Source organism: Danio rerio, chromosome 7, assembly GCF_052040795.2.
Source record: "Danio rerio strain M-AB ecotype USA chromosome 7, GRCz13ab, whole genome shotgun sequence".
NCBI classification, from domain to species: domain Eukaryota; kingdom Metazoa; phylum Chordata; class Actinopteri; order Cypriniformes; family Danionidae; genus Danio; species Danio rerio.
Genome location: NC_141027.1, coordinates 68,964,109 through 69,172,120, shown reverse-complemented (window position 1 = coordinate 69,172,120; position 208,012 = coordinate 68,964,109). Strand labels below are relative to the sequence as shown.

The 208,012-nt window shown below is 35.5% G+C and overlaps 2 protein-coding genes and 4 long non-coding RNA genes across 6 annotated transcripts in view; 2 read left to right on the top strand and 4 right to left on the bottom strand.

Annotated features, from left to right (window-relative positions):
* Positions 1–13,375: 13,375 nt before the first annotated feature.
* trip4 (thyroid hormone receptor interactor 4) lies at positions 13,376–162,438 on the bottom strand. Its single transcript, NM_001077575.2, is given in 13 exon segments — positions 13,376–13,620; positions 94,679–94,781; positions 146,883–146,974; positions 147,077–147,201; positions 151,667–151,851; positions 151,947–152,073; positions 154,931–155,146; positions 156,334–156,439; positions 156,524–156,602; positions 158,102–158,320; positions 158,403–158,530; positions 160,949–161,124; positions 162,294–162,438. Coding segments are annotated over 13 exon segments (1,695 nt in total). The 5' UTR covers positions 162,374–162,438; the 3' UTR covers positions 13,376–13,561.
* Positions 14,962–22,293, top strand: LOC147843255 (uncharacterized). The gene is made up of 3 exons (XR_015496430.1): positions 14,962–16,250; positions 16,997–17,924; positions 19,217–22,293. It is a non-coding gene; the product is annotated as an uncharacterized LOC147843255 (long non-coding RNA).
* On the top strand, positions 39,975–42,690 carry LOC147836193 (uncharacterized). The gene is made up of 3 exons (XR_015496448.1): positions 39,975–40,229; positions 40,545–40,704; positions 40,929–42,690. It is a non-coding gene; the product is annotated as an uncharacterized LOC147836193 (long non-coding RNA).
* An 8,512-nt stretch (positions 162,439–170,950) lies between the features above and the next one.
* Positions 170,951–208,012, bottom strand: part of LOC147843254 (uncharacterized) — a 164,704-nt gene continuing 127,642 nt past the window's right edge. The window contains exon 3 of the long non-coding RNA XR_015496441.1: positions 170,951–171,206. This is a non-coding gene — a long non-coding RNA (uncharacterized LOC147843254). The remainder of the gene's footprint in view (positions 171,207–208,012) is intronic.
* The window catches only part of cdh30 (cadherin 30), a 40,746-nt gene continuing 12,218 nt past the window's right edge, over positions 179,485–208,012 (bottom strand). Inside the window, exons 3-14 of the mRNA XM_087262112.1 lie at positions 185,859–186,106; positions 185,603–185,743; positions 185,354–185,509; positions 185,003–185,147; positions 184,715–184,890; positions 184,508–184,636; positions 184,226–184,411; positions 183,884–184,128; positions 183,466–183,608; positions 183,160–183,378; positions 182,837–183,061; positions 179,485–182,698 (exon numbers count right to left, since the gene is read on the bottom strand). Coding sequence (XP_087118238.1) covers positions 182,643–182,698; positions 182,837–183,061; positions 183,160–183,378; positions 183,466–183,608; positions 183,884–184,128; positions 184,226–184,411; positions 184,508–184,636; positions 184,715–184,890; positions 185,003–185,147; positions 185,354–185,509; positions 185,603–185,743; positions 185,859–186,106 — 2,069 coding nt within the window. The 3' untranslated portion in view covers positions 179,485–182,642. The remainder of the gene's footprint in view (positions 182,699–182,836; positions 183,062–183,159; positions 183,379–183,465; positions 183,609–183,883; positions 184,129–184,225; positions 184,412–184,507; positions 184,637–184,714; positions 184,891–185,002; positions 185,148–185,353; positions 185,510–185,602; positions 185,744–185,858; positions 186,107–208,012) is intronic.
* LOC101886703 (uncharacterized) lies at positions 192,238–203,105 on the bottom strand. Its single transcript, XR_015496426.1, has 5 exons — positions 203,056–203,105; positions 202,175–202,316; positions 199,294–199,360; positions 198,284–198,434; positions 192,238–192,938 (listed from the first exon to the last, which is right to left on the bottom strand). It is a non-coding gene; the product is annotated as an uncharacterized LOC101886703 (long non-coding RNA).

Sequence of the window (208,012 nt, the reverse complement as noted above, 5' to 3'; positions counted from 1 at the left end):
TGGACTTCTAGTTGATTATTTGATATCAAAAGTGGCTTATATGAAAAGCAACATCCTCAAGATTGTGCTTATTTTACCAAAATAAAATATGATCATGCCTTGATTTTAATTATTTATTAGGAGAGTAAGGTCTAACTTTGCTGCGACAAAAGTCTTGTCACTTAACAGAAATATTATACAGTATAGAATATAAAGTCATGGTGCAGTGGAAAAAGAATGAATACTGTGGATGACTCCCATGAGCTTGGAGGACTGCATCCATACATCTCTGCAATGAATCTTATTAATAAAGTCATCTGGAATGGCAAAGAAAGCGTTCTTGCAGGACTCCCAGAGTTCATCAAGATTCTTTGGATTTATCTTTAATGCCTCCTCCTTCTTCTTACCCCAGACATGCTCAATAATGTTCATTTGTCTGGTGACCGGGCTGGCCATTCCTGGAGCACTTTGACTTTTTTTGCTTTTAGGAAGTTTGATGTGGAGGCTGAAGTATGAGAAGAAGCGCTGTCCTGCTGAAGAATTCGCCCTCTCCTGTGGTTTGTAATGTAATGGGGAGCACAATTGTCTTGATACCTCAGGTTGTTGATGTTGCTATCCACTCTGCAGATCTCTCACATGCCCCCATACTGAATGTAACCCCAAACCATGATTTTTCCTTCACCAAACTTGACTGATTTTTCAGTCAAATTTTGGGTCCATGCAGGTTCTGATAGGTCTTCTGCAGTATTTGTGATGATTGGGATGCAGTTCAACAGATGATTCATCTGAAAAATCTAGCTTCTGACACTTTTTCAAATGATTAACTAGAAGTCAAGCTATTACTTGTTGCTCTTACAACTGGGATCGACAACAAGACTTGTCAGAGATAAACTGGCCTTAGTGTATGTGTTTGAATGTGAGTGTGTATGAGTGTTTCCCAGTAGTTTGCAGCTGGAAAGGCATCCAGTGCAAAAAACATATGCTGGATAAGTTGACAGTTCATTCTGCTGTGGCAACCCCTGATGAATAAAGGGACTAAGCTGAAGGAAATGAATGAATATATAATATTAGCAATCAGCAAAAATGCAGAATTTGGTTTGAGCAGTCGGATATTGCATTTTAAGTTTGGGTTTTTACCCAGCTATGTTTGCGGTTAGTTTGAGCTAACGCTGAGTTTTTACCCTCAAGAGGGTGGGTTGGTTTTATTCTGGAATAGAGATAAAAAAATCTAATCTGGACCAGTCTAAAGCTTAAATCAGTTAAAATCAAGTGTATCACAAACACAATCTCAATAAATGTAACTGTAGTTAATTATCATAGATTATTTGTTAGGTATTTTGAGCTGAGACTTTACATACACACCCTAGGGACATCAGAGACTAAATTTACATCTTGTAGAAGGGGCATAATAGGTTCCCTTGAATCCCATCCCATTGCACACATTTTTGTCATCACATGATTTGTCAAAACAAAACGACATTGCTTTTTTAATGCGCATACTGAACTTCATTCATTAAATATCATGTCTGGTTAGTCTTAAAGTCAAGAGTTAAAATCACGTGCATCACAAACATAAGTCTTATTAAATATGACTTTATTATAGGTTTATGTATATTATATGATTACATGATTGTCAGTGTAATTATGGGGATTCTGTTATTGTAAAGAATTACATAAATCAGTGTTGTCATTTTCTATAAATAAATGATGAACTGACTTTAATTGTCTTTTAATTTGACCTAATATATAATTATAAATAATGTCCTCTCCTATTCTATGATTACATTTTAATGAAAAAGAATGGCTTTTAGGATAACTAAGACATTTATTAAGTATATAATTAAGTTCCATTTTACAGGATGAAAACAGTGGTTCATATGGCCTGTGCACTGTTAGAGCCCATGCAGAGATTTATTTTAACAGTGCGTGTGTGTGTGTGTGTGTGTGTGTGTGTGTGCATGCATTTAGAAACTCTGATCAATCACACCATTGCAGCTAAATTACTCTTATTTTTTTCCACTTTTGCTTGCTATGACTCTCTGATTGGGGGAATATTCTGTAAAATTCATTCATTTATTTTCATTCGGCTTAGTTTCCACCAACTATTCCAGCATGTTTTACACAGCAGATGACCTTCCAGCCGCAACCCATTACTAGGAATCACCCATACACAAACTTTAGATTATTCAATTCAATGCCAATACTACATGTCTTTGGACTGTGGGGGCAACTGAAGCACTCGAAGGAAACATGGGAAATCCATGCAAACTCCACACAGAAATGCCAACTGACCCATTCAGAACTTGAACCAGCGACCTTCTTGCTGTGAGGCGACAGCGCTAACCACTGAGCCCCCCTAATTATATAAATAAATAATATTTCAGGGGTCTAATAATTCTGACCTAAACTGTATATATAAATGAATATATACGTACAGATTAAGTCAGAATTATTAGCCCCCTGTTTATTTTTTCCCTCAATTTCTGTTTAATGAAGAGAAGATTTTTAAACATATTTCTTAACATAATAGTTTTAAAAACTCTTTTCTAATAACTGATTTCTTTTATCTTTGCCATGATGACAGTAAAAAACCTTGATATTTTTCAAGACACTTCTATACAGCTTAAAGTGACATTTAAAGGCTTAACTAGGTTAATTAGGTAAACTAGGCAGGATAGGGCAATAAGGCAAGTTATTGTATAATGATGGTTTGTTCTTTACTCTATCAAAAAATATAGCTTAAAGGGGCTAAAAGGGCATGTGTATATATATATGTATGTATGTATGTGTATATATATATATATATATATATATATATATATATATATATATATATATATATATATATATATATATATATATATATATATATATATATATATATATATATATATATATATATATATATATATATATATATATATATATATATATGTGTGTGTGTGTGTGTGTATATATATATATATGCAATCCATCGAAGCCAATATTATTACTAATCGTTCACATGTCCAAGACGGTGACAAGAGGTTAAAAAATCGAGTCCACATTCACTTTTAATATTGAAAATTCGCCATTTTGTGTTTTTTTCACCAAACCAGTGACATCATTTATGAACTTGCCAATTAAAGAGTTAAAATCCTTTAATTTTTTAGTTTTGATCAGGACTGAGGTTGATTAAAAGATTTATGCAAAATAAATAAATAAATAAATAAATAGCAAAAGTCTATCTGATGCATTGTTACAGCAGTTTAATTTAGTGTTTTCATCTCAAACAAAAGGGTAGTAAATTTGAACAGAGCACAAGGGTTAAGAGTGTGTCAGCATACTGACTGACAGCATCGTTTTTGACATGATTGAGAAGTATGGTAAACCAACAGCTCATTTTTTACACGGCACAGCAGACCGACAGCTCCGACGTCTCAGCTCATGTGGTAATACAGCAAATCAAGACAAACACGCCGTGCCTTTTCAACCCTCGGAGATTTCTCAATAATGTAAAAAGGCTGTTTGTTGATGTTCTGCTAGGCCATTAGTCTTTCACTACTCGACTGAACACTGGAAAGCTCCTCTGAACAATGCTCGTTTCCAGCTGGCTGATAACAGACCAGTGGCTCCGGGGTTTCATCATGAACTCTGCCGCGGGGAGAGATTTTTCTGCACACTATTTCGGGGTGCCTGGGTGGCAGCGTCGTGTCTGTAGCCACAGGTATGCTCATTTGCACTTTCCTTTATTCGGGGTTAACAGAGTGAGGCCTGTCAAACAGCGGTAAGAGAAGGAAATGCCTGTGAGGAAAGTGCTGACTGAGAACAGGAAGACCTGCTGCTGACATTCCTTCTACAACCTAAGCCTCTTTTAAAAGCCCGCTCATTCAAATGCAAAAAACAGTAGCTTTTCATAAGATAATTAGCTCCTTCGCACTTGAATCACGCTTTTAATAGCTCATACTGTTTGTTTAAACAAACGCAGGATATATCTGTTTGAATACTCCAGAATAATATTGTTTTATATAGAAACATTTTGTTTACAGTTATAAACGATTTATTGGATTTACAATTTTTTTAAGGTATTGTAAACAATTTATATAGGTTGAATTTAATCAAACGAATTAAATGTTGTAATGTTCAACTTATGTGTTCGTTTACTTTCAGTTTGCAATCAGTTACCTTAAAAAAAACGCAGTAAATCCAACACTGTGAAACTGCTGGGCTCCACACAATTCCTTCATGTTGTCCAAACACAAATCAGTTAAGTTAACCTAATTGTTTTTGGAAATTTAAGTGGATTGAACATAAGACAATTAAGTTTGCCCTCGAATTGTGTTGATTTGAGTAGTTTCAACAGTAATTTCGAGTCATAGGCGTCGCTAGGCCTATTTTAGGGGGGCTGTAGCCCCCCCAAAACTTTTGCTATTAGCTCATGAACTGTAGAATAAATTATCAATTTGTCCCCGTTAATTATGATATGAAGACGGCGGCAGAATTCGGCTCCTCACTAACTTTTCATTTGTCATTTGATCAGCAAACCACAGCTGTGCAGAGCAAGAGAACAAGGTGTGTGTTTATCGATAAATAGGGAATATGCTGAGCTAGTGTTTTTCCCATACTAATAAACTTTCGGTGACCTGTTATTGTGAACTTTTTTCCACTTTATATGGTTCCTTTTACAGCATCGATGTTGTAATGTCATTAAATACATTCAGTTAAATAAACTTTGGCATTTATTTAGTTGCTCAACCGTAAAACGAGACAAAAAGCTGTTTACTCGCACGCGCCCGTCAGAATCAGCAGGCTAGCGCAGAAGCTCCATTGAATATACTGGGGTAAAATAAATGCTCATATATTAAAGACATGGCGGGGGGAAAGGTAATTTAATGCAGTGCTTCTTGTACAATCTGACACCGACTTTTTTTCAGATATCACTCAGCTAGTGGAGATCGCTGATTTTTAAAGAAAACAACCCTTAAACGCACAGATTTTTGCATTGGCATACAGTTCGTCGGAAGCGCTTAACCCAGATTACTGGCAAATTAAGAGTCCTATTAGCATGCTTTGGCATATACCCTATTATTATAAAACATGCTTATTTGCAGTTCTTTAATATATATACACTTGTACCACTTGTACCCCAATGTCATATAGGAACAATCGTGTTTCCAATTCAGTTTCCTCAGTACTCACCTCATAATCACAGCTGTTTCCTCCAGCGAAAATGTAACTCTTAACAAACATTATACTATTTTCATTTCAAAATTACCTACCATAATAGAATACATTACAGTGCATGTGGCATTATCTATACCACTGTCATGCACAGAAAGGATTAAACCACTTAGCGAATATACTCGTTTTAACTGTCAGAGTCACTGACAGAGATAGAAACATCATGTGTCGTCTTGTATTAAAAATATTTCCTCTTTTAAATATTATGATTCAGACCGTGAAATATGTGAATTAGCCTGTAGGTTTAAAAAATATATATTTATATTGTTTAATGGAAACAAAAAATGTACTTCAACATATAAAGTGTTTTTTTACTACAGTAAACAGATTTGTTGAGCCTATTTGGCTCAATCAGAACTTAAATGACTATGCATGTCTATACAATACAGTGGAATACTGCTAATGTAGCATACAACCCATATTACTCAAAAAATTTCGAGTAATGTAAAGTATGAAATTATTACTTATAATTATATTAGGCTCATATAAGGCTTATATTAGCCCCCCTAAAATGTAAATCTTAAAATCGCCCCTGGTTTGAGTAAATCAATAATTTTTTTTAGTGTACATACCGGTCGTGCATCCAAGCCCACCCAGGATCAGCTTTGTGAAACTTGGAGTTTTGGAAGCCCTTCAGTTTTCAGTTCTCAGAAAATCTCTTTTGTACTTTGACACAAAAGGAGCCCCAGCACCCCATAGGTGGCTGAGATGACCGAGTTTGATTAGCTGCTGATTCTCTGGCTTGAGGCAAAGGAAGGTATTTTTTTCAAAAGGCTTCATCTAAAACTCAAACACTATTTGTGTTTTCGACAATTAATCAAATGTTACAATGTGATGGAAAAATAAAACAGACATGCTTAAAGGGGTGGTCCACTATGATATCATATTTTAAACTTTAGTTGATGATGTGTAATGTAGTTGTGTGAACATAAACTAAAATCTCTGAATGTAATACGCTCAAAGTTCAATGCAAAGGGAAATATTAGCTTTTACAGAGTTAGCTTAGCAAAGCGATACAGCGAAGGAAGTTTGGGGACTACAAAAAGTATGCGCATTAACCATGCACATACACCCTATGTAGCAAAGGGGCGTGGCCAGATGCGATGTAATGTTAAAGTAGAGAAAGCTAAAGGGCCGTCCAAACGCTGCTATTTCCAAAGAGCTTCTTCTATTTCTGTATTTGGGCTTCTAAAGGACATGACACAAAGAAAGAAGTGCTACAATTTCATTTCAATTATGTTACAAAGAATTATAATATATATATATATATATATATATATATATATATATATATATATATATATATATATATATATATATATATATATATATATATATATATATATATATATAGCTAGCATTTGAGAAAGGAGAGCTTCCAGAATCTCTCCCAGTTTAGTGCTGGATTCGACTCCTGCAACCATAATAGAAAAAGCTGTGGATTGTGAGCCACAACCAAGGCTGGATTAAGAACACATTTGGCCCTGGGGCTATAGCAAATCCTAGGGCCCCTTTTTTTAATCTCATAAAGTGTGTGTGTGTGTGTGTGTGTGTGTGTGTGTGTGTGTGTGTGTGTGTGTGTATTAATTGTTGTTGTTGTTATTATTATTGTGATTATTATTAATAATTTACTAACTAATATGATCAAATTTTTAATAATTAGATTTATATTTGATTATTATATATTTTTTCTATTTTATTAAAACAGGCCTGCAAGTATACAAAATTAAATAATGACATAATATAAACTTTGAAGTTTAAACAGGCTGCAAAAATTAAAAGGGTTCTTTGGATCTTTAGCTGACCATAAATCCCTAATGATACACTCTCAGACATAAAGGTATGCGGGCTGTCACTGGGGTGGTGCCTTTTCAAAAGGTACACATTTGTACTTGAAGGGTCCATATTGGTACCTCAAAAGTATTAATAAGTAGTACCTACAAATTTTAAGAGGAACACTTTTGTACTTTTTAGGTACTAATATGTATCCTTGAAGTAATAATATGGACCTTTTAGGTACAACTTTTTACCTTTTTAAAAGGTACCACCCAAGTAACAGCTCTTTTACCTTTATTTCTGAGAGTGTAAGATGTCTTTAATATCCATGCTTCTAATTTCCAAAATAGCTTATTGTGGTCTTCTTTTAGAGTTACAGAAGGCTAGCATCTTTATTTTATTTTTTTGCATCAGATATATTGAATTTATTATTATGAAAATCAGAGCCAATATTTCATTGCTCCGTGTTATCACTGTCGTTTTCATAAAAGTGGAAAAGTAAACATTCATAAAAAGTTTGCTTTCTAACTGGTTCAGTTAGACACTTACTGTAAAGCATAAGCAAGTGTATTTACTTGAGATAGATACTCCGCAACGATGGATATTTTGAGAAGTGCTCGTCTAGGCTATTTGATTTGTTCGTACACTACCTCGGTTATATTGTGTGATGAAAGGATTGTGCTGGCATGCGCCGGTTTAAGTCCAGCTGTAACCGCTGCATGGCCGAGAAGGCGCTTCAGTTACGAGTCCATTCATTATGATTCCGCCTATCCCACAAGTGTACAAGTGTATCAATGATGAAGACTGTTTGAATGAAATTTTTTGTTGAAGGATCCCCTTCTTCCATTGGCCCTGTTGCTTCAGCCCCACCTAGCCCTTACGATAATCCGGCCCTGGCCACAACTTGTGAGTATTTTTATTTGTTAAAACTGATCTATTACATCCACATTGTCTAACGTTAACGGTGTGTTGCAGCAAGGTCATAAACAAGGATATAAACAACGGGAAATGCTGTTTGGCACCGCTAACAATTTAGCTATAAATTTATATTTATCCATTAAACCCCTGTAAACACCCACAATCTTCACCAGCGCTGCAGTGTCTATGCGGACGCTTTCCCTGCATTCAGCATCTCAAATAACACACTTGCAAAAGATATGAGAACAATTCATATTACTTACACATGCTTATGACCAGAATATATGTGGAAGACACTTGTCAGATTTTATTTAGAGAGCAGGCGTGAGGTTCAGCTGTGTCCTCTTCATTTTCTGTCTAATCATGCTTACTCTGACTGACAGTATTTAATCAGCAGAGGCAAAGCGTGTGCTAGTAGAGGTGTGATGCTTTCTGGTGATGTAGAGATGATCAGCGAAACACAGCATATTATATTAGATGACCAATCAGAGCCTCTTGAGGGCAAGTCTTTCGGAGGAAGTAGGAAATATGACGTTTTCATGTTAGCTGAGTAGCTGTATATAATCAAAATAGGATATATGAATAAAATAATGGGATTCTCTACAAATGAAGCATGAGCACACGTTGCTTTGCATCTTATAAACACAACCAAGCCTTAAAACTACACTCTTAACCACCCCTTTAAATCGGACGGATCTCACATTCAAATTAGAACATTTCAGCACAAAAACAAGAGTAAATGCTGCATTAACCCACTGGTGCTGTTTATGTAGCAGTCAAAATGACGATTATTGATTTCAATGAAATTAAAGTACGTTAACACTTTAGAATAATGGTCTGTTAGTTCATTTATTTACAAGCATTACATTTACATGTAGCCGTTTAGCAGAAGCTTTTGTCCAAAGCGACTTACAATTGAGGAGATATTCAGCGATTTAACAAGAAGAGGCAATACACACAATATGTGCTATTCAAAGTAACTTGTTTGTGCACAGCGAATTTAGTGCTAGAGTAGATTTAATTTATTTATTTATTTATTTTTGAGAAAGAGAGGGAGAGAGAAAGTGCTTCTATATGGCAATCTGGTATTACTCACCGGGTTTCAGGTGTTCTCAGAAGAAATGGTTTTTAATTGTTGTTTGAAAGACACCAGCGTATCTGCAGTCCGAGTAGGAATGGGAAGATTATTCCACCAGCAAGGAACATTAAATGAAAAGGTTCTGGAAAGTAATTTATAACCTCTCTGCGATGGCATTAACTATGTATACAATCAAAAAAAAAATGTTTTTTTACCTTTAATGGATAGGACAGTACAGAGTACTGATAGGAAACCATGGTGAGCAGAGAGCAGGTAAGGATTGGCATAGGATCACGAGGTGGGAATCAAACTCAGGTCACCGTGAGCACCAGAGTGCATGTGTCGACGCAGTAACCACAACAACTACTATGTATATTCTATGTATATTCAGCATTTATTAATCATAGTTTAAAATGAACTAATGCATAATTAAAATCTTAAGTTGTGCTTGTTAACATTAGTTATTGCACTGAGTTATCTCTATTTAAGTTAATACACAATAACTAACATTACTGAATATGAATAAACACTGTAATAAATGTATTACTAATTGTTTATGTTAGTAAATACATTAACCAGTATTTTAAAACCTTACCAAATGTACTATACATCCATTTATGAATCTGTAAACACTTCTTGGGCACTTTTCAACTGATTGAAATATGATAGACTTTGGATGAAGCAGACAAAATTTATTGTTAGGAAAATTCACAAAAATATCATTTCAAATTTGATTTATATATTTTCCAAAACATAATAATACAATAAAAAGCAAAGCCACAGAGCCACACATTTACAAAGTTTCAAATCTAGGGTTGATATCTCAACAATAAACAACAAAAAAGTATGACTTTGTACAAAATCTTCAGTAAGAGGCACGGTACTAAATATTTCCACCAAATTAAATTACATTCCATTTGATTCCATTACAATAAACCCATATTTAGTTTTTTTTTTTTTTTTGGACCCTTAAACCTTTTCAAATTATGTCAATATTTGAGTCTCATACCAGGTTCAGATTAAGAAATGAAATTGTGGCTGTTTGTAAGAATACCAGGATTATTAAAGTTTACTAAAACTAAAAAGATTTTTTAAAGCAAATTAAATCAAAACATTTCATTTAGATTAACTTGATTTACTAAAACTTCTAAACTTGAAGGGATAGTTCACCAAAAAAAAAATTTTCATGAAAAAATAATTATATATATATATATATATATATATATATATATATATATATATATATATATATATATATATATATATATATATATATATATATGTGTGTGTGTGTGTGTGTGTGTGTGTGTGTGTGTGTGTGTGTGTGTGTGTGTGTGTGTGTGTGTGTGTGTGTGTGTGTGTGTCTGTCTGTCTGTCTGTCTGTGCGTGTGTGTGTGTGTGTGTGTGTGTGTGTGTGTGTGTGTGTGTGTGTGTGCGCGCGCACCTAATAATCCTTTTATTATGCCTCATGGTATGTATTATTACCTGCTTTTTTTTTGCTTACAGTTATTTTTGTTAAATACTTTCTTCCCACAATAATATTGCTTTAATATGAGATTAATTCCCCATTTATGTGTAGTTAATGAGACCTTTAGCCAGGACAGATTACTGTGCATAGTTTTAGATACATGAAAATAATTATTTTTTAAACTTACATTTTTTTTTAAAGAAAAGTTTTTAAAATTTGTGTCTAAGAAATAATTAATTATTTTTGGTGTGGTCAGAGATCAATTTGGAAAATACTTAATTTTGAGCTCTGAAAAGTTATGTGAAACAAAAACTAATTGCAATGCGACACAACCCATTTGCTTATGCACATTGAGCGAGCTCATACACAACACACAAAAAGTGCAATGAATAAGGGGCATGTGGACATAACACAACATCTAAATCAAGTCATTTTAGCATGTCAAAGGCAAATTTCTGCATAGAAAATTCTTTTTTTCCAAACAACAAAAGCGTGGCTAGTGAAAATGCAGACTGGCTAGTATTGTTTAGTATTGTTGGAAATCTACTAGTCACAGTGGCTGGTGATCCAAGAAGTTAATGTCAAGCCATGACTATATGATTAAACACAAAATAACCTGAGCAAACGAATTATGTTTTAAAATGGTGGAATGTAGTCAACGTTTTTGAGAAATAGGCTCATTTTACAAGGTTAAACAGTTGAGTTTTAGCATTTTAGCCAATCTATTCAGCACTTTTAGCTTAGGTTATCATAAATCATTGAATTGGATTAGACCATTAGCTTTAGATTTAAAAAAATAAAATACAAAATAACTATATAAACATTGAAAACTGTAATATTTTTAAATACTTTTTCAAACATATGAATTATATAAATTGGTGCGATAAGAAAACTATTAAACATCCGACATTTTGTGAGATTTATCCAAAAACGATTTCCACATGACATATAGACAACAAAAACAAACCAATCTATTGAACAGACTGCTGAAGATGAAACCTAACCCTAAACTACATACAATGACCGACGTGCTGTTATGCACAAGAAGAGGAAATATACGCTCACTGCACGGCAGGCTACTTTAATGCAGTTCCCATCATGCAATCCACCATTAATAGAGCCAGTCATTTGCTCTTTCTGGTGCAGAGATGCTTGTGTCACAAAGAGGCCACTCAATCACTTGGAGAGCAGCAAGCCCAAAACCTGAGAGGCTCTGGCTTTGACAGCCATTGTGGCCCAAATAACAAGAGCAGCTCCAATATGAGCTCTCCAGCACAATTGCCTCTTTAGTAAGCAGAAAATTCCATGCTCAGCCAACCGGTTCAGGTTCAGGCGCTCAGCTTTATGAGCTGGAAATCCAATTGAGATTAAAAGCGAGCTGGTTAATTATATGCCGGTATTAAACGCAAAATAACCTGAATTATAACAAAGAATTATGTTTTAAAATGGTGCAATGATTTCCATGTTTTTGAAAAAAATAAATTAATAAAAATTGGCTAATTTGACAAGGTTATACAGTTAAGTTTCAGCATTTTTTCCCAATATATTCAAATATCACTTTTAGCTTAGCTTAGCATAAATCATTGAATCAGATTAGACCATTATCATCTCGCTCAAATAATAATAAAAAAAGTGTTTTGATCATTTTTCTAGTTAAAGCTTGACTCTTCTGTAGTTATATTGTGTACTTAGACCGATGGAAATTTTATGATATGCAATGATAATACATAGCACCTGAAAATAGTCCCCTCAATCTATTCAGACAATCCCCAGGTCAGGCAGGAGCACTTTTAGTTTAGCTTAGCATAAATAATTGAATCAGATTAGACCATTAGCATCTCGCTCAAAAAAATAAAAATAAATGAAAGTGTTTTGATCATTTTCCTAATTAAAGCTTGACTCTTCTGTACTTATGTTGTGTAGTAAGATCGAGAGGAAAGTTGTTATGATATGCAATCATATTACGTAGCACTTGAAAATAGTCCCCTCAATCTTTTTAGACAATCTCAGAGTCTGGCATGAGCACTTTTAGCTTAGCTTAGCATAAATAATTGAATCAGATTAGACCATTAGCGTCTCACCCAAATAATAAAACAAAACTGTGCTTTGATAATTTTCCTATTTAAAGATTGACTCTTCTGTAGTTACATCGTGTACTAAGACCAATGGAGAATGAAAAGTTGTTATGATATGCAATGATGTTACACAGCACCTTAAAATAGTCCGCTCAATCTATTTAGACAATCTCCAGGTCTGGCAGAAACACTTTTAGCTTAGCATAAATCATTGAATCAGATTAGACCATTAGCATATCGCTCAATTGTTTTTTCAAAACAGAGGTTTAATCATTTACCAGTTTAAAGCTTGACTCTTCTTTAGTTACATTATGTACTAAGACTGATGGAAAATGAAATGTTGCCATATTACAGAGCTACCCAGCTAGATGACTAAGTAACAGTGATGCGTGATATCGAATCGATATCGATATTGAACTTTTATTTTCCATCTGTCTTGGAACTACAGAACAGTAAAGCTTTATATAGGAAAAATCATTAAAACATTTACGGTTTTTTTGAACAATGGTCTAATCTGATTCAATGATTTATGCTAAGCTAAGCTAAAAGTGCTTCCGTCAGACTCAGAGATCGACTAAATGGATTCAGAAATGGTAAAACTCAACTTTTTTTTTACTCAGCCTATTTCCAAAAAAGAACTTTTAGCTTAGCTTAGCATAAATCATTGAATCAGATTAGACCATTAGCATCTTACTTAAAGATGAGTCAAGCCCTATATAGGGAAAACCATCAAAACTCTTCAAATCTTTTTTTTTTAGCAATATGCTAATGGTCTAATCTGATTTAATGATTTATGCAAAGCTAAGCTAAAAGAGCATATTTTCGAAATAAGGGGTAAAATGAAAAGAACAGATACGCAAGTCCCCTTAAACATTTTATTTCAGAAAGAATCCAACAAGTATTAATTTGGTTATTCATAAGATTCATTCATCACCATTTGTAGCTCTGTGTTACAATTCCCAGTGTAGCCTGACACACACAGCCAACGTGAGGCTTCCACAGGGATCCTCTGTTCCTTGTCTCTTGACCGCCGTGGCTTTGTTCAGGTCACGCTGGCTGCATTAAACACTTCTTGGCACTTTGGTGGCTCTGGCTCTCCAGTTTCCCTGTGTGAGAGAGCGGGGAGGGGCGAGGTTAATGGTGATTCAAGTCCCAGTGACCTTTTCAAAGCTCCCTGTCAAACAACGAAAAGCCGCCCTGCTGAGATGAGGGCTGGAATCAGGAAGAGGGAATTTATGAATCTGTTTACGCACACATTCACACTTCCAACACCGTTTTCACACTCTCTCTCTCCTCATACATAGAGGCCGCAGGGCTGTAAATGTCACACTAGCACACGATTACTCAGGGACAGGTTTAAATCTAGATTAAGTATTCACAGAATTGTTCATCTGTTACACACGTGAGGAGAAGGGAATTCTCAGAATAGTGATTCACTAGAATTTTGCCATTATAATTCAGAAAACAGTTCTAAGAGCTCAAATTTTCTTCTGAGAATGCATAGCACTCCTTTAATGTTATATGTTTGTTGAGATGTTGAGACAGTGTGACAAATTCACAACCTAAACAAAGTAGTGTAATTAATACAACAACACTGTACAACCTTTTTATTGTATTTTTGCGGTAACTTACTGGCACCACTGTTGTCAGGAAGTTACCGCAACTGTTCCCAAACAGTAACTTACTTTGTTCAGTAAAATAGCCTTATCACAACTTCATTTTACAGTAAAATAGCCTTTCTTCAATTTTATTTTACAGTAAAATAGCCTTATCACAATTTAATTTTACAGTAAAATAGCCTTATCACAATTTCATTTTACGGTAAAATAGCTTTTCTGCAATTTCATTTTACAGTAAAATAGCCTTATCACAATTTAATTTTACAGTAAAATAGCCTTATCACAATTTCATTTTACGGTAAAATAGCTTTTCTGCAATTTCATTTTACAGTAAAATAGCCTTTCCGCAATTTCATTTTACAGTAAAATAGCCTTTTCACAATTTCATTTTACGGTAAAATAGCTTTTCTGCAATTTCATTTTACAGTAAAATAGCCTTTTCACAATTTCATTTTACAGTAAAATAGCCTTTCTGCAATTTTATTTTACAGTAAAATAGCATTGTCGTAATTTCATTTTACATTAAAATAGCCCTACCGCAATACAATTTTACAGTAAAATAGCCTTTCCGCAATTTAATTTTAAAGTAAAACAGCCTTTTCGTAATTTAATTTTACAGTAAAATAGCTTTACGGCATTACAATTTTACAGTAAAACAGCCTTACCGCAATTTCATTTTACAGTAAAATAGCCTTACTGCAATACAATTTTACACTACAATAGCCTTACCGCAATACAATTTTACTCTACAATAGCCTTACCACAATACAATTTTATAGCAAAATAGCCTTTTAATTTTAATATTTTTTAAAATTACAATTTAATTTTACGGTAAAACAGCCTTTTCGCAACTTAATGTTAAAATAAAGAATGTATGTGGTATTTTACTTTGATTTTTGCAGTAAACAACTGTCTAACAGTGTACAATACAAATAACTTAACACTAAATGGGTAACATTTACATGTCCCAATCATTCACTTTTAATAAAACCATGTTTTTACAACCCCTTCATGTCAAATACTGTTGCGATAAAACCACATGTGAACCTCATGTGACCCCCATGTGTAAGGACATGCCCCCAAACACCAGTAAGTAGTTTTTTTGTGTTTAAAAGAAATCCAGTAGACATCTAAACATAGATACCTTTGCCAAAACAAGGCCACATTTGGACTATTGTTGTCTATTAGCTTGTCACTGTTGGACAAAATGTATAATTCTTTCAGCCAAAAGTCCATTTTTAAATGTCTACTAGATGTATTTTAAACACAAAGATTATTTGATGGGACACGTCAACCTAAAATATTTTTTTTTTTGAAGAAATCAGATGTTGAATGTGCTCAAAATACATAATCAACAGATGTAAATGGGAATGTGTCTCAGTCACCTATATGTAATCTAAATGGACAAACTCATTTATGTCCAATATTTATGTCAACGTGCTCGGCTTGATGAGCATTCAATTGGTTATAGAAAATCTACATTTGTTAAATGTAAGCATTCGGGAAATGATGTATTGTAGATGTAATCTTCTCTGTGTGCTTTATGGATTGCCTTAAAGTGAAAACATCCTTTTTCTGCTGTTTTTAAAATTAATCAAACAACAAAAGATAATGAAATGTTTACTGAACAGCTGCTGTAACTTCAATAATGGTTAACCTTTATTTATTTTATTCAGTGAAGTTTATTTACAATACACTGTTATATTTGATTATATGATTCAGTTTCTGTACCTGAAAAGTACATATTAATGATTTGTTGTTTTTGTTGAAATGACAATGATTATAATTTAAAATAAAAGTACAAATTATGAAAGAAATTGTGTGCACACTCATGTAGTCTAAATGTGTATTAAATTACATAACCAAGAAAGCTTCAGTTACCAGCCTTAATATTGTTATGAGTTTCATATCTGGAAAACATTTTTTTATCAAGTATTGATTATCACATAAATAAAAATCAAATAAAAAAAGCCAAACTGACTGCAAACATGCGTAAAACTTTTCTTTTGCACAACTCGTGTTTGGATTTTTGTAGATTTTTTATTATTCCTACTAATTTCATCAGGCTCTACACCGCTTTTGCGACAACACTCAGTGTAAATACACCACAATTGTAGGTCGCTTTTTTGCAAAAGCATCTGTTAAATTACTAAATGTGATAGATACATGACAATAATTATTTTTTAAATTTACATTTTTTTTAAAGAAAAGTTTTTAAAATTTGTGTTTAAGAAATAATTAATTATTTTTGGTGTGGTCAGAGATCAATTTGGAAAATACTTAATTTTGAGCTCTGAAAAGTCATGTGAAACAAAAACTAATTGCAATGCGACAAAACCCATTTGCTTATGCACATTGAGCGAGCTCATACACAACACACACAAAAAGTGCAATGAATAAGGGGCATGTGGACATAACACAACATCTAAATCAAGTCATTTTAGCATGTCAAAGGCAAATTTCTGCATAGAAAATTCTTTTTTTCTAAACAACAAAAGCGTGGCTAGTGAAAATGCAGACTGGCTAGTATTGTTTAGTATTGTTGGAAATCTACTAGTCACAGTGGCTGGTGATCCAAGAAGTTAATGTCAAGCCATGACTATATGATTAAACGCAAAATAACCTGAGCAAATGAATTTCAAAATGAGTTTCATATCTGGAAAACATTTTTTTATCAAGTATTGATTATCACATAAATAAAAATCAAATAAAAAAAGCCAAACTGACTGCAAACATGCGTAAAACTTTTCTTTTGCACAACTCGTGTTTGGATTTTTGTAGATTTTTTATTATTCCTACTAATTTCATCAGGCTCTACACCGCTTTTGCGACAACACTCAGTGTAAATACACCACAATTGTAGGTCCCTTTTTTGCAAAAGCATCTGTTAAATTACTAAATGTGATGTAAATGAATACATAACCCCAAACGACCTGTAAGGGAAACACTATGGTCTCTGCCTTTGGACCAGACACCTTAAAAACACTTCATATTTAAGGAAAACATGAATTTCTGAAGGCCCCGGTTTACTCATTGATCCATTCATTTTCCTTCATATCAGTCCATTATTTATCTGGGGTCGCCACAGCAAAATGAACCGCCAACTATTCTGGCATATGTTTTACACAGCGGATACCCTTCCAGCCACAACCCATTATTGGGAAATACCCATAAACTCATTAAAACACACGCAGGCATGCACACACACAAACTCTTACACTAAAGCCAATTTAGTTTATTCAATTGCCTTATAGTGCAGGTCTTTGGACTGTCATCTTAAAAAAAACTGAAATGACGCCATTTGTAACAAAATCTGGCCAAAAATAAATTCTTTTTGAATAAATTTGGCATTTCAAAATATTTAGGGTGGATTGAAAACCTTTGAGCAACCATTGGTCCTTTGCGTTTATGCAATTGGTAGGTGTGCTATGTGCCTTGTTTGACGTGCATTTACTTTCACCACTGATTTGTTTTACATTACACGGAGGTCAAACAGAAGAAGAAGAACAACATCAACATGAACAAACTGGAGAGTCAAGTAGCACAGCTTTTATTTACGGAGCTTTTCTGGAAATTTTCTCTCAGAGCCGCCATTGTTGTGTTTAGTAGACTGGTACACACAAGCAACGTGATGCATTTCCACCTCCTAAAGGAGTTCAGGGGTATCTAAATGTTTGAAAACAGTATACAGTCACTCAGCCTTTATAGAATTTCTTTTTACTCTCAAATGAAGAACTAAAAAGTTTGTTCCATTTTGCCTTTAGTGTGCTTCACACAGGTTTTTTTTACCAGTAGGTAGGGCTGGGCGATTTAGCAAAAAAATTAAATCTAGGTTTTTTATAAAGTTTGCCGATTCACGATTTCGATTTCAATTTTTTTTTTTTTTATTGTGTTACTAGTCTTCTCAACACATTACAACAACATGACTGAAGTAACACTCTCTTTAAAAGTAACTTGAAAAATCATCTGGTTAAGGAACATATTTTTAATGGCCATGTCATACAAAAATCGGTCAAGGTGTAAATAAATGTAAAACAAATTCACAAATTAAATAGCGTTGCTGAAGATTTGAATAAGAAATATTTGTGTAAATATTGCAGTTGCAGGAATACAAAGGTATTTTTGCAAGTTTTGCTGAGCCTAGGAAAGATTGGCTGTCAGCTCCGCTTTGACTTTGTCTTCTGATTAAATGACAGGTTGTAATGCTGCTGCCTTTTTCTTAAAAAGATACAGTGGAAGAAAAGGACTGAACATGGAAACTGTAAAGCCTATTTTAACCCAATGTGTGAAGTTGTGGACGTATAGCAGGAGCAAATACAAGCACCAGATGTGTGTCTAATATAAAAATAATATATTGAATCTATTTTGCTTTTTTCCCCTTTTAAATACCGATCATTTGATGCGCTTTGCTCCACTCTCTGTATTATGCTGCCTGATCTGTCTGGTTTTCAACTAGGTCCGCTAAAGGACGTCATGGGGGCGGGTACTTTCATTTTCACTGCTACAGTCCCTCACTTCTACTCAAGTTCAAACCAAAAGATCGGTGCGGTTTTTCACATGGCAGGTTCTTCCGTCCTTCATACATGTTGTGATCGAGTTTATCGACTTGATGAAGGAATATCTTGACAATCCACACAGACGTGCAACAAGTAAAATCCTACATGACTTCACGCTTTAACAGGCAGTCAAGCAGGTCACACACCAGAAGCGCTGCGACACGGCGCGGACATGACAGTTTAAACTATCACACACCAAACGCGCACATTCACATGATATTTAACATGAAACTAATCAGATGGCGCTCTGTGGGCCGGCTGAAATGAGAACTGCTTTGTGAATCGTGGCTGGGCGGCGCCGGTGTGTGTATAGAAACCTGTTTAGAATTCTATAATCCATGGCGTGGTGCTGTGCGTCGCGTCGCCGAGAGGTGCTTCTGGTGTGCTTCCTGCTTCATACAGAGAGTGAACCCAAGCGCATTGGTGCCATTATAATGTATTAAATATATATTTGATTTGATTCAAAATTAAATCGTCTTAAAACGTAAATTCGAATTAATCGAAAAAAATCGGAAAAAATCGCCAAGCCCTACCTGTAGGACACACGCTTTCCTCCCCATACGCACCAGACACTTTCTACCAAACTTTTAGTTAACAAGAACTCAGTAGTGATACTATTGAAAATATGTCATCTACATATTTCTGCTCTCTGATAATTGAAAGAGCTTAATTTATCCACATTGTGGTTTTGGATTGAAGCATCTGCTAAACAAATAAGCGTTGATGTTACGTGGCTTGTAAGTGAACAGTAAAGCAAGCAAGGGAAAGTTCTACTTGAAACATGGATCTAGGTGGTCTTTGTGGCTAATTTGAAAGAATTGGCTCAAGTTTACACACACAATTTTTTGATTGAATTTACCAATTTTATAAGTGGTTGTAAACAATGTGTCTGGGCTAAATTTAAACAAACAAATTAGGTTGAACATTGCTAAACTTAATTAGTTTGTTTTAATTCAGCCCATATAAATTGTTTGCAAGCACTTAACTTAAAAAAAAAAAAAAAAAGTGAATCCAATAATTATTATTTACAGTGTAAAACTACCTCTGGATGTGGTTGAAAGTAAAAGCTCGAAGCATTTTATACCCTATTTACACCTGTATTTGGTGGTATTTAACCAGGTGTATAGTAAATGGCCTTGTGAAATGTAGCCAAAATGATTCACAAACAACACAAAAACCGAGAGATAAAGAGACCCCGGAGCAGGCTAATTATTCACCAGACTGCAGATGCTAACTAAACATTCTTCATGTTGACTTATTTACCCGTGTTGGAATATACAGGAGTAATGTCCCATTTTGGCCAAGAAGAGGAAAATATATGCTTATATATGATCAACGCACTGCAATGCAAAGTATCTCCATATTTCTCCCATCCAAATGGAGTTTAATGCATTCTGTTAATCTTGTAAGGGTATACATGTGTAATAAAGATGTTTTATTGATGTTGCAGCAGTTTTCTGGCATCTTCTCTCAGAGGTGGTATGAATCATGCCCTCAATAAGGAAGTGGAAAAAGGGCTGTGGGTTTGTTTTCAATTATGCGTTTCAATTCCACAACCTGATGTTCTTTTAAAGCCTCCCTATTATGCTGCATAAGAGGTTCCTAATTTTGTTTTAGAGGTCTCCCAAGAGTCTGCATTCATCCAAGGTATACTATAATCATATAATAATTTTTTTACAGAAACACCTCACAAAAAAAAAAAAAAAATTACAGTGGCAGATAAAGTATCTGAAATGGTTGGTTCAAGGCTCTGGTTTCTCTTAAATCTACATTTTCTAGAACCTACTATGCGCCGATTGGTCAGATAGCCCAGTCAGTCATTCATAAGCATGTGTTGGAACAAAATGCTCATTATCATTTTTGTTCATTCCAGTGCTAAACAACAAAAAATATTAATGGTAAAGTCACAATATGCATGATTTTTTATTTAAAGGTATATGTTATATATTTTGTGTTACATATTTTGCTGACGTATGTACTTGCACTAAAAAAAAATGACTGTAATTTTAACAGTGAAAAAAACTGTAAAAATGCAACAGTAAAAATCCGTAACCTGGTTAACAGACGTTTCTGTAATATATATATGTGTAGTGTTAGTACTTTAAAACACTGGTGTGTGGAAACTATAAATTAATGAATATGATAGTTTACCATATATTGTAAAAACCTATCTTCAGTTTATACCGTATTTTTAATGGTAAAGTTCTGGCACCCACAGCTGTCATTTTATTACTGTAAATTTTATGGAATTCTTTAAGTGTACTCTAAAAAAATTACTAATTCCAACAGTTATTTATTTTTTTAAATGCTACAGTATAAATTCCTAACCTGGTTTACAGTATGCTCCCTTAATATATATGATTTGTAGTTATTAATTTAAAACACTTGTGTGTAATACTATAAAGTAATGAAATATGGTAGTTTAACGTAAAAATTTTAGACTTTTTTTTACAGTTTCTACTGAATTTTAATGGTAAAGTTCTGGCAAGCACAGCTGCCATTTTCTAGCATAAATTTATAGAGAAAATTTGAACAGTGTAAATGACTAATTTAAAATGGTAAAGAAAAGTATAACCCAGTTAACAGTTTCTATAATATATTATGATGTGTAATCTTTGATATATATGATCTGCCATCTTTTACTGTAAATCTTATGGATTTTTAACAGTGTATATACACTGAAAAAATGATTATTTTAACAGTAAATAAATAGTAATAATGCTACAGTGAAAATAAAATGTAGAGACTCATTTACAGTTTCTACTGTATTTTTAATGGTAAAGTTCTGGCTACCACCGCTTTCCTTTTTTACTGTATATTTTATTTTTAAAAAATAACAGTATAAAAAATGACTCTAATTTCAAATGGTAAAAAAAAAGTAAAATGCTACAGTAGAAATCCATAAGCCGGCTGTCATTACATTTTGTAATATATATGATGTGTAGTGTTAGTAATTTAAAACACTGGTGTGTAATACTATAAAGTAATGAAATATGGTAGTTTACCGTAAAATTTTTAGACTTATTTACAGTTTCTACTGAATTTTAATGGTAAAATTCTGGCAAGCACAGCTGCCATTTTCTAGCGTACATTTATAGAGAAAATTCTAACAGTGTAAATGACTAATTGCAAATGGTAAAATAGTGTAACCCAGTTAACAGTTTCTATAACATATTATAATGTGTAATCTTTGATATATATGATCTGCCGTCTTTTACTGTAAATTTTATGAATTTTTCAACTGTACATACAATGAAAATAATATTTATTTTAACAGTAAATAAATAGTAATAATGTTACAGTAAAAATAAAATGTAGAGACTCATTTACAGTTTCTGCTGTAATTTTAATGGTAAAGTTCTGGCTACCACTGTTTCCTTTTTTTACTGTATATCTTTTTTAAAAAATGAACAGTGTAAAAAATGACTGTAATTTCAAATGGTAAAAAAATGCCACAGTAGAAATCTATAAGCTGGCTAACAGTACATTTTGTAAAGTATATGATGTGTAGTGTTAGTAATTTAAAACACTGGTGTGTAATGCTATAAATTAATGAAATATGGTAGTTTACCGTAAAATGTAGAAAATTATTTACAGTTTCTACCGTATTTTTAATGGAACTTTAGACAAGTTCTAACAAGCATATATATATGGTTTGCCATCTTTTACTGTAAATTTTATGGATTTTTAAACAGTGTACATACAATAAAAAATGATTCATTTTAACGATAAAATTATTTTTGTTAAAAATGCTACAGTAAAAACCTGTATCCTGGTTAACAGTTCATTTCCGTAACATACATTCTGTGTAGTGTTAGTATTTTAAAACACTGGTGTCCATTACTATAAATAAACAAAATACAGTAGCTTACCATAAAACTGAGAAAATTGCATACGGTTTCTACTAAATTTTTAGTGGTAAAGTTCTGGCAAACACAACTTCTGTTTTTTCACGGTAAATGTTAATACATATTATGTTATTCCAAGTGTTTCAAAGAATGTTCAAATCTAGTAAAAATAAGCTGTTTTAACTAGTGACTCGGTTCTACAGAACAATGAAGATGGCAACTCCCATGATTCCATACTCAGCCATGACATCATCCAACCATGCGTTTGTTTGTTGTGAATATGTGCCCTCTAGTGGCAAGAATTACATACCCTGCCTTTAATGTATCTATTTAAGACAGAGGCTGCATGATTCTTAGGAAGTACATACAAAATGAAGTGATTTTGCAGCTCAATCGTGATAGGTAAAACTTTTAGTAAAATATTAGTAAAAATATTAGGTATTCAACATTTAATTTATTCTTGTTTGCAGATAGCACTATGTTGCATGAGTTATTCTTCGAGAACTTAAGACTCAAAAAATCTCTAATTCAGGCTGATATAATCTATATTATCTGTATGCTAGACTCAGTTCTGTCAGGCTCTACAGGGGTGAGACTATGATTTCTAATGCAATACTTTGCCTGTATGAGGCTCTCAGCAGTCTTCAGTTCTGAAACCGTAGCCACTCAATCGATAGCAAAGGAGATGACGCTGATCTGGCTGGCATCAGTATCTCTATTCTGTGGGAAAGCAAAGACTTTCAATTCCACCCCTGATCTTAGCTGCCGCTTTTTTTTCAGATCCGTTGGCAGCATTCAGCGCAAGATGTACAAGCGGCAGCATCTGTCAACCCCCTGACTGCAAAATGTGGCTCACTTCAAACAGCTCGTACTGATGAAAGCTGTTACCTGACTGAACTTTGAGTCAAAGAACAAGACATTTAGCAAAGCCAGCTTATCAGTTGCTTCCTTTTTTTTGTTTGTCTCTCATCCTATTAAACATTGCCTCTAGGAGAGAAAAACCCTGTAAACAATCTATCTGAATGCTATTTTCAAAGCACGCCGACACAAAACAACAACAAGAGAATTTCACACTGCCAAGACATGAATGAACAGATCCATAAGGTCAACAACAAAGTGAAAGATAATTTGTTTTTTTGTTCTTTGATAAAACATGTTTTTAACTCAAACTGAGCAATAAAAGCAAATAATTAAAACATAATTCAAAAAAATTAGAGCTGGGCAAAGATTAATTGTGGTTAATTGCATTAAAAAGGTTTGTATTTTCGTAAAATACAGCCAGGAGGAAATAAATATTGAACATGCCATGTTTTTTCCTAGGAATAATATTTCTAAAGAAGCTGTGAACATGGAATTGAACCAGATTTTGGTAAAAACCTAAGCAATACACACATAAAAAAGACAAACAAATATGAAAAATGTGTAATAACAATTGAATGATACAAAAGGAAAGTACTGAACTACTGAAACGTATTTAATACTTTATATAAAAGGCTTTTTTGTTGATGGCAGCTAAAAAACGCCTCTCATATGGGGAAGGAAGTCACATGCATTGCTCAGATATGAGTTTTTCACAGACTTCATCAGAGTGTAAAAATCTTGATGGTTCTGAGGGTCTCCTCTATCAAATCTGATCTTTAATTTGTATTCTCTATTGGACTCAAGTCAGGTGATTGGCTGGGCCATTCTACAGCTTGGTTTTCTTTCCCTAATAACATTTGAGAGTTTGCTTGGCTGTGTTTTGGATCATTGTTCTGCTAAAATGTCCACCCTGGATTAATCTTCATCATTCTGCTAATGTAGATGTTGGACTGAAGCAGCTAATATTCATTCAAAATGACAAAGGGCAGAGAGTTGCTGAAGAGCTACTGAGAGATTTCAGCTGCTGTCTGGGTGTTCACTGCCTTTCTACACCTCCTTTTCGTCATTTCATTTCATTACACATAACTTAATGTGTAAACTAGTTAGATTTGTTTTCTTTGCATATATGGATTTCTTTAGTTGTTACCAACATCCAGTTAAAATTTCAACTCAATGGCACCTTTAGAAATATGTTTTTAGAGAAAAACGGTGACATGTTCAATACTTATTTCCCCCGCTGTACGTGTGCATGGTGTATATTTATTATGTTTTGTATAAATACACACACGCAAGCATACATTTAACAAAATGCTTGTTTATATTTAGATAAGCAAGCACAAATATATGTGTATATTGATAAAAATTATACATTATTTACAAATCTATGTAAATATTGTATTTTTGTATGTGTATTTACACTCGATTTTTGTGCTTTGTTCAAGCTACTTATTTAAAATACGCAGAACCAACACAATTCTTGAATGATGTCACATTCACCGCTTAAGTATAAACCAGGCTTTAGAGTTCTCGTAAACCGTTGATCAAACTCTCATCTTCATTCCAAAACATTTTTATTTAAGCTATACTCAGCTAAAAATAAATAAATCCGTCATCGCCAAGGAAAGTAAATAAAAGGATTATGCAAGTGCACAGACTGTGGTGTTATTCCTGTACGAGATTTAGTCTTTCTTATTCCTGTAGTACGATAAGCAGATAATTTTATATTTTCCAAATGATGTTTAACAGAGCAAGGAAATTTTCACAGTACGTCTGATACATTTTTTTTTCTTCTGGAGAATGTCTTTTTTGTTTTATTTCGGATAGAGTAAAAACAGTTTTTATTATTTTAAAAACTATTTTAGGGACAAAATTATTAGCCTCTGTAAGCAAATTTTTTTTTCTAAAGTCTAAAGTCTACAGAACAAAACCATCATAATACAATAGCTTGCCTAATTACCCTAACCTGCCTAGTTAACCTAATTAACCTAGTTAAGCCTTTAAATATCACTTTAAGCTATGTCTGTGTCTTGAAAAATATGTAGTCAAATATTATTTACTGTCATCATGGCAAAGATAAAATAAAGAGTTATTAAAACTATTATGTTATAAATTAAAATGATAATTTTTCAGGTGAGATTCGAACACGAACGGCAGAGTTGAATCACAATGTGCTAACCACTAGTCCACAATGGCGCTATTACAATGGGAATAAAAATTAAGTATTGACCTGTAACCTGTGAGTGATGGCTTAATCTTTTTCTCTCCTTTTTAGATAGCTGATCAAGTTATGTCAGATTTATTAATGTAGTGAATCATCTGTTTTTCATTGAGCAGGTGTATTATTCATTAATATTAATTATTCAAATTCTTATATTCACTAAGGTGCCGATGTTTGGGGTCGAATCATGATAGTTACATCATCATTAACGTTAGTTAACCTGCAGGCTGCATTTTGCTCATGGGGCTGCGAGAAAATAAATAAAAAGAGCAGCGAGCGGCAAAATAATAAATAAAAAGAGTGAAGCTATAGTCAAATAAATAAATAGATGAAAAAAAGTGTGACTGCTGAGATTGCAAGCAGCTAGGGACACCAGCCCTCACGGCCAAAAAACAGATCGGCCCACCGGGAATTCTCCCGGTCCTCCCGATTAGCCAATACGGGCCTGTGTGTGTGTGTGTATATATATATATATATATATATATATATATATATATATATATATATATATATATATATATATATATATATATATATATGTAAAAATACACACACATACACACATATTATTATGTAACTAAACATTTTTATTTTGTATGCAATTAATTGAAAACAATCTTTGTCCAACACTATTCAAAAGCGATCTAAACATTGCATACCGACACTACTACAAAGAAATGTCAACAGCACAAACACAATCTAACAGCAGATGCACTTATAGCTAATGGCTGCGTTGTGCTGCTGAGTCTCAGTATTCTGCATTGGCTGGTAAGGCAACTTCTAAGAGCCCAGACATCGATCTGGCAAGATAATTTGCCATTGATTGCTCTGGTTGGGGGATGCTGTGAAGCAGTTTATTACCCATACTGCAGCAAGGGAGGCAGCACAATAATAGGTGCAGTGTGTCCAGAGCATAACTGGAACTCCATCATCTACTGCACATGGCTTTTCTCCAACCGCATACACTCAGATCAAACACTGAATTACAGAACTTATGCAATCTTACCATCCCAAAAAACAACATATAGAAAAGGGAAAATATCTAATAACAATAAAAAAATCTGTCTCATTTGAATAAATTGTTACTGCTTGCTGGACATTTAAATGATTGGTTCCATTTAGCAGGAAATTCCACTGGAAGTTTAAACAGTAGAGGTAAACATTAATGCCTTCATCTTATTCATGTTGCTCGAACCACAGGTCATTTAATTCACTGTTTAATGTGTTAACATTTGGGGTTCAAAATAACAAGTACTATTCAAGTGGTCAGCATGTATGATATGCCTTCATTCCTTCATGTTGTCACAAGATAATGTGATTAAGTTAACTTAATCATTTTTAAACATTAAAGTTGATTGAACATAAAACAGTCAAGTTGTTCCAAAAAACCTTAATAAATATGTTGTTTTGACTCATTTTGTATAAGAAGTTTCAACAAACAGCAATAGTAATTTTTTTGAGTGTGTTTACTATATTCGAAAGGTCTTTGTGTTTTTGTATGTATTGTTTTGTATTCGTAATTTTAATGTAATATTCATCAATAAAATGTTCTTTAATAAATTTACCTTAAAGTAATTTTATGTTTTATCAATTTAGTAGCTAATTCCAACTAATTTACACGAGTTCAGTTGTATGAAAACGTACAATTTTTTAAAGGAGTTGTGGCACAAAACCACACCCAAAACCCCAATTGTCATTGGGGGATGAGCAAATCGCACTAAAATGCAAAGGTGGGTAGTAAAGAGTTACATTTACATGAGTAAAATTGTTGGATAACATGTATTTTTTGAGTACATTTAAATATGTGTACTTTTACTCGAGTAAATTATTAGAGAAATATCAGTACTCTTAATTCGATACATTTAGAGGCGTTCCTCCGTTACTGTCCAGTGATAATAAATATCATCCATATGACTTGTTTGCAAATATACCACATAGGAGAGGTTGTGAGGTTGCTATAGAGACACGTCACCTGCTTTCGGTTAGAGCTCGCGCGCTGAAGTTGGAATAAAGGCTGAAGTTTAGAGAGACGTGCAAGTTTATACTGCTGTCCCATCATGTCGCCATCTGCGGTTCCAAGAAGGATGGTCACGCTGTCTGTGCAGTGAGTTTATCGGACCAGATCACCCGGCCTCAACTTCAGTCTATATTTTTACTCCAAGATGTCAATAAGAATAGTTTCATAATGCGGTGCACACATCGAACTGACATGCAACATATACATGAATGACAGCTCCACCTGAAAAAACACGTTGTGGTACGTATATATATATATATATATATATATATATATATATATATATATATATATATATATATATATATATATATATATATATATATATATATATAGGCATGGGCCTTTTCATATATGTGTAATGAAAAGTAACTAGTAACTATTTACTTGAGTAATTTTTTCATCAGATACTTTTTTACTTTTACTTGAGTAACTTTTAACATTGTTACTTGTACTTTTACTCGAGTATAGATTTTGGATACTCTACCCACCTCTGCTAAAATATACAAATGAGTTTGCACAAATTCATATAAATTATCCACTAAATCAAAAATGGCAAATTGGCATAAGATAGCGTTGACCATGTTCTTTGATGAAATTAACACTGTTGTATGGTGGTTCTAAATGGTCAAGACAACTTTACAAATGCTGGCTACTGATGAAAGAAATTGGAAAAAAATACATCTAAACTGATCTGATTTTTTTTTTATGGTAAATGAAAGTTTTGGAGGCCATGTGTACATATGATTGACACAATGTGAGGTCGATCTGATGGCAATTTGGTACTCTGTGTTCAAACATTATTTTTAACTAAAAATAATTTCCACAGTTTTCCAGACCACACAAAGTATCAGTTGGCTGAGTGTATTCAATTAATGGCTTATTTCTAGTAGACTTGGATTGTATTGCTAAAGATCACCAAAGTGATTCTTTTCAATTGCTTTTGTTGTTCTATCATATTGGTTCCTGAAAAGGCTCTTTGTCTTGTAGCCATGGGCAGTGATGGATGGAAGTAGGGACATCAACACATGCACTCAGTGGGGGTAATAAACACAGACAGCTGGAGCTTTGTGATCAAACTTATCCAACTTAAAGGATTAGTTCACCCCAAAAAATGAATTTTCTGTTATTAATTACTAACCCTCATGCTGTACTAATCCACTGAAACATTAGTTCATCTACGAAACACAACAGAAGACATTTTAGGTGAAATCTGAGAGCTCTCTTATCCTCCATAGACAGCAAGGTTTCTGTATTCAGAAACACATCCTCAAAACAGACCTATAAAAAATGTCTCATATTACAAAGCTTTGAGAATACGTTAGTACACAAATACACAAAAATAACTTTTTTTTCAAGGTTAGCAATGTTAACATTTTAATAGCAATGTTTCAATCCACCTGTTTTTATGCTCATTTTGGATTTGCATATGAAAAAACAGTTGATGGAAACGACAAGATGCGCATATGTTATAAATATGTGGATTAAACATATGCACATAACTGAGTAAGATAAACTTTTTACTCAATGAGAAAATATGCACATAATCTATGATGAAAACACTGTAATTAAAAAAAAATTCATGTGATTTTGTTTTAAGAGATCATGTGAATGTGTGTGAAGGGAAAAACCAGCAAGTTAAACACACAGTAAAACATCTGGTGTTGTTTTTTGTCATTTTAAAATGCCTAAACCCTTTCAGTATAAGTGTTATTATCTTTTTAATGACCTCCAGAACTGTCAAGAGCATCTGTGCTCCGCGTCTAACACCTTCAAACACCACCACGCATTCACTGCATGAGGACATTTGTATTTTGAGGCACAAGTCATTTATTAAATAAAGAAAAAAAATCCACGCAGCTTGCCTTACCGTTTTCACTTTTGATATTTAGTGGCAGTTAATTAAGTGATGATTTAGTTCCCATTGGATGGAAACGCTGCTTTATTCACACGTCTTTTATGCGATATTCATGTTTTGTGCATAAATTAAATTCACATCTTCGAATGGAAACAGCTACTGTCACTATAGAGTGGAGGAACTGTGACGTGACCTTGGCCAATTGGCCAACTGGTTCCCTCAATAAAATCCCCATAGGATTTTCCCATAGGCTTTTTGAAGATTGCAAGTAATAAGTTCTGTGTTGTACACATTTTTTCCTGCCGTATAATCCTCACACAAAAATATAACTTTTATCACTTTTGGATCTTGCAAATGCAAGAACTGAAAAACTAACATTAAGCTATAAATGAAATACAGTGCTTTCGCGGCGCATGCTTGTTATGTCAGCACCACCCTGTTAACGACAACTTTATATGGTCCATGGCAATGTTTGGTAACACTTTACAATAAGGTTCATTAGTTAATGCATTTACTAACATGAACTAATCATGAACAACACATGTACAGCATTTATTAATCATAATTGAACATTTACTTATGCATTATTAACAACCAAGTCCATGCTTGTTAACATTAGTTAATGCACCATGAGTTAACATGAACTAACAATAAAAAACTGTATTTTCATTAACTAACGTTAACTAACACGAACAAATACAGTAGTAGATGTATTGTTCATTGTTTGCTCATGTTAGTTAATGCATTAATTAACATTAACTAATGAACCTTATTGTAAAGTGTGACCCAATGTTTTATATAAGTGCCTACATAATATTATCATAAGACATATTTAAATAAGTGTATCGCGTGCGTGCATAGACAGTTAACCTTGATGAGGCACGTTTGACAGGTCTAACAAATGCCAAAAAGTCCCATCATGGATGGAGAACAACATTCAGTATTATTTTTTTATTACAAAGTACAACAAAAAGCAGCCTATACAGTCACATATGCAGTACATTTTAAGGAGGAGTGTAAATATTGCGGTTATGATAGAGTTAAATGTGTTCAGATGAAGAAAAAAAACAGCGAAAATTAATTTGATCACGTTAAAACGACGTTATTCAATATATTTTTTATTTTTACGAATTTATTTACACATTTTTTTCATTACTGAGAGCAGGAAAGAGACATGATGCACTGGTAAGCAGCATCTCCCTAAAATAGTTTTTAATAAAATAAATGATCAACAAATTAATCTGTCATGACAGTCTCTACAAGTGAAGGTATAATCTACCCACAACATGAATTTCCAATTAGAAAAATATTACAAACTATAAAATGCTACTTATGAAAACACTTAAATAATAGACAAATCCAAATGTCCAACACAAGCCGGCTGCATTCTGGACCAGTTCAGCTCGATGACGTATTATGTCTCAGACACTTGATAGCTAAACCGTCTTTTTAAAGAAGCCTAATCAATTAAAAATAAATCAAGAATGGAATGTAGCTGATGTGTCATAGATTAAAACATGAAAGAATTTTGAGTTTGTGGTAGCCACAAACCTTATTTAAACAATTTAACTGAAATCCCTTTAAAAAACCCATTGACTTGAAACTGAAACTGCTAAAATGCTAACTCACTTCTGTATTTTTGCATACAAATTGACGTCATAGTTCCTTCACTCTATAGGGCACACATTCATGTGTCAAGTTTGGCTCCACCTCTTGCATATTACCTCACATTCACTTGTGCGCCCTATACTGACACTGAGGAGGAAAAAAAAGTTAAACAAAGGCATTATTTTTGTATTATGTGTGCACAAAAATACTCTCTGAGCATTAGAATATATACTGATCGAACCACTGACGTCATATGGTCTGTTTTGAGGATGTTTTTGGCATTTTTCTGTGCTTTGAACATCTTGCTGTCTATGCAGGAAGAGTGAGCTCTCAGATTCCTCCTAACATATCTTAATTTGTATTCTGAAGACGAATGAGTCTCGGGGGCTTGAAACAAATTAAACATTGGTAGTTCACCCAAAAATGAAAATGAAGTTGAACACGATATAAATGACTAAAAATAATGCTGTAATAAAGACAGACAGGCTTGTTTTGATACTCCTTTTTGTAATATTGTGTCATGTCAAAGCCTAATGAAAGCCGAAATCTGACAAATTCTCTAGGCCTCAATCACAACTAACACACAGCAGAGCGAAAGGAGAATCGCATCACCATCTGGGGAAATCCGGCTCGTTTTTCCAATCTAACTCTAAGTACCTTAATGATTAGAGCATGTCATGAATGCTCACAGACAGCTCCCTCAGTGCAGTAAATTCAATGTGCACAAGCCTCCTGGATGGATGAGACTCTCAGCTGCTTTAAACATATAGAATTTACTCCAACTGTTGCTTCCATTGCTACAAGATTGGATTAGAGTGAAATGCATGAGAGCTGATCTGCATTCAGTCTGTGCAGTTTTTTCATGAAGTGTGTTAGAGTACTAAGAGCGCTATATCTTTTACTGACAAAAGACCTGCATTACGCAAATTACCAACCAAATGAATATCTAAAAGCAAAAAGATGAGTTTGTGAAGGCAGTCAGAATGGTGTGGAAATCTGAAATCAGAACTTTCTACTGAATGGTTGATATATTAACCCTTTCACGCACTAGTTTTAAATACTCCAGCTGACCCTTCTGCGTGAGTTTTTTTTGTGACCGTTACCAAAGACTATAGAATACACAAGACATGTACAAGATGTTAGAGCTGAATCTTTTCCCAAACCCAATGGAACCCGACAGGTTCGGGTGGGTTCGCCATTCATTTCTATCATTTTAGATGGGGTTCATATGATGCATTTCGATTAGCATGAGAAAGTAATCAAATCATTTGTTACAACAATAAAATTCATCCCTGCAAGGGTGAAACAATTAATGAAGGAGATATCAAAAAAAAAATTGATTTTTGACTGCGGCCAGGCCAGAAAATAACGGTAATTCTAGCCGCCAAGGTAATTCGGTGGTCGCTCATACACTGCGTATTACGGTAGATCGCTAACCAGCAATGTACAGCAAGCTGACAAGGAAGATGAGGAGGTCACTCGCTACATTGAAACCGCTGTCATGGAAAATGAAATGGATGTTCTTGGCTAGTAGAAGATAAACAATCTTACCCAAAACGTGCTAAATTAGCCAGAACAGTATCCATCCAGACCAATAGCAGCTGCAATGAAAGAGTGTTCAGTGCTGCTCAGTAAGCACAGAACTGCGCTTAAGCCATCTACAGTGGATTCAATAATGTTCCTCCACAAAAATTAGCCTAATCTTGGTGATTAAAGGATTTTTAAATTATAACTAAATATTAATTAAACCATAAAATCATAATGTAGACAGAGTATATAGGCTAATATTGGCATTATTCTTTTATTGTTCAGCTTCACGGTCACCTTAATGCCAGATTGTGAAGAGAAGTGGCGAAAGAAATCCAGCAGAGCCTTTAAGTTAATTTCGTTAATGCCAATTATATAATAAATAAATAGTCAATTTATAATTTATTTTAACTTAATTTGTTAAGAAAGACGTATTTAGTCGGTGTGTTGGCCAATTTAAAGATGTATGTAGGCCTATTTAGAGTGCTGAGATGTTACAAAGGACTTATTTTATTTCTTTGTTCCAACTTGTTAGGCTTATAGCCTACGTTTGTCATGAATAAATGACACACATAAACGCATAAAAAACACATATAAATGACTCTTTCTTGAAAAAAGGCAAAAGAGCTGTGTGCATGTGCACATTTCAATAATGTTGGGCTATAAATGGGGTCGGGCTTTTAAAAAGCTCTCCATAAAAATGTACTTGTCGGGCTCGGGCCGAATTTTGTCAAGCTTGGACCCTATTGGACCTAACTTTTATGACCCGATTACAGCTCAGTATTACACAGTAATCTGTGTGAAACGAACGCGAGGTACAGTCCGTCCTTTTAAACACACATCACATGACGGCAGCAACTACTTGAACGCCTACAAACATGTAAACAAAGAGTCACTGTCATTTCTGGAGGAGATTCACCAAGACCAAGTTGGGGATTATTTTCGAAGACCAGCGCAAACAGTTTTAGAGAATTTGATGTTTCCTCATTCAGACAGAATGGCCGAGCATACTGCTCAAGAGGTGTTTCAATGAAAGCTGCCGAGTGAAATGACTTGCCTTAAAGGGACTTCGCCGATACTTAGAATCTATTGCGTTCTAAAATTCCCATAGTGACAGGTCAAGTTTATCATGTGTGCCACCAGCCCCAATGATCTATGTATACCTCGTATACTTTTTCTTTTTTCCCTTTTCTGTAAAAATTTTGAAATTATGTGTTCCTATTGCCCAGTGCCACCCAAGATTGGGGAAAAATGAAACATGCTATACTTTCTGCGATGTCGCAAACATGGTATCGGATGTCATGAACCATGCCACATTACATGAGAACATGTATCACGATGCCCATTTGTAGTTTACTCCCCACGACAAATGGGGAAACCATGTCGAAATAGTGTGATCTGACCAGGGCTTTAAAATCCATTGCGATCTAAAGTTTTCATAGCGACGCGTCAAGTTTATTATGACCCAGCAGCAAAAATGATCTATGGATTTGTTGTATTATGTTTCTATTTGCCCTTTTCTGTAAACATTGACTAATGCTCTGATTATATTGTGAAGATTGTGAAATTTCTGATACTCCAATTATAAATTATGTGATAGAACCTATATTTTGTCTTTTAATAAGCTTTATAATGATTGTATTATTTGTTAATGATGGGTAAGGAACACCACCATTGTTGCTAGAAGGGATACAGCTGCGCTTGGAAGTTAATGATAATTATTTATTAAATTACACATTAACTTTATTTAATTAGCTACATGGGATACCATGGAGTATACTCACATCAATATAGAATAATCTAATGAAATTATACTTTATATTTAATTATATTTTAATTATATTTTTATATATGTTTTATATTTTTATATTTAATTATATTTTCTAAAAATTCTATCATATTTTATTTTTAATTATATTATATTTTCTGTGAGGGTTGGGTTTAGGGTTGAGGTAGGTGTAGACGCTAAAAAAGTACGATGAATGCGTAATTTAATAAATGATATAAATAATTCTAGTTAACTTTCGATCACAGCTGTATCCCTTCGAGCAACAACTGCAGGAAAGATCCAAGCTGCTAAATTTACGTCATGTTTATTTATAATTTTCTGCCGAAATACATAAAGGTAAGCAATTGTTAATCTGGAATAGAGAAAATATTATAGTAACTCAGTGTGTATCTTTCGTGAAAAAAGCACGTCAATTAAAAAATAATTATTATTGCCATCTTCATAGACGTCCATGTGTATTTTAATCTAAAATGGTATGTTTTGCTTGTAGTTACGTGTATTTAAATGTCTGAAACCTAAAATAAATGTTATTTGTTTGAAAGGATGCATAAATTGTAGTTTATTGCAAGCACTGCAAACCTCTTGCTGTGCCTCAGTGGGTGCAGTCAGATTTAAATTTTAGCAGTTGATGGCGTGTGCTCTGAACGTTCGAATCACACCAGTGTGATTGTACACTTCAGGGACCGAACAATGCTAATCACACCAGTGTGATCGTAAACGTCAAAGGGTTAAAATAACTAAAGCAAAGACGTGCAAGTGTCAGGAACATGCTGAATGTTGTAGATTATCATTTTGACTTCTGCTGAGCTTCCTGTTGTGACAGATTGGTATGAGGGTTAGAGTTGAAAGCTGATTATATTTCATAAAAATCAAATGCATTTTCCCATTTTAGGTACAGGTATGAAGAAATCAGTGCTTGGACCACTGGATCCAGTGTTTACAGCACTTTCCCTAATATGGTGTGACATTCATCAATTCCACCTGCCACACAGAATTTGGAGTTTGCTGAAGCGGCCAGCTGAGGATGAGAATTTAAGACAAATCTGGAGAAAGACAAGGAAAAGAAATGAAAGGGATGAAAAGAAAGACACGGCTCATGACTATGAGCTGCCAGGGAGCTTCAGTCCAGGAGAAAAATCTTCCAGCCACCAGGATCGCCCATACTAATGGGCCAAACAGAGAAAACAGATTAATCCTGCAGCCATTAATAATTCCTGCAACTGTTCCCTCCGAGGCAATTAATCACCTCCCCTCTCTGTCAGCGCAAGAGCCTGGGGCTAAGCACAGATCCAGGGCTACTGCTGGAGCCACGACTAAACTCATTCTCAATCACCACCATACTCACTCAGCTCCCCAGAGCAATGTAGGCATCATGAACAAAACCTACCCAGATAATGTTAAAAACAAAACATCACTGTCCGTCTGTATGTATGGATATACAGACATAAGATTATGTATCAGGCCCTTCGTTGTTATATATATTAACTTCAGCTTTGTCCCTTTATTAATCAGGGGTTGCCTCAGTGGAATGAAATGCCAAATTATCACTTATTCAGCATATATTTTACACAGCGGATGCCCTTCCAGCTGCAACCCATCACTTGGAAACACCCATACACTCACACTCATGCACTATGGCCAATTTAGTTTACTCAATTCATGTATAGTACATGTCTTTGGACTTGTGGGGGAAACCGGAGCATTCAGTCTCTGCTTCCGATCGTCTTTTGTCCAGTCTGGCGCCTCATACATGATGCGTCTTCTTTGGCGGTGGTTGGTTGGCACTCACCAATACCACAATGTGTTGCCAAGGTAAACAGGAATATGTAGGCTAGACTGCAGCCAAAATTAATTAATTTACCAAGTAATGGACAATAGAAAATTTATTTATTGCCCCACACTGAATATTACAATGGTTCCATTGTTAGACACTTGTAAATATGGCATTATAACAATATCAATTTATTAAATATGTATATTTATGAAACCCATGTGATACTACAATATCATGTTAAAAATAAATAGTACATCATACCATGTAAACCACCACAATAAATTATGGCCCTTTGTTGTGCTCTTTGTACATTGTATTTATTTAGGGGCAAAACATCTGGGTTTTATGTTTATTTTTCTTTCCTTTGTGTGTGTGTTTGCATGGCACTCCGATGTATTAAAAAATTTTTTTTTACAATACATATGACTGTACAATAGTACTATTGTTAAACATTTGTAAACTTGGCATTACAACAATACCAACTGATCCAAATAATTAATATATTCATATTTAGGAAGCCAGTGCAATACTACACTCAGAAATAAAGGTGCGCGAGCTGTCACTGGGGTGGTACCTTGTCAAAAGGTAAAAATTTGTACCTAAAAGGTCCATATTTATACCTCAGGGGTACATATTACAAAGACCAAACGTGTTCCTCTTAAAATGTTAGGTACTAATATATACATTTGGAACCCAATATAAACGTTTTAAGTACAAACATGTACCTTCTCAAAAGGTACCACCCCAGTGACAGCTCACATACCTTTATTTCTGAGAGTGTACAACATTACGTAAAAAAATATTGTACTGAGTAAATCATGTGTAAACTAATCACAATAACCTAATTTTCTGTGTCATGAGTCAGGTGTTGGCATTACAGAACATATATGCAAGTTAAGTATGCATGCTCTAAGATTATGTCTTAGGGTGCTTTCACACCTAGACTTTTGTTTCGGAACCCGTTTAGTTTGCACAGTTAGCACGGTTTGTTTGTCATATGTGAAACCAGCAATCACGCTCGGATCTGCGCCAAAACAATCAGTCCGAGATCACCTGAATGAGGTGGTCTCGGCTTGATTGAAACAAACTCAGGAGTGGATCACTTGTAGTGAGAAAGCGATGCAATCTGAGCCCAGCTATATAACAGTGTATCATGGATATGTAATAAGCAGATATACATCTTTATGAAGAGAGAATTATGAATAGGGCAGGAGGTCATTCCTACCAGTAAATCTGTTTCATGTAAAAGCCTATAATGCATAGGCCAACTGGTATGTATGAGAAAGTCTTACCTCATTTATACTTGGTGACGATGTGTATAGGTGAAAAGCGCAGCTTTTCGCTAATGATGCCTTTATTTATCATAATAATAAATTAAAATAAGGACGCATGACAGCTAAGCGGGACTCGGCAAAATAAACCCTGAAACTCTGACTAATATGAGGAGAGTTTACTTGCATGTGACTTGTTTTAGTTCTTTTGGTTCGTTTAGAAACTTTGCCATGTGAAAGCGAACTGCACCAAGAACAAAGTGCAACATTGTTTTGTAACAAATGAATCGATTCATAGGTGTGAAAGCACCCTTAGGCCCTTTGTTGTTCTCCTTGTACATTGTATTCTTTTATGGGCAAAGCATGTCTGAGTTTTTATGTTTATTTTTTTGCTCCTTTTTGTGTTTGTGTGTGTGTGTGTGTGTTTGCATGGCACTCCAAGGTATTGATGAATAATTTTCACAATATTTATGATATTACAATTGTACTGTTATTGTTTAAGCCAGGTGTAAGCCAGGTGTTGGCATCACAGAAAATACACTTACTGGCCACATTATTAGGTACAACCTATTAGTACCAGTTTGGATCCCCTTTTGCCTCCAGAACTGTCTTAATCTGGTAAAGAATCAACAAGGTACTAGAAATATTCCTCAGAGATTTTGGTCCATATTGACATGATAGCATCACGCAGTTGCTGCAAATTTGTCAGCTGCACATCCATGATGTGAATCTCTCGTTCCACCACATCCCAAAGTTGTTCTATTTTATTGAGCTCTGGTGACTGTGGAGGCCATTTGTGGACAGTGAACGCACTGTCATATTCAAGAAACCAGCCTGAGATGATTCGAGCTTTATGACATGGTGCGTTTTCCTGCTGGAAGTAGCCATCAGAGAAGATGGGTACACTGTGGTCATAAAGCAATGGACATGGTCAGCAACAATGCTCAGATAGGCTGTGGCGTTGACATGACAAAGAAAATATCCACCACCACCACCTCTAGCTTGATCCATTGATACAAGGCAGGATGGATCCATGCTTTTATGTTGTTGACGGTAAATTCTGACCCTACCATCCAAATGTGGCAGCAGAAATCGAGACTCATTAGACTAGGCAAAGTACTTCCAATCTTCTATTATCCAATTTTGGTGAGCGTGTGTGAATTGTAGTTTTCTGTTTTTAGCTGATAGGAGTGGCATGCATTGCTTTGCTGCCATGTGATTGGCTGATAAGAAACTTGCGCTAAATAGCAGTTGGACAGGTGTACCTAATAAAGTGGCCAGTGAGTATATGCAAATTAAGTATTGAGTGATCTAAGCTTCTGTTTTAGGATATTCATAGTTTTATTAATGCTCCCTTTATATCCCTTTTATGATACCACGTCTCCACATGATCTCATTGTCAGACCATTGTCAAAGTATTATAATTAGGCACAAGCAATGTTTTAGGCTTACAATGTAGCTGTAGTTTGTTGACAAACAAAGACCTACCATGTTATTAGCATGGCTTTCTCATGTCCAAAATGACCATTCATGCAGAAGAAAAACCACTAAACCAAAACAGATTGCATTTTAAAGCAATATCTACTGTTATACTGTTATCTTTTTTATATGAATACAGCCAGTTGGTCTGTAAAATCTTTAAAAAAAAATACAGTCAGTGAGTCAAATCTAAATCCAGGTGAGAAAATATACACAAATATATTGTTGACAGTGACTCACTAAAGCTTTTTGAAGAGAGATCAGCCAGATCCTCCCAGCAAACTGTGTAGCACAATTAGTCACAGAGCTCTTTACATGAGATATGATGGCTCCATTATCATTCATTAATGAGAAACACTTGAGTACATGACCGCTCCCCCACACTCAAACACTGCCGCGCTCTCTGTTCCACTTCTCTCCTGTGAGGGGGAGGCAGGGCAAGAAAAAAAAAAATCTTCATTAGCAGAGGAGAGGCAAAAGAAAGCGGATGAGAGAAAGGAGGAGAAAAACAGAAGGGGGGAATAAATTGAGGCTGATCTGGTGCTCTGTTTTTGAGGCGCTGAGATTTGCATATATGTGCAGCAGTGCAGAGGGAGAAATGTGTCAGCGCTGACAGCTTCCTGAGAATCTTTAAGCTTGATGTGGGCGCCTCTTTTTCTCTCCCAGAGACCGCAGGAGCCCTGCTAACAGTCGCTCGGGGGTCAGGACCAGTGCCTTTGTGCTCAGCCCTCCTATGGCAACCCAGCAAAGCATGTTTAACGGTCAGCTCAAGTGCAAAGCTGCTCTCTGGGGGGAGGGAGAGTTGAACCTTCCCTGCTGCAAGGGCAAATGGAGATGTGTGTGTATGTGTGTGTGTGGGGGCTAGACTAAAAGAGAACAAATGAGGATGGTAGGACAGACAAAATCATACACTGAACATGCTTGCCAACAGACCCTAGTCTGGCTAGATTAATATTTAATTTGACGTGTGGCTATGAGGGATAGACAGACAATGAGCTGATCCATACTTTGCCAAGATTTTTGTTCTTTTTTTTTCCAAAGACAAATTGACAATAAGATCCGGGATGACATGCGGAGACTCTACACTGTGCTATGCCTAACATCTCTAGTGTCATTTTCTTGAAATCAAGTAAGGCGTCCACCAAGACTGGGATGACAGTGTCCTGTCAGTGTATCAATAAGAAATGAAGCACAGGGTTGCCATGTTGAAGACAAGCCTAGACAAGTATTCATTTCCAGGCTAGTCCTGTTTGGTTTGAAAATGTATGGTGGTGGATGAGCAGAAGCATGGTGTTCATCTGCAAAACTTTTAGGTCGGTCAGCAATAAAGCGTTACTTCTCGTTCTATTTTAAAGATTCGTTGAATCTTTCCTTAAGGAACCACACATCACATTAGCAAAACAGACTCATAAAAATGAACCCCTGTATACATTTCTGGAGAGCATATGTAGCCAGAGCTACGTATGGCTGCATTTGATTTTTAAAATGAACGCTACGGGGCGGTATGACGCCACAGACAGTTTGTGTTTCTTTTTGTGCTACCAGTTGACTGCTTACATCCGTGGATGGCTTTTCCGCTGTTACCAGTATGCCCAGTAGCCTCAGTTGGCGGACTTGAGATGCAGAGAGGAGTTGACCGCAACGATGAGGTTTGAGTCAAAGAACGGCAAAGAACGATTCCAGAAAGCAGGTAAAATAAAGAAGAAGAAAAATGTTCATTTTCTTGTCGGCTTAGTCCAGTGACGGGCAAACTCGGTCCTGGAGGGTCGGTGTCCTACACAGTTTAGCTCCAACTCTAATCAAACACACCTGCTTATAGGTTTCTAGTGATCTTGAAGACACTGATTAGCATGTTCAGGTGTGTTTGATTAGTGTTGCAGCTAAACTATGCAGTACACTGACCCTCCAGGACCGAGTTTGCCCCCCCCTGGCTTAGTCCCTTTTTTATTCCGGGGAGGTCACAGCGGCATGAACCGCCAACTTATCCAGGACATTTTTACGCAGCGGATGTCCTTCCAGCAAAATCTCGGGGAAACATTCATACACGCACACTCATACACTACGGACAATTTAGCATACCCAATTCACCTGTGTTGCATGTCTTAGGTGTGTGGGGAAACCGGAGGACCCGGAGGAAACCCACGCGAACGCAGGAAGAACATGCAAACTCCACACAGCAACGCCAACTGACCCAGCGACCTTCTTGCTGTGAGGCAAAAGCACTAACTACTGCGCCACTGCGTCGCCAGAAGAAGAAAAATAAACAAGTTAATAACAAGGTGAGAATTTGGTAAGATCTGTAAACGTGGTAAAAATCAGGTGGCGACGAGGGTTTTTTTTTTCTGGATTGCTTTTGAAAACACTATGGGTTGGGTTTAGGGAAGGGGGAGGGTGGTGGTAGTAAGTCAATCAGTCGACAGTTGCCTCTGGTGGATTTCTTTAAGAACAGCAGGTGTGAATGGCTCGCAAAAGAAATTTGTGATCTGAAAAAAGCATCCACATCAGGTGGATGTGTGAAAGATGCAAAAAAAATCACACTTCCTGGGACGTATTTTGTGAAATATAGTATACAGGGGTACGTATCAATAAGGAGCCTGGGTTGCCCATTAAATAACCTTTGTTTTCAAGAGAGTAGATAGCATGAAAATGGGTTAACTAAAGATATCTAGATGGATAAACTAGGTAAGAAGCTAGGTGAGGGCAGCCAATATTACACACTTAGCCAGAGTTAAATAATTAGCGGCAACAAAAACTGACTGTATTGTCACTTAGGAAGCCTGTGTCTGCGGCTGGTCTCATCTGGGCTAAAGCAGCACTTAAGTACACAAAAAGAGCGGCAGCTGACTCAAACTAGAATGTGCATTCTGCGCCTGCATGAGAGGATGAAGCTTTCTTTAACTGCCAGAGGCAGAAGTTTGTATTTTTATGCTAATAAAGGTAACCAGAACTAGTACTAGACACAAAAAAATTGTAAACAAATAAGTAATTGCCTTTTTTTTACAGTACTTTGTTGATCACTAAAGAAAAGCTTGTTTGTGGAAACATCTGATAGTCTTATAATCCATATTATGCCTTGACTGATAAAACGATATCAGTTTTTTTTTACCAAACACCATTGCCAATAACGATAAAAAAACGTTCAGTATGAAGAGTTTATACTAAAACTTGTCAGCTGAGGGTACAGCTTAGAAGGAATGCCAATAAGCTTAGGGAGTAACGTGCACATTGTCTGCAAGTGGGGCACGTGATGCACTCACATTTTTCAGGTGCACCTAGATGAATGCCAAGAGCACGCTGCAATTTATGTAACTAGAACCAATCTGCTTCACACTTCACACTAGAATATACACATTTCAGTAATAACTGTAGACTAATTACCCCAGACAAACACAGAGCGCCCAAACACTGCAGTGCTTTTTCTCCATAAATAAAAGTTGTACCAGAACCGCAGCAATGGTTTGTTCGTTTGTCATCCTCTGAAAAAACGGTTGATGGCCGCCTAGTTATAACGGACGCCACGAGCACAAAGCCCATTGAAACTGGTGAAGGAATCCATGCGCCGCACCATTTTCACATGCTTTTAGACGCGATATGTGAATGGACTCTGGTTGGATTGCGTCATCGCCACCTCAGATCAGAATAACAACACAAGCAAAGATGAGTGCCGAATAGCAGCAGTGAGAAGATTGTAAATAAAAAAAAAGGTTGTACGGATTTCTCCAGAGTGGCTTTTTGGTTTATTTTCTAGTGCATTCCAGCCACTAGCTCCCCATCTGAAAGTTATTATTATTTTTTTTAGCATAGGGGTAATGTAGTCATTCAACTTCACTATTTGAAAAGAGTTTGAGGTTTACTGTATCATTATTATTGACACCTTACAGATACTGATCTACCTAAAAGTTTGCTTTGATTGTTCAGTATTTACACTTTACCATTGCACACACTCTGTAACATTTTGTTTATCAAGTTTAGGAGTCTCTTTAACACTTTAAGAGATTGGATATTTTTTGTAAAATATGTTTGGTTTGTTTTTGACTATTAAAACTCTTTGCCTTAGTAAAGTTGGTAAATTAAAATAAAGTGGTTAAATAAATTAAAAAATCCTAATAATCTTAAATGGATTGTGAAAGAATATTCAACAATTATCGATATCGAATGATATGAAACATGATATTGTGATTTTTTTTCTTTTCTTTTTTTTTTTGCTGTCTCGCCCAGCTCTAATTCATATTATTTGCAAAAATTTGAAAAAATGTGATAAAATAACAGCTGGCTTTGTATTTCTTCATATTTTTAAGAATTTGGTCAAAATCAGAGGCAAAACAACAAACAAACGAGTATTAATATATTTACAACAAACTATGTGAAATGCTAGGCTGATGAAGCGATGCAATGAATATATATGGCAATTTATTTGACAGACAGATCTAGGTCAAATTTGTATGTCCATCTTGAGTTGCATTGTTTACTTGGGCTAGTCTCTTCTAGTTTTGGCCTTGTGCTCTGATTTGCTATTGGATCCATAGCTGAAAAGCCAATCAGAATGCTCTTTCTCGCCATTGAAATCAATTATACAAGCTGAATCAAGGGAACTCCAGCCAATGATGCAAAGAATACACCAAAGAAACTAGCTGGATAGATGCTCACCAATGAGCCAACTGCCTCAACGGCTAACCATTGGCTTAGGAGGTCCACGCTGTATGGCCTTTCAAAATAGGTCGTACATTGTTGGGGGTTGGGGTGATTTTCAGGCCCCACCATGAAGACTGTCCTGACATCAGCACACTAGTGTTACATTCTGGTGATCAGCTATGCTAGTCTTTTAAGCATGGAAAGAATCCAAAGCTTTCCTCAACGTCACAGTGAGAGCAGTCAAGCTCAGCATTCGTCAGCAAACACACTCCTGCACCAGTCTCATGAGATAAAGCCCAGATTGCACGCACACACAAACACACACACACGCACAACCTCTCTAAATTAATCATTGTGCATGCAAAATCCATCACAGTTTGTTCTCTGTTACAATCAGAGATGTCAGAGTGAATGGCTCTCTAGGAGAAATCATCCCCTCTAAATATCAGGGGTCCTCTTCTTGTTGGCGTAAGTGAGACACAAATCAAAAACCAGCAGGAGAGGTTTTCCGAGCACTTCTCCAACTGTTCATCTTCCAGCATTAATTCAAACCAAGAATGAAAAACAACTGTAAAATTAACAGATTAATGGCACAAATTTTGCACAAGAAAGTAATGCACATTATCTGACAAAAGCCTTGTCGCCTATCCAAATTTTAGGAGCAAAAAATAATAACTTGACTTTTAGAATCAAAAGTGGCTTATATGAAAGGCAACAGCCTCTAGATTAGGCTTATTTTAGAAAAATAAAGTATGATCATGCCTTGATTTTTAATGATTTAATTAGGACAGTAGAGTCTGACTTTGCTTAGACAAAAGTCTTGTCACTTAACAGAAATACTATACATTATAGAATATAAAGTCAGGGTGCAGTGAAATAAGAATGAATATTGTGTATGACTCCCATGAGCTTGAAGGACTGCATCCACACATCTCTGTAATGACTCAAAAAACTTATTAATAAAGTCATCTGGAATGGCAAAAAAAGCGTTCTTGCAGGACTCCTAGAGATTATCAAGATTATTTAGATTCATCTTCACTGTCTCCTCCTTCATCGTACCCCAGACATGCTCAATAATGTTCATACCTGGTGACTGGGCTGGCCAATCCTGGCGCACAAGCTGTTAATGTTGCCATCCACTCTCCAGATCTCCTGTACGCCCCCATTCTGAATATAACCCCAAACCATGATTTTTTCTTCATCAAACTTGAATGATTTCTGTGAGAATCTTGGGTCCATGCGGGTTCCAATAGGTCTTGTGCAGTATTTGTGATGATTGGGATGCGGGTTGACATACTTCATAGTTTTTTCAAATGATTAACAATAAGTCAAGTTATTATTTGTTGCTTTTACAGCTAGGATCAACAACAAGATGTTTTATGTACTTAAATTACTAATTTAGGTTTTTCAAATGGTTTCTATAACACATTTGCTATAGTATTCTGAGATAGTTCTGAGTTCATTTTGATATACTATTATAAATAGCTTTTTAGATATTTATAATAAGATTGCTCAGGTTTTCTTGGTATGAAATAATAATTCAACCTTCTGTAAATGTTATCCAAGAACAATTTTTTCCCCCAAGTTGTTAAAAGGATCGAAAGCGTCAAAAGGATAGAATGAAGAAGTAAACTTGGTGAAAAAACATATTTAACAGTGAGCTTTTGATAAGGGTGACACAGTGGCTCAGTGGTTAGCACTGTCACCCCACAAAAAGAAGGTCACTGGTTCGAGCCTTGGCAGGGCCAGTTGGCGTTTCAGTGTGTAGTGCATGTTCTTCCCGTGTTCACATGGGTTTCCTTCGTGTGCTTCGGTTTCCCCCACAGTCCAAAGACATGCAGTAAGTAAATTTAATAAAGTAAATTGGCCGTAGTGTTTGTGTGTGTATGTGTGTGTTTAAGTGTGTATGGGTGTTTCCCAGTACTGGGTTGCAGCTGGAAGAGCATTAGCTGCGTAAAACATATGCTGGAATAGTTTGCGGTTTATTGCGCTGTGGTGATGGCTAAAATAGAGATTAAAGTTTATTGACACTGAGTCTGAAATTTTCATCCGTAATTTTCGTACGTTAAAAAAATAATTCAACTTCATGTTGTGTGAATTGTATTGACACATTGCGTCCAAAACTTTCGTCTGTCATAAAAAAAACTCGAACCAGGTTTGTACCATTTTTTTTCCATCTGAAAAAGCACTTTGAGAGCTGTTTTGTCAGTTCAGAGCCACCGTGCAAGCGAAAAGCTAAATACTGAATGCAGTCATTTAAGCTACAGATAACTTTATGATAAACACAATACATAAATTAAAGACAGAATGTGGCAGACAGTTAAGAACCTGCTGCTTCATGTGTGCTCAGACATATGGCTTGTAGACTTTATAATAGAAAGCATGATCTATGTTCGGTTCATTGCTTCGACACGTCAACGCGGCCACCATCTATAATGGCCCATTTCCACTGAGAAGTACAGTATGGTACGGTACAGGCCACTTTTATCAGGCTTACGTTTCCACTGCCAAAGGGTACTAAGACGACCCTCAGACGACTTCATTTTTCCTCGAGGAAATGTCACAGTAAAGCCATGCGGGTCGTTCACATACCATATAAGAAGCACTTCTCACAAAACAGCTTTATACACATAAATACTTCTGTAAAAAATGTTCATTATTAACCTTTCTATTAACATGATTTGATTATAACTGCAGATCAATGACAGTGCGAAATAGCCTACTATAACGCCTGCAATTATATAAAATAAATAAATAAATTCAACATATATGAACACACACAGACCCTTACAGTCTCCAATATTTTATCAATTACAGAAAAAAACAACACACAGAGTACATTTAGTCCTTAATTGGGTTCAAAAACAAGATAAAATATAGCCCACAGTCAGTGCAAAGCTCTCATCTGTGTCTTTAATCTTCAGCAGCACATGTAACCTCTGTTAGAGAGTAATTTCGTCATTCAGAGTTCATAAAAGTCCAAAAGGTGAAGATAATAGTTAAACAAGACAGTTTGTTCATGTTCTATGCTGCAGAAAGCATCATTTGCTGCTGTTTTTTTCCGGCTTCTCTTGCATTTGTCTGTTTCTGAGAGGATTGAATATCAGAGGCGCTTCAATAATCACGCCCACCTTATTAATATGAGCTCAAGACATTCGTTATTTCAAATATAGTCGCGCGGCAAGCTCTCTGAAGAAAGTGTAACCGCTTGCACTTTTAGACGGGCTCTTAAAACAACAACAGAACATTGCAGATTTTGTTCTTGGCTTTGTGGCTGTACATCAAAACGACGACAAGGTTTGTTTGAGCAGGGGTCGACCATGACTTGTTGTTATATGCATATATTATTACGGTGTAATGTCTCGGCTGGGATTTTTTCATACTAGGTACCCTTTGCAAAGGGTGACCAAAAAGTGGTATGGTTTACTTTTAAGTACCCTTTGACAGTGGAAACGGCCATAAAATAATACCGAACCGTACCGTACCACGTAAAAAGGGCCATTATTATGTCTACAGGTACCAGTCTCTGTTTAGAATTTGTTTACATACGTGAATGTGTGAAGTATCACAAGCAATGTATCAAAGATCCACTGATTTCCTAAAATAAACTTTGCATTTGGTGATAATCCAGCGCAGCTTTTCGATAATGAGCTAAACTCACCTTCTAATATTGGATGAACACAACATGAAGCCTATTCCTCTTTCTTTTTCTACTTTGGAGAAGAGAGGAGAACAAAGCTGAAACTGAAACTGGCTCCGAAATGTTTTGTTTTTTCGTAATGGATTTACTAATACGCATTGGACTCAGTGTGCAAGGTTTGTTTACGTGAAAAAAAAAAAAAAAATGTCTGACTTCAGTGTGCAAAGGCCAAAAAGAAAAATGATTGAATGAATGAATGATCTCTTAATTTTTTCCCAGAGCTGTACTATTTGAATAATCACTCATGTCTGTCACACAAACACAACTAGTTAGTCACCAAAATTTAATACTTCGATTTAGGCATTTGAACAAACCCATAATTCCCCACATGAGTGTTAGCAATAGTGCTGCTTGCCTTTGAAAACACCACTAATTAAGTTAACAGCAAGCACTTGAACAATCAATTACCTGCAGTGTAATGGCAAGAAATCACATTGTAGTGCCTGTTAAAGACTATTGCTCCTTTGATAAGACCTTGAGAAAGGTAACATAAGCAGTATTTATAGCTCTTCCTTGTGGGCTGAGCGCAGAGCATGGGGTAGGACAGGAAGCAGTTAATGGTGTGCTTGTGCTGGCTGTTTGGCATGCTGGAGGGAGAGTGACATTGATCCACCAGCTCCCGTCCATCCGTCTCCCTGACAGAGGTAACAGGATTGTTAATAAAAATGGAAATTGAGCTGCACTACCCCCTCACACACATCCGCACACACTCCCTCGCTCTCTCTGACCGTATCCAGGGCTTGCGCTCAGCTGGCTTGCTTTGCCTGACATCTCCCTGCAGAGGCTAAGAACTGGTTGCACTCGCAGCCATGGCTGTGCCTCTATTAAGTATGAGCCAGAGAGTGAACACACGAAATCACAGCTATATTACCTGGAATTGGAGGTAGGAACACTGAGATACAGCTGGTTACCACAACATGCATTAAGGCTAACAGTTCAATTAGGCTTCACAACTGGCCATACTGGTGTCAGCCTGATTTTCAATGTTATGAGTCCAAAAAAAAAATAAAATAAAAATAAAATATATATATATATATATATTTGCCAATAAATTATTAATTATAATAGCAACTTACTACAGTTTAGATTAATGTCAAATCAAGATCTGTATTTGCTAGCCTATATATCGGTTATCGGCTTTTAAAATCTAGAGTTATTAGCAATCACAGTTAACAAAATTGCCAGATTTTGGCATAATTCATATTTTGGTTTTCCTAGTTCTGAAGAAATGTTCTGTAAATGAACATAAATGTGTCATGTAAACAAAAGGATATTAGTTAAACTACAGCGATGCATAATATATCGGTGGCCATGCAGGTATCAGCCATATTTTAAATTCTAAACTACAGTGATGCATGATATATCAGTGGCCATACTGGTCTCAGCCTTAATTTCAATGCTAAACTACAGTGATGCTTGTTAAATCGGAGTCCATACTGGTATCAGCCTTATTTCCTATGCTTATTTTTAATCATTTGAGTCCAAAAAGAAAAATAAACATATAAATTTGCCAATAAATTATTAATTATAATAGCATCTTACTCCACTTTAGATTCATGTCAAACCAAGTTCTATATTTACTGGCCTATATATAAGTTGACATATTTTTAAATATCAAGAGTTATTAGTTATCACACTTGGCAAAATTGTTGTATTTTGCCATATTTAATATGTCGGTTTGCCTAGTTCTGAAGAAGTGTTCAGTATATTAACTTAAATGCCTATTTACAATGACACAAGTCCAAAAATAAAAAAAATATATTTGCCAATAAATTATTAATTACCTCAGCTACTTAAGGTTTAGATTCTTGCTTAATCAACATCTGTATTTACTGGCCTATATATCGGTTATCTGCTTTTTAAATATAGAGTTATTAGTTATCGCAGTTAACAAAATTCTTATATTTTGCCATATTTTATATTTTGGTAAGCCTAGTTCTGAAGAAATGTTCCTTACAGTAACATAAATACTTCATGCAAACAACATGGCATAATTTAAACTACAGTAATGCATGATATATTGGTGGTCATACTGGTATCAGACTTATTTTTAATGCTTATGTTCAAGGATTTGAGTCAAAAAAGAAAAAATAAATATATCTGCCAAAAAATTATTAGATATAATAGCGATTTACTCCAGTTTAGATGCATGTCAAATAAATATGTCTATTTACTAGCTTATATATCCGTTATCGGATTTTTAAATATAGTTATTAGTTATCACAGTTTTCAAAATTGTCATACTTTGCCATATTTCATATTTAGTTTAAGCGTGAGCCAGAAAGTAAACACACACAATCACATTCATAATACCTGAAACATGCATTCCACAACATGCATTAGGGTTAACAGTTTAATTAGGCTTCACAACTGGCAATACTGGTTTCAGCCTTATTTTGCTTAATGTTATTGTTCTAAAAAGAAAAATATTTACATATAGGTCAATCAATTATTAATCATCTCAGTTACTTACTGCACTTTAGATGCATGTCAAATCAAGATCTGTATTTACTGGCCTATACAATGGTTATCTGCTTTTTAATATAAGTTATGAGTTATCACAGTTAGCAAAATTGTCATATTTTGCCACATTTCATATATTGGTACAATTATGCATTATATATTGGAGGCCATACTAGTATCAGTCTTATTTTCAATGCTAAACCACAGTGATGCATGATATATCTATGTCCTTATTAATAAATCATCAATACATTTTTTAGTCACTTTCCCACAGACACGGATACTACTCCAGACAGTAAAGTGTCGCCCACAATTGAGGCAACTTTCTCCTCAGTGTTAGTTCAGCATCCCCTGTTCCCCCGCCCTTCGGTCCACACTTTGGCGGTGCGCTGCTGTTCTCCTCTTTACCTGCACCTTTACATCAGACCATTTCTTTTTTAATTCATTCACAGTGCGATGTTCAGACCCCACAGCGTTAACCGCATCAGCTAAACTCTTCCATTCTATTTTTTTTTCTTTTTGTTATTTTTCAAAGGACAAACTAGCAAATAACAGTTTTCTCTGGTCTACCTGTGATAGGAGCACCTCCAATTCACATTCTGTGAAGTTTCTCTTCTTGCTTGCTTTTGCCATTGCCTTTTCATTTGGTTTTGCCAAAGTGGAGTCATTACCATCTTTATTAGGGGGTGGAGGCAAGAAGGGGTTTTGCGCTTCTGCATGTGTGCTCAGTTTCACGTTAATTTGAATGTACAAAGAGAATATGCGTGGGATTCTGCAAGTGTTTCATACATCTGATTTTTTTACTGCGTACGCACATTTACAGCTTTGTCCCTATGCAATGTTTTAGTATGAATTCAACGCAAGTCTTCATGCATGAGGCCCCAGACCTGCAATCCACAGCACTGAAATGAATGATTCATTAGATTTGCTAAATCTTTTAAAGGGAACTTGTTGCAAACAATTTATATTGGCTGATTTTAAACAAACAAATTAAGTTGAACGTTACAAAATTGTATTCTTTGTTTAAATTCAGGCGAGGCAGTGGCGCAGTAGGTAGTGCTTTCGCCTCACAGCAAAAAGGTTGCTGGGTCGCTGGTTTGAATCTCGGCTCAGTTGGCGTTTCTGTGTGGAGTTTGCATATTTTCCCGGCCTTCACGTGGGTTTCCTCCGGGTCTCCCCCACATTCCAAAGACATGCGGTACAGGTAAATTGGGTAGGCTAAATCGTCTGTATTGTGTGTGTGGGAATGTGTGTGTGGATGTTTCCCAGAGATGGGTTGCGGCTGGAAGGGCATCCTCTGTGTAAAAACTTGCTAGATAAGTTGGCGGTTCATTCCACTGTGGCGACCCCGGATTAATAAAGGGACTAAGCCGACAAGAAAATGAATGAATGAATGAATGTTTAAATTCAGCCTATATTAATTGTTTGCAACCACTTAGCTTAAAATAAATGAGAAAATTGAATGAATCATTGTTTTTAGCGTGTGTGGATCCACCTTTGCTGAACCATCGCTAGATTAGCTTATCAGCTAACGCCATAGCTTTGGCCATAAATCGGTTATCATTGTAAGACATGAGCACAAAGAACAACAGTTCTGTTTGCGGTTCACAAAGCACTCATTAAAGGAGCAGGAGTGCAGCAAAGGATGATATATATGTGCTGTTTGTTTATAAGGGTGAGATCAAGGATAGATGATGTTAGCCCACGGAGCCAGTCTAAATGTGGATTCACACAGAAACTGGGTCAATTTGGCTCCCTAAAGGCTGTGCGCAGAGACAGTGGAATTAAACGCTCTTGGTAATCACCAAAATGGGTTCCCGGGTTGGAAGGTTATGTGTTGGGTGTTAAGGAATTGACTGGCACAGTAATTGTGAGCACAGGACGCAGATAGAAACCGATGGGAGTATATTCCAGGAGCTCAGCTGGTTTGCTGGAGTGCAGGGAAGAATAAACAGAGTGACGCGAGGCAGAAAGAGCTCAGCAGACTGAGTGCTGCCTCATTGAGCAGCCCTGGAAACCTGCCAGTCTAACGCCACAAAGCATTAATACATGCAGAGTCCATCGGAGGAGTGTATCGTACACCTCTACACAGCCACTGCTTTTACAAGTGAATGTGTCAGGAGCACTTAAGAGGGCACTCTGTGACATAAGGTTTCTTTTTAGACACACATAGCCTTGGAAGGATACAAAATAATAATAATAAGAATAATAATACTAAAACTACTGTTTTAGTAAAACATCTTAATAGAAATGCATTTAATAAAGAAAAAACTGCTTACAATAATCAAGACTAGTTTTTAGAAAAATTACTTTCAAAATAAAATGTGTTATAACCATTCTGATACATTGCTTTTATTTATAACTTCCCGAGCTCAGTTAAGTCATAATTTCCATATTTTATATTTTGGCATGCCTAGTTCTGAAGAAATGTTCTGTGCATTAACATAAATGTGTCATGCAAAAAAAGGGTCTCATTTAAACTACAGTGATGCATGACATATTGATGGTCATAGAGGTATCAGCCTTATTTTGAAAGCTAAACTACAGTGATGCATGATATATCGGTGGCCATACTGGTGTCAGCCTTATTTTTAATGCTAAACTACATTGATGCATGATATATTGATGTCCATATCAATAAATCATTAATACATTTTTTAGTCACTTTCCCACAGACACGGATCCTACTCCAGACAGTAAAGTATCGCCCACAATTGAGGCAACTCTCTCCTCAAAGGGTGTTATTTCAGCCTTTTGGCTAGAAAAAAAAGCAGTTTTTAATAAAAAAAAAAAAATTTGGAACAAAATTATTAGCACCTCTACGCTATTTTTTTTCTCTATATTCTACAGAACAAACCATCATTATATAATAACTTGCCTAATTACCCTAACCTGCCTAGTTAACCTAATTAACCTAGTTAAGCCTTTAAATGTCACTTTAAGCTGTATAGAAGTGTCTTGAAAAATATCTAGTCAAATATTATTTACTGTCATCATGACAAAGAGAAAATAAATCAGTTATTAGAAATGAGTAATAAAAACGATTATGTTTAGAAACATGTTGAAACAATCTTCCCTCTGTTAAACAGAAATTAAGGAAAAAAATAAATAGGGGTGATAATAATTGAGGGGGGCAAATAATTCTGACTTCAACTATATATATATATATATATATATATACACACACACACGCACGCACGTACGTACGCACGCACGCACGCACGCACGCACACACACACACACACGCACAGCTACTTCACTTTAATCTACTTCACTTGAATCGCTTTAATTCATTACAAACATGCACTGCTTTAAAAACGTTTTAAACTTGTAAAACTTATTCTTGATCACATTTGATGATGATTGATGATCACAGAGAGCTGAACAGATCTTTAATCCCCGTTGCTTTGCCCATGTACTGTCTTGTTGATATTATATGCGTTTCAACAGAGACATGTTAATACGCAGCTGTCAATCAATTCTGTGGGCGGGGAAACCGCACTCCTATGTCACGTTGCGGTCGGCCTCAAAATGGGAGAGATTTAGATCTTATTTTAACATCAAGAAAAAAAATAAACACAAGAGAGACTTGTGTTTATATCACTTCAATATGACTATGGGCACACTACACCTACACACAGTCCTGTCCAAACAGCTTACAAAAGATGATTTTCATCATAGGTGCCCTTTAACCTCTCAATGCCACTCATCGGATATTTAATTTCTGAATGTCCATTATTTGTAAAACAAACAGCATCAAAATGGTTCCACAGTCACGTTTAACATGTTTGAGAGAAAGTAAACTTTTAGCATTTTCATCAAACACTGGGTGTTTTGCTTTTGAAACATCTGTGAAAAATTTTACAGCAACATAATATCATTCAGCATTCTGTACCCATGGGCAGATTTTTCCATGACTCTGTGCTGTTTAATGAACCTGCACATGCAATGGAGAAAATAAGCCTCTTGTGTATGTAAAATCTAAAAAAAAAAAAAAAAGCAGCAAAATTACAATGACATTTCCAAAAGAACACTTTTATTCCCAACCTAAAATGGGGTCTTTAGTGTTTTCAAAAAGGTTCTGTTTTTGTGGGTTGGAGATGGTAGAGCAGTGTAGACAGCAGGAGTAACCGTAACCATAACAAAATGGTTTTAAACAAAAACGCATTAGTGTAAATGGGTAAACTCTAGATAGGATACATGACCGGCTGGAAGTGCAATACGCACATCAATTTAGCAGTATTTTTAGGACACTATATAAAAATAATTACTATTTTACAGTACTGTTTTGGCCGGGTTTAGGGTTTGGGTAGAGGTAGATGTTAAAAAAATACAATTTATAAGGTAATTTAATAGATGACATGAATAATACTTCGTACAATTACTGTTTTTACATTACTGTGATGGTTGTGGTGGGGGTAGATGTTGATAAAACAAATAAATGGGACATTAAATAAATAATATAAATCATTTTCGATAACTTCCGGCCGTATCTGATCTAGCAACAACCATGTAAATGGCAACATAGGTTCTGCAGAAATGTCAGGTAGTTATAGGAACTAGCCACCAAGCTGGTGCCCTTACAATTCAATTTCCCCCTTTAACCATTTTCCTGCTTGTTTTCGCACTGTCAATTGACATATGCTGGCCAACAGTTACATCAACCATGGCTTTTAATCAAATCAACAACTGTAAGATGGCCTTTACTGTGGCTAAAGCAGTTTTTTTTGTTGTTGTTTTTTTAATTTATGGAGAAGATAATTTATGTTCAATCAAACTAAATTTGTAAAGTAATTAAGTTGTATGTCAATATACACTCATGTAACGGTATGTCAATGTACACTTATACTTCACACGTACAGTGCTCAGCATATATAAGAACACCCCTAAAAAATCTCTCTTTTAAATTAATATTTTTGATAGGAAGCTTCACTATATTATATTTGTGCATGTACAGTTGAAGTGAGAATTATCCCCCCCCCCCCCATTTATTTTTTTTTCCTAATTTCTGTTTAATGGAGAGAAGATTTGTTTTCAACACATTTCTAAACATAATACTTTTAATAACTCATCTCTAATAACTGATTTATTTTATCTTAGCCATAATGACAGTAAATAATATTTGAACTGGATATTTTTCAAGACACTTCTTTACAGCTTAAAGTGACATTTAAAGGTTTAACTAGGTTAAGTAGGTTAGCTAGGCAGGTTAGGGTAATTAGACAAGTTATTATATAATGATGGTTTGTTCTGTAGACTATCAAAAGATTCTAGCCAAATTAAAACAATTAAGACTTTCTCCAGAATAAAAAAAAATATTATCAGACACACTGTGAAAATGTCCTTGCTCTGTTTAACATCATTTGGAAAATATTTAAGTTTAAAAAATTCAAAGGGGGGGCTAGTAGTTCTGACTTCAACTGTCCATTAGATTAGTCAGTACTGAAGCCAAATCTGGAGCTTATCTATCAAAATAACTTACGATAACGGCCAAAAAACTTGTACACCCAAATGTATATGTAATAGAAAAATATTAAATACAAATTTAAAGAGAACAAATCAAGAGAAGCAAACAAAATTAAGATTTAGTTGACATTTTGTAGGTTGTATTTTTTTTTTTTTTACAATAATTTGCTTGAATTTTATTGTATTTTCTTTCAGTTTCTAAATATGTTTGGTAACTAAAATATTACTTTAATAAATATATCTGTTTATTAAATTTGTATCGTTTAAATGCACCAAAATACATTGCCTTCATTCACTAAGAAATAGAGAAAAATATTCATTTTAAAATAGGGTGTACTCAATTGCTGAGCACTGTATTTAATAAATAATCTTGCCAAATACCAGTTCTTTTCTATAGCATATATACATACATATATATATATTGAGTGTGATAAAGAAATAGATATTTACAGTTAATAAATACAATTTGAAGTGTCATGCAAGTTATATTAGGAATGCCAATTTACACTTCTTTACATGCACATAATAACCTTACCAATTAATACACCAGTTAATACACTTACACATTACACGTACACGAACATAAACCAATGAAGTTGTCCCCCAAAAATTTCAAGAATTATGTTGTTTCAACTCATTTTATATAGGTAGTTGGAACACACAGCAAAAAAATAACATTTTTTGAGTGTGATAAGAAACGGTTATTTAAATAAATAAATAAATGCAATTTTAAGTGTCATGCAAGTTAATGTCAATGTACACTTATACACAGTAAAACACAAAAAGTTAAGGTAACTCAAACCATTGGAGGAAACCGATTGCAACAAACCATTTAAGTTCAAAAACTAAACCTAATGAGTACTGTGAACTCAATTAATTTGAGTAATGGAAGCAATTTGATCACATCGAAACCCAATAAATGAAGAGAACTTAAACCAACTGAGTACTGTAAAACCCAAAAACTGATTGCTACAAACCAGTTAAGTTAAAAACTAATATATTTAAGTACTGTGAACTTACGACATTTAAACTGAAGTAATGAAGTATTTAAATAACTCATCAATTTTTAAACATGACTAGTTACTTAAAGCAAGTAAACCAATTGTCTTAAAAGCAACAAGTTGACTGCACAAAAATAATGTAAGTAAACCCACTTGGAACTGTTAAGTTGATTTTTATAATTATGCAAATTGCTCTCTTTTTTCAAATAAAAGTAAACTAATTACCTTTTTCCACTACACCTTTATTATATTTGGTTTTTCCCCCAGCTTTTCTGTATTTTGCAAAATGACATTCAGTACCTAAAATAAATCTGCTCTTCCAGACTCCAGTGTGTCCTCTAAATTCAACACAGGCTATAATTGTAGATTTTATAAAATCTAATGAAGCACAAATATTGTAATAATTACATTAATTATTTGAAAACAGACATGCTGACATAGTCTGACACTGTAAAAAGGGATTAGTTGACTTTAAAAAGTGAGTACAATAAGCATAATTATAAAAATTAAGTCAATGTAACGGTTCCAAGTTACAATGGGTTTACTTACATTATGTTTGTGCACTCAACTTCTTGCTTTTGGTTTAATAAATAAATTGTTTTATTCGCTATAAGTCATCACTTTTTACAGTGTACCTTCAACACTGAGTTCAAAACTCTTTTAAAAAGAGTAGAATTAACTTTCATTAAATTCTGAGTTAATTATACTCATGTCATTTAATGAAATTGACTGTTAAGTTTTACTTCACACGTACATAATAAATATTCTTACCATCTAACAGTAAGTTAGTACAGCATTTCTTGTTTTGTTTTTCCACATCTTTATGGCAAGTCATTATGGGAAGCAAAACATTAACAGAAAGAAAAAACCCTAAGGTCACTGAGGTGTTTCCAAACACAGCACAAACAAAAATACTCCTCAAAAATGCAGGGTTCCAGACAATTCATTCATGTTGTCCCAACACAAATTGAATAACTTAACATATGAAGAGCTCACATGCAAAAACCTCTTAATCTATCAGACGTCTTTTCTTGTAAATGAGCATTTTCTATCAGGCTCCTCTGATAAGGTTCAGAAGTTTTATTTATATGCACTGAAAAGGTTATTAGCTAGTAAATAAAATACCTTTTTTCAAAAATGTCACTTTAGACAATTCTTTGGTTTTTAACAAGGTTAATTTTTCTTTGCGTCAAAACCAGCTAAATCCATGTCTGCTTTTTATGTAAAACCCTCTAAATCTACCTATTGGAACAAGACAGTGTAATTAGTTAAAAGTTAAGATGCCATTAGAAATTATTGTACCAAATATAAAACACACAAACCACCTGAAATTTAAAATGTATAAATCTGTCAAGTAAGTAACGGTTCATACCGCTGTGATAAACCAGGGAAAAAGTAGTAGGATAATGAATGAATGAAATCTGTAAAGTAAGTGCATTTATCAATAACATTAAAACTGACATTATTTAAATCTTAACAATAGGTTGCCATTTCTGATATTTGGGATTTAGATTTAATGTAAGTAGAACAATGTAAACATTGTAAGCTAAGCTTGGTAGATTCAAATAATGTAGTGTAAAAGCATAGTGAAACATCAATCTCTGTGCATTGTCCATTAATATAAAAGCATATCAGATGCATAGGAATTATGAAGTAATACAAATAATATATAATATAGTAATATAGTTTTATACGTTATATTTATCTTTTTAAATATAGCTTAAATTAGTAAATAAAACACAAGGTAGGCCTAATGGGAAAAAAGAGGATGCCTCTTAAGCAATTTTAGAAGCTGTCATTCATTCATTCATTCATTCATTCTCATTATACTTAAGGTCTTGGTCCCGTGTTCATCCTCATAGCATCCACGTTAAATAAAAGAACGGCATCATAACTCTGTCTTTCGTAAAATGGAGTTGCCGTTTATTGTATAGTAAATACCACTCATTCAAAGTAGCGTCGCTGCACAAACAAACATACACTTCCGACAGCACGTTGTGTTTTTTTTTATTTCGTATAATGCACAGTTTTGAGGTAACTTGATATTTACTGACAGACAGACAGGCTCATCCAGTTCATCAAACTCTGTCTTTTAAAATTGAAATCGGAAGCGGAATATGTCTCCTCAAAAAGCCGGCTTATCAGCGCCCTGCTACATTGAAAACATATAATTCGATTTAATCTTCTGATTGGTTCTTGGGATATAGCGGCTGTCAAAGGCTGGTGGTGTTTAGCGGCTTTTGCAAACAAACTGTTACTTCTGAATGCACTGAAGCTGTGATTTAGATGATTTGAAGCGAATCTATTTGTTGATAGTGTAGTACGAGCCTAAAGCATTCACTCAGTGCCATTATATCATTTTTGGCAGAAGTGGCGTTTAGCGACTTTTGCATCTGAATCTTCATATTGAAGTCCATAAAACATAAAACAATTAAGTTGTCCCAAAAAAAACCCTAGAGTTGTGTTGTTTCAGCTCAGTTTACATAAGTAATTTAAACAATAGCAACATTTTTTAAGAGTGTGATAAGAAACAAAGTTATTTAAATAAATAAATATAATTTTAAGTGTCACGCAAGTTACAATGTCAACGTACACTTACACTAATTTTACAAATCAACAGACTTTTACTGTAGCAATTTGACAGTCTTTTACCATTAATATCACAGTATTTCATTTATTTGGAGGGTGTGGGTTTGGGGAAGTCATTACAAGAAGCAAAACACTGCCAAAAAACACAAGGCATGTCAAAAATTGTCACTGATGTTTCCACACACACTAAAAAACCTTCCCCAAAAAGAGAGAAAAAAAAAAAAAAAAACATGAGTGCTGTTTTGAAAGAGTGAATGTTATAGGGGTCTAACACAAAGCCTATGGGGACTCAGTATAAACACGAGCACTCAGGGCCTCTTCAGCTCACAGAGAACTAGTCCATACATGGGGAGGCTGGAGCGAGGGCCCTTCCCCCACAAAGACGGCCGAGCTCTGCCTGCTATGTAGGGGGTGAGCAGATCAGACTGCAGATTATCCTGCTGAGAGAGGTCTGGGCTCAGCCGAGGTGGCTACAGACAGCTCTCGGAGTGTAAATACACTTCTTTCAAAAGCACAACAATAAGCTCAACAAGAGCTATGGAGATTAAAACAAGCTCAACACAAAGCCGGGGCTAGCTGTGGGAAGCACTGAAATGTAAAACAAAGAGTCATTCTGAGCGCTGTGTGATTCTGCTATGGGTTTTTTATCAGCGCACTTTCAAGGGCACTGGTACTAAAAAAAATGCAGATAAGATAAAGATCTGATAATTACCATGGGGAAGTGTGTGTTTGTGTGTAACCTCAGTCAGTCATCAAGACCGCCATGTCCCTGTAGAGCCGACTGGGAAACATCAATGGGAAATGACTAATTATCAAATGATCTTTCTCTAATAGTGGTTGTGGAGAAAATTAGGTGGTGACAGATTGCCGTTTTTTTTAATACAAATTTATGTTAAAGTAATCATTTTAAATAAATAAAAATGAATCAGGATTAAAGTTAATAAACTAAAAAGTAAATCATATTTTCTACACTGAAAATATTCATTGGATTTACTTTATTTTTGTATAAGGTAAGCGGTAACAAACAATCTATTTGGGCTGAATTTAAACAAGCAAACTAAGTTGAACCATACTAAATTTAATTTGTAATTTGTTTGTTTGCGCTCAGCCCATATAAATAGTTTGAAACCACTTACTTAAAAATGAGTACATCTTTTCCCCTATTTTTTAAAATTCCCTTTCACTTACTTTACACAAAGTGTGACTTTAAAGTAATAGTTAACCCCAAAACGTAAAATTCCGTCATTATTTACTCATTACGTTGATTGTAATGTAATAATGTCCACCTTTTGTAAAGCCGGAACAATAATTATTGTGAAAAGAGCTATACAAATAACACATTGAATTAAATATAGCCACAGTTTAAATACCCTCAAATTCTCAAAAGACTTCTTTACACAGCAAAGTCAGGGCATAGAAAGCATACCTGAAGTGGCATCATTTTTGCTAAATGTGTATTTACATAAACCATTTAATGCAGCATAGACAGTAATGAACACAAAAGAAGATATTTTGAATAATGCTGGAAACCGGTCACTATTGACTTTTGTAGTATTTGTTTTTCCTACTATGGAAGTCAATGGTCAAATGTTTCTAACATTCTAACACACCCCATTGCTGGAATCAGCTTTCAGAAATGATCAGATGTGCTCAAACATTAAAGGCACTGTGTGTTCTTCTTCCCACTTAACAACGAACAATATTACAGGCACATTCAAGCACATTCAAGTCAAGACTTAAAACACATCTGTTTAGCTGGGTCTTTACTGAATAAGCACTTTGCTACATCTGACAGATCACACTATTATGTTTTTCTCTTCTTTTTGCATTCTTTTATAACCTGTTTTAACACATTTAATCTGTTTTTATAGTTTTTGTATATATATCTATATTATGTATATTATATATGCTATATAAATAAACTTGCATTACCTTGCCATTCTTCAAAATATTTTCTTTTGTTTTTAACATAAAAATCAAACTCCAAAAGGTTTGGAACCACTTGAAGGTGTGTAAATAGTGAGCAGATTTTCAGTTTTCCAGCTATTCCTTTACCATGTATATTTACTCGCATTGGTGTAGACATGCTTATATATTACAATATACTAAATACTGATCTAAACAATCTAAAAAATGGATACTCATAAGAGATCCCCAAATTTACTATTCTCCAGTATTTGGGCTCTATTTTAAGGATCTAGACTCAAAATCTAAAGTGCATGGCGCAAAAGCATTAAGGGCGTGTCCGACCCACTTTTGCTATTTTAAGGACAGAAAATGTGGTCTAACAGTGTTGTGCTTATTCTCTTGATGAGTTATGGGGGTGTTTTGAATATAATGTGCATTAAACCAATCAGAGTCTCATCTCCTATTCCCTTTAAGAGTCAGTTGCATCACGCTATGGCGCATTTACTATTTTCATGGTGGACTTTGAAAGAAAAAAAGCTGAACGCTTCACTAGAGAGAAAACAGTTAAACAGACTATCTGCAGCGCAAGGATAAAGAACGAGCCTCCTCCACTCTGCATCTACTTTACCTTTACTCTTTAATTTACTCATTTACTGTCGTTGATAAGGAAACGGTGGCCATTGGCCTACATATTTAAGTTTGTTTGTTGTGCACAAAGATGTCTTTCAAAACTATTTCTAAATTCAGTTCTAATTACCAGCAAAAAAATGCATAAACAATAAAAACGAAGTGTGGTCAAGGTATATCCAAACACACGTCCTATGCCCCATATGGTCCAAAACCCGACAGGTTGACAAATCTAAGCTTGGTTTTATACAAACATAAATATGCCTATAACAAATAATACTGCTAATAATAATAACGACATTATACAAAAGCAAGTTGTCATGAATGATGTGTATTAAGCAATGTGTATATTTTAGATCTTTAAAATAGAAATGCGCCTTAATACACCCCCTTTCTAGACCAGAACAACCACAAGTCTAAAAAGTGTCACAAATGAATTAGCTATTTAAACAACGTGGTGCAAAATGGGAAAATTAGGGTTGCGCTGGTCTGAAAATAGACCCCTTATTGTGCCAAGTGTATGATATGGTCCACTATTTCTAAAGTTACATTTTGAGCGAAAACAAACAAACAAATCAAAAGAGACTTGTAACAATACAACACTAAGGATTTTAGGTCAATAAGTAGCATGAATGCAAGCTACTGATATCAAAGCACAAGAAACTGAGCCAAACGTAATACCAAAACAACAGAAGCAAAATGTGAATGTGTTGGAGGCCAGGAAACAAAAACAAATCGTCGCCATCTGAATGATGAAATTCTTCAGGGGCGACAGTTGTTGGGATGATTTTTCGGCAGTTATCTGTTTCCTTTTGTCATTTCGCTATGATGTTGTAGGTCTTAATGCGTTTCTAACAGGAAATCCAGCTTGAAGGTGAACAGCTGATGCACTGCAGCACAGAAGCAGCAGCTTTTCCCTCCAGAGACAAGCACGAGTGTGTTTCCAAATATAACCGAAAAAAGCTCTCTAATTACTGCAGTCACGATCTGGGGCTGTATCTCTCTTTCAAAAAAAAAAAAAAAAAAAACACAGTTTGATTGCTTAACAAGGACATCTTTTCTGTCTCCTCTGCCACGCTTCAATTATGAGTCTGATTCAAATGGAAAAGCACGTCCAGTTGCTTTCAAGTAGGGGAGAGATTCTACCAGACGGTTTGAAAGAGGATTTCTCTTTGATTGCGAAAGTCCAATTAGAGGATAGGAATGCCTGCCATGCCGGTCTTGTTTTCTGCGGCAGTCTTTTGGGGAAATTCCAGCCATATCTCTCTCAAGGCTCTCAAAGCAAGGCGCTCCCGCTTTTAGCTCAGGCGGTGGCTGCTGTCCAGGTAAGAGAGAGATAGTAAACATTAAAGATGACTAACACCAGCGCTGGCTCTTTTTCACGCTCCCCAAATGACAGCGAAACAGTTTCACACTGACAACCGTGACATTAAGCGACTTTTCAGCAAGGTTTAGAAGTCAGCCATGAAGCCCAAAAAAGGGTAGAGGAATAATGTGCCCGTTTTAAGTGAGGGAAAAAAGTATTTATTTATTTATTTTTTTACATACAGGTTTCAAGTCAGTTCAATATTTATTTATACACTGAAAAAAAAATGCTGGGTTCCACACAATTCCTTCATATTGTCACTGTTATGATTAGTAGGTGGGGAAAGGAGCTAAGACTCAATTGCAGTAAAAATAAATATGGGTTTATTATTTATAAAAAATAAAACAAACATCAAAACAAGCTATTTCAAGGGGGAAACATTAACAAACAAATAAACAAACAAACAAGCTGGCAGGAAAAGGCAAGACTGGACAAGACTGGAAACAACAATGTGCGACAATGACCTAGCACAGCACAGCAGACAAGAGGGAGCTATAAAGCGAAACAATTAACAAAAAAACAGATGAACTGAATAATCCAGTAATGGTTAAACAAGGAGTGTGGGACTAGACATTAGACAAATGGTACAAAGACACAGCGCAAGCCTTGTGCTCATGTAAAACAGGGTTAGAAAACACATTAACCCCATGTTCACATGAAACACAACACCAAAGCACACAACCAACATGTAAACATGGAGCTACATGCTCTACACAACACTAAGACATGACAGAATGCAAGACACGAGTACACAAAAATCAAAACACTACCTGTATATCACATGCAGTATGCAGGTTTACGATCCTAGCAGCAACCAAAACCAAAACAAACTGGAGCTCTGAGACCGAAACACCATGCTGCAAACAAAGCACACACCGGGACGAAAGCATGCCTCCCAAGCATGCCAGGATCCCGTGTGTCCACGCCAAGTGGGAGCATGCACTGCCCAAGCGTGGCCAAGACGACACGTATAGAAGAGAAGCAGACAAACAAGAACAGGATAGGAGTGCTTGACCCGAAAACATTTAATATACAAGACAAGACAAGACAAGACAAGACAAGACAAGACAAGACAAGACAAGACATAACTAGTTTCTGGACTAGCAACCAAAACAAGAATTCACAAGATCAAAGTGAGAGAATCCTGACAGTCCCAACACAAATCAATTAAGTTAACTTAATCATTTTTACAAATGTGATAGATTGAGCATATAAAAATTATGTTGTCCCAAAACAACTCCAGAATTGATTCAGCACATTTTAAATAAAAAGTTTAAACAAGCAGCAAAACATATTCGAGTGTAAAGCACATTTGGAAACAACTGACGTTGATTAAAGTGATGCACATGTCAGTACTAAAGACAGAAAGGAAAATAAGAAATTGAAACATATGAAGAATGTAAATTTAAAAAGAAAACAAGACTACCCAATTAAAAAGTAAAAGTAATAAAAACAGCATTAAAAACACTTATAAAATGCTGTTTGATCAAACCACTTAATTAAAATGAGTTAAAACAATACAATTTTTGTGGGGAAAATTTATTGTTTTATGTTCAATCCATTTAAATTTGTAAAAACTAATAAGTTAACTTAATTTCTTCATGTTGTCCCAACATTAATCAATTGTGTTGAAGTCAGCAGTTTTTTCAGTAGCAAGGGAATATATCTTTAAAATGAACTTTAAACACAGAAACAGATGGAGAAAGTCTAATGTGAATTTGTAGAGTGTTTCAAAGTTTACAAACGAGAAATACTTCACTTATTACAATTCCAGCAAATCAGAAAATAGCTATACAAGATGGAGGGTTGCGAGTAATTGACAAACAGGAAAGAAAAAAAATGCTAGGAAAACAACATTTTTGAAAAAAAAAATAGATAGATTTATGTTGATGTTTGATGTTTAAGAAAATATTTTACTTTACCATAAAACTGTACGATAAATGTGTCCTACGGTGTAAATTAGCAAAATTTAAATTAAAACAACTCTTAATAATAAACAAAAAGCATAAGAGTGATTTATTTTCACTTTATATAACAGTTCTGTCTAGTTCTTAAATGTGATTGGCTGATAGTCGTGCGATATTCTACAAATAACAGCACTAGTACCGCCTCTTCACCCTTCAGCCTTGTGTATTACTCCGCCCACATACAGCAACAAGCAAAAGACACTCTACAGTTTGACAAACATTGCAGCTGTTGGGCAACATAATGTACTTCTGAGGCTTTTTTAGTCAAGAATGTAGTTGTTTAGATTGCAACTATGCAGCTTATTAATAAGGATAGTGTCTATTTTAAAATATTTATAATTTCTGAGAGACAGCAAATTGGTGGCCATTGGCCTGTCATACTGAGCAAAGACGGTTGGTGTTGTCCATCCACAAGAAGGTGATAGAGACTGCATAATAGGTGCTTAGAGAAGGAAAAATACAGCGTAATTTTAAAGTACAGCTTATCAAATTATTATTAAACAGGTAAGTGATATTATATGTCAATCTCTTTTTTGTATGTTGTAGTGCTGTATTCATACTATATAACTGTAGTGTGAGTAGGAGTGAGTGTGATATATGGGCCTCCATATCAGGAATGTGTTGTGTTAGCAGAAAGAAAGAATAAATGCCCGCATGTGTTTAGTGTTTTTCCTTATTGCACACACAACAGCAGTCTGGTAGTGATTGCGCTGCTTTTCTCGGGGTTATTTATTGCGGTATTCCGATTGCAACAGAGAAATACAGTAATACTGTAATACTGTTTGGAGATATCTCTGTAGACTGATGGCATTTTATGCTGTTCCTCCTCATAATCTTAAAATGTGAGCAAAATTACCTTTTTGTCATCACTTTACGATATTACGCTAGAGAATAATTTCAATACTAGCTCTAAAATGACGTTGGTGAATTAATAACAGCTTCTGCTGTTCAGAAGTCAGCTGCAGATGTAAACTAATGGCAGAAGAAAGTAGTCCATAATACAAAAGGGTTTTTAGACTCTTTATGTTTATTTTTCTTTTTTATATAAACGATTATGCCATCAAACTGTTGTATAAACGCAATATCACACTTGTAGCAGTGCGATATGGCGGTATATTATCTGGAGCAATGCTAAGGCACGCACGCCTCCCACCAGTGCCGATATAGACACATTGCACTGCTACGAGTGTGACATTGCTCATTTAAACTAATTTAAATGTTAAAAAAGTAACTTTTTCAAGCTTTTCAAGATTTAAAGTTGTTAACAGTGCTATAATGCAAAAAAATCTAAATAAAAAAAAGAAAATTAATCACAAAATACGGAAACTTATTTAATAAATAAAAGTGTAATTCTTGTTTCTAATTACATTATTTGTAATTTATTGAATTAGGATTGAGACAGATCATAAAACAGATATGAGGTTTGGTTAAAAAATGTAAACAAATATATATATACATAACACAGCAGTTTATCATCACAAAAGAATTTGTACATGGAATACAAAGAAACCTTTTACTATTTATTACATTTTTAATGATGACATCTCTAACTACATTAATTTTTGTCATGTGTAACAGTGAAATTCAACATCAACCCAAATACAAGTGCCATTTTATTATGGGCAGAACTACTTAATTTGACAACTATAGAAATCCAAAAGCCTTCTAGATTGCTGTAGTCGGTTAGATCTAAAACCCATTTTACCATGAAAGATTTAAATGCTCGTCCAGTCAATTATAATGGTGCGTTTTGTATTGGGAATTCATAAAAAATTGGATTCAAACCTGTAACTAACCATTAAATTGAGTCAAATTTGTCTCTTAAGATTCCTTCATCTTGTATGAATGATTTCTTTTGTTACACACACACACACAAAAAAAGAATTTTAAATGCTGCATTTGACAGTCTATGCAATTATAATGAATGGAAACTAAAGGTTTCAAAACTCAAAAAGGATACAAAAGCACCATAGAAAGTATAATCAAGCTGGTTCATACTACTCATGGCACCATATATAAGGAACAAAGAAAATCGGAAGCATCTGTAAGTGAATGATTTCTATGAACTATTATTAAACTTTGAAAGTGCTTTTCTTATTTCATTACTGTTAAAATGGACCATTCTAGAACATTCTTTAAATGTCCCTCATTTATGATTGGTGAAATTGTTGGTTACCCCTAGCAACATTATTAGCCACTAGTCATTGTACTGAAATCCTTCTATTTTACATTGCACTCCAACAGCTGCTCATTTACAGTTGAATTTGCAAGAAGATACCTTTAAAAAACACAGTTTTCAGCTGAACATTTTATTAATGTTACCAACAGAATGCAAAGGAAATTATTGGTTAAAGAACATATGGCACCAATGACCAAGACCAGATTTGAAAAGGCATACACCTCTCTATATAAGGTCTCAGGGTTCACAGAGCATGTCAAAGCACAAACCAAGCATGAAGACAAATAAGTTTTCTGTTAGAGCTGTGAACCCTAGTCTCACGGTTTGGTTCGGTTTCGATTATCATGCCATCGATTTGGTTCTATTCAATATTTCGGTGCATTGACGGTGCTTTTCATACACAGTTTTATATTTTCTTCACAGCAGCAGTTCTTGTATTAAAATGTATGAATATATTTATATTTATATACTATTTGTAATACAATTTTGTCATTTAATACAAACAGTCAAAAATATAAACTGTACCTTTAAACAACACGAGCATTTAGCAAATAATATAAACAAATATAAATATCCAGCTCACTTTCTGATCTTTGTCTAGTTCTCTTACACCTCTTTGATTGGTCACACCCTCAACAAAAACGTTTGCGATTGGCTCTTGCGCGCTGTGCTCTTCACAGATGAGTGATACTGATAAGCGGCAGGCGGCAGCGGCGATCACAGCTGATACATGATAGACACGATGGAGAAAACTCTGCAGACACGCGCTCGTTTCTGTATCCAGAAGTAACGCTGTAAAACAGCCGAGACGAGAAGAAAAGTCACGCCAGCAGGTCAAACGTGTGTGTGTGTGTGTGTGTGTGTGTGTGTGTGAGAGAGAGAGAGAGAGAGAGAGAGAAATGGAGTACTTTCATTCTCTCGATCTTAGTGAAATAGGGGCTTTTGCTGTTAATGTCAGTGAAAGACTGATCCAGCAAACACACACAGAGAAATTGTGCACAGTTTATGAGTTTTAAGTAGTTAGAGCGTTGTAAATACTCGCGCTCGCCTCCCTTGCGACATAGTGCATATGAGGTAAATGACGTCAGTAATAACCGGTAATGGTTATTACTGAACCGATACCGAATTGTCCACGTCTGCATCGCGGTGCACCGAAGAAATGATTAATTTTGACACCCCTATCGTCTGTAGACTTTCGAGACAGGATTGTCTCGAGGCACAACGCTGGGGAACGTTACGAAAAAATTCTGCTGCTCTGAAAGCTCCAATGAGCACTGCGGCCTTCATTATCTGCAAGAGGAATATGTTTGGAACCACCACAACACTTCCTAGAGCTGGCCAGCCATTTAAGCTAAGTGATCAGGGGAGAAGGGCCTAAGTCAGGAAGGTGACCAATAACCTGATGGCCACTCTGTCTGAGCTCCAGCGTTCCTCTGGGGAGAGAGGAGAACCTTACAGAAGGACAACCATCTGTGAAGCAATCCACCAATCAGGCTTGTATGGTAGAGTGGCCAGACAGAAGCCACTACCGCCTGGATTTTGCCAAAAGGCGTTTGAAGGACTCTCAGACCACAAGAAACAAAATTCTCTGGTCTGATAATACTAAAATTGAACTCTTTGGAGTGAATGCCAGGCTTAACATTTTCGAGAAAACCAGGCACCACTCATGTCCAGGCTAATGCCATGCCTACAGTGAAGCATGGTGGTGGCAGCATCATGCTGTGGTAATGTTTTCAGCAGCAGGAACTGGAAGACTAGTCAGGATAGAGGGAAAGATGAATGCAGCAATGTACAGAGACATCCTGAATGAAAACCTGCTTCAGAGTTCTCTGGACCTCAGAATGGGGTGACGGTTCATCTTCCAGGAGGACAATGACCCAAAGCACACCTCTAAAATATCAATATGAGTGGCTTCACAACAACTTGGTGAATGTCCTTGAGTGTCCCAGCCAGACCTAAATCCTGTTGAACACCTTTGAAGAGTTCTGAAAATGGCTGTACACTGCCGCTTCTCATTCAGCCTGATAGACCTTGAGAGGTACTGCAAGGAGGAATGGGCAAAAATTCTCCAAAGCCAGGTGTGCCAAGCTTGAGGTATTATATTCAAAAAGACTTGAGGCTGTAATTGCTGCCAAAGGTCCATCAACACAGTATTGAGCAAAGGCTGTGAATTTGTATGCACATGTGATTTTTCAGGTTTTTTATTTTTAGTAAATTTGCAACAATTTCAAAAACTCTTTTTTTCACATTGTGATTATGGGGTATTGTGTGTAGAATTCATTTTTAATTCATTTTGGAATAAGGCTGTAATTCCCAACTGGTGTTTAACAGACCAAGGAAATTGTCGTAGAATTTCCAATAAAATATATATATATATATATATATATATATATATATATATATATATATATATATATATATATATATATATATATATATATATATATAAATTGGGAATGTCTTACTAAATAAATAACAATAGGAATGAAAGGAGAATAAAAATGAAATGAAAGGAATAAAAGCAGTTTATTTTTAATGATTAATTATATTATTATCCCACTTAACATTTTTTAAAATTTCAATTGACTACTTATAAAACATTGTTGTCCAATAACTTGCCTAATTATCTTTATTTGCCAAGTTAACCTAATCAATGTAGTTAAGCCTTTAAATGTCACTTGAAGGTGAATACTAGTATCTTGCAAAACAGCTAGTAAAATATGTGCTGTCATCATGACAAAGCAAATTAGTTATTAAAATTATAACTTTTAAAAATGTGTTAGAAAGAATCTCTCCATTAAGCAACACTTGGGGAAACAATTTTAAAAGAATACATTTTTTACAATAAATAAATAAATACATTATTATTATTGTTATTATTATGATGATGATGATTATTATTATTTTATAACTTTACTCATAACATGAAACAGAATTCTGATCATAATACAAAGCTGCTGCTGTTAGAATGTCAATGCAAGGCAGTATCTATCAGTGCGTTTGCAGAAGTAGCCAGCCAGAGCACCTAAGCTACATATGGTGAGGAATGTGTTAATGCAATATTCATGGCGAGCATGAGAGCAGAGCCCAACACAGCTTTGAGGACTCTCTGAAGTCCCTTTCACACTCAACAGAACAGTAACGCAGCGTGAAGGAAAGCCATGTGTGATGTTTTGGCCCTCCATTTGAACATCAGCCAGCTTTATTACAGTCAGGATCTCTGACTGCTAAGAAAATGTCAAACGCTAAATTTCTAGTACATATTATTGATATATAAAGACACTAAAGCTACCTGACAGCTCAGTCACACCAAAAGAAGGCATACATATACAAATAACATTAAAGATTTATGGAAATCCTGTCAGCCTTAGACGAGTCAAATGTTTATCCACCATCTACAACTGTGTATGTGAAGCTGTGTTGATGTGTATAGTAGTATTGTTCCACTCGGGATAGATTTGCGAAATGCGTAAATAGTCAAGGGATAACCCTGCCTTTGTTTTTAAGCCACTTAAGGTGTAATGCAGCATGAAGAGGGAAACACCCACTGATTTGAAGTGGTTACAACAAAGCTTTCATTAAAGGTGTTGTGCTTGGCAACCTAGAATGTGAGATATGTTGTGACAGGGCTGCTGAGAGCAAAGAAAAAACAATGAAGAAGAAGAAAAAAAACAGATGTCGATAGTGTTTGTTTGTACTGCATGAAACTTCATATGATAAAACATAACGTATACGTAAATCCTACATAACACAGAAGAGCAAATTTACTTTATTTTAAAAACAAATATGAGATTAAATGTTATACGGCCTCACTTGCAACAGGCGAAAACTGGTTCCCAACTGGTTTTTACGAGATCATTCACAGACTAATAAAAATTGTCATCATTTGTTGACCCTTGACTTCTAAAACCAGTTTGAGATTTGTTTGTTCTGTTAAATACAAAAGAAGATATTTTGAAGTATGTAAACCTGTAACCACTGACATCCACAGTAGAAAAAACAAATACTTTGGAAGTCAATGATTACAGGTTTCCAACATTCCTTATACAAACTTTTACTTTTCATTCTAGCAAATTCCATTTTAATGACAAAATTATGCAAATCATTCTGTGATTTCCACAGTTACTGCACTTGAGGTATCTGCATTTTACACTTTTGTACTGTACAGGTTGACATCAGGGAGGTACGTTACGGTTCGGTAAGTTTTTATGGCTGTTTCCACTGTAAAAAGGTACCTAAAAGCAAACCATACTGTACACTTTCTGGGAACCCCTTTGCAAAGGGTACCTAACACAACAAAAGAGTACCAAAAGGCAGAGCAAAACACGCAGCTGAACGCTTTTGGTGATATATCACTCACTCGTGCAACAAGCCAGAATGAAAACAAAGGAACAATCATGTTTTAAATACACAGCCGAGACACTGCAAGACTATATGTATATAATAATGAGCCACGATCGACCTGAGCTCAAAGAAACTTTGTTTGTTGTCTTGATGAACAGCCACAAAGCCAAGAAGAAGAGCAGAATCTACCCTGTGCCCTGTAGTTTATTACCAGGCCGTCTAAAGCGCGAGTAACTGTTACAGTAGGCTTTTTCGCATTATTGACATATTTATGTGTATAAAGCATCTGTTTTGAGAGAAGTGCTTCTTGTATGATATGTGAACGACCAGTACAGCTTTACTTTGACATTTGCTTGAGCGAGAATAATGTTGACTGAAACTTTCTGTCGTACACCACGGCCACCATTGGTACCCTTTTTAGCACCTGTACCAACTCCTACCATACCAAACTGTACTACTCAGTGGAAACGGGCCATAAGTGTACCCTTTTGAACCTTTAAGTTACTGTAAGGTTCACATTTGTACTTTTTAGGTATTAATATGTAACTTAAGGACCTGTTAGAACCAAAAATGTACTGTCCTAGTGACACATTTTGTACCCTTACTTCAGAAAGTGTACACTACCTGACAAAAGTCTTGTCACCTATTCAAGTTTTAGGAACAACAAATAATAGTGGCTAATATGAAAGGCAAAGGCCTCTAGATTACACCTATTTTACCAAAATAAAATAATTTAATAATTTTAATTATTTAATAAGGAGGGTAATGTCTGACTTTGTTTAGACAAAAGTCACTTAGCAGAAATAGTGTACAGTATAGAATATAAAGTCATGATGCAGTGGGAAAAAAAAAAAAATACTGCGTATGACTCCCATGAGCTTGGACGATCCAAACATCTCTGCAATGATTCAAATAACTTTTTTAAGTCATCTGGAATGGCAAAGAAAGCGTTCTTGCAGGACTACCAGAGTTCATCAAGACTATTTGTATTCATCTTCAATGCCACCTTCATCTTATCCCAGACATGCTCAATATTGTTCATGTCTGGTGACTGGGCTGGCCAATCCTGGAGCACATTGACTTTTCGAAAACTTTGATGTGGAGGCTGAAGTATGAGGAGCGCTATCCTGCTGAAGAATTTGCCCTCTCCTGTGGTTTGTAATGTAATGGGCAGCACAAATGTTTTGATACCTCAGGCTGTTGATGTTGCCAACCACTCTGCAGATTCCTTGCATGCCCTCATACCGAATATAACCCCAAACCATAATTTTTCCTTCACTAAATTTGACTGATTTCGGTGAGAATCTTGGGTGCATGCGGATTCCAATAGGTCTTCTGCAGTGTTTGTGATGATTGGGATGCAGTTCAACAGATGATTCATCAGACAAATCTACCTTCTGCCACTTTTCCAAATGATTAACTAGAAGTCAAGTTATTATTATTAGTTGCTCTTACAACTGGGATCGACGCCCAGACTTTTGTCATGAAGTGCATAATTCTAAATAACTCTATGAAAATTTCCTATCTATTTTTAAATTGATAAATCCAAGTGGATTGTTAGAAGTTGGGCTCGAAATTCATGGTTCATAAACTGTCAGAAAAATAGGTACGGGAGCTGTCACATGCAGTAGCTTTTTAAAAGATACATATTTGTACCCAAATTGTCCACAGTGGTACCTAAAAGGTTCATATTAGTACCCAAATGTAACTGGAAATTACCTTTGAAATACCATTATGGACCTTTCAGGAACAAATATGTACCTTTTGAAAAGGTACTGCCCTAGTGACAGCTCTTGTCTTTATTTCTGAGAGTGTAGTCTAAAAAAGATATCCAACACCCTAGTGTTCAACGGTCAATTAAGGTGAACTAGAAAAAAAATGTAAGAAACATTTATGCTACTTATTAAAGCTACTTATTTCATATGAGTTTAATCAACACAATTCTTGAGTTTTTGTGGGAAAACTTAATTGATTTATTGTGTGAAAATTGTGTGAAACCCAGCACTTTTACAGTGTAATATAAGGTCACAAACATAAAAATATCTAACACACAAAAATAATGCATGTTTTATAGCAATTGTTTTTTTTTTTTGGGGTAAAAGTGCCTGTCAAACTCAAAAGTGCTCTTGTGGCACTTTAAGATTCAAGGTGCAAATGAGCAACAACTGTAACCAGAGACCAGCAACTCGACTTTCATCCATGTACACAGTCTTTCCATTTACTCCCACCATCTTCCTTCTCCCTCGCTCGTGCATTAATTTTTTAAGAGCTTAAATGGCCATCTTGGCAGAGGCTGAGGGCACAGAGTCAAGGGTTCCTACTTCCAGTAACAAAGTAGTAGATGTATTTGTCGACAGATGAGCCTGTAAAATCACGCTTGACAACACTAAACCGAGACCTTGTAATCTTTGCCATCATATGGTGTGGGACTCCAGTACTCCCACACTGTTGCCAGTACTCTACTGCAGTTGGCTGTTGTGTAAATTGGGATTAAATTAAGATAAAGAACAGGGCTTTTTGCCTCATATCATTATTCATATGTGCTGCTGTGGGAAAATTAGACCTCAGACAGAATGAGAAACATGGGAGCAGCTGGCCGGCCCACACATAGAAGCAATCTCCATCGCTCTCCTCTAAAGACTTGGGCTCACTAAGCAGAGCGGTCATTACTGATAACAAATGAAAGTCAACGTTGCCAGATCGCCAAAGATCTGCCCCTCAGGACCCCAGAACTATCACCATTCCATAAGGGGAACTTTAAAGTCCATGTGAAATAAAGATTTACAATGTTTATTTTGCTAGCTCACATTGTTATTCTTAAAGTGAATAATTAATCAGTACAAGCTATTCACTGAAAAAAAGTAGTTGTCTGGATAAAAGTCAACGAAAGTCTGACTACTTGTTTCCACGATTGGACTAAAGTCCTTCTATTGACATCAACCTGTGGGCTTCCATAGCAACTGCACATTAATACCCTCTCTTACCGTTAGTTTGCAATGAGGAAATGATTTGCATTAGAAAGCCCTGCCTCAACTTAATATTTAATTTAAGTTTGAAGTACAACATTTAGCAACTTCAAGTGGACTTTAATGCTGCGTTGACACCAGACGTCAAGCGTGAGTGATTAACATGTTAAGTCAATGCAAAGACGCAAATAGACATCCATTGTGGTGTTTTTCACGCAAATGAGGCAGACGTGATTTGCGTGAATGAAGCGGTGTTAGTTGAGCATTTGATGCATCTGTACTGTTTTTCAGCCTTCCTAAAGCACATAAAGCACAGCTACTATCTCAATAAAATCTATGTTAGCCATTTAGCTCTGAAGCTAGTTACAACAGGCAGACAGAAGCCCCGGCCCAGGATGCAAATCCACATCTATTGTGAGTAAATTTGACGAGTAAATGAAGCGAAGTTGATGTGTGAATGAAGAGAGTAAACTCAAAATTTTCATGCATCAATTTACGCACATATAGTACTGTCTGGTGTAAACAAAGCATAACAATGAAGTCTGAACTTTTTTACCAAGGTTGAAATACTTTCTTGTGTTTTGTAGACACATTTGTAGACTGTGGCACTTTACTGCTTAATATTATCAGGTTTGATATGACAACGATATCTCATAGCACATAACTTTTTGATTTTCTTACAATCTCATTTTTAGAATTTGGTATTTGCTAATCTCCCAATGACAGTTGGGTTTAGAGGGGAGGTTGGGTGCCATGCCTCTTTTTAAAAAGCATACATATTTGTGCAACAAATTCAAAGAAATTATCTACTAAACTGACAGAATGTAAAATAGTTAAGTTTTCTTCATGAGATCAGGCTGGGGCAATGAGTTTCGTGGAACAATGGGCATTGGGAAAGGGGCCAAAAAACAGTACCACAAGGACCAAAAACAGTTCATATGTTTAATTAATTTTTTTATTAGGGATGCATCAGTCCAATATGTAGCATTGGTCTAATTCGTGCCAGTGTCAAAAACATAAATAAATACACAAAAAAAAAAAAAAAAAAAAAATTGCACAATGCCCTGGCCTTATGGAATCATACTAAGACTGAATATAAAAGTTTTTGTAAATTGTTTTGCAAAGCTAGTTCTGGACTCTGGAAGTTAAATCTTACAGGACTCGTTTGTGGTACACAAACTTCTCATGTGCGTAAAGATCAGATATAAAATAGTTGCTCTACTAATTCACTTTTAATTTATAAGAAACCCCTCTAGCTGTCAATTTGATCTACAATTTGCATAATAATTGGTTTACAACAGTCAACTTTTTCAAGATTTTACAGTGTTTCAGTTATTATTCTTAAAAACAAATGTCTTTTTGTCAGAATTATGCCACTTTGATCTTGTCAATTTTTGTTTTGGGCCATAATAGTTTGCTTTGCTGTTTATTTTATGTTATTTTATTAATAATAAATGTCCATCTATATTCCTGCAATTGAGTCCTCGCTTCTTTTCCTCACCCTGAATCCTAACACTTTTGTTTAAATGGTCTGTTGCCTTCTACACCTATCTTTTGTGGAGTTTATTGGTGATAGTTAATGGTGTGGTATCGGCAATGATAATCGAAAAGACTCAGCAAACTGGTGAACAGATGGAAGACACAATGTGTTCCATACACATAATATCTGCATTACTTTGTCTGCTGTCCTACAGAACTAACTGGTTTTATTTTTTAAAACAAGTTAAAAAAAAAAAAAAAACTATGGTCAAAACATAATGTTATTGGGATACACCACCTGACAAAAAGTCTTGTCGCCAATCCCAGTTGTAAGAGCAACAAATAATAACTTGACTAGTTGATTATTTAGAAAAGTGGAAGTTTTCTGATGAATCATCTGTTGAACTGTATCCCAATCATCACAAATACTGCAAAAGACCTATTCTCACAGAAATCAGTCAAGTTTTGTGAAGGAAAAATCATGGTTTGAGGTTACATTCAGAGTTGGGCCGTGTGAGAGATCTGCAGAGTGAAGGGCAACATCAACAACCTGAGGTATCAAGATGCTTGTGCTGCCCATTACATTAAAAACCACAATAGAGGGCAAATTCATCAGCAGGATAGAACTCCTTCTCATACTGCAGTCTCCCCATCAAAGTTCCTGAACGCAAAGAAGGTCAAGGTGCTTCAGGATTGACCAGCTCAGTCACCAGAGATGAACATTATTGAGCATGTCTGGTGTAAGATGAAGGAGGAGGCATTGAAGATGAATCCAAAGAATCTTGATGAACTCTGGGAGTCCTGCAAGAACACTTTCTTTGGCATTCCAGATGACTTTATTAATAAGTTATTTGAGTCATTGGAGAGATGTGTGGATGCAGTTCTCCAAGCTTATGGGAGTCATACACAATATTCATTCTTTTTCCACTGCACCATGATTTTATATTCTATACTGGACATTATTTTAGATAAGTGATAAGACCATGCAACATCTACTATCATAGCAAGCCTACTGCATACATACACCCATTCAATCATGTTTGCTTATACATGTGCCTAGAATTAGCTGTCTTGACTGGTTGCACTTGGTTACAAACCACACAGTGTAAAAAAATAAAACAACCAAAACTTTAGATTTTTTTTAAATAGGCCAAATTGCATCATTTATTTACAATTCCATGCTAGACTGGCCTGTGTTTGAAGTGAGAGTTTCGTTACTATTTCGATTCACAGCCAAATAACAGCCATATACTTGGAACATCGCTTGAGTGCACAGGACCTTCAAAGGCTTGCGTTTTTTTTTTTTTTTTTGGCACTGTCAAACAGTCTTTCTCCAGATTCTCTTTTCACACACACATTTGTGTGTGTGTGTGTGTGTGTGTGTGTGTGTGTGTTTACATAGAACTCAGTTTGAAAGCTAGCAAGTCTTCTTACCCCTGAAGGGCTATATCACAAAGACAGATATAAAAGCACATCAAACCGCTTGTTGATATTTTGATCACACACACCGCAATCTGATTGAACAACGATGTGAGGGAGGCTTGAAAAGCTATCAGCAATTACAGCCTTAAACTGTATTCCACATGGCCTACAGGACACCTCTCCTAGTACACTTCATTTGTTTTCAGATACTAAGAAATGCTGTATTGACATTTATACATGTAAATGCAATAAGTGATGTGACTTAGATGAAAGCAAGACTATAGGGGATAAAAGCAGAGTCCGTTCAATAAACTGTATTGCTTTAAAGAGGACATCCGTTGGCTTTGTGTTAGTGCTAACAATTTACAGAGTTTGAAAAAAAAAAAGCAAATATAGTGATGCTTTAAAATGTTTGCCTATTCAGGTCAAGAAGCATTTGATTTATTAATTAATTGCAAAGTCTTAAAGTGCACACAAAAGTCAGCCGTTTTTGAAATGCCTCTCAGGCAGTATGCTCAGGTGTTCTGTGTAAATGGGGAACATCAAATTCTTTAAAATTGCTTGCCAAGCTTAGGATTAAATTTAATATTAGGAACGTTTTGAAAAACATCCGAATCAAACAAAATCTGCAGAAACTCATGTCTGGTCCGATAACCTGCCCCAGAGAAACATCAGTCTATAGCAACTGATGATTGTCTCCTACTCTAGAAGGCAGGGCTTCTCAGATTGCACAAAAATACACTTTAAAATCCATTAACATTTATGGTAAACGGCAGCTGTGGTTGCTGAAATTTAACAGTAAACAAATTAAGTAGGAACATAAAAGAAATTAAACTTTTTATGGTAAATCAGCACATTTCATGAACCTAGAGTCATACACAAGCGGCAACATCCCGCTCTCCCTCGTGAAGCTAATACGGAAGTAACTGAAACTGCAATTCATCGAAACTCCGCTAGGCCTGGCTCCAAAAAACAGCACATTTCTATTGACCCCATTGTTAAAAAGGCCAACTTTACAGCAGAAAAAAAGGTGTTTACAGCCTGGTACAAAGAATGATTTTGGTGTATATAGATATCATTACCCTTCATGACAACTGTGAGGGGGTGAATTTTTTTATAACTCATCTGTTTCGCTTCAATTAAGTTATGTTAAGTCTGCATAATTAAGGACGTGGCCACTTGAGTGACAGCTAGGTCTCGCTGGTTGCCATTATGTCAGTTGATTCTGCCGCTGAACTCAGCATATACATCGTATTTTTGTTTTGTTTTAGGTGGTTTAACACCGTTAATTGCCTTTTGGCATCATTTCCTACAATTAACCGATAATATGACATGATGTGTGCACTTAATTGTGCTTACAAACCCTTCAAGTGGCCTCCATTTCTCAGGTGATTGAAATTATATACATATATCCAATATCTAAAAATGTATTTGTTTTGTTTAAAGTAATTTATCACTTTTAATTTTCTTTTGAACTTGAATGCACTTCAGAATCTGGCAGATTGATTAGCTGTAGGCTATTTGAAATAATGTAATTTAGTGTTATGCCTGGATTTCAAAAATAGCCTTGAATTTACTAACATAGACTATATTTAAAATGTTTGGAAGTAACTCGCGTTTTCCTCTGTTGAAAAACTTCATAAGACCAATGCTTAGTGGCTCAGTGTATTACAATTGTGTTTTTAAAAGTCTAAACACTTGATTGATATAGTACACAACCAAGCACAAGAAGTCAGAACACAAACGCAGGTAATGAAGTATTAAGCATTTCTCAAAAAAAAAAAAAAAAAAAGCCTGTTTAAGCAAAATGCTATCAAGCATCTGGTTGGTGCTACAATGCACGAACAGGATAGCAACAGTTGGCCACGCCTACTTGTAGCTTTATTTATCCTCTTCTGAAACCTGTGGGTGACATTATGGATACTGCGTCCATATTTTTACAGTCTATGGTCATACATCAATGTTTTGAAGAGCTAATATCTACACACTTTGTTACACAGTTAAAAAAATAAAAAAAATAATAATAATAATAAATAAAAAAAACATTTGCATGTGGTGATGAAAAAGTCAATTACTGAACGAGAGCTCTTTTCTTTGAACATATTTATGTTATATAAACACATATGTTCACCCAACTTCAAATAGGGGTTGCGTAATGCTGTAAGTACTGGAAGGTTCCAGCCTTGTAAAGAATGAGCCATGAACCAACATCACTGTGTCCTTGTAAGGCACTTAACCCAAAGATTCTCCAAGGGAATTGTCCCTGTAACGTATAAATGCCATGATTGTGCCAAGTAGGACAAGTTCTTGGAAAGGGATTAGGTTAGGGGAGGGGGAACTCAACAAGCTCCTCAATCCCTTCTCCACTTCCAAAGAATTTAACAAGATGGCTTACACATTTACGCTGAATAAACATTTCCCTTTTATTTTACCATTCTCAGATGAGCTGGAAAAATGTACAGTCTGGGAGTTTATTTTTAGGATAACTTTATGTCTGGACATTCCTTTTGCAGGAATAATGTTTCAGGATTATATATGCACTAGGGTTGGGCGATGACGACCAATTTAGCATCGTATGATGTCTAATGTGAAACATCGCGATGGACGATTGCATCATCATCATAGGTAGAGGTGAATTAATTATTTATGAATAATAAATTGATTCATAACAAATAATAATTTGTAGAATACCATTTCAACTACCTGACCCGCATGGTCTTTGTTTTACTCATAAACAAATAATAAATAAATAAAGATAAGTTACACACTAATTATCACTTTTCAATCACCTTTTTCGTGAGATTCTGGCATGAATAGGCAGAGTGATCCGTGTCGTTATAATGGCGTCCACAAACATTGTTGGTAAAAAAGGTCTACAACCAACAGGAACCAGCCAACAGTATCTGAGGTTTTCAATAAAATGACAAGTACAAGCATGAATGTGAAAGATTGACGCTATGTACTGATGCTGTGACACGTTATCTGATTCAAAAGACTGAAGAGTCGTTAGACTGTGGATTAATTAAATATAACTTTTAACAACTATAGTGAGACGCCATCCAGCAGTACATCTCTAATAAACTGTCCGAAGTGCACTTCTCTCTGGAGCTCAGATGAGCACATGACAGTTTGTGGCTGTGTGTGTGTGTGTGTGTGTGTGTGTGTGTGTGTGTGTGTGTGTGCGGTCACGTTTTCAGTCGGAAGGAGGGCTGCTCAGAAATGCTTGACGAAACGCCAGTGTGGATGTGGATTATTTTCGTTCTAAAATGGAATTTTAAAACTAAGACGTATTAGTGTAAATGGGGCCTAAGTGTATATTTTATGTGGGTGGGTTTGCAACGGGGGCGGGGCAGAGGATTTGCGATGCCAGCTCAGCATCGTATTGTCTATCGGCCATCGAGAAGGACGATGGCATTGTCTATCGACCCAACCCTAATATGCACTTGCACAATGCTGTAGAGCCAATATTTTTCATGCTTTTGTTCACAACGTTTTGGTTCTTAAATTCAACTATTTTACCCCTTTTTCAAGATTTAAGATGAGTCTTTTGTGTCTTCAGAATGTGTCTGTGAAGTTTCAGCTTAAAACACCCATCATTTATTTGTTATACTTTTCAGAATATTTAATTTTCTGCTCTGAACACAATGTAGCTGTTTTTATGGCCTGTCCCTTTAATACTAGATCTCCCCGCCCACCATTCCCATGTGCCTGTCAGAGTGTGCCTCAATCTCCGCCTCCGATGCGTCAGATAAACAGCACAGTGACAGACATGAAGGAAGCAGATCTCATGTAACGTTTGTGAGAAATGCTACAGTAAGAACTTTCCCAATGATTATTTGATGGATTTGTTGTAGAGGTAATTCAAGACTTTCGGTGAGCACACACACACAGACATACAAACACAGCATACGCATTTAACTTTGCATGGTAAGTGTGACCGGACACATGGTAATATCCACTGCTGTATGGATATCCGTTATGTTGATGTACAAAATAAACTTAATTTCATGTCCACAAACCGGGATTGAAGCATGTTCTTTTATAACTGTACTGACATGCGCCTGTGTTGATAAAGACAGTAAAATCGCTGTAATTCATTACAAACATGCACTGTTTTAAAAAGGTTTTAAAATTGTGATCACATTTGATGATGATTAATGTTCAAAGAGAGCTGAACAGATCTTTTAATTCCGGGTTGCTTTGCGCACGTCCTGTCTTGTTGATATCATTATATGCATCACTACGGACACATGTTAATATGAGGTTGTCAATCATTTCTTTGGGTGGGGAAACCAAACTCCTACATTATGTAGCGGTCACCCTAAAAATGGGAAGGATTTAAATTGTATTTTAACATCAGGAAATTAAAAAAAAAGAGACTTATTTTGTTTTTATCACCCCATATGACAATATGGACACACTATACCTACACCCAGTTCAGTCCAAACAGCTAACAAAGAATGATTTTCATCATAGGTGCCCTTTAAATCCATTATTACTATTGAAATGCAATCAACTTTTTTTTCTCACTTAAAACAAGAGCAGAGTAAAAACCTAAACAGTTCCAACCAGGAAGGACTGCCTCATGGTGTTTTAGATCAACTGATCTCCTAAGTGACTACTTGCCTACTTGCCTGCAGTCTGTGCAATGTCTGAAAATTGTGATTTCAAGTGACATTCTTTCACCTTTTCACAGTTTGGGGATCACTGTCACTACTTGAGTTTAAAGGTCAAAGAGGGGGAGGGAGGCACTGAAGTCCTCTTGTTCACTACACGCTTCTCCTTCACATTAGTGAAACAGCCAGTTCCCGGCTGCCCAATAGCTGTGTGACAGATATGTAATAAACACAGCCTGTCACCTCCAAAGCCTGCTGCACATTTCCTGCGTAATATATAACCACCCCCCCAACACAACACATTCCCTTCCCCCACCGTAGGGCTCAATAGACCTGAAACCCAGAATTCTGTTGAGCATCCCAGCAGCTGCTGAAGCAAGAAATTCCACCGCACCCAGATAGCCCTGGAAAATACATGAATATAAAAAAGCAGTCCATGAATAAATCAAAAGCTCTCTTTTTACCTACCCGGTATAAGAGAATGAAAGGGGTAGTGGAGAAATGAAGGGGAAAATTTGAAGAAACAAGGGCACGGCAGGGAGAAAAAGAAAGAGGACTAACAGTAGAAGTTGTCAAGTAGCTCACAGCCTCAGGGTATTGTAGCTTCTCGCTAAGGTTGCTGCTGGGTGATGAGGTAACTGGTAGGTGAATTTGCACTTTTGTGCACAGAATGTGCTGGACAGTCAGACAGAATTTCAATATGGTAAGTGTTAAGGGAGCTCTCGGTAGGAAGGAACAAAATATGAACAGAACTCTATACTTTTCAGAGTCTGTGCAGGAGTCCAAAACCCACCAGTAAATCCACAACATTTGGATTCCACTACAGAACTGACACAAAGGAACGATTTGCTCGTCAAGTTAAACAATACAGGTCACACTATATGTTGTGATTTGTGATGCATAATAAATATGTTAAATGGCACCTATGATAAAAAATCATCTTTAGTAAGCGGTTTGGACAGAACTGTGTGTAGGTATAGTGTCCACTGTCATACTGGAAGAATAGAAATAGAATAGAAATTTCCTGATGTGAAAATAGAATCTACATCCCTCCCATTATGACACCCATCACAATGTGAAATAAGAGTGTGGTTTCCCCAGCCACCAAACTGATTAACAGCCACATATTAAAATTAGGGATGCACGATATATCGGCGGCCATATTGTTATAGGCTGATAAATGCTATTTTTAAGTTTATCGTTATGGATCCAATGTCTAAATTAAGCCGATATCTTTAAGCTAATAAATTACGTAATTGTACAGAACTGCCTGCCTCGCGCATGTGTGGGCGGAACTTGTTTAGACTTGTCCAGTGCACTAAAATGGAGCTTTCCACACATTGTTTATTCCTTCAAAGTCCGTCCTTTCTTCATGTGGTATTGCTGTGTGTTAATAACTCAGTAAGTAACCATGTTCCTTATCATTTTAGATATGTTTGATTGAGTGTCATTGTGCATTTTGCTTTAAATGGCCTTAGAAAAAATATTACATGTGCATACACAACAGCAGCGATGCACACGTGTTAAACAACTCGTTGGTCTGTTTGTAATCTAGTATGATTATTTGTTATTATCACCATGCTGCTTGCCATGTGTTGTTGATGTAAGAATGTATTCAGTTTGATCGGAATATTCAGAACGATTATAATAAGCCCGCGTGAGAGCGGTCACCACACACACACACACACACACAAACACAGACACACACAAACACAGACACACACACAGACACACACACAGACACACACACACACACACACACACACACACACACACACACACACACACACACACACACACACACACACACACACACACACACACACACACACACACACACACACACACACACCTGACAGCCTTCAGAGCAGCACGGGGGACAGGTGCGGTGCGCCGCAATTTTTCCCGCAATTGACAGCAAGACCGAACGCAGAAGCATTGTCTGATTGACAAGCAGCAGCTACATGTGTTTAAAAGAATCTAAAACGCCAAATAGGATGAATTTATGCCGCATGTTAAGTAATACATTCTGTATCTAGCTTTTTGATTTTACGGTGGCTCTGAACTGTCAAAACCTCTAAAACGGCTTTTTTATGTACATATGTACATCACTGTAACACATTTTATTTAAGAACATTTGAGCTGGTTTCAGTCCTTAGCTCTTTCATTTTCATTTTATTTAAAATTAAATTTGCCCGTTGATTAAGTCCCATTTAGTTATTTAACTTATTATTTTTATGAAACAGTCAAGTTGCATGTTAATTTGCTATGAAGAAGAGAAAATCATTTATTTTCGGCATGCTTATTTATGTTAAATCGTGAATATAGGTCAATATAATCACCTTGCAATTTTGAAATTATAGCTTTTTTGCTTTGAGTATAGACTATTCAGTTCATAAGAGCAGTTCAATCTTTTATGAAGTTTGCTGTATAAAAATATAACATTTTGAAATATTTATAATTATCGGCCTACACATATCGGCTATCTGAAGAGTCTGAAGAGTTATCGGTTATCGTATCGGCAAAAAATAAAAATGATATTGGTGCATCCCTAATTAACATGTCTCCGTAGTAATGCATATGATCATATTAACAAGACAGGACGTGCGCAAAAGCAACTGGGCTTAAAGATCTGTTCAGCTATCTGTGATCATCAATCATCATCAAATGTGATCAAGAGTGAGTTTTATAAGTTTAAAACGTTTAAAACAGTGTATGTTTGAAATTAATTACAGCGATTTAACTGTTTTTTTCACCACAGCGATATGTCAGTACAATTGTAAAAGAAGATGCTTCAATTTCAGTTTGTAAACGTTGAATCAGGTTTATTATGTACATTAACATAACGGACATCCATACAGCAGTGGATATTAACATGTATCCCGTCACATTTGCGTGCAAAAACAGTGCAAAGTTAAATGTGCATGCTGTGTGTGTAAGCTTGACCTTTGTAATGATATTGTGTGTGACTCATCATGGCAGAAAGGCTTGAATTAACTTCACAACAAGTAATGTGAGAGCATGTTTTGGCCAGGAAAAGAAAAGAAGTAAAAAGAACTAACCTCCATTTCAATATACAGACATTTGTGGAACTATTTCAGATAATCTTAATAGTTTATTAAACTAGTTATTATAGGCAAAACTATTATAAATAAAATAAAATTCTATTATAAAGCCGTGATCACACTGCACTTTTTGCTCAATAGACTTCTATTCACAAGCATGTGACTGCGGCAGACCAGAAAAGCAAGCACGTGTAACAAGTTTCGCCTGTCACTGCATTCGAAAATTCAAGCTTGGTGAATCTGTACCAGCGAAAAAACATCAAGTGATTGTGTGAGACCAATAGAAGATAATTTAAAATAAGAAATTAAAATATGAAGTAATTGCTTACTTTTATTAACGTCTAATCATATTGTTTAACCCTGCCCCTTTTCACAGCGCCTTATGACAGAATTCTGCAAACAAAAGCTCTAGTGTGACCGCAGCTTAAGTCGCTTTGGAAAAAAATGTCTGCTAAATGACTAAATGTAAATGTAATTTCCATGACTTTTCCAAAACTTTGTGGGTTTTTCTATTTTTCCAAAACTCTTCCAGGCCTGGAAAATGACGTGTCAAAATTTCGTGACATTTCCAAGTTTTCCATGACCATTTGAACCAGAATAGTACATGTAGATTTTTTGTAGGAATGTGCTAAATTCTGATGTGCCAAAACTTTGGCGATAAAAATCAATCTTTAGAAAACAACAAAAAAAAAAAATCAGTCTTTAGCACACTGGTTCCATTCTTACTTCAACTGTGGTGACTACACAATGTGAAACAAACACAAAAAACGATGTGTAGTGCTGTGAAAACCATTAATTTCAAGGCTTCTGCCATGAAAGGGTGGTTTGTTGCCAGGTCAACCAATGCACAAAAGCAGTAAAGTGCAGTGTTGCGATAAATGCCACAGTCAAAATAGCTCAATATTATACTCATGTTCTTGTATACCTGTACTTATCTATACATATACCACACATTCAAAGTCTGCTCAAATAATGTGCTGTCAGGACATTTAGTTATATGTAGTACAGTTGTTCTTGCTGCTTCCAAAAATGACTGATGTGTTGTCATGTCAATGTTGGTAAAATGACACCTCCCGACAGTCACTGCAAATAAAATTGGAAGTTAAATATATTCACAATATTGGATCTTCTTTCTTTTTTCTTAAACAGAACATCCCAGAGTGTGGGTTAGCAGAGTACAGTAAAAATTAATGGGTACAATCAAAATAAAATTTGCATCAAGAGATTAGAGAGCAAAAATATTGTGCATAGACAGAAATTTGTAGGTCAGGACAGCCTTTAACGGATCCCCTAATTTTTCACCTTTCCGTGATCAACAAAAAGGAAAAATCAACAAAAAGTCCCAAATGTTTGCGATCCTGCAAAATTCTTAATTTAAGCATGAAATAACCACAAAAAAATTTAAATAATCTCATCAAACATCCACTTCCAAAGCATATAATCAAATTAGATTTAATTCAGTTTGCAATTAATTGTTTTACATGACCTACAGATGTTGCATACGCAGCGCACGTAATGTATGAGTGTCAGTAGTAAAATTGACGTTCATTACATTACATGGAAGTTAAAGAAAATTGCTTTGCAGCATGTGCAGTGAGCAGACGCAGATGAAGTGCGAGAGATTTACATGTGAAGTCAATGGATAGATGCGATTAAACATCCTGTGACAAAAATTGAGTGAAAAACAAAGGGAAAATTGGGCGTTTTGTGCATTTGAAAAAGGTCAGACAACAAAAGAAAGTGTGAGTAAACATCTAACAAACGGAGCAGTGGAACAGACAGAAAAGCAAGCAGCTTACAATAATAGAGAAAGGTTTAAAGGTGATGGCTGCTGGACGTGACTGAATTGAAGGAGATTATTTTTGCTTTACATGGCTTGTATTATGATGTGTGTCAAATCAATTAAATATTTCGCTTAACCCTTTCCCTGTCATTGACAAGAGAAAATAATTCCCTGTCATTGACGAGTTTTATAGCAATCCGTGTTTTAGTTGTATTACGGTAGGGGGATCCCTAATGGATGTTTTATATGTGAGGTACATGATGTCAGATGCTCCGGGGAGTGAAATCTGAGAAAGAGAAGTGAAATCTGAGAAAGAAAAAATAAGATCATGGAATAAGAGTCACACAACCTTCCTTTGGCTTAATCCCTACCGTTTTATTCTGTTTTAAATCTTGTCTTGACAAGAGACCAAAATTAAGAAGCTTTATTTTTATGATTTATGTCATTGTGTCAGATTGCACACCTAACATAGTAGGCTACCTAATAAGATTATATATACAGTTAGGTCCATACATATTTAGAAATCAACACAATTCTAACATTCTTTATACACCAACACAATGGATTTGAAATGAAACTAACAAGATGTGTTTTAACTGCAGACTGTCAGCTCTAATCTGAGGGTATTTACATCCAAATCAGGTGAACGCTGTAGGAATTACAACAGTTTGCATATGTGCTTCCCACTTATTAAGGGTCCAAAAGTAATTGAATAATTGGCTTCTAAGCTGTTCCATTGCAAGGTGTATGTTATTCCCTCGTTATCCAAATTACAAAGAGCAGATAAAAGGTCCAGAGTTTTTTTTTCAAGTGTGCTATTTGCATTTGGAATCTGTTACTGTCAACTCTCAAGATGAGATTCAAAGAGCTGTTACTATCAGTCAAGCAAGCCATCATTAGGCTGAAAAAACAAAAACAAAAAAACAAACTCATTAGAGAGATGGCAAAAACATTAGGCATGGCTAAAACAACTGTTTGGAACATTATTACAAAAAAAGAAGTGAACTCAGCAACACCAACAGACCTGGAAGACTATGGAAACAACTGTGGTGGATATCTAAAGATTTATTTCCCTGGTGAAGAAAACACCCTTCAAACAGTTGGCCAGATCAAGAACACTCTCCAAGAGGTAAATGTTTGTGTGTCAGAGTCAACAATCAAGAGAGGACTTCAGAGTGAATACAGAGGGTTTACCACAAAACGTGAACCATTGGGGAGCCTCAAAAAACAGGAAGACCTATGGACAGATGAGTTCAAGATCAACTTGTACCAGAGTGATGGTAAGAGAAGAGCATAAAGAAAGAAAGGAACTGCACATGATCCGAAGCAGTGAAGCATGGTGGTAGTCGTGGTGTGGGCATGTATGGCTGTCAATAGAACTGGTTCTCTTGTATTTATTGATGATGTGACGGCTGACAAAAGCAGCAGGATGAATTCTGAAGTGTTTCAGGCAATGTTTTTTTGCTCATGTTAAGCCAAATGCTTCATAACTCATTGGACGGTGCTTCACAGTGCAAATGGAGAATGCCTTAAAGCATACTGCACCTTGAAGGTAAAGAAGTGGAATGTTATGCAATGGCCAAGTCAATCCCCTGACCTAAATCCAATTGAGCATGTATTTCACTTGCTGAAGACAAAACGAAACACGCCCCAAGAACAAGCCGGAACTGAAGACAGAAGGCAGAAAAGGCAGCATTCACCTGATTTGGATGTAAATAATCTCAAAAACTAAAAAATTAATTACTAAAAATAAATTTTTAGTAATTAATTGAATTACTAAAAAAATTAAAGTTGACAGTCAGCAGTTGTAGCACATATTGGTTGTTTTATTTTAAATCAATTGTGTTGGTGTATAGAGCCAAAAATGTTAGAATTAGTTCGATGTCCAAATATTTATAGACCTAACTGTATATATATTTTTTATATTTTATCATATATTTTAAATCGCAAAATTGTCTGCTAATTTCTGGGAATTACCATCGCAAAATCAGTTATTTTTAATCGCAAAAACAAAATTACAAAAAAATCTCGAAAAACTAGGTAGTCTGCTTTAAAAGCTATTATAATGAAGTACACCTTGAAATCCTGTGTGAGAAAAGAACTATATAATTTGGACTCAACTAATTTGGCCAAAATAAGTTACCAAACTATCAATAATCAGAAGCCACCAGAAGTAACAGAAAATAAATGAAAGGACTAGTTTATTACAATAAAGCTACATTAATCTCAGTAGAGTTGGTATATCCAGACAAAAGTGGTTTGCTTTATGAAAATAAGTGATCATCTATTTTAAGTCCGTCCTTCAGCCCCGCATTCTAGAAGCTAGGCAGCATATATTTAATGCATGTTGCTTTCAAGGCACGCTTGTTTGGATATTGAGGGTGTATTGATTCAAATAAAGCAAGAAGAGAGAGACAACCTTTAGCCTTTAAAAGGCTGGCATGTAACAGAATCACTGATGTGAACTTGCAGAATTCACACATGGCTGAAGGCACTCGTCAGGAAATCTCCGATAGCTCGGTGCAGCGAGGGTGACCTTCAGTGCAGAGATGAAATGACAGGATAAAAGATTCTGGCGCTTGATGAACAGAAACCTCAGCACCCACACAGCTTTTAATACAGTCCTTTTAATCAGCGAATGGAAATTTCACTGTAATGAAATGACACAGTCCAAATTTTCCACATCTAAATGTCAGCAATTCCAGCAACAATGAAGAGTAGATGGATGGTTTTTCGATTATGCAAGTCAGTTTTCTGTAATAGCTTTGTGCTCAGAGACCCGTAAGCATCTTTCGGTGATTGTTAATCCATACGCCATCCCTACTGCTTGCAGACAGAGTTGTTTGGTTTTCATGGCCAGGACATAAAGGGTGACACCTTGACCCTAATGTTGGATAAACCGTGGAAGACACGGGAGAGGTAAAGGGCAGGACATCTCTGTGGTGACTTCTTACTCTTAACTGCCCCAGCAGCTTATCAGCCCGTATCTCCTCCCCCATTCACCCCGTGAAGAGTTCACAGAGGTCAGCTCTCCCGAGAGCTCCAGCAGCTTAGAAGAGAATGAAAATGAATGGGAAACGGTGGCTAGACACAAGGTCAAAATGGATATAAAATTCTCCATTATGATATGAAAAGCGAGTGGAGAAAGGAGGGAGCTTCGGATGTCAGAGGGAAGGATTGCTTTTGAGGGCTTGTCTTTGTGTGAAAACAAAAGGAGCCGAACAGCGAGTAGCCAACGCTCTTGTAAAAGCAATCACCCATGCTTGTCAAGTATGCTTTCCACTTGACGATTCGCGCATTTGCTAATCACTGAAGTTCTAGAATTAATCGATCATTTCTATCTGAGAGGCATAAGCAGGTTAAATGGCAAAGAATGTGTAAATGCGATTAAGGAGGAACCGTCACGCAGATACTATGCAAGTGTGAAATGCTTCCAGTCTGTACTGTGAAATAACACTGCTGTTGACAGTTGAGCTGCTGTGAAGAATGAGTGGGAAAACGACACTAAACAAGAGGAGATCTGTGAAATATGATCCTGCAGACCTATTTGCACATCAAAAAACTATTGGATGACGGAATGATATCATCATATGGGGTTTTTTAATGGAGCCTGGGGAAAATTTGGGTCATGGAGCTGAGACAAGGAAGTCTATCATTCCTCATTCTCAGAAGAAAGCTAACATTCATCTGTTAGTATTCCTATTCATCTCAACAGCAGTTACTCAGCTGGTGCAGGACCTCCCAGAAGTACACTGCAATAAGTTTTTTCTTTGAGGGTTGATTATTAGAGCTGCTGACCCTAGGCGCAACAAGAACCAGAGGTGCACAAATCTAAACTTTTCATGAGGAAATGTCCTTACATGAGTTGTAAATTTAAATCAAAGTTGGAGCCTGCATTTTTTTATACTTCATTTTACATGAGTCACATTCTTAGTTGAACAATATAAAATAATTTCAATCAATAAATATTAACAGTAATACTATACACTTACTGGCCACTTTATTAGGTACACCGTACTAGTACCAGGTTGGACCTCTTTTTGTCTTCAGGACTGCCTTAATCCTTCGTGGCATAGATTCAACAAGGTACTGAAAAATTCCTCTAAGATTTTGGTCCATATTGACATAATAGCATCACGTAGTTGCTGCAGATTTGTCAGCTGCACATCCATGATGCGAATCTCCCGTTCCACCACATCCCAAAGGTGTTCTATTGAATTGAGTTCTGGTGACTGTGGAGGCCATTTGAATACAGTGAACTCATTGTAATGTTCAAGAAACCAGTCTGAGATGATTTGTGTTTTATGACATGGTACGTTATCCTGGTGGAGGTAGCCATAAGAAGATGGGTATACTGAGGTCATAAAGAGATGGAAATGGTCAGCAACAATACTCAAGTAGGCTGTGGTGTTGAAACAATGTTCAATTGGAACTAATAGGCCCAAAGTGTGCCAAGAAAATATCCACCACACCATTACACCACCACCACCAGCCTGAACTGTTCATACAAGGCGGGATGGATCCATGCTTTCATGTTGTTGACACCAAATTCTGAGCCTACCATCTGAATATCGCAGCAGAAATCAACTCATCAGACCAGGGAATGTTTTTCCATTCTTCTATTGTCCACTTTTGGTGAGCCTGCGTGAATTATAGCCTCAGTTTTCTGTTCTTAGCTGACAGGAGTGGCACCCGGTGTGGACTTCTGCTGCTGTAGCCCATATGCCTCAAGGTTGGACGTGTTGTGTGTTCAGAGATGTTCTTCTGCATATTTCAATTGTAATGAGTGGTTATTTGAGATACTCTTCTAACATCAACAAGGCATTTGCGCCCACAAAACTGCCGCTTACTGGATATTTTCTTTCTTTTGGACCATTCTCTTTTAAACCCTAGAGATGGTTGTGCGTGAAAATCCCTGTAGCAATTTCTGAAATACTCAGAGCAGCCCGTCTCGCACCAACAACCATACCACGTTCAAAGTCACTTAAATGTCGTCCCCATTCTGATATTTGGTTTGAACTGCAGCAGATCATCTTGACCATGTCTACATGGTTAAATGCATTAAGTTGCTGCCATGTGATTGGCTGAGTAGAAGTTTGCGTTAACAAGCAGTTGGACAGGTGTACCTGATAAAGTCGCCGGTGAGTGTAGGTTTCCCATAGTTTAATTTAGTTAATGCTAAGGTTCTCATTTTAAACTCCATTATTATTAGAGTTATGAAAATCTGTCTGGATAAACTGAATAAAGGACATATCTTTGTCATATTCAAAAGGAATGCAAAATAATGACAGTATAAGCATTAAATTTTGAATAGTCCAACTCACATTGATGCTACTTTGGAATGTCTGATTCTATATGACATTTTGTTCATTGTGGTCCTAAAGAGAGTAATTTTAATGTTTATAATGTTCACAGTCTTTATTTCACACTTGCCTGATTTCATTATGTTTTCTTTATAGCTCATTAGGTGATCAGTCGTAATTTTGTTTGGCAGTATGTTTCAGGGTTTTTTTGGTCAAAAGATCTATAAGAGACTGAATGATTTAAAAAGCTTAGATGGTGCTTTCTTTTAGGTTACCTCTGTATAATGCATATTACCTACCAATTAAAAACAAGGAAACACTATATTAATTGTAAGTGCCACCCACTGGAATAAATTCTCATTTTCATTCAGCATGTCTACTGTTTCTGTTTCGAGCAGGTATGTTTTATGTAGAATAATTTCATAAAGCTAAAGTCATACCATTTCGTATAAGCAATTATTTCCTATTTTTATATTGCTGCAGATGTGTATAAAGCAAATAAACCTCTTTATTCACATATATTTTTTCCATTTCTTGTCACTTTTGAAAAAAAAAAAAAGTCTAATTAAAAGGACAATTTGCTTGAAAACAAAACCAGAATAAGCCATACAAAATCAAGATTGGTGCATTACTATACATAGCTATTCTCATTTTCATTCAGCATGTCTACTGTTTTTGCTTTGAGCAGGTATGTTTTATGTGAAATCATTGCATGAAGCTAAATTCATACAATTTTGTATTCAATTTTATCAATTTAGAAACGTTATAATCTAACTGAAATCAATAACTACTCATGCTAATGTAGTATCTTTGTTTGGATTGTTATTACAGAACAATCATTTCCCAATTTTAAATAGTTTAAAGGGCCTCAACCAATGGGTTGCTCTGTGGTACCGGTCCATTGTTCACTTAGTACCAGGCCGCACATCATGAATTATTTCCGTTAATTTACTATTCTAGTCTGAACAATCTTTTATTTAGAAAAATCTTTTATTTTAAAAAATGACTGTATTCCCTGGTTACATCTCAGTCACTTGAGCGCCAAAATTTAACCCACAAACAGCAAAATGCGTGAGAAACAGACGTCTTGACAAAATCGCAAACTGCCAAGCAATAGATCCGAAACCCATCTGTCAACAAATCAGGTGATTCCACCATGTCTGTGCAAGCAGATCAACTGCTAGAGATTACAAATAACGGCAGCATTTTAGGGGCCATTCGAATATCGTGTCATTTCTAGAGTTCGTCAAGTTCGTTATTTCCAATGGAAGCGTACAACTTGCGCACAATCGGTATGAGGGCTGATTTGACGCGCTCATGCCTTCCAGATGAACCCAGTTGAATGAAGGCGGGAATTGCACCACGAGCCACATAACAAAAACCGATCAGCTTCAGTTTGTATGGAATATACATATTTCAATAGACTAATTATATCAGACGAACACAGAACACCCAAACACTGCAGTGCTTTGTAATTTTCTTCATTAGTAAAACTTCAGAGTGACAGCAATGTTTTGTCAGCTTGTCATCCTCTGAGAAAACGCCTAGCAACTTGCGAACCACTGCCCCCCGTACCGTGGTAAAATATAAAGATAAAAGATAAAAGGGTTGGGGACCACTGGTTTGAAGCAAATAAATACCTTTATTTATTTATTCATTTGTTTGTTTGTTTGGTTTTTCATTAATTCATGCATTCATTCATTCATGCATTCATTCTTTCATTCATTCCCATTTCTTGTCACTTAAAAAAAATCAGTAATTTGTTTTGGAACAGGTCTATTTGCTTATGAACAAAATCGGAATAAGCCAAGAAAAATCAAAATCGGTATATTACTAGTAAACATAGCCTTCCTCACTAGACACTTACAGTTGACATTAACAGAGCTTGTCATTAGCAAATTGTTTTACTATTGACATTATTCTTGACACATTCAGATGGCAAAATACATAATTTATAATAAACACATACACACACACACACACACACACACGCATATAAATATATATATATATATATATATATATATATATATATATATATATATAAATAAATTTATATATATATATATATATATATATATATATATATATATATATATATATATATATATATATATATATATATATATATAATATACCTTGATGCAATGTACTATGGCAGTAGTTCTTAAACGTTTTTCATCAAGTACCACCTCAGAAAAAAAAGTGTCTCTCCATGTACCACCAAAATGAGCAGTATTGAAATACAGTAGCGTAGTAGGCCCAGTAAAGCAGCTACAACTCTGCACAATTAAAAAAAACGTAGCTGATTACCACAGAAATATAAGGCTATATGTCATATAATATACATAATTTTTGATACCTTTTTAAATGTGTGTAGCATGTACAAGACATATTTCATTCCTCCACGTACCACTAGAAGCAAGCCTGCGTACCACTAGTGGTACACGTACAACAGTTTGAGAACCACTGTACTATGGGATTGCCTAGTCTACAAATCAAATACTATGCAAAACTACATCATTACAAAAAACAAAACTACAAAAACCTGCTTTTTTTAAGACTTTTTTTAAACATTTCCTTTGCTTTTGTGTGCTATTCTAGCTTTCCAAATGTTCATTTTTAACATACTGTATAAAGTACATGACTTAAAATGAACGCTTTTGTATGTGCTATGCAATACTGGCGTAGAATTTGGTTTAAAAATCGAAATGGATTTGGCTGCCTTCCTCCGTTTATTTTTAAAACCGCTGCCTCTGTAGGTTTCTTGCTAGGTTTTTATGCATGTGTTTCAGTGCATTTGAGAGTGGAGAAAGCTTGAACAGATACAGCCAGCACATGAAAAGAGGCAGACAGGACTTACAAATCTTGTGTTTCCCTTTCATGGGAAATTTCACCACCAACTCCTGGGGGTTGGAGCAAATGAAGACAAATGGAGAAGTCGACTCCTCGCTGATCTGGGGATACTGAAAAGAGAGAGAGAGGAAACAATGAGCTGTGTTCAGCCACTTGGTTACCATGCACAGAAAGCACGGCGGCGTTGAAAGGCTTCGCTTCCCCGTAATTGATAGGCAGCACACAGGAGAGGCGAAATTGACTGGCACTTTCATAAGAAAGGTGACATCTATCTAATCTGTCGGGGGAAGGCACAGGTCATCTTATTTCCTCCCGACCATCAGAGAGTCGTATGATTGTATCATAGGCATTCAAGAAGCACAAGCTTTTCACAACACTATTTCCTCCCCCCACAACCCCCACACTAAAAGCGGCAAAAAGAGCTTGACACAATCAGGGCTTTTAAGAGCGCTGCAGATATAAGGTCCCTCTGCATACTTGAGTTGTCTCGCAGGAGATGTGGATAAATTCAGCCACTGCTAGATTTACTTACACTTGTGTTATGATACGCCCACACACTGGATTGAAACGCTTGGGTGAAAATGTTGCTTTCAGATCAGCTGATGAAAGGTTGACAAGCAACACTCTTTTTTTAATCACTAACATTATAGTATAAATGGCTTAAGCATTAAAATGCATATGGTAATTAAACATTTAGTGGACAGAATATAATTTTTTTCACCAGTTCAGTGAAGTTATATATAAATATAAATATTTCCTTGTTTAAATCAATGGAAATGCAACCATTAAGCTCCATTTCAATGTATTGATCAACACAACCAGACCAAAAGATCTACAAGCCAAAGTTTGTATTGTGTAACATGCCACTATCTTCAAAAACACAGAAAACTACAGGGAATAAAAAAAAAACTAAAGATGCCATAATAACTAAAATATCAATATACCAGGCATAGCTGACTAATAAGGCTTCAGTACATGGAAATGCCATACTGTGAGCCTCAATGACCATTGTTCCCTCATTCTTATGTAAATTCCATGATAGTAAAGTCCTGGTGAAAATCAGCCCAATTGAAAAAAAACCTAGATTGTTGTACATGGGATCATTAATACGTACATCCTAGGCAGCATTTGATTAGGCAATGTTTTCTAGTGAAATTACAACAATGATAATTGCATTTCTTATTTTGAAGGTTTTTTAAGCTTATATTAAACTTACTAAGTATGTGACACTCTTATTTAAAAAAAAACAGGAGAGGCAAAGAGACTAACGGTGCACTCACACTATGCTATCTGAACTGTGCCCAGGCCCGTTTCTTAGATCATTGTGAGTGTTCTGAATCGGGCTCAGGCGCGGTTCAGTTGGCCTGTCTTGGCCCGGTTGGAAGAGGTGTGCCAGAGCGCGGTTCACTTGGGCCCAGTACGCTTGTAGCATGAGTGCAAAGCGTGCCTGAGCCCGAAACTGAAGATGAGACGTGACTTTTATGGGACTGTTTCATATAGATTTATTAATCATGCTTACTGTTACTTACTGTCATAGATTATGCCATGTCACACCTTTACTTTTTTCTAAACGTGGAAGCATGGTGAATGGTGGCATTCAATACACTAATGGAAAACAATGTTTAGAAGTTTAAAATACAAAGCATGGCATGGTGCTAGACCTGTCACGATAGTCAATACACTGACTTATCGTGCGATATACGAAAATGAGGGCGATTAATTTTGGAGGCGTGATAAATTGTCTATTATATATAAAAAATTTAAGATGATGTCATCCTTTATCTATCCATCCATCCATCCATCCATCCATCCATCCATCCATCCATCCATCTATCTATCTATCTATCTATCTATCTATCTATCTATCTATCTATCTATCTATATCTATCTATCTATCTATCTATCTATCTATCTATCTATCTATCTATCTATCTATCTATCCATATCTACACTGATTATTGTGGGCAACAAGTGTACAAGCAACAAAACAATTTGTTTAACTACCCTTCTCATTAGCAATCTCATAGCTTTGTTGATTTTGTAATCATGCAGCTTCTGAGAAGCAATGCTATTTTATTGATTAGTAGCAACTGTCTCACATTATAATTTAATGTTGTTCCTCTTTTGGGGATTCTTTGTTTCTTCTGTTTGTTAAACGATCTATTACAACTAATTAGAAAGCACAGCACCAGCACACTACTTTAAATGATGAAGTAGCTTAAATGTGGCTATCTATTTTCCCATATAGCTTGAGGTGTCACTAGTTACTTCAAAGAATAAAATAGTTCAGCATTTTCTCTAAATTTGGGAGTTTAGACTGCTACATTATTTGTTCCTAAAAGTCTGGCGAATGCAGCATAAGCTTTCAAATGATAAACAAAAATGTCATCATGAAACAAGTTTTATTTAGATCTTGATTGCTTCATATCCTAGTAAAGTGTCAACCAAACCAAAACAGTGCAGGGCGAATGTAAATTGGTTAAAACAGACTCTAGACCTTTTTCTTTTGTTGAATAAGTTTATTTTGCAAAAGGCCAAAACCGCATAGTATTATTGTTTTTTTTTATGCCAAAAATCATTACAATGCTAAAATCACTTTCATAATGGCTTTAAATGCAGTTGTGGGGCAACAGTCTGTGAATATAACCAGGTTCTAATGGTAAACATTTATTAATTATATTGTTTTATAATCGCACTTTTAAAAAATAGTCTGAAGAAACACTTTGATTAACAGTCATCCTTTGTACGTGTCATCAGAGAGGGAAAGCCCCGCCCATTAGTGACGATCACTCTTTCATAAGCATAGCACGTTAGTCTTGTTTGAATCTGCCACTATGCTGACTTAGACATTTGTAGCTCCGCCCTCTTTTGAAAAGAGGGCTTTGAGCACAATCTCATTTGAATTTAAAGCGACAGGCATGATTAGAACCAAAGCCTAAAAGGGGCAGTTTCAAAGAGTTATTAAACATTAGGGGCCTTATTTTAATGACCAAAGTCATGGTGCAAAAGCATTAACGGGGTGGTCCAGAGTGTATTTTTAAGGCTTGGTTGTGTTTATAAGAAGCAAAGCAATGAGTGTTCATGCTTCATTTGTAGAAAATCATGTTTTTTTTTCTCCATATACCCGATTATATACTGCTACTCGGCTTACATGAAAACAACTGTAATATTTCATAGTTCCTCTAAAGGCCTGCTCTCTAGAGGCTCTGATTGGCTAGCTAATATAATGTGCTGTGATTCGTGGATTGGCTTACATCACCAGGAAAAGCATCACGCTTCTACAGGCTTTGCCTCTGCTGTGTAAACACTGTCAGTCAGAGTAGCTGTTAGCATTAAGCAGCTCATCTGTTTAAGCCTTAATCAGACAGAAAAATGACAGAGGATACAGCTGAACCTCCTGCCTGCTTTATTGCCATTTTAAGGGCAGAAAAATATGGTTTGTGCCCCAGCGCATGGTCTAACAGAGTTGTGCTTATTCCCTTAATGAGTTAAAGGTGTGGTTTAAACATAATGTGCAATAAACCAATCAGAGTCTCATCTCCCATTCCCTTTAAGAGTCAGTTGTGTTGTGCCATGGTGGATTTGCTTTTTACTTGCAAAACTGAACGCTTTACTAGCAAGAAAACAGTGAAACAGACCATCCGCAGAGTGAGGATAAAGAACAAGCCATTCAGCCTATACTTACTCTTTACTTTTACTCTTTACTCCTTTACTTTCGTTTGTAATTTCTTTTGTTAAGCACAAAAATTTGTTTCAAAACTATTTCTAAATTCAGTTCTAATTTCCAGCAAATAAATAAATGAACAATAATAATGAAGTGTGATAAAAAACTGAGTTAAATCCAACCACACATCCTATTCTTGTGCCCCATATGGTGATGCAGACGTCTCCAAAACCGACAGCTGGACAAATCTAAACTTGTTTTTATTGAAATAAATATAAATACTCATATAATAAATACGACTACTACTACTACTAATAATAAACTTATACAAATGCAGATTGTCATGACTAAACTGAAAAAGCCAAAACTTTACAAACACACTTTAGGGACATAAGGGTTTATTTTATATCTTGTAAAAAGGTGCATTATAGCTCCCATTTAAGTACAGATCATTAAAGATTTCATAAAGATTTCCTATAATTTTCATATTGTACATACAACAAAACTCAATTTATGATTAGTAATGTACTGTACATTGCGAAAGACTTCATTTTAACAACTTTAAAGGATATTTTCTCAGCATTTTAATTTATTTACACCCTCAGATTCCAGATTTTCAAATAGTATATCAGTTGTTATGTGATACAAAAATCTCTGATATCTGGTTTTGTGGTCCATGGTCAGAAATAGAATCTAGATAGTTTACTATTAGAATACATGTTTCATCTAACAGCATTATCTAATAGCCCTTTCCACCACTTGCTACTTCCAGTATGAAAGGGTCTTAATAATAATAATACCTGACATTTATATATAGCTCTTTTCTAGACACTTAAAGCACTTCACACAGTGTGCAGCATCTATCTGGATGACGTGACGGCAGCCATATTGCACCAGACCTAGCTGATTGGTGGACAGGAGACAGAGGGATGAAGACAATTATGATATGGGGATGGTTAGGGGCCATGATGGACAGAGGTCAGTGGGCAAATTTGGCAAGGATGCCCGGGTTAAACCCCTAATCTTTTTCAAAAGACATCCTGAGATTTTTAGCAACCACAGAAAGTCAGGACCTTAGTTTAACGTCTCATTCAAAAGACGGCGCTCACTAAGCAGTATAGAGCCCCTTCACTATACTGGGGGCACTAGGACCCCCCTGCTGAACTCACTAACACCACTTCCGGCAGCAACCTAGCTTTTTCATGTGGTCTCCCATCGAAGTAATGACCAGGCCTGCTAGGCTTCAGTGGGCGACTATGTGAGAGTTGCAGAGAGCAAGCTGCCGGTAATGTGTCTGCTCAAGTATGTGAACACAAATACTGAAACCTTTCTGCTTTTGCATAACAGTTTATTTGTTTTTCAGTTATTCAATTCAATTTTGTGGAACTCTCACATTATTTTTTCCTTCTTATTATCTTAACACCAGCATTGTAGTAAATTTTTCTCCCGTGTAGCACTCGGTAGGGCCATAAAATTGTGTGGTTTGGAAGGAGAGGAAATCGGAATTGTCAATACAATTACTCTTTACATTGATCCTTAAAGTGACAGCAGCCTAATTTACCTGCTGTCTACGTCTTCACTGTTTAAAAGGCAACAAAAGAAAACTGAAAATCCCCCACCGATTTCCTGAATAGCTTCAGAAGCTTTGCTAAAACAAATTTGTCAACATTTACGTCATCCATCAAAAAGCTTCTATTTGGATTTCACGTTGAAAAGTCTCACAAAAACATGTTGTTAAAAGAATTTTTAAGGAAAAGAAATGACTGCAGAGTGCAAAGATTAAGTGTGTGGGCTAAGACTCGTTTAAAAAGGATGACAGATTGTATGATGGGCCGGTGGGAGGATTACTGAACAAAAGACTAACAGCGCTATTCCTTAATAGCATCCTTGAATGCTCTGCCTCTCACACACATCTTATTTATAAAAAAAAAAAACCTTCATAAAGCCTCTATACATATATCTAAAATTAAAACCATGAACACAAGCAAGAGAGAAGTTTCTTTGGTATAAAAATAACTACTCTCAATTCAAACCAATGGCTCTCTCTCTCTCGAAAAAAAAAAAGAACCGTAGAGACACAATAGTGAGGATTTATATATACGGCTAATGTTAAGAATCTAATAATTTGGATCAAAGAACGAGCTCAAAAAAGGCTTCCCTTTCATCCTTTCATGGCTAATTGGGATTGAATGCTGCTGAACTGCACTGGCCGGTTCTCCCCTTCCCCCCGCGTGACAGTTTCAATACCTGACTAATTGAAAAGGCATGTCACATCCATATCCATCTACAGAATAAGAGCTTATATTCAAAAGCTTCAATCGTATCTCTAGGACGAGATACCATCTGAACATAAGTCATTAGAGTAATATTGTGCGTAACATATTTAGATCTATTGAAGACATGTGTAGCATGAAGCAGACCAACACAACAAAGCAATGACAGCTTGTTCTGTTCATCGGTTTGTAATAAACATCAGAATATCCCGTTTGGAAGTCTTGGTTTCAAAGCAGGAATGTGGAGCTTATACATATGTTGTTCAGTAAAAATGCTTTTGGTTGAGTTGACGAGCTCTGGCTGAGGCAATGGTGTGAGCTTGTAATCTGCCAAAAATGTCAAGTGGTGACAATGTTTGGGGAAACTTATGTGGCTGGAAACATATTTATGAAAAACACATACATTTTATTAAATAAATACACATACATTTTAAAATCTGTAATTAATTAACCACTTTCACTATGCTGCATACAAGTGTACTATTATATTATTACTATCATTAAATATTATAATAAGTCCAAACATTAACTTTGAGATGGTTTATCTGTTTTTATTTACAAGAAATTGTAGTTTTTGTCTTATTTATTGTCTAAATATCTTTAAATCAAGAAGAAAGAAGCAATGTGTAAGTTGAAACAAAACAATTCCTTCATCTTGCCCCAACACAAATTGATTAGGGTGACTTAAATAACTTGACTTTTAGTTGATCCTTTGGAAAAGTGGCAGAAGGTAGATTTTTCAGATGAATCATCTGTTCAACTGCATCCCAATTATTACAAATACTACAGAAGACCCAATTGATCCCACATAGATCCAAGATTCTTATAGAAATCAGTCAAGTTTGGTGAAGGAAAAATCATGGTTTGGGGTTTCATTCAGTATGGGGGAGTACAAGAGATCTGCAGAGAGGATGGCAACATTAACAGCTTGTGCGCCAGGATTGGCCAGCCCAGTCAACAGGGATGAACATTTTTGAGCATGTCTGGAGTAGCATGAAAGAGGAGACATTAAAGATGAATCCAAATTATCTTGATGAACTCTGGGAGTCCTGCAAGAACGCTTTCTTTGCCATTCCGGATGACATTATTAATAATTTATTTGAGTCATTACAGAGATGTATGGATGCAGTCGTCCAAGCTCATGGGAGTCATACACAATATTAATTCTTTTTCCACTGCAGCATGACTTTATATTCTATACTGTACATTATTTCTGTGTAGTGACAAGACTTTTGTCTAAGCAAAGTCAGACCTTACTGTCCTAATTAAATAATTACAAATAAAGGCAAGATCATATTTTATTCTGGTAAAATAAGCGTAATCTAGAGGCCTTTGCCTTTCATATAAGCCACTTCTGATACTAAATTATCAACTAGAAGTCAAGATATTATTTGTTGTACCTAAAACTTGAATAGGCTACAAGACTTTGATCAGGTAGTGTAGTTTGAACAAGCAGCAAAAGTCATTTGTTTTGAGTTTAGAAAAGTAAAGTTTTAATTTTTAAGAAAAAATATTTTAAGCTATTTTTTTCCTTAAAACAAGCAAAATAATCTGCCAGTGGGTTAAGCAATATGAACTTGTTTTGAATTATTTAACTTACCCCACTGGCAGATTATTTTTACTTGTTTTAATGAGAAATTTATTTAATTTGAAGCCTCTTTTCTTAAAACAAGACAATTGTTGAACTTGTGTTGAAACTTTTTCCTGATTTAAGTTTTTTTTAATTAAGTAACAAAAAAGGTATTTTTGTAGCGCATCACTGAGAGCATTCATTGCATTCAAGTTAACTGCAGAATCCTAATTTCATTGAATAAGTTATTTTGAATGATGAAATATGAATTATTAATTCAACAATCTGACGGACGTGTTTCATAGGCTTTCTCATCTCACTGACCAGTCAATCCAGACATCACAAACAACAGCTCATTGGACTAGAAAATTGTTTGGATAAAACACCTAAACTATGTTTTGTTCATTACATAAAGCTCCTGTATAGTTTCAGAAGACTAGGAAAGAGAACTCCTACAGGCCACCTGACAATTTTATGATGATTTTACCTTCCACAGCACCCATTTAAAATATCCTTTGTGTATTACAAATGAAAGGCAAGTCATGGCTTTGGAGCAACACAGAAGTGAAAAAAACAATCAAACAAAAAAAACAGACAATCTTCAATTTGAATTTTGATTTTGATTTTACTTTAGTGATTAAAATGGAAAGTTTACCCCAAAATTTGCCACTAATTACTCACCTTTATGTTATTCCAAGTATACAAGACCTCTACTCATGTCAAAACAGAAATTAAGATATTTTTGATAAAATCTGAGACTTCAAGAACATTGTCAATATAGTCCATGTGTCATACATGATTTAACTGAAATTTTATGAAGTTACGAGTTTACTTTTGTGCACAAAAAATAAATTAATAAATAACAATTTTTATTCTAATACTACATAACACACTGCTGACGTGAACAATGGAGGAAATGAGTATTGAACACGTCAACAATTTTCTCAGAAAACCTATTTCTAAAGGTGCTGTTGACTTTAAACTGAAACTGTTGACTTGGGCAGTTTAAAGAAGCCTCTCATGTGTAGAACAAAGTCACATGCATTGCTCAGACTTCAACAGTGCTAAAATCTTGCTGGTTCTGTGTTTTTTTCTATCCAAACTTTGGATTTTAATTTTTGGATTCAAGTCAAGTAATTGGCTGGGCCATTCTACAGTTTGCATGGCTGTGTTTTGGATCATGGTCTTGCTGAAATTGCTGTTTCGGGTGTGTTTCAGGACACGGATTAGATCAAATTTAAAGTTCATGTCATTCGCTAGTTACAAGTGTACGTAGTGGTTGGCTCGGTGGCATGCAGGAATTATACTTATTATTAAGCCACATTTGTATGTTATTTAAGAGCCAATATTCAGAGTAGCAGTAAACAATATAGGGAGCGCGTCACAGGCTGTCATTGTTCAGAAATGACCCAATGTGAATATAATAGCAACTTCACCTCAGTAAAGCATGCTAGGCAGAACAGCGCTATTTACTGACGTTTTGTTGTTAAACTAAATAAAAATCTACATTATCTGTAAAAAGATAACCTGTAAAAGGCCCTAATAAAACTGGATGAAAATAGTCTTTCAATCTTTTGCCGGAAGATTTCAGTGGCTGAACAACACTTCTGTGCATATAACCTATTTGTAACAACAACATCTGCATGAGCTCTGCGTGAAGTTAAAATAGTTTTAAAGACCATTACCTGTCTAACAGAAATACTTCTGAAAATGCCTTACATGCCAGAGCGAAATGCTTTCCGCCAGCATGCAAAAGTAACTTCAATATTGATTCAGGATTTTAAAAAGTTTCAATTCAGCATTTTTGCCGCGACTGTGACTTTCGTGTGCACGTGTTGTGAACACGCATCGCTAATGCAGGCGTGCACATGCTAATGGCGGATATGCGTGAACAGAGATGCGTAAAAGCCCAAATTTGCATTTGTTGACAGACAGTTTGAGCTACTTTTTGGAATTATGAGAGATGTCGGCCTGACAATATTTAATTCGATGAACATTTTTTTAGTTTTAGGCCTTACCCAGAATATAAAAAATACATATAAACACATTTAGATCATTTACCGTATTCATTACTATTGGACTGTGAAGAGACTTTCAACCAGCACAACAAAAAATGTTTCTGAAGACTATTACCTACTGCAACTTTAAGTGGAGCAAAGCCACACCACATGCAACTTGATCTTCCGTAGTTAAATGAATTTGATAATAGGTGTGCAACATCTTCAGGCTAGAAAACATGTTTTATGCGGGAATATAACTGATATATGTTGCAACGGCCTCTTTAAATACGAGACCAATGTAGTGAATTTTGACACTCTCACCACCCGAGCTGAAGGCAGATAGCGTTGTCGCCAGAGCGACCTTTGATGCTCTCGCCGATTTCGGTGTGAATGCACAGTAAGCATTTTATAAATGATTTTTACACAGTTGGCATTAAGAAGGAACATAAGACATGTTATCTACTAATATCTAGCAACTTAATGTGTCAGGAAAAATATTCCTTTTATTTTCATAAACAGCTTGTATGTGAATGAGTCTGAATGTTCTGATTGGCTGGTATACATGTCCCTTCTAATCATGAACACGCTCTTTCGGGCAATCTTCCTTTTGCGTTCACACAGCTCAGCATTCCGGCAAATTACCAGTAATGTTACATTTCTTTCTGGAAGATTGCCAGATTGATTTTCTGGTATTTTCAAAAAGGGCCTGTTCACACATGATCCCTTTCCGGAAACTTTCCAGAAAGGTCTGTATGAGTGAAAGGGGCTAATGTCAACTTTCCCCCTAAAATGTCATAACTGAGCAAATGACACTTATAATCTTTAAAATCATGCATAATATCTCTTTCACATTCATGACTCATGTCATCTGATGATAATAAGTGTTTTGTGGCAGTCTTATGAACACCCCCTTCAAGTAAAATATCACTGAGTGTTTTTGCTGGTGTAAGCTTTAAGTAAATCTAGCCTGTTGTTTTTGTTGTTTTTTAAACTGAGTGAGTCCATATTACAGTACCTTCTTGTGGGAACTGACAGCAAGCCACAAATGCTGTTTAGACTGAGCTCAAATTGCATTTAACCCACAAAATTCCATTAAAACAGAAAACACGATGCAACAGCCCTTCGCCGAAGAGCATTTCAGACAGCTCACAACACCATGTCCGCATGTATTCCCAAACACTCAGCTAGTGGAGTGCAAAATGTGTCTGCAGCCACAACTATCTGCTGACAGGCTGCCAGATAAGTGGAAAGACATTATATTTTTCTCTAGGCTGGGATCCTGCCAGTGTATGAGCACGGTGATGAGAGATTCATATTGTCCAGTGCAGAGGAGGGCAGGAAAGGGTGAGCAGCCCTTGCCAGGGAACATTATAAGATTAGCGAGCAGACAGAGCACACCATAAGCCCCCCCGTGTCCCCAAACAAAGACAGCCTGGTGCTTTAACTAGCCAATGGAGCAATGAATCTGAGACTGGCTGTCTGCTCAGCACTGCAGAGCAACAGCCTTTCAGCTGATGTCCGCAATTAGATGGCCGAGGCAGGCAATCTCCTGCACTGTGGCGCAGTGGTAATAGGGCCGGCCCGCTTGGCTGCACTCAATCTCGGCCAAATAAAAAGGCTTCATTGGCACGAACGCCCTGATACAGGAGAAGCACTAAGGAAGAGGTCCTTAAAAAGAGAAAAGGAATGGGAGGAAAAAAAAGGCAAGGCTGTCAGGATCACTGCTTTCATGCTCCATTTCAGCATGTTTAAATGTACTTCACTTGGACCTACCCTCGATGGAAAATAAAAAAGCTCAGCAGCGTTTTCAAAAAACAAAACAAGGAAGAAAAAAAACGAAGCCTGTAAACCCCTGCAAGCTGAAGACCATCTGGGAGCTGTAGTGAGAAAAATGCCTGAGCAGCATTCCAGCTTCGTGACAACTAACAGTGAATAAACCATGAAAAGCCAGAGAAGAATGAACAGCTTTTTCTGAGCTCTTACAGCTATTATTCCTCAATAATACTGACAGACAGACATATCAGAGAGGCTGATTAATTGGGTGATGTTGTCATCCGCTGATAAATATTCCCGTTTTGCCAATTAACAGAAGCGTTAGCTCTCTCTAATGTCAACACTGCCGGTCCTTCAACTGATTTTTCTTTTATTCTGTCTAATATCTGCAGTTTGTTAAGAAACGCAGTGTAAAATAATTGTTAATCTATGTATTAATGTAGTTTTATAGACATACAGCCTTGCTTTAAAAGGAGGCAGTAAAGAGAACATAAAAACATGTATAGAGCAGTTATATGCTTATTTTTTTTCATGATATCTGGTTATGAAATGCTCACTAAAACATTATGTTTGGTTTAGCCACAGTGGAGGGAAAATCAAAACAGAAATCTTGTTATTCTTAAATGGCACTATATGCATACACTGAACTATTTTATTTATTGTGAAACATGCTATGTGTCATTGTCTAAAATATACAGTATGTAACAATGTAAACATGTTTGGATTTACTTGTTGAGTTGAATGTAAATTTTCTTTTACTGACTATTGTTAATCAAATTCCCATTTCCATTCCTCAATTCCTTATTAAGGGCCCTATCATACACCCGGTAGAGATGCGCGGTTGACGGTTATAGCCGCGGACTCGATCGGCGGATGACGTTACGAAAAAAGAATATTTTAATTAAATTCGGGCGGGTGGCGGGCGGTTGTACTGTTTTTATAGGCATAGCTGGCGCACCAACAAAAAAGCCTAGGACTGACTTCACAGAATGGGAGGAGGAATCGGATACACTAATTCTGGATGAAGTACAGAAGTATTCCTCTACAAACTTCCGTATAGACGGATCAGCAGAGGAAAATCTACTTTCCTTTTTGGAGAAATAAGGCCAGGCATTCCCACGACTACAGCACCTTTCCAAGAGAATTCTATGCATTTCAGCAACAAGTGCTGCGAGCGAGCGCTCCTTCAGTGCAGCAGGGCGCATTATAGTGGCTATGCAGGCGCTCCCGTCTGAATCCTGACACTGTAGATGCTATTTTATTCCTGCATTGTGCCAAGAAAAAATCAAACTAGACCTAAAGTCAGGCATATTAAACCAATTAGCCTATGTTATTTAGGCTACACATTTGTTTAATATAAACTTTTGAGTTCGGTCAGCTGATAATTTTACGTTCATATTGGTTTTGCCTATTCTATTCTAGACATGTTGGCCTCGCTTTTACGTTCCGAGGCTAAGGTTATTTTGTCAGAATTTCTTTGTCGCAACTTTAATGGCGTAGTATTTCGTTATGCTTCAAGTTTGAGGGGAATGGGGATGATCCTCCATGGGTTATTGGGGCACTTGTCAAACTTGCACTTTCGCCTGGTCAGACTTTGTTCGCTCAAAGAGGGATGGCATATCTGTTTTTCTAATTTAATTTCTAATTGTGGGGGTGACTGAGCCTACAAGGTTTAGGCACGATATTACGTTTTTATTAAAACTTTTTTCAACTGTTTGCCAAAGCATGCGACTATAGCCTATGCCTACATTAAGATATTTATGTTAATATTTTTTTACTGCCTGTTGTTTCTTTTGGCATATAAAATAGGTATTGTCTGATAGAGATATCAATAAAGGTTCATCTGTGTCGCAGAACTGGTGTTGTTTCCGATTTCTACAAGCTCAATAACATCCACAGCAAAAAATAAAAAATAAATAAATAAAAAAAATAGTCGAAAAACTGTGCCCATTAATTAGATGTGGAAGGCAAGCAGGTACGTTTTTTGGGGTTGCTATATGGACAACTACAAAATGTAAACATTATTAGGCTATAATGTAAATGACTTATTATTCTATCTATTTACTAAAAAATAAAGTGAAATAGGCATTTAGTAGTAGGCTAAATAGCAGCATGTTGAAACGATGTGTCAATGCGTTTTCTATTAGACTACAATAAAAAAAGTTGTATAGTACAGTGCGTTTAATTTAGGCTATTTATTTATTTTTGTCCGTGTGCGCCGATTGGAGACGGAGTTCACTGCTGATATTCTGAGAGCTCGGATGCTTCTCATTTCTTATTTGTGCATCCTCGTTTCCTTTCCTTGCTTTCTTTCCCGTGTTTCCACCCCACCGAGATAACGGTAGGAGGGAAGGAAGCAAGGAAAAGTCTCTTGGACCGAGGAATCGAATCAAGTGAAAAGACACGTCTTCGTATCTTTAGCGTCACTTCAAAGCGTCTTCAATTGCACGTTTGGATTAACTGCATGTCTACATTAAAGTCATTCTCTATTCTATAATGATCAATAAAGAAACATTCATTTAATAATAAAAAGGAATAAGCCATTCAAATAAAGAGCCCAATCAGCAGATGGCGGGCGGGTGCGGTTTTAAAAATTGGTCAAAAATGTTAGTGCGGATGGATGGTGGACGGATGATGAATTTTGTCATGCGGTTGCGGATGAAATAATAGCCCATCCGCGCATCTCTAACACCCGGCACAATAAGGCACAAAATGTGTTTGGCGCGATTTGTTGCTATTTTCAGACAAGCGCTATTGTAATTTTTACATTTTACAGCCTTTGTTGAAATAGCAAATCCATTTGCACCATTTTAGGGACTCATGGGTGTTCCGGTCTAAAAAGGAGGTATGTTAGGGTGCATTGTTGGCACGGTACTATTTTGAGAAACTGAAATAGACTGCGCCACTGACCAACTGACCAACTGAAAGGAGGTCTAAAGTCCAGTGCAGAGTGCGTTAGCTATGTGCCTATGCAGGTCCAAAACACACATTGCTTAATCCACACAGAATACACAAATATCTTTACATGAAAAAAAAAATGTATTAAAATATTACAGAAATTATAATTTACTATATAAATATAAAAACACTACCTCCATGCCTTCTTTGTGTCAGGGGGCTTTTTAAAGTTTATTTATGACAATTTGCTTTTGTGTAATATTATTATTAGCAGTATTATTTATTATCTGCATATTTATATTTGTTTTAAGTTTAGATTTGTCCACTTGTCAGGTTTTGGAGACGTCTGCATTATCATATGGGGCATAAGAATTGGGCGTGTATTTGGATATAACCAAATAACCGCAGTTTATTCACAGTTTATTCACAGTTTATTCACACTTCATTATTATTGTTCATTTATTCATTTGCTGGAATTTAGAACTGAATTTAAAAATAGTTTGAAACAAATCTTTGGGCTTAGCAAACAAATTTAAATATGTAGGCTAATGGATGTCTTCAGTGGAGTGCGTACAACACCGTTTCCTTATCCACGAAAGTAAAGGAGTAAAGTAAAGAGTAAAAGTAAAGAGAAAGTAAAAAGGCCGAATGGTGGAGGTTTGTTCTTTATCCTCACGCTGCAGATGGTCTGTTTAACTGTTTTCTTGCTAGTGAATCGTTCAGTTTTTCTACCTTCAAAGTCCACCATGTAAATAGCAAATGTGCCATGGTGTGATGCAACTGACTCTTTAAGCGAATGGGAGATGAGACTAAGATTGGTTTAATGCACGTTATTTCCGTCCTTAAAATGGCAAATATGGAGTCAGATATGCCCTTAACACTTTTGCGCCATGCGCATTAAACTTTTCGCCGGATCATTAAAATAGAGCCCTAAGTCATAATCTATTTTAATAACACTTTTGTTAAAGGATCAATTCTCACTATTAACTAGTGAGTTATTAGCATGGCTACTATAAACAAATAGGCTGATTATTAATGCACTGTTAACGTTTTATTTATTTATTTATTTATTTAAATTACACCATATTTAACTGTAATATGAATTTTTCTAGGGCAGTTACAGGTACGCATTTTGTTACTGTATTTTACTGTTGAATTGTGAAAATTGCTGTATATTTTACAGTTACGATATACAATACTTTAAATATATACAATACATCGAGATAAATGGTGCTGTAAATGTAAATATAGCATTTTTTTGCTGTAATTAATTTACAGTAAGTTATTGGTGAACTGCTGCCAGTAGTTATTGATTTTACAGGAAATTAACACTGTACTTATTATAGGATTATATTTTACATTTCAAATCCTAATCCCAATACCTAAACCTAACAACTACAAGCTTAATAACCATTAATAAGCAGCGAATTAGTAGTTTACTGAGGCAAAAGTCAGAGTTAATGGTTTTGTAATAGCGAGAATTGTAAAGCCTGACCTGTTTTTTTTTTTTTTTTAGCAAATCAATAATGATTCTAATAAGCCAGAAAAAAAACTACTACTTTTAAAATATACTTCAATGTGTGACTTTCTCTTTCCTGATTAAAAGCGCAGTAAGAAAAGGTCCATTCTGTGTTGCCTACACTGTAAAAAATGCTGTGTTCCACACAATTCCAACAATTGCTTTAAGTTAACTTAATTGTATTGAAAAACATTAACAATATTTTTTTAAGTGAATAGTGTAGCAATGAATGAAACCCTTTTAAATCAAGCAGCCGTCTGTTGGCTAACACAAAGCCATGAAGCAGTTTAAGGGGCCACAGATCACATATCACACATTGTGTCAAACCACGTGGAAAACACGAGGCATGACGCTTCCTTCACCAACTTCAACAATTCACAAACACTTTGCTCCCTATTTACACACATGCGCTGCATTTCCATTTGGAAAAACAAACTTGAGCATGGAAGAAGCGACATGTGAATAAAAAAGGCATCAAGATCAAATGTAATCATTCCTTCATCCAAAGAATGATCACGTACCTTTATATTCTATTTAAAATTACCTTTATTTCACTCTCTATTCTTTATTTGCTCATCACTTTGCTAACTAGCAATGTAATTGTGATAAAATTCTTTACACAATGGTAGTTACTTGATTTGACATTTTATTTATTGGTAAAATTAAACATTACTAATCGTTTTAAATCATGATGACATGATTAAGTAATATATAATAAAGCTAATACAGTGCAAACATTTTAAGTGCCTCTGGCAATAAGAAAATAAGATGTGGACCCTGAATGATTTGAATGAGGTAAATGTGATCTTTACTCAGTCAGAAACCCTGAAGCATGGTTTATACGTCTACATCAAGTAATGGACGTGACCCACGGCGCATGCAATGCGTGTAGTTGTGCATTTATACTTCTGTGCGTTGTGTGTGTTGCTCTGCATTAACACTTTAGAAACGCTAGCTGGCAGTAGGTGTTTAAGTTTGTCTGTGTTGAGATTCTACGCGGGTGTTTTTTTTTTTTTCTAAACACTATCTTAATGTAAAAGTGGCTCAAACTCACATATTTTGAGGCTGGAATCATAAGGTAAACACAATACAGTCTCCATCTGGAGCTCCTTAACGGGACTCCACACTTGTAAACCCTAGCAGCATTGGGCTCGCGCTCAACTCCACCCACACTCATTAACGATACCAAGCCAACCAATCACAGAGCTTGCGCTACACATCGTTGCGACGTGTAGTTACTTTTTTTCAGAGGTGCGCGTCAGCACGGCAAGGGCTTTGCGACAACGCGCAGGCTGTGCCGCGGCATAAGTATAAAACATCCTTTATTTTTAATTTTGTGATTACGAGATGTGAGAGATAATTCATGTTTATTTGGTGTTATAACTAGCAGCAATGACTAGGTCCACACAGTTTTTGAGCCCATCATTCAATCTATTTATTTACTATTTATGTAAATGTGTGTGTATATTCACTCAGCTTTTATATTAAATAGATAGATAATTTATGTACAATGCATATTGTTAGGTAATATATTTTAGTGAATGTGCAATATGTGCTTTGTTTACCAAACAAGTTGTTCTAATTTGACTTTAAAGTAATGCTAAATAAAAGTTTTTTTATTTTTTATTTCTGTGTTAGATTTTTCATCTCCTACATTCTTAAAGTCATTTCCCATAAATTCGCCAATTACATTTCTGTAAAAAATTCCTTGCAGAAATAGCAAAAAAAAGTCATCAGATTCTGTCTGGCTCCGGAAAATGAGTAATAATCAATCAAATCATTTGATCAGATTTTGAAGTAATTTCTAATTGTAATCCATCTTTAACATGCAAATCTTCTCGCCCTTACAATAAAAATTTAGAATCACTTAAAGGCTTCTTTATACTTCTTCGTCAAGCGCACACATATGGTCTAGCACAGCCTTCGCATGATCGAATAGCCCTTGCCATGGCTGTTGCCGACGCTGATACGCACCACTCAAAAAATGTAACCATGTCGTAACCGTGGATAGTACAAGCTCTGTAATTGGTTGGCTTGATAGCTGTGATGAGTGTGGCCAATGATGAGAGTCGCGAGCAAAATGGGGCGAGTGTTTACAAGTGTCGAGTCCTGTGAAAGATCTCCACAAGGAAACTTTTGTTTTTACCTTATGACTAGAACATCTTTAGCTATTTTTGTGGAGAATTTTGTAAAAATCTGTAAATTTATGATTTTGGGAGTGTCGTAACTAAAAAAGTAATATAAAAAATAAAAAAATAATACCCTTTTTACTTTTATTTAATGTTTACAATGCAAATCCAATCAGGGCCACTTGGTAAACAAAACAAATATCTAATATAATAAAGACAGAAAATATTACTTTACAAAATATACTGTAAATAAATCATGTAAACATTTTAATATTAGTCAATAATATTAAAGAAATTAATATAAAAACGGAATAAATATAAATTTACACACAATTACACAAGTAAATGATTAGCTAAAAATCTGAGGAAATCTGTGAATCCAGTGTGGAATTGGTGCACATCTGCCGGTTCCCGTCTCTGAATGAGCAAGTTTTAGCTACCTGTACATTAAGCTAGCATTCAGAAAAAAACAAAACACCCGTGAAGTAACTCTACACAGAGGAACATAAAAACCTACAGCCAGCTAGCATTTCAGAAGTGTCATTGCAGAGCAAGACAAACAGCCTGCAGAAGTATAAATGCACGGCTTCGAGCAAAGCATGCGCCGTAGGTCAAGTCGATAACTCAACGTAGAAGTATAAATCAGCCTTAAGTCTCCAAAGAGAGAAAAGTCTCTTTAGGGGTACAGGATATTGCACTACATTGAAGAAATACCTGAAGTTTGAATATGGTTTTCGCATGTTGTCAAGTTTTAACATAGAGATGATTATCGAGTGTTGCTATAAAGTCAGATGGTTTGGTTTGGGACCAATGCTGAAACCACAGCAGGCCAACACCATTCCAGACAAACTGAAACTTTTCAAATGTGGTTATCCATATTTACGACGGGAAAAGCCTCTCTCTCTCTCTCTCTCTCTCTCTCTCTCTCTCTCTCTCTCTCTCTCTCTCTCTCTCTCTCTCTCTCTCTCTCTCTCTCTCTCTCTCTCTCTCTCTCTCTCTCTCTCTCTCTCTCTCTCTCTCTCTCTCTCTCTCTCTCTCTCTCTCTCTCTCTCTCTCTCTCTCTCGTAAAGTTCTGCAGTGATTAATATTTAAATATACTGCTTCACACACAAACACAACTGGTGTCAAGTTGGAGCACAAATTAATTATACAGCACTGTCCAACACTGCCACTAGTGTTTTTACATAATTTATGTCTCAGCCACAAGAAAATTCATGTCCGGCTATTACCGCTTCACATGCTGCCACTGTGTCAATCAAGCTGATGGTAACCGCTTGCCTTAATGCATACTGAACAGGTAATGTACCTCTCAGAGGAAGCGGCACAAAACTTCCAGGAGCAGCTGGGCAGCGGCCCGCAGGGGGAAAAACCATCACTGTAATGCATTGATTGGCCTCGTTTGAAAAGAGTCACTGAATCAGGCTCCCGCTGAAAACGCATAAGCAAAATGAAACACTAGCAGGCTTCTAAAGGAGCCAGAGCTGGCTGAATTGCAGGTTCTTCATTAGCATTCCACAGACCTTCACTTAAAATCGTGGCTTAGTGAATGGGGAAAAAAATGAGTTTCACAAGACGATGATAGATTTTATGAGGTCATTTATTTTGGTGGTAAGATTTATGTAGCCCAAATGTTTTGCTCAGTTCCAGGCTCCTGAGCTTTGCCTATGACCTCAACTTTGAGAACAAACCACAAGCAAGTAGAAAACAAGGTCGCCTAAGAATCAACAAGCAACAGAGATAGACACAACCATTATGTCAACTATGTCTGAAAATTTTTTTTATTGCAGTATTTTGTTTTTTAGCCATATAAAGTTAAAACCGTAATAATTAGACCTCCCGAATGATTAGCCCATATATATATATTTTTCCACAATTTCTGTTCAATGGACAGAAGATTTTTTTCAACTTATAGAAGCTTAAAGTAACATTTAGAGGTTTAACTATAGGTTTAATAGGTTATTTAGGTAAGTAAGGATAATTAATTAAGCATGTGATTGTATAGCGATGGTTTTTCTGTAGATAATTGAAACTAATTTTGCTTAAGGGGGCTAATAATATTAATAATAATAAAAATAACAATTGCTTACATTTATATAGCGCATTTTTGGACACTCAAAGCTCTTTAGACAATACTGGGGGGAAATTGCTCCTCATCCACCGCCCGTGTGCAGCATCTACCTGGATGATGCAACAGGAGCCATATTATGCCAGACCGCACACCACACACCAGCTGATATGTGGAGAGAAAAGTGACATGGGCAAAGTGCCAAGTGGGCAACTAGGATTTTTAACAACCACAGGATTCAGAACCTCGGTTTAATGTCTCATCCAAAAGACGGCGCTCACTGAGTAATATAGAGTCCCCATCACTATACTGGCCGTTAGGATCCACACAGACTGCAGGTTAAGCACCCCCTACTGGTCTCACTAACACCACTTCCAGCAACAACCTAGCTTTCCCATGTGGTCTCCCCTCCAGAAACTAACCGGGCGCAGCCCTGCTTAACTTCAGTGGGCGACTAAGTTGAAGAGAGCTAGCTGCCGGCATTATATTGACCTTTAATTATTAAATGATCAGGAACAAATCAAAAGAGCATTTAGGGCTAGACTTTCCAATACAATGGACAGAATCAGTAAGAGATAATCAACATGGATGGGAGTCATCAGGTGAAGCTTTATTCATGCATCAACTGCAATGGCATAAACTAAAATACCATTATTGGGAGATTAAGAATCAATATTGATTTGTTCAAATGAAAATAAATAAAGCTTGAAGTTTCATTTAATTTGGAATAAACAATTTTAAGCTGGTGTTTTTGTCTAATTAAAGTAAAATAATAAATTTTCAACCAACAGCAATCAAGGTACAGACAGAAACCCCATTTTATTTGAGAGATGTCAACGTAGCAACACAGGCTATTCGGCAATACATGCTTCAGCCTACATTGTTGTTTTCAAGCTAATGATATTTACAGGGACATATTATTGACAAATAAAAGATTGAGAATTAAGAATAAAAATGATTAACACTAAAAAATACCACAAAACAAATTAAAAGCATCTATATTTGTAATCAAATATTTTCCCCTCACCTATCTATCTCTACATGGTCAGTTTGCTCACACTTTGAATGGTGTTGTACTTGGGTGCTTATGTTCAATACTGGTGAAAGAAAGTTTCACAAAAGAGACAAAAGCTTCATAGAATCAAGTAAAAACTATATGGTCACAGTGCACTTTTTAGATAATAAAGTTATTATACAATTGGTTGGTTTAACTGAAGAATTTAAGTTATTGGTTTCCTAGCTGTTCGACAACCATAGCTTTTTTATGAACGTACAGCAAAACATAAAAAAAAAAAGAAAAAAAACAAGAACAGGAGTTTGATCGCAAACTGTAAAGCTACATTCCTTGGGCCCTATCATACACCAGGCTCAATAAGGTGCAAGACGTGTTTGGCATGATTTGTTTGTACTTTCAGACCAGCACAACCCTAATTTTCACATTTTGTGCTACATAGTTTAAATACAAATCTATTTGTACTACTTTGTGGATTAATGGGTGTTCTGGTCTATAAAAGGAGGTGTGTTGGGGTGCATTGTTGGCACGTTGCTATTTTGAGGAATTGAAATAGGCCATATCACTAACCAAGTAAAAGCTGGTCTACAGTCCAGCACAGAGCACTCTAGTTATGTGCCTATGCAGGTCCAAATGCTTAATACGCACAGAATGTACAGCAATACACAAATATCTTTACAAATAATAAAAAAAAAATGTAAAGGATTAAATGCCTTCTTCATGACAGAGGGGCATTTTTTCAGTTTATTCATGACAATTTGCATTGTTATTATTATTATTATTATTATTGTTGTTGTTGTTGTTGTTAAAAGTATTATTTATTATAGGCATATTTATATTTGCTTTAATGAAAACAATTTTAGATTTGTCCACCTGTTGGGTTTTAGAGACGTAGGCAAAAGAATAGGAAGTGTCTGTTGATATAATTCTTGAGTTTTTTGATCACACTTCGTTATTATTGTTAATGTATTCGTTTGGAAATTAGAAATTAAAGTTTTGAAACGAATATTTGCGCTTAACAAACAAAATTAAATATGTAGGCTAATGGATGTCTTCATTGGAGTGCGTACAACGCCGTTTCCCTATCCAGGAAAGTAAAGGAGTAAATTAAAGAGTAGAAGTAAAATAAAGAGGCCGAATGGCGGAGACTCATTCTTTATCCTGGCGCCGCAGACGGTCTGTTTAACTGTTTTCTTGCTAGTGAAGTGCTCAGTATTTCCTCTTACAAAGTCCACAATTTAAATGGCAAATGCGCCATGGCATGATGCAACTGACTCTTAAAGGGAATGGGAGATAAGACTCTGATTGGTTTAATGCACATTATCCTCAAAACACACCCATGAGTCATTAAAGAATAGGCACAAAATTCTGTTCCAAATTTTCTGAATTTTTCCCTCCTTAAAATAGCAAAAGTGGATTTGGACAGGGCCTTAATGCTTTTGCACCATACACTTTAAACTTTGTGCCTAGATAGTTAAAATAGAGCGCCATAAGTTTTGTAAATTAAGTTTGCAATGTATTTGCAAAGCATTTGTAAATCTGTGTTTGCTTACTCATGCACTTTAAGTTTTTGTAATAAACCCCAAAGCTTGTTTCCGTTTGCGATTTTGAGATTACATTTGTGGGCTGTGTGGATGTTGGCCAAATGCTATATGCCAATGTTCTTTGAGTTATGCATCTGTCTGCAACTGACTTTTTGTTGAGGCCACTTGGTGGTAAACATTGCATAGAATAAATCTGCTCTATTAACCCCGGAACCAAAGAATCCTGCGGATTAATCAGTCATCAACTAAATAAGTAAAAATTGCTAAATGGACTTGCCTATCAATTTTGAACCCAAATCTTACAAATCTAGCACATGTAGAACTTTATATTTCTTTCAAGACATGATAGCTGCTAAACTGGATACACAGCAAACCTCAAACCTCTGAGAGGCTTTGACATCGAAACCCAATAAAAATCACTACTTGGTTTTACTCAAGAGCGTTATTAAAGTGTAGGCTTTCCATCTGGATCAAAGCTCAGCAAGAAATTCTGCCGTTAAACTTAATGCACTTCAGAAATAAATCTTATCAGCCCCACAAATCTCACTTCATCTGTCAACATGGGTCTAATCAACAAGTTTTGAGGCAATGACAACAGTCCAATGAGCAAGTGTTCCTCATTCAGAGAACTCAAAATTAAACAAGAGATTAGTTTAGAGTGTGTCGGTAAGTAGACATGAATGTTTGCTTTGATTGAGGTTCAGAACGCCAGCCCATCTATGTCTACAGGAAGCCATTGCCCTGTGGTGAACTTACAGTTGCTCCCGCAAAGTCACATAAGAGGGGGACTAACTGGCCACAAGAGGATCCCTTTCATCCAGATGCCCCTTGGCTATACCGACACCTCATTAAACAGACCTGGAGAAACCATGAGGAAAGAGTAGGGAGGGTTCAGCCAGAACACGATCAGGGAAACAGCAGAACAAGTCCCAGTTCTGCAGGGCAGTTCATTAGGGAATCCCTTAAAAGAGGAAGGTGTTATTTTGAAGAATAGGGCTTACGAGGGTGCAACATCCCTTCCCGTAAAAGGTGCAACCCTGACAAGAAACAGGACAGAGGATGAAAGCAGAACGGTGTCTTTGATCCATGAGTGTGGGAATGGCTTAGAGGGACATGCGTACCCAGAATAACACAGTCGAGTTTGTACATTCTGACCCACGAAACCCTCAGCGGGTCTCTCCACTCAGCCTGTCAGGAAGACGGATGCCTATGGAGCAGCGCTGCAGTGTATGGCTGACGAGGTGAGCTCCGCACAGCCTGTGTCTTTCTCTGACTGACAGCTTTTGGCTCCCGACTGTAGGCCGGCTGGGATAAGGGAGGGGAATGTCAGACGCATTAACACCGCCTCAATTCAGTAGCTGAGGCGCAGGCTGACACCTGCCACTACCGTCGGGTGGGGGACAGGGCCACGGTTCTTTAACAGACCCAGCTGAGCACCTGCTGGACTCCACACGGCCTCCATTCACGAGGGCAAGTGAAAAACGACCCCTCGCTGACCATAACAACGATCTTTGAGGAAAAAATCATTTGGTCAACTGAAACAACATTGATGGAGAACAAAGCACCACCAATTGATCTTAAGACTGATGTGAAGTAAAGGCCGTAGATTAATTGCTTCATTAAAAGCTTTGTCTGAGATAACAAGCATAGATGTTTTTGGTCAATGAGAAGGTTTACTTTATAGATAATTACATTTCACACGTTTGCTTTGTAATGTTTTTATAAAATGCTTGATAGTGTGTTCTGGATAAAAATGTATCTGTACTCCTGAAATTTCTATTCACATTTGTGTGAAACATACCCATTTAAAAACCCAAATAGCTTTAAACAAATGACCATTTAGCAACCATTTTACGGATTTATTTTATTTTCTTTAAAAAAAAAATTTTTTTATATATATATATATATATGTTTTTTTTAATGCTTAATGATACATTCTGGATAAAAATTCATCTGTATCTCTGAAATTTCTATTTCTATTTGTATGACATATACAATATCAACCCTAAAACAAATTGTTTGTTGCATGATGCATTCAGGCTAAAATATATATTTAAATTCCTGAAACTTCTATTCATATTTGCAGGAAATTTACCAATTTAAAAACCATAACAAACCTTTTCCTTAAAAAAAAATCTTAAAAATTACAATTGTACTTCATATAATGTTTTATAAAATACTTAATGATGATTTCTGGATAAAAATCTGTATTCTTAAAATTTCTATTCATGTCTGTGTGAAATAACCGTAAAACAAATTAATGTTTAGTAATCATTTATAGATTTGTTTTCTAGCAAAACGTACAATTTTACTTCACTTTGTAATATTTTTATAAAATGCTTCAGGATGCATTCTGGATAATATATATATATTTATATTATATTTCTGAAAATTCTATTTATAAATTGTATATTGAAATATACAACATTTGCATGAAAAATAGCAATTTAAAAACCCTAACAACCCTGAAACAAATTAATTTTTGGCAATCATTTTAACGTGTTCTTTTCTTAGCAAAACTTACAATTGTACTTCGCTTTGTAAAGTTTATTTTTTTAATTTTTTTATTAAAATAATGCATTTTGGATAAAATACAGTTGAAGTCAGAATTATTAGCCCCCCTGAATTTTCAGCCACCCTGTTTATTTTTTTCCCCAATTTCTGTTTAACGGAGAGAAGATTTTTTTTCAACACATTTCTAAACGCAATAGTTTTAGTAACTTCTCTCTAATAATATAATAATGATTTATTTAATCTTTGCCATGATGACAGTACATAATATTTGACTAGATATTTTCCAAGACACTTCTATAGAGCTTAAAGTGACATTTAAAGGCTTAACTGGGTTAATTAAGTTACCTAGACAGGTTAGGGTAGTTAGGCAAGTTATTGTATAATGATGGCTTCTATCTAAAAAAAAAAAAATAAAATAAAAAATAAAAGCTTAAACGGGCTAATAATTTTGACCTTAAAATGTTTTTTTTTTATAAAATTAATTTTTTTTAATAAAAAACAATAAAACCTGCTTTAATTCTAACCAAAATAAAACAAATAAGAATCAAAGAGGGGCTATTAATTCTGACTTTAACTGTACATACATAACTACAAACATATTATATATCATAATCTAATAACAAACATGATATAAGAAAAGTAAGTTTTTGTAGTACTTTACAAAAAAAAAAATTTATATTCTTTCCCGTTTATCCAAATTCAGCTTTTACATATTTTTAGAAATCTATTTTAGATATTCACATAAACATATTGTTTTACTTCACTTTGATTGATATAATTTGATTGATATAAATATCTTCTAATCTTTATGAGTAAAAAAAAAAAAAAAAAAAAAAAAAAAAAAATATATATATATATATATATATATATATATATATATATATATATATATATATATATATATATATATATATATATATATATATATATATATATTTTTTTTTTTTATACATTGCAAAACACATAAAATACTTCCAGACAAAAGCGTTGACAAGGCAGGACTCTCCTGCCTTCCAAAACACTGTGTCTGTCTATATGCTAAATATGTCAGGGGTATTTCGGAATACGCATTATATAAATGTACTGAAAGCATTTACCAAACAAGAAACGTGAGTATTGATGACATTGATATTGATACAACTATATTGATTTGCCAATCAATAATCTTAACTACTATGTGAACGCTTTTAGATTCTCAACAAGTCTCTATGTTAGTATGAAATGTTGTCTTTGCACAAAATAAAAAAAACAAACAAGGACTGCACAATAAATCAACTAAGGAAAAGCTACAACTAACTTTAAAAAAAAAAAAAAGTTTTTTTTATTATTTATTTATTTTTTTTAATCAACGTGACTAATAATCACATCATTTTACAGAAGATTTATTTCAGACACATGAGTGAACTTATGAAGTGAGTTTGGTTTAAAAACATGTGATTAAATGTGCTATTTTAACATACTTCCAGATGGAGTAGCAACACAGAGCCATGGATCACTGAGAAGTGATACAAACAGCTGTCAAATTTCAAAATGACTCATACTGATTGAATCATCTGCAATTTTTGTGTAGCTTGGCAGTGAACTTTTGCTCTGTGAAACAATCACGGCTCCATCTGAAAGCAGATTCTGGACTTTTACAGCTGATGACTAAACTGGCTTTACTGACAAACTGCACAAGAAAATGACCTCAGTTACCATATTATACAATAAATACTGCGGCTCCTAAGTGCCTCAAACTAAACAAAAATTTGGGGGGGGGAACGAAATTGATTCAACCCATAAAAAAAAACAAAAAAAACAATAAAGTCATTTATATAGTGATATAACGCTGTTTTTGAACACTACCATAGTAAATAGTATTACACTGTATACACACACACACACACACACACACACACACACACACACACACACACACACACACACACACACACACACACACACACACACACACACACACAAAGATTTCTGCTGCCTGTTCAAACTACTTATTTAATATGAGCTGAAATAACACTGTTCTTGAGATTTATGGGGTGCAACTTAATTATTTTATGTTCAATCCACTTAAATATGTTAAGTTAACTTAATTGATTTGTGCTGCGACAGCATGAACAAATTGTGTGGAACCCTGCATTTTTTACCATTTATGTTATTATTAAATGCTATAGCATGCTTTAGCATTAACCACAGTGAACTGCAATAAACACTGTAGAATACATACTACATACTATAGTTTTACTACAGTTTGTTGTGGTGTATTCTGTGTTGGGTAAGTTACTTTACTTATCAATTACAAATTACTGATCACTACTCGAAAAATGTAATCTGATTACATTACTTATTACTTAATGCAAAACGTAATTTGTAAACTGTAATTTCTTTTCTTTGAAGTTACTTTAAAAGTATATAAAATATACCTATAAAAATACAACAAAGTGCAGCTCTTTCAGTAATTTAATATTCAGTGAAAAAACATTACAATGGATTGTTCAGAGCAGCTTGACATTTTCAAAAATGTTAAAGAGAAAGTTCACCCAAAACTTTAAATTCTCTCATTATTCAATTGCTTCACATTTAGAAGATACCTTCACTCCCGATCCTATTTCAGCTCGCGTTCTCCAGCAATTTGAAAGCGCATGCTTATTAACTGACGCTGCAGTGGAAAACGTGATTTAAATGAAGCATTTTTTTTTTAAATATTATATTTGTAACATAAGTAACGCAATTACAAAGTAGCTGTAATTAAATTACACAAATGCAAAATGTAAATCGTTACATTACTGCGTTCCTCAAAAATGTAATTAGATTACAGTAACGTGTTACTATGGAATGCGTTCCACCCAACTCTGGGTGTATTGCAGCATATTATAGCCAATAGTTGTAGAAAATGACATTATTGGGTAATTAGTTTATATTACTATAGTTGTTGTATTACCATAGCAACTATATAATTACTACATCAGATTAATTCAAGTACTTATCTATAGTATGGTTCACAAACACTACAGTATTTACTATAAATGATTACAGTTTTTGTGTGTATATATATAGGAAAGATAAAAACATATGATACATGTTTAATATGTTATCATCCCTGTTTTAATATGTCATTATTTAAAACATGGCATTGATAAAATTAAAATTACACTGAAAATGAATAAAATTACACTGAACACAAACAAGTAAATGTTTGTATAAATTTAAATACCAAATATTACTAAAAAATAATAAGGGCCCTATCATACACCCAAAGCAATAAGACACAAGACATGTTCGGTGAGATTTGTTGCTATTTTCAGAACAGCGCATTCTTAGATTTTACATTTTGCACCACGTTGTTTACATAGCAAAACCATTTGTGCTACTTTGTGGACATATGGGTGTTCCGACCTAAAAAGGAAGTGTGTTAAGGCACATTGCTGGCGCGCTGCTATTTTAAGAAACTGAAATAGACTTTGCCACTGACCAACTTAAAGCTGGTCTAAAGTCCAGCACAAAGAGTGTTAGTTGTGTGCCTGTGCAGGTCTTTAATACACAGAGAATGTACAATAATTAACAAATATATTCACATATGGAAAAAAATAAGGATTAAAATGTTACAAAAAATATTATTTTCTACATATATAAATAATAATAAAAAAAACACTGCCTCCATGCCTTCTTCATTCGACTATTTTTAGTTTATTCATTGCAATTTGCATTTGTATAATGTTATTATTATTAGTAGTATTATTTATTATAAGCATATTTATAATTGTTTTATTAAAAACAAGTTTTGTCCTCCTGTTGGGTATTGGAGACCTATGCATCACCATATGGGGCATAAGAATAGGACGTGTAACCACAATTCATTATTATTGTTCATGTATTTGTTTGCTGGAAATTAGAACAGAAATTAGAAATAGTTTGGAAACAAATCTTTGAGCTTAACAAATTAAATTAAATATGTAGGCTGATGGATGTCTTCAGTGAAGTGCGTACAACAACATTTCCTTATCCACGAAAGTAAAGAAGTAAAGTGTAAAAGTAAAGTAAAAAGAAAGTAAAGAGGCTGATTGGAAGAGGCTCATTCTTTATCCTCGCGCTGCAGATGGTCTGTTTAAATGTTTTCTCACAAGTAAAGCATTCAGTTTTTTCACTTACAAAGTTCACCATGTAAATGGCAAATGTGCCATGCCTTGATGCAACTGACTAAAGGGAATGTGAGATAAGACTCTGGATTGTTTAATGTACATTATACTCAAAACACACCCATAACTCATAAAGAGAATAAGCACAACCCTGTTAGACCATGCACCATGGCGCTAACCATTTCTTTCAGTGCTTAAAATAACAAAAGTGGATTCGGACACGTTCTTAATGCTTTTTCGCCATGAGCTTTAGACTTTGCGCCTAGATTGTTAAAATAGAGCCCTTAAATCTTTAAAAAGCTTCTAAATAAGCTTTTCTGAACTCTAAATGTATATTCCACTACCAGAAAAAGCGCACTTCAATGAAATCAGAATTGTTAAGGAGGAATCAGAATAAGGATCATTAAGGTCCAATCCCTACAGAACAGATCTACAGTCACGACTCTGTCTGAGCTTGTCATTCAGTGTGCCCAGACTCAACTGGTCACATAGCTTCAGTCACACACCGTCTGACCTCTCCAACACAGCAAAACAACCAGCACAGAGAGAGAGGAGGGTAAGAAAGAGAGCAGGCTTCAAAGCTCCTCTCCACACAGCAGATAATGAAGGCAGCTACTGGAGAAATTGAATTCCTAACAACCACATCCTTACACACTACACTGACAGGGAAAAACAATGTCTGTGGGGGGAGGATCGGTAGGGCAATAGAGAAAGAAAGAGAGAGGGAGGATAAGATAGCGTGAGAGAGAAAAAGGGCTGTCTCGGTTTGGCTCAGATCCAGTTCAGCCACTCCGGGCGTCTCTCCCACTGGAGGAAGGCTTTTCAGCATATAAATATCACATTACCACACAAGGAAACACAGGCATCAGCTGGCCTTCTAACCTGCACTAACGAGGGCTGCCGCCCCCTGCCAACCGGCCACTGTCTTCTCCTAAGAAGCAGCTTAACTGTTTTGTTCTGCTGCTCAATAGACAAAGCACTTTTTCCCAAATAACAACTAGGGCTAATAGATTAAAATTATGCCAATTAGTTGCATGGTTTTCTGCAGTTAATATTGTTAACCTCTTGCTTTGAATTTTCTGAACTGTCTGTATTATTAAAAAAAGCAGTGTGCTCGGATATAAAGCACTTAAAATATGTGACAAAGTAAACTCTAAATTTAGATAATCTAAAAAGTGAAAATACAATGATGCTAAAAATGGTGATTCCACTAAAATGATAGTAGCCCTATCATTGTTCCTAATCTGCCATACTGAGGTATTTGTTATCCATTTAATTTAATTCATCCTTTATTTCTATAGTAATTTTATAATGTAGATTGTGTCAAAGCAGCTTAACATAAAAGTTCTAGTAAATTTAAACTGTGTCAGTCCAGTTTTCAGAGTTGAAGTTCAGTTTTCGTTCAGTTTAGTGTGGTTTAATTTTCACTGCTGAAAGTCCAAACACTGAAGAGAAAATCCATCGATGCACAGCTCCACAAGTCCCAAACCAAGCAAGCTAGTGGCGAGGGAAAAAAAAAAAAACTTCACCAATTGATAAAAGTGAAGGGAAAAAACCCTTGGGAGCAACATGCTTTGATGATAAAGAAATAAAGCAATACACAAAGTAATAGTTGTATTTACTCAAAGTTGGTGAACTTATTTGCTTCTTAAATTTTAGGCATTGAGTTTCCATGCTTCTGTCTAATAATATTAACAAGCAGGCTAGTTGAGAATACTGCTTTGCTTTAAGGCAGGGGTGTCCAAACTCGGTTCTGGAGGGCTGGTGCCTTGGAGAGTTTAGCTCCAACCCTAATCAAACACACATGAACCAGCTAACTGAGCTCTTACTAGATATACTAGAAACTTCCTGGCAGGTGTGTTGAAACAAGTTGGAGCTAAACTATGCAGGACACCGGCCCTCCAGGACCGAGTTTGGACACCCTTGCTGTAAGGTGTGCTAAGCATACAGATGTCACTACTTCAATGTGTTCCTTATGCCGGCATTCATACCGCGGCGACGGCGGTAATTGGTGCGCCAGCAGCTTTTGACCGCTGGGTGGCACTTTAACCACAGATATTCAGCTTTGCCTTTTCACAATACTAAAAATACTGTTCTGTATGCGTACCTTATGTGATGTGATGTGTTTAATTAAAATATAATTTTGATTTAGTTTTCTTAGTAATAAACATGCTCTTACACTATACTGTATGTTTTAGAAAAGATAAGTGGTGAGAAGTATAGTCATAGGCTTCAAAAAGCAAACATAACAATTAAGTTCTTTAGCCTTTAGTGCCCTATTAAATTGTGTTAGGGTGAAAATAATGTTTTTATTTCTTTGATTATCTCAAACTCTAAATGTGCGCATATGAAATACAACAAAATAATATTACGATTATCGTGCCAGTGCAGCACATCACCTGATTGCGATCTTGTGATCACCTGAACTTACTTTATCAGTAGGCTATTTATTATTTAGTGCAGGCTAAGTTACAAATATTTGACCAACTGCCACATCATGTAAAACACTCTCATGTTTGAATAAATTAATTAAATAAATGGGGATCTCCGCACGCAAAGTGAGCCGCATATTATTGATGAATCGCATATTATTGATGAATCGCCAAGTTAAACAAAATTGTACTTGATATTTTTAGTCGGATTGATTAAGCTGAGATGACCAAAAAGTTAATTTGATTCAACAAAAATAATTTAAGGCGGCAACATTTATTTATAAATGTCCCAGTGTGCAAAAGGCTTAACAAATTCACAGGGGGAAAAAGTCTTGTTTTGTCACTATAACACTAATAAAACATTGTACACTGACAATAACAAAAACTACTCCCAACAAGCAATCAGAAAAACACTGAGGTGTATTGTTCCTTACATCATTGAATCACAGCAAAATGTATTCCCACTTCTGGAAACATTCAATGCTGAAAACATTTGGCGACATTGCACACACCGCAAGAATGTCAACTATGTTTCTTCGTATCAGTTTTACACATATCAAGTTATTGTAAATGCCTGATATAATACAAAAAGTATATAATATGGAGAATCAGGGCTCACAAAACTGCTACACTTACTGTAAGTCTCGAGGTTATTAAGTTTTCCAGTCAGGCTAAAAAAATTTACCCCCCCTGCATGTCAGACTATAGCTTATTTAGCATATTTCAGTGTTTTTGCATTCTCTCACAAATTGGGTAATTGCGTTGAATGTAATTTCCATGCCTTAAGGAGCAACTAACAATAGGTGTTTGAATTAGCATTTGTCAAAAGAACCAGTAAACCCAATACCAAGTTGCTAAAAAAAAAGCAAATAAACAATAACAAAAACAAAGGCCAGGTTTTCACACAATTAGTTTTTTCCAGGGACAATTAAAAAATGATGATAAATAAAATAATTAAATAAAATATGGTTATTTTCAAATATAAACATGTAGCCAATAATGAATCCCATTATATATATATATATATATATATATATATATATATATATATATATATATATATATATATATATATAAACTTAATATTTAGTAAATACTTTTCAATCAATGGTAAGCAAAGCCATTAGATTTACATACACACTGAGGCTGTAAGTGATGGAGTACAGCAACAATACCACAGCAGGACAACCTGCCCATGCTCAGTCAATACAGATCAATACAGCACTCGGCTGCAGTACAGGGGAAATTGGTTCTTTTTTCGACTCATATCTGGCTGAGTAAAAAAAAAAAAAAAGGTCTATGTTGACAACCAAATGGCGGTGTTTGTAATCACCCTGACATGCAGCCCACAAAACAAGGCTGAAAAAGATATTAAGGGCTCTGCTCAAGGTTTAGATCAATACAATCAAACTGAACAGAGTATGAGATTTAGGAATGAATAGCTACCAGGGGCTTTCCATTTTGTTGCATTAGGACTAAATTCACTAACTTTTGGTGAGCAGTTAGTTTCTATTGTGTTTAACATAGAACGCAGAAAATCTAAAGAATGCGGTTTGAAAATACAAAAATATAGATCCAACACGAATGCTTCTCAACATGAAACTTGAACATTGGTTTAAAAATGAATTATTGAACAGAAATTAAGAGCCCCAGACCTCTATATTTCAAGAACAAGTAAACATTAAAGTAAAACCCACCTCACCAAATCAATACAGAGGAGTCTGAATATGAAATAGCATACCGTACCCAAAATTCAATTAAACAAATAATAATAATTTATTTTATTTTTTGCCCTGTCCGAGAGAGACCTTTTCTATAACAAGCACTACTTAGTGATACAGAATATGTAAAGGATAAAATATGTTGTTACATGTTTCATTGGTCTTTGCACCAAATTTGTGCTTAGAAAAAAAGGCTAAACAATTAATATGCCCAAAAAGCAACATTATGCACAACATGTGCTCTGTCTAGATAGAAATCTTGATAGATCTCCACCATTCAAGATCCAGCTATAGTATATTACTGTACAGAAGCAGATAAATAAATGCTATTTGGCTACTGTAGCAGTTAAATGCTAAAATATTAATTTAATGAACAAGGGGGAGTACTATGAACAAATCTTTGAAGTGTCTCGGAAAAACGACTAAGCTCCTTTAAAAAGAGATTTAAATATTAGCCCTGGTGATTATAAGTAAATGAAAGCAGTTTTCATGAAGGATTAATTCAAGACCATTTCAATGTGGCGGTGTCATTGGTCAACACTTACTGCTTGTTGATAAACTATTTCATAACCCTAACAAGAGGCAATTCAATCATATTTTAACATAATAACAGCTATTATAACATTTTTATCAATACATGGACATAAAACAGGATATTCAATAGGATCATTGTTACTGTTTACATCCCTCTAAATGGTCTATACTTTGGTGATTTGATTTTGCTATCATTAGCTATGTTTCCATCCAAAGCACCAAATCCCATGGCACTTCCCGTAAAGAGTAGGGGTGTAACCCCAGTGTCCAGGCCCTCCAACGGCCCTTCCCCCTCGTGGCCTCCCAATAATCCCTTTCCACTGAATAGGCTCTATGACTGTTTCTCCACTCCACCTATAGTTGGTGTGTGGTGAGCGCACTGGCGCCATTTTCCTGTGGCTGCCGTTGCATGATCCAAGTGGATGCGGCACACTGGTGGTGGTGTGGAGAGACCCCCTTCATTAATCTGCCCATAACGGTCTTAACAACTTGATGATAAAACATAAGAAAGGATCAGAAAATGTATTGGCTGGTGCGTTATCTAGAGTGTAAGAAAAAACAAACAACAAGAAAGGGTTGGAAGAAAAATTTGTTAAGACTATATTGTTTTAGAATTTATCCATATAGTTTTATCTTAAGGAGGGTATTGTTATCTTCGATACTAGTTTTCTTTCTTTGTGTATTTTTTTCACCCTCCTCTCCTCTTAACCTTTAGGTTTCTTATTGGTTCATCATCTGTCCATCATCATTATGACAGTGTCAGTTCCATTAATCCCCGGACGAGCCGCAAGGATTTAAAGCATACCTGTCAACATTTGGATGTGAAAATGATATGAATATGAAAAACCCATATTACTAAATATGCTCATTTGGAGCTGTTTCATTGTAAATAAACAGTTAAATAGTCAGTAATATGTTTTAAAATTATTATTAACAATAGAAAAAATAAATATTTACATTAGCAGCAAATACATTAGCAAACAGTTCAGCTTATTAAAATTAATAGCTATTATAATGAAACAGAATCAAGCTATCAAATCTCATTAGCCGTTTCTCCACTGTATAACTTACACATTCTTATTAAAGACAACGAATGAATCTCATTTATTAAGATTTATTACATTAAATAAGAGGTGCCACTTTAAAAATGTACACATCTAACGTTAAAATGAAAGCATTCAACTGCTTTTCTTGCTTTTTATGCTCATTTAAGTTAAAATTAGTTGTGTTTTGAAAAAAAAAAAAACACCAAGATCGACATCTTTTTATGTTATTATTATTAATTAAGTGTATATGTCTGTTTAAACACGCACCCAAAAGCCAGACTTTCTCTCAGCTTCAAATCGCGTGTACAGAATCTGTTTGGGAAACAGCATCTGTTTATCACTATGGAGCACGTCAGCTGACAGTCATGCACCATTATATGACTGTTTTGAGGATTGTATAGGATGGGCGATGGCACCTGTAATCAAAAAGAAATTGAATCGCGCCGTTTTTAATATTTATTTATAAGTGTTTTCTTTCCTAAACAAAGCGAAAGCACGGAAGACTCACGTTTTAGAGCCAGTGGCGACCCCTGGTGGTTTGGCGGTATGGGTTGCGTATAGGGAGGCTCGGCTGTTCAGAGGAAGACTGAAAATACGGGAGAAATACGGGGAAATACCTTTACGGGATGATAGCGCAATAAAACTGTAAAATACGGGAGAATCCTGGGAAAAACGGGAGGGTTAACAGGTATGATTTAAAGCCCCGACAGACCAGTGTGTGGTGTGCGCGCTGCCTCGGCGTACCTTTTGTGCCCTGCGTAACTCTGAATCTCAGTTTACTGTGGTAAATCAAGTTTGCTTGTTGAACTTCGCTGGTTTTAAGTAAAATAATGTGATGGTTGTTGTGTGATTCTAAACTGAGCCTTTGACCGTCTTAGGTTTGTTTTTAGTATAGATGGAGTTTTGTTAGATTAGTTTGAGTGTTTTGCCACCAGTGTAATTTTGAGTTTTGTAGTTTAATTAGTTTAGTTCGGGTGTCGTGTACACTGAAGATCTCATTTTTTATTTGTATTATTTATTTTTGTCACCTGGTTCAGACTTTAGATTTAAGGATTGTTATGTTTTGCTAATTTCTTTGATTTGGCTTACACTTATTGTTTTCGTTTACAAAGAATAATTTTAAATGTTTATTTATTTTTTCCCATTTATTATTGTTTCACATTGTTTAAACCCTTAAGTAAAAAGCATTGATTCCTGCCTCATCCTCGCACACATTACACCTGTCTCACCAAAATGTTACAGCATCCCACTTAAACATCTTAAACACATAACATTTATTAGTTATCATAAATATAAATACACATTACATTACAAAGATTCAAATTAAATTTATGCGCAAAACTGGAATATGGCATAACACATCTGTGAAAGCACCTTTACATCCAATGAGTCTAAGAGAACAAAATCATTACTGCCTGATAAACTGTCACCAAATATCAAACAGAAAATGGAACTTGCTGAAGTAGGAGAAGCCACTGCGAGCCTTTTTTTATCATATAACAAATTTTGCAATAAAAAATGGTGGCTTTTGGAGGCGCTAGACCACTCTTTGAGTGCACCATTAATCAAGACCGTTCTGGGAGATAATAATACTGAACCACTTTAAGAATAGACTTTTGGCTGAGGGATCTCACTAAAAACGGTTGTCTGGAACCCTGCCGAAGCACGATTGTCCCCCCTCCCCTCTACCTCGACGGCCTGCACTCACACTGCATATTTTCCTTCCGAGCTGGAGCACGCATATGATGCGACTGTTTGGTTTAACAGAAGAAAGCTCTCTTGCTCAGCACAGTGGAGATTGCTTTAGTTATATCATTTTAGTTGTTTGGGACGCAGTGACAGACAAATATTATGATCCACCAGTTTTGATGTTCATAAATGATCATAAAAGTACTTGTGAAGGACTCAAATGGTTAAGGTTTGCTGAAGGTGCAGCTGTCGTCCAGCGAGGGGTTTGCGTCTTTAATAAACTACAACAGCTTTAATTCATTGAACAGTAAAAATGATTAATAAATCTATATGAAACATCCCCTTAAAAGATCACGAAACGCCATTTTTTTGAGCTGTTGACAGTCATATATGTGTCCTACGCTGCTAAAAACACTATCAGGACACACATATTTCACAAAAAAAGGTGAAAATTGGTTGTTTTTGCGTTATTTCGAAGAAATTTGTTCTTCCCGTTTAAAAAAATTTTTTGAAGGCGATTAGATCCTTGCGTGAATTCCAGCGTGTAGACTGGATGTCTGCACCAGCAAGTACAACGTGACATCTTTTGAGCTTTCAGCATTAATTCATGAGAAAGACTTTCAAGTCTTTCCAGACCGCCAATCAGCGCGCTCTATTGTGAATGAGGTGCAACTTCATTAATATGCAAGACGGCTTCAAATACTGTTTTTACCTGTAACAGTGTTCAGATGGCAGAGAGACCCCATGTTGTGTTGCCAACCATAATTAAAAGAAGTGGAAGAGAAAGATTTATTTATAAACATGGGTCATCAGTGTTGCGTTTATAAATGTGCTGCAACAAAGCTTTGTTTTCAATTCCACTATAAGAGTGCAGCGGGACTCACATGTGCATTACAGTGGTCTGCTAACACACGACAAAAATACGTTTGTAAAGAAATTTTTTACCCGAGAGCTTTTTGCATCTAGTAAAATCCAGATTTGCCGCTTGTCTCCTTTAAAAAAAAAAAAGACACAGTTCCAGTTGGTGTTGATTGTGATTTCTCTATGAATTTGGTGTGCGCTCAATGTCATTGTTTATGTTTATTCAGATGGCAAAGTTAATAAGTATCGTCAGCAGTACTCTTTAAGAGACATACCCAAGTCAAAATGATTTAGCTAAGTTTACAGTATGTTAGTATCATTACATTATTATGGGCTGAAAGATCCACTGTAAATGCGGCTCTCCGAATGTAAACATGTTGACACCTTAATCAAATTATTACCGTTGTGTAGGATTTTTGCAGGATTTTGTGACAGAAAAGTCTATACACACGGCTTTCTGACGCTACCTTCCAAGTGCATCTAAGCTACAGAGAAATGCAAGGTTTTTTTGTTTTTTTTCTCGCATACAACGTGCAGTATCAAACATTACATAAAAACAACACTCTCATGGTTTATGGCCCTTAAACCTCTTTAGGTCCAAGCTGTTTTTTTACATGCATTTTTTATTTCTATTTGCTGTTTAGGCTTATTGGAACCTCTTTAGAATATCATCATATCAATAAGTATCATCTTTTCTAATTAATTTTTTAATTAGAGAAAAATGATGTCAATATACAGTATGTGGAGTCGTGGTTCGAATTTCCATAAAACACAATAAAGTCACCTTTGTGTAACAGAATTAAAATAATGCCTTATTGCTGCCTTGAACAAAGCCATTTTTTTCCTGACTGTTTTTAATGCATTAATAACACAAACACATATTTTTGAACATGTTTTGACTATAAGAAAAAACAACATTATTTGCTCATTTTGGACAGTTAAAATAGTGTTTGGGACATTTCATACGCTGCAAAACAGTTGCAGGATGACACTGTATGTCTGTAACAAAATATAAAACATAAGAGCTAAAATGTGCTGTGCACTTATGTGACCACTAAACCCTAGGAGGTTAATAGTGACGTCACGTCTTCAGTTTTGGGCTCAGGTGCGCTTTGCACATACACTACAAGCGTCTCGCACCAAAGCTCAACCTAACTTTGGCACACCTCTCCCGACTGGGCCAGGACCAGCCTGAATTCAGAGCACTCACACTTGTCAAATGAACCAGCCTGGGCACGGTTCAGATAGCATAGTGTTGATGCAACCTTAGAATGATCAAAATTACATTTTACATTTTTTACAATAGGGTTAATTCACTGGTTATTGCCATCCCATCGTGTCCATGTTAAAACACAATCACATGACGTTTTGATGTGCATGCTGGAATTTATTTGGTTAATGTGTTCAATTAAAGCTTATGCCCTTGTTTTTTCTTTTTTTAGCAGCTAAAACATTTATCCAACACAGTTTCATTAAACATTTTTATATACTGTGTGATATGCCAAAATGCAGATAAAAATAGGTGGATGGAAACATAGCTACAGTGTGTATGTTTGACAACCTAGACATAAAGTAGATTCCCATTCTCTTTTATATCTTTGGTCAGTCCTGTTTCTATACAACATTCATGTCAGCAGACAGAGCAACGGAAAACAATCTTATTCATGATTCGCATGAAAGCCAAAATAGTATGTTTTGATGTAACACAACACGTTACATTCAAAACCTAGAAAGGAGTCTGAATGAAATCCGTGGCTCTGCCCCATAATTTATGTCTCAATCTCCAAAATAGAGCAGGAGGGGTTGAAACAGATGACGGTGCCTTCCCAGTAATCCAGAGAGTGGGGGGTCGTTGATCAATATCTCAATGCACTCTAATACTGCAAGACTGTTATAATGCCTCCAAACAGATGGGCCATGGTGTATGTGTCTGTGAAAACCTACCCCCGCCAGCGCCCTCCTCTCCTCCCCTCCCTCCAGGCTGCCCACTGCTGCTCTGAGTCTTTTTTCCTTTGAGTGGGAGGGGGAACAACCTACAGTCGGAGAGGCCACATAGCCCGCGCTAATTCTCTTTCAAGAGGGGGTGGAGGAGGACAGGATGGAGGGATCCACACTTCTCGTTCAGGCTTTTATGGGAAGCTTTATTTACGCCCAGCCTCTCCCTCTCTTTCTATCTCCCTCTCTCTCTCTCTCAACCCCCAATCCACCGCCCTCCTGCTTCCCAGACTGGATTTATGGTCGGCCTCAGAGCTGCGAGCACTCAAACAGAGGATGAAAAGGCGCTCGCACTGCCTGTACCTCAAACACAGGCTTTTATGACACTCCACAGGATCAGCGCCCAAAAGCCCGAGAAAGCAGCCACTGCGCAAATAAGACCAACACAAGAAAGGAGGATTCCAGGCAGATTCCACTCGCGCTGTTTTTGCCACAGTCAGACCACAAGCCCGAGGGCTAGATACATTCACCTCCCTCTGCGGGCTAAGAATTGTCCAACGACTGGGGAGAAGTAGTTCAGAGTCCCTTGCTCCATAATCACCCTCTGAGTGATCTAAAGGAGAGCAATTACATTTCATCAGAGCTATTTATACATCAGCGGAAAACGAGTGTGCATAATTTAGACACCAGTGTCTGTGTCAATATCTCATTAAAGCTAATGAGACTAAGAGGGTGTGGGAACGCTGGCGGTGGCAGTCACAGATGTTTGCACTGTCAATTTGGTCTCCAAATAAAACCACAAGGCAAAAGGAAGGGGCTCTCTGGTTCATGTTTGGAGATTAATGATGGCATACAATCCGTAAGACCTACAGACTATGTAACAGTAACCGTATGCCACTTTCCAGTGCTGGACTCATTTATCCAACAAACATGCTAGCGCTGCATCCATCAGGATTCAATCTGGTCCAATTTGCAGTCCTCCCAACACCAACCCTTTTAGACAGGAATAGGTTAAACCATGGGTCTCAAACTCGATTCCCGGAGAGCCGCAGCTCTGTACAGTTTTGCTTCAACCCTAATCAAACACAGCTGATCCAACTAATCAAGGTGTTCATGACTACTTGAGACTATTAAGCAGGTGTGAGTTGGAGGTGGCTGGAGATAAACTATGCAGAGCTGCGGCCCTCCAGGAATTGAGTTAGTTAGAGACCATTGTGCTAGTCAGAGGGTGAACGTAAGGTCAAACTATGAAACGTTTAATAATCATAATAAAGATTTTAAAACAAAACTGTATTTGCATTAGAACAGTGGTTCTCAAACTTTGGTACGTGTACCAGTAATGAAAGAAAAAATCTATAATTTTTTAATCATTTGATGCGTTTGATAACACAGATGTGAGCAGCATTAGCTGTTCTCTAAAGCCTACGATCAACGCACTGTGCTTAGAATATTTACTTTGGTGCATCAGCTGCTAAAAATCAATCCAATTTAAGCAGAACTAGAGAAAGAGGTGTGTGGTGCTTGCAGAGCAGATATGCGCTAGAGCAGTGGTCCCCTACCTTATAGTACCAAGCCGCAAAAAAAAAATAAAAAATAAAAAATAAAAAATAAATTCCTTTTATTTATTATCTGTGTCAGAACAATAATTTATTTTGAAAAATTTATTTTGACTGCATTCTCTTGTTACATCTCGGTCACTTGAGCATCAAAATTACCCACAGGCTAGCAAAATGAGTAGGAACTGCAGCACGACGCGCTTTTGTCTTCCAGGAATACCTAGTTGAAAACATCTTAACTTTTCAGAATGCCACTCTGCGAGTCACGTGGTCAAGTTGTCAAATTGTATAAATATAAATATGCCTCATTTTTGAACTGTGCAGTGCTGTAGCAGCTTAGTTTGTCCAACTATGCTACTTTATTTCAATAACGGTCATTTTGGTGGTACTTGGAAAGACAATTTTTTTGAGGTGGTACTTGGTGAACAAAGTTTAAGAACCACTGCATTAGAACATTTCACAAGTTTTAAACCAGGAAGTATGTTTGAATTATTATTTCCCATACAACTTACTAAAATCTATCATGACTTTAAATAGAACTACCTTTTTAATTCATTTAAATTCATCTTTATTTCTATAGTGCTTTTACAACGTAGATTGTGTCAAAGCAGCTTAACATAGAATTTCTAGTCAATTTAAACTGAGTCCAGTTTACAGAGTTTAAGTTTGGTTTAGTTCAGTTCAGTGTGGTTTAAATTTCCAAACACTGAAGAGCAAATCCATCAATGCCTAGCTCCACAAGTCCCCCTATTGTACACTTTACATTAAGGGTGCATTTATTAACATGAATTAAAATTGAAAAATATTCTAAAACTTGTATTAACCTTAAGCTAATGTTACTTCCAACTTTTACCAATCCGATACAAATAAACGCTTCTTACTACACATAAATATTTACCAACATTGAACATTTGTATCATTGTGAACTAAAGTTATAAACTCAAGTAAAAAAACTTTATTTTTTATCGTAAGGTGATGCTAATGTGAAAACTAATATTAATTTAAAAAATAATAGTAAGGAAATCTAGTAAGCTGTTACCAAAAAGATTAAATATTATCCTTCACAAGAGGCAAAATCTATATCCAGGGTTTCTTTAAACAATTCAAATTTAAGACTTTTAGGACCTCATTAAGACCAGTATAAATGAAATTTCAGACTTATACAGGGCTAAACCCTAGTGATTTTTGTTTGTTACATTATTTGAATAATTCTTAAATAATGAGTCAAAACAGTCTGCCCAGGTCAGTGTCTTCACCACATATGGTCAATAAATGTATGGACAACTTACAAATGTTATTGTGAGAAACCAAATTGTTAAATAGAGTTTTATTGAGTTGTATTGTCTCTGGCTGTAAAGGTGTTGGCCCGATTGAGTAGCTTTACATTTACATTGTAAAATGATGACCCGTTTATAATGATTTAAGACCTACAAGTCAATATTTTAGTCAATTTAAAAAGAGAAACTGAAATAAGATATATGCTAGTCCATAGGTCTCAAACTTGATTCATGGAGAGCGGCAGCTCAGCACAGTTTTGCTCCAAACCTCATCAAACACAGCTGATCCAACTAATCAAGGTGTTCCAAGTACTAGAGACTTTTAAAAAATGTAATACACGTTAGTGGTAAACTTTAAATCATACTGTCTGAAAAAAAAAAAAAAAAAACATCTCTGGAAACAAGAAAATCCACCAACCAGGACACCCTCTTAGGAACTTACTAAATACTGATATAAACATGTGCACTATGAGCTCATTAATAAATATTTATTTAGCCAATCCGATTAAAGCTCTCTATTAAAGGCATGATATTGGCATGCAGTATGGTCCATGCCTTCTAAAAATATTAAATATGCTTTGATTTGTTATTAAAGTTTTTCTTTATGTTAAATAGATGTTTAATATAAGAATCCATTAAAAAATAAGCAGAATTCTAGACATTTCAGAAACAGAAAAAGTACAGAAAGTTTAGTCAAAATATTTAGCTTGTATTGAATAATTTATACCCCAAACCTTCCCCACATCAGTAGTCTGAGTAAGGGCAACAGTCTAGCCATATGACAGCATCCTTCACCTCTCTGTGCAAATTCATTCTGGGCATGCTAGATTTGTTAAAAAGTGTTTGGCTATTGAAAAGCAGCGAGGTAGACAGAATATCTCAAGCTGAAGCAGACAGAGTGGTTGAGGCTCGCCGACATTTACACTGGATGAAAGAGAAAAGATTAGAGCCCTCTGAGCTGCAATAGACTTCATTGATTTATAATTAATCAAGGACAGAGCCGGGTTGCGATATTGCACCTGGACATAATCCCTTTAAATCCTCTGCTTGACATCATAGAAACTAGGAAAATAGATGCTTGCTTCAAACATACAGCTATGAGTGGGAGAAGTGTGCAATATGAAATAAATTGCAGGACATGAATTAGTGAGGAATGATTGCAGGGCTTTGCTTCAGTGTAGAGGCAGTCAAAATGGCAGGACTGAGCTGCCGGGGTTGAGGAGATAATGGCGCATTGCACCCTCTGCAGGTCAAGATGAGAATAAAACAAGCCAAATAAATCAGATGCGTGTGTTTTTACGCAAAAAAATGCTGGATTCCACACAAATTCTTGAAATTGTCCCAACACAAATCAACTACGCTAATTTTAAAGTTAACAAATTTTCCCTTAACAAATTTAAGTAGATTGAACATAAAACAATTAATTAAAAAAACTTAACCAAAAGCTAAGTTGTGTTGTTTCAATTCATTTTAAATAAGAGGTTTCAACAAGCAGCAAAATTATTTTTTGAGTGCAACTTTATTAGCAAACCCTTAAAACCCTTAAAAAAATACCTGGTCACACTTTATTTTAAGGTACAATTCTCACTATTAATAAACCACTAATTATGACTTTTGTATCAATACACCTATTTTGCTGCTGCTTAGTTATTGAGGAAGTTGTTAGTTCAGGTTTTCAGAATGCAGAATATGATGATGCAGAATATGTTCTTTATAAGTTCTAACAAACAACCATTATCTTAATAATACACTCTCGGAAATAAAGGTACAAGAGCTGTCACTGGGGTGGTACGTTTTTAAAAGATACACATTTGTACTTAAAGGGCCCATATTGGTACCTCTAAAGCATATATTTGTACATACAAATTTACACTTTTGTATTTTTTAGGTACTAATATGTACCCTTGAGGTGCCTTTCCTGACCCATTAGGTACAAATGTGTACCTTTTGAAATATTTAGATAAAACATCTATTCACAAAAAATTCAGACACTTAAAAACATTAATCCATATGAATAAAGCAGTTTAAATCTATGTCCTGAAAAGAAATGATTGCTGTATGTGATTGCTTAGTGAAAATAAACAGAAGTTAACCACACCTTCTTTTAAATTGTGGTGTACACCAATTCCTTAAAATCAAAACTGCAGTTGTGTGTGGCTTTTAGTCCATGTTTGCCACCTCAAAAATATACAAATCAGACTTTATTTTTAAATTTAGTCTTAATTTTAATGGCATAGTTCACCCAAAATTGAAAATTGACAACATTTACTAACCCTTTACTTGTTCCAAACTTCTTTGACTTTCTTTCTTGTGTTGAACAAAAAAAAATATTTTTTTAAAAAGCTGGATGCCAGAAACCATTAACATCCTTAAGAAAATTAAATAGTTTGTCAATGTTTTCTGGTTTACATCTTTCTTCAAAATATCTTATTTTGTGTTCAACAGAAGAAAGAAAGTCAAGGAGGTTTGAAACACTTTTTTTTTCTTCGTTTTTGGGTGAACTATACCTTTAAGTGGAAAAATAGATGAATAATTAAATACACTAAAACACTGAAATTACCATTTGGATGTGCCAAATCTTACTTCAGTTAAACAAAGAGAAAACTGAAGTCATTGCATTTGGGAACAGTGATGAGGTTCTCAAGGTGAATGCGTACCTTGGCTCTAAGGATCAAACAATAAAAAATAAGGTCAAGAATCTTGGTGTGATTCTGGAGTCAAAGCAGTTAGTAAATCAGCATACTATCATCTCAAAAACATTGCAAGAATTAGATGCTTTGTTTCCAGTGGGGACTTAGCAACTTGTTCATTATCAGCAGCAGGTTGGATTGCTGTATTGACTTCCTCATGGGCCTACCCAAAAAAACAGTGAGACAGTTGCAGCTCATCCAGAGCACTGCTGCCAGGATTCTGACGAGAACCAGAAAATCAGAGCACATCAAATGTTTCCTCAGGTCTTTACACTGGCTCACAGTTACATTCAGAATAGATTTTAAAGTAATATTACTTGTCTATAAATCACTAAATGGCCTAGGACCTTAATACAATACAGATATGCTCACTGAATACAACCCTAATAGATCCCTCAGACCTTTAGGATCATATAAACAAAAAGCAGGGAGAATTAGCCTTGCATTCCTGTTCCAGAAATTATCATATGTGCTCCAATATTAGGTACATTCTAATCAAGGCTTAGGGAGTGCTCACACCATGCTATCCGAACCATGCCCAAGCCCGTTTCCCAGATTGTTTGAGAAGTGTAAGTGCTCTGAATCGGGCTCAGGCACAGTTCACTTGGCCGGCCCTGGCCCGGTTGGAAGAGGTGTGCCAGATCGCTGTTCACTTGGGCTTTGGCGCGATATGCTTGTAGTTTGAGTGCAAAGTGTGCCTGAGCCCGAAACTGAAGACGAGACGTGACTTTTCATTAATCATTCTTACCGTTTAATAAAAGGAAACCGTGGTAGATTATTAAAGAAGCAAACCCCTCACTGCACCACAGCTGCACCTTTAGCAAACCTCCTCATTACTGCAGCACAAGGACTTTATGATTGTTTTTAAGAGTCAAAAGTGGCTGATCTGTTTGGCAAAATATTTGACTGCGTGATACTGCATCCCAAATGACTAAAACAATATAACTAGAGAAATCTCCACTGTGCAGAGCGAAAGCGCTTACTGAACAGCGCATCATCGATGGCGCAAGCGTGCCCAGGCCCAAATGTAATGTGAGTGCAGGCCGTCGGGGGAGCTGGGAGAGAGGACAAGTGTGCTTCGGCCGAATTCAAGGCACCTGTATATAGTGGGAGTACGCCCTCAAACACATCTGTTTAGCTGTGCTTTTAGTGAATGAGCACTGTGCCGAGTCTGACAGATCACACTATCATGTCCTTTTTTATTATTATGTACCTGTTTTAACACGTTTAATCAGTTTTTAATCACTGTTATTATTTGTTTTTATTTTCTTACACTTGTCTTTTTTATTATTGTTTATGTAAAGCACTTTGAATTGCCACTGTGTATGAAATGTGCTAAATAAATAAACTTGCCTTGCCTTAAAACAGAACATTTTTTATCTGATAACATCCGACAGGCAATTACAAACAGCAAAAAAGAAAAAAATATGGCAAATGATCATAAATCCAATGCTGCAAATTTGATTTAATAATAAAACAAAATTTTTATGTAAATAAATCAAAATGAAAATATAGTAATAATAATCCAGTCACTTAGTCTACCTCTTGTAAATTAAAAGTACTTTAAATTGATTTCATATAACATAGAAACATATTGATTACTGCACAAACATCTGCTATAATATAATTAAACATGTATCATTTAGTCAGAGCTCGGCAGGGGCTAAATGGACCATATGCCAACCAGCCGAACTTTGACCCCTCCATTTTTTTCTAGCTGTGAAGTGCACTAAATAGCACTCCCGCGGTACAAGCAAGTCATTCAATATGTCCTGACCCAACTTCCTGTTCCAAAGGGGAATTTTCCAAAACCAGATTGTAAACAACACTCAAACCAACTACATATAAGCCAAGTTTTCTACAAAAACAGAAAAGCATCCAAAAAGAGTTCAAACAGACTGAGCATTCTATTTAGGGGAGGATAATAGTCATTAAAGTTGTCTGAATGCAAAACACTCCATGGCCTTATTAGGTTTCATTTTCTCAGTGTACAGAAAAAATATCCTCGCTTTATCTTTCGGTTTGATAGTGAAATATGACACAGACAAGGTCTTTGTGTAGTGATCTGTGAACCACAGCAGAGGAGAGCTCATCTCAATGGCAGACGCTACTGCAGCAGCACCAATTACACCTCTATTACAGGGAGTCTGCCATGCAGGGAGAGCAGGAAATGAGGCAGGAAGTGTGCTGTAGGCTACAGAAGAAGACAGCAGGGGAAGCGGACACAGACAGACAGAGGAATGTGTCTGTATGCCAGAATACTGCTGTGTGCTGCTCAGTTCAAGTGCACAGTGAGCACTGATTTTTACATTTGAGGGAGAGTGTTATTCAACAGAGATACATTCATGTGGAGTAACTACAGCAAAGTTCAATATATACTGTAAATACTTCCCAGAATTTCACGTTACAGTAATTTTTCAGAGAAAATTACATTAGTACCACGTTACAGAACTTAACAGTGAAATAATATGTTGTATTCAGAATTTTATTGTGGCATTAAGGCATGCAGTATGATTACAGCAAATTACTGTAAAAATCTTTTTTTGTATACCTTTTGCACATTAGTTAATTTAAAACAGAAATGAATTCAAGGCTTATTAATGTTATAATTTAATTTGAGTTTTCAGTTTTAGCAAGTTTAGTTAAAGCTATATGATTTTGGAACAATCTGATCTTGCAATATTTTGTTTTTCTGCGATATTTATTTCAATATGAGTGTAATCATTTAACCAGGTGACTTAAATAGCTCAATTTGGAAAGAACTCATAATTGTATATTGAATGGGATGACTTCATAGGCCAGATAATCTTTTTTGTGAGTCTAACTGTATATTAGAGTTCAAGTTGAATTATCAAATGCAAGCGAATAAAATGTCATAGTCTTTATTGTACAAAAGTTAAATGCATTATATTTTTATTGTTAGAAATTCTAGAAAACACACTATTAAGATTAAGCTTTACATTCACTCAACAATATAGTTCTTGGTCAGCTATGATTCCACTCAAATTACCAGAGTAATGAATAAACTGAAGCTGAACTTGACATTGCAGATCCTGCGATGTGACTATTGCGAATGATCACATTGCAATATTGATGCTGAAATGATACTGTTGATTGTGTGGCCCTAGCTTTTCATATCATTTGAAGTGATATTGTATATTAATTTTTTTCTTTATTAATATTATAAAGATTAATAAACATCTCATGATGTAATAATTATTTATTTTCACTTTAACTTCTACATTTTATTTGTTCTTATATTAATTTGTTTTCATTTCGGCAATTATAAAAAAGTCTCACTGTATGGGGATTTGGGATTGTTTACAATATAATCATATGTTGCATTCTCTCTGTGTTGAACAAAAATTGCAATAATAAAAACAGTTGTTCACAAAAAAAAAAAAAACATTACAATGGTTTAGTTATTATAGTTAGAGGAGTTGAACATTGAGATATGAGAAACAACTGTACTTAATAGATCAAAAGATCAGTGAATTAAAAATTGTATTGTATTAAGCTGAACTCAAACTTGTGGCAGGCGTGGCAGATTTTTAGTTCCCAGAACATATGGCTTCAGACTGAACCAAAAAAATAAACGCTTAAATGACCATTATTCTGTGCATTTTTGTAATGCAATTAAGGGTGTAATGGTACATTCTTCCTGAACCGTCATGGCACGATGCTAACGGTCCAGTTTACGCACTCTCAGGACAAGTACTGCACAGTCAGTGTGCTGTCACTGGAGTTAGACAAAAAAAGAGAATATCAGTGCCTCAAATCAAAAGCCATTAACAAAAAACCTGATTTGCGTCTGAAAACGAAACTAATTTTTGAATAGTGTTTTAAATCGATGAATTGAATTTGTGTGCTTTTGAATCAAGCTTTAAATTAACGAATTGGATTTTGTGTACTTTTAATTTGTGTTTTGACTTGGCGAATTATGTGTATTCACAACTTATAAATTAGATTTTGTAAATGTGAATTGTGTTGCGGAGGTATGAGTTATATTTTGTAAAGGCATTATTTTTTAGGCAGATCTGGCTCCCTACTTGCATGTTATAACACCTTCACTAATAATTAAATAATTGAGAATTATCCAAAAGATAGCGTTAGATGTAAGAACTGGAGCTCTGACAGGGACTTGACAGTATTAAATGGCTGAAAATGGTTGCGAGTGCAATATATGAATCGCAGGTGCCCACAATTTAGTTTGTGATCATATCTCGGTTCTGTTGATATGCAATCCAAAAAAAGCTATTATAGTTAAAAAGCTAGTATAGGTGCCATTACTGCCCATTTTTTTTATTTGCCTGCCAGGTTTCTCCACAGGACACGTTTTTGAAAACTATCAGTAGTATTAGATATTATTACTACTGACGTAAATGGTTATAGGTTTCTTCAATAAATCTTCAATCCAACCCAACTCAAATGGATTTGGAACAAGTAAAGGATGAGTTTATAATGACAGATTTTTCCATTTGTGGGTGAACTATATCTATTTTGGCTTCAGAATCCAGACCTTGCAACAAATATCTAGTGGATATCATTTCCAGAATAGAACTGAAGTGAAGTGTGGTCACAGGTGTGGGTATAACAGCATTGAGTGTGACTCATTCAATCTGATCTCTTTTTTTAATGGTTTTTAAATCATGTTGCTTCATGTAAGGCCTAAGGGGGTGTACGCACAGGAGATGTTATTAAATTCAAATACAGCTAGACAGAGTGTGGTGAAATGGAACAGAAAGCAGGGGTCCTGAGACGCGTACTATTTTTAACTCGCATCAACCTAAAACAGCAAGACATCCATCTGATGCACATACTGTATAGAGCAGTCACAGAACCCAGACTCACTGGAAATATGTAATTTCATTTTTATTTATCCTTTCATTTGGTGGTTTGTAGTACATATCATGGTAGTTTAGAAATGAAACGTCCACTGAATGAATGGTGCTAAAAGATTAATAGCATTTAAAAAATATACTAAACTCTCCCCTAAATCTAAATAATCTAAACAAGAATGAGCTAAAACAAACACACACACACACATTTGCTCACTCAATAAACTGCACTTGTTTACAAATCATGCATTATGGATGTAAAAGTGTTTTGAGCCCTTATCGGAGTAGTGTGAAACTGCAGTGAAATGCATGTGTTAAAGCGTGGGTGGAGTAATTGTTATTCAGTGTAATGACACAGGCTTTGATTTTGACATTACATCTTTATTATATTATTTAACTTATTTGACTTTTATTTAGTTTTCTTGGCATGGTCAATAAGTTTTAGCAGTGTTCTACTAAAAAGACTAGATGTTATTATTATTATTATTATTATTATTATTATATCTTCTTTTTTAAATAAATGTTCATATTTGCAAAATATATTTGTGTGTACTGTGTATATTTTTGTATATATAAATGTATGCATGACTATATTGTTTGTTTTTATATATAAATAATATATATAATTAGTGTGAATGAGTGTGTATGGACCCAGTGATGGGTTACAGCTGGAATGGCATCCACTGCATAAAACATATGCTGGATAAGTTGGCGGTTCATTCCACTGTGGCAACCCCAGATTAATAAAGGGACTAAGCCAAAAAGAAACTGAATTAATTAATTAATCATGTCCAAGATAAAGGTTTACTGTTACATAATATTTATTTTCTATAATCTGCTCAAGCATATATTTATAAACACAAAAATTTATACAGTACGTACAAATAAATTTTGTAAATTTGAACTTTTACTTTGAATGCGATTAATCGTGTTACAGCACTACTATATATATATATATATATATATATATATATATATATATATATATATATATATATATATATAATATATATATATTATATATATTATATATATAATACAAATTAGATACAAGTATAAATAAATGTAAATATTAGTGTTTATTTGTGTCTGTGCATTTACTCATAAATAAAACATGTATATTCACATATACAGTTGAAGTCAGAATTATTAGTCGCCTGATTTTTTCCCCCCAATTTCTGTTTGACAGAGAGAATATTTTTTCAACACGTTTATAAACATAATAGTTTTAATAACTTATCACTAATAACTGATTTATTTTATCTTTGCCATGATGATAAATAAATTATATTTTACTAGATATTTTTCAAGACACTATTATACAGCTTAAAGTGACATTTAAAGTCTTAACTAGGTTAATTAGGGTAACTAGACAGGTTAGGGTAATTAAGTAGGTTATTTTAAAATAATGGTTTGTTCTGTAGACTACCGGGAAAAAATAGCCAAGGGGCTAATAATTTTGACCTTAAAATGTTTTTAAAAAATTAAATACTTGTTTTTTTATTCTAGCCGAAATAAAACAAATAAAATATACTTTCTCCAGAAGAAAAGATATTATCAGACATACAGTGAAAATGTCCTTGCTCTGTTAAACATCATTTGGCAAATGTTTAAAAAGAAAAAAAAAAATTCAAAGGGGGGCTAATAATTACAACTTCGATAGATAGATAGATAGATAGATAGATAGATAGATAGATAGATAGATAGATAGATAGATAGATAGATAGATAGATAGATAGATAGATAGATAGATAGATAGATAGATAGATAGATAGATAGATAGATAGATAGATAGATCATATATAGACAATGTATGTTATATTATTTAACGGCACCCTGAAGACCATGAAGTACAACAACAAAGAGATATTGATATTGTCACCATTTCACATTGTGGCATAGGTCACAAAACCAAGTTTACTCAGTGAGATCCTAAAAATAAATACTTTTATCATAAGATATTTATAAAAAATAAAAAAATAGTTGACACATAGATCGACTGGTCAAGCATTTTTGTGCAAATAATATAATTTTATATAAAACACAAACAGCAAAGAGTTGTTAAGATACAATCAAAAAGTAAATAAATGCATGACCAACGGCTAAAATGGCATTATTGGCAATGAGGATTTGAGGATTACAATAGTCAGAATTCTTCAGTACACAATCACATCACTATGTGGTATTATTGTTTCAAGCACAAGATTTCATGCATGATTACAAAAGCAACCTCAGAGAAAAGTAAAGGTTTGAAATCTACATAAACCGGGACTGGCTGAGACTTGTATTTCTGTATGCTGATGTACTTCCAACTAAAAACTGATTAGGGTGTGGGGCTTTCTGTTGCACAGTATTCACTCATAGCACACTTATGGATGAGAGGATATTAATATGAAGCTGCTATGTAACTCCTCAGTTGAGTTAAAACAATTGGTCAGACTTTAATTGAAGATCAGCAAAATAACATATTAAATTTTGATTTGACACTGACTTTAAGTGAAAAATGAATATTTGTATGGGCGAGTAGCAAATGTTACTGACCTGTTCTCTGAATTGCTCCTGAGAAAGACAATCGGAGACATTCACGCAGCCCAGCAAACAGCCAGTGGGATACTCTGCAGGAAACTGGGGCTCTGAAGAACAAAATAACTAATTTAGGTGAAGTTGCTAAAGTATACAGATGTGCATGAAGGGATTATTTAGGTTTAACAGGTTTAGTATATTAGTAAACATACCATGCTTGTAAAGGTGGCGGTACATGGCCTCTACCTCTGCAATTTCTTGAGGAGTGGGTCTGTTAGCTGCTGCTGCAATCCACAGGCGCCCCCTATGGGATGTATACCATGTTCTGCCCTCCACCCTGCACAAACACAAGAAATGGAGAAAAACACATTCAGATGAGTGCTGTTATATATACACACTCACACACTATATAAACAATTAAAATGATCTGTAAAAGGGCAATAAACTTGGCAGAAGTTATGAAGTTAATGGATTACTTTAAATGGTTTAAGAAAAAGCTATTCTCTTCATAATATTATGCATTTTGTTTTCTGTTCCTTCGCCTGTAACCTTTATATTACATTAACTGTACTGTATTGTTCAAATTGACTACCCTCATATTATGTTAGTTGCTGTTTTTGCCACATTGACTATCATTAGAACCACATTATTTTTATTCCAAAACCATGACAACAAATAGTCATGCATTCTTTATTGTTGGTGGTTTTTCCTGTTAGGAAAAAAAAGAAGAAATGTCACATTTTTACTGTTGATGATCAATTGGCACCACTAATCTTTTAGATAGGCTGTGCACAACTGTTTCTTGCTTTAATATGGAGTTCTATGGAGAAATACAGCTAATTATAGTGTGCCTGCATAAATACTATGTTTACTATGTTCTGAGAGCTGAGGTGCTTATTGTTTTTAATTTTTTCATACAAGGTAAGTATAATGTATATAATGGAAGTCAATGAGGCAAAAACAGCCACGCAAATAACGAAGGTAGAAAATTTTAGTGTATTGTTGAGTTTTTGAAAAGTTCCAAAGCATTTTCCCAAAATACTTTTCAAAATAGGATTTGTCACCCAAAACAATTCCATTTACTGAAACAGATAAAGCTGTGGTCAAATTAAGACTCTACATCGCCCCCGAGTGGATGAAAACATCCTCAACAGCACACAAGAGTTAACACATCAGTGCCACATCCAGTTACTGGTGAATTTAAATTTGAATCTGTTTTGCACTTTAATTAATTTATATTTTCAAAAAACACATTTTTCAAATGACTGCAATTTGCACTACAACAGCGATTAAGTGTTGGGAGAAAAATGCTAGTGTTTATGTTGCCTCACAAGTCATTTATTGCTTCACAAACTCATTCAAAAATTATGTAAAACAGACTGTCAGAACATCTGAATGAATCTAAATGTTTACAAACATTATAAACAAGCATTTAACTTTCCTTTCTGCATAAACAGATTTAAATTTAGCACTTGATCACATGACACAGGAAATCATCCTAACACAGTGGTGTAATTGTATATGCCTAATGCAAAGAGACTACTGGCATCTCTGTTTAATCATCTTTTTTCATATTTATTTTGTGTTGTCACTTATCACTTTATGTACACTGAAAGCTTCTGTAGCCAAAACAAATTCCTTGTGTGTGTGTGAAGTATACTTGGCAATAAAACTGATTCTGAAATCTATAATTTATTTGCTATTGTGCAATTTTAAAGGATTAATTCAGCCAAAAATGTTAATTCTGCTGTTAATTACTTAAGAACTTAATTCGTCTTCAGAACACAAATGAAGATATTTCAGATTATGTTTATAATAAACACATACTAATCCTAATCCTAAAGTTGTTTTTACAGTTTCTTTTTAGCACACTAATGTGTCGTTGGAGCTTCGTATGATTACAGATGAATGAAAGATGAATGAAGGTGGAATGGAACGACATGAGGGCGAGTAACTAATATCAGAAATATATAATTGCTGCTGCAGGTGATGATTATAATTTTGGGTCCTCCTCAATGAGCAGGGAGTGACTCTGCCCTGCTATTTGATAAGCAGGTTAATGCTGTTGTAAACTCATGGTTTTTCAGTTTACATTTGTAACACGGGGAGTGACAGAGACAACTGAAGTAGGATTCACGTGCAGGTTTAGAGTCAGGCAAGCAATGGTCAACACAAGTGCAAACAGATGTGTAGAGGCAGTCCAGAATCGTAGTCCAATAACAGGCTAGAGGTCGCAAGGCAGGCGGCAGACTAAGACAAAAACAAGGCTAACGAGGCTAAGGTCAAAACACAGGAAAACAAGACAAGGAAACGCGTTGTAATGTCACTATACAGATGAACAAGACTCAGCCATGAAGGTTTCAAAGTGAGCTGTATATATGTGTTTGTGTAATCAGTACATGAACAGCATCAGCTGTGTGTATGCAATCAGCCAGGATCTGGAACCAGTGGTGTGTGTGGAGCATGACTGGTTCTTGTAGTCTATTTTTCAGCAGATTTGTAGTTCATGTGGATGTGAGTGTTTACCAGCGACCTCTGGTGGTTTGATCGCTGGTGAACATGACAGCATTACTGGTCAAAGGTTTTTTAACCCCTGCTGAATTCGAGAGAGTAATACATGCATTTATATCTTCACGTTGTGACTATTGTGACTCAATTTTATAGGTACTGGTCAATCCTATATAAATCGTTTACAAGTGGTCCAAAACGCTGTTGCTTAGAATAAAGTTCTCTTTGTTTTTAAGGTTTTAAATGGTCTGGCACCTTCTTATCTATCTGAACTTATGACTGTTATCTGCTAGATGTTTAAGGTCATCAAGTCAGAAATTACAGTTAAAAGTTCCAAGATCAAAGTTAAAGAAAAAGGCAGACCTTTTCCATTGTGGGCCCCAAATTGTGGAACGGTCTACCTCTCTCTATTAAAATAATCTTTAATAATTTTGCGTCCAAGTTCACCTTTTAGAAAAGGCTTTTGATAGTTATCTGAGCTTGCTGTTTTCTGTTTCATGTTGCAGAGTTGCATGGTTTACTGGTGCTATGGTATTATCGCAATACTATGGCTACACTATACTGGTGGTGAGACTGTAAATGGTGGTATCGTCATTAATGGTTTATCGATAGATAATCTTGCATGTGGAAAAGTCACTAAAATGCTCACGTTTGTGCAGCAATAGATCATATTATATGAATAGTCTGTGGAGCCCTTTATGGTTGTAAAACTGTGTAGAATTTGCGCCTTTTATGGTAGCCTATTGCACATTTTCTAATGCTTCAGTTCGAGCGCACATCTGAATCGGTTCAGTTCTGTTCCTGTTAATATGATTTATTAGCGACCGCGACAATCTCTTTAAAAGAACAACTCACAAAGTGAAGTTTTGAATTACGTTTGGATTGTTACCTGGAGACTAAAGTGGTAAAGTGGGGTGCAATTAATAATTTTTGGCCTTGAGGGAATTTTTAATTACATTCAAGTAGGCCTATTATAACATAAAACATAGTATTTCTGACAATTTTCTTCATAATTTGAGTTATGAATTACAGTATCGCAATACTACTTGGTATTATGATACTTCAGCTGGTATAGTATAGTTAGATTAATTAATGGTATCGCAACAACCCTATAATGTTGTATGTTTTGTGTGTTGTTTTATACCTTTGACGTATTTGATCCATTTTAACACAATTTGTGAAAAGTCACAATGGTCAACAACTGTTTATATTGCTATTATAAGTGTAAAGTGATGTAGGCCTGCCACAATAACTATTTTTGTAGTATGATATACAGTTGAAGTCATAATTATTAGCCTCTCTTTGATTTTTTTTTTCTTTTTTTAAAAATTTGCCAAAATTTGGATTAACAGAGTAAGGAAATTTTCACAGTATGTCTGACAATACTTTTTCTTCTGGTGAGAGTCTTATTTGTTTTATTTCGGCTATAATAAAAACTGTTTTTAATTGTTTAAAAACCATTTTAGGGACAAAATTATTAGCCTCTTTAAGCTTTATTTTTTTCTCGCTAATCTACAGAACAAACCATCATTATACAATAACTTGCCTAATTACCCTAACCTGCCTAGTTTAACCTAATTAAGCTAATTAACCTAGTTAAGCCTATAAATGTAACTTTATGCTGTACAGAAGTGAAAAAGATCTTGTCAAATATTATTTACTGTCATTATGGCAAAGATGAAATAAATCAGTTATTAGAAATGAGTTATTAAAACTATTATGTTTAGAAATGTGTTGAAAAAAAATCTTCTTTTGTTAAACAGAAATTAGGAAAAAATAAATATACAGGGGGGCTAATAATTCTGACTTCAACTGTATATATGATATAAATATATAAAGCTTATTGTGGTCAAAAAAATATTATTGTAATTTTAAGACCATTTTAGCACTATAATAGCATTATAATGCAAGTACACTCTTCCAAAAAACACATATTTTATTCGTGAGAATATACAAATTGTAGTAATTTTAACAGTTTAATAATTTGGCATTGGAATCAGAATGTGAAAACTTATATTCTAAAAAATAAATAAATAAATAAAATAACTGAGGCAAAAAGAACTAGTGAAACCCTAACCATTCTGATACGGAACTATACGGAGATAGAGAGGCTGCGCAATCAGCTAAAATGTGGCTGGAATTGGTTATGTATAGGCGATATATATTGCATTACAAAAAATGATGACATGAGAACATGTCCATGTGTTGTGTGATATGTCGATATACTGATTATTGTGACAGACCTATAAAGAGGACATTTATGAGTCCTCACAGGGTCTTCAAGTGAACTGTACCTTTTTATGCCTTTAACAAGCAGTGAAGCCCATGGCTGATGCATGCTGAGACACCAGCCGCCGTCTGCAATCTCCTGCAGCTCTTTGTCCTGCAGTCTGAGTCGGCTGCGCTCACTTGTCTCTTTACCGCTCGCTGCCTTTGATGAAGACTTACGGGAGGGATTGCTACTGGCCACGTCAACCCACTGACACAGCACAAACACACATGAATCAATAGACATAAACACTTCTCGAATATGAATGGCACTGATCTTACATGCACTTGAGAGTTTGCATGTACCTCTGGTGCAGACTGTAGAATATTGGGGTTGACGAGCTCTCTGAAGTGCTGTCGATCAGCAGGAGCTGAATGTTTTGCCTTCTGGCCAAAAGAACCAGTGTTGATGGCCTTGACAGTCTCGTCAAACCTTTAATACACACACACACACATACACAAAGTTATTGTCATGCTACACAGATTGTGCATTTTAATTAACACCTTCAAGTCATATTTAATTAATTTAAACAGCAACAGTGGGCGACACTTCAAATTGACCATTACCGCGGTGTATGTGGCGCTGCAGCATGACTACAGGATTAAAAACATGTTTTTAGGTGGAACAGCAGTTTCCGACTACACCGCCATGGGGTACAAAGAGACGAGATGCGAACAGACAGAGATATACAGTGGCTATAAATACCCTGCTAATTGTAAATGAAGATAAAATAACAAAATAAAACATTATAATTATTTCATTGATAATTAAAACTTAACAAGCTCTATTATCATTGTAAACATGTTAAGTGCAATGATGGTTCATTTTGGATATTTAAACTAAAGAAATTAGAGGCAACTTAAATGAAAGTACAAACATACATACACAAACAAACAAGCAAACAAACAAACAAACAAACACACAAATAAATAAATAAATAAATAAATAAATAAATAAATAAATAAATAAATAAATAAATAAATAAATAAATAAATAAATAAAACAGATTATTAGCCTAAATATAGAGACATGTATCAGTGGTTGTTATTTTAAAGTGATAGGACTAAGTAAGTCAATAAACAAGCTTTTTCATTTGCATTTTTGTTGATTATATTTTACTTTCTCATTTTATGTCTTAATTATTGTACATAATTAGGGTTTTTGCAGGTTTCATCAAGTTAAAAGACTTTAAGACCCTTTTAAGACCATTGTGAATGAAATTTTAGACTCATACAGAGCTAAACACTAAGGATTTTCTATAATTGGCCTGGTTGGGCCAATGGATTTTTTTTTGCTTGCCACAAAAAAAATCTAATGTAATTATTTTTTAGCGACATACTTTAATGTGTCAAAACAAGAAAACTCTAGCTTTATACACTAGTTTTATACACTTATACACTTTTTACAACTTTAACATTGTGAAAAGTATATTTATCATGGAGGCAATTTAATAATAAGTTAAAAAATATATATATCTGTTGGCTTTTGGTCCAAATTGATTGAGTATTACTACTATTCAACCTAATGCATTGCTGTTATAAAATCTTAAGTGTCATGCCTATTTATAAATATTGTCTAAGCACCCTTACTTCTGTAAATCGTTTTTGTATGAATGGAAAGAGTCAGGAAAGTGGGCGTATCCAGCTGTGTTTAGGGGGAGTGTAGGAGAAGGGGGAAAAAGGCAAGGTCTGTACAAACTTGCATAAAAATGGGAGTGTCGGTTTGGGCAAGCGCTGATTTTCACAGAGGCAAAACAAACAAACAAACAAACAAACAAACAAACAAACACACACACACACACACACACACACAGACACACAGACACACAGACACACAGACACACAGACACACAGACACACAGACACGGGAGAAAGACAGTGACTGTGTTCACATGGATATCAGAATTCAAGTTATTTGCCAAATTATTAAATAGTGGACTTTAACTTTATTATAAATGTTGTTGTAAGTCAAGATTACAGCATTTGTAGCTATAGTTATAAACTGCTTACTAATGTTTATTAATGTAGAGTTTTTATAAATATTTAGAGAAGAGTAGAATAGAGTTTTTCCCTCATTTGTTTAAAGAAATAAAAATAAAAATACCCGTCCACACAAAATTGTAAAAATGTACAATGATGTACTGTCAAAAAAAATGCTGGTGCAAAAAAAATAGCCTCGTGGGCAGTAGGTCGACATTTAGCATTACCGAGCTTCGTATGTCCAAAGTTGGATCCCAGCTCTCGAGCCTTTCCCTATCCCCCAAACCCCACCTCTCTTTATCCAACTTTGTTTCTGTCTAATTACTGTCCTATCAAATTAAAGGCAAAAAATTGCAAAAAAAAAAACCACAATAAGTGGTAAAATAACCTTAAGAATAAAGCCATATTGGCCTATTATAAGCCTGTAAAATAAGCAAATAGCAAGCACGCTATTGCCATAAGGAAAAAAGTCCAAAGTTTTACTAGCCATGCATCAACACTGTTTGTGCAGTTTCTTGTCACCTGAAGCTGCATTATTGTGCCGATGAACAACAAACCATGTAGATTATGGTTCTGAAAATACCTGTATTCAGTGTGGAAAGGGCCTTCGACACAACACTCCAAACTATACTATCATCTAATAATGACTGTCATCTATAGCAATGCTTTTATTACTATTTATCTGAAAGATTAGACCCACAGCTTCTTCACCATTAAAATGTTTGATTCTGCATACTCTCAGGGACATCAACCCGCTGAATTTACATTTACCCAAATGTGATAAATGAAATGTGACTTCATGCATAGCACAGTTTGAAAAGGTAATAATAATGGAGTTCATCATTGATCATCTGCATCATCTGTCGGTGCAGTGTGAATTGGCCATGGCATCCATCAGAAATCATTCAATTCAATTCAATTCATTCATTCATTCATTTTCCTTTAGTTTAGTCCCTTATTTATCAGGGGTCACTACAGCGGAATGAACCAACTATTGCGGCATATGTTTTACGCAGTGGATGCCCTTCCAGCAGCAACCCAGTACTAAGAAACACCTCATACACTCAGATTCACTTATTTTAATTTAGTTTATTCAATTCACCTATAGCGCATGTCTGTGGACTGTGGGGGAAACCGGAGCACCCAAAGGAAACCCACAAGAACACGGGGAGAACATGCAAACTCCACACAGAAAAGTCAACAGCGACCTTCTTGCTGTGAGGCGACAGTGCTAACCACTGAGTCACCGTGCCACCATGCATTAGAAATCAAAATAACTGAAACAAATATTTACAGAAATGGGTTCTTACTTTTGATAGTATGGCGACAAATTCTCGCCTTCGTCCAGCACTCGTCTACCTGCAAAGTCTAGCGTGATTTTGCGGTCTTTGCGGGAAGCATGTCGAAGCTCTCGGAGTTCTTCCTCTCGCTTCCGTAATGCCTCCCGCTCTCCTGGAGAAAGCCACTGGTTGGAATCCGTAGCAAAATAATCGGATTCATCATCCAAGACTTGTGTTCTCTTAACACTAAAAGAAAGAGGAAGATCTACAGTTAGAGGCAAAATGATTAGCCCTCCTGTGAAGTCTCAATATCAAATAGTTCTCAACAGAGCAAGGAAATTTTCACAGTATTTCCTATAATATTTTTTTCTTCTCAAAAAAGTCTTATTTGTTTTATTTCTGCTAGAATAAACTCATTTTTTAAAAACATTTTAAGGTTAAGTAATAATAAGTTAATAATTTTTATAATATTATTAGCCCTTTTAAGCATTTCTTTTTGATTGTCTACAGAACAAACGATCATTATACATTCAAAAAAATATTTCTGCTGTTTGTTCAAACTATCTGTTAAAATAAGCTAAAACAACACAATTCTCACAATTTCTTTGGCCAATTTACTTCTTTTATGTTCAGTCCACATAAATTTGTAAACCATCAAGTTAACTTTAGCGTTTGTGTTGAGACAACATGAAGGAATTTTGTTGGTCCAACTACCTGGTTAGGGAATTTGTAGTTCTCAGCAAGCTTTACATTAATTTAATAAAGAGAAAGAAATGTTGAGAATAACAGTAATATTAGGTGTTTAAATTTAGTAGAAATACTTGTTAAAGTTTAATCTTGAAGATTTTCAAGTAATATTTTGGGTTTTGAGATTACCACCTTGCAAAAGCACCCATGGTTTGGGTGTTGGCAGCTTAACTAGCAAATATGCAGTTTGTTGCTTAGCTCAGTGAGCAATAACTGTCCTAAAATAAGTTCTGAAATCAGTCTCAATCAACTGAATATGTAACTCTTGAAATATGTTTAAAATGGCCTTTTTTATATCATTTAGGATAACTTCAAATAAAACTAAGAGACTTTAAAATGTGTGACACATAAAATACATACTGTAGATGATTTGAGTTTAAGTTAAATAAAAATGCTATTTTTTTAATTTGATAAAAGCATGTTGCACCAAAAATTTGTAAAATAGTATGTACTGTCATCATGGCAAAGATAAAAGAAATCATTTATTATAAAACTATAATGTTTAAAAATGTGTTGATTTTTTTTTCTGTTAAACAGAACTTGGGGAAATTATTAATAGGGGGCTAATAATTCTGTAGCGGTCATAATTTTAACAATAATTTTTGTTTGTGCTTTAAACTCATTAATGTGTATTTATTAAGATGAATCCTGACAGTTAAACCAACACTGTATTTAGAAAGGCTGACCTGTTCTTGTCAAACTCCAGTAGCTTGTCTTTGTGCTTCACAGCTTTTTCCAGACCAGCCTTCATCTTGGACTCTTGGTGGGGCAGATACTCTCGCTCGGTTCCCTCTGGGACCACACAAAAAAACGACCCTGATCACAAAAATGCTGCGAAGGTCAAGTTAAGGTGCATGGAATCATTTAATTTCTTACCTCCCATCAGTTTTTTGCGGAGCTTTTGGCTCTTGTTGGAGTCCCTCTGCAATATCTCTTGCTCCTCATTGGTGCACACCTGAATGATGTGCAAACAAGTTTAACCTTGATTATGAAGGCTACTTTCACAGCTGTCCATCAGTCTCAATCAGGGCTACACAATATAAGAAAAATCTAAAATTGCAATGTTTTTTTATTCTAGATAAGTATTGCTATGTGACTACAATTTCAGCAGATGACTTGAATATCTCTATTCGAAAAGAACTAATCATTTTAGATTTATTGGGGTGACTCTGTAGGGGAGTGAATCATGCATAAAATATAATATGCAATCTACAAGCATGAATAAATATTCATTCATTTTCCTTTGGCTCAGTCCTTTATTCATCCGGGGTCGCCACAGCGGAATGAACTGACAACTATTCTGGCACATGTTTTACAAAGCAGATGCCCTTCCAGTCTCAACCCAGTACTGGGAAACACACATACACTCTCACATTCACATATGCACTCATACAATATGGTTAATTTCACCTACAGCTAATAATTCACCGACAGTTTACTGCATGTTTTTGGACTGTGGGAAGAAAGCAGAGAACTCCACTTGGAATCCCTAACTGGCTCAGCCAGGATTCTAACCAGCGACCTTCTTGCAGTGAGGCGACAGTGCTAACCACTGAGCCACCCATATAGATAAATACACTACCTGACAAAAGTCTTGTCGCCTATCCAAGTTTAAGGAACAACAAATAATAACTTATCTTCTAGTTAATCATTTGACACTTACTTACTTCTGACTGACTTCTGTGAGAATCTTGAGTCCAATGCTCTTACAACTGGGATTGACCAAAAGACTTTTGTCAGGTAGTGTATGTTTTGCGAAGAAATACACACACATATATTGATTAGCATAATGATCATTAAAACCATTCTAGTTTTTTTAAGATCTCTTTGTTTTGTCTTTAAATAAAGAAATCATGTAGATCCCAAACTTATGATTGATATATTACAAATATTTATAATGTTGCAACAAAATTTTGTTCTGTATTGACATATCAATCCATGCATGACCAAAAACCAGTCAGAAGGCTAAATATTGGGAAATAAAGAATTATACATAATTTGAAAGCTCAATAAATAGGTTTTGCACTGATGTATGTTTTCTTTAGGATAGAATATTTGGCTGAAATAAAACTATTTAAAAATATGAAATCTTATGGTTCAAAAAAGAAATTAAATACTGACAACAATAAAGTTGTCTAAATTAAGTTATTAGCAATACATATTACTAATCAATAATTAGGCTGATTTATTTAGGATAGGAAATTTACAACTTGTAATCATTTATAATAATTTTGATTCATACTTATTATGTTTGGCTATTCCAACAAACTTGCCGTCACATACAAAACTAGTTTTCTGCTCCAGAGTCAGATACAGTATATCCAATTGAAAATAAATGACAATTCTGACAACAATATCTCATGTGAAAACATCTAAAAAGTAGTGGCCTGGCAGAAATAATGGTTTATTAATATCACAAACAGTGTTAATGATGAGTAAGAAGTGCGAGCTCACCAGACTGCCGCAGAACAAACAGGGGCCAGAGCCCTCCTGCTCACACACGATTCGTCCGCAGCTCAGACAGTTGTTGATGAGTCTGTGTTTTTGAGCCAGACACTCGCAGGCTTGACGGCCAGGCAGAAGAACAGCCAGCTTGTCTTTGCCCTCTTTAGCATACAGATTTACAAACTTGCTCTTCTTTTTCACCGAGCTGGAGTTGCTGCTCTCTTGTGCCTATTGATAAATGCAAACAAATCACCGTGTCATTTTGTTACCAAGTTGACTTTAGTTTTTGATTTTTCAGAAACTGATGTACCTTCATTAAGTCAATGGGAGTTCTGACAGGTTCTGGCTCAGCCTGTGAGACGGTCACAATCTCTTGCTTGTTTCTTCCCTTTCGTTTGGACTTCTTCTGGGTGTCTTTAGGAGCTGTGTCTAGTTCCTCTGGAGCAGAATATTTCTTTATTGATACTCATCATATTTTCTCATCATATTCTCATACATTCATTTTTCATCAGCTTAGTGATTTATGAACCTTTATTCATCAGAGGTCGCCATGGCGGAATGAACAACCAACTTATCCAGCGTATGTTTTACACAGCGGATGCCCTTCCAGTTGCAACCCAGAACAGGGAAACACCCATACAGTCTCACATGCACACACATACACTACAGCGAATTTAGCTTACCCTGTCCACCTATACCGCATGTTTTTAGACTGTGGGGGAAACCAGAGCACCCGAAGAAAACCCACGCGAACACTGGGACCATATTCTCACACTCATCACATTTTTACAATTGCAATAATATTGGTAAGGATTCACAGATCAAAATTCTAAATCGATATAACAGCTGTAAACTGCTATAAAACCCAAATAGTGAAAGATCTATTAGTTTGTATTGTGCACCGAAAAGGAAAATGACAAATGAATGGTAAAGACTTCTTTTATTAACAGACTGCTGATTTTTAGATGTTGGTATTGCACTAAAAATGATGACAGATGAATTGTGGCTTGGGGTAGAGAATAAAAGGATAGTTTACCAAACAATTCTGTCATTATTTTTGAATCCAATTCAAACTTGTATTACACACTCGAAGTCCAATTAAATAAATAAAAAACAATCTTAACAGAAACATAAAGAAAAACATATATATTCATCCATTCACCTACTTCTATACTATTGGGATTAAAGGGGGACATACAGTACTTGCTTACCCTCATTCTTCACAGTACTTTATTTAGTGTTCAGCAGAAGTCCAACCAAAAGAAAATACTATTATAAAAATTATTTCTTTGTGATTAAGACAAATCGACCATTTGACAAGAAAATACTATTTAAGTTTTGTACTTAAAATGTCCTGTTTAATTCAATATATTACTTGCCATTTTTTTATTGACCCTTCACAACACTATTATGATGCATTTAACAGTCATCAGCATCTTAAATCCTAGAAAGTTTTTAATGTTTAATGTTTTTAAACTTATGAACATTTATATGTACACCACCTGACAAAAGTCTTGTCGTCGGTCCCAGTTGTAAGAGCAACAAATAATAACATGACTTCTAGTTGATCATTTGGAAAAGTGGCAGAAGCTAGATTTTTCCAATGAATCATCGGTTGAACTGCATCCCAATCATCACAAATACTGCAGAAGACCTATGGGAACCCACAAGGACTTAAGATTTTCACAAAAATCAGTCAGGTTTTGTGAAGGAAAAATCATGGTTTGGGGTTACATTCAGTATAGGGGCGAACAAAAGATCTGCAGAGTGGATAGCAACATCAACAGCCTGAGGTATCAAGACAATTGTGCAGCCTATTTCATTAAGAACCACAGGAGAGGGCAAATTCCTCAGCATAGTAGCATTCCTTCTAATACTACAGCCTCCTCATCAAAGTTCCTGAAAGCAAAGAAGGTCAAAGTGCTCCAGGATTGGCCAGCCCAGTCACCAGACAAAAACATTATTGAGCATGTCTGGGGTAAGATAAAGGAGGAGGCATTGAAGATGAATGCAAAGAATCTTGATGAACTCTGGGAGTCTTGCAAGAATGCTTTCTTTGCCATTCCAGATGACTTTATTAATAAGTTAATTGAGTCATTGCAGAGATGTATGGATGCAGTCCTCCAAGCTCATGGGAGTCATACACAATATTAATTATTTTTCCACTGCACCATGACTTTATATTTTATACTGTCCATTATTTATGTAACGTGACAAGACTTTTATCTAAGCAAAGTCAGCCCTTACTGTCCTAAATAAATAATTTAAAATCAAGGCATGATCAAATTGTATTTTGGTAAAATAAGTGTAATCTAGAGGCCTTTGCCTTTCAAGCCACTTCTGATACAAAATGATCAACTAGAAGTCAAGTTATTATTTGTTGTTCCTAAAACTTTGAAATGCAGAGTGTATGGGCAGGACAGTAATTTGAACATTGTTTTCTCTTCTGGCTGCCATTATCAGTCTCACACTATTTTTTCCTTAATCTGAAAGTCTTGATAACACCATCATTGATTTTTAATTTTATTATTTAAGCAAATTGTATTGTTAAAAAAAATATATTTGTTGTACTCTCCCATTTGCTGAGCCCTGAACTATGATGACTTCTGCTACTGAGAAACCCGTAAATGTGAAAAGGGTCCATTTCTGAGTGAAAACTGTTGACACCTTCTTGGGGGTTTTATTTATGGTGAAAAAAATGAAGTCTACCATTTACACAGATTATTTACACAGATTATTTACAAAACCTCAATGCACATCCCTAATACCAATATTGTAACTTAAAATCTGAACCTGTAATTTAAAAACTGTAGATATACTGTCTGTATATGAAAACATTGATGTGTCCATATTTACCCATGACCACCTCTTTCCTGAGGACTCCCCCCAGACCATCAGATGTTTGTGTCTGACACCTCTGCCATCTCTGCACCAGCTCATCCACAAACTCTTGCTTGTTCCCCTCAGTTCCTTGCAAGAGATCTCCAACATACTCCACTATTTCATCGGCATTGTCAATGGATAGGATGTACCTTAAAATAAAAACATATCTTACACTGAACTAAATCTACAATTACATAAGATTAAAAAAAAGATAATTGGATGGGTGTGATAAAACAAAGTAATGTAGTGATGATATGTATGATACTGCAGGACAAAATGTCAAAATCATGTAGCAGTTATTGAGCTAAAGTCAGTTTTATGTTCACACAGTCAGACTTTTAACTTAATACATTTCAGAAAAGTATTATTTGCAAATTCTAAATATTGAAATCATATTATTAGCAGTAAATGACTATCAAAGTATAACATTGTTCACATTCAATTAAATAGTGTTACTGTGGCTTTGAAGTCATACTTGCATGTGATTTCAGACCCAATATTCAATGAAGGTAAAGTTGGTTTTGTATTCACACATTCAGATTTTCTCATTAATAATATAATTTTAGAAAATAATTTTTTTTAATTTTAAGTAGTAAAATCATAATATTAGCAGCTAATGACTACCAGAGTAAGTTCACAGTCAAATAAAAGTGCTAATGTTGTTCAGAAGTTATACTTGCATGTGATTTCAGATCAAATTTTTAAAGTACCATGGTAAACAATACAGGGAGCATGTCACAGGTTGTCACTGAGCGTATATAAAACCAACTTTACAATCAATATTTAAAGTAGCGTAATAAACTACACAGGGGTTATAACAAAGTTGCAACTTTATTGAAAAGAAAAAAAAGAATGATTGTGTGAATATTAAACCAACTTTACCTCAATCAGGGTGTTTACGGGTTCCTTTCCATAATACAATTGTATTACAGTACCATTAGTACATTTAGTACAGTAAACTTGTATTACTTAAGAATTTGAATGTATTTTATGAATGTAAATTAACCCAAACCGACATAACAACATAAAATAAAGATATAATAATATATAAATATCGATATATAAGAATGACATTAAATTATATTATATAAAATTTCAAAATCTATGACAGGGTCTTTGCAGCGCATCAAAACAGCGCATTAAAAGAGAATTTGCTTTATTAATGAAGGACCTTTGTTTTAGATGAATGCCTTTAAATTATTTATCAATTTTAATCTTAGTTTTCAGGTAAAGTTAATGTATATTTTACAGCATTTCTATATGACAGCAGTGACAGTGTGTAGACTCTGGGGTATTTAGCATCTCTTAATGTACTTACTGTACAATGTCATCGCTTGCATCCAATCCAAACCCATGCTTTAACTTATCAACAGTCCAGCGAAGCAAAGAATCGCTCATGATGAAGTCAATACAACTGTGATACACTGCTGATTCTCTATTTCAACACAAGGCTGTCGGCATCTAACTTCCCCGGTTGAAATTGCTTCCGGGAGACGATTTTTAAAATAAAAGCCCCATTTGAGATCTTTTGCTTCTTCTTCCTCTAGTGGAATGGCGAGTTAAGCAGGTCGCACACCAGAAGCGCCGCTCGGCGGCGCGCCGCGCAGCGCCACGCAGCGCCATGTATTTTAGAATTCTAAACATAGGTTTCTATCAGGATACACACACCGGCGCCGCAAGTCGGCGGCTGTCGGCGGCGCCCGGCGACGGCTCAGGACGCAGTTCATTTTTCAGCCGCGCCACAGAGCGCCATCTGATTAGTTTCATGTTAAATATCATTTGAATGTGCGCGTCTGGTGTGTGAAGCAGGTCGCACACCAGAAGCGCCGCTCGGCGCCGCGACACGGCGCGTACATGACAGTTTAAGGTATACTTTAAATTGTCATGTACGCGCCGTGTCGCGGCGCCGAGCGGCGCTTCTGGTGTGCGACCTGCTTTACAGTACATCGTAAGGTGATCATCGCCACCTAACATATTGGAGTGTTTTAAAAGCATGACTTTATAAATCTCAAATAAGATTTTTCTGAAAGCAAAATAAAACAACGTCATCACTTTATCTAAGCCTGAAAATTATCTACTCCTAAAATACATTAGATATTCCAGCTCCAGCAAAGGCTATATTATTTGAGTTTTTCAAAGTTATATGTTTTACAGTTAGTGGAGAAAAGGACACAGCATGTTTATTTAAATATCTATTAGATAAACACATTTATTTATTTGCATTATTATTCATGATTATACAATGCATTTATTTGCAACAAAATTTTGTTAGCAACAAAATTTATTTTTATTTCCTATTAATTTTTTTTTCATATACTGTAAAAAGTTCCCAACATTACACAGAAAATTCAACTATTATTTTGTTTGGTTAATTGGAGTCTAACAGTGTGTGGCTTCTTTGTAATCCTGTTACAACTACTGTAACTCCGCTCTGTCGTGTTTTTCACAAAACTGGCTGACAGTCATTGTGTGTTTTTGACATCTTTTAAAATGGATTCAATATTTATAGCCTAAACGACAGCAATCACAACAATATAAGATCTCACACTTTACATTAAATATTGAGCAAACAAAAACAAAAAAAAAGTTTCTTCTGTGCTTCTCATCCAAAATTATGCAAACATTTTTAATAATCGGTAGGAAGACGTTTATAGTGAAAACCTTGGGAGCATGCCATATTAAAACCGAACAAATGAACAAATCTTTTTAAAATCTGGAACATTTTAGGTTTCAGGTTCCTCACCCAAGCAAAGGTCACGAAAAGTGAAAATACAAGTTTAAATTTGTGTACTCGACTTTTATAATAAAGCAATTTCCTCATGTTTGAATGTGTTATGTGGGACAAAAAATAAAATAAAAATAAAATAGTTCAGTTCTATCAGCACTTTTACAATTGAAAAAGGCTCTCAGAGGAATCGACTTCGATGTTTGGAATGGACTATATGTACAGCTAGTGTTTTTTAGTCAACAAAGAACTTCTGGTAAAAGACCATTTTAAATATTTTCAATTTCATAAGGTTCCTTTTACAGAATTGATGTTGTAATTTAATTCAAATACAATCAGTTAAGACTCAAGCATTTATTTGGTTGTTAAAGCAAAAAAAGATATAGAAAGACCATTTAAACGCAGCAGGCTATAGCACAGAAATTCTATTGAAAATACTGGGGTAAAATAAATTTCCATTTTTTAAAGACATGGGAAAATAAAATATAATTTACTGCAGTGCTTTTTGTTTGGTCTTATACCCTCTTTATATCTCAGCCAGGCAGTGAATATTGCAGTTTTTTTTTAAGGAAATCAGATCTTTAATGCTGCAATTTTGTATGGGATGACAGTTCACCGGAAGCCCTGGGGCTGGCTGACTGAAATTAAAAGTCCACTGTGCAACATTTAGATATGCATATCTCAGCATTCTTGAATTGCAATTATGGATGCAACGGAACGGATCCCTCACAGTTTGGTTTGTATCACAGTTTTTAGGGGTACAATTTTGGCATGGTTCGATATATGATATGATCGGTAAAAAAAAAAAAAAAAAAAAAATTCTTGATTAACATTTCTTGATTAACCATCACCAAATAAAAAAAAATAAAAAATGTAATTTGCTGTGGTAGGAGTCTTTTTCTTATAGCATATAACCTAATAAAAAGACTTGCGCTTCAGAAGACAATAAGATGACATTTGGGTAAGACATTTTAACGTGACCTGCAAAAGAACATTTCAGATGCTGTACAATGTGGTCAGTCCACAGGTTTGCCCAATAATACTGTCCATTGCACCAATTTTTATCATCACAAGATCTCTTATAACAAAATCACATGACCTTTTATTATTGATTATTTATTATTTATGTGCATAATGGAATTTATTCTATATTTACATAGATAATGTATTTTGCTTAATGTATTTTGTATTAAGATGTTTCCACCTCTAAGGTCTCTTGAAATTATAAAAAAAATTTTACAGTAGATGTTAGTTTCAGTCTGTTCCAAAACAATGACGAATTTTGCATGTAGAAGATGTAAACATCTAAAGCTTGCAGTTTGAGTGGTTGAGCTCAAGTGCATGTCGGGGACGGAGCATGTCAGATAATAGAGAGCATTTGATCGGTCAAGATTTGATAAAAAACTGAAGTATGAGTTGATGTGAATAAAACCATTGATCCATTTAGGCAGAAGTGACAAACGGCAAGCTTTAATTGTTTATATATGTAATTAGGGCGTACTCACACTATGTACAGTTGCCCCGAACCGGGGCAAAGCATGCTTGTCCCCCTCCCGTCTCCCCCGATGGCCCGCACTCACATTACAATCAGGCCTGGTCACGCTTTCGTCATCGATGGTGCGTTGCTCAGTAAATGCTCTCGCTCTCGCTATATCGCTTTATGTCGTTAGGGATGCGGTGACACGCAGTCAGATATTTTGCTGAACAGATCAGCCACTTTTGACGCTCATAAACAATCATAAAGTGCCTGAGCCTGATTCAGCACACCCACACTTCTCAAACGATCTGGAAAACGAGCCTGGGCATGGTACGGATAGCATAGTGTGAGTAGACCCTTAGATAGGACGAGGGCGTTTCTCAAATTTCAAGCACAAGTTCTATTCGTGCCTTGAGTTTCAATGTTTAAATAAAAATAATAATAATAATAAAAATGTGTTCCTGGGTGCATTGTCAAAACAAATTTTTGTTAATTTGTTCACCTTGAAATACAGTAAAGAGTTCTTTTCGCATAACATAATTGAAGCTATATGATTGCCAGATTTGTCAATGCACACCCCTACTTTAAGCAAGTAATCGGGGGACGTGACACTGACAACAGAGGTGTGGATCCACATACAGGTTTATTAGAATGGTCAGGCAAGCAGTGGTCAATACAGGAGCAAACAGATGTATAAGAGCAATCCAGAGTCGTAGTCAAAAGGCAGGCAGATGGTCAAAAGGCAGGCAGCAAACGGTAATAAATAAATAAACAAGGCAAGGATAAAAAAAAACAGCATAACAAGACAAAGGAAACACGTTGTAGTTTCACTTAACAGATAACAAGACTCAACAATGAGTGTCTGAAAGTGAGCTGTATGTGTGTGTGTGTGTGTGTGTGTAATCAATACTTGAGCAGCATCAGCTGTATGTATGCAATCAGTCACAATCTGGAATCGGTTGTGTGTGTGGAGCATGACTGGGTCTTGAAGTCCAGAAATGGCAGATTTGTGGTCCTTAACCGATCTGCAGCTACTAGATTGCTGGTGATCATGAAACTTGTGATGCTGAAGAGGATGACTGTGGCCAGACCCAAACAAGAAACAGGACGAAAGTCTAATTGTTTGCACATTTATAAAAGTATCAGTGAAATTCAATTAATATAGTATGTTTTGAGTTGGCGACACGGTGGCGCAGTGGGTAGCAAGAAGGTCGCTGGTTCGAGCCTCGGCTGGGTCAGTTTGCCTTTCTGTGTGAAGTTTGCATGTTCTCCCTGTGTGATCCAAGATTAAATAAGGGAGTGAGCCAAAATAATAATAAATTATGGATGAATGAATGGGTAACACAGTAGCGCAGTAGGTAGTGCTGTCGCCTCACAGCAAGAAGGTCGCTGGTTCGAGCCTCGGCTGGGTCAGTTGTCATTTCTGTGTGGAGTTTGCATGTTCTCCCTGCGTTCGTGTGGGTTGCCTCCACGTGCTCCGGTTTCCCCCACAGTCCGAACACATGCGATACAGGTAAATTTGGTAGGCTAAATTGTCCGTAGTGTATGTGTGTGAATGAGTGTGTGTGGATGTTTTCCAGAGATGGGTTGCGGCTGGAAGGGCATCCGCTGCAAAAAAAACGTGCTGGATAAGTTTATTCTGCTGTGGTGACTCAGGGACTAAGCCGAAAAGAAAATGAATGAATGAATAAATGAATGTTTTGAGTTTAAATTATTACCACCCCCCACCTGTTCGGTACGAGACTTTCGGTTCGGTACGCATTACAAACCGAACGATTCAATTCAGACTAACATCTAAAGAGATAAAAGAGAATAAGTACAAAATATGTTTTCAGTGCAACAACACTCAACATGGCATCCTAAATGACGTGGCAGACAACATGCTGCCTTCCCCGCTGTCATGTTAAACAGTAGACCATCGCTTTTGAACTCAGAATATCATTTTATAAAAGAATGATGCACTCATTAACAATCTTGATGCCTTCTGTGTCAGCCAGCCTGCTCGTGCTGGCTCCGCCCCCATTGCCGCAGCAACCCTGAACCCCGGACTACTCCCGTCAGGCACGCGCTACATTAGCTCGCAAAATGGTTAGTAATGTTAATGTAATCCTAGAGGCACCCAAGTCTCCCGGAAGTGCCGGGACACACCTGAATGCCCGAAATTGGTTGATAATCTTCCAGAAATTGCTCGTTCCAAGTGCAGTGATGCCTTACAGCAAGAAGGTCGCTGGGTCGTTGGTTCGAGCCTCAGCTCAGATGGCGTCCAAAAAAATGAATATATGAATGAATATAAAGAAGGGTTTGTTTTATTTGCTGCTAAGCAGAAACCCCAGAAGTATAGCTCTATCACTGTTTAAAGTAAAAAAACAAAACAAAAAAAAAAAAAAACAGGATCATACTTTTATGATGTCGATTTTAATACATAAAAAATTTAAATCAGAAAAATCCTCTGGCTAAAACATACCGAACCGTGACACCACTGTGTCGTATCGAACCAGGATTTTTGTGAACTGTTAAACCTCTAATATATATATATATATATATATATATATATATATATATATATATATATATATATATATATATATACATATACACAGTTGAAGTCATAATTATTAACCCCACTGAATTATTAGCCCCCAACTCCCCCCCCCTCCTTAATTTTTCCCCAAATTTCTGTTTGATCAAGAAGTTTCACAACACATTTCTAAACAGTTTTAATAACTCATCTCTAATGATTTATTTATTTTTTTATTTTTTGCCATGATGACAGTAAATACTATTTTAATATATATTTTAAGAAACTTCTACACAGCTTAAAGTGACATTTAAAGGCTTAACTAGGTTAGTTTCGTTAACTAGGCAGGTTAGGGTAATTAGGCAAGTTATTGTATAACGATGGTTTGTTCTGTAGACTATAGAAAAAATATAGAGTAAAGGGGATAATTTTTACCTAAAAATTATATATATTTTTTATTAAAAGCTGCTTTTATTTTGGCCGAAATAAAACAGACTTTCTCTAGAAGAAAAAATATATTATCAGACATACTGTGAAAATTTCCTTGCTCTTTTAAACATCATTTGGGAAATATTTAAAGAAGAAGAAAAAAAAAATTTAAAAGGGGGCCAATATATATATGTATATGTATATGTATATATATATATATATATATATATATATATATATATATATATATATATATATATATATATATATATATATATATATATATATATATATATATATATATATGTATATGTATATATATATATATATATATATATATATATATATATATATATATATATATATATATATATATATATATATATATATATATATATATATATATATATATATATATATATATATAGCATATACTTATATTTACTGTGTGTGTGTGTGTGTGGTTTGACAGTTGAGAGTTGACAGGTCTGCCATGTCTCACACGTTCAACATGCGAATGTCTTTCACGCACGCAATGTTCTGACACTTTTATGCCACATGTCAATTTCCAGCAAGCATTTTTGTCTTTAAAAGAAGTCTAACAGACATCTAGCATACCTCTAAACATAGCCTACATGATTTGGCTGAAACAGGGCAAATTTGCGCTGTCAGAGAAAATCTAATAGACGTTTAAGAATATGGTAAGAAAATAAATTGCAAAATATACAAAAAATGGCCTATTACTATTTACTATTTTTGAAAATATGTTTTAAAAACTATATGCATATTTTAAATTGATTTAAAATATATTTCACCCTTCCTATAATTCAACATACGAAAATAAATTCATATTTGTTGTATATATACATAGCACACCAATCCAGCAAGGAACAAACTTATAAAAATAATAATAATAATAATACATATATTCCTCCATTATTAAAATAAATATATAGTTTATAAATGTATTCCTTGCTTGATTGGTGTGCTATACAGTATGTTCATGTTTATGTGCAACAAATCATTCACATACTGGAATGTAGAAAATGTATTTATATTTTGATTTAAATTTAGATTACAAAATTATGTTTCATTGAACATCACAAATACAACATAAATTTAACATTATATTTAATACATTTAAAATATTTTTGCCCAGGATTTTTTTTTACTGTATGGGTCCCAAAAAATTAATTACAAAGTAATGAATGACTACGCATGTGAGCTCTGCGTAATCGGTGTATTTGACAACTATAGAGTTTTGGGCCTTTTCCTAGATGTCAATTAGATATTCACTCATGTTGTATTCAGCTAATAGTAGCCTTGTTTTTTTTACATTGTCAGAACTAATAAACACAAAATTGCTTATTAGGTTTTCTTGCATAGAAAAAAAAAAATCAAACAAAAACAAAGCAAGAGGACCTTCAACCTTACCTCAGAATGGTGAAGAATAATTCCATGTAAAAAACTTAGTCATTTAGATTTTAGCAGATATATTCTTTTTGACAGCTGACAGGCAAAGAAATGGTTACTGACCCTGCTTTATTTAATGTTACTGATGCTAGCAATAATGGACCTCAGTTTAACTAACATTGATAATGCAAAAGATAGATGATGCATATGTTTTCGTGACAATTCACATTTAAGATACTTTTTGCATTTAATAAAAGAAAAAACAAACACTTTACCAGCTAGATACAAAGTACTTATGACAAAAAAATCTTTTGGGGCAATAGTTTTTTTTACTTTGCTCATTTCCACATGGAGATTTGTACTGCAATTAGCCACTAAGGGGCGTTTGATATGTTTTGGCTTAAATTTTATGCATGTGCGAGGTACACTTCAAATAACAGCATTAACATGTATAGAAATAAACATATATTTGCCCACATGTAATTAACGTCAACAAAAACATTTCCATGATAAGCAATAGACCCATTTATATTTCAGTTGAATAAATGTGAAAAACATTCAACATTTAAGTTTTATTTTATTTTAACATTTATTTATTTTATAATTAATTTGGTGCTTGCATTTGATAATGCTTTCAACAATAAACCTTCCATCTGCATCTGTTTTTGATAACTTCAATACATTTCATTATCAGTTAATACAACTAAACCAGGGGTGCCCATACTCGGTCCTGGAGGGCCGGTGTCCTGCAAAGTTTAGTTCCAATCCCAATTAGACGCACCAGGGCTAGCTAGAAACATCCGTGCAGGTGTGTTAAGGCAAGTTGGAGCTAAAATCTGCAGGACATCGGCCCTCCTGGACTGTGGCTGTTTCTCCATATGCATTCTTTAGGAGAGGGTGCTTGCTGCAGAGCCATTTGAGCAGAGCTGAGCTCCAGCGAGGGAGAGCATGAGCTCTCGCTCTTCCTCCTGTAAGCTGTTTTAATGCGTACACCAACCCCACCCCTAACCCTACCCCCAGTGACATCACTCGTAGAATAAGTGCAAAAAAGGTGGAGCTCAAGCTCAAGCTCCCCCTCACTAGAGCTCAGCTCGCCCCAAATGGCTCTGCAGCGAGCACCACTTGTTCTTTAGCGGTCTTGCATCCTCGTGTTCTTGTGTAACGTCATCATCAGCTGCCAAAGTTCAGTTCCAATACTCAAGACAGCAAGAACAGAGGATGCGTGAAACTTCCCGGAAGTGATATTGATATCGAGGAGACACCAATGCAGACTTGGGCACCGAACTTGTTCTGGAAGTCTAGATATATTAATAAAGTTCAGAGATATAACTTATTTACCTCAGGAGTTTCCCTAAATGAAACAGTGAAAGTAAACATTACTATAAACATCTTAAAGGAATAAACAATAAGTTTGCTGAAATTTGTATTAAAATCAGTTTTATTTATATTGTGCAGAGTATATTTATAATGTTTTTATGCAAAGTATATATTTCTAAAAAGGGGGGGGGGGGGGACAACAAATCGTTGCATAAATGCTGTAATGTTTAAATAATTTACCATTTAAAACGCCTGAAGGTCACGTGACCATCAGGAAGAACGCAGCATCTCATTTCTCAAAGGACGCGTTGTTTGCCCTCGTAGTCTCTTGAGTTCGTTCTTCCGAGGACACCTGGCAAGACTGGTCTCCACAAGAACGCTAATCCGTTCTCTGCGTTCTTGAAATTAAGAAAAAGCCTTGGGCATCCCTGATCTAAACAGTCTCAGGGTCAATGCGTGTAAAGGTTTTGAACATCTTGGACACTTAATGCTTCCAAACTGTTTGCTGCAATGTAAAGTGCACATGTCTTGAAGTAGTTCATTATGATGCAATTTACCTTCTATGTTTGATTTGACTGGACAGGAATTACAGAACGGATTTTTCTAATTCCCAAAAACAAGAAAAAATAAAGTAGTAACTGTAGGTTGAAGGAAAGTAGTGAGAGTAAAAGTACAAATACTGCACTGAAAATATACTCAAAGAAAAGTAGAAGAACACATTGTTAAAACTACTTAGTAAATTACAATTTCTGAGAAAAACTACTCAATTACAGTAACTTGAGTATTTGTAAATAGTTACTTTACACATCACTGAATATTAATGATATATCTATAGGACATAAGGATATATATATATATATATATATATATATATATATATATATATATATATATATATATATATATATATATATATATAAAGGATTAAAATATTACAAAACATTATTTTCTAGCCTACATAAATTTAAAAACCACTGCCTTGGATCCTTCATCTCGGGAGGCCTTTTCAGTTCATTCAATTTGCTTTTGTATAATGTTATTATTATTATTAGCAGTATTATTTATCATATCCATATTTATATTTGTTTAATCAAAAACAAGCTTAGATTTGTCCACCTGTCAGGTCTTAGACCATATGGGGCACAGCATATGTATTTGGATGTAACTCAATATTTTGATCACACTTTGTTATTATCTGTTCATATTTGTTCATTTGCTGGACATTAGAACTGAATTTAGAAATAGTTTTGAAACAAATCTTTGCGCTTAAATGAAATAAATTATTTATAGGCTAATTGATATGTGCGTACAAGGTTTCCCTATCCACGAGAGCGAAAGCAGATTATGAAATAACCTTCTCTCATTCTCGCACTGCAGATGCTCTGTTTAACTTTTCTTGCTGGTGAAATGCTCAGTTTTTCCACTTCCACTTACTTTACGTCCTGTAAATAGCAAATGCGCTTATGGCGCGACGTAACTGGCTCTTAAAGGGAATGGGAGATGAGACTCTGATTTGTTTATTCTCAAAACACACCTATAACTCATTAAGAAAATAACTCAACCCTTTTACACCTTGCGCCATGGCGCAAAGCGAATTTTCCCATCCTTAAATTAGGCGCCGTTTACACTAATGCGTTTTAGTTTGAAAACGCATAAGTTTTGCTACGGTTACGCCATCCATCCACACTACGCCGGAGTTCTCGTGCGCCGAAAACGGAGCGTTTCGAAAACGCTGGAAAGGCCGTTTTCATTCTGAAACGCTGCTGCTCCGTCTCAGTGTGGATGAGCAAAAATGGAGACATCTGAAAACGGAGGCGGGGCTGCAGACATTCGCCTCTCTGATTGGGGCTTTTCCTGAATATTAAGTAGCCTAACACACACAGTTCAGTCCTGCATCCTCTTTTTGTAAGTTCAGACTTCGCAAGTTTGATCAAGGCTGCAGTCTCTTCTTCTCAGTTTGATATGGAAAACAGACTATACCGAGGACACGCGTAAATCTTCAAAGGGAACAGTGTACTTCACAACTTCATTCACATCACCCTGGCTACGTTGTTTCACTTTCTCAACGATAAAATGTAAACATGATTTAAGGAACTGCCTATTTTCATTTTAATATTAGCAACTTAGACAGCAGAAATGTTGAGGCGCCGTGCTGCATATGAGCGTCATCTTCACTGTGTGAATATTTATAACAAAACGGAGCCGATAACAACTGCCTCCTTTCAATTTCAGTGAAAATACGAAACACACCCTCTCTTCTGCTGAATATCAGTTTTAATAATCGATAATGACCATTATAAAAGTATAACATACAATAAGTTTATACATTATAGGAAATAAAGGCAAGCGATCAGTCAATATACAGAATAGGCTACGTGGTTACATTAATCATTAACTTATCTTTGCGCTTAGCCAAAACACGTAACCTGAGAAAAAGTAATAGATTTCAATGACCAAAGTCAGGGAATATGTAGTTAGATAAAGACACCAAGATGAATGAAATATCCCATTTAATAAATATAGTGAGATTAGATCCAGCGGGAGATGCTTGATGAGAAGTCCGACTAGCACAGCTCTCATCTGGGTAGATGGGCTCCAGCGCTTGCCAGATAGTGTGTGTGTGGTCACGTGATTTGCGTTTTCAGCGTTTTGGTGTGGACGGTGAGCTGTTCAGAAACGCTGGGTAAAACGCAAGTGTGGACGCGGATCGTTTTCATTCTAAAACGCTGTTTTAAAACTAAAACGCACTAGTGTAAACGGGGCCTTAGCCAAAGTGGATTCTGACACGCCCTGAAGGCGTTTGCGCCCTGTGCTTTCCCCTTTGCGCATGGAATGTCAAAATCGAGCCCTATATCTCTATGAAATCTTCTTTTGAGAACAGCTGAGGAAAAAAACTCATTTTAGGTTTGGCACCACCTGTAGGTGATTGGGAATGGTCAGTTTTGGGTGAAATCTATAACTTATGTAAGAACATAAAAAATCCATATTTTTTGTTTCTGTTTAGCAGACTCTTAAAGGGGTGGTCCACTACGATATAGTCATTTTAATCTTAAGTTGATGTGTAATGTAGCTGTGTGGACATAAACAACATCTCTCAATGTAAGATGCTCAAATTTCAATGCAAAGGGAGACACTGACTTATACAGAGTTAGCTTAGCAAAGCCTACAGCAAGCCAATTTGGAGACCACAAGAAAATACATCCGGGCTAGTGAGATCACAAAGGCTTCCGGTTACGTTTATTCACCTCGCATGCACACTATACGCAGTGAAGAGGTGGCCCAGAGGCGCTGTAATGTTTTAGCAAATAAAGCTAAAATGCGGTCCAAACGCTGCTATTTCCAAAGAACTTCTTCACTTTTTGTATTCCAAAGAACATAGCACAAAGAGAGAAGTGCTCACAATTTAATTTTAGTTATGTACCAAATAATTATTAAAAAAAAAAAAAAAAAAAAAAAAAAAAAAATTAGCGCTAGTATTTGAAAAAGTAGAGCTTCCAGAATCTCATCAGTTCAGTGCTGGATTCAGCTAAAAACTCCAACTGATTAAAGCTGTGGATTGTGAGTCACAGCCTGAAAGTGTTTTTATTTGTTAATTTATCGGTTACATGCACAGTTTAGTGTTAATGGTATGTTGAAAAGAGGACGCAAACAAGGATTTTCGCACCGTTTCTACAAATTCATATTTATCAGTCAAACCGCTGTAAACAGCTGCAATTTTCAGCAGCCCGTGCAGTGTCTCTCTGTCTCTTTAGTCTCTATACAGCTGCTTACCCTGCATTCTACATCTTAAATAACAAATTTACAAAAGATATGTGAACGTTTAACTTTCACATGCTTATTCTGAATATACGAGAAAGACACATGTCAGATTTTATTTTAGAAAGCAGGCATGATCTGTATGCTCATCATTTCTGTTTGATTCAGGCTGCTAATGCTGGTAACAGCTGCTCTGGCTGGACTGTTTACACAGGCCAAAAGCACACGCTTGTAATGGAGTGATGTAGAGCTGATCCACGAAACACAGCACATTTTATATGTTCGCGTGTCTTTATATGCCCACCTTTGACAAGGAAATCCACAGTATGTTTGTTATTTTTTCTTCAGGAGAAAGTCTTTTGTTTTATTTCGGCTAAAATAAAAGTAGTTTTTAATTTGAATAATGTAAAATGATTAGCCCGTTTAAGTATTTTTTTTTTTTTTGAGTCTACAGAAAACCATCATCATACAATAACTTGCCTAACTACCCTAACCTGACTAGTTAACCTAAATACAAAGTTAAGCTTTTGAATGTCACTTTAAGCTGTATAGAAGGGTCTTGAAAAATATCTAGTCAAATATTATTTACTGTCATCATGGCAAAGATAAAATAAATCAGTTATTAGAAATGTGTAACGAAATGGCTGACACAGAGGGATCCATTTGCAGTATTTTTATTAAACACCGTTTATTAATAAATAGCACACAGATGTTGTGCGTGCGCAAACTCACATCAAACGCAGTAGTATATCGTCGTTGGGGTGGAGGCAGGTAATCAGGATGAGTATGCAGGCATGGGTCAGAGGTAGGCGTCTAGTATCAGAGTCGGTAAGCAGGCTAGAGTTCAAAGTCGGGATACAGGCTGAAGTACAAGCAGAACAAGACTTCGCTATGAAGCAGCGTGTGTATGTGTGTGTGCGCTGCTTATAAGTGTGTGGAGAGTGATTACTGGATGTGGTTCAGGTGTGTAGGCAATCAGTGTAAGTGGATGACGTAATGTCAATAGTCCGGTGATGATGACCTCTGCTGGCCAGCGAGGGGAATGACTGGGATCGAGTCGGTGACAAATGAGTAATTAAAACTATTATGTTTAGAAATCTGTTAAAAAAGTCTCTTCGTTAAACAGAAATTGGGTAAAAAAAAATAATTCAGGGGGACTAATAATTCAGGGGGGCTAATAATTCTGACTTATATAGACTTATATATATATAAATCACCATCCCGTCGTACAGTACTTTATTACTTTTAATCTGACCAAGCAAAGAAAATAACAATACACTAAAAAATACTTTTTCCAGAGGAAAATTATAATTGGAAATATTGTAAACATTGTACTTGTTTTTTTAAGCATCATTTGGGAAATAATTGAAAAATAATTTAAATTTGACATATAAGTTAAATTTTTTTTATTTCAACATATTTACAAAATATATTTTTTCACAGTTACTTACATACTAAACAATGTCTGCAAAAAGTCTCCTACCTTACAAAACATAAAAACTGCTCCCAATTGCCCAATCATCATTGTGTTCGTTTGAAACAAAATTTCTTGAAAGGTCTTTGAGATATCACTTCCCTACTTGTTGTTCAGACTCCACTGCTACTGCGTGAGCTGTCCATCCTTTCACTGGATGTATTTATAATTTTTATTGTGGGTTGCCTGTGGGCTGTGGCATTTTCACACCATCAATATAAGCAACATGCAAGGCTGCAGCCCTTTTGAAAGATCATAATAGATTCTTTCTAATACATATTTGCAAAGAGCTTGCTTTAGATAAAATCAAGGCAAGTTTCTGGGCATACATTTTTCAGACAGACATCTGGGAAAGTTTCATATGTGTAAAACATACAAATGTTTTACTGAGTTAGGCATATTCAACATTCCACTTGAAATTATATAACTGAATTACCAGATGCATTAAATTACATACTACAAAATCTAAACACTATACACTATTTTGTCTTTCATACTCCAGTACCTGCAAAATATCACAAAATATCTAGAAAACTATATATAGAAAATTACCAACAACAAAGTAATTTCTTTATTATAATGGAATGAGGAACTGCTGATGGTTGAACAGGTGGTAGAAAAAAGGAATCAAAACACACAAAAAATGCTCTGGCACAAATATAGGAATTTTTAAATTTGATTTATGCAGTCAAATTAAGTGTTTAAATATTAGAAGAGACCTCCTGTTCAAGAAGCCTTTATAACCAAAAAAAAAAAAAAAAGTGTTAGACAGTTCTGCAACTTCCCTTATAAAAAGAGAAAGCCTACAAGCCTACATTTTGTTTTTATTTGAACTGATTGTTCTAGCTAAGTGTCATGAAAGGTGCCTTTAAATAAAATGCATTATTATTATTATTATTATTATTAATATTATTATTATTACAACAAGTATTAAGAGTGTGCAGATATTTGACTTTTTACTTTTAAATCTTTTTTGTGAGATATGAGCCATAAAGAGAGGGAAAAAACACGAGAATTTAACCATTATCATCTTTTTTTTTTGTACTACAGTATTAAAAGAAATTAAATTCAGACTTTAGGCAGGTAAATAATTCATCCATTATTTTCCTTCAGCTAAGTCTCTATTTCAGAGTTCGCCACAGCAGAATGAATCGCCAGGCAAGAAAATACAACTAATTTGAAGAATTACTGATCAGTCTCATATTTTCACTAAATGTTTGTTTATCTTTAATCTTTCAATACAACAAATGTTTCATAAACTGAATTTAAGATTAGCCTATATAAATTACATTACAGTTTCTGAAATATATAGCAAGCCATAAACACATGGTTTTACTTAAATGCATTGTGTACAAAAGTGTGTATATTGCTGTCTGCATTTTAAGTTGAACCAACCAACCAAACAAACAAACAAACAAAAAGTATTACTTTATTTCGCTACTTGTTGAGTTATTTTGACATCCAGTGGTAGAGATTAAAATGACAGATTTACTCACTTTTTTTTTTTTTTTTTTTAAAGTCAACTTGTTGCATGTAAGGCAACAGGTTTGCTCACCTTTTTTTTTCAAAAGTAAAGAAACGTACAGCTTTTTACAGTGAACACAAATTTCAGACAGAATTCAGATATACTACTAGTACACTGAAACTTTTTGGTCCTTTTTTTCGCATTATGATACACTTATGAGAAAGAAAACATTTGGATTTTCAAACAAGTCTGTTTATAAAACTTCTGTGCATTCACCATTACAAAAATGACAATTTTTCCTTTTTTTACTTACAATTTTTGCTTTTTTTGCAAAGCAGTAGCTAATTTAGAAGTTATTATTCATCATATTTTCACTCAGAAATAGTATGTGTAATTCACAAACAATTTAGGCATATGCAGTAATACTCTAAAGTGCTGTTTCACAACTTTTTTCCAAAAACATTCAAAATCCTCACCTCCTAAAGCAAACAGAATAGCTTAATTTGTTTCAACCTCATAATCTCTACTGATCTTAAATTAACTGAGTTAATTGCTTGGTGGGTTTTCTTGCAGAGGAAAAAAACTAACCAAAACAAGGAGAACATTTCAGAATGGTGACAAATAATTCCTTGTTAAAAAAAACCCCTCATCATTCATTATTTAGCATGCACAAAAGATTGTAATAAACATATTTGCCTACTTGTAATATATTTTAGGTGCATAGATTGAGCCTGAACAGTTACGTTTATTTTATAATTCAATTGATACTTTCATTTTATAATGTTATCAACAATAAACATTTCAGCTACAACTTTTCTCATTTGTTTGAATACATCTGATCTTACCATTTAATTAATCGTGTGGTACTTTTTCATTCGATAAAGTAAGGTTTGCAGGTCACAAAATATGCAACCAAATATAACAAAGGCTTGTTACACTACATAAGCATATTTGCACAAGAAACATTCGTGATCATAAAGCAGATGGCTGTGTAACGACAGATTAGATACAGTGCATCCGGAAAGTATTCAAAGTGCTTCACTTTTTCCAAAAATAAATTGTTACAGCCTTAATCCAAAATAGATTAAATTAATTTATTTCCTCAAAATTCTACACAAAATACCCAATAATGACAATTTGAAACAAGATTTATTGAAATTGTTGCTAATTTATTAAAAAAAAAGAAAAGAAAAATCACATGTGCAGTAAGTATGGTAGGTACATGTGCAGTTCATCCCAAAACTACATTATTTAGATTCAGTCTAATTTTACAGTTAGATATTTACTGGATTGGTAGCATACTCTATTCTGCCACTGATTGATTGCACTGATTGGTTGTTTGATTGATTGGTATTTCCCCCCCACATTCTGTAATGTCCATGTTCAAAATGATGGCCATACCATAAATGCCTAATAAATATTGTGTTATATATTATCACCAAACAAGGACTGCATTATTAACATTTTATTAACAGTTTTATTGTTTTGATCACAGGGCTCACTTTTCTGAGATTATAAGCCTCTGTTTTTAAGTTTAAAAAAAGGATATGGACAATTTAGTCCGTTTTAAATAAAATATGACAATGTTCACTTTTTTTTACAAATAGCATGCTTTTATATTTAAAGCATATTAAAGTTTGAGACTATGATCAAATAATTTATAAAAATACATATAAAACCATTGAAAGAAATTAAGTTAACGAAAAGGTTGAGTCCAATATTTGTCATTTTAGTAATGTAATGATAAGTCATAACACTATATACAAGGGTTGGTTCCACTTTATCCTATGTTGATTCAACTACTACTGTTTGTACTTGCATAAAAAATACAGCAACATGTCAACAATCAGTTATCAATCATGAATAAGTGAGTAATAAATTATAAAAGTTTATGTAAATGACATACAAAGGTTGGAAATCTAACAACAACAAAGATTAAAATTTTTAATTTTTTTATTTTCTTTTTCTTATCATCTGACATCCAGCTTTTTGTTTTCCTTAAACCAACATAAAATTGACAAGCGTCTTGTTTACATCTACAAGTAAGCAAAGGTTGATAAATGAATAATGAAAAGCAAAATGTCAAGGCAGAGGATCCACATTTATCATCTTCAGTAACAAGCAGGTTGACTGTAGTCCGCAGTTCAGAGTGCCAATCAAAACCAAAATCAGTGATTAAAGTGGGAAATAGAAACCTGCAAAAATACTACCAAGTAATTGCTCTAATTGACTTTTGCACAATCACTACATAAAAAATTAAATCTACAACAACTTCCGACTAAACCAATACATTCATTCATTAATTTTCCTTCGTCTTAGTCCCTTTATTCATTAGGGGTCGCCACAGCGGAATGAACCGCCAACTTATCCAGCATATGTTTTACACAGGGGAAGCCCTTCCAGCTACAACTCAGTACTGGGAAACATCCATACACATTCATTCACACACATACACCACGGCCAATTTAGTTTATCTATACTGCATGTCTTTGGACAGTTAGGAAAACCGGAGCACCCAGAGAAAACCAACGTGAACAATGGGCAACATGCTAACTGACCCAGCCTGGACTCGAACCAGCGACAATGTTATAATTTCACAGGAGGGCTATAATTTTCATATATCAATTTTTTTTACTTGTACTTCCACTGTACATAATATGTGCATGACTCCAGTTAAATATAATTATTAATTCACAAATAAATCTCTTGATGAGGAAATTGGCCATGTTTTATCTTCTAGATTATGTATCATTTGCATTTTTACAACATTTTTAACCCTCAGTTAAAAAGTATTGATTTTATTGTCCCTAATTCAATTGAACTCCCTTGAGGGGAAAAACAGCAGTTGGTTCAGACTTTTTCAATCACCTTTACTTATAATAGTTTACAATCTAATCCTGTTTGTGAAGTGTATGTGGATTGCTTCAACCCAGGCTCATTCTGAAAACATATCGCTAAATACATTTCTGGAGAGCGCCAAGGAGGTACGTTTTTTTGAAGTTTTTGTTTTCGTGAATTTACCAGAGGCCATTGTGTATACTTTTTAGATCTCAAATTTCTCTCACAAGTGCCATTCGCCGCCTGCTGCTTTTGTTTAAATTCAGAGGCCCTTGCCGACTGACTGACTGATCAATCGACTGACCTACCCGCCTTCTTCCCTAAACCCAACCAATAGGGTTTTCAAAAGCACAAATTGATCCGCCCACTTCCCTAAACCCAACCGACAGCTTTCTAAAGCAACTCAAAAAAAGAAAAGCACTTGGCTGATTTTTACCACATTTACTGATTTTACCACATTCTCACCCTGTTATTTACTTGTTTATTTATTTTTTTGGCTTTTGTTTTTCTCTTACTCGCTTTCTGAAACTGTTACTCACCCTATTCAAACCCCACCATAGTGGTCAACTCCTTTCTGCATCTCAAGACTGCCGAGCTAACTGGACAAACTGGTAAAAGCAGGAAAGTCATCTATATGGAGGTAATCAGTCAGCTGGTGAGCACAAAAAGGAACGGCGTCATACTGTACCGCTCCGTAGCGTTCGTTTTAAAGACAAAATACACATAATTCATGATCTCCATTAATGTATATAGGGCTACGTTTTCAAAATGACCCTATGGTGGATTACTCAGTTAGCTGGGGTCCGTTCTTCGTACCCCACTTAAATGATCTAAGATGATTTGACAGATCCTGGATCTTTTAATCTTGGTAACGGATCTTTGGCTAATTGGGTTCTTTAAACAAGTTCGAAAAATCAGATTAAAATTTCTGGGTGAACTGATCTGAGATCACTGCGTGTGTTGTGAGGGATTGATCTATCGATCCTTGAAATCATGATCAGCAATGCAACGATTGGTTGATGGCACAGCAGCATAATGACATCATCTGATTAATATTCAATTATCCACATGAGCAAAATTTACTTGAAATTCGTAGTAAACGGTTTGTTTAATATGATACGCAATAACTTTTCACCTTTGTTGTGGGCTGCAGGCTTTACACTTTCATGTGTTAAGAGTATTAATTATCTATTAGTTTTACAGTTAGAGTGGATTTCCTTTATAGTAGTCATAGTAGTATTATTGTAGCTGGTTTCTTAATTAGTGTAAAGAATAACTGGATATTTAAAATAATTTTGCATCACAAAAGCATTTAGATATTGTTAAAGGTGTCTGCAACTTTTGTGAAGCATCAAATCACCGTCATATTAGCTGTCAAAACATGTTCATGACTGCATAAATGTATTATTCCATAAAAAAAGTTGCATATTGTGTATGTCTTATTATACACAATTTGTACTAAAGCGATTGTACGCATTTGTATCTAAAAAGTTCATATCAATACATTTTCTCTTTAAACCACCAGTCTTTGAGCTTTTATTTCAGAGTGCAGGTTGCATAAGTTTTATTAATATATAATTTTTTTTTTACTAATTTTTTTTTTTCGGATGAGTTTTAAAGAATGAAACGATCCTGGATCTTGTCAAATCTTTAATAACCAAATCCAGCTAACTGAGTATTTCAAATACGAAGAACGAACCTCTAGACTTGACTATCGACATTGTGATAAGTAAATTATCGATAAAACAAAACTCATCCAGGAGTTCTCGTCATGGCAACAGGTGTCACGGTTGCAGGTTTGTGCGCTTTTTTATTGTCTGACTTGTTTTATTTACAGATTAGTTAAGCAAGGACAGTAATAATTAAAGTTGTACCTTTATTTCTGAGTGAATAGCCATTATGCTCATTAGCAGATTTATTTGTGAAGAAATAGTACATTTAATTTAGTCAGGCATATAGCTAATATGCAGGCGGGTTGACACAGCCCATTAATGCTTTTGATCAATTTAAATAGTTGTGCCTTTTGCCTCTACGCTACTCTGGTAACGTTTACCGATGAAAATGGATCATTATGAAAATGTTGAAGACCCAGTTTTAGATTGAAAAAGCTGGCGTTACACTTCAGTATAGATGGACTGCAACACAAACTTTTGAAAACTGAAGCACAGCTATCGACAGTAGTAATAACCAATAACATTATTTTTCTGTTTATGCCTTGCTCATCATAATAGTAGATGTTGTCCCTTACATCATCTTCAGGAAGGAGGAGCGCTGTTTTTCTTCCGCAAGAACATGCTCAGAAGACCAAGCACTGAGGAAGGAGGGACAGCTTTAAAATTAGCAGTACACAGAGCTCACATTAATCACACACACACTGCATTGACCTTGACAAGTAAGCCTAACTGCACAGGAGTAAAGATACAGGATACACATAGAAAACTTAACATACATAGCAGAAGTAAGATTCCTCCCAGGACGCCAAGAACACCAAACAGTGGACGGCCTGCTTCTTGATTTTCCGTACATTGGAATGCCTCTCCTTTGCAGTCACACACACTTGCTTGAATAGTATTCTCCTGAGATTCACCCTCCCGATCAGTAACTCTCAGGACTACATTGTATTCACCCTGGTCCAGCCGAGATTGAGACTTGAGACTCAGATAATGACCAGTTTCTAAAATTGGCAAATGTAATAGTTAGAAATGTCCACTCAGCCAGTCAGATTACCAATGTATATTAAATCAAATAAATAAAACAAAAACAAGTACTCACCATTGAAAAAAACAGACCAGTTTTTACTGGTATCACCTTGGGGCTCAACACTGAAGGGACCAGCAAAAGGAGGTCCATCGTTGTCCGTTATAGAGAGAAGAACTAGGGCTGATTCACGATTGCACAATTTTATGGTCCTTTCATTAATAACAGGAGCATTGTCATTTACATCCTGCAGCTCAATTACCAGTGTTCCTGTGCCAGTTGCTGGAGACTCAACTGCAAACAACATTTGTTCAAATATTTTAAAAAGGGAAGAATTTAGACAGGAACTTTTGTTAAGAAAAAATAAATAAATAAACACACCATCATCATCCAAAGCCAAAATGAGAGCTTTGTATTTGCCATCTTTGACATTGGAAGATTCTCGATCCATAGCTGTCTTGACTTGAATCTGCCCAGAGTCTGTTATACTGAGCCAGCCAGAAGGATCATAGTCAATTCTATAACTGTAAGGAACAAAAACATACAGGTTAAAATGTTTAGCAAGAGCAACTGAATCCACGTGAAGTTCAAATGTATGTAAAGGTATTTCGTAGTTTGAGTTCTACATAAAAGACTTGAAACTGGAGGGGACTTAGTACTTGATAGGTATTTGCTAGCACCAGCCACATGATTAATAGTGCTTGGGCTGTCTAACATTTAGTGTCACAGGAAAGTAAATACACAAAAAGTCCATCAGAAGTAAAAAAATAAATAAATAAAAATACAAGATGGTACTCACGTTATCTTTTGCTTTTTTTCAGTGTCTACATCAGTGGCTGTGTAAATGACTAAATTACTACCAACAGGTAAATCTTCAGGTTTGGAAATAAACTTCTCCTTTGGAATAAACTCAGGCGGCTCATTCACATCTTCTACATTCACAGTGACTGTGGCAGTTGAAGTTGGCAAAGAACCGACAAATTTATCATCGTTCACAACAATCACAAACAGAATGTACTGCTTGGTCTTCTCATAGTCCAGAGGCTAAAAGGAAAAAAAATGCTTATCAATAAGTTATGCCATCACAACCATTGCCATTACTTATGCCTGGACAGACTTGAGTAACACACACAGACAGTACCTTTACAGTGGTGATGACGCCCTCTAGACGGCTGGGTCCAGTGCTGACATTGAAAAACCCACCCTTGTCACCACCAATGACTCGATACTTGGTTGACCAAGCTGTTGATTCAGGTTCATCTCCATCAGTAACTGGAAGGTTGGCCACTTGAGCCCCTACTTGATTCTCCGGGACAGATACAGTGTGCTGAAACAAAGAAATTTTGTGAAAGTTTGTGAGTTTTAATCGAATATAAGTAGCTAATTTTATAGTATAGTAAATAAAGAAAGAAATATACATTACAGAGGTTTGCTCAAACAGAGGTGCATTATCATTGCTGTCCATAACAGTAATAACTGCTGTGCCAGTGGTTGACCCACCCTCTCCGTTCATGTCAGTAGCCGTAATAACCAAAGTATATCTGGACCATTGCTGGAAGAGGAAGATGACTGATGAGCTTTTTGCATAAAATTGAACAACCACTCTAATTCATCAAAAAGCATTTCTCACCTCTCTGTCCAGGCCTGTTTCTAGCACAGAAATCCCTCCACTTACAGGATTGATAGCAAACATGATTGGTTTTGCAGATGGTGGATCTTGGCTGATAATGGCATAACTGATATCAGCATTGTCAGTATTTTCTTTATCATCTGCATCAGTGGCTGTGACTGTCATAAACACTTCACCTTTGGTGAGAGAGTAATTAAACTATTATTTGAGCTGAAGATACATTTAAGGGAGAAAAACAAATGAAAAGTAATGAAAGCAATTTCACCTAAAACTGCACCATCCACTTACCCTTTTCCAAAGCTTCAGGAACATTTGCATTGAAAGGGTTTTGAGTAAACACTGGCTTATTATCATTTTGATCCGTCACAGTTACAATAAATTCGAATGGCTTTTCCACTATATTCACATCCACTCCAGTGGCATGAGCTACAAGCTAAAGACATAGTTTTATTGTATTATTTTTAAATAGTTGTCAATTGTCAGTGTTATATTTTGACCTACATCAGTGCATCAAAAACATGGTAGTCAGGTCATACAGAAATCTTTAGCAAACAAATGCAAAGCATCTCCATAACAATATAAAATGTAATACAGCAATTGTAGATTTTTTAAACCTGAAAAGAGTAAGAATCAACTTACTTTGTATGAAGCTTTTTCTTCTCTGTCAAGTTGCTGAGTCACATTGATCCACCCTGATAGTCTGTCTATTTTGAAAATCCCCTTAGGGTCCTGATCTGCTCCTTCGCCTGTGATCTTGTATGCCATCTGATATTCAGAAGCAGAATCTGACTTTATCTAAATACAGAAAGACATCAGAATAACAATCAAAAACAGAAAAATCTTCTAATCCACAACATTTTTAACAGTTCTTTCCTAACTGTCACTGACCTGGACCAGCCTCATTGGGAAAGGACCTTTGCTATTCTCAAATACACTGACTGGAGGAATAATCCAACCTCTCTTTGCTCTCTTTAAACCAGTTGAAGACTTTGGGAAAGTCAGAACCAGATCATCAGAGGAAGATTCCATCTATGAAAAAACAGATGATATTTGTGCTATTTCTTTTTAAACAAAGAAGAACATGATCACTTTCATTTCCAATTTGCCTGTACTTTGCCTGTTATTTTGCCTGAATTAACTGTACCTCTACAGAGGAGGTATTCCTTAATTTATTCACGTCATAACTCCCGAGATAACGGACACGCTCAACTCTGACAGAGGTCGTGTGCTTTTTGCCACTGGAGTCCCATGCAGACACTGAAAACTCCTTGAAGCCTTCATGAAGAGTCACTGACCTCCTCATCATCAGAGTCCCATCCCTGTTCAGATTAATCTCCTGATCAGTGGACTGAAAATAGACTCTTGTTCGTCTATCGCATGTGTTAAAACGGACTGTCAACAAAAGAGATTAATTTAGCGTTAGCAAAACAAAACATTGCCAAGCCAATCACTATTCTACTATTCAGTTGTTGAATGTAAGACCTGAAAATCTGGCATTACTATCAAAATTGTATACATTTGATAATAAAATAATAATTATAAATTAATACAGTTACAGTACCAGACATGGACTTTACACAAATGAATCAGGGTTTTAACCCTTAATTGGCCTACAGGTTCAGGGCAACTTTGATGCATGTTTGCTATTTTATATGTTCCTTTCATCTCAGGGGTAAAAAAAATCTATTTTAAAGCACTAGACTTGATTCAGTTGTTTTAAAGGTAGGTAAAAAAAGTAGCTTATTTTGAGTCAAACTAACCCCACATTGAAAGTAAATGGGAAAAGAGAAAAAAGATTGTTTTCTTTTAGATTCATTTGTTCGAAAAAAATATTAAACCCATTATAAATCTCAAATGTTTTACAGTTTTGCAAAGGCCTGGGTTTGGAGCAAAAATAAAAATTAAAATTATCATGTGTGTGCAGAAACACACACACACACACACGCACACACACACACACACACACACACACACACACACACACACACACACTCACACACACACACACACACACACACACACACACACACACACACACACACACACACACGTATGCACACACACACACACACACACACACACACATACACACACACACACACACACACACACACACACACACACACGCATACCCACCTAACAAACCAATGAGGACACATGACTCAACACCCTACCTTTGGGGACTACCCTTTCTGAAGGGTCTAGAGACAAAAGAAAGACATGACTGCACTACTAAAAATGTGCTTATTATGAATATCAGTTGATATTTGCAAAAAAATACTTCTATAAAGACCTGACAAATTACCTTCAAAATGAGGACAGTATTTTATAACTCACCTTTGGGGACATGTACACAAACTCCGGTATAGTCACACTTTGAGGACTGCAGTTATACACAAACTCAGGTTAAAGTATACTTTCAGGACTCGGTTATCTGAATATTTCTAATATAATATTATTAATAATTATAATAATGTTAGTGCAGAGAGACATATGATAAAGTAAATAAGATCACTGAAAATAGACAATTACATTTTTTCCTTCACAAATAACTCAATCTGGTGTCAGAAGATCATTTGGTGTCAAGTATTGTTCATGAAATGACATATTTCTCTCATAAATAGTATGTGACAGGCAGCATGTAAGCAGAATAATACATACAAACTAATTTTAAAAAACAGTAAGGGAGAAGTAAATGGATGACCTTACAGTGAGTTTATGAAGCTCAATGGACACATTAATATCCAATGATATGAGAAGTGATGAAACTCTACTGATAAGTCATATGATGGTTAATATAGTACACCTCAAATCCATTCACACTAAAACCCATACTGTATAAAACAAGGGTTGTGAAGTTCAAATTCATATACACTAACTACTTACATACGCCATAAGACACGTTTCTCAGTGAAAACAATTACTGTGAAAGTCTTTATACAAATGATTAGTTGAAAGAGGAGTGTCTATAATTAATTTAGTTTAGACTACAGTGGAAATACACACATTTGAGGACTCTGTTGATACACACACACACACTGCTTTAGCTACACTTTGAGGACTCTGGTGATACACACACGCCTACCTTTGGGGACTCAGTTGATACACACATACCTTTGGGGACTCAGTTGATACACACACACACCTTTGGGGACCTTGGTGATACACACACTGCTTTAGCTACACTTTGAGGACTCTGGTGATACACACATACCTTTGGGGACTCTGTTGATACACACATACCTTTGGGGACCTTGGTGATACACACACTGCTTTAGCTACACTTTGAGGACTCTGGTGATACACACATACCTTTGGGGACTCTGTTGATACACACACACCTTTGGGGACCTTGGTGATACACACACTGCTTCAGCTACACTTTGAGGACTCTGGTGATACACACATACATTTGGGGACCTTGGTGATACACACACACTGCTTTAGCTACACTTTGAGGACTCTGGTGATACACACACACACCTTTGGGGACACTGATGATACACACACACTGCTTTAGCTACACTTTGAGGACTCGGGTAATACACACACACACCTTTGGGGACCTTGGTGATACACACACACTGCTTTAGCTACACTTTGAGGACTCTGGTGATACACACACACACACCTTTGGGGACACTGGTGATACACACACACTGCTTTAGCTACACTTTGAGGACTCTGGTGATACACACACACACCTTTGGGGACACCTACAATGATACACACATAAGAAACAAAGATGCATTAATGTCCTGTTTAGATGAGAGAAGGACCCCCGCGGATGACTATTTCTCTGTGATAGAGTTTTATTTGTCCATGTTTTGTTCAGTTGAGTGCGGCAGGTCTGATCATAGTCACATAAGTGATAATCAACAAGCTTACATTTGTATTTGCTAAAATCTAACACAATGTTGTGCTTGGAATAATTCTGTTTATTGTTTTCTGAGTTTCATTTTAGACACAGTATTGCCGACTTGTTGCAGCCATGGCTCTAATTGTACTAGACTTTTGACTAGACCTACAGACAAAACTATTGACTGAGCTCAGTAAAATGTTCTTTGATTATTTATTAATAATCTGTTTAATAACTAAAGCCAAAACAAATGGTAAAATAGTAGTTGTAAATTTATGTAATATGGTTTAAACAATTAAATAAAACATTTTAAATATATAAATATAATATATTTAAAAATAAATAGGTCATGTTTTGAATAACACCCATGTCCATGTTTATCATTCCATCGAATTAAACACAAATAAAACAAACATATTTATTTCAGGGTATATACAGAACTTCTTAAGTTGAATTTAATACCTTTTACTACCTTTTTTAATGCCTTCAAAAAAAATGTAATACCAGCACGACTTAGAGCTGCAACTGTAGTGGCGTAAATTAAATCTTTCTAAATGCAATAACATATTGCAGATAACATATACATTTAAGTAAAGCAGAGGGATTAATCTAGATGTCACAATGGGCCTTTGTTCATAGTTTTTAATCAATGTTACGCATGTCATTAATATCAATAGCCGCTCTTCTAAGAACAGTTCAGTACGGTTATGGTTGTTTCTCCACTGAGCCTGGATCAGTGCGGCACAATTACACACCGTTTTCAGCACGGTTAGACAATGGTGCTGAATCAATGATGACAATAATACTAACAAAGAATTACATTTGTGATTATCATGCTGCCTTGAATGTGGGTTATCTGCTATATAAAGTCCAACTGTTACTTCATGAAGAATAAATGTATAGTTTACATTAAACAAAAATATGTTTTTTTATATGCGAGTTAATTTAATGAATAATATTTCTACTACAAAACAAACAAAAGATTATAATAAATCATTCAATTCAAGGCTGAAAGCTGCAAACAGTCATCAGTAATTAAATAGAAAAAGAATATACATCTCAAAAAAAAGTCTCACTTCTGCCACTCTTTGAAAGTATTGATTTTGGTTTGTGTCATTGTAAATGCTCACACTAGTTATGAGCTGATTTACATTTTTCTGTGTTTGTGGAATAAAGCAGGCGAGTCAGCCGACCCAATAAATGAGCAGGCAGAGCAGGATTCTCGCGATGACCAACAGCGCAATGCGGTTCTTTGTTATGAGCTGCAGTTTCAGTGTAAACTTAGAAGGCCTGCTTCTTTGGCGATGATGTGTACAGTATTAGATTTTACATTTAGCGGACATTTGCGCTGAACACGCAGTGAATGCAACGCATCGAGATTCGGCCACCTTCTCCGAAAACACTCGATCTCGGTTGGTGGATCAACATTCACCACATGATAGTGGTCATCTGGGCCATTATTTGTAACCTTAGGTGGGATTTGCAAACCTGTGTACTTTTCACTCTTCAGGCGTTTGCAATTCCTGCAGTCACAAAAGCTCCCTGTCACCTGACAGCGGAAAGCCTTAAGTGATTGACAGCTAATATGAACCGTTATAATGGCAGGGAAAAGCGATTCAGCACATCTTTAGAAAAAATCTAAGCAGGTCGCACTACAACCATTATATGCAGTCGCACACATGCTCCCAAATATATTATGAGGTTGCATAGCTTAGTTTTTGGGCGCATATGCAACCAGAATAGTCACAATTTCGAGCCCTGGTGTGTTGTTGTTGCGGCTTTGTTGCCAAGTTACCATACCACCTCACGATATCGCTCCGGTCCTACTCTCAACATTTAAATAAATCCACGCAAATTTTAGAATAAAGGCCTGCACTCAACACAAACTGAAAATGTATCTAAAAATCTAAAAATTTATCTTGAGCTCGAAAATGTAATACCTCGTCAGATGACATTAACTACTTTTTAATACTTTTTAATGCCCTTAATTTTGACTAATTTCATTTACTACCTTTCACAACCCCTGCGGACACCCTGTATATTCTGGGTATTTGACAAATCAGTAAATATATGCACTAAAAACAAATTTAAAAAGTCCATAGGCTTCCTTTACCCGTAGGCAAAACTAAAATAGGCTATTAGTAACAAATATAAACAAAAGATAAAAAACTTTTTGTGAAAGCAAGAGATAATCTTGTGAGAGTGCTGTTATAAAAGGAGTCTCAGGTGACCAACAATTGTGCATTACCGCAACACCATTTATTCCAGAACATCTGAGCCACTTTCAGTTCTAAAGTTTTCATTTTTGGTTTTATTTTATTTTTTTAAGTCTATTTAAAGCTGCAGTAGGTGATCATCTTCAGAATCATGTGTTGTGCTGGTCGAAAGTCTCTTCACAGTCCAAAAGTAAAGATTAATGAAAATGATCTAAATGTGTTTATATGTATTTTTATATTCTGGGTAAGGCATAAAACTAAAACATGTTCATCCAATTAAATATTGTCGGGCTGACAATTCCCATAATTCTTATAAGTAGTTCAAACTGTCAGCAAATGTAGATTTGAACCACTGGGCATCTCTTCATGCAGATTCACCATTTGCGTGTGGATGCGTGCATGTGCGCCGCGCGTTTATGTGCAGACGAGCAGTCACAGTTGCGAATCAAATGCTGAATAAAAACCTGTTAAACTCCTGAATCTATATTGGAGTGAGTTTTGCACGCTGGAAGAAAAATAATACCATGACTGCAGTATTTCTGTTAGGCAGGTCATGTTCTGTGTTAAACTCTTTTAGTCACGCAGAGCTGATGTAGATTGTGTTGTTATGAATGGGTTATCTGCACAGAAGTGTTGTTCAGCCACTGAAATCTCCCCGTGAAAGATTAATACGACTATTTTCAGTTTCATAAGGTCCTTTTACAGCATTGATGAAGTAGATTTATATTTAGTTTAACAACAAAACATCAGTAAATAGAGCTATTCGGCCTAGCCTACTTTACTGAGCTGAAGATGCTTTTTTATTTATATTGGGTCATTTCTGAACAATGACAGCCTGTGATGCGCTCTTTATATTGTTCAACACTACTCTGAATATTCATGTGAAATAGCATGCAAATATGGTTTAGTAATAAGTGTAATTCCTGCACACCACCGGCCAAACACTAGCTACATTTATAAATGGTGAATGACATGATCTAGTGGGTTGTCCACTGCCATCTTTACGATGAGCATTCGTGTTTTAGGAGGCGTGGCTTTGGATGGCAGGGAAGGGACTGTGTTTCAAAGATATTATGCCAACCGATTAGCATTTTGGCAGATCACCTACTGCACCTATAACTTGTTTGTTAATTAAATCCTGTTTTGTTATTTAGCCTATTATTTTTAAGTAACAGTGAAGTTGCATATTAACTTGATATGCAAAGAATGGGAAATAAATTCTTTTTGACATGCTGATTTTGGTAAAAATTGTGAATATAGGTAATACTCGCCTTGCAATTTTAAAATCATTGTATTTTTTTTTCCTTTGAGCAGGCAATTTTCAATTTAAATGATTGCTGCTGCAGTCTGAAAGTCTCGGTTAGGCAATGCTGACGGACACAGCTAAAGCTGGACAAATTACAGTTAATTGATTATTAATTCTGATAAGAATAACATCAACAACAAGATAATATTAATAATAAGTCTTTTATTTAAAAATGAATTTAACACATGTAATAGGTCTACAGAAATGTGAAACGAACCAAACATCATCTTTAAAATAGTCAGGCCTCAGCTCTCTGTGCTATCTCTCCCTATCATCGATACACAACACTAGTGTCAATCGGCACAACCCTATCTTGTAGTAAACATAACTCCAAACTGCAATATGGTCATTTAAATGTCGTTCGCGCATCGACGTTCAGGGGTTCGAATCGAGATCGCCATCTTTTTACGATTAACTATGCAGTCCAACTATCACTTGCCAGTAATTAACCAATCTTTTATAGTAAAATCTGTTTGTGTACTATTGGTCATACTGTATGAATTAACTCCAGAATATCTGGCATGTGAAAATACATAATTGAGCTATCCTTTCATCTTTAAATAAATTGCTTTAAGACACAATTGTATGATGTTATATAGTTAGAACAAGATTACATTTTAAATAAACCTGCCAAAGGGTCTGTCTTACCTTGTTCTGGTTACTCTGCCCTGTTCACTTAGCAGCAAATATCACTAGATAGGCTACCTGGTGCCTGAATGAAAGGGTTACCGTCTTATTCCCTGATCTTCTTGCTTTGTCTGACTGTTGTGGCTCAGTTTGTTTGTGAGGATCACTCATCTTCACGTTGTCCAAAGCAGGTGAGGAGACAGAAGCATTATGGGACTGGATGTCAGAAAAAAAACAGAGAATATCGAAATCAGAAATATTTGTCAAGACAGAACAAGCATATTCTTCTATTTCTATATTCAGGGTTTTTGCAGATATCATAATGTCAAATTTAAGACTTATTAAGACCTTTTTAAGACCATTAAGTATTAAATTTAGGACCTATATCGCAATATCAAAAACACGCATTCACATAAAGAGATCAGAAGAAGAAGAAACCGACAGTAAAATCTGACAAATAAACAGAGAAGTAAAAAGCTTCTGGAACTAGGTCATATCATTAATATCATTCAGGATAATCGTTTTTAATTATTTTATAATTAATTATAAAGATTTTTATAACCATTCAAGATTTTTTAAATACATTTTTTATCTAAATGATGCATCACATGCTTTTCTTTATATCTCAGACAGTTCTACCCATTAAAGTTAAATATTAATGGCAACAGATCTTGGGTTGCTCTACAATTATATTTTTTATTAAGGCAGAAATAAAAACAGAAAACAAGTACACTCACTAAAAATATTGAGGTTTTTTATTTTTTATTTTGCCCACTCAACAATTCACACAACACTTTCTGACTAGTTTAGTTATCACCAATAAAGCCTAGAAATTGGGCATCAATATACTGTAAACTGATACATATATTTATATATTCCTTTCCAGTTGAAGTCAGAATTATTAGCCCCCCTGTTTATTTTTCCCCAATTCCCGTTTAATGGAGAGCAGATTTTTTTTCAACACATTTCAAACATAATAGTTTTAATAACTCATCTCTAATAACTGATTTATTTTCTGTTTGTCATGATGACAGTAAATAATATTTGACTAGATATTTTTGAAGACACTTCTATACACCTTAAAGTGACATTTAAAAGCCTAATTAGGTTAATTAGGTGAACTTGGCAGGTTAGGGTAATTAGGCAAAATTTTGTTACTTAATTTTAGTTTGTAACTTGTAAATTGTTTTAAATTCGAAATTGTAATATAGGTCTATACATCAGTGTAAAACCTATGCATGATGGAAAAACATTCTGTAATATTAAAACCAACTGGGTCTACACTTTTGCATAGCCTCTTTTTTTAAACAAACTTATCCCTCAGGTTTTTCCAAACTTTTACAAAAACTGTCCTCCTTTCCCACTGCTGTTGCAATTTCTAGCCAAAAAGTATTGGTCATCTGGTTCTACTTCTCCCTATGATCACGCATGGACTGATCATAAAGAAGATGTGTGTATAGGGCTGGATGATATGACAAAAATTTATATCACGATATACTTCTTAATTTCGGTCGATATGATATAATTCCGATATCGAAATGGACAATATTAAAAAGACATAAAAAACTGCCAAGAACGCAAACAATAGATGTCTGTACCTACAAATATCTGCAAACTGAATTTGCAAAGTCTATAATACCTCCAGGCTCTTATAACTTTTCTTTTAATAAAAAAGTTTTAAAAAATTTTACTTCTTAACTTTTTCAAATGTTAACTCTCTTTATTGTATTTGGCCTTTACAAACAGACATATATATATATATATATATATATATATATACACACACACACACACACACACACAGGGCTTTACATTAACACCCGGCAACACGCCAAATTCAGGTAGATTTCAGCTTTGGCGTGTTAGACAGTCACTCCCACAAGCCACTTTGCCTGGTTGAAAATAATTTTTTTTCAATTTTGTGGTTTTCCTAAAAGCAGGGTTCGACAATATAAGGATGACCCAATATGCGTGCAAATGTGATCTTAGAATCGAGAAGTAAAATAATTGTGATCACGTGAGCAGAAGAAAGCAAGTGAATACCAAATGAGAGGATGATCATTAGCCACGACAGATTACTGTAAATATTTTTGATACATGACAATAGTTATTTTTTAAAAGTCAATTGCTTTTCTTTCTTTTTTAAGAAATGTTTTATTAAATAAAAGGTATAGTATACAGCTATATTTTGCTTGTTTTGACACATTAAACATTTGTGTCTAAGAAATAATTATTGTTTTGTATGGTTATAGAGATAAATTTGGTAAATCGTTAATTTTGAGCTCTAAAAAAAGTCATGCTAGTCGTGCAAACACTATGAAACCATGACTCCTTTGCTCATGCTCATTGAGCAAGCTCATACTCGACACACAAAAAGTGAAATGATTGAGAACACGTGGACATAACACAAAATTTAAATCAAGTAATTTTAGCATGTCAACGTCAAACTTATGCATATAAAATATATTTTTCCAACAACAAAATTGTGGATAGTGAAAATGCAGAGTGGCTAGTAAAGTTGGAAATCTACTAGCCACAGTGGCTGGTGATCAAAAAAGTTAATGTCAAGCCCTGTGCATATATATATATATATATATATATATATATATATATATATATATATATATATATATATAGCTTGTTCATTCACATCTGTATTCAGGGCACACTTCAGGGCAAACTTTCTGCGACGTAGCTAACCAACTGCTGTGCTAAGCGATGGCAGCGTGTCTGTGATGTCACATGCGTGATGACGTACATCATGCTCTTTCTGATGGCTGAGCACTGACCGTCACTCAGTGACAAATGATGCAATCTAGGGATGTAACGGTATTGTAAATACCGTCATACCGCAATATTAATTTTTTCCGATATTAGCGTAGTCGCATGACTCGATAAAACTATAGGTCTTCTGAGAAAATTTGCTCAGGCGAATGAAGCGAACGGGAGGTAGTGGAAACTACAACTCCCATCAGCCCAGGGGTTGCCATCATTCTTTGCGGTCTGTTGTCGCTACAGATCCAGTAATGCGGAAATGAAGTGTGCTGCTAGAAGCGAGGATGAAAAAGACCTGGAAATGATCGAACATAAAGCGGGTGTTGTCGCCGCGCGCGTACTGAATAGCGGTGTTGTCGCGCGCGTTCTGATTAGCTGTGTTGTCGCGCGTGTTCTGATCAGCTGTGTTGTCGCGCGTGTACTGTAAAGCGGGGAGGGGGGGTTGAGCGCGCATACTCAAGAGCGGTGTTGTCGCGCGCCTACTGAAGAGCGGCACGTAGGGTGTGTTGCATCGCGGGGGCACTTTTGATCATTTTGGAAGGGCATTTTCTATCCAAGACTAAAAAGGGCATGCGCACTGCACAGGTTGAGCCCTATGTGTGCACGTGCCTGCAAGTTGGGGAATACGACTAATAACAGTCATGGGGACTGCAGAAACACAGCACACTGTTCAGATTGATGCAGACATGAGATCTCTATCTCACTCATGGTTTGTCCTCTCAAGTGGGGGAAAGACAATGCACAACGTTACCCACTGCTGTCAACCTGGGCCAAGTCATATCTCTCTGTCCCAGAAACCTCAGTCCCAAATGAGAGGGGTTTTTTCTGTTGCAGGGGACATTGTAAATACCCAGAGATCCCAGCTTTTACCAGATTATAGTTATAAGATAATTTTCCTTAAAGCCCATCTCTATCTAAGTGAGTGAGTGATTAAATGTTGAATGAAATGAGTTTTCAACAATACTAAATTGAAACTTAATTTTTTTACATGGTTTAATATTTTTTTGTTATTAAAATTGAAGTTCCTGTTTCAAAGCTTACAGATAGATGACTAATTTGTATGTCATTGACACTTTTGGCACTTTTTTGGAGTATTTTCATAAGTTTTGTTTTTTCTGTAAATGATTCAATAAATACCGTACCGTGACATTCATACCAAGGTATAATCGTACCGTGAAATTCTGATACCGTTACATCCCTAATGCAATCTATAAGATCTTAAAAATATAATTATATATATATATATATATATATGCAAATTTATATCGAAATACCGGAAATGAGTTTAAAACTCATATCACGTTACTGAAAACAATTCTATAGCGATATATATTGATATCGAATCATTGTCCAGCCCTAATGGGTGTATCAATGGGTGTATCAATAGGTGTATGCATGCATCAAGTTTATATATGCGCAAGTTTCATACATGTTTTGAACATAGTATAGGTTTATATGCGAGTAATTTATATGCTCGTGTTGATAAGCAAAGTTTTATTTAGATCCTACACGGTGCCTCATAGCCATCTGTGTCGGGAAGGTGGATGGTGAGGCGACAGGTTGACTTAAACTTAAATGATGCCTCATCTTCTGTCATTGCTTCTGACTCTCACTATGTTCTATCGGGTGGAACAGATTTGATGTGTTTCCGCTGTTAGTCGGCAGACTCGGCACCACTCTACCGCACATTTTGCAGAGCACCGAAACTAAACGTTTATCGAAACTTAAAAAGCTGAATCACTTCCACACCACTGCATTCGTCTTTCCTCTCTCATCAACTAATTTGTCTGCATTCTTAGTTGTGGAAGCTTGTTCATTCACATCAGTATTCAGGGCACACATTTTGTAGCATTTTGTTGCATTCTGCGACGGAGCAGCTTAACTAACTTCTAAGCGCTGGCAGTGGCAGCGTGTCTGTGATGTACGTCATCACGCAAGTGACATCACGCTCATTCTGAGCACGAAAAGTCATTCAGTGACAAATGATACAAGGTATAAGATCTTATCTATAATAAAACAGATGTATGCAAATGTATATCGACCGGAAATGGGTTTAAAAATCATCACTGTTATTGAAAAAAATCTATCGCGATATATATTGATATCGAATTATTGTCCAGCCCTATGTGTGTACAGTCATACCTGTTTCAGACAAAAAACTCTTCAAAGTGTTTCATATTCAATTCAAATCAAATTTGAACCGCACGAACTGAAAAAACATTTTGTGAGCTCTGCCAGCCAAAATCATGTCGCGGCTGGCGGACCTCTATAAACACAGTGATGACATCACATTTACCGCGCGCACTGAGTTCAATAACAGAAAGCTGATTGGCAATTGTCGGTATAGGGCATGTCGGTCTTATTTGTAGTTGTAATAACGCAAATTACAATTGGACTAGTGAAATAGTCCTACAACACCCTGAAAACCTAGCAACAACAACAAAAAAAGAATTTAAATGAGTTTTAGATGTAGCGTTACATGGACATCGCAAAAATAAGACCTGTGCAAAAATATTTAAGACTTAGAACAGTGAATTTAGGACTTTTGAAGGCCTTAAATTTCGATTTTTTAATTTTAGAATTTTTAAGACCCCGCGGAAACCCTGTATATTCCTTCTGACCAGACTTTCTACTTATACATGTCAGTCAGTATTGCTATTTTGACTGTCAATATTACAGAATAAAGCATCCGTATAATTATGGTTGAATTTTATGTTTCATAATATAGACAATTGGTAAGTGAACCTACTGATTTCTGTAGACTCATACTACTGACCCCTACTCACCATAACCAGAATCTCCATAATTGTAGGTTATATCTTCTCCTGGAAGTATGTTGCACACAGCAAAGATATGATTTTCATTTTGCAGTTAGGAGCTTTGTGGTCATCATTTACAAGTCTCCCTAAAGACCCATCTTCTTTCGATGCATCCATGCTGTAAAACATAAAACAATCACTAAGCATAAAATACAAACAATTTTTAAAGTTTATACATTTAAGATGTACTATTTTTTTTTCTGTGACCATCTTCAAAGAGGTGTTAACAATAGTATCGAGAATTAATTCTATTTTAAAACTTGCTAATTATTTCACTAAAAACTACAGATTTGATTAGAAGTGTTAATTTACATTTCACTTCCCAATTCCTGTAATATATTTTTTATGTCTGTGAGGAACATTTTTTATGAAATTGCAATCAAATATGGGAACTGATTGTAATCAGAATGATCAGAATCAGAAATACTTAAATTTTGAGACGCATAATATATTATCGGCCATATCGATATCAGCCGATAAATGCTATTTTTTTAATGTTATGGTCATCAGTCTGATATCAAAATATGGCCGATATATTTAAGCTGATAGATTACAGAATTACCTGCCTTGCACATGCGTGGGTCGAACTTGTTCAGAGTTGTGCAGTGCTTGGACATTATTGTTGGGTGATACACAATTTTCATATCATCCACCTTTGAGATCACCGATCATGATACTATAGCATAGGCCAGGGGTCACCAATCTTATTTCTAGAGGTCCAGTGCCCTGCAGGGTTTAGCTCCAACTTGCCTTAACACACCTGCCTGGGTGTTTCAAGTATACCTAGTAAGACCTTGTTTATCTTGTTCAGGTGTGTTTGATTTGGGTTAGAGCTAAAATCAGCAGAACACCGGCCCTCCAAGAACAAGTTTGGTGATCCCTGGCATAGGGGCACGGCAGTGTTATGTTTGCTTATTTGCTCATTTATTTAACCACATCTAAACATATTTAATAACCTTTCGGCTAATCATACTCACCACCCAAACTTGTACTCAAGAACAAAATCCCCTCTGAATAAAGCTTCAGTGGTGAAAACTCATCCTCCTAAACAAAAGACGTTCATTAGCTGCAGTTTCTTGAAAATTAATTATTATAGGTTCATAATTGCATTTTTTTAGTTTGCATTAAATTCTACAGACTTTTGTGTTTTTATTTGAACTAATTGTTCTACTTGTCCTGTATGCTTCTCAAGCTTTATGAGAAGTGTCATTCATGTCTTTTCAGGTGCACTCAGAGGGCAATCGCCTGTAATGTTTGTTGCAATTTTAATAGTTTAAGTTCATTTGATTGACTATTTAAAAATCTGTGGATATTATCAATGCATTTATTGGATAAAATAAAATTGCTACTTTTTACTGTAAAAAGTCCCTATCCCCAGAAGTGATTAAGGTTACACAGTCATATATATATAAATGTGTAAAAGATGAAGCATTATGAATATATATTTAAAAGAAAATATGTCAAATAAATGATCAGATCTCTGTGTGGAGCACTGGCTGTTGTCAGACTCCTTGTGCAAACAAAAATTTCTCTGAATAATTACAATATATAGCTAAATGTATTTGAAAACATAGACATACTATTGAAAATTAATACTTTAATTCATTAGAGTCGTACTTCTGTGGGTATTTTGGTTAAAGTAACCTAAAAGTAATACAAAAGTAGTGTAATGCATTTCTGAGATATTAATATTGTCATGTAACCAATTACAAAAAAAGAAATGGCAGTAACTTTTAATATATATATACTGTAATGCATTACATTTTGGAAGTAACTTGCCCAACTGTGTTCGCTATTGTTTGTTAGCACAAAGATTAGATATTAACGGGGATTTGGAACAAAATTGTTTATGCACAATGGGCTCTCTGCACAGCTAGAGTTTTAAAGCCAACGATAAACTTCCGGTGATAGCTTAATGTGGATATTTTCAATTTCACAAAGTTGTTTGTACATCATCAATGTTGTAATGTAATTACAATACATTCAGTTAAACAGACTAAAGCATTCATTTAGTTGTTCAAGCGTAAAATTAGATGAACGATGGTATAACCACTAGCGCCGTCAGTATAGCAAAAGGCTAGCGCAGATATTCCATTGAAAATACTGGGTAAAGTCTAAATCGAATACGTGGCCGGCTGGTATGTGCTATGCACATCCATATAGCAGCATTTTTATGACACTGTATAATAGGCGACGCGGTGGCACAGTAGGTAGTGCTGTCGCCTCACAACAAGAAGGTCGCTAGTTCAAGCCTGGGTCAGTTGGTGTTTCTGTGTGGAGTTTGCATGTTCTCCCTGTATTCGCGTGGGTTTCCTCGGGGTGCTCCGGTTTCCCCCACAGTCCAAAGACATGCGGTACAGGTGAACTGGGTAGGATAGAAATTGTCTGAAGTGTATGAGTGTGAATGAATGTGTATGGGTTTCTTAGTGATGGGTTGCAGCTGGAAGGGCATCCGCCGTGTAAAACATATGCTGGAATAGTTGGCGGTTCATTCTGCTGTGGCGACCCCAGATTAATAAAAGGACTAAGCTGAAAAGAAAATGAATGAATGAATGTATAACAATAATGAATATTTTTACAGTACTGTGACGGTTGGGTTTAAGGTTGGGGTGAAGGTAGGCTTTAAAAAATAAAATGTATTGGGTATTTTAATAGATAGCAGCATAAATAATACTCAATACAACTACTGTTTTTACGTTACTGTGACAGTTGGATTTAGGGTTGGGGTGGGGATAGACGTTAATAAAATACAACAAATGTGAAATTTAAGAAATAATATAAATAGTTTTCGTTAACTTTCGGCTGCAACCATATCTGATCTAGCAACAACCAAAATATAGGGGAAAAAAACTGTCATATTTTAAAGACATGGCGGGGGAAATGGACTTTAATGCAGTGCCTCTTGTCCGATCTGAAACCCACTTCATATCATATATAACAGGTAGTGAAGATTACTGATTTTTAAAGAAATCAGATCTTAAACGTGACAATTTTGAAATGGAAAGATGTCATTGGAAGCCATTGGAGTGCCTGGCTGAAAATTAAAAGTCTGGTAATCTGTAAAATATTTTACAACATTACAGATACATTAAAAACTAATTTAAGTGTGTGTATGGTTTGCATTGGTTACTTTAACAATTATAATAGCAAAAATAATTAATGTAGTGCTTTGTTGTATATACATGTTCAGAGTTAATAAATGTTTCAACCCAATTTAATTGCAAAAGTATGATAAAGTACAACAGGTAACACTTTAAAATAAAATTAATGGATTAAAGTCAACAGGGAGAAAAAAGCTAGATTCATTACAGTTACTGTGCTTATAAAGGATAAAATAATACAACTGAATATTATTAGTGATTATCCCCATTTAGTAAAACGACTGACTTTAGTAAAACGATTGTAATCAGATTACTATAATTTTAACACATACATCAGCATTAAGAAATTATCATCACCTAAGATTAACATTAAACTTTACCAATACTTTTAATTAACTAATGTTTACTATTGAAGCCTTCTTGCACAGAGTTAATGTACAGTACAACTGACCTATAAATGTTTTAAATTTTAGTAACAGTTTCAGTTAATATTTCAACCTGTAGTAGGCCAGATGAACTTGAAAATATTATTGAAAAACAATTAAGTCTCTTAGAATGTTGCACTGTTAACAATACCACTGCAACACAACATGGATTTTACTAAAAAGAACTGTAAAAGTTTACATAATAAATAATTATTCAATGTATTTTGAGTTCCCATAATGTCAATATTGTACATGTTCATTATCATTCTATATTGAACCACTGCATAGAGAGATATAGACAGAGAGAGAGAGTGTTTGTGAGTATAACTTACCTTTGTAATTGTTGATGAATTGCACTTGCAGGTTTGTCACTTTTACAACAAATGTAATGTTCTGCATCCTCTTGAGGTATTTTACGCTTTCTGTTTTTTCTTAATCCCAGCATGAAGACAAAGGGCATGTTTCCTATAAAGACTTTACGAAAAAATAAATATAATAAATTATATTATGCTAATAAATAACATAATAATAATAGCATAATACATTTTATATATTGTCTATTGTTCTGCTGAACCCAAATGATTTCACATAGATCTAGTAATGTACTTCTATCTAAAAATTTAAATCAGAAATTAAATCATAATGTAATTAAAAACAGAATAGGTAGGATGTAAATCACATCCAAGATTAATTTTCCTATATTCGTTAAACAAAGCTATAAATACATTGTTATTTAGACTGAAAACAGGGCTAGACCCACATGAACCATTTTCATGTTTTTGTAACTTTACACACCTCAAAATTATATATACTGTGATATAATAAAGACGTATATATATATATATATATATATATATATATATATATATATATATATATATATATATATATATATATATATAATGTTCTGTGCGTTTGGGCAAGCTAATTAACATCATTAAAAGGCTTATTTACTTAAATTAATTTAAAATAATCACCATATTAAACAAAAAATAAAGATTTTATTTTTGGGGCAACCACACAAGCACACGCAAGCACTATTTTGATCAACAGAAATGTAGTGTGTTAAACAGTATACAGCTAACATTGCTATTAAATACATTTCAACAAATATAATCGACAAAGGAATATAAGCACTAAACATACATCTTACAAAGGCAATGTTTTGTCGTGTAAGCAGTAATTATGCATTTAAATACATAAATTGATTTACCTGCTCTCCCAGGAGAGATGAGTTCGCGGGAAAAGGCGTCTCCAATTGATTGCGTCATTAGCACGTGTTTGCAAATGCCGCGCGTTCATGAGTTGAATGAGGCGCTGTGAGGGATGTGTGCTTAACACACACACACACATACACATGAACAGAGGGGTGGGGGAGGGAAACTGCAGCAGGTTCAACTTGGAGTTTGCAAAATGTATGCATCCACGTGTTGAAGTGTTCACATATTTGTTTTATGTTGAACATGCTCTTTTCATTTGACTTTTTTTTTTAGAAAACCTGATTTTCTTTGATTATGGTGCACTTTAATTTAATCTCCAAATAACTAAATAAATAAATATATATATATAATAATAAAAAATAATTATAAAATAAAAATATATATATATTTTTAAAGTAAAAAAAAGTGAGGGGAAACCTGATAGGTGTTGTAGACTAGAATTACGTTAACAAACTAATTTTATATTATTGTCGTCGTCATCATAGTCATAGTCTCTACCCCAGGGTAGCTCTCACGAGGCGTCTGTGAGTTGACAGTGGGGGATGGGTGCTCAAGACACATACACACACATACACACGAACAGAGGGGTGGGGGAGGGGAGCTGCAGCAGGTAACACACTTCAACTTGGAGTTTGCTAAATGTATGCATCCACGTGTTGAAGTTTTCACATATTTGTTTCACATTAAACATGCTCTTTTCATTTGACTTTTTTTTTAGAAAATCCGATTTCTTTGATGGTGCACTTTAATCTCCAAACAAATAAATAAATTATATATATATATAATTTATTAATTAATAAAAACAATTGATATAAAAACAGAGATTTTTAGCGTTTTAACACAATCTTAAGGCATGTTTTCAACATGCTTCCTGATCCATCAAACATGTTTTTATTACTATATATATATATATTTATTTTTTTAAGTAAAATAAAAGTGAGGGGAAACCTGATAGGTGTTGTAAACTTGAATTACATTTACAAACTAATTTAATATTATTGTTATAGTCGTAGTCTACCCCAGGGCAGCTCTCTTGAGGCTTCTGTGAGTTGACAGTGGGGGATGGGTGCTTAAAACACAAACACACACACACACATACACACGAACAGAGGGGTGGGGGAGGGGAATTGCAGCAGGTAACACACTTTAACTTGGAGTTTGCTAAATGTATGCATCCACGTGTTGAAGTTTTCACATATTTGTTTCACATTAAACATGCTCTTTTCATTTGACTTTTTTTTTAGAAAACCCGATTTCTTTGATAACAATGCACTTAAATTTAATCTCCAAACAAATTAATACATTTCTTTATTTATTATATATTTATTTATTAATAATAAACAACTGATATAAAAACAGGGATTCCTGATCTATCAAGCATGTAGTTTGTATTTCTTTTTTTTACTATATATATTCATTCATTCATTCATTCATGGGGTCGCCACAGCGGAATGAACTGCCAACTTATATAGTAAAAAAATGAAATACAAACTACATGCTTGATAGATCACATACACATTTTTATTATAGGTTTTTTAAGTAAATGAAAGTGAGGGGACAGCAGACCCTCAATTTAACCTCTAAACACATCTGATCGTACTAATTTGAGCTTCCAGAACTGGTTTGACACAGTATCACCAGTGATAAAATCAATCTCTAGTAACTCACTCACTCACTCACTCATTCACTCACTCACTCAGTATCCTTCAGCATAGTTACTGATTTATCAGGGGTCGCCACAGCGGAATGAACTGCTAACTACTCTGGCATGTTTCCTACAGCAGGCCCATCTGCTACGCCACTGCCTAATCCCTACCCCTAAACCTCACTCACTCACTCACTCACTCACTCACTCACTGTCCTTCAGCATAGTTACTAATTTATCAGGGGTCGCCACAGCAGAATGAACCGCTAACTACTATGACATATTTTTCCTACAGCGGGCCCATCCGCTACGCCACTGCCTAATCCCTACCCCTAAACCTACCTCACACACTCACTCACTCACTGTCCTTCAGCATAGTTACTAATTTATCAGGGGTCACCACAGCAGAATGAACCGCTAACTATTCTGGCACATGTTTCATACAGTTGGCCCTTCCGCTACGCCACTGCCTAATCCCTACCCCTAAACCTCACTCACTCACTGTCCTTCAGCATAGCTACTGATTTATTAGGGGTCGCCACAGAGGAATGAACCACTAACTACTCTGACATGTTTTATACAGCGGGCCCATTTGCTACGCCACTGCTTAATCCCTACCCCTAAACCTCACTCACTCACTCACTCACTATCCTTCAGATAAGTTACTGATTTATCAGGGGTCACCACAGCAGAATGAACCGCTAACTACTCTGGCATATGTTTCACACAGCGGGCCCATCCGCTACGCCACTGCTTAATCCCTACCCCTAAACCTCACTGACTCACTTCAGCATAGTTACTGATTTATCAGGGGTCGCCACAGCGGAATGAACCACTAACTACTCTGACATGTTTTATACAGCTGGCCCATTTGCTACGCCACTGCTTAATCCCTACCCCTAAACCTCACTCACTCACTCACTCACTCACTCACTCACTCACTGTCCTTCAGCATAGTTACTGATTTATCAGGGGTCGCCACAGCAGAATGAACCTCTAACTACTTTGGCATATGTTTCACACAGCGGGCCCATCCGCTACGCCACTGCTTAATCCCTACCCCTAAACCTCACTCACTCACTCACTGTCCTTCAGCATAGTTACTGATTTATCAGGGGTCGCCACAGCAGAATGAACCTCTAACTACTCTGGCATATGTTTCACACAGCGGGCCTATCCGCTACGCCACTGCTTAATCCCTACCCCTAAACCTCACTCACTCACTCACTCACTGTCCTTCAGCATAGTTACTGATTTATCAGGGGTCGCCACAGCAGAATGAACCTCTAACTACTCTGGCATATGTTTCACACAGCGGGCCTATCCGCTACGCCACTGCTTAATCCCTACCGCTAAACCTAACTCACACACTCACTCACTATCCTTCAGCATAGTTACTTATTCATCAGGGGTCGCCACAGCGGAATGAACCGCTAACTACTCTGGCATGTTTCATACAGCGGGCCCATTTGCTACGCCACTGTATATTTTATACAGTGGGCCCATCATTTTCACTCACACTAATACACTACTGCTAATGTAGTTGATCAGTACCACTATAGCGCATGGGTTTGGACTGTGGAGGAAACCTACGCCGACACGAGGAGAACATTCAAACTCCACACAGAAATGCCAACTGGCCCAGATGACACTCGAACCAGCGACCTTCTTGCTGTTAGACAACTTCTTGTCGGCATAAACCTAGCCATAACTGTAAATTATTCTCAATATCAGAGAGGATGATTAGTCGTACAACAATGATGTAGAAGCATGTAACCCTCAATGTAAATCAACCTTAACATAAAATGTGAACTTATTCATCAATCTGATTGACTAATAGAAATGTTGTTCCAGGTTCAACAGGTCAAGGGTGTCAAACTCAGTTCCTGGAGGGCCACAGCCCTGCACAGTTTAGTTCCCAGCCTGCTTCAACAAACCTTTAGGTTTCAAACCATAGACATTATAATAGAAAGCTAAACGCCTCATGGTCCGCTTCAGTCCGTTGTTCCGATAAATCAACGAGGTTAATCCGGTTATGACTGCGCTATAAACAGAGGCAACTGAACAGAGGAGCTGCTGTTTTGCCTGATATAAAATATAAGAACAGTATATTTTCTTAACTGATTATAATTTTATGGTGTCAAAAAAAAAAAAAAAAAACTTCCTGGCAGGTCTGTTGGAGCTAAATTCAGCAGGATTATGGCCCTCCATAACCAAGTTTGGACACCCCTGGTTTAAAGTGATCTATTGTCTGGGTTGGTGTTGTATATCCAATTTAAACTAGCTTGTAATAAGCTGCCAGTACATTTCCTGTTATTTTACAGACGTATTTCTCTAGATATTATTTCTTATACACTTTATCATTCAAATACTGAAATGTCAATAAAAGTCACTTTCTTAAACTGTAGAGTTGAATTTTCAACATCAAAAAAGTGGACAGAGCAGAGATCAACATCCCATAATTAATTTTGTTATGAGTTTAGTTTTTTGTAATGCATATACTGTATAAATGGCTCTAAATAGCTGTCCCACAGTAAAAACTCTTCATGGTAAAACGGTATAGTTGTTGTACCAAACAATGAATTAGTTATAACAAAGTTATACTTTTCAAGTTCATAAAAGTGATATCAAGGCTTGTTAATGGGGCATCTAGCTATCTATTATAATGTCTGTTTCAAACAAGCCTGGAGGACTCAATTAGTTTGATCAGGGATGTTTCATTGAAGTAAAGCTGAACTGTGACCTGTAGCCTTCCAGGAAGAGTTTCACACATGTGAGATGTTGATCCAAGAACATGTTCCACTAGGTGAAATCACAATATCTGTGTATTCAGCACTCTCATTATGCAAAAAGCACAAGTTTAATAGAAACAGTGAATGCAAAGCAAGGCAACTAAAACTTCTGTCAATGAGAGACTGACTGTCTTCATACAGAGCTCAGTCTGAGGCCTACCCTCTGACCAGGCTGATCAGGCTCTTTCATCCTCCTCATCCTCCTTCTCCTCCTTCTTTTCCTTCCCTCTTTTTAGGTTGTCGCCATTGTTCATATCTAAAATTGTAACACCTGTGTCTATTCTGGCTCATATTTTGCACATGCAGCTGTGAAAAAAATAATACAGAACTGGCACACATTCATACAGCTATCGTATCATTCCAAGTGTTTTATTTGTTTTTAACTGACACTCTTTTTGTGTGGTGTTTTGTAACAAGAGCATCACAGTGCAAATCTGTTATAGTGGGCACACATCTGTTTAGACTTTTGTGTAAAGAGTGTCTGAAACTGCCTGAGCTTAAGTTATTACAGAA